The sequence below is a fragment of the Nyctibius grandis genome, chromosome Z (assembly GCF_013368605.1).
Source record: "Nyctibius grandis isolate bNycGra1 chromosome Z, bNycGra1.pri, whole genome shotgun sequence".
NCBI classification, from domain to species: Eukaryota; Metazoa; Chordata; class Aves; order Nyctibiiformes; family Nyctibiidae; genus Nyctibius; species Nyctibius grandis.
Genome location: NC_090695.1, coordinates 20,796,222 through 21,084,579, shown reverse-complemented (window position 1 = coordinate 21,084,579; position 288,358 = coordinate 20,796,222). Strand labels below are relative to the sequence as shown.

The window sequence follows — 288,358 nt, the reverse complement described above, 5'->3', positions numbered from 1 at the left end:
GACTTTAAGTCCAGAGACAGAAACTCTTTCAGCAAGTTTCTTCCCAGCTCAACTGAAGCAGAGTCTGGTGTATCAGAAAGCTATAATCTGCACTCTGTACCAAGAATCAACAGGGAATATAACACAGAAAGCCAAAAGATCTCTAAAGAATAGGGTCAAAATTACAGTTTTTGAAAAGTAACAGTCTAATTATAAGACTTCTGCAAAGCTCATCCCATTATTGAGAATGATAGATATTGTATGGCCTTGGGTCTGATATTTTTCTACACAAGTGCAAATTAGCTGCAGTTTCACTACTCTGAATGTAACCACACGTGGAAGACTGATGCGTAACTTTCTTCATCAGTAAAAACGTGAGTATGAAATAAAAGCTATAAACTATATGGTTATAAAAAGTCTACCACAGATTAGCCTGATGAAAACCACAGGGACTGACTTTTTTCAAAAACTCTCTAGTGATATGACAAAATATTCAAAACCTAACACTTATTCAATGAAGTGAGTATCCCAGTAAGAACATCTCCTCCTAGTACAAAACATGATGAGCAAAACAACATAAATGTAATAGAAGGATAAATGCTAATTTTGAAAATGAACCAGTTCAAAAATATGAAACCTTGAAAATGATGTAAGACTTAAATTTCTCTGAAACTCTAGGCATTAAAAACTTCCATACTCAGATTATACTAAAATAATCTAGATCTCCCTGGGAATTCAGGCAGATTTGGACAAAGTTCAGGCAAACTCTGTTTCTTACAGTGTCAAATTTAAAAGTCTTTATTTACATAGAAGTTATCTGTGATACTGTAATTATCATTCTCTGGAACTGGAGAAGTCGTCTTTAAAGCTGAATCTATTCAGATGTCATGCATTAATACCATGAGATATAACAATTAACATGGAATAAACTTTAATATATCAAACCAAACATTTCCTATAATGAAATGTCCTATAATTTGATCAAACCAATACCTGCCTTGTTTCATGAACATTTCTGTGAAGTTAAAAGTCAGACTTTCTACTTTAAATAATTATCAGCCTTCTTTCATGTCTGATAAATCTCAGCAGATTATATATTTTGGAATTACATTATCATACTATGAAGAAACAACAGACAATTTCAATAACCACTGAAATACTTCTCACTTTTCAGAATTGGCCTCTCTCTTGTCCTGTGGGTTTCTATTAAAATGAGCTTCTATTGAAGAGCCTAATTTCCCATCTTCTCTCTTGCTCATGTCTATCAACACAGTCTTAATGGGTACTGGGTGCATCAATACAACAATTTACCTTGTGAACAAGATGCAGAAGCAGCTGAAGGCAAATATTTGATCGCCCATCCCAAGCTTTATCACACAAAATGCCACTGGATTCAAGCACAATTTTCAGTGGCAGAACATCAAGATCTGTCTGAGCTGGACTCAGACAACATATAAGAAATCCTTTGCATTCATGACCACAGCATCTTTATGAATCTATCTTGCTAGAAAATATCAGTCGCGGCAGTGACTGAGGTGAGTGCGGGGCGAGGGCAAGATCGGGCTGCACCGGGCGGTTTCTGTACTCTGGGCCACCCCGAGCAGCAGCCCCGAGTCCCGGCTGGACCCGGAAGTTCCCAGCAACGAATCAGGAGAGGAGGGGTGTAGCACCACCCCCTGTGATCGGGTGATAAAGAGCCTCTGGGTGGGCAGGGACTGGTCCCTGGCCAGAGGGTAGAGGCTGAGTCAGCAGTGATTGTGTGAGTCCCGGGGTGGGGAGGCCACAGCCGTTTGAAGCTCGTTGGGGAAAGCACTGACTCCCTACCAGTGCACAAGGTGAGGAAGGTGCCAAGGAGCTGTGAACCAGGGGTGTCACCAGCAGGTATTTCCCAGCTCAGTCAAAGAACAATGGTCTCCACCCGGCGGAAGAAGACCAAAATGGATGTGGGAACCCAGACAGAGCTCCCACAGAAGGAGGCGATGGCGCAGGTTGCAGGCTGCAGGGAATGCTACAGCATCTCTGTGGTGACAGGGGCCTGTGTGTGCTGTGAGCAGGTAGATGATCTGCTCGGCCAAGCGGCACAGCTGCAAAGCGAGGTTGAAAGGCTTCAAGCCGAAGTAGAAAGGCTTAGGAGCATTCGGAAGGCTGAAATGGAGATAGACTGGTGGAGCCAGGCTCTGCTCTCCCTGCAACAAAAATGGGAGCACCTGCCAGAGAGCTCCCAGGATCGAGGGGCCCCTGTACTCTGCCCCTCTCAGGTGGAAAACAATAACGTAGAGGAGAAGAGTGAGTGGAGGCAAGTTTATGGCCGTGGCAAAAGGCGAGTGCCCTCCTTGCCTACCTCGCCTCCCCAAGTGCCTCTGAGAAATAGATATGAAGCTCTAGTGGAATACAGCCGGTCCAATGGGGATGTGGTGGAGAGGCAACCTATATCAGAGGTCCCACCACAGTCAGAAAAACCTGACGGGCGTATAGCTACCTCCTTCACAAGGAAGAAGAGAAGAGTTTTAGTGGTTGGAGACTCCTTCCTAAAGGGATCTGAGGGCCCAATATGCAGAGCTGACCCCCATCACAGGGAGGTCTGCAGCCTGCCTGGAGCCCGAATCAGGGATATCACCAGGCAACTCCCCAACCTGGTGAAGGCCACAGACTACTACCCCCTGCTGATCTTCCAGACAGGTGGGGAAGAAGCTGCATCCCGTAGTCTGAGGGGGATGAAGAAAGACTACAAGGCCCTAGGACGGTCGGTGAAAGAGTCTCGGGCACAAGTTGTTTTCTCCTCCCTCCTTCCATTTTCAGGTGATGACGCGGGATGGAATAGTAGGATTCTCTCTATTAATGCCTGGCTACGAGACTGGTGCTACAGGCAGGGCTTTGGGTTCTTTGATAATGGCTGGTTTTATAAGACACCAGACCTGACAGTAATACATGGGAAAGGTTTATGTCATAGGGGCAAAAGGGTTCTGGGACAGGAATTAGCAGGGCTCATTCGGAGAGCTTTAAACTAGATTCGAAGGGGGATGGGGTTGTAGCTGGGCTTGCACCACTGGGGCAACGCTCTAGTGTTGAGGTAGACCAGGAGGCCTCCCATCCCCCTGGGGTGAAATCGGTGTGCTCAGCTCGCTCCCTGAAATGCCTGTACACCAATGCACGCAGCATGGGGAATAAACAGGAGGAGTTAGAAATCCGTGTTCGGTCGGGGGGCTATGATCTAGTGGCAATTACAGAGACTTGGTGGGATGCCTCGCATGACTGGAATGTGGTCATGGATGGCTATGTCCTGTTCAAGAAAGACAGGCCACTAAGGAGAGGTGGTGGAGTTGCTCTTTATGTGAGTGAGCAGCTAGAATGTATTGAGTTCTGTCCAGGGGCGGATCAGGAACGAGTTGAGAGTTTGTGGGTGCGAATTAAGGGGCAGGCTGGCAGGGGTGATACTGTTGTGGGTGTCTATTACAGGCCACCGGATCAGCATGAGGAGGGTGATGAGGCCTTCTACAGGCAGCTGAGAGCAGTCTTGCAATTACAGGGCCTGGTTGTCATGGGGGATTTCAACTACCCTGATATTTGCTGGGAGGCCTACTCAGCCAGCCATCCTCAGTCCAGGAGGTTGCTCCAGTGCATTGATGATAACTTTCTGATGCAAATGGTGGATGAGCCAACTAGGAGAGGAGCGCTGCTGGATCTTGTTCTCGCTAAGAAGGAGGGTCTGGTTGAAGAGGTGAAGGTTGAGGGCAGCCTTGGTTGTAGTGACCATGAGATGGTAGAGTTCAGGATCTCATGTGGCAGGAACAGAATAGCTAGCAAAATCACAACCCTGAACTTCAGGAGGGCCAACTTTGGCCTTTTCAAGCAATTGCTAGGGGAAATCCCATGGGACAGGGTACTAGAAGGTAAGGGGGCCCAAGATAGTTGGTTAGCATTCAAGGACTGCTTCTTCCGAGCTCAAGATCAGAGCATCCCAGCAGGTAGGAAGTCAAGGAAGGGTACCAGGAGACCTACATGGTTAAACAGGGAACTGCTGGGCAAACTCAAGTGGAAGAAGAGGGTGTACAGATCATGGAAGGAGGGGCTGGCCACTTGGGAGGAATATAAGTCTGTTGTCAGAGGATGTAGGGAGGCAACTAGGAAAGCTAAGGCCTCCTTGGAATTAAACCTTGCAAGAGAGGTCAAGGACAACAGAAAGGGCTTCTTCAAATACATTGCAGGTAAAGCCAACACTAGAGGCAATGTAGGCCCACTGATGAATGAGGTGGGGGTCCTGGAGACAGAGGATAAAAAGAAGGCGGAGTTACTGAATGCCTTCTTTGCCTCTGTCTATACTGCTGGAGGCTGTCCTGAGGAGCCCCGGACCCCTGAGGCCCCAGAAGAAGTCAGGATAGAGGAGGAATCTGTCTTGGTTGATGAGGGCTGGGTCAGGGACCAATGAAGCAATCTGGATATCCATAAATCCATGGGCCCTGATGGGATGCACCCGCAGGTGCTGAGGGAGTGTCACGGTTTAAAGCTGGGCTGGCTATTAACCCAGTGGCAGATGCTCTCTGTTAACCCTCTCCCCCCCCCCCACCCTAAGGGAAAGGGAAAGGGAAAAGGAAGAGAGACTTATGGGTTGGAAAGTTAAAACAGTTTTAATATACAAAACCAAGATCGAGAGCTTGGAAATCCTCCTCAGGCAGAGTTGCTCCCCCCAGCACAGGCAGAGGGGAAAATGCAGTAGCTCCCCCTGCCATCACACCTGCAGGCTTTTAACTGGAGAATTGGCAAAGCTGGTACCAATCAGTGGGAGACAGGAGGGCCTGTCCCTCCTGGGCCCCACCTCCAGGAGGCAGTGGGTTAGTGATAAATAGGAAAGTGAGAATGATGTGTATGGGATGGAATACCTCATTGGTCAATTCTGGGCCACCTGCCCCGTCTGCTCCTCCCTGCAGGTGCGACCCCCCTGCGGCTCTTCACTCGTAAGCAGTGAGGAATTTAGCAGTGACCTTGGTTTCTCTAAGACTAATTGGCCTGGTTTGGGCCAAACCAGGACAGGGAGCTGGCGGAAGCCATTGCTAGGCCACTCTCCATCATCTTTGCTAAGTCGTGGGCAACGGGAGAGGTGCCTGAGGACTGGAGGAAAGCGAATGTCACTCCAGTCTTCAAAAAGGGCAAGAAGGAGGACCCGGGTAACTATAGACCGGTCAGCCTCACCTCCATCCCCGGAAAGGTGATGGAACAACTTGTCCTTGGTGCTGTCTCTAGGCACATCAAGGATGCAGGAATCATTAGGGGCAGTCAACATAGCTTCACCAAGGGGAAGTCATGCTTAACCAACTTGATAGCCTTTTATGAGGACATAACCCAGTGGACAGATGATGGTAAAGCTGTGGATGTGGTTTATCTCGATTTCAGTAAAGCGTTTGACACGGTCTCCCACAGCATCCTCGCAGCTAAACTGAGGAAGTGTGGTCTGGATGATCGGGTAGTGAGGTGGATTGTGAACTGGCTGAAGGAAAGAAGCCAGAGAGTGGTGGTCAATGGGACAGAGTCCAGTTGGAGGTCTGTGTCTAGCGGAGTCCCTCAAGGGTCGGTACTGGGACCAGTGCTATTCAATATATTCATTAATGACTTGGATGAGGGAATAGAGTGCACTGTCAGCAAGTTCACTGATGACACAAAACTGGGAGGAGTGGCTGACACGCCGGAAGGCTGCGCAGCCATTCAGAGGGACCTAGACAGGCTGGAGAGCTGGGCGGGGAGAAATTTAATGAAATATAACAAGGGCAAGTGTAGAGTCCTGCATCTGGGCAAGAACAACCCCATGTACCAGTACAAGTTGGGGACAGACCTGTTGGAGAGCAGTGTAGGGGAAAGGGACTTGGGGGTCCTAGTGGACAGCAGGATGACCATGAGCCAGCAGTGTGCCCTTGTGGCCAAGAAGGCCAATGGCATCCTGGGCTGTATTAGAAGGGGTGTGGTTAGTAGGTCAAGAGAGGTTCTCCTCCCCCTCTACTCTGCCCTGGTGAGGCTGCATCTGGAATATTGTGTCCACTTCTGGGCCCCTCAGTTCAAGAAGGACAGGGAACTGCTAGAGAGAGTCCAGCGCAGAGCCACGAAGATGATTAAGGGAGTGCAACATCTCCCTTATGAGGAGAGGCTGAGGGAGCTGGGTCTCTTTAGCTTGGAGAAGAGGAGACTGAGGGGTGACCTCATTAATGTTTATAAATATGTAAAGGGCAAGTGTCATGAGGATGGAGCCAGGCTCTTCTCAGTGACTTCCCTTGACAGGACAAGGGGCAATGGGTGCAAGCTGGAACACAGGAGGTTCCACATAAATATGAGGAAAAACTTCTTTACGGTGAGGGTGACCAAACACTGGAACAGGCTGCCCAGAGAGGTTGTGGAGTCTCCTTCTCTGGAGACATTCAAAACCTGCCTGGACGCATTCCTGTGTGATATGGTCTAGGTAATCCTGCTCCGGCAGGGGGATTGGACTAGATGATCTTTCGAGGTCCCTTCCAATCCCTCACATTCTGTGATTCTATGATTCTGTGAAAAGCTATCCTAAAGTTAACCTTCTATTAAATTCTATATCATGTGCCATCTTGTTTTATGTCCATCCTTTAGCCCTGGGCAATGGTTAGTGCACAGCTGCTGTTGATCACACATTTCTACACAGGTGTGATGGATACCCTTGACTCCTCTGTACTTTGGTTCAGGCTGACTAAGGAGTAACAGGGCTCATGTCCTTGGGGTGAACTTGTGAGCTGGAAAGCCCCTGGCTCACGTACAAGGGAATGAAGCTGTCTTGAAAAATATTTCGCAAGGTGGTTTTGAAACCCAAAAGTGCAAGATAATTAAAGTACAGAACAAGATACCAGAGCTGAAACAAAGACCTCTGTCTCATCTGTACTATTAACTAGCAGCCAGCTACCTCACTCTATAAATATTACCATCAGGATAGGGCCAATTTGAGCTCTCCCTGAATTGCAGCTGGACTGCACACCAGGTGATTCTCCCCTTGATCAGGGATGCCTCTCAAGGTTAGAGATTCTTTACCTGAGAGATCCTTCCTTACCCAAGGCAGAGAGATCCCTTACCCACAACAGATCCTCAGTGACTGATAGCATGCTGAATTAATACTATGAAACATTACTAATCCATGTAGCTACTCAATATTATTATAAACATTGTATGTATATTTCCATTATACACAAACCGTTAACCAAGTCTGAGACTAAGACTGTATCCAGCTGCACCTAGGCTCCAAAATGAGGTTAGAAAGCCATGTTAGAAAGGTGCAGCTCAAGACTCAATGAGAAGGTTCTTCTTACTCTTTGCACCACTGGTCTCTGTGTGAATCATTCTAACTCGATTCTATCTCAGTTTTCCTTTGTATGTTTTTCCATGCAGTAATTAATAAGGTAAACCTTGCCATCAAACTTATTGAACCTTGTCAAACTGCTGTTAAACTTTGTTAAATTCCATTGAACCTACTGAATTCTGTCAAATTAATATTTTACCTCAATAAAACATGTTGCTGCTTCTCTCTTTTGAGTGAGGTGCGTTCCACCTATACACGACAACAGGAAACACCATGTGCCCTGCTTTGAATAGATTATACTTAAGGCAAACTATCAGTAACAGGTGAGACCTTGGCCCAGCTGAAGTAATTCAAAGTTTTGCTCCATATCTCATTTCACTGAAAATTATTACAGCTGCACTGGTTTTGGAACTCATCAAATTGCAGAAATAGTCATAAATTCTTTCTCCAGAGGCACGTGTCAGCACTGTCTTCCATCCTGCTGCTTTTCAGACTCATGCTAATGTACATGTTTTCCTTCCTTTGGTTACATCTTTCTGAGTTGCAGCATATTGCTCAGCATCACACACCAACTGCAAGTAAACATATCTGAGAAATGTATACACTAATCCTACAGAAACATACATTTAGCCAGTAAGACTGACAAACACATCTGAAGGCTGGCACTTTCCAAATTGCTTTTGAAGACAGTGGCCTTACCTTCTTTACTTGGAAATGTATGGAAGATGGAAATGCTTTATCAGCTAACATATATTTTTAAAATTATATGATATTTTTATATCATATATATATGTGATCTATATATTCTATCAACCCCATGTGATATAGAGAACATGGGACAATTACTTCATAATTTAAATTGGCCAGTTGTGCACACTTAAAACCATTTCCACTGTCTGCAGCAAAATTTATTCTAATATTTTCTATCTACATTCCTGATACACAAAAATGCTCACAAATACCACAAGGAGGAGTGAATAAGGTTGGAATGAATTATGTAAACATTTAACCAAAAATATTCATGGAAACTCAGTTTCATTATTCTGACTATGATCTAATTCTGTGCACAAGTTATTTCTAAAACCCCAGGAGATCAGATCAAGCATAAGGATGAAGCTGAGATTTTTTTGGTTTGAACTCCACCTTTCCAATTCAAGTGCTGATTTTGCTGTTTTGAAACTTCAAATCCTAATCTTCAAAATATTGTTCCCAAGTACTAATGCCATATTTCACCTGAGCAGTGGAAGGCCGAGCCCCCCAAATGCACACATCAATAAATCAGAGTAAAAGCTGCAATGGAATCCCATGTCAGAGGATTTTCTGTTTTTCTAAATCATTAATTAAATTTTGATAGTGATATGTTTGCTTGTGCACCATTCATGTTAAGATCCAGGGTTTTTTTATGCATTACTTCATATGCACTACTGTGCATATAACACAAAAAAACCACCAAGGAATAGTGCCTTTTTATAATTTTTCTTAGTTTTCTGGAAGGCTTACCTGAGGTGCTTCTAAAAAGGATTCAAGCAACTAGTAACTCTATTGCCATGCCACTGTAACCCCTAGTCCGGCATTCAGCTACTGTGACCCAGGGCCCAGATCACTACAGCACAGCTGTGCATCCCTGGTTTAGCTTTATTGAAAAAACAGTTGTTGAGCTGTGACAGAGTATAATAAAGCTAAAGCCAAGCAAGACAGGAAACATTACTACTGCATACTGTGTATGCAGCTACTGCATAAAATAAAATGTGCACCTTTTCACCATGTGTTTCACGAAGGCTGGGCAAACCACAGTGAAGAGTGCAGCGTGGCTGCACTGTTCCATTAGTTCTACAACAGAGCAATGCTTCCCTGTGTTGTTATCATATTATGTTCTGCAGATGGTGTCTGATTTAGCATTCAATTTCAAATTAAGTAGATTAAATCAAGTATAAATTAAATTGCAAAACTGGAAAGAGAACTACAAATCATATTTCTTACAGTTTTTTCACTTATCTCAGCCTGGCTGTACCTGTTCCTGGTCCAGCACTCAGATAAGATTTAATCTTTTCAAGTGAATCCTGGAGGGATATAATTACACCTAATTTGTAATAAATTACAGGAAACTGAGCAATAATTTAATACTGCATCATGAATTTTTATTCTTCAACAACTACTTTCAAAGAGAATGGTTTTACAGTCTTTGGAAACCAAAGTTGCTGGCTTAGCCACCACACAACTGGATTTTAAAATTTTCCTCACAGGGTGAAAGCGGCAGCACCGTATACCTCAGCTTATTACAAACAGGTAGTAGTTATGCCATTTTTCAGGATGGCTGCTTTAGGAATAAGAAGGCCAATCAGTGAGGCCACAAACAAGCCAGCATGTGCCGATTCAGCAGTGTCAGTGGGAAAGGAGCTCAAGAAGCCTTGTCTTCCTTGAAGCATGGCTCACATCAGAGTCCCAGCAATTCACCGGCTGCATGGCACTGCCGGGCTGCAAGTGCATGAAAGCCAGAAAGCAAGAAAAATATTAATTCACTTCTTTTCATCCTACAAGCTGATAAAAAAAAGAATTATTGGCAAGATGATGAACATAGAAGAACAGCTTTAAGAATATTTCAGTTTCTAAACAGGAGATATTTCCTTTCCACTCAGGTACAACAAAGATCTGGCAAAAAGTAACTGCATCTGCAAATGAGGTCACACTTAGCATGGCAGGCATGGTATTCAGAGGTGTGGAGCACTAAACTCGGAGTCAGTAGGAATGCAGACATTCAGCACCAATAAAAATTTCTGAAAAAGTATCAAACCAGGATGTTTATGATACCAGGTTCATGGTTTTACTTATGGGGAGAATGCTACTATAAGAACTTATTTCTAGGTTTTATGGAACTTACTTGATCAGTTCTGTAGTTCTCCATTAGAAAATAGCTAATCTCTATGTTCCTGCCCCCACCCCCCAAACCACTACCAAGAAAAATTAAGGTTTAATGAGATGCACGTAAACAGCCTTGGGCTTCGACTTGACCGTACACAGTGCAGAGGAACTCTCTCTCAAGGGAGAAAACTGACACAATTTGCACTGAAAACAGGTGAAGTTGACAAGGCTCAGGTCTTTGAGGGTTTAATCACACAGATTTCCAGAATGAAGAAATACTGAAGTTTTACTTTTCATATTTTTCTGTGGTATATTTCAGCGGTGGCAAATCATCTAACAGTGCTTTTCCCACCAAGAGGTCATTTACCAGTTCAAGTTTTTAAAAGTTCATTTTCTCTTTTTACACACCATTATTAGGATAATCTTCTTTAATATAGTCAATTATCATGTATGTATGACCTTCATTAAGAGCAATAGTCCATGAAGAGATTTCTATTCAGTGCATAGATCATAAGACAATGAAATGTCAATGATCATTTTTCAAGAAAGCCAAAGTCTTTTATAATAGAGACAAACAATGCTCTATATACAATGGAATAATATTTTCATTATCTTCTTATGAAGGACACTGACATCTTCTAGTTTTTCTCAGTGACATGAATCCTGACACCAAAAAATTCTAAAAACTCTCCTATATATAAACATCCTTTGATGAAGCACTTCCTTTGAAGCTCCATTCTGTAAGTGCTTTTGGCTTGTGTTTAATTTGGCACAATTATACTATGTATTATGTTTATGTATGTGAATAATCTCACTTAAAGTCAGTGAGCCAACTCAAACATTCTCTGCACTTCAGATCAAACAGCTGATTTGGAAGAAAGGAAATAATTTTGCCCTCACCTAAGGGCTGCACTTGTGAAACTTGGGCCAGAAGCAACCCTCAAAAGGTTTAAAATAATTACATATAATTTTCTGAAGAGCCTGTACCACAAACAGAAACTGTACATTAATAAATTATTTTTTATTCTCCTATCTTTCCTTCTGAATTGGAAGTCACTTTTTATGGAGCCCTTTTTTCCACAACAAAACATTTAGGTGTTCGAATGATCTGCAAGGAATTTTTCAGTTGTGCCCACATCTCTTCTCTTGCACTGACTTGCACCTTGGCCCACTGATTTCAATAAGGCCTCTAAATCCTAGAAGCCTCCCCAGAATGGTGTTTCAGCTAGATTTGGGAGGAGGTTTTATACAACTACGGAATGCCTCAGATTTTTTTTTGTTTTGAGTTAATCTTTCTTTCTTCCTGACATTTTTTAGATGGGAGTATTAAGTAGTTTCACTTGTGAAGAAACTGCTAGATCCTTTACCCAAACCTAGAAATTGTTCAAGGTTTGTTTCATTCTTGTCATAATTTCAAGCATTCTTCAAGTACCTGCATCTTCCAGCCAGGCAGAATCCGAATTTCAGACCAAGCAGATAATAGCCCAAAAGTTTTATTATCATGAACATGTATTTTTCCTCTGCAAATCAAAAAGGAGCTGAAAATTATGTCACACCAATTACTTTTTCCTTGCAGTTCATCCTTGAAATGAAGGAGGATAGAGCATGATACAAGAAAAATGACCAAATAAATAAAACCCTAGAATAATTGCATTTTATTCTACCAATTGTACGTATTATCTTGAAAAGCAATGAGAGTTCATCACACAGCTGATACATTTTCATAGACTCATCTGCTTCCTGCTAACAGCTTCTGTAGTGCAACAGTAATGAAGTAAAATCATTGATGTTTACAGATGCACTGGATTTGGAGGACCCTTTTTATGCAAAAATATATATTCAATAATGAAGAAACATTCATTTTTAAAAAGTTTTGGTCTTTACTGTATGTATTATTATTCTTGTTAACATTAGGCACTATAATTTGCAGATATAGAGTCACTGTCAGATATGTCTGAATTATCTTTAAACTGCAGTATTGTGTACCTCCTTTTATACAATATTGTACATTCTGTACCGAAATTTAGCAGACATTCTTAACACAAAATCTGGTCTTGACCATTTTAGTTACATAGGATCAACTGGGCAGTAGCAGAACTATTTGATATTTGACTGCAGGTGCCTAGTGGCATCTTGGTTCCTTAAGATCCAAACTTGCTCTAAAACTTACAGATGCTTAGTTTGCAAAGAAGATAGACAATATAAGTAGTCACTCACAACTGCAAATTACTTGAGCTTTCCCTAACCTCTGGCATATTATTACATTGCCAATTTTGCACTAACGAACCATGAAAGCTGAGATTTGTGCATTAATGAAAACGTAATTTAAAATATTCTCCAATAGTGTAACACACAGACATAAAGCAAGCCGTGTCAAAAGCTTGTACAGGAAAAAGAAGGGGAACATTTTTCCAGGAATATTAAAAATAAATGGCAACAAAAGATCTATTTTTTCATGAGACTACTATGGCAAGGGTTCATTCCTTGAGTGTGTGAAAAAAGACAGAAAGCCAGTGAGATCAATGCAGAGCTTTGTACACCCTCACAGAAAATAAAGGAATTACTCCACCGTAATGCCATCTGGGAAAGAAACCTCTCTGGCCTCAGTTTAAGTGGATACCTATTTGGAAGCAGGTTGCATCCTTGTAAGAATTTCTTCTGAAGATCCCTGGAGGGGGGACTTTGCCGTTCTCAGTCAAACCATATTTCTCAGGTGTTTCCCTGAGCTGCACTATTTTCACTACAGGCCAGTACTGTCAAAAGACAATGTCCAACAACCTGGTGTCACTAGTGCAAGAGAAAGAACACCGATTCAAATGTTACCATCTATGTGCCCTGTCCAAGGCAGTTTATATCCTAAGCTTTTATTTCTCCATAAAAGAGAAACACACATCGCCAAAAGACACACAGATTTTGACTCCTTTTTAGAGATTGGAGAACTTGACGATTCCAACTATGTCCACTCCAGTCTCCTTCCACAAGATAGGGTAGCCCTTCTACAAGATAGGGTAGCTATTTTCTTGAGAAATAATTTTGAAATTCTCCTATACTGGCCACATTTACAGAGCAGACATGACCTGGTTTCTTTAGCACTTCACCAAAAAAAAAGCTTACCTATAAGGTATTCAGAATTCAACCCCTGTTATACAAAAGGAAATGTTTTTAAACAGAGGGTTTGTTTTTTTTTTGCTGTGTGTCTGCATTGTTCATAGCATGATGGAGCCCAGAACTGTGGTTGTGATGCATTTAATACAAATCTATCAATAACAAATATTGATGGAGTACTGAGTTGCCCACACTATAACTCATATTTAGCATTTTAAACAACCTCTTCACGTCAAGTGGATTTGTTTCACTTACATAGAGACAACTTGTAAAGATTTCTTCATACCAGCATGGGGGGCATATGAACAAAAAAAAAAAGCCCTACTGAATGTATGTTGCCTACATCTGGATGCAACTTAAACCAGGAACGTGCTGTGGGCTGTGGTGTGCGCATTAGAAATGAATGCCAATACATTTTATTTAAGAGGAAGCCTGAGGAACATGCAATTGAAAAGGTGCTTTAGATAAGCTATGGGGAAGAAACATGATTCCAAACCTGTGAAATGCTACCTAGCTGCAAGTTTTTATTCATTACCCATGTCTTAGATGCAAAAGAACAATCACACAAAGGCTTGAACACTCATTTGAAATGCTGAGCAGCATAGTACATGTCAGTGTGGCAGTACCATTCACTATACATTGTCTCAAATGTTGCTGTGGACCTTTGCCAGGGTACACTTTACACATAGAATACTATGATCTATATTGGAAGGCTTGGTGCTCAAACCAAATTTTTACATTTTATTTGGTACCCTTTGGGATGAACAGCTTTCATCTCTTAAAAACACCAGCTATTTACACAATTTAAATAAATGAGAGAAGAGCAATCTGGATTATAGGCTCTGCAGTATCTCTACCATCTGGCTCAGTTCCAGGCAGGTTTAGATATCACTATTCAATTTGATTTTGCACTCAAATAAAGCCAACTTTACTTAGCCTGAGACAGTCTGGTAGCAATGAAGTTTAGTGAACAATTCTGTGTAACAATGCTACTAATACATCCATTCGGTGAAACTGAAATAGGATATGAACAATATACAGGCACTGGCTTGTTTCTCTGGACATGGGCAAATACCTTTATGGTACTGCTGGAAGGAAAATGCTCCCTTACAACAAAAAGCCTCAGTGGTATTGTCAGAGGCCAAGAACCACAGCCAGGTGTTGTGACATAAGTTGCAGCGTTACATGTCCACTCTTGCAGAACTCAATCAGTGATACAGACCCCAGACTTTTACTAACATTTTTACAAAAGAGCTGCCAAGGTACATAGGTACTTCAATATACAGCATGAATTTCTGTTTATGCTGACAGACCTACTTACTCAAATCAATGTTCCTCTGAAAGCAGATACACAAGAAAGCTGATACTTGCCAAATGCTCCAGTCACAGGATGTCACAATAAGCTTTATTACCTTTTATCAAACATAGATTCCTTATTAAAACATGTTATTTAGTAATTTAAATATGACACACATTGTCAGAGTCCTAAGCACTCACTGGCCATTATTGATTAAGCTTCTGGAAAGCCAGACATCTTAGAAAATTTCACCACTTCTTTATCAATGACAATCCCTCCTTTTAGGCATCCAGCTAAAAATCATCAGCTTATTTTTCAAATAAGGTTTCTTAACTGAAGAGGAAACATAAGTTTCTGAACAAAACCAATATTCCCATAGAATAAAAGAAAACTGTGTCTTGCTTTTTTTTCCCCTCTAAGAAACTAATTATTTGTTTTAATTATTTTTGTTATAAAGAAAAGTCATTCAAAGGTGGAATAAGACAGAAAAACACTGGCGTTCCAAATCATGAAAAACATGCCAAACTCTCTGAAAATGAAATGGCATCACAAAGAAGTATTGTGCACATCATAGTCTGATACAGTTCACAATGAATACAATGGTTCCACAATTTTTCTTTTCTACTAAAAAAAAAAGACCAGAGCGAGAATTAAAATGATGGCCTGACTGACTAGAAAGAACCGGAAGTATGAGAACCAAGATGGGACCTACTTTGGTGTGAACTTCCATTTGCTGATTTAGAGCATTTACAATCTGGAAACTAAACAACGATGAAAGTATTTCAGTTTTAACTGAGTACCATAACATTGACATCATTCTTTAATCCTGAATGCTGACATTGCTTAATGTTTCCTTCTGCAAGAAGCCTTTTTAATTTGAATTGTTTAGTTCAGTTCTTCAGGACTGTAAGTTTTCTTACTTTTATTTTTTTCATTAAATTCAGAGAGGTCAAATATCTAGAGAAATATCTCTGTGGAACAGGCATCTATATTTCTGGCAAAACACAAACCAGAAGCAGTAAATCTTTCTTTTTGTTCCCAGTCTCAACAGTCATCCCCCTCTGATTACTATGTTAAACATCTCTGTAGATCTATACTTCTGAACAGCCTCTACTGAGACCAAACTTTCAGAAGCCTCTATAAATAGTGCAGCTGTGTAATTTTATTTCCTTTCCAGTAAAAATCCAGCCACCTTCAGCTGACTCCCTGGACACATGGTACAGCCATCTGTAATAAAAACAATTTGCCCCACTGCAATGACTGGAATGGAGAGTTCGATGGTGGGAATGAATGGGTAAGTGGAAATAAGTTATTTAGTAATCAGTATCCAAATTCAAATGGCTGAGATGCATTCCTGTCCTGAGAATGGGAAAAATATTTTTGAACAAGAGGTCCTGGAGAAACAGTAAATGGAAATCAGATGTTAAATTTACATACTTCTCTCTGATGGTAGCCTTTGCACCCATGGACTTTGCCTTTGCATTAGCACTAAAGAAAAAAACTAAATCATAGTGCTTCAAGCAATCTATATTTAGCCTTAAGAATAAGCAACCACAATCCCCCCATATTTCCCAGTGTGTAGGCCAGTAGTACTACATCAAAGACCCAGTAACAGCTAATTCCCCTTGTAACCTTATTGTTCCAACAAGACTATAAATTCTTTATAATTCTTTGTAAGTTTTACATAAGTCTTATACAAGGAAAATATAGTTCCTTATAATTTTACACAAGTCTTTAGAACTGAGGAAGCTGGGAGTAGGAGAGTAAGCTTTCATAGCATAGAAACCAACACAGAAATGGAGGAAGCAGCAGGTGAGAACACCCAGGGCTAGTTGTGCCAGTAATGCAAATGCAAAGGGCAGTCAGGAAAGGAGCCTTTGAAAAAAATGCACTTACTCACAACAAATCTACAAGAGGTCAAGCTAAAAAGTTGTTTAAAATGTAAAGGTCTGCTGCTCCTCAGCAAAGGTTGAGGAATACGTGCAGGAATACATACCTGTGCTACAAGACAAGCTCTTAGTTTAAAGATTATTTCTGATGTGCTAATCCCTTGAAACATCTGGCTTTAAAACAGCATGGAAGTCTTTTCAGTGTTTCTTAAGCTGGCCCCCTCCTATGTTCCTCTAGGTCTCAAAGGTCTAGAAATTTCAGCTTTTGAGAATTTTATATCAGTAGTTTCTAATTCTGAAAGCTTAATTGAAAAATACTTGCACATTCAAACTATTCTCCATTCTGATTTTTAATCTTCTACTGGTAGCACATGAAGGCAGAAACAGCTTTCTCCTTAGACTCTCCTTGAAGAAGTGGCCAAGCCCACCAAAGTTCCTGCTTACTGAATGATTTACAGCATTAATTTTCCTTCAAAGTAGGTATTTTATCTGTAACTCTCACACTGAATTTTTCATAAATGATCCTACAACGTTTTGTTGGTATGTTCAGTCAACATAGTTCTGGAACTGGGATTTGTAATGTCATAAATCTACATGTAGCTACACACTCTTCAAAACCCATTAATAAAAAAATAACAATAGTAGAAAGGTACACCCACAACAAAACCCAAATTACTTAGATTTTTACTTACTTACAAAATTTACTTTCTAACTCTTCAGAGCTCCAGCCTTTGGACCACCACTCAGTGGGGCCAAGCCTCTCCCCTTGGCATTTTAATCTCTGATTAAAAGATAAACACGGAGAAAATAGGAGACATTTTTAGCATCTTATTTATTATCAAATGTATTTCATCTATAACTAGTACAATGCCATCCCACTTGACTGCATCCAAGAAGCATGTTGAAGAGCAACAGAAAAGAAAACAAACCACTGCTAGAGGTAAGACATCTGTTTCACAACTTCAGAAAAGTCAGAACATAGTGGCTAGGAAAAACACTATTCTCCAGGTGCCAGAGAGTGGCAGACTGATTTGCTAAACTTGAGAGCCTGACGCAAAAAATTGTAAGTAGGTAAAGAGATGAGTTTAGTTCAGGCAAGCAAGAACAGAAATTTCCACTAGGAAGAAGGCTAGTGAATGTTTATCACAACATGAAAGAAAAAGGTCTTATAAAATAGGAAATAAGGTTGATTTTTATAGTTCTATCTCATCTTCATGTGCAATGTACCCCAGGTCAAATGAATAGTACATTTATAAGCTATTTTTGAACTACTGATCATATAATATTTCAAGTTACGCATCACACATACCATAGATGCAAGAAGAAAAAGGGTCAGTATATGGGCTTGCCTTGTTCCCATGAAGAAGCACACAGTACCCAGGTCTGTGTCCCAGCACTCAGTTGCTGTTTCCTCTCAGTGACCGGACTGCAACTTTTCAGCCTTGTGAGGAGAAAGAAGTCATGCCTGTCTTCCAAAAGGTGCTATTAGAAGAAAAGAGAACTGGAAGGCATCTGAAGCAAGATGTGTACGGTCACCAGGATGAGGTATAAGAACGTTTTCAGACACATGGTGAATCTGCTGGAATAGAAATGCACACATTCATCCAGAGACAGGAATTGCTGCAGCCATGTCCGCTACTGCCGCTCCTGGCCTTCCTCCCGTCCCTGCACTGGCAGCAGAACAGCCAGGACATACATCACCCTGCACTGCTCCAGCACAAGTTGGCATCCTTTCCCCATGAAGGAGAGTGTGAGTCAGTACATAAGCTTAAAGCAATAGTAATTATATGTGGATGTGGTCTATCTCGATTTCAGTAAAGCGTTTGACACGGTCTCCCACAGCATCCTCGCAGCTAAACTGGGGAAGTGTGGTCTGGATGATCGGGTAGTGAGGTGGATTGTGAACTGGCTGAAGGAAAGAAGCCAGAGAGTAGTGGTCAGCGGGACAGAGTCCAGTTGGAGGTCTGTGTCTAGCGGAGTTCCGCAAGGGTCGGTACTGGGACCAGTACTATTCAATATATTCATTAATGACTTGGATGAGGGAATAGAGTGCACTGTCAGCAAGTTCGCTGATGACACAAAACTGGGAGGAGTGGCTGACACACCGGAAGGCTGTGCAGCCATTCAGAGAGACCTGGACAGGCTGGAGAGTTGGGCGGGGAGAAATTTAATGAAATATAACAAGGGCAAGTGTAGAGTCCTGCATCTGGGCAAGAACAACCCCATGTACCAGTACAAGTTGGGGGCAGAGCTGTTGGAGAGCAGCGTAGGGGAAAGGGACCTGGGGGTCCTAGTGGACAACAGGATGACCATGAGCCAGCAATGTGCCCTTGTGGCCAAGAAGGCCAATGGCATCCTGGGGTGTATTAGAAGGGGTGTGGTCAGCAGGTCGAGAGAGGTTCTCCTCCCCCTCTACTCTGCCCTGGTGAGGCCGCATCTGGAATATTGTGTCCACTTCTGGGCCCCTCAGTTCAAGAAGGACAGGGAACTGCTAGAGAGAGTCCAGCGCAGAGCCACGAAGATGATTAAGGGAGTGCAACATCTCCCTTATGAGGAGAGGCTGAGGGAGCTGGGTCTCTCTAGCTTGGAGAAGAGGAGACTGAGGGGTGACCTCATTAATGTTTATAAATATGTAAAGGGCAAGTGTCAAGAGGATGGAGCCAGGCTCTTCTCAGTGACATCCCTTGACAGGACAAGGGGCAATGGGTGCAAGCTGGAACACAGGAGGTTCCACTTAAATTTGAGGAAAAACTTCTTTACGGTGAGGGTGACCAAACACTGGAACAGGCTGCCCAGAGAGGTTGTGGAGTCTCCTTCTCTGGAGACATTCAAAACCCGCCTGGACGCGTTCCTGTGTGATATGGTCTAGGCAATCCTGCCCCGGCAGGGGGATTGGACTAGATGATCTTTCGAGGTCCCTTCCAATCCCTAACATTCTGTGATTCTGTGATACATGTTGAGCACTGTGACACTGTGGGGAACACACTGCAATGGATTGCTTTGCCACAAACCCTCTCACTGACCAGCCAAACACCAGCTTTTGAAAGGACAGAAGCAGTTGTATAGTTGGGAATGTATGCTCTCCTTCGGCACAAACCATCAAATCGTTTTCATCTCCTACTTATGACTCTTTCTTCCTACAGCTCTCAGGAACAGATAAAAATTAAACACATGAAGATTTCTATGTGGCATCTATTCCGTCTCAGCTTATTTCCATATACAGGAGATGGGGCACATTTTAAGTGTGAAATGGTTCTCAGTAACTCACCATGGATCACCAATCTCACAAAAACTGTTGGCAGGAACATCAGGTCCACCTCATCACCCCAAAATAATAAGTTCAGACTGATGCACTGAAAATGCCTGCCTGTCTGAGAACTCTCACAGTTCGTTAAAGAAAAGTTTTTATGTTCTGCTCATTTAGGGACATGCAAGCAGCAGTCTGCATGCAAAACAAATGTTATGGAATCAACTGGGATCAGATCGTCCAATTGGGTTTTGTTTTAAGACAAGTGTATGAAATCCATGAGTTTCCACATAGGCAAAGTTCCCCAATAATAGCAAAGTGACTGAGTGGCACCCTGGTGATTCGCTTTTTGTTTCAAGGTCTCAACGACATTTATTTTTAGAACCTGCCACTGCTGCTACATAATACTGAAGCACAGAACACACTGTTCATAACTGCCTCATACCAAGTTTTATGTGTATACATAAATTTATCTGATTTGTTCCATTTTGTGCAGGGCTCTGGAGGTGGAGGTACAAAACATGGATCATTTACTTACCTTGTTTTGCCAGCTTATCTGCCTCCTTGCTTATTAACCCGAGCCATGACGATAACTGGTGGCACGATTACTAGGAGTGTTTCAATTCCTGTGAAAAACAGCTTTTTGCTCAATGCTTATAAATGTGAAAAGATGGGGAAAGGACCTGAGTTATTACATATATACTATTCAGGTACAATTTATATGTAAAATAAAACACAAAGAAATTTTAGAAGTCATCTATGCTGACTACCTGTTGAGAATCTTCCAATACAACGCACTTCTTAGGCCAGCAGGCCTTACGACACACTTAGTTCTGTGCACAGTAGGTTTTTTCTGGATTTAAAACCAGAAAAGGGGTATTTACCATTAAATTCTTCTTTAGGCATTTCTGTCCAGTGTAGGCAGCACTCAGTTTCACAGTGCTAGTAGGTTCATAAAATTTGGCCTTGATGTTTTATTTTTAACACACACATAGCTTGAGATTGCATTGCTGGCATGAACAGCTGGCCAACAGGTAGAGTAAGCAAGTACAGAACCCATGAATGATTTCTGAAGACAGGTTTAACATCACCCCTTCTTATTAAGGGGTGATTAATCATTACAAAAGTGTAGGTAAACATCACCTCTATTCACAACTGACTTACCCTATTCAGTATTTAAACAAAAATTAAAGTACATATTGGCAGAGCTGGCTCACTTGACCAAGTCTGATTTCTTACTATAGAAAAGAATTTAGCTGAAGATATGCACAAAAAGACAGATGGTCTTGCAAGCTCTGCCAAGCCAATGGGTCTTACTATTAATAAATCAATGACAGAAACTATGAAAATTAATTTACTTACTGATAATTTTTCTCTTTTAAAGGTGAAATCTCAACAACTGCTAATAAATCTACTTATACAAGAGACTGTGTGTTTGATGGAGGGTTCAGAACAGGGAAGACAAGTGCTGCATTTCAAAAGCCCAATATGTAAAGAAGGTCCAGTGTGATTAGCAAGAACTTCAAATCAAATATATGAAGCAGTGACATTTTTAATCAGTTTCCACACAGCACACTTTTGAAGTAAAAGGCTGCTCAGTCTATATTAGAAGAACTTGCAATGAAGATACCTGTGCAGAGTAACTCAAGACAAGGGGACGTACAAAACTCTTTAATGTTTATTCTGAGCACAACCACAACTAACTACAAACACCATCACCTTGATCACCATGGGCAGGTTATCCATGACAAGGACAGGACTTCAGCTGCTGTGCCTCATTAACACCACTGTACTGGTTGCCAGTTGTGGCTCTGGCAGCAGCTGTATGACAGAATTAATCCCATGGAAATGAGCAAAAAAGCTGAGGAAGAAGAACTATGCTGGCTGTATGTAGGGAGATGTCAAGCTCGGTCATCTCCCAGCCCAACACTTCTTAGCATCACTTTCATTATCTACAACTAGCAAGGGGTCAATAACATAGGAGTATAACATGTAGGTGTTACACACCAAAAATGTATATAAGCAAGTAGGATTATAAGAGAAACAGTAAATCTGCAGTCCCCTCAGTGGCTGTAGAAGAAAGTTGGAGGATAAAACCTGGCACTTCAAAAATGGGAAGACTGTCAGGCCAAATTTTCATTTGGTACTGCAGCAGCTTACCACAAGAATCCCTGGCAGACTACCTCGGCAGCCTTCAGCCCATGATGAAAGCTTTGTTTTCACTTCTCTTTTCTGCACAAAATCTTCTGTCCTGGTCTGAAAGCTCTCTACTTTTTTTCCTCTCTTTTTTTTTTTTTAATAAATTCTAAAGTCCTGAATAAACGTACATGTACCATAATATTTACTTAATAGTTGCACAATTTATGGTCTTCTCATTTGGAAGCATTATTTTTTAGATTTTCGTTTTCGTTATCCTAATTTAGATAAGCTTCTGCTCTACATGTCCAAACACTGATATTTCTAAGCATTACTTCTACATCTTCAAGTTTCAAAAGGCTATAAACAGGAAGGAAAGGGGCTGGTAGGTTTGACATCAGCTACATAACAGAACATAGCTGACTTTCTTTAACATAAGTCACAGAAGATGCAATTTGCAAAAGATTAAAAAATAAGCAGCTAAAAATATAAGAAGTTAACAGCATTAAAAATTTTCCAGTTCATGTATCTATAGAGCTTGTTCTATGCATCTCTGAAGAATGGTGTTGGAAATGGGTTTAATGTCTTGCAGCTGAATAACTTCTGTTTGTGTCATATTACATATTTGTTTTTTTCTAACTTCCTCAGATAAGCTTGCTGAATTCACAGGCATCACAGTGTTTGGACAGAAAGTCTCAAAAAACATCTATATTTTGGTAACACTGAGGACAGTGCACAGTGTGGAATATGCTATTGTTCATTTGACATAGACTTGAGGGTAAATTGTAAAATGCTTAGTGAGCAGCTAATTAAGGACTTCTTTTGCACGTTCCTTTAACCCTGCCTGAACACAAATAATTTTAAACTATTGAATGGATACTTCGTGGCCCCAAGGGGCTGACATGGGACTACAAGAAGAGCAGCAGCCAGGGTGAAGCTAATGCCATCTTCTCTGGCTACTGGCTCTCACTCCTTCCACCTCCCCCTGCTTCCTCCATCACGGCAGCGGGTTAGTCCCCAGTGCCACATGCTCCTGACCACCATCTCCTCCCTTTTTTTATTCCTCTTTCCCAACAGAGCAAAGCCTGAGCTGGGTCATGCCTTAAAGCAGGCGAGTAACAGTGTTGGATCGATCCTTGGAGAACACTCTTCAAACACAACTGAAACATAATGAAGCATTACTAATAGAATCCCAGAATTATGACATGAAAATTAAGAATCAATAGTTTTAGTATAAGGTAAGAGAACTTTTAAGTACCCTTTTCTTCATCACAGCTGAGGTAATGCTGACAATTGTCAGGACAGATTTATCTCCTCAGATATACAGTATGGATTAACTCTCAAGTACTTTATCAATCTTCTTAAATTATAAACTTTTTCCCATATCAGCAAAACTGATTGTATAACTACAAATAAAAAAATACTTTCCAAACTAAAATATTTCTATCTCATAAGCCACAATAAACATCTGTTCAGCCTAATTAACTACTTCAGTTCACTTGCATCAAGTCTGATTTGTATTTATGTTTTGCAGTGGCAAACATACAATCAATCCTACTAATGCAAATGAACGTATGCCAATAAGGGCTGCCCAGTGACATATATCACAGTCTTTACACCCACAGCACATACTAGGATGGCTTGGGGAAATGGGTTCCTCACCACAGAGGCAAGCTCTTCAGGAGGGCTGCTCAGGGCTGTGCTGCTCCAGGACACACTTTAAATTTAAAAGCACTATTAAAAGCACAGACTAACAAGTCAACCTTTTCTTTTTCACATTAAGTTCATTATTGGAGAGAAAGGCATTATGGCAATGAAGTATCAGTGGAGTCAACGTCGCTCTTGTAGAGGATAATTTGAGGACAACTGATGGACTCACTGGAACAAAATCCTCATCACAAACCTGCAAACAATCCTTGCCCTCCAAACTGAATTGACCCGAAGTCACCCTTTCATAAACATACAGTCATTCCTTGCAGCCATAGAGTAGATTGGCACAATCCTTGTGTCTGCAGGACACCTCTGTGTCTTCCTCAAGAACAGCTCCAGAGCAGCCAGCAGGAACACAGAAGCCCTGTGGTAAGTGCTGGCAGTCTTTTGGGTAACATTTACTTGACAGCTACTAGCATCATGCTGCTGTTATTGCAGCAGAACAAGAGCAAGGTGCCAAGGGCCTGCTCTGCTACTCTCAGTAAAGATGATCACTGCAGCAACAGTGATGCTACCTTCACTGTAAGGCTGCACCTGGAAGAAGGCAAGCAGTGCTTTTGCTCCCTCATCTGGATAAAGCCGCACTGCTTCTCCCTTGCTGTGCAAGTCAGAGAACATGCTGCAGATGAGAAAGCAATAGCAATTCTGCCTTATACAACGAATCCATCCTTGACCAACACTAACAGAAAAAGTATCACACAGTGAAGGGCTGGATATCACTGAGTATTGACATATGCAGGAAAGAATAACCTAGAGCTAAAATAGGAGAAACCACTAACACAAAGGGTATACAAAACTGACGACTGATCACGTCCATTTGTTTTTTTTTTTAATTCAGTGTTCTGTTTCTGAAGCTTGTAGTAATTATTCTTCTAGATCGACAGGCCAAGAGAGAATGTCAACTGAATGACAAGATTCAAAACTGTGACCAGAGATATTTCAGGCCACTGGGCAATGAAAGTAAACCAAAGAATCTCACACTTCTACATCACTTTACCAGGAAAGAGACTGTTAGCCACACATGCCATAAAGGGTAATATCCATGATGAAATCAACATTGGCTAAAAGTAAAAAATTCACAGAAAACTGAGAAATCTGTATGTGTATACATGCACACAGGTAACATTGTAAATATATATATTGCCAGTAAAAGATGGTCAAGATATAAATTGATTCTTTAGCACTTGCAAGAAGTTAGATGTCAATTTGATCGAATCATGCTTAATGTAAAATTCATTTTAGTCTAGTTCCCATAACTGAAAACTGATCATCACAAAGCAAACTGCAAACTCACCTGCATATCTGAAAAATGGGTATGAAAATTTAAGATTTGATCCTCATAGCTGGATAACAAGCAAATGTTACTGCAGACATACCTTCCAGTCATACTGGTTTTCCAAGCACAGTCCAGAGTCATCACTAATATGGAGTCTATCTGCAGCGCTTGTAGTTGGCAATTGAAGCTACCCTTACTCATCCTGCCGATACAGATGAGTAAAGACTATGTTTGTCTGTGAGCAATGAAGGGTCAAGAAATGCCAGACCTCTGAACCAAGCACCTCATCCAGAGTCTGCTAGCAAAGCAACAGCAGCCAGAAGATCACAATCATGGAGATTAGAGATATAATGTCCTATTCATCCATCCCAGCTAATTCCCCTAAAAACTCAATATCCTTGCCAGCGTTTTGTGCAATTCCCTCTTATTATTTTTATTGTTGAAGCTTTTTTCTTCACCTTTAGGGTCAGAAACACACCGAGTAGAAATGGCTTGGAACAGTAAAACCTACTTGTACTTTATCTGCAGAGAACTATCTGCTCAGTTTATCAGAAAAATGGTAACGAAAGGACAAGTGATTGTCTTGTAACATTTTCATCTTTTAAAATTATTGCTACAGTTTATATTTCTGAGCTGAACGAAAAAAAAAATCAAAGTTTTTTTGAGTGAACTTGAATTCTTCTGTGCTGATACCTTCTGTCCTTTAAACTAGTCATTTGGAAAAGAGATGATGTGTAACTGCTTCAGACACTTCTGATATTTCTATATTTTGTTCAGGTTTGTGGTTTATACATTTAGTCTTGTTTTCACTTATTATTAACTTAATCTACTTATATATTATAGGAAACAAAAAATGGTTAGGTATGTCAGCAGAAATGTACCTTCAAAATTAAGGGACTTAGTCACCTAAAATATCTAACCAATTTGTTATTCAGACAATGCAGGTATGTTAAAACTACAGAAAACTAAACTGAACGGAGGCTTTTAAGGCATCACAAAATTAAGAAATGTCTGGTAGGAAATTTCTAGCTTTGATATGAGTCAATCCTCACAAAACCAAATACACAATTCTAAGCGTAATTTTGCTTTTCAAAAGAGTCTTCTGAAAAGCCAACATAACACTTGAAATGCCTAATGAGTGTAGATGCTTGATTTCTGAGAGCAAGAAAGTTAGAACTGGTACCTAAGGGGACAATGAAGAACCACCCTTTCTTGAGCTGAAATATAGAATCAACCCACAAACAAACTTCAGAATAAAAACAAGTTACTATTTCCACATTAACAACAACAAAAATCATTCATGTCTAACAAGAGCTGCTGGTTAGCTCTCTCCAAAAGCAATGATAATGACAGCTGGTGTTTTCCAGGTTTATTTTCTGGGGAAAAGAAGTTAAGCTTTGTTGCAACTAAATTCTTCAAGCATGACGTAAGCTTCAGATGTGTCCATGGTCAGATGTGTGTGGAGAAAGCACCGATCTTTGCAACAGACAACTTTCCACTACCAGACTGTATTTGGGAGCAAAAGTGGGGACAGGGAGAGCAAGTGACTCCTGGATACAGGAACAGGGGGAGATTTGGCCCCAGAAGAGAAATTGCCTTTGGGAAGTAAGGAAGTGAACAGGTGAAGTGCTGAGGCCTGAGCAACAGGCCCCGAACCAAAGTTGACCTCTAGATGAACCTCTAACCTCCAACGTTAGATAATATTAGTATCTGATCATTAGTGAAATATGCATGATCATTAACAAAGATGTAGCTCAAGTAAAATATAATTATCAGTGAAAATGAAAAGACATGAGAATGTATCCATGTTATGAGAATGTATCTATCTTTCCTTGCTTAGAGGCAGGCTGTCAAGGCCATGAAACCAGGTGTCTGGCCTTGTCTGGGAACATGTAGTCAGAGCCAAATAGATAAAGGCACGCCCTTATTCCCCCTTGAGCCCTGGCCAGGCTTTGCATGGCATCTAACGAAGTGAAACCAGACTTTTCTGCATTTGAAATTACATAAACTTGTTTACTAAACAGTATAAAAGCTGGACCATCTTACAGTGACTTTGGAGACCTCACCTGTGAGTGGATGCACTGCGTAGGACCTCCCAATTGCTGGGAAAGGCTCTCCAAATCCTTGCTGCAACTGGGGCTCCCCCACGGATCTGGATGATGGTAAAGTATTAAGGCAATCGGTGATGAATCTTTCTTAATTATTATGCTTAATTCTATGTAGTAATGATTAGGTGCACTACCTTGCTTTGTTTTGTTCTTTCTGTATTATTTCCCTTACTACTCTATTGCTGCTTTACACTTCAGTAAAAGTAAGCATATCTTTTGAACCTGGTGTCTGTGTCCTTTGTGCTGACCCCATCTATTGGCAAAACAACAGGAAACCTAACTGTAAGCAGTATTTCTCTCTCTGTGTACCCAGCACACTTGCCTCCCAACCACCTTAAAGCACTAGCAAAACTGTGCATGGTAACAGCAAGGCAAAGAAAGTCCTGTTTAGTCTGTATTTTTGGACAAGCACTGCCTCCCAGAGGTAGTTTCAGCACCAGGGGAAGCTCCTGTGCCGACTACACGCCCCCACCCAAGAGCCACAGTCGCCCTCCTCCACTTATGGGCTGCTTGCTCTGGGAGCTCTCCCTGGCACCAAAGCCATCAGCCTTCACTACTCCCTTGGATGGCAACACAGAACCTGGAGGAAGGACAGTCAGTCTGGGATGTTAGCTATCTCAGCAGGAGCAGAAAAGTCTCCCAAGCTTTGAGACTACTCCTTAAGCGATGCTAATACAGAGAGGAAAATTTAGAAGGGACATTGAAAGAACGGGGACAACAAAACCCCAGCTGGGGTCTGTCTCACCCCACACCTTCCTGCTCCCTCCATTGTACCAGCAGCAATGTAAGAGCAAAGCTATTTGCGAAAAAAAACAAGATCCAATTAAGTGAGCTTTCAGCAGGGTGACAATATGGAGGAACAAATAGTAGGGCAGGATCAGCCTGGCTCTTTCCCCATGCTTCCCAGCTTTACGACCTCTGTTTCCCAGACAACTGCACTGCCATCCTCAAACTTTCTACCTCCATTCCCCCATGCACAGCCCCCTCTTCAACATAAAGAAGAGAAAGTATTTGTAAGGAGGTGTACCGTCTGCAGTGCTAATTTCTGTAACATCTAGATTTAGGTTGGCAGTCTCACACCTACCCATTCTTTGCAAGTTGCAAACCAGAATGGTTTTGACAGAATATAACCAGAGCTCAGCAGCCCAAGGAACACAGGAAAACACAGAGGACTCACCTCTGGTCCGTACTGTTCTTGTTCCTAAAATTCCTTCCATATCATGTTCTGACATCAGATAAACCAGATAGTAGAAAAGCATTTAATCTCTGTAATGATTTTTTTTATATCTTTGACTCATAGAGCATTGTTTTTAAAATAAATAAAATTTTATATATATCTATATACATATAAGTATATATCTATATATAACTCAACCAACTGAAATGTTTCTTGCTCTGGCTCTAGGGAGCATAACAATTTCTTGCAGCTTTAAGCTTCAAGGTATTATTTGGTATGAAAAAGCATTGGAAGAAAATAAAATCTCATCAAGGCAAAAGCATTACAGAGAGTAGAATCAACCATGAATGAAAGTTACTCCACGTCATAAGACAAGAGGCTGTGAAAGCAGTTCCTGCTTCAGAAAAAAATACAAGAAACAGCATTTGTGCATCCTTTGTGGCTTTCCCAGAAAGTTTCGGTGCTAAATCCTGAGTCCTTCTGACCTAAACCGCTCTGTCAAAGAGACAAATTTTCATCACTTAGCTCCCATAATTCAAAAAAGCACAAGGTTTTACTTAGTGAGCTTTAAGTGGTTTAGAAAATGCAGCCAAAGATCCCAAAGTTTGGATGCTTACCTAAAACTCAACACAACCAAACTGTCCTGCAAAACAGGACTGAGATCCCACCAGAATTTGCCATAATAAAAATTCTTTTTTCTGTCTTAACTCAGACACAACATACAAATCTCTGCCTTCTCCTATCCCACATTAACTGGACCAAAGCAGCACACCTGCATTTTTTCTTCACATTTTAACATCCTTTTTCTCACTCCAGAAACCCCACCCTACAAAAAGAATACAGATGTGCACCAGTACTTAATTTATCTGTATGTATCTTTTACTATTTCGTCATTCCATCCCAATTTTTTCTCAGTGTGAACATTAAGTTCAACAACAACAAAGCTGATTCTGGTTCCATCAGACCTTATATGGCCTTTTGAAATGATCCCTAGCAATCCCTGAAATCCTTTATTCAAAATGAGGTTATTCTGACCTTTTTAAACATCATCAGCACTAACTAAATTAACCTCAGAACATGATATAACCTATGCAGCCATTAATGCCATTCACTAGATGCTGCAGAGGATGAATAGGACTTTTCTGAGGTTTGAAAACCAAAAATGAGACCAAGATCCAGTTTATTAAGGCTCTCTGCCTCCTGTTCTAACCTGCAAAAATAAACTCCATCAGAATAAAGTGGAGACACCAAAAATGGTTTAGAAACTTGCAGAACTATATCCAGTAAATAAATGCAATACTATAAAAATAGGAGGGTCCATAATAGGTAACTGAAGAACAGCTATGAACCTCCCACTCAACATATGCACATACATACACTGCAATTATTATAGAAAAGCTGTAAATGGTAAGAAGCCCTAAGTGTTTACTGTTTTTTATTTTTAAAGGATTGGCCCTTGACAAGAATCATCCTATCAACAGGTTGTAGAGGAATACAGAGCTGAACTTCCAAACCTCCAGAAATTCTCCTGCTTATCCTTTTTTAAGAATTATATTAATACACTGGCCCAAATAAATGATTAAAAATTCAACCATCTCAAGTGGAATTATTCAGTTGATAGTTAATTTTTTTTTTTAAAGGACATTTTATTTCTGTCTCGACTTTGTTCACAAGCACACTCAGACCACAGCATCCTCAACAAAACATTGCATCTTCTTTGTATCTCTATGAGCACTTCATATTAAGCTTCGTCATCATTACACAATCTTCTGTAATACTATCTTATTCTCACCAAAAGCCTTTCAAGAAAACCAGTTACTACACATGAAGGTCAGCTTTTGTTCACTGAAGATTAAAACCCTTCTAAAACCTTTCATGTCACCAGCCCTGCCATCAGCATACAGATTATTTCAATCCTTTTACAACAAAAAGCCTTGCAAAGAAGAGGACTCAAAGTAAAGGAAACAAAAAAGAAAAAGAAAATAAGGTGAAGCAGCCAAAGTATAGTAAAGTTGCTGAAGAAGTCTCTCTATACTAACAGAAGTTGCTTTAATTTAAGCCTCATGTTTGGCTCAATGGCTGAATACGCTTCATCAGTGTGAGTGCCTGCTGTTACTATATTAGTGCCTTAAGATTTGCACATGTTTCAGAGGTGCTGGCCCCAGGAAATCCCAGTTTCTTCATGGTAAGAACTGCAGGTCAACCCAAAACTGACTGGGCTGTTCTGAGGTAAGACACAATTATGAAGAACAACACTGAGATTCACACACAGCAAGGGAGGATTCAAGAAAACTGTATAGCAAAAGATATACCTGGAATAAGTTGATTATCAATTTCCCTTTATTGACAAGTGTTTGGAGGCCTAATTATTAGTTTCAGGCCTGGCAGATACAAATGATTGCAAATTCTACTTCTGCCTATACAATAAAAACAACAGATTTGCAAATGTAGAATTAGCATTAACAGTAGAATGGGAATGAAAAACTGTATCCATACCTTTTTAAGGGCCAGAGCGCAAATCAGTGGAATATAGCCTATAAGGGCTGAAGCTACTTGGCTTTATCCTTCATTTCAGAGAGTTCAACAGCCATAGGGGAATGTGAAAGAACAGTTTAAACAGCTTCAGGAAAGACATCAGCAACAACAAAATATAAAGAAGGCTATTGCAGCCTTTTTATATATTTTACAATATGCAAAAAGCTAGTTCACATTCCCCTAAGCACAAATAGTTAATTCCCCCGTGGAGCAAATGTATCCACATCTAGGGTGCTGTACTGCTAATGCAGAGAAACTACAATTTTGCATCTGATTTATCTGAATTATTTCAGACTGTCCCTTTCTGGGGACCTAAGATGACCAACTCTGATGTAGGCACATCTGTTCTGGGGTATTTATACTTCACAAGGCTCATCTCACTCTTTGTGTCTGTATTAAGAATTATGCAGCTTCACAGGTATTTGCATGCATGAAAACTATTCACACATTTCAAAAGGCTGGCCAGATGTATCACAGTGAAAAATCAAGTAAACTAAGACGGTTCTTGTCTGAATACTGCATACTTTTAAGCTTGTGATGGAAAAAATACTATGCAAAGTAAAACTATTTTCAGACATGCCACATACTAGTTCTAAAGCTGTGTGAATACACACACATTGTCCCAGGTTTCTGAGTAATGATTCTCTAAAAATGCAAAACAATTCACTCTTCATTGCAATAACCTTCTCTTCTCCCCAATCATCACGAACTCCTGCGTGCACTGGGAAAGAAAAAAAAAAGCCTGACAACTTGGTTTAAAATGTTTTGCCTAATAAGCACCATCTCTTTGATTTGTGACAGCTGTAGACTTAACAGGCATCCAGCCTTCATCTGGGCTTTACCAATAAGGCTACACAAAATAGATCTCCCTTGAACATTACAGAGGCTCACAAAATGCCCACCGTATCCTGTGGGATACTATCTTATATTTTCAGGTTATTGTTTTTAAGCACGCTTCTCAAAAGCACATGCAGCTGGTGAACATCTTAGTTCACACTGCCTGATGCTTTTTCTGACACAAATACTTTTCCCAGAGAAACAAATCTCTTACTCCTACCCATCACAGCCCTCAAATTTACCTCAAACGTATCACTAGAATTATCAGAAGCTTTGTTCTCAGCATACTTGTTGCCTCATTAATGCTCAGAGGACTGACATTTGCAAGCAGTTCAGTAAGCAAATTGCTGAAATCTTCCTTTAAAAAACTCGAAGCCACATTTTCATTGTGTACTGAAACATCTCATACCACTAGAGAAGACAGCTCAGTATCTTTTATATAGTTTTCATAGTTTGTTCTTCCGCACTGTGTGCAAAGAGGCTGTACAACTCAATGAGACAGAAAATCTCTGATGACAGGAATTAAAGGTTAAAAAGGAGATTTATAAATATAACAAGGATTTCAAAAGTTGCCATCAAGAACAACTGCATATTCTTCATATATTCTGACCAAAGTTCTGGGATTCACAGTGATCCTGCAGTAACCAGGGATCCACCTCAGACACCAGAGGAGGGCTAGAGCAAGGGTAGTGTTAAACTTAGAAACTTAAGTTGCATTTGTCGTTTCTCTGATTACATGGCTCATCCTACCTCAGGTAATACAATGGTGTTGCAAGAATCTATATGTTATAGATATATATCTCTGCAATCCCTCTCTCATTGCTCACAGCAGACATTTGTTATTGCATATAACTAGTCCAAGAATGTATGTGGAACTCACACAAGTTAGTCTTGAAAGAGAGACAAATTCAAAATTCAGTGCCTCATGATTTGTTTGGAATTAAAAACACAAACTACGATTCATCATGTGAAACACAGAACTTGCTTTTTGTCCTGAAATATAAATTCCTGAGGTCTTTGCATCACTACAGAAAAAAAAAAAGGAACTAAAAGCCACTTGCAGAAACTTTAAAACAAAAAAAATTATACATTCTGGATAGTCAAAATTATAGCAACTAATATACCTGATATTCTTGGTAAAAGTAAAAAAAAAAAACCCTAAGTACATATATTCTGCATCCTACTAGCTTGTTTCAAAAATTAATCTCAGGAAAAGCAGTTGTTGTTTTACTTATAAATAACAGAACAAGCCCAAACTCCTACCTATGAAATCTTCATGAGACAATTTGCCATCACATACTTTTCCCATATATGAAAACATTACTAATTTATGAAACAAAGTATTAGTTAAAGTATGTATAGGTTTCTACATTGCTGTTTTGCAGGCACTGGTGGTGCGTGTTTGTTTAATTAGCAGAACTTCAGTTCTGCTAACAGCCTCTATATTAGTAGAGAAGCACCACAGCAATAGTGCAATGGAACACATGATATGATGGATCGGCAATACTTGGGGTTAATGTCATTGCCCATATTCAGCGGCAGAGTTGATTAAAGAGGTCTAGTAAAGCCTGCTATTGTAAGCAAGTCCGATAGATTTATCCCCTTTCATCCTTCCTGAACATCAAAAGCAACAACCTCTCAGGTATAATTGTTACTCTGTATTCAGAGACATTCCACCCACAGAAGAGAGCTACTAGTTGTGTCTTTCCATTCATCGGTTACAGGGACAGAAAACTGTATCACGCTGTGATATACTATTATCTGTTATTATAATTATACTCAGTACAGGATTATACCTCCTCCTCCTGTGTACTAACATTAAAAACTGCCATTATCCCATTTATATTGCTTTTGTTCTTCCTTTCTTTGGGTCCCTAAGCAGGAAGCTTTGTTCAAGTGAGACTCTCCTATGACAGAGAGGCTGTTCTTTGCTTACGCACAATGTCTCTAGGCAAACACAGGCTTTCAGCAAATTTTATAGCAAATTTTAGAGCAACTAGCTAAACCCAGGACTAATGCATATGTCACCCCTTAACTCAGACACAATGTCTGTAATTTACAGTCTGCTCCAAATTATAGCAATTTAACCAACAGAGGAATTTGCCTTGGTACTTCTGGTATTTTCGTGTGCCACAAAATAGATCATTAGTGCCACATTATCTAATAGCTCTTGAGTTAGCACACACCTGTTCATTTTGCTTGTCAGTTTAATGAGATATAAAGCAAGAAGCATCATCAAATAGAGGAGTCTTACAGTTTTAGCTAGACTATTTTAGTAGAACAGTAACAACCCATACTTATGAAATATGACATACAGAGGAACACACTGCCTAGGAACAGTAACAAGGTCCAAGAATCTAGAGCCAAACAAAAACATAAGAGCAGCATTTCTGTCTGCAGAGCCTTAACTACCTCTGTCACCACAGTGAGAGTGTACCACATGGTGCGATACATCAAGCCCTTGATGCTGCCTAGCAGGAGCCTGCAATACCCAACACCTGCCTGTCCCGAGGGCAGAAGCAATGAGTAAAATACCCAGGCTGCAGATATATAAATTATATAGTCAGAGCGCCACACTGAGCCAGTATGAGTGAGCATGAAGCAGTTTTCTAATTCTTTTTACTGTTCATCCAATCCATAGGGCTTGTATTGTTCCAGTAAGAATCTCCCACCTTAGGAGCTGAATCATGGCTGCTCTTCACACATCTCCCATCCAGCTCACATACACTCAAGCAGCCATAGTACAGAGCTGGGCTTCCAGCTTTCAGTACCTTTTCTGAAAACAAGATGAGCCCAAACAGAACTGGGTGGACTACAAATGAAGGGACCGCACTTCATGTTATCTAGACCCCCATTTCCTTGTGACCTCTACCAGTGCAGGCCAATGTGGACAAGCTAGATCCATCGAGGTACTTTTAACTGGGCTTTACGTGTTGCTGAGACACCCTTTTCAGTGATGCATTAGAACATCCAGGCTGCACATTAAGAAAGCAGCAGGTACAGAAACATCTGAGCTGCCATGCTGTTGATTGAGCTTGGTCTGGCAACGTTTATTAGCTCTGATATGAAGTAATTTGAGAAAAATTTTTAAATTCCAGGCTAATTCAGACAGATAAACACTACTGCTGCTTCAGTGCCATAAATAACAGGCCTTGTTTGAACCTACCCTAAAACATGCAGATCCAAATATGGTGTTTCTGGCCACCTTTCTTGACTTGGGAATGCTAGATACAATAGCTTTGGTGCAAAAAAGATCACCAGTTTTGGCTCAGCATGGACTTTGCTAGAGCTGAGCTGGTTCTTGCAGAGCCTGTTACTCACGAGCCAGGTTCTGTGAAAGCACAAAGCAGCAGGCTGCACCCACCACCGGCACAGAGGTAGCAGAACCCCAAAAACCCCCAAATGACACAAAACTGGGAGGAGTGGCTGACGCGCTGGAAGGCTGCGCAGCCATTCAGAGAGACCTGGACAGGCTGGAGAGTTGGGCGGGGAGAAATTTAATGAAATATAACAAGGGCAAGTGTAGAGTCCTGCATCTGGGCAAGAATAACCCCATGTACCAGTACAAGTTGGGGACAGACCTGTTGGAGACCAGCGTAGGGGAAAGGGACCTGGGGGTCCTAGTGGACAGCAGGATGACCATGAGCCAGCAGTGTGCCCTTGTGGCCAAGAAGGCCAATGGCATCCTGGGGTGTATTAGAAGGGGTGTGGTTAGCAGGTCGAGAGAGGTTCTCCTCCCCCTCTACTCTGCCCTGGTGAGGCTGCATCTGGAATATTGTGTCCACTTCTGGGCCCCTCAGTTCAAGAAGGACAGGGAACTGCTAGAGAGAGTCCAGTGCAGAGCCACGAAGATGATTAAGGGAGTGGAACATCTCCCTTATGAGGAGAGGCTGAGGGAGCTGGGTCTCTTTAGCTTGGAGAAGAGGAGACTGAGGGGTGACCTCATTAATGTTTATAAATATGTAAAGGGCAAGTGTCATGAGGATGGAGCCAGGCTCTTCTCAGTGACATCCCTTGACAGGACAAGGGGCAATGGGTGCAAGCTGGAACACAGGAGGTTCCACTTAATTTTGAGGAAAAACTTCTTTACGGTGAGGGTGACCGAACACTGGAACAGGCTGCCCAGAGAGGTTGTGGAGTCTCCTTCTCTGGAGGCATTCAAAACCCGCCTGGACGCGTTCCTGTGTGATATGGTCTAGGCAATCCTGCTCCGGCAGGGGGATTGGACTAGATGATCTTTCGAGGTCCCTTCCAATCCCTAACATTCTGTGATTCTGTGATAAACCAAGTCCTGGATGCACAGAACACTAAGCAGCTCTGCAGGGGCAAGGACAGCCAGCTCTGACTCTGAGCCTCAAAACCCTGCTAAGGGTGCACTTGATGTGACTGAAATCTCTGCACCATTTCTCACTATGTTCTCTAATACTGACATTATCCGTGCAGTAAACTATAATTATTCTGCTGTGGGCCCCAAAACAACTTAATGGGGAAAAAAAAAAATCCTCCCATCCCTTAGCCCAAGCACAAATAATTTGTCTATTCCTGACCTGCACTTTGCAATTTCACATCATAAAAGACAGAATGGAGAGGAATGGATGCCCTGGGTTAGGTATCATTTACCTCTACTACAGTACTTTACAATTTCTTACAGTGATAGTGTCTGTTAGCTTATTACTGTCACAGCTTTTTCACTTTAAACTGTGTCTCTATTTAGGGTAGAGCCTCGACTAAAATCTATCTTATTTATGGGCTCTGCAGCTTGTATTAATTATTTTATCCCAATTTACTGCAAAATAAGGATGATTTAGAACTTCAGTTTAACCTGGAAGCTGCATACAAAGTACCTTGTACTTGCCTGGATTTAGGATTGCTTAGGATTTTATTACTGTAAGATTTTATTGACTCTGGAGTGTAAACATAACTGTGGGCAAGGGAAACCAACGTAGATTTCAGTATAATTTCTAGTGAAAGAAGTGTTAAAGCAACTTCGAGTGAATTTAATACTTGGCACGCTGACAACTCCAGAGATAAGATCACACAAAACACTGTCTGAAGGGGAAGCAAATATCCTACTGGGTTTTTTTTGTTTGTTTCTTCTTAATCAAACCCATACTTCAAAGCTACGTTTTTCACTGGTGATGCCTACAGTAAGGCTTTACATCTGTATTTGGAGCACGTGAAAATGATCGAGAACAACTGTGTTGTCACTTGGTGACTTACCACTGATTTGCTGCTGGTAAGCTCTGAAGCTCCAGTCCTATGCACCTTTGGTGTGAGTTCATGGTGGTTTAAGCAAATGCATTGTACTTCCTATTTAAAACAGAAGGAGATTATACACAAACAGCATACCAACTCTGCATGCCACGATTTCTATTGCTATTGCACGAATATGGCTCTAAGCACCAAATAGCTTCTTTCTCAAAAACTGGAGAAGTTCTGGCAAACTCCTGAATATGCTCAGATCCAGCTTTCAAGGGCTTACTTCACTGGGGGAGCTCTGAAAAATATAACAATCCTGGTAACAGTCACAGAAACACAAGTGAGTGCATGCACACATACTAACGTGTACCGAACACAACATCATTACTCTGACACTGTTGCCTGTGTTTTTCCTGTTTTCCATCCTTTTGTATTTATAATTTTCATAGTTTGGTATCATTCACTTCTTGCCTCTGTTCCCATGTCAACTCTCATCACCTTCCTCTTTCTTGTTCTTTTCCACTACACTTTTGCTCCAGAACACACTTTTTCTATCCTCTTCCTCCGTAAGGCAGTCCATTTCTCTTCAACTCCTACTGAGGGTATCTTGTACTCACCTGCTTTCTGTAAACAGGCAGTTGAAATTGTCCTACCCTGAGCTGCACAGAGAAATCACACAACAGAGAACATAACCTGATTGCATTCAAACTCTGCTGAGGAGTCACTGGCAGAAATGTGCAATTCAGACAAAAGTAATCTGCGGGAGTGACACTGTGAGGTCCATGCCACCACACCAATCTCCTGGCCAGAGAGAACTAGTTTAAAAATACAGTAAATAAAAAGGTGCACCTGGAATCATTCTCAAGTGCTAACAGAAGCCAACATAGAATATTTCTGAAAGACTGAGAAAATAATCTCTTCCATTTCTAACTACCAGTCCATCAAAGTATCCCAAGATCTAGGGCCAGTAGGATTCTCTAATGCCACCATCTTTTATTTAGTTGCAGCTTTTGGTTAACTTGCTTATTCTACATATCTGTAAAGGTAATGAAGCATATTAACAATGGCTTAAGAAATATGCATTTAAGGTAACTTTGTTAAAAAAAACACCCAACTTTTTTTTCCTCTTTTGGAATCTGGTAAATAGAATAGGAAAATGCCAATCTAACACAGTATCAATCAGAAGCAGCATCTTGGAATCCTTCACAATAAATTATAAAAGAGGCTCAAAATAAAACATAAAAATAGAATAGCTTCTGATACGGTCTGCTAGGTTTAAGTGTTCTGTACCACTCTAACATTACTTTGAAATAGTGAGAAAGTGACAGAACAAAATAACGTTGCTAAGTTTCTAAAGCTGGCTTATGTCATTATTTTAGTATTTACAAACAGATTTTACAGAAAGTGCAAACTAAACCCAATTATTCTACTCAATGCCCGTGGGCAATGAGTCATTAAACATTTTAGTATGTCTTTGGTATTTAACTCACACTTATATCCTTACACACTATAATAAGGGCCTTGAACTCCAGAGAGTGAGATCCATGGGGGTGCTCATGCTGTCATGAAAAAATAGTCAATATCCCCACCTCGAATTAAGGTAAATATTTTCCTTACTGTTTTACAAACGGTCCGAGCGAACAATGTCGGTTTTGTGTTGTGATGCAAGTATGTGCATGGCTGGGTGCATACAAGATGCCTCCAAACTAAACAACAGATCCAGGGTTCATCTGTCTCCAACTGTGCAAGTTCACCTAAGACAACAGGACAAAATTATTCTTTCACTCTTCAACCTCAGCGCAGATTTTGTGAAGAAATTCAACCTTAAACAGCACAAGATCAAATAACTCCTTCCACAATTAATTTGCCAGCTGTAGGCCTCAGGGCAGAAAGTCTTCTCCAGATCCCATTCCACCTTTCCCCTAAATAGAAGTCCCACCTTTACAAGGAATCCAAATAAAATACCACCTCACCTTTCCTGAAGAGGTCTTTACTTCCTTCTAGTCTTGCTCCCGAAATATCATCTTTATCAAGGTTCAGGTATTTCTAGTTCTTCATTATAGAATTTCTGTAAGACCCCTCTAGTCTGTGGAAATCCATATCCTTTTATTATTATGGGTCCATCCAGTCTCCATACCCTAACACTGAGCAGTTCTTTGTTCTAACCCACAAACAATCCTGTTTCTTTTCCACAGCAAGTAATCTTAAGATCCACTGAGTTTCACCATTTCATCTTCCTTAGAGGGAGGATTTTTCCAGCCCATCATTTACTCTGCATTTTTTCCCCTTGAAACCTCTCCACAGTAAGAGACTCTTAAATCTTGAGGGATCTTAGCAATGTGTATAAATACCTGACAGAAAGAATGAAGAAGAGGGAGTTCTTCTTCAGGACAAGAGGCAGTGGGCACCAACTGAAACACATGTAATTCCATCTGAACACAAGAAAACTTTTCCACTGTGAGGGTGGTCAAACAGGTTGCTCAGAGAGGCTGTGGAGTCTCCACCTGTGGAGACACTCAAAACCCAACTGGACATGGTTCTGGGCAACCTGCTGTAGCTGAATCTGCTTGAGCAGGGGGGTGGACTACAATAACTACAATAAACAGAATATTACCAATTGAAAGAAAGACTATTTGGTTTAAAATACTTGAAGAACAACTTCAGAAATGATTCATGGTCTGTTTTTGAAACCCTGCCATGCAGCAAAATAACCAGATTTACACTTTCTCTGCTCAGAATTTACCTATCAGCAATTCCAATTTTCTCAAGTTGGTAAGTTAATGGATAATATTTGTCTACACTGTATGACTGATTCAGTTGGTTTCCTGAATAACTTATGAAACATTCTTAAACAACAACCACTGACCACCAGACAGCCCCCACATCATTGTTACTTTTCTTGAGTAACACCAAAGATTTTGCTGGTGCAAATACTGGAAAAACAGATGTAACTTTTCAGTCAAACATTTGCTTCGTTGAAACATTTTCTGTCTATTTTTAAATGCTGCTTTAAAAATCTTTCTTGCTAGGAAGCAGTTAAGATTGCTGTGGGAAGTGATGACAACCCACAATCACAGTCAACATGACTAATGTTTTGTTGTTTTAAACACCAATGTGTCCCTTCATTAGCACTACATTCCATAACAGAATTGGGTAAGCTTTCCAGAGATTAATAAAATGCAGAAACTGAAAACTATTTTCTTACCACCTGAAACAATATGCAAGTTCAGCAAATTGTTTTACCTAACAATATTTATTGTAAATGTTCCAGGATTTTGACATGTTTAGAAGCCATAGCTTGACTTCAAAATCAGTTTGTATTTTATTAAAAGCAGGTTAAGAAATCTAAAGAAAGAAATACGACATTAAACCTTGGGTCAAGTAAAATACTTTTGCCAACCCACCGTTTTTCCCTTTTTCAGAAATGGAGAACAAAAAAGTCAATTACTTGCACAGCTCCAGCACAGAAGACATGCTTTGCCACCTGTTGACAGCCACTGCTGACTTCAGAAATGACATATACCTTGATGTGGGATATGATTTTATTCTGTACAACCAACTTTTAAGGGGCATGGTTTAGTTACATTTATGTCTTGTGCTGGAATTCGCTTCTTTGCAGCAAATTCACTTTTGCTCCTTTTCAATTCCTTTAGACCACTCTCTGGAAACTAATCCCATTTTGTGTAAACTTGAAAACAAATTCCTTCATGATCAATATTTTTAAGCAAGTAGTACATACTAGTCAGTGCAGTAGTATACACTCAGCCTAACAAAATGGTGCCTAGCCAGTGTGGAAAACAGAGAGTGTAACATTTTTAAGCACTCCTTAGGAATCCCCAATAAGTTTTTAAAGTGGGTTGGCTCCAGTTAATTTGATTTCATTTTCCCCAGTGTCAGCAAAATCTAGTACGGACAAGGTATTGTACCTTATGAAAAGTTTCTATAGAACCAGTCAAATCTGATTATCTAATTATTAGTCATCATTATTAATTATAGCTAGCAGTAAGACAGAAATTGCGAACATTTAAAAATGTGTAATCAATTATTTTTTGAAGCACAGCGTTGAAGCAAGACAAGTACATGAGTTTGGAAAGCCCTCAAAATCACTACCTTAATTACAAAGGCACTGCTTTTGCTAAGTGAAGATGTGGCATGTTCAGCAGTTCAAAGAACACCATGAACTGCAATTTAGGAGCACCGCAAGAGTTCAGAACTAAATAAAATTTTTTTAAAAATTCAAGCATTCTAAACGGTATTGAATGATACTGACTATAAATCTGATTGTCTGTCTGTGTTAATATGATTAACACAGAAGCGATTTTATCATTGCTGAACTATCAGAGAAATGAGCCCATCTGTTACAATTTGCAGTTATGAGCTGTAGCTCTGCTTAAGACTTCGGCCATCACTCCTGGTACCCTGGGAGAAGATGTCTGAACACCTGTTGGGAGCAACAAGAAAACAAAGAGGATCTTCACGAGAAGCTTTGCTAAGGAGTACACACTATACGGTGGTCCCTTTTCAAACAAAAATTGTGGTTCAAACCTTGGAACACAGACAACTTCACAAGAGGAAGGATGAAATCTTAGCATTCTAACATCCTTTTCTTCAGGGAAGTATTTGCTTTGATAATGGAAATTGCACAGCATCTGCAACAACTCTGCCTCAGTGAGATGCTAGAGCACTGCAGGATCCAGGTGTCCCTCCTGCAAATCCTCTGAGGCTTCCCTGGAATTGCTGAACCCCTCCTCAGTGGAGGCACAGCCGGCAGAACGCCTCCGGCCAATCCATCAGTGATGCCGCGAGCACTCGCTTACCTGACAAGGAGCAGAGTTTTTTCCAACAGCTTTGCCCTCAAGGCCTCCCAGCATGGCATGCAGCGTTGATGGCATGCAGCATCGATGGCACGCAGCATTGCAGTACCCACAGGCACCCACCGCACCGTGTACTCCCCCTGCACCCTCCTGGGCCACCACAACGGCGCAGGTTATCGAGAAATGTCCTGGTCCTTGGACTTCTTCACAAACGACGCAAAAAGCCTCTATTGCTTCACTAAAGTGAAGGTAGGAGGCCACAACCTCCCTCCTGGCGAGGCAGGGAACGCCGCGACAGCACCAGACCATGTCCCCTGCCCACTCCAAGCATGGCGGGAGTGTTGTCCGCCTCACCACAGCCACGGTGCCTGAGGGAGGGGAGGCTGAGGGAGAGCTCTCGTGGCGGTGGCTGCTGCAGGTCTGGCCGCTGGGGTGGCAATGCAACTGGCCCCCCGGGAACAGGGCCGGCATGGTGAAACTCGAGTGCCTGTCCCCTCCTGGCCCCAGGTACACGTGATATACATTTATCTACATGCACATTTTAAACACATACATATATAATTTTTTTTTAACTTTGTAAATCTAGAGCTTTAACATACTTCAGGTATCTATCATGCTCCAGGTTATCTAACCTTGTTTATCATACTTGAGGGTCTCTATCATACTTCAAGTTATCTAACCTGAAAGCATCTGTAGAAGTAAAATTATTCCACTAATTGTTTTGTATGAGACAAACACCTGGACTATCTAATAGGATTAAATTACAGCGGGGGTAAAATTATTTTTAGAAGCTGAAAAATCACAACAAAATGCAATGAGATTAGATGGGTTATTAAGACTTCAGTTAGGCCAAAGGCCTAAAAATGATCATTTCAATGATACACCAAAGTTAATTTTTTGAAGGTAGAATCAGCAGAATTAGGGCTCTCAGTTTCTTTCAGCACAGACATTTAACCCTTCAAAGACATTTAACTCTTATCAGAGATAGAAGTCAGATGATCAGAGGGCTGGAGCACCTCTCCTATGAAGACAGGCTGAGAGAGTTGGGGCTCTTCAGCCTGGAGAAGAGAAGGCTCTGGGGAGACCTTATAGCAGCCTTCCAGTACCTGAAGGGGGCCTACAGGAAAGCGGGAGAGGGACTTTTTACAAGGCCATGGAGTGATAGGACAAGGGGGAATGGTTTTAAACTGAAAGAGAGTAGATTTTTACTAGATCTTAGGAAGAAATTCTTTACTGTGAGGGTGGTGAGACAGTGGAACAGGTTGCCCAGAGAAGTTGTGGATGCCCCCTCCCTGGCAGTGTTTAAGGCCAGGTTGGATGGGGCTTTGAGCAACCTGGTCTAGCGGAAAGGTCTAGCGGAAAGGAACTAGATGATCTTTAAGGTCCCTTTCAACCCAAACCATTCTATGATTCTAAGTTTGTCTTCAACTCACAGTCGTTGCCTCTTCTGAAAGGTAAACTGATTAAATTTGTAAGCCTCAAGAGTTTAATTGTGCTGTAGGAAAAAAAAATCCCAATTTAAATTATTTTTTTCCCTTGAAAAACAAAGCTCAAAGGGCAACAGGATCAAAGATCCTTTTTCACAAGAATTTCAGAAAATATATTTTACTGCTTTGGTGTTAGGTAATCTGTTGCATTTGGTTTCCCTTCTTCTCCAAAAGGCTAAAGTCAGAAATTTCAACAACAAATAGGCTAAAGCTTGCTGCAGTCCGAATCCACAACCTTCCAGTGAAAATTTAATCCTATATATAAGGATTTTATATATAAGGATATTAAATATAAATTCTTGTGCTGTTTTAAGCTGAAATTTCTCCACTTTCTCAGTACTAGACTGCTGCTGAGCACAGAGGGACACCTACTTTGCCGTGTGCTGACAGTGGTTGCCATATAAGCAGTTATGGTGATGATAATTGTTTTCATTTATAGTCCAAGCCTTGAAGTAAAATCTTCCAAGATGAAAAGCTAAACACCTAGTGACAAATCTAACTTGTTCCCTAATGCATACACTGATTCAGAGACATTACTCAGAAAGTTAATCACAATGTTATCATGCCATTATTAGCCAAAAGTGTGTCCATCATTCCTGACAGAGTCTGTGCCAACATTAGTTACCATGAACTAAAATAAATTGCAGTTAATGCTCCACCACGTGAGGTAACGGGGGCTTCAATATCTTGTAGAATGATGCAGGCAGTCAGGTCCTGCTCAGCTGTGCATTGCCATGCTGCCAAGTTTGACCTGACTGCAAGATGCAGCACAGGGAGCTTGGAGGCTCGGCCATACAGCAGAAATGCAGAGAGCAGCCTTTGGCCAGGGCTGGACTACAGCAGGTAGGACCTCCCTCCCTCTGAAATGTCAGGGAGCACTGTTTGGTGCTGCACAAGTGATTTTGCTGAACGGTGATAGAAAAGTATTGCTTCCCAACCTGAAGTATCTCTGTACACCATGCAGTCATACCGTGAAGAGTCCAAGCTAGTGAGGCTGACTAGATCTGTCATAGTTTTACACTGAGCCAAAAGCTGAAAGTCTCTGCAGAGTAACTATGCAACAAATGCAATTTCAGTCATACGCCACCAGGTTCTGGTAACTGTAGTTCATGGCTGAAAGGGACCATTAACACACTGAGTCCCTTCCCTTGCAAGTACCAAACACAACTAGCCAAAACTCTTAATTGTGAGAACTCGTGTTGGTGGATGACTGAGGAAATGACATGCAGATAACACACAGACAAACTGTAACAATTCTTCTAACAAACCTCCCTATGCCAAGGTAAAAAGCAGGAATTGTTCAGCCTGGAGAAAAGGAGGCTGAAGGGAGACTTTATCGCTCTCTACAGCTACCTGAAAGGAGGTTGTAGTGAGGTGGGGGCTGGCCTCTTCTCCCAGGCAACTAGTGACAGGACTAGAGGGCACAGCCTCAAGCTGCACCAGGGGAGGTTCAGGTTAGACATTAGGAAAAATTTCTTCACAGAAAGGGTTATTAGGCATTGGAATGGGCTACCCAGGGAGGTGGAGTCACCATCCCTGGAGGCGTTTCAGAAAAGACTAGATGTGGCACTTAGTGCCATGGTCTAGTTGACATGGCGGTGTCAGGGCAATGGTTGGACTCTATGATCCCAGAGGTCTCTTCCAACCTAGTCAATTCTGTGATTCTGTGAAACAGTGAATTATCAAACAACTTCTGCAGACAGATGCTGGCATCTGGGTACAGGGGAGGTTTTGCATTCAGAGGTGTGAGAGCCCCAGGAGCCTCTGCCACTAGAGCCAAAGGAGAAGGAGGGAACGGTCAGGGTTCCTCTGCAAACAGAAGGAAGATTTCAAAAACAATTACTCCCCAAAGAGTCAGTAAAGAAAAAGGCTCAGATTTTTAAAAGCATCTGGTTATCTGGTTTAAAAGCATGTAGGTTTCTTTAAACAGTTAATCCCCTCTGGAGGAAAAAGAAAATCTGTCTTAATAGCTTAATCGTCCCTTAGTGAAGCATGCAAAGTTTGATTCGAATTTGAAGGTGGAAGATCAGGACTTAAAAGGAAAATCTCAAAATGGAATAGAGCCTTCTCTGCTCCCTCCCACCTGCAAGGTATGAAAGACAAGGGCACACAGAAAGGAGCAGCTTTACCCTCTCATTCCTGCAGCTGTCCAGGTAATGAATACATAATTAAAACTCAAAGTGAGCCTCACATTTGCAAATAATTATTTCAAATGTGACCCTCTGGGCTCAAACTTTTCAGTAACAACTATGAAGTATCCTGATGATATGCCTTTGATGAAAAAAAAAAAAGCAAAGAATTGAGGTACTGAACAACAGGAATTTTAAGTAGTCCAGGTACAGCCAAGAATTAATTTGAATTAATTACTCATCTACCTCTGGTGAGTTTCTAACAGTTAGATGTGAGATAGAATGAACGCAGGGAAGCAAGAAATTTTTCATAATAGAAATAAAGAAATTGGTGATAAAAATGAAAACCTGCATCTTCAGATAGAGATATACATTGATACTCCAGCACCTCTTCAAATACAATTTAAGTATTACAATCTAAGTTTCTTTCTGAGACAACTCAAACGGGAATGATCTTTCTGAAGGAATATTTCTGCTCATAGTCTTACTGCTTCCCTAACTCTTTCTGCTTGTACGGTTGAATGTACAGTCAAGAAGTGGTAATAGGAAGGGGAGAAAGTTATAGGTATACAATATCAAGACAAGCAGCTCCTGATACTGAATTACACTGCTGGATTAATAGACACTTCTAATTAGTATACATTATTAAGTTCCTTCAGACCTCTCAGTTTATGACATAGCTTTGTGAACCAAAAAGCTAGTAATGGTATCAAAAAATGGTACTATCTAGGACAGCATATACCATGTTAGGAATCATGGAAGTGTTCCTTTGATGATAAAACCCTAAGCACATTATTGAAAAATAACAAAAAGCATTACCAAAGTTCATTTAATTGCAACAACTGAAACTTACTTTTTATTTTTAAACACAAGATATTTTCAGATTTCAGGAGGCTCTTCCATACAAGATGGAAGGCTAGAGTTCTTCCACATTTTCTTGAAAGGGAAACTGAACATACAAAATCTTGTTTCTGCTTATTTAGAAGCCTTGTAAAAATTCTTGTAGCTGTGCAACTATTTCTGTATCCACGGTTTCCATAAGTGCCTGAAAACCTTGCTCTCCCAGTAATTCGTGCTGTGCCTTTAGCTTCTCATAGATGAACTGCTGCAATGACACAGTGTGTACAGGGTCGTTCAGTGCGAGCTGTGGAAAACATGTAAGAGAAAAATATATAATAACGCACTAGAAAATACTCTGCAACTTACTCATCTCTTATAACCTCAGCTCAAGAAAAATCTTCTGCTTTTCTTTGTGCTTAATTGAGAAACAAGAGGAAAAACTCCTGTAAAACAAAGACCAAATTAATTATTATCAAAAGCAAATATCAGTTCAAAACTACTTGAAACGGTCTCAAATCATGGACCAGTCTTCTGTAAGATTTCACCCTTCTAGAAGATAAAACAATTTCAAAGCTGCTTTGTTAATCACCGCTGAATGAGTTTCCCGTAACTCCTAAAAAACACATCAGATGTTACCATCATAAGCACTTTAGAGATGGCATGAATTATGGTCAGTTATATTTTATTAGTTAGAAAACAAAGTACTGAAAAAGTTGAACTAGTTTAGATTACATGACAAACAACAGCTAAAATAAACTGTCCATATGCATAAAGGATAGGCACACTTCTTCAGCAGTAGTACTATACAACCTCATCAGTCCAGCTGGATTATGCGATTTTCTTTTGGACAGGGAGGGACAGAGTATTTGTCACTATCTTCCACATGTTAACTGCTTCTTAATGAAAGCAAAAAGAGATAAACGAAGGGGCTACATTGACAGAGGACCTATTTTTAATTTCAGTATGAAAAGACAGGTGTGGGCAGGCTAAGGACACGGATAGTGACACAGCATTTGTCCCTCAGTCCACCAGGCTGGATGAAAGCAGACGGGAGGCAGGGACACCTGGAGCTTGCCGCATCATAAAGAAGTAGGATGTTGAAATAAATGGGCAATTACTGCAGAATTGTGATCTGTTCAACTTAGTATCAAAACCAAACAACACTACTATTTAAGCTGGAAGGTCAGGAAACAAAATATAATGCTAGATCTCAAAGACCACTGAAATAGGAGACTTCTGAGCTCATAATACCCTGCTATACAGCTATTTCCAAAGAAATGAGGCATATTAAACTTGCACAACTGCTCTTTTGGCATGATACAAAAAAAGGAAATATTTGAATTTTAATATGGAGTGGAAGACATTAAACCTTAAGATTATTTGCTTATTTATTAAACAATATTATACCTATAACAGGGAGAAATACTGATTGAAACAGCCACATAAATATAAGACAGAGCTAACACTGTAATTACCACAAAAGAGAAGTCAGTCTTATTTCTTATGAACAACTCCAGTGAAAAAGCAGGCTGCTTTTTAGCCTCTTCCATCAGTGCTTGCACCTCACCTTTCATATTGTAAATCTCTTAATCCCTCCTTCAGTATTCCTAATATTGGCTTTTTAGCCTTTGATCCTTCACTGTTTTCTGCTATCCAGCCATTTTACATTTCAAAGGTAAGATGTGATCTTTTTATTACTTATTCCTAACATTACACTCTCTTGAAAAGGGGAGTAATTGCAGTAATAGTTTAGTATTCTGTAATAATTCTTCTCAGTAAATGTAATCTGGTCTCTAGAATATAAACAGACTTTTCCAATAAAATTTCTAAACGACAGCTACCCTAATCAAGATTTGCCAAGGTTAGTGATATCCTTTTGTAACAGCATTAGCACAGTCTACAGGGTAAAAAAAAAAAAAAAAACCACAAAAAAACCCCAAAAAACACAAACCAAAAAACTGTCTTGCCACAAAAAGAATCTACCAGTTTCTATATAATTTGCACTTGTTAACCAACAATTGTAATTTGGGACATATAACACATTTCTAATTGGTTAGTTTCAGTAAGTTCATAGCTCTAAACAGTCATGTATAAAATTACTGCAGGGAATTCTGCACAGAAGAACAGGTATTAAAATTGCCATAGACAAGTGTTCTCATCCTTGTGACCCTGACACAGCAGCAACTAGATGAATGGCATGCATTACAAAGTCACCTTGGGAAGCACCACCAAAAAGCCATTCTTTAACCTTTTAACCCACAAACCAATTAATCTACATATTTAGTGAACTGTATGACTTATATGACCCTACCATAAACCCCTGTTTAAGTTAAAGTACTCAGAATTAAAATGGGAAGAACAATTTGCCTTAAAAGACCAACTTCAGGTAATTTTTCTTTCTACTCTACCAAGACAAATTCATTTAATCAGCAATTTCATATTACAAAGTTTATTCTCCTGATACCTAAAAAAAAAAAAAAAAATATAAAAAAAGCCTTAAGTCAATGGTAAATAAACCTATAATTTCTCATATGTCAGTGTTCCATCATAGGCCTCAACTTAAGTCCAAATTTTTTCCCAATTTTAAAAAGCTACTAGAATATGAGTATGTGTGTAATGCTTTTCCAGCATCCCAATGGTGGTTTTCAAACTCTGAATGTAAGTGCTGTATTGCTTTGAAAATAAAGAGTTTGAATCCTTGCTTATTTGCAAAGCTTGCTGGAACTTCAAGTCTGAGCTATCTCTAGCATCTTGTACAATAATAATTATAAAGACAGTCTCCCTAGCATCTCTTAGAGGCGCTAACCCTCTAGCACCCGCCTCATGGCAGGTGACGATGGGTTTCCAAATAATCCTCTGAATCACCACTGCAATACTACTGAAAAGTAATTAATCTTGAAAAAACAACCAACGTGAAGAAGATGACAAAACTTAATACATTACACAATTCAAAGTTAGTATTTTTTATTCCTAATGGAACTGCCAGATTTGCACAATGCTGGGAGTTACACGAATAGGCTACCGTATGCACTGCAACTTACGTACATAATTACTTTGATTTTGGTCGTCAACTTTATATGTAACTTTCCTCTCTAATGGAAAGACAAATGAAACACTTCTGCTGCATATTTACCAACACATGCTCTATCCGGACAAGTGAGAAATTGTACAAAACTCTGCTTAGTGTATTGCAACAAGCATAAACCCCTTCCTCACAGTTCAAAGCAGCAGCACTGTAAGCCAGTAGCGACTTCTGTAGCATGATTAATGCTTGCTGCTAGAAGCAGTATCTAGTATCTTTAAGTCAAATGGGACTTAAGAGTCTCCAGACTTAATTGAGGAGTTAATACACTAATTTGATTTCATTCAGACAGTCATGTCAAAAGTACTTTGAGTAAATTAAAGAGTTTCCTGCAGCAATAAATTTGCTTTCCTTTCACTCTACATTTTTGGAATTTGTATTCAGAACTAACAAAACAAATGAAATAGCTTGATGTAATTAGTTTCTCGACAATACTAGACAATCAGCTGCAGTCTTAGCTAAATATGCAAGCAAAATCATTAAGTTTGGAAGAACAGTAAGCACTGTTCTTTACTCACTGTATTTTCATTATGACAAAACTAAAATAGTATGTGATTTAAGAGAAGACCCATAAGATGTTTTCAGATTATTCTGTTTACTTTTTGGAGGAAAAATCGTTCTCTTGAAAATTGAGCCTCTATCCTGCTAAGCACTGAGCACCCAACACCAGTCCAGCACAGAACACAATCACATCAATATTGACACTGGCTACTTAGTCTGTAAACACTAGGTCAGGGACCATATTTTTGAACAGAAGTATGTATGCTGAGTTTCTAGGTGTGTGGCCAAAATTTCTTTTAATTGCAATGCTCCTGATTCTGATAAGAGCAGAACATACCTATTTTCCGGTAAAAAAAAAAAAAAAAAAAATCCTAGAAAATTCCAACAGCTTCTTCATCAAAACAGCTGCAGATAGGAAACAGAAGTTTGGCAACGAAATACACATTATTGAAATGTGCTTTATGCTGCTCAGCAAAAACCTTATTTGACTAGCTTTCCAATCTAGTTACTTTACAAATTGGTCTTGAAACTGGACACAGGTGCCTACCCTGGGGATGGACTGAAGAAACTAATCTTCCACCTCACTGGTTGTAAACAGCAGTTTGAATCAGAAAAGCAGTACGGGAGTTTTACAGAACAACCATTTCCCATCTCTCCAAACTCCGCTTGCCAGCATCAATGGCATTCTGCAGAATTATCAGTTGATTGAACCAGTGTTTGTTAGGTGGATCTCTTTCCTCAACATCTTTAGACAACACTACAGTCAAAAATCACACTGTTTTCAATAAACAATTACATATTATTCTGTACTGAAACAGTGATCTAGTCACTACAAGCGATAACACAAGCCAATGGAATAGCATTAGAATGCAAGAACAGGTAATAGAAGTCTAATGTAACTCCAAAAAGTGTGTTGGTGATATCTGAATTAAATTGTTGAAAAGATTTCCAGAACTTGAGAGATTCTCTTCAGTTTAAGTATGGATACTTTGATACTAAACAAAGAGCAAGAATGCTGGACATAAAATTATACATATTTACCATGATGGTTAGTTTCTCGTGACCGTGATACTCTGGGAAAGACTGGAAAAATAACTTAAGGAGGGAATGTATACTTTACTTTTAACAGTGATCATAAAATGGAGCCAGATGACATGGAAGGCTTCCAATATCAAAGCTTTTTAACAGATTTCAGTGGGACTTGGATTAGATCTCTGGCTAATTTGTAGATCTAATTTATAAGGAGAAATTACACCCCAAACAATGAAGCAAAAGTATTACTTTTAGTAAACCACATTATCACATAAAACTTGATCATTTGGCTTATTACATTGTAACTCACTTAATTTATTTTCCTGAAGATACAAAATCACAGTTCATCTAGTTTCTTCCCATACTAGGGTAAAATAAAAAAAAAACTCCCAAGCCTTCTACATTTACATATAAGCATCACCTAAAACACGTAGCAGCATGGACAATTCAAGTTTAAATAAGATAGATTTTTATTGGAAAATACTTACTTCATTTTTCCGCTCCACAGTTTCATATAAAGAGTTGAAAAAGCTTAACTCCCTTTTTGATCAATGACACTGTAGTTCTTAAAAGCATACATTAAGGGTCCCTAAATATAAGTCACCTGAGGTCTATACACTATGTGTAATGCAAGGTCATGAATCACTCTCCACCTGTTGACGCTTTCCTTAATATATCTGCAATGAGACTAAAACACAGCAGTGTCTGGAAATGTAGATTACATAAAATTATTATAAATTTACAAAGCACTGTTCTAGCTAAAACTTTCTTTAGTAATTATGAGCAATGCATAATAATAGAGGTACTAATGACAGGATAAAGGGACAGATCAAATAAAAATATCTATACCCTGTACAAACATCAGGAAGTGACACTTAGCACGTATCATGCCAGTTTATCTTTTCTTCTCATATTAATGGCCTTAAAAGTTGCAAAGCGTTATTATTTTGAAAGACAGAACCCCGTTTATCTTTTCACTATTGTTTTATGAAGTCTAAACTCTAAGGCCTGACACAAGTTGCTGATTCAGCAATGGAATGTATGAGGGTAGAAACCTCTTGCAGGAATAAAGTGGGACAAGAGAATATAAACTTTCTTAAATCAACTGCAGATTCCTTTTAGGTTGTTCTTTATTTTCTTCTTCTCACTATGAATATTCGTTCCCACTTTTATTTCACCAGTGCTATCTGCTACTGTAGTTGTTCTAAATGTCACATGAACTGAGTGTGTGCGCTGATTCTCCCACAGAGAGGAAGAAATGTCCAGTACAGGTGGGTAGGAACGGGCGCAGGTGACATTTTGTTTTTAATCCAGTTTTTCAAATCAAATGCTAGCTGTGCTTTCGAAGCCATGATTAACAATCCTTATTACTATTTGACACTTATGCTACTAGTGACCTACTCAAATGACCTGTACAATTTTGAAATTAACAGCCATGAGAAGTGGCAAGTCTCAATTTCTGCACCATCCACAAAAATTTATACCGAGCAACTTCAGCTGGGATTCAGAATGAATTTATAGCAGACATTCATAACAACTGAAGTTTGCTTGCTTTAACAGCTGTGAGAAACTGCATAGAAAGGTATAAGAATACAGTGAACACTAAAGTTAGCTGAAACAATGACAGTATAGAAGGCTCAAGTCTGAAATATATCAGGAATAATCAGCTAAATATGGGAATGAGAAGAGTGAAACAGAGAGCTGTTCTTACAAAAAAAGGATCAAAAGGAGAAAAACAAAGGATTTTCATAATGCTTAGGAACTGAGAACACAGTAAACATGGTAATAGTTATGTCTAGATTATGAGATCTGAAACGAAAATGAAGGTTCAGTGTTCATGTATAACAATTTATTCTGTGTAAACCTTCCAAGGAAACAAAAGCTGAAAAGGTGTTTAAACTGAATGCTAAAAAACAGCTGAGGAACAAATCATATGCAACTCCTTAGAGAAAAAAGGAAAGTGACAAGCAAGGGAAGATACATTTCCCTGTAAAACAAAACCTGCACTGTCATGTCCTGTCCCTATCAGTTCTGGCTCCTCCTTGCCAAAGCACAGCCATTTCTCTTTATACAAATGGCCACTGACTCTGTATTGCATGTGACCCCAGAACAGTTCCCTCATTATGACTGTGTTCATCAACACTATACTGGTACGTTGTATCATTTAGGAGGGAAGAATGATACAGGTTATAAACCAATGCTCCCTACTTTTCATTTTGCCTGTTAAATCCGCATTGAATGGAGTCCACAGCAAATCTAACAAGTCTAAATTCCTAAATACATATCCAAACTATTGAAGTCAACTTGTAACTGAAAAAGTAAGATAATTTGTGCAAGAAAGTTATTAAAACTTTAGCCAGCCAGAGAGAAATAAAATTTGAGTATATTCAAATAAAACTAAGATCATGAAAGGACTGTAGATTTAAATTCACTTTGTTTTTTAGATCTGATTAAGAAACCAAATGTATCTCTCTCTCTGTTGATATATAGATATATCAATCCCTATCGATAAAGATATATATCTGTCTATCTATATCAAGAGATTATCCAAAACCACTAAGAATCAATATTACCATTCTGCAACAAACACACAGGATTTAGTTCAAACCTGCAAGCTGGAAGAAAATTTAACCAAATTTAACAGAGTCCAGAGATGCTTTTAAGAGTAATTGAATTACAGAACTATAACACATGTTTAAGCACCATAGAAAATAATACTTCTGTGTTTTGTTTAAATCTGAAATTGCAAGACAGTAGGAATTTCTCTTACGGCATTACTAATATCAGAAGAATATGCAAGAGTTTTTGTGTCATTTTCTTTTTTTTTATAAAGGAGCCATATATTGATCAGTGTTTAAAAGAAAAGCCTACTAACAAACCAAAAGTATCCAGTGGCTTAAAAAAAAAAAATCCAAATGAAAACAAACTATCAAAAGCTGTCCAAACTCTTTTCCACTCCTACAAGAAGAAATAAAGTACTAAAGGACTGTCCACAGTATTCTTTTGGATACATGTCGGTCAGTTAAAGCAAACACATATCAGGGATACACGCATTTACTCAATCACCAAATTCCATGTTTTGCAATTACTCCAGGCCAAGCAGTTCAAACTCTATTTTACTCCAAGGCATTTGTACACTGCAGTTCTCTGTGTGAGGAATCAGCTTCCCTGAACTCATACAAAAATAAGTTAAATTATGAAACATTCACAGATCAGATTGGTTAAAAATAGCACAACTACATGGTACCTAATCCAGATATCTTCATCTAAATCAATGCTCCTTATTAAGAGTTCTTTCCATTCGTAAAAGGTTATATGCAAGTATATGGATCAAGAGCTGTTAAGGTAAAACACATAATCCAATATAATAAACATTGTTTTAAATATGAGAAATTTGGCTTGCCATGATATTTCGGTAAGCTTTAGCTCCCTGTGTTTTTCAATAAACCCTTTTTATAGTGTCTTAGTATTATAATGTCTGGATTCTGTGAACGGATGATATTTATTTTGGCAACATTTTCCAAGACTCAAAAGGAAAGCAGAAGCATAAGTATTGTGGCTGTAGAGTTTGTCATCAAAGCATTTTCCTTTTTAATTCAAGAGATGAATTTTCTAAGAACAATAGATGATCCAAATCCAAGGGCAAAGAATTTAGTCTGACACAACTGATTCACATAATCAGTTCTATAATTGAATAACAGATCTAAAACTTACCATTTTTTTCCTTTTGTCTTGTTCTGTTGGAGGTTCCTCATCTTCTGTAACTTTGGACTCTTCAAAATGAGACATCAACATGCAGCTAAGAATGGGAATAAGAATAGTTTTACATACATTATCATAAAAAAATATTTTAAGGCACTTTTAAAAACACAGGACAGATATGAGGGAGTTTGATGAAAATCAGTCAAAAACACAGGACAGATATGAGGGAGTTTGATGAAAATCAGTCAATCTGTTAGCAAGTAATTTTTTTCTGAGAACAGTGAATCTAAAGAAATCTGAATGCATGTTCTATGTCACCTACACTCATGTAACAATCTCAGTATCCTCCATATTTTAGCTCAAGTTCTGGCTTAAAAATGCATTTCTGCATATAGAAAATAGACTATGTGGGTTTAAAAAAAATCATATAGAAAAACCTACTGTTCCTAACTAGAATTTCCCAATCTTTCCAAAGAAGTGCTATACAAGCACTCTGTATCCTATCAACGTGAAAATCAAAGTGACACATACACAAAACTAGCAAAGATTTCTCATTGCATTCATGTTTTCCTGTGAGATCCTTTAACAAGAGGACCTGAAAACTAATACGGTCACTGCTATTGGTTCTAGACACTAAAATCTGCAAGACACTGAACAATAATGTTTCAGGTGGACAGAAATGAGTTAGCTTCTGTAATTATTTATTTAAAGAGCTTTTTCTAAGCAGGTAAAGCAAAGCTTTTAAACTTATTTTTCATTTTTCTCCACACTCATGTGGTAGGTACCAATATGCACAAGTAACAGACACATTTTAACTATTATTTTTGTAGTAAGTATAAAACCAGAAAATATGAAAAAAACAGTTTAAATGCCAGAGGTTTTTCTGTCTCTTTAAACAGTTTGAATGGACTTTATAAAGACATCCGTGAAAGCTATCCTACAGCAAATATGCTTTCCATTCACTTTACATTCTCTTAATTGAAAGAATACACAAATATTCTACAACTTTACCAAATTTTTCCTAGAAAATCTGCTTTAAAAATAAAAAGGATTTAAATACCAGGTGACAACAACTTATCACCATGTATTAGGTATGTTTTATGGCAGGAAGGACACACAATCCACATACTACAAAGCACCAAGACAGATGCACGTTATTGCTCATTTTCAGCCCTGTACTACTGCACATTTTTAATTGCTGCATTCCACTAGCAGATGAAGTGTTCCTGCAGCTAAGTTGAATAACTTGTTTTAAAGTTACTAAAATGAAAAAAAATTGTGATTCTATGTGAAAATGTTCAGACTTACTCTGCTTATATATTCAGTTTTCTATTAACATGTGTTTAGAGCTGTATGAAACCTGCGAAACAGCACAGCAGAGGGGTCAAATGCTAACACAGAAGCCATATCCAGTTAAGGGGTTAGTTATTTCAAAATAATACAGCAAATCTCCTGTCTCCTCTCCTCAAAAATAGCACGATTTTTCGCAACTCAGTTTATTAAAGAAAAAGGAGATAAAAATATGTCAATTGCCAAAGCATATAAGGTTGAAGCAACTTTTTCAGACCTTGATAAACTTTAGGTATCACAAAGAGTAATTCAAAAAACTAGGAGAGGAGGGAATAAAAAAAAAAGATTATAAAATAGGGAAAAATGTGAATATTGGTGAACAAGACTAGAGCAATGGAATGCTCCCCTTTCCAGAAAACCTGAGGTCTGTAAAGCTTTCTTGTAATTATCACTACAATGCAAAATACAAACACTAGTAAATCTGCCTGAGTGTAATCCCTTTGTATTCTAAGCCAGGGCACCATGTAATCATTTTCATAAACTGATCAAAATTCCATCTAAAAACTTGCAAGACCTTTATCTCTGCGTTTGTATTTGGAAAGGCTCTTCCAAAATCTCATTGGTCTAACTACAACAGTTTCTTCAAATTTCCAGTTTAAATGTATTCATGGTCAGCTTACACTTAAGCCAACACAGTCATTTAATTTCTATAGTTTTCCCTGTGAATGTTTACCCCCTCTTCATCCTTTAGTAGCTGTAGTTCTATATTGCTTCAGCCTTGATTTTCCTGTGCTAAACATGCATGCTGTTTTAGTCTCTGCACTACAGTAATTAGTTATTATGATCATCAGTGGAGTACACAATTCTTTTTCTGAACCAGCTCAGGCTTAAATCTTTCTTCTTCAACTTGGAGAGTCAGAATAGCACACACAGCTCCAGATGAGTGCACTCACTTCATTTACTTTCAGATAATGTCAAAATGGGTAACACAAAAGTCAGAATCTTTCTAACAGCCTATTCAGTATCTGTCAACAGAAATATGTCCTTGGTTCAGTGTGCCTATATTTTATAAAACAAAAACAATGTCCAGAATTTGGAAAAGAACGGTGACAAGCCTTCAAGTTTAAAATATGAAATGCACTAGGACTAAGTTTTTATTTCTCTGTAAGAACTCTTTTCAACAAGTGCTGGCAAAGCAAAATGTTTAGAAATAGAAGGGACTCTGTAATGTTGCCTCTGATAGTAAATAGAACACAGTGCCAAAGCACATTCCCAGACTGCGGAGTTACATCTTCTGTACCGAGATTCGGGTTGGAAGGAAGTACTTTTGCAAGCAATTCTTGGGCATAGTTCATGCTCAGCATGAATGTGAATTCTCAGTGCACACTTGTGGGCATACCACCTGTTTTAAATGTAGGAAAACTTAATAGATTGCATGCAGGCTGTTTTGTGCCAGCTGGCTTCAGTGCCAGCAAACACCCCCTTAAGCAATTAATTAATTACTTCTGATACAGTCTGTTCCATCACCAGGTAATTACCTGAAAGTTAGAAAATGCTTGATTCTTAGCATCCGGCAAATACCATTATTAGAATATAGTGTCTGTAGGGACATCTTGCAGAGCAGCTGTTTCTAGTGTGTTACAGCTCTTCATCATCCTAAAACTATGTAATCATTACAGTGAAAAAACAACATTAAGACTTTTGTCCTAAAAAATCCTTATTATTCAGTGATTTTTTTTTTTAATTTTCAGCTTTGATGGAATACCACCAGTAACCTGGAAGTCAGCAGAAGATGAATGAGTGCGGTGCTGGGTGGCAGTGCACTCTTAGCAGCCCTGACACCACCTTTCTGCCATAAACAAACTCTTTCTCCCAGCTCTGGAAACTGTCATTTGAGGCATGCCCTGTAGCAGCACTTGTGTTATGTGGAACAACTGAAGGGGTAAAATTGTCCTTGTGGGATAGGTTTTCAAGTTCTCCAGGCCATGAATAAGGTTGAGGCATTTAGGGGAAGATCTTGGTTAAATTCCAGATGTCACACTCAGAGAAACTCTGAGCCATCACCCTATCAACATACAAGCTTATTGGATTGTAATTTTAGATATAACAGTCAATTGAGCAAAAAGCGTATCTATGAGCATTGTAAGACATCATTTAGTAGCTAACTTAATAAGCAATATAAAATTATATTGACCCTAATTTTAAGACCTCCCTCCCCTCATCACAATTATTTTTTCTTAAGACAAAAATTTCCTAACTTAGTACAACATTCTCTCTTGTGAAAACAGAACATGTCTTAACTGCCTATAGATTTTTCCAATCAAAACACTACATATAAAACAGTACTACTACTGTTAAACCCACAAAAATTAATTAGATTTTCCACTTACTCTTTGTATGTTCCTGTTTCAGGATCTTCAGTCATAACATCATGCAGCCCTTCCACTGAAATGTTGATGATACCACAAAATTTATCTTGGATAACACTGGAAAAGAATAAAATTTATCTTGGATAACATTGGAAAAGAACAGGAAAGTGACTGAACTAAAGGAACTAAACAGGAAATCTGCTCAGTAACTGTAGAGCACATTTACTAAGCAGTACTTTCATTGCTTACTGCTTAGCTGAGCATGGTATCAAGCAGCTAATTCAATATTTTTTTATTTGCACAAAGACTTCAAAAATATGCAAGAAACATTATTCTTAAATAGAATAAAACCTCATGTGCCACTGTTCAAAACCTAGAAATAATTGCAAATGGAATAAAAGAAAAAATACTTTAGCATAGGATTCAAGGACTGAGTGGGGAGAGCATGCTCCTGCTATCAGGGAGGTCAGAGTACTGGCTTCTATTCCTAAAGCATTTACACATTCTCTCTCACTACTATTCAATGCAAAGTCCACACACAAACCCTAGAGCAAAGGGCAGCTTGTAAAGATGGTACACTCCCCTATTGTTTTCTCTTATTTCTTCACTCTCCTAGGCAGCTGAGTAACTCTCCATAGAGGGTGAAAAATACCTGCCGCCAGCTCTGCATGAACTCCACTTCCCTGACTACAGAGAGAAAGGTGGGGTCGGATTTCTCTGCTTAAACGCAGGTACCTCCCGCCATTTGAAACACTAGGCTGTTCAAGGCAACTGACTTAAACTTGAAACTCCTAAATTCCACAAAATGAAAACTGACACAATTTTCATTCAGCCTGGTTTATTCTTATTATCATTGTCAGGTATGTATTTTAACAGAGACTTTCTCCCTTGCCAAACAGCTTCCCCATCTCATTCAGAACAGCAAAGTACTACATGTTGTGGGATTGAATCTCTGTGGGGTTCTGCAGACAGCAAGCAAACAGCCTACTGACCACACAAGCACCTCTGAGAAAGTGAGCGCTGCCTGCTTAGCAGCCTGCAGAATGAGCCCTTGGGGATAGAGCAGGTTTCTTACTCAAGTCAGAGGTTCCTACCTAGCATACTTCCCATTAAAGCTCTTTTGCCTCACACTTTTTTGAAACACACCTAGGAAAATGCCATTAATGTTGTTATATTTTCCAACATGAGAAAGGAAACAGCTGTCCTCAGATTCATGTCAATAGAGGACAAGGGGCATTTGACAGAGAACGAATGTGAACACTTTGCACCCTGGATAAATAAACTATGCCCTGTACACATGCACTATTTAATTAATACAATACAGGTTGCTATCCATTACCTGGTAGTTGCATTTCTTCCTTCCAAGCTGGATGAAGAAATACTAACTGCCACAGAAATTTTATATTGGGAGGGAAGAGAAAGGTGTTTGACCCAAAGAAGGCATAGCCTCTTCATCAGCTGCAGGGCTAATTATGGTCAATATAGTCAGGAAGATTACTTTAATTAACCAACATGTATACTGTAGGCACAGTGCTCATTAACTTTATGGTTTTTTTTTTCCAAGTTGCAGATTAACAGGAGGAGCACACAGGGAGGCTTGTAGGAGTACACAGGGAGTAACTTGTGTTTCCAAGGATTTGTCATATTTCCAGAAGAAACTGAGGATAGTGGTTGAAGACCCAAAATACTGTTCTTGACAGTTAGCTACAAAGCAGACAGAGAAATCATTACTTTCTTTACTTGGAGAGGATATTTTTACTTTATGGCATAAATGAGGAATGTTATTTTACTTCTTTCTTCACTGAAAGACAGAAAATTCATGCTAATCTTTTTTTTTTTTTTTTTGTGGAAAGCAAAGCTAAAGAATGTAGAAGTCCTTTCAAAATTGAGTAGCTGTTGCCTGCAGCTTTCAAATAGGTTAATACCTTCTCTTTTCTCCCCCTTCTTTTTCCCTTTAAATGGGACATGAAGTTTCTTCCTACCAAAGACTCACTGAAATGTTTACCAAGTATGGAATCATTAAACAATGCGACTATTTTTAGAATACAAGACACATGCTGCTGAAAAATAAAGACAGCATAGGTTCATCATGCTTTGAAAAAAAAGAAACCTCAATTAAAGTTCAATGGCAATATAAAATGCATCAGGCCTTATTTTTATAGAAGAGAAAGACAGCCATGCAAATCAACATATCTTTTTAAAGATACTAAAACTAGCCTGCTTGTTTCAAGAAATACATTAGAAAGTCATATGAGTAGATTCAGAAAAGATGGGGACACTGTATTTAGATGAACTTCCAAAATGGAACAGTTAATTCTGTCCGTGCTAAAATGGACCATTTAAGGTACCATTTAAGCAGTTCCCCCCTTGAACCACATATAATCCAGACCAGCAATGGAGCAAACAACAGCATCAAGTTATACTTGGTTTTGGAACTACCCATTTTCCCTAAGTTATCAGGACAAAACCTCATTCGGTATGCAGCAAAAATTATCAAAAGACAGGCCCAGAATTAGAGGATTACAACTTCTATAAACTTGTTAGGATCTAAAGCACTCCAGAATCCAGTTTCAAAGATGCAATTAACACACATTAACGTTATTTTTTATTACAGAAAGAATCTTTTATGCTGTCTGTAAATAAAATTCACCTCACCTATAATGAAAACAAAATATAGCAGACATTTAGGGCAGCTTGTACATGAATAATCTCAAACCTTTTATTTCAAAGTTTGCATAACTTGTCAGATAAAAGAATAAAAGCTTTGCAACAGAAAAACCAGACCACATCTGTTCTGAAAAAAGTAATACTTTTTTCTCATTCTGTCTATCATTTCTAAAACACTCAGCTATCTATTCAACATTTTTATTATCTTGAGGTTTTATGCAAAAATTCAGAATGGATTTCAATTACATAGACAGCCACTGTAAAGGAAGCTTTATCATCAGCTTAATAAAACATATATCATGATAAATTTTTAGGGGTACTTAAATAAAATGGTCTCCACATCTGCTATACATTTTCCTCAGCTTATCAGAAAGAGAGCAAATATTCTGCATGGGAAAACACACTTTTTTAGAGATTAAAAGGAAGAGGAGAAAAATCTTTTCTGCTTTTCTACATTCACCAGGATGAAGCAGTAAACACCAAAAAAGGGAAAAGCTTAATTCCATATCTTTACTAGCATACAGTAGATTTGAGAAAGATTCATTAATTCTTTATTCTTATCTCATGAGCCAAGGAAAGAGGTGGAGTGGGACAAACAGAGATCGCTTTGCACATACTGTGAGCAATGTAAATGATTATTCCACACACCCCCCCACCTTAGGACCTGTGCAGTGCTAAGAACTACTAAAACAGTAATGTAGCCGCTAAGACAACATTTCCAGGGGAAGCCTACGGCTGACCGTAAACTTGATGACCGTAAAGTGCCATTTTGCTTCATGACAGCAGACTCAACTAAGGCTTCTAAAGTACTCTCTAATGATTTTAATAGTTAGATATATGAACAACAAGTATACATGAAAGGATCTGTTTCCCAGTGTGAACATTTAAATACAAAAGCTACTAACTGCAAAAGAAAGGCATTTACCCCACAACATGAATCTCTCAATTCTTTGTTAGTCTAATCCCAAGAGTTGGCAAGCTGGATATTAGAAGACGACTCCACTCCAAAGGATGGCTTCCAGCTGCTTCAGCTCTTTGCTTGCACAAACAGCTCTGACAGCATCGGTTTCCTTTCATGCTCTATCACCACAGATGGTGAGGCTCATACCTGGCAAACAACTCCTACAACAGCTTGCCAGTGGAAAGACACACTTTCAGAGGGAACCTCTCGTGCTCTTCTGTAGAGAGCAGCTGTGGAAATTGAAGCCTAAAACAACAGAGCTGCCCCCTGTCAGATCTCTTTGAGAACTAGGTTTGTTCAGTCTCAACCTTTGCCCACTCCCAAAACTCCTCTCTAACAAAGGCACAGCAGCTTTTCTAGCAATAAAAACTTAGCTAACTAGCTTCCACTGAATTTTAAGTCCATTATTTCTGAAGATTTACATAAAAAATTGAAAATTTAGAAATATAGCACATAAAACTACAGAACCTACTACTGTGCAATCACTGATTGTGCAGCTGTTATTAAATGAAAAAAAATTTAACACTTGTCAGGAGGAACTATGTAGGATAGGAAGAAAGTAACAAAAATGAGTTAGAGGAAGAGACCGTAATGGATTAGCCACCTAAAAAAAAAAATTAAGCATGAATTAGAGTCAATGTTTTCTCTCCTTAAAAACATTTACCTGTTAAATTCAACATCTGATCTACAAGTAGAAAATAATAGTTTAAGTTTTTGCCTAAGCAGCTGAATTGTGTCCCATAAAAGTATTTGATCTATTATACAGTAAATTAGAGTAAGATATAGTATTATGATATAGTAAATGACATTTCATTACATTCCATAGACATATAACAAGCAACAACAGAGGCACACTTGCACGTTCACACTCACACAGTGAAGTTAAGGTATATGTATGTACTGGTAGCAGATAATATGTGTCATTCCTGGAAACGAACTGGAAATGAACCAACAGGATGATATGGAGAAGTACAACACAGCCATGCACATGAGTTACACCAGCAGAAAGCAGGCAGGCTAGAACAAGAGCTTCAGAGCAGTTCTGATTCACCTGGAGAATGTCACAGACTCCAGGTTGGATCCTGGAACAGCAAGATACTTCTAGACAACTTAGATCAACCCCATGGAGGACAGACTATCAAAACGTTGCTCTCCCATTTTTCTCTGAGCTAAACGATCTAACTGTAAATTGTGTTGCTTGTAAACCAAGTGGCTGAAGCCTCTAGGGCACAGGCCTATACAAGACAAACAGTATCTAGAAAAGTAAGTCCCATCCAGCTAGCTGAAAATTTTACATTATGGGACTACTTGGAACATATTTTTATTACGTTTTCCTGAATAAAGTTAGAATTACTGGAGTAACAACAAGAAAAAAAATCACAAAAATTCAGGTTGAAAATAAAGCTATAACACGCTAAATCTGATAATAATGTAAACAGAACACCAATAGTCTAAATAGAAATAAAAAGTTAAAACAAATGTAAACTGTACAGTAAAATAATATCCATCTTTTGAAGATGAAGCCTAAAATTAGGTCTTCACTAAGAAAACGTACTTTGACCTAAAACTTCCAAATATACATCACAAATATGTAAATATCTTCAGCAATTAATCTAGAATTATTTATTTGAACTGTAGCATATTTCTTCAGTTTATATCTCTTATCTAGCCAAAAACTCCCTCAAACTATTTCTTTACAGACAACAAAATATGTTTTATTGACTATAATTAACCAGCTCTATTACCTTAGACATAATAAACTTGCACAATATTTCAATCCAATAGAAATTTAGTATCCCTATTAACTCCAGTTTCAGGTATTATTATAAAATTATACAGATACACACTAAGAAAAAAATTCACTTTAATATATTCATTATACAGACTGAATACACAACTTTGTATATTAAAAGTGTCATATGTATGAATAAAATATGTATCGTTTTAAATTTTTCTTTTCCTCAAGTGTTTGAACATGCTAGATGTAAATATGGTCACTTTTTCTCCCACTGTGATGATTAACAGAGGCAGAGTAGAAACCGCATTATGATAAATAAATGAAGCATTGCTTTTTTTCTCATTCCCCCAGATTTCTTGGCTTCATGATCCTGCTAAAAACTGATGTTTTGCTTGCTGCAAGCTTCAAGTTAGCTATGGAATTTTGATAGAAACTTACACCATTAAGTATTGCAACATAAAAATAAATATATGTGTACTTTACATGGCACGTATACTTGAGTTATGGGTGAAAGATTCCTACAACAGGGACAGAGGATAATATGCCTATCCATGTCAGATTTAAATGACACCTAATAAAACCCAACACACTTCAAAACATCCAGGAAGCAAATGATGATGCAGAACCCAAACGATGCCATTTTCCACACCTCTATCAACCAGTTGATTTTAACCAGTGAAGGTATTTTTAGAAAACTGAGTTCTTGATTTCTTGACATTTCAGATCACAATAAAGTTAACATCAAATCAAATGAGATAAATTACAATGATGAATGTTCAAACAATATGACCTGTGCCTGACTTTCAGATGCCGTTCGCTTGAGCAGCCTAATTTGGTCCAATTCTGAATGCCTCATTGAATTCCGCGTTAGAGACTGCACTGGGTCAGTTATGTTGTATCTGCTAGGCTGATAAAAACCATAATATTCTATTCTCTTTTCCCCTGAGTTTTCTAGCACCTTTAGTTTCTGCCTAAACTGAATAATTTTACAGGTTAAGAAGAGGATCACAGCACAAGCCAGAATGAAAAAGGCTAGTAAAATGTCAAAAGACTGATTCAGCTTTTCAACCTGTTGTGTACAAAGTAGGGATGTTTTTAATAATACAGGAGCAGCATCTGTTGGAAATAAACCTTTTTCTTCTACAGTTCTGTTAACAGGTACAATCTGTGCTGGTATTTGCATCGGTAGTGTTGATAATACTGTAGTTGCCCGTGATGGAATTTCAGCAGCATTTTCTTCATAGGGCAATAGGTTAGCAGATGTAGCTGTAGTTCCTTCCTGGAAAGCAAGATATTTAGTTTCTGCATTGACAAACTGTTCAAATGCGTTGTGCCTGTTTCCCTTATGCCACGCCATCAGTAAAGTGGTAGCGCTGTGACTGACACCTACAGATCTTAGACTCCAGGCTGTTTCTGGGCTGGCAGTAGGGCTACTGCAGTTTGCAAACTGAGTCCACTTAATGTAATGCAAAGGTCTACCACGCATACTCAGGGGATTCTGACAATGAATTTTTACGGAAATAGGAGATGACGCTAGCCACTTAAGTAACCAAAGCATTTTGCAGCTGCAGTTCCAAGGATTATAATTTACCTGTAGATGAGTTAAAGACACCAAGGGCTTGAGCACTTCCGGTTGTAACTCTGTAATATTATTAAATGCTAAACTGAGTATTTTAAGTGACTGTCCCATTTTTTCAAAGGTACCATAGCCAATACTGGTTATTCTATTTCTGTCTAGCTGCAGATACATTAAATTGTTCAATAAGGTAAAAGTGCTGGAATTTATATTTTCTAAATCATTATAACTTAAGATTAACTGGCTAAGGTTGGTTAATCCAAAAAATCCATTTACAGCAACACATTTTAGCTTTACATTTTTTAAAGACAGATATCTAAGCTTGTAAAGTCCTTTAAACGCAAAAGGATGTATTGATCCAATGGGATTGTGAGACAAAGAAAGTCTTTCAAGATTTTTGAGCCTTCCAATAGCATTTGATGGCACAAGTGTTAAGTTGTTATCTTCAAGGAACAAATATGCAAGGTTTTCAAGATGATGAAATGCTGAATCTGATATCCGTGAAATCTTATTATTGGCTAGGTTAAGTGTTTGGAGACTTATCATTCCCAAGAAAGTCCCACTTCCAAGGACACTGAGACGATTTCTTTGAAGGCTTAAATATCTAACAGAAAGGAGATCACTAAATAATCCTCTGGGAACAAAAGCTATTTGATTATTCTGAAGGTATAAACAATGAAGATTAGAAAGACCCTCAAAGATTCCCGGATCCAAGCGTTTAATATTATTGTTATTCAGATGCAAGTAGCAAAGCTTGGGGAGTTCCACAAAAGCTTTCGGGTATACATACAAAATGCTGGAGTTATCCATGTAGAGTGCAGCAAGCTCCTGAAGGCCTCTTAGTTCATTTGGAGTGACACGCGATATATTATTCCCACTGAGGTACACAAGAATTGTTGTTTTTGGAAAGTTCCGTGGGACACTCAAAAGACCTAAATTACGACAGCTAACTTGTCTCCCTGTGCAGAGCTGGCAAGCAGCTGGACAGCCAAGAGACTCCTTCTGGAGCAGCAACAAAAGAAAGAAATTAAGGATATGCAGGAATGCTCCCAGGCAGGGTGGAGAACTTTGCAGACCACACATATCCCTGTCTTTGGCCTTCTCACTCATCTCAGACTTTGCTAGTAGAGACAAAAAGAAGTTTATAAATATTATTAATTGGAAAGTTTAAAGATTCTATGTGTAGAGTCTTTAAAATACAAGCATTGCTTTCAAGGTTGGTATTTTATATATTCTCCTTCAATGTCAAATACGCATTTCAAAAAAAAAACTTACTAAGTATAAGTTTGAACTACACTGAAAAAATTTTCAAAGTAAATGAACAATGAAATAAATGTACCAACAACCCAGCCAGAAAATATTTAATTGGTTGCAGCATAAAAGCAACTAAGCTGCCAAATCAATGGCTTCTAATAAATTCAAAAGATTGCTTATTAACTTTTTTTATAGTAAGAATGACTAGGAAATAGTTCAATAGCATTCAAGTAGAAATGCCAACTGGAAACAAGTTTCCTTTCACTGGTTGCTCATTTATAATTTGAATTTTACTTTTATAACTGGAGTTGCATTCAAAATAAATAAAAACAATTCCTTACCCCAAATCTGAAGTTCATTATTTCTGTTACTTTGCCGTTTTGAAGTTCACTGGACTAAGTTACAAGCTGACCGACTACACTCAACTGTGAAACCTTTGTAATGGCAGTATTGCCGCGTACCAGAGCATTCACATTTTGCTCCAGGATTTGCAACTGTTTGCTCAGGAAACTAAGAAATAAGTGGTTAAAGTCAGGTTGCCATGGATACAGGAAACCCTGGGACAGGAAGCCATTTTATCTGTGCTTCAGAAGTATTGTTGGAAAGGAAATCTCAATGATTTTTTTCTAGAAAACCAAGAACTATCTTAGTTTGTAACTGTTGCTGTTTAGTTTGTTTTTTTTTTAAACTACTGTTTTTAATTAGGAGAGCTCAAAAGAGTTTTATCTAAGTTAGGTATAACTTTTAGAATAAAGCATACCTATTTGTAACAGCACTATTGCATTATCTGTAAATCCTTTCTCTTTCAGCCGGAATACAGAGTTTTATTAAATCAATAGCAACATTTACACTGCTCTCTGTCTGTCTGCAGAGCAGAACTGCTGCCACCACACACACACACACACACACACACTCCAGTGGCCCAGCAGAGAGCGAGAAGATGGAGATCTGGAGGGCAGAGCCCCGGTGCCTCCTGCATTCCAGCAAGGCACACCCTGCACACCCTGCCAGCAATCCCAGGGAAGCTCAGGAAAGCTTAGAGATGAGAACTGCATGATGTGGTACTAAATTCCTGTCTGTTGTCTTTCAGACTTGATCCAGGCACTTTGTTAGGTCTCACTTTAGGCCACTTTTTTTAAAGCAAATTTATCCACAGAGGACTATGTATATTCTGACAGCCACACTTTTGGTCCACAGCTTTTGTTTCCTGCAGTGTCCCTTGTGCATATAAACACTTCATGCAAACATGTGCTATAAATATCCCCCTGGCTTAAGTACTGGAGATTACATCCTTAGGTTATCCAGGGACTAAATACCTGCAAAGTCCAGACACATCATGAAAGGGGGAAAAAGGAAACAACAAAATGAGACAGTAAATTAGAGATTAAGCCTAAAAATAGCGATGTAACTATAAAATCACGATTTATACTGTAACGAGACCTTCCACTCAGTAGAACGAAGACGACAACGCCCATCAGTAGCCACAGCCAAGGAAGAGACGCAACAGGAGAAGAATCAAGTCACTTAGGCCACAATGATCTCACACAGGAAGCATGAGTTCACATAAGGGGCGAAATATCACCCGAATATCTTTGTCTATAATAATCCAAGCTGAAACGCATGAAGCACATGAGCAAAGGAAGCGGAATAGACACAGACATGCTTTTGAAGAGGCTTTCTTCTAAATTCTGCCAAAAGAAATTTACATTTCTGAAGTTTTGAAAAAAATAGTTTTGACCGTATATAACTGGCTTTTTATGTTTGAAATCTGTAAAACAGTCAGTATCAAGAGAAATACTCCTTCAGTTTCTCACCTTGAGCTGGCCAAACCTAGAGTTGGGACGTAGGGGAAAGTTTCAATAAAAACCCAAAAAAAGGACAAAAATTAATGACCTTCAATTCTGTCAAGTCAATACCTCTCACAATATCTAAAGTTAGAAATCAGTAGGACATAACTCTTACAATATCTAGTTTAAAGTAAGAAACCAGCAGGACCAGTAAAACTGGTCCATGGGCCACTTTAGACAAAGCCTGTACCACTTGCAACCCATAATTTGAACTGCATTTGGTTCTTTTTTCTGAGACCATTAAACCAACAGTATTGGTATTTTCACTGTATTTAACAATCACCGATATAAAAGAAAGCAAAGTAAAATAGCATGTCACTTCCTTAAAGGGAAAACACTGAATAGTTTTGAACAATTCCCACAATGATTAGGGAAGTATTCCAGATATGGAGTAGAGAACAGTAACTGAAAAAGATTATCCAGGTCAAAGAGAGTCAGGTGAGGGGAAAAACAGAGATTGACCAAAAATGAAAAACTACTCCAAACAAGAAATTATCTCCTACCTAAGCTTCACTATGTATCGCCTATTTATGCTGACATTTCCTTGGGTAAAGAAATCATTAAAAACTATTTCTTCCAAGATGTGCTGTGTGAAACAACCCCATAGGGCTAAAAGAAGCAAGTCTCAATCTAAAAAAAAAGTTTTAAAAGACAAATGTTAATAGATCGCCCTTTTTTGCAAGATGCCAGAATTAACATATTGAAGAAAGACTGAAGGAATTGCTGAAGCTCTACAGGATATCAGCATTGAAATTTAGAGAAGTGGCCAGATAAATGAAAGCTGGTGCCTAGTAAGTGGTTGAATGTCCCTGTGGTCTTGTACTAAACGTACCTTATCAATACTCATCAAAATTTTGCTCAAACCCTAGCTGCCACTGTGGTTCTGAGCACATCGCTGACCTTTCTGATTCTCAGATCCCATGTACAAAATGAGGAAGAAGAATTTTAATTCAGGTCACGGCTCCTTTCAATTTGCACTAGGAAATCTGGAGAAAGCCCTGTCTTGCACTTTGTAAATACGGCACCTGGAGGTCTGCAGATCTGATTGGATTGTAATTTCCAGGTATTGATTCATTAAGAGTACATGCTGTTAAAGCATCTGAAAGTAATATCTGTTAAGAACAAGAGGCAAATAACTGAGACCATTTTAGAGAAAACCATAAAAAAGACTGGGATACACATATAACTTGGATCAACATTTCTCAAACTGGCTTGTCCTTAAACAATAAAATTAATTACTAGTTGAAAGCTGTAAGGAAAACACTTGAACAGGAAAACCCCAAACATTTCTTTCAAACAAGCTTAGGCAGCTCCAACAGTGCTGTATTTTATTCACTGCAAATTTTGTTCTCTAGTGATAGAAATACCAGGTTAATACCTGAATACAGCTTCACATGGCAACAGAGAAAACTGTTTCTGAATCCTGAAGTGAATTTTATCTTAATATGCTAATATTGATAAAGTTACTAATGTCATTGCATATTAAAATCTAGTTCAGCAACGACTCCATGTCAACACAAGCACAAAGTCTGAGCAACAACAATTTGTCAAACTGTGCATAAAATGACAGGTCAAAGTAACTGAAAGAACATATGAGCACTGCACTCAGTGCAGCCTTTCCAAACCACCTCTATTTTGTCACTGATCCATGTTAGATTAAAGCCAATATAATTCAGGTTATGACTATTAGCTAGCATAAAATAGTCATCCAAGACCAATTTCTGTATAGCAGAAAAACATGTAACAAGTTCAAAAACAGGTTCTCAAGTTACCCATCTTTAAAATGTATTAAAGTCAATTTTTGAAGAGGGATTTCATTCTCGTAATTGCTACAAAATTATGTTAAAGCTCACAAAACAGAGGAAAATCAGTATTTAGCACTGTAATTATTCTCTTCAGCTTATAAGAGTGAAACTATCTGTTGCACTCCCACTGTGTATTTAGCAAGTACCTCCAATTGCAGATCTTCCTTCCTTCTGCTTTTATTCTCTGGTATCACTCTACACTGGTAGGTCCACCAAGAACGAACCTATCCTCAAGCACCAAAATTAGTGGACTGTTTTGGAAAGCAGTGACTTTGAGTAAAAGCAAACTTGGCAACCTCTCATTCAAGAATAATAGGCATAGCATTAATAACACTTACTAGCAAAAGGTGGTTAGCTTTCAACATGGTGTCAAATGCTACCTGTGATAACACTTAGGTACCACATCAAGCTAAGCTAATCATTGACACTATCTTTCCAAATTCTGTTCACATTTCCTACTAGAGACTAAAATGTTCCTATCTCTGAAGCATCTTTCAGTATTGTCTGTGCTCTACCAAGATACACAGCTAATAACTGAAGGAATAAAAAAGAAATCTGCTTTGCTAAATGATCATTAAAAGCTTTAAATAACCCAAAATAAGGATGTCCCAAAACACTGTAATGCTGACATGATACGAAGTGACAGAAGTGCAGTATGCAAACTGATTAACATTATTTCCAGAGATATATATAGGTATGAGGAAGGGAAGAGGTACAATTTTAGCTACTTTGGTCTCAGGAAATACAAAGAATGTTGAATATGCATCTCTCAAAATGTAGCACCTGAGATAGTGGTGGGTGCCCACATCCTGTCCACAATGGCCTAAAAAAAAGTTAGGCTCCTGCTCCTGACCATGTTCACTGGGCATTATTTTGTGGGCCAAGGGCACATCTAATAAAACCCAACTACATCTACTGTACTGTACTAGAAGGGTACTCTTGAAGTTGTAGGTTCACAAACAAGCCATTAAGACTGTAGAAAAACTGGAATATGACGGAACTAGACTGGGAAATTACAACATTTAGGAATCACAGAATCACAGAATGGTTAAGGGCTGGAAGGGACCTCTGGAGATCATCTAGTCCAAGCCCCTGCCACAGCAGGTTCACCTAGAGCAGGTTGCACAGGGTCACGTCCAGGCGGGTTTTGAATATCTCAAGAGAAGGAGACTCCACAACCTCCCTGGGCAGCCTGTTCCCGTGATCTGTCACCATCAAAGTAAGAAGTTCCTCCTCATATTCAGATGGAACTTCCCATGTTTCAGCTTGTGCCCATTGCCCCATGTCCTGTCACTGGGCACCACTGAGAAGAATCTGACCCCCTCCTCTTGACACCCACCCCTAAGGTATTTGTAAGTGTTAATAAGATTCCCTCTCAGTCTTCTCTTCTCCAAGCTGAACAGACCCAGCTCTCTCAGCCTCTCCTCATAAGAGAGATGCTCCAGTCCTCTGATCATCTTTGTAGCTCTTCGCTGGACTCTCTCCAGTAATTCCTTATCTTTCTTGAACTGAAGGGCCCAGAACTGGACACAGTACTCCAGATGTGGCCTCACCAAGGCCATGCAGACGGGCAGGATAACCTCCCTTGACGTGCTGGCCACACTTTTCCTAATGCACACCAGGGTACCATTGGCCAAGGGCACATTGCTGGCTCAGGGTGAACTACTTGTCCACCAGAACACCCAGGTCCTTCTCTGTAGAGCTGCTCTCCAGTAGATCAGCCCCCAACCTGTACCAGTGCATGGGGTTATTCCTCCCAAGGCACAGGACTCTACACTTGCCTTTGTTGAACTTCATTAGGTTCCTCTCCACCCAGCTCTCCAGCCTGTCCAGGTCTCGCTGAATGGCAGCATAGCCTTCTGGTGCATCGGCCACCCCTCCCAGTTTTGTGTCATGAGCAAATCTGCTGAGTGTACACTCTGTTCCTTCATCCAGGTCATTGATGAATAAGTGGAACAGGGGCGGACCCAGTACTGACCCCTGGGGAACATCACTAGCCAATGGCCTCCAACTAGACTGAGCACCGCGGATCACAGCCCTCTGGGCTCTGTTGTTCAGCCAGTTCTTGATCCATCCAGGTTGCTGTCACCTCTCATGTCACTGCTCAGATATGATTCTCCTCCAGCAAACTACAAGTCCTTTCATGTTTTTTGAAAAAAAAACCCTCACTGTTTTAGCTGTTGTGTGTCCATGCATACTTCCCCTGTGTGCTGAACATGGAGACACATGTGTAAGTGTATCTGCACTACCTAAATCTTGCTACCGGACCCTACTGTTATATACATAACTTTAAAGACAAAGGACTTTAATTTATTTTATGAAGTACTAAGAGCTTTCAATAAATTAATGAAAATGGAATGAAAATGTGGATAGATATGAGTGGCGAACAGGCAGTAAGCGTACAAAATTTGGAAAATAATACGGATGCATATATCAGTCAGACACAAACAATGCTAACACCAAATGCCCAGACTCACAGAATCACAGAATGTTAGGGATTGGAAGGGACCTCGAAAGATCATCTAGTCCAATTCTCCTGCCGGGGCAGGATTGCCTAGACCATATCACACAGGAACGCGTCCAGGCGGGTTTTGAATGTCTCCAGAGAAGGAGACTCCACAACCTCTCTGGGCAGCCTGTTCCAGTGTTCGGTCACCCTCACCGTAAAGAAGTTTTTCCTCATATTTATGTGGAACCTCCTGTGTTCCAGCTTGCACCCATTGCCCCTTGTCCTGTCAAGGGATGTCACTGAGAAGAGCCTGGCTCCATCCTCATGACACTTGCCCTTTACATATTTATAAACATTAATGAGGTCACCCCTCAGTCTCCTCTTCTCCAAGCTAAAGAGACCCAGCTCCCTCAGCCTCTCCTCATAAGGGAGATGTTCCACTCCCTTAATCATCTTCGTGGCTCTGCGCTGGACTCTCTCTAGCAGTTCCCTGTCCTTCTTGAACTGAGGGGCCCAGAACTGGACACAATATTCCAGATGCGGCCTCACCAGGGCAGAGTAGAGGGGGAGGAGAACCTCTCTTGACCTACTAACCACACCCCTTCTAATACACCCCAGGATGCCATTGGCCTTCTTGGCCACAAGGGCACATTGCTGGCTCATGGTCATCCTGCTGTCCACTAGGACCCCCAGGTCCCTTTCCCCTACGCTGCTCTCCAACAGCTCTGCCCCAACTTGTACTCATACATGGGGTTGTTCTTGCCCAGATGCAGGACTCTACACTTGCCCTTGTTATATTTCATTAAATTTCTCCCCACCCAACTCTCCAGCCTGTCTAGGTCCCTCTGAATGGCTGCGCAGCCTTCCGGTGTGTCAGCCACTCCTCCCAGTTTTGTGTCATCAGTGAACTTGCTGACAGTGCACTCTATTCCCTCATCCAAGTCATTAATGAATATATTGAATAGTACTGGTCCCAGTACCGACCCTTGAGGGACTCCGCTAGACACAGACCTCCAACTAGGCTCTGTCCCGCTGACCACTACTCTCTGGCTTCTTTCCTTCAGCCAGTTCACAATCCACCTCACTACCCGATCATCCAGACCACACTTCCTCAGTTTAGCTGTGAGGATGCTGTGGGAGACCGTGTCAAACGCTTTACTGAAATCGAGATACACCACATCCACAGCTTTACCATCATCTGTCCACCGGGTAACATCCTCATAAAAGGCTATCAAGTTGGTTAAGCATGACTTCCCCTTGGTGAAGCCATGCTAAGTGCCCCTAATGATCCCCCTATCCTTGATGTGCCTAGAGACAGCACCAAGGACAAGTTGTTCCATCACCTTTCCGGGGATGGAGGTGAGGCTGACCGGTCTATAGTTACCCGGGTCCTCCTTCTTGCCCTTTTTAAAGACTGGAGTGACATTCGCTTTCCTCCAGTCCTCAGGCACCTCTCCCGTTGCCCACAACTTAGTAAAGATGATGGAGAGTGGCCTAGCAATGACTTCCGCCAGCTCCCTCAGCACCTGCGGGTGCATCCCATCAGGGCCCATGGATTTATGGACGTCCAGATTGCTTAATTGGTCCCTGACCCAGCCCTCATCTACCAAGACAGATTCCTCCTCTATCCTGACTTCTTCTGGGGCCTCAGGGGTCCGGGGCTCCTCAGGACAGCCTCCAGCAGTATAGACAGAGGGAAAGAAGGCATTCAGTAACTCCGCCTTCTTTTTATCCTCTGTCTCCAGGGCCCCCACCTCATTCATCAGTGGGCCTACATTGCCTCTAGTGTTGGCTTTACCTGCAATGTATTTGAAGAAGCCCTTTCTGTTGTCCTTGACCTCTCTTGCAAGGTTTAATTCCAAGGAGGCCTTAGCTTTCCTAGTTGCCTCCCTACATCCTCTGACAACAGACTTATATTCCTCCCAAGTGGCCAGCCCCTCCTTCCATGATCTGTATACCTTCTTCTTCCACTTGAGTTTGCCCAGCAGTTCCCTGTTTAACCATGTAGGTCTCCTGGTACCCTTCCTTGACTTCCTACTTGTTGGGATGCTCTGGTCTTGAGCTCAGAAGAAGCAGTCCTTGAATGCTAACCAACTATCTTGGGCCCCCTTACCTTCTAGTACCCTGTCCCATGGGATTTCCCCTAGCAATTGCTTGAAAAGGCCAAAGTTGGCCCTCCTGAAGTCCAGGGTTGTGATTCTGCTAGCTATTCTGTTCCTGCCACATGAGATCCTGAACTCTACCATCTCATGGTCACTACAACCAAGGCTGCTCTCAGCCTTCAGCTCTTCAACCAGACCCTCCTTCTTAGTGAGGATAAGATCCAGCAGCGCTCCTCTCCTAGTTGGCTCATCCACCATTTGCATCAGAAAGTTATCATCAATGCACTGGAGGAACCTCCTGGACTGAGGATGGCTGGCTGAGTAGGCCTCCCAGCAAATATCAGGGTAGTTGAAATCCCCCATGACAACCAGGCCCTGTAATTGTGAGACTGCTCTCAGCTGCCTGTAGAAGGCCTCATCACCCTCCTCATCCTGATCCAGTGGCCTGTAATAGACACCCACAACAGTATCACCCCTGCCAGCCTGCCCCTTAATTCGCACCCACAAACTCTCAACTCGCTCCTGATCCGCCCCTGGACAGAACTCAATACATTCTAGCTGCTCACTCACATAAAGAGCAACTCCACCACCTCTCCTTAGTGGCCTGTCTTTCCTGAACAGGACATAGCCATCCATGACCACATTCCAGTCATGCGAGGCGTCCCACCAAGTCTCTGTAATTGCCACTAAATCATAGTCCCCCGACCGAACAGGGATTTCCAACTCCTCCTGTTTATTCCCCATGCTGCGTGCATTGGTGTACAGGCATTTCAGGGAGCAAGCTGAGCACACCGATTTCACCCCAGGGGGATGGGAGGCCTCCTGGTCTACCTCAACACTAGAGCGTTGCCCCAGTGGTGCAAGCCCAGCTACTACCCCATCCCCCTTCGTTTTGCCATTCACATAGCAAATGCAGATAATTAGGTAGTATTTAGTTTATGCAAAAACCCCAAGTAACACCAGGAAATTACTGCTAAGTGAGAAGGTGCTGCGACACACTAATCAGGAAAGAAGCTGTTATTGTTCTTTTTTTAACATGAGCTACTAAAGACTAATACAATGTGCAGCTGTGTGTAAGAAGATAAACAGGATGTTGGATCAAACGACTATATGCATACATGATAAAATGTAATGGTACTGTTGGTACTAAAGTCATGTTATTGCATGTATGTCTGGACAATATTGCCTAGACAAGAAAGTTATAGTTTGGCTAATAAACTGTCACTTTATAACCTGCTTGGTCCAGCTAATTGGCCCGAGAACCACTGTGAACTAGAAGAACTGCTCTGCAGTGATTCCCATCTTATCTGTTCTAAAATCCTTAACTTGTGACATTCTTAAAGGCACTATATTTGAAATAAGAAATTATTTTTGCCATACTGGTTTTAAATGAACAATGACGGAAGCTTTAGCTTCCCCCAAAAAGCAGAAAGTCACACGTCCACATATGCATCATGATTAACAGGCCACTAACCAGAAAAGTACCTAAAAGCAATGAAGTAATACTATAGAGTTTAGAAGGAGAATAAAAAAGGTCACTCCTTAATATTTTCCCCAACATTTTATCCATTAATAATCTCTGAAGGAAGAATGAGAATACATGTTATCTTCCTTTTTCCCCCAGTACTTTTGTCCATTCCCTCCCTTTCCTCTCTAAAATAAACTGATGCCCTGGTTAGTGAGGCAGTCCAACAGGAAAAATTACTTCAGCTTTTCTTGAAAACATTGTTTATATAAATCAAAGTATTTTGTTTAAATACTTTATTACATTTAAAAGATTTTTGTTTAAACTTTGCAAATGGACTTGCACAAGAAGCCTGCTTTTGAAAAATCGTATTTTTAACGCAAGTTTCAGATGTGAGATGTAGCAAGCATATGCAATATAATCCCTATGAAATGGCAAAACCAGAGTGACTCACATTGTTTGGTAGTAGAAGGAAAAATCACTTGACAGAATCAATTTCACACATCCTATCTGAAGGTGCGTTTGGCCCTGGCAGTCTCAGTTGTACAGCAAAATTTTCATAGCTTTGACATAAATATGTCCGCTAAAGAGAGGCTTTTTATCTGAGAAGCGGATTTCTTAAATGATTTGAGTATCTGAAAAATAAAGCTGTCATTTGCAAAAGGTTTTATTATGTTAAGGACTGTCAGAATTAATTGGCTTTTACAGCAGGAAATTTGGAGCAGCTGAAGGTACTTCAAAATAACACAATTATATAAAGCAATTTCTTTTCTCCTTCCTCTCCTTAAAAGAAACTTCACAGGAAGACAGACATGTAGTTCAGTAACTTAAATTTTAGATAACACCTCTTTAAGAACATTTTGAATATACTCATAAGTAATATAACATTGTTACATCTACTGAAAAAAAAACCAAAAGCTTTCTCATAAAGCAGCTGGTTCACCTTTGGCTAGATGTTTTTCCTGATGATCTGGGACAAAAAAAGGAAAGCTTCTGTGCACATTAAAAGGTATGAAGCCTCTTTAAGTTTTACGTGTAAGAGTTCCCTGATTTTTTAGGTAGTGACTACGTATTCTACAGCTTTACAGATACTAACATAGCTTTAGGTTTTTTAACATCTAAATTCCCATTAGACAACACTTAAGACTTTTCAGGAAATCCAGCAGACTAAATGTAAACTCATGCAGTCTTGCCCTCCTGACTTTCAAACAGACAAGAATAATCTGAAGGTAAGTACGGACTGAGCTCTCACCTAAACATGTGTTATACACAAATTCTAGTAGTGACAATTTAGAAGTCCGTATAACACTATTCAGCATTTTCGTTCAAGTCTCTTGTTTTGTTATGTATATTCAGCAATGACAATGGCTAGAGAAAAGACAATAGTAAAAGCTGCTTGCTATAGAAATCTACAGTGCAAAAACTGTTTCAGTCTTTCACAGCAGCTCTTCCATTTAATGTCATAAAGGGGAAATGCAGGAGGAAAGTGCAGGTCTGCCCATGACAGGAAACGAAACCGAACAAACATTGTTCGCTGGAAGGGACACCATAATACTAACAAGCCAACTAAAGCAACTACTTAATCACAGATGAGAGAAGCAGCTACTTCAATATTAGTATGAGAACGGACAATAAAATACGCAGTGCTGTTTCCTCACTTTTACTAAAAGACATTTTCCATGAAACAGAAGAAAGGTTACTATATTGCTATGAAGCCAAATAAGAAGTTAATGTAATGTAGCATGAAAATTCTACCTTTTTAAGTTTCTCTTGGCAAAAAAAAAAAGAGGCAATAAGACCACTTATACTGGAATGTTTATCTGCAGAATTGTGAAATACCTTAAAAAACATCTTAAGGGCCTTCAAAGCATTCTTATTTAAGGGCACTGTACATTTGCTTACCTATTCAATGATGGCAGAAGTGAAAGCAATGCCAAAGCAGAAAGTTTTCTTCTTTCTGGCTGAGTGATGTTATCCAACCGGTCGACCCACATTTCAATCATATTACCAAGAATTTGGTCCAACTGCAATGGGAAACAGAACATTCCTTTTCAGTTATGAGTACTTCAGCATATTCAGAAAATAATTTATTTTAATTTTTCTACCAACTGAATACGTTATTCAATCTGGGAAAAACATCATACAGTTATGTATACCTGACAGAAGTAGCAGGCAAAAGGTTTTTTTTAAATTTTACATGACAGTGCTTGTAGACCCTGATCCCCCCTCACCATTAATTGTAACCTAGAAGTTAGAAATGCATTTAATTGATGGACAGAGCACTGATTCAGATCAGTGAATTACTCAAACAGTTTTCCTATAACAGTCTAATACAATCAAAGTATGTGAACTTACCCTGTTTCACCTTCACCGGTAATAAATAAAAAAAGGACTTGTCCTTACCTGTTTGAGAACTGTATTATACCTAAGGATAAGAAAATTACTAAAATTTCACTTAAAGACACGGAAAACAGAGGGAAAAGTTCTTTCAGGTTAAAAGAATGCAAGACTTCTACATGCAGTCTAGCTGAAATACCAAGACAAAAATGCTTACCTCCTGACCCAATTCACCTCCCATCTGGCTCAAAAGTAATGAAAAAAAACTTGCATTTTGTAGTAGAACTCTACCTATGATCCCCAGATAAGTAGACATCACCACTGGGTATCTCTGAAACAAAAGTAAAACAAAACAAAAGGGGCTTAGTTTAATTAAGAGAAAAATACTTAACATACAGAGCAGCAACACATGGAAAATACTTGCATGCATCCTTTATGTATTTTATTAAATTTGAAATTATAAATTGTAAATAAAAGCATCTAAGAACACAAGACTGAGCAAGCAATCATTACCAGAGTTTCTTGATTCTTACAACAGGAAAACTATGGCAATCTCAAAGTCAGTTTCCTCCCAACAGTCAAGACAACTTGCAAGGTGATTTTACTTTAAATTTAAAAATCTGCATCTAAGGAATAAACAGTATATTGTACTGTTAAAAAATAACTTTCAAAGTTGATTATGGTTCAAAATTACTCTTTACAATTCTAATAACATTAAGAAGTGCTCAGTATTCCTGAAATTGTTATTACTTACTTCACTGAATACATTTCCTAGTAACTAATTTGCAAGTGTCTCAAGGTAAACTAGATACAGTAATAAGCTCATTAGTTTATTATCCTTTGTTATTACTTTTAGTTTTAAAAGAAGCTACAGATTTCTTTGTATTAAATTCAGCATCTAACAATGTAACAGTAAGTATTTTGTAGAATTGCCTACTTGAAAAACAAAACGCCAGCATTTACCTGAAAACTTTAACCCAGATTAATACCTTTTTCAATATGGAGCAATGAATTTATTAAAGTCTTAAATCGAAGACATTTTGATAATCTACCCTCCAGTTTTCTATTTCCTTAAACTGCAAACTGTTTAAACAAACTGCCTTTTTTGTGTTCTGTACAGCAAAAAGTACATTGCTAAGTAATATTACTTGGCTTAATCATGGAAGTATCTTATTTAACTCAATAATAATGGAAGCCAAATATTGGTATCTGAAAGTCTTCAACTCTGAAAAAAGCAAAAGTGTTGATCAAAAAAGGCAAAAGCCCAGAGAACTCTACCCACTGATTCTGATGATTAAAGTATTTTTTTTCTCCTGCTAGCATTGCAAGGTTCAACACAGTTAAAGCATATTGGATTTTACTCCTTTTTACCCAACATGGAAATTTGTTGAAGGCAAAGAGAGAGAAAAGGGAGAACTTAAGACATCTAAGCAAGCAAAATCTTAAAGCCTCTTCTATCTCACACAAAGTGTTCTCACATCCTTCAGCTCTTCATATTAGATAAGTCAATTCGAAAAAGAAGGTCAAGTCAATCGTCTTGTCCAGTTTGTTTTTCCCTGGTGCAGGTACACTTAAAAAGGAGTAGTATAAGTGTCTTTAAAAAAACCACAACAAAAAGCTCCAACACCTAAAAAGGATCCAACTAAGCACAGTCATAGCACCTTATCAGTGTTAATAGCGAAGGAGTGGCAGAATAAAATTTGTGCTATTAAAACAGACACCAGATGACAAAAGATATAATGGATATGTTGCTTGAACTCTTGCACTACTATGTTACTTTTACAGACTTTTAAAATAGCTGTCAAAGATCTATCAGAGGCTCTTAAAACAAGAGAAAACGCAAGACTGATATGAAAAAACTGGGCCAGATAACAGAAGGTACTGTTCAAAAGGAAGAGAGTAGTTAAAGGATAACTCTTACCTCCCCATCTATAATTCCCTTGAATATTGATGGCAGAAGTGGTTGAAACATTTGAGGACCCAAAACAGGGTTTACTTTTAGGACATTTTCCACAACCTTAAGAACAAAAGCAAATTAGACAATTAGGAAAGCACATTTTAAAATCTTACCTGAAGCTTTAAAACTACTTATACTGGTCTATATATAAAGTCCTGGTAGGCTGTTTAACACCTTTTGTTGGCAATATGGACAGTGGGATTGAGTGCACCCTCAGCAAGTTTGCCAACGACACCAAGCTTTGTGGTGCAGTCGACACGCTGGAGGGAAAGGATGCCATTCAGAGGGACCTTGACAGGCTTGAGAGGTGGGTCCATGCGAACCACATGAAGTTCAACAAGGCCAAGTGCAAGGTCCTGCACGTGGGTCAGGGCAATCCCAAGCACAAATACAGGCTGAGTGGAGAATGGATTAGGAGCAGCCCTGAGGAGAAGGACTTGGGGGTGGTGGTTGACGAGAAGCTCAACATGAGCCAGCAGTGCGTGCTTGCAGCCCAGAAAGCCAACTGTATCCTGGGCTGCATCAAAAGCAGTGTGGCCAGCAGGTCGAGGGAGGGGATTCTGCCCCTCTACTCCACTCTCTTGAGACCCCACCTGGAGTACTGCGTCCAGCACTGGGGCCCCCAACATAAGAAGGGCATGGACATGTTGGACCGAGTCCAGAGGAGGGCCACAAAGATGATGAGATGGCTGGAGCACCTCTCCTATGAAGACAGGTTGAGAGAGTTTGGGCTGTTCAGCCTGGAGAAGAGAAGGCTCTGGGGAGACTTTCTAGCAGCCTTCCAGTACCTGAAAGGGGCCTACAGGAAAGCAGAAGAGTGACTTTTTACAAGGGCATGGAGTGACAGGACGAGGGGGAATGGTTTTAAACTGAAAGAGCACAGATTTAGATTAGATATTAGGAAGAAATTCTTTTCTATGAGGGTGGTGAGACACTGGAACAGGCTGCCCAGAAAAGCTGTGGATGCCCCCTCCCTGGCAGTGTCCAAGGCCAGGCTGGATGGGGCTTTGACCAACCTGGTCTAGTACAAGATGTCCCTGCCAATGGCAGGTGGGTTGGAGCTCGATAACCTTTAAGGTCCCTTCCAACCCAAACCATTCTATGATTCTATCATGTTTATCATCAAACATCAGGAAACCCTAGGATTACTGAAAGTATATTCTAGTGAAGTACTCTGCAAACCTGCTCTGTATAATGGACCTGACGAAAACTGACATGCCAAGTGAAACCCACCTAGCCAAGCATCTCCTAATCAGCCTCCTCCTGGCCCTGGCAAAGCTGATGAGGTGGGCTGGAAGAAAGGACCTTGATAAGTCTCCAGGAAAAGCAGCTTGATGAGGTGGGTTGTCAGGGAGGAGTACCAGCAGTTTAAGGCTTATTTCCATACCTTTGTCCTGTCACTTTTTTGAAGAATCATTGGTTAGGACCTACCATCTCTTTGCAGGTGATCAAGTAACAGTAACTACAAGTGCTCACAGATGTGCTATTCTCAGCACCATGTTCTGGTTCCCAGTTTTTACATTAATAACTCTTTGTTCTCTCAGCTCCTTTTTTCCCCCCTGAGCTCTTCCCTGAAGCAATTTTTATTCCCCCATGAACTGTGCCCTGAAGTACTTTTTTTTCTTATGTCTTCAGGCTTTCTTTTGCCCAGCTGTTTGGGCTCTCCCCTTGTACCAAGATGGAGAGGGGAAGAGGATGTGAGAATAACGGGCTGATATCTGTTCAATCCCATGGGTAAATAAAGACAGAGACCACACATCTACACACTGATGTGTACAAAGCATATAAAGGTACCTCCCTTAAACACTCTTCTTGGTCTCCAGCTACTTTCAGTTCAGAGGGACTTCCACAAGGAACTACTCTTATGTGCTCTTGTCCAGTAGCCCCTAAATCTTCTTTTCTTTTTGAACCTTGTTCCTACTAGCTTCATTTAATGCCCTCTATTTCTTGCCTTGAGAGAGGTGTTAAGCAGTTGATCCCTTTCAATGCCTCTCAATTTTGTAGACCTTTAATATACTGTTATATGGAGGTAAACATAAATTTTCCCTCACTCATCTTTTCCGAGTACTCAAAGTTTTGGCTAACTGATTTGTTCCTTGTACAGAGTCTTTTCAAACATTTTATTGCCTGTCTCAGAGAATTAGAAAATTTAGTCACATCAAGTCTCAGCAATCTTTCAATAAATCATCTTATCAGTCCAAATTAGTGTTTTTCAACCTTATCCATTTATTTACTGTTCTAATGTCTATTTTCAATCCAGCCAAAGGTGTTAGTAGAAAAATATTTCAGAGAATGCTCCCGGTTGTTTCTGTTCTCAATATTTATCTTAGGGATTTTTTGTTTAACAAGTCAGCACAGTGATGTCTGACAAAATGTTTTCCTTTTTGTAAAAATACTTACATGGGTTATAGCTCAGTTATCCCTCTGCAAGTAAGCAGGCATACTAGGAAGGTGTTCAAAGTATACTTGACAAACCTTGTGGCTAAGGCAAGGCCACACTGGGAGCCAAGTGGATAAACAATACTATATTAGCAGCACCATTACATTTTAGAGATCTGATTAAAAACTGCATTAAACATTTGCCCAACTACAGACTCTAAATAATAGTATTGACAGAAAGGAACTGACATTTTAAATTCCAGAACTAGAGTCCTTAAGCTCCTCACAGCAGGAACTACAAACAGGAAGGAATGTCAGCTTCTCCTGTTGTTTTCTGTTCTGGGATTCTGCAAGCAGCTGTGCAACCCACCAAAGAGGTAGGTGGGATCTAATTTTTTTCCTCCATACCATTTAGAATGAACTTTGACTTGAAGTCAAAGTTTTTATAAGCAACACAAGTTCCCAACTAGTGCAGTCACTGGAAACATAAGTAGTAATACACTACAGTTGCTACTCACTTATCTTTCAGTGCATACTCCAACTTTGTTTTTTGAAAGTCTTTAAAAGGCACATTTAAAGTATCATGCTTAATATTTCAAAAACTTATGAATTTCATAACATCTCTTTCACAATACATTTGAAGTTTTTGCAAAAAGAGGTTTTTTAGTACTTTGAAAAACCTCTGGCAACTCTATTTAAGCAGTTGTTGCCATTACAATAGCAACTTATGCCAAAAGCAAAGACTGTTTGAACACTATGTCAATGGTACAAGTGCAAGTATGCTACACAAAGGAGTATGATATAGAGCCCATACATTCAACATTCAATAAAGACTGGAAAAGCTTGGCTCTAGACCTGTTAGGTTCTAGTGGTCATGTAGAAATGCAGAAAAAAATAAAGAGTGAATCTTGATCATCTGATGCTTATTTTATCATAAAAATCACCTAAACGTTTTTTTTAATAATACACCTATGTATGCAGACTTATTTAACCTTATCTTGCCAGTTTTCCAAATGTGCAGTTACAAAATTTGAACTGTATGACTATTTTTCTTATTTGTATTTAATAGTGAAAACTAATATTAAAAATATTAGTAGCTATATTATTGCTCTTTGTATTAACAAAGGGATCAATACTGGTTGATAGGGTATAGAAAAAACTCAGATTTGGATGGCCAGATACAGCAATTACATAATTACATTTGCACATTTTTAATAGAAACACTCAAAATGAACCTAGATTATTAACACACAAGTATGATTTTGGCTTTAGCGTTGAATCATTTCTTGACGTTACATTTTTTTTCCAAATAGTGAAATTTTTTCTGAATTCTGAACCAAGCTAAAAATTGAATTAGGACAACTCTTAAAACTCTAGTTCAATCAATCATCAGATTGATTTTGCCCTTTTATTTTGTAATCAGAAGTGTTAAGTATCTTTTGTATTATACTGTGGCACTCTTCTCCATTCTAAAATTAAATTAGAAATAAACAACTTCGATTAGCTTTCTACAACTTCCATACGTTGACTATTAGCCAAAGATAAAATCAAGTTACTTTGACTCAAACACAATCCTTGTTTTGCAACTCAATGCTCTCAAGATTTTCTACACATAGCATTATCTTTGCAATACAGTGATTGGTCGTCTGGCTGTTTAAGTGTGCTGTTGCCAGACTGTAGAACAAATTATTTTCATCAAGATCCAAGCCCTCACTAACCACCTTGCTCTAGTAATCCAGCAACTAATCAAATGGGAAAGATACCAGGGACTCTTAATCTAAATCCATCTATACAAAGAGGACTCAAACTAGCTTAGAACTCATTTACCTAAGGACAACACTTTGGAATCACATGAAGTAATGAAAGCATTGCAGAGAGGGTAGAGGAACAGAATGTTATGTGATTATCTTTTAGGGTGCTCTATTTAAGGACATACTAACCTTCTCTTGGGAAAAGCAGTATTTTATAAAATACATGTGTGTATATATGCACTTTCTATACACACACACACACACTTTAAATATGTAGTTCAAAACAATGTCAATGTGTGCTAAATAACCTGTTTTCTACTACGTGTTCTACATTCATCATACTTGAAAATATTACTGTAACCTGACAAAAGCACTAGCAAGAACAATGGATGCACACAGCTGAATATCTGGGTATTATTTTTATTACACTTTACCTTTAAAACTTGAACTTGACCTTCAGTAGTTATGTCCTTCAAAAGTTCACAAAATGACTGGCATAAGTCAGCAGCATACATCTGAAATTAAATAAAAAGAAGGTATTATGCAAACACGTTTTATATCTATATATATACTTCAAAACTCAACACGTTAAGGATTACGTATGTCCAAAGACCCAGCTTCTCTTCAAAGATCATACTTGCTAAAATTCTTGTCTTTCCTGAACTAATTTAAATCTAATCTAAGCATTTTGTTGTTTTTTTTAACATTGCAGGTTTTTTAAACACTCATTCTCAATGAATTTTCTAACAAAGGTGTGAGAACAACCCATAATATCTCTAGTTCAATTCTTGCTAGAATTTATGATCACAATTTTAATCTGGTAGGATAATTAGAGTAACTATTACTACCCCACACAGGACCTTTTCAGGTATCAAATTACTAAATCAATCCACAAAACATTAATTGTAAATAATAATCTTTCTCAAATCTGGTTTGATTGAGTGTCCACCATGTGCCATAAAAAGCTAACATTAGAACAATATGCTTGTAAACACATAAATGCATAAGAGTATAAATGTTTGTGTATACAATGTTTTTCAACATTTAAGAAAAAACAGTTTGCCACTAGGGACCTAAGGTGCTAATATCAATCTTTATATAACGGTAACATACTTGTAAAAATTCAGATGATGATAAGAAAACATAAGCATTGATGATCTTAAAGCAATTTTTGAGGTTTTCGGAACTCAGCTCTGGAAAAAAAGAAAGGACAATTCAGAATCTCATCACCAAACTGGAGGACAATTAAAATCATTCACTTCTAAAAGTCTTTTTCCTCACATACCTTTGAAGTGCCAGATGCCTACAAATAGAAAAAAGTTATCTTAGATTCAGTAGCATTCAGGTTCTGTCTCCCTGCCAGAAATCATAACAAAAGAGGGATGATAACAGCTCTCATGTTCTCAAATGGAAGCATAAGAAATCCTATGACCTCAAAAGTCAATGCTAATTAAAAAAGAAGCATCAAGTTTTGGATGTGATAGCGGGCTAAGATATTAAAGACTGAACAAATGAAACACATAAAGAGACCTGCAATTACTGATAAATGATCTCTCTCACATTTGAGTCAGTAAATGCTGAGGGGAAAGAGTGAAATAAAGACTGCAGTTCTGCTCTTCTGTCACATCAAATGGCATTGAGCTTTTAGACTGAAACACACTGAGTTTTAGACCAGTAAGGAAAAGCATATCCATTTAAGAGACAGACACACACGGGAGATGGTATACAGCAGCAATGTGAAGAGAGAAAAAAAGACACATCCTCAGGCAGTACCTTTAAGTGTTTTTAAAACAAATCACCCCCGAACATGTATGAAGACAAATCACAAGGAAACAAAAGGTCTCAAAGTTTCACATAGAGATTGATACTAAGGCAGAAAGCCAACAGCCCTCGTTGTCTGAAAACAAAACAGAAGACCAAAAAACCTCAAAGGGCTTGCTAAATTTTCTTAAAAGCAGTTTGGGAGACAGACTATTCTTGGTAAAGCAAGTGGACTTCTGCTCTACCGCCTTTTATATTCCAAGAAAGTCCTGATGGAGAGCCAACAGGAAAATACTTTTTATATAAAGTTTTAAATAAAATTCCATATCAGATTAAGCTAACGTCAGCAGCTGGCTAAGACCTGGTATGTTTTCCACAGCTTCATGAATGCAGCCTGTATGAAAGTGTGGTTTACACCTAGCAATGCTTATATCTTTCCACATATATTTCCACAAAAAATATCACATGATAGAAACTATGGCTGGTTTTCCATTATGACATCTGAAAAGTTCCAGGGAGTTTTACCAGTTTCTCTTCTTTTCCCTCTCATTAGAAAGAACATTAATGCTCCTGTTATCTGACACGGCCATTGGACAGCTTTGAATGCATGACTACTTTCATATCTCAGTTGCTTGGATAAGTCATGTCTTGTCATCACTTATTTTGAATACTTATATATCTTGTCTTGAAAATAGATGATTTTTCACCTATCCATCCAATATCCTCATCAGAAGATTCCAATACATCTATAAATTAGTTTTAGTAGCATATTGATAGTGTTACACATTTCCTGAAGTTACTGAATTCTCCTTAGAGGTCTGCAGGTTATTTTTTCCTTACTGGATAAAACCATATTTTAAGTTTCAGACACTGATGCAGTAGACAAATTGTAAAGAAATGGTCATATAAACACGAAGTGCTACCAACCTTTCCATAACTTTCCCTTCTGTGATTCTGTAATAACTGATACAAAGGTAATAAAGTACAAGAAACAAAATTATAAGAAGTTATTTCAGGCCAGAAGGAAAAACCAGATAATCACAGAATCACAGAATGTTAGGGATTGGAAGGGACCTCGAAAGATCATATAGTCCAATCCCCCTGCCGGAGCAGGATTACCTAGACCATATCACACAGGAACGCGTCCAGGCGGGTTTTGAATGTCTCCAGAGAAGGAGACTCCACAACCTCTCTGGGCAGCCTGTTCCAGTGTTCAGTTACCCTCACTGTAAAGAAGTTTTTCCTCATATTTATGTGGAACCTCCTGTGTTCCAGCTTGCACCCATTGCCCCTTGTCCTGTCAAGGGATGTCACTGAGAAGAGCCTGGCTCCATCCTCATGACACTTGCCCTTTACATATTTATAAACATTAATGAGGTCACCCCTCAGTCTCCTCTTCTCCAAGCTAAAGAGACCCAGCTCCCTCAGCCTCTCCTCATAAGGGAGATGTTCCACTCCCTTAATCATCTTCGTGGCTCTGCGCTGGACTCTCTCTAGCAGTTCCCTGTCCTTCTTGAACTGAGGGGCCCAGAACTGGACACAATATTCCAGATGCGGCCTCACCAGGGCAGAGTAGAGGGGGAGGAGAACCTCTCTTGACCTACTAACCACACCCCTTCTAATACACCCCAGGATGCCATTGGCCTTCTTGGCCACAAGGGCACATTGCTGGCTCATGGTCATCCTGCTGTCCACTAGGACCCCCAGGTCCCTTTCCCCTATGCTGCTCTCCAACAGCTCTGCCCCCAACTTGTGCTCATACATGGGGTTGTTCTTGCCCAGATGCAGGACTCTACACTTGCCCTTGTTATATTTCATTAAATTTCTCCCCACCCAACTCTCCAGCCTGTCTAGGTCCCTCTGAATGGCTGCGCAGCCTTCCGGTGTGTCAGCCACTCCTCCCAGTTTTGTGTCATCAGTGAACTTGCTGACAGTGCACTCTATTCCCTCATCCAAGTCATTAATGAATATATTGACTAGAACTGGTCCCAGTACCGACCCTTGAGGGACTCCGATAGACACAGGCCTCCAACTGGACTCTGTCCCATTGACCACCACTCTCTGGCTTCTTTCCTTCAGCCAGTTCACAATCCACCTCACTACCCGATCATCCAGACCACGCTTCCTCAGTTTAGCTGTGAGGATGCTGTGGGAGACTGTGTCAAATGCTTTACTGAAATCGAGATAGACCACATCCACAGCTTTACCATCATCTATCCACCGGGTTATGTCCTCATAAAAGGCTATCAAGTTGGTTAAGCATGACTTCCCCTTGGTGAAGCCATGTTGACTGCCCCTAATGATCCCCCTATCCTTGATGTGCCTAGAGACAGCACCAAGGACAAGTTGTTCCATCACCTTTCCGGGGATGGAGGTGAGGCTGACCGGTCTATAGTTACCCGGGTCCTCCTTCTTGCCCTTTTTGAAGACTGGAGTGACATTCGCTTTCCTCCAGTCCTCAGGCACCTCTCCTGTTGCCCATGACTTAGCAAAGATGATGGAGAGTGGCCTAGCAATGACTTCCGCCAGCTCCCTCAGCACCCGCGGGTGCATCCCATCAGGGCCCATGGATTTATGGACAATAAGATAAGATAGACATCATGGAAACAACAGAATTTCAGTCACTCATCTGTGCATAAAGTTCAATGGTTAGTAAAAGCATTTTTCTAGAAAGCTATCTCCTTCAACTGATTACATTTAAAAACCAATTACGCTTCAATTCTCATGCCAGGTTTTCCTGAATTAATCATATCTTTTTTCCGAATTAATTAATGTGCTCCTCTGGGTTATGTTGAGGATCAGAGGAATTATTCCAGTTGCAGTAACCTGCTTTTTGCCATTACCTTTACAAGTACAGCACAGCCACATTAAACCTGATGCTTTTTGAAACAGGTACGTCTCGACTTTGACCATATTCCCAACCTGAAATTGCATCAGATTCAGCTGTCATTTTAAGCAGTCTCAGTGCAGAAATGCATCCATCCTCAGAGAATTAATGTATTCTTCCATTCCATATTATTCAATCTGCTGCACGGAGAGATGGATTAAAGAACCTCCGCAACCCCTCTATAAGGTAATTAAATTTCAACAGAATTTAAACATTAGCAGCAGTGCTGATCTGAAAACCATATATGACAATTATGCTGTGAATGATTATTGTACATCAGTGATAGCACCACAATCTTTGAAGGAAGGTTAGTTACGCAAGTTAAATCAAGCCTTCATATCAAATGCAACGTTCTGCTACTGTATCTATAAGATTTAAGGATAGCATTGATCACTTTACAGACAGATCTAACTGATTTGTACAACTCCTCTGACATCCAGTTCCAGCACCAGTAGTATCCTGAAATGGATATGAAAAACTCTCTTCAGAATGACAAATGTATCTGGAAAGGAACAACTACACATTACTTTCACACCAATTAAAAAAGAAAATTCAAAAACATTGCTATATTTTTCCTCTTTCAGTTGACTGTTAAAAATTAGAGAGATGTCACTGCACTGACATATACCTATGGTGACATATGCCACAGGCCTGTGACATGGCCATGACAAAGGCACGTTCAAATAATGAAAAACCTAGTATGAATGAATGAATCAATAGAAAAAAAAATCATTAACTAAATCTCAAACCAATTTTTTGTGCATAACACATTGGAATTGCTTGCCAACAGATATAAGCATGTTTTAAAAAATCTCCTAAAACATGCAGGAGAAGCAACAGCAAGCAATTACTTTTCTAGGCTGCAAGTTTAAGTTAGGAATGAAAGTCAAAGAACACTGAAGGTATATTTTTGTCAATAAGACAAACGGCTCCAGCAGAGAAAGCACGAGAGGAGGCAGCACAGAGGCCCTCAAAGTTCAGGTTTCTAAGGTATTACTGGTGGGCCAGAAAGCAATGATAGACATACAAGTGCTTGTGCAGTACCTGGCCTTTGCAAGTATCTTAAGAGCACTTAAAAAAAATTGTGCAACAGAAGATATATTCCTTTGCAGTCACCTAAACATGCATTCACCAACTGGAAAAAACCCCACAGCAACACCTTTCTATTAAGTGATACCCATAGCACACTTCAAAAACTAGCAGACGTTATTCGCACATAGTGAGTCTCATTCAGTATTATATCACTTTGCTGAAGAAAACATACTGTTATAACACAGAAATCATAAATCAAGTTTTGTATGTTGATGGTTAAGCTGAACTCCCAAATCCAATGGGAAAGACTAGATGCTCAAAGAGCTCTTAAGGGTCCTGAATCAGAACCAGCAATCTATCACCACATACCTCCTGAATTTTCTGAAAAAACATTGTGCACAGTCACAACCAAGTCCCACAAAGGCAATTAACATTGTGTACAGTCACAATTGCCCACAAAGGCAATTAACACAAAGCAAAAGGTGCAACACAATGAACAACCAACAACCCAAATAACACACAATCCAGCCTATCGTCTGTACCTCCTTAAACATAACCAAACTATCTACTTCCATATAAATGGTTATCAGTATTATTTTCCACAGTCCCTTTGGGTCTGAGTTATCAAAGCTGCACTGTATCTATTCACATACACTGTTCAATTTCCACAGTAGCCCCAGAGGAAGTCAGGATAGAGGAGGAGTTTGTCTTGGTTGATGAGGGCTGGGTCAGGGACCAATTAAGCAATCTGGACGTCCATAAATCCATGGGCCCTGATGGGATGCACCCGCGGGTGCTGAGGGAGCTGGCGGAAGTCATTGCTAGGCCACTCTCCATCATCTTTGCTAAGTCGTGGGGAATGGGAGAGGTGCCTGAGGACTGGAGGAAAGCGAATGTCACTCCAGTCTTCAAAAAGGGCAAGAAGGAGGACCCGGGTAACTATAGACCAGTCAGCCTCACCTTCATCCCCGGAAAGGTGATGGAACAACTTGTCCTTGGTGCTGTCTCTAGACACATCAAGCATAAGAGGATCATTAGGGGCAGTCAACATAGCTTCACCAAGGGGAAGTCATGCTTAACCAACTTGATAGCCTTTTATGAGGACATAACCTGGTGGATAGATGACGGTAAAGCAGTGGATGTGGTCTATCTTGATTTCAGTAAAGCGTTTGACACGGTCTCCCACAGCATCCTCACAGCTAAACTGAGGAAGTGTGGTCTGGATGATCGGGTAGTGAGGTGGATTGTGAACTGGCTGAAGGAAAGAAGCCAGAGAGTGGTGGTCAATGGGACAGAGTCCAGTTGGAGGCCTGTGTCTAGCGGAGTCCCTCAAGGGTCGGTACTGGGACCAGTACTATTCAATATATTAATTAATGACTTGGATGAGGGAATAGAGTGCACTGTCAGCAAGTTCACTGATGACACAAAACTGGGAGGAGTGGCTGACACACCAGAAGGCTGCACAGCCATTCAGAGGGACCTAGACAGGCTGGAGAGTTGGGTGGGGAGAAATTTAATGAAATATAACAAGGGCAAGTGTAGAGTCCTGCATCTGGGCAAGAACAACCCCATGTATGAGCACAAGTTGGGGGCAGAGCTGTTGGAGAGCAGCATAGGGGAAAGGGACCTGGGGGTCCTAGTGGACAGCAGGATGACCATGAGCCAGCAATGTGCCCTTGTGGCCAAGAAGGCCAATGGCATCCTGGGCTGTATTAGAAGGGGTGTGGTTAGTAGGTCAAGAGAGGTTCTCCTCCCCCTCTACTCTGCCCTGGTGAGGCTGCATCTGGAATATTGTGTCCACTTCTGGGCCCCTCAGTTCAAGAAGGACAGGGAACTGCTAGAGAGAGTCCAGCGCAGAGCCACGAAGATGATTAAGGGAGTGGAACATCTCCCTTATGAGGAGAGGCTGAGGGAGCTGGGTCTCTTTAGCTTAGAGAAGAGGAGACTGAGGGGTGACCTCATTAATGTTTATAAATATGTAAAGGGCAAGTGTCATAAGGATGGAGCCAGGCTCTTCTCAGTGACATCCCTTGACAGGACAAGGGGCAACAGGTGCAAGCTGGAACACAGGAGGTTCCACATAAATTTGAGGAAAAACTTCTTTACGGTGAGGGTGACCAAACACTGGAACAGGCTGCCCAGAGAGGTTGTGGAGTCTCCTTCTCTGGAGGCATTCAAAACCCGCCTGGACGCGTTCCTGTGTGATATGGTCTAGGCAATCCTGCCCCGGCAGGGGGATTGGACTAGATGATCTTTCGAGGTCCCTTCCAATCCCTAACATTCTGTGATTCTGTGAAGTTTGTCCCCTATGATTGTATATGAATACCTGTAAGAAGTAACATTTATGCAAGACTTAAAAATCTGGCCATGAAGAAGATAAAACATCTCTCCCCTTTAGTTTGGTGACTTTCTGCCACATCTGTATCCTCTTCAGCAGGACAGGGTCTGCTACATACCTCTAATGTCCAGAAATCTCATCTATGAACTTCTTCTCTCCCACCCTTCCAGCTCTTCTAGTTCAACCATGCTGACCTCTAATAGGACACTTTTTCTGAAGGACTTAAATGCTGATGGAGCAGTTAAACAGACCAGAAAAATAGTTACAGTACCCGTATATTAGAGTAATTCCATTCAGTAAGAATAAATTCAGAAACTAAAGGTCAGGAGAGGTTCATATTCCTTACACTGCATTTTCAACAAAATGACTTTCTGGAGCACCTTGTTGCTAGTTCTCCACTCTGCTCCAAAAGACATAAGCAAGACGGTCACCTACTCAGAACTTCCCTTCACCGTATCTCCCCTCTGGCTTCCACTTTGATAACTTAAGACTGAATTGATAACCAGTCTCAGAGAGATGTTCTGTTTTGTCTTATCTGAGACAGTTAAAGCACACAAGACTTTGCAATTTTCAAACTTTAAATTTGAGGATCTCAAAATTTGGATGGATTTCTGCATTTGCCTAACTGAAAACAGCAGACTTCCCAGTTAAAACACCTTGTCCTGACAGCTACATCACCACGATGACAAAGACAGGAAATGTTTGTTCTTAAGTGCTGGAAGTTTCAGGTGAATACTGCCACTTGTATACTGGAGAAACTACTACAGAACTAAGAATGAACAGTTATTTAATTAGCTTGCACAGTTGATCATCATTGATCAATACATTTTCTTCTGCAAGGGGCTGTAGCTTAAACTGTGCTGTTGCACTGCATTTAAGTGAAGTATCCCTTCTTGAAGTATACTGAACGAATGAAGTGGCTGCCTGAGGGGTATTGGATGGCACTATTGTACTGTTTTTTACAACTACTAAGTTTTAAAATAAGGTTAGCAGTAACCCAAGAGTCAAGCTCTATTTCAACATCATGGTGCCATGGCTACGTCGTGTGGAGGCTGCTCAGCTAGATTCTCCTGATGCAAACATTAGTGAATTGCAGGTAAAGAGCGTACCAGAATGATTTCCACTTTCTGGCAAAATGCGCACCATTTTGGCCTAGAGCAATCAAAATTTTTGACTGACATTACACTCAGAAAACAAGTTTCTGAGAAAAATCCTCAGGAAGTAAAGTAGTACCAGAAGTCTATATGAGGAAATTGGTCTATGATTACACATCAGCTCGTGTTTTTGCCACTCACCCTCATCCCTGATAAAAAAACCTTAAGGAAGCTTTCATTTTTCAGAACAAGGAACATTCTCTTGAGGATATATTTTTTTCCAAAGGAGACCATCACTATTCTCCAAGATTCATTCTTAAAATAAGGAAATTGTCACAAGTGTAAAATATTCCTGAATATCTTCACCTTTTTTTAGAAGAGTATGCCAAGGTTTCCATTCATACTCATCTCTACCCTGGAAAGTATCACATGAGGACTAGGGAGGACATTGTGGGGAGAAAATAGCAGTAGCAAACATAAACAAGCCACAAATACAGAGTATTTCTGAGATTAACTCAAGCAGATTGGCAGTGTGACATAACTATGAAAATCACAATCATTTGTATAGTGCACGCTTCATATAGCGGACTCTACTACTAACACAGAACGAGAAGGAGGAAGGGTAGATGTGTAGATATGAATGAAGACAAATAGTAAGTATTTGGCAGCTACAGAACCTAAGAGGTACCTCTGGCATTAAACACTAAAAACACTACAAAACACTACTTTCCTGAGCAGTTTTGTCATTAGAGACCTAGTACACACAGAGAAGCAACAGAAGGCATCATCTTGCATCTACCCATCATGATGTAACTTTCTATTGACCTTTAGTTAGAATAAAATGTTAAGTCCTGAAAACAACAATCAATTAAAAAGCTAACTTCCCATTTCTCTAAAAAACAAATCCATTTGCTCTATTAGCTGCACAATCTACAAAAGCACAGCCAAAGATTTCATTAAACAAAACCATATTTACATAATAAAATTAATCAACAAAATCTTTATACTCCCCTTAATTGCAAAGCAAAAACATCTCAAACATCAGTATTTTCTAAGCAATGAATATTAATCCTCTAGCAACACTCAGCCAAAACTACTGCTTTTAATTGCAGTGCTGCTTGACCAATATGCTTATAGACATATTTAGGTAGTTTGAAAGCTTCCTACATAGTTATTAACTGAATAATGGAAAAGCTAATAATGGAAACTTCAATTCTTCAGACTAGAAATCATCATTCTGGTTGTAAGCAGAACAGGCAAGTATTCCACATAATCAGTATCACTAAAATTAAGCACATTCGGTGTTAAACTTCAGAAACTTCTTAAAAAAAACCTCTGTAATGATAAACTGAAATTTGTGTTATCTTTTCGGTATAAAGCAGCTTCAATTTATTGGAAAGGAGAACTAGGGTAAGTAGATAATAAATATTAACGACGACAAGAAAGTCAAACAATAAAAACTTGTTCTTCATGTTTTAAGTTACAATTTTGCAAGCCCCCTTAGTTCTTGTAGCCACAGCAGCATTACTTAATGCATGAACAACACAAGCAGTAGGAAAAAAAAACAAAACAAAACAAAAAAACCACACACAGAAATTTTACTAGTAAAAGACTTACCAAGAAGGGCAGACATGTTTTGAAATATTCTTAGGAGTTCAGGTGTAAGACATGGACTATTTTCCAACGTCACTAACCTAAGAATAGATTAAGTAAAATATTTTAGATGATCTAAGAACAACATTGCGCAATCATTTTGACAGGTGTAAAACATTGTAACTTCTAGCAACCATCTATATGATCCTTAAGTAATGCATATCAATTACTTGAAGTGTATTTCAAGTGCAGCAGCTGTCCTTACAACACACCCACCAGCATAAGCGTGGGCCTTGCTTAGGTAGGAAAAGAAAGAAACACATGCTACTGTCTTTTTATAAAGATAATGTAACCTCCAAAATCCAACAGTGAGAATGCCTAAGTATCCAACTTGGGAATTCAGAGAAGGTGAGTAGAAAGGAATATGCATGCTCTAAGGACAACGTGTGTAGTGCTCTACACGTCAAAGGAGCAACTGTGGTGGCAACCAGCTCAAACCTATACTTTGGGGTTTTTTTTGAGGTCTGAAATGATGCATTGATTGCCATACATAAAAGCATGATTATAAAAGCATAACTATATGCTCAGCATTGTTTGTATGAATTTAAAATTCCTGAGGTTTGGAAACAGTAGTTATAAATTAAATTCATACTTAAAGCCACAGCAACACTTTCCAGTTTGTTGCTAGATCTTAGGTGTGGGATTACTGTACTTAAATAACATTTCTGATTATGTAAAGTATCTTAGCTGTTTTCTCCTGCTCTTGGTTCAAGAAGCCATTAAGAGTACCAACTGTCATTGTCAGCTCCATCCAGATTCCTCTGATGCTCTAGGTCATCTTAACATACCATTCTTCTGCATAGGCATCAGAAAAACAACCTCCAGATCAGTATTATTAAGAAGATATAAAAGCTCTGAATTCACAGATTAAAAAGGCCCCTGTCTTAAATTTTGTGAAGATCTTGCACTTCAACTTGCTTCTCCACCACCAACGGCATTATAAATCTTAGTTTCGCTGCACATAGAACAGATCATTTGTAGGTAAAGTATTTGCAATTCAAATGGCCATCTACAATTTACATCAAAGGAATCCCTCATTATTTCAAGACAAACTCAATACAGTTCTATTCCGCAGGAAAGAGATGTGCTGAATTTGGTCCAGGTAACACTCTTCTCCTCCTAGAGTGTCAGCTGCACCAGAAACAAATCAGGGTCACGGCAAACTGATCACAGTGCCATTTCTTATGTTCAGTCATGAAATAGCTTGATATCTGGAAGATAACTTCTACATTTTACCCTTGTAAACTCTCCATCTCTTCCACCAACCAGCTCTGAGAATCATTGGGTCATTGTGCTCTCGAAGTCAAGCACGTCAAATTGTTAGTTTAGTATGCACATTATTGTGAGCCTAGACTTTTGTCTTGCTGTTCATTATTACACCAGAACTGTATCTCACTGCCTGAAAATGGATTACCTGCTCAGTCATTTTTAATTGTGTTTCTTTTATTAACTTCCTAACCTCACCCCTTCTGAGAAAAGGTATGATATAGATGATGTCAAGGTAAGATAACAAGAACATATAAATTCTTAATACAGTCAAAGTTTATTTTAAATATTTTTTTTCTTCTGGGGATACAAAAAAAAATTTAGAGATTAGGAACTGATAAACAACATTCTTACCACAACTCTAAACCATCTTCCAGAAGATAGACATGTGGAGGCTGAGAAACATCTGTACTTAGCTGAATAACTGGAAGTAGAAAAGGATAGAGGTTTTTGCTGTCTGCTCCCAATCCCTATAAAAGTAAATAAAAAATGTAAAATACTCCAAAAACCTCAAATCGAGCATTCAAGAATAGCATTGAAAAAATATCTGTGACGCTGTTTTATTCGCAAGCCGTAAACATGCATTCAAGAAATCAAAGGTTGAACTTGCATTCATTTCATACAACAAAATAGTCTGATACTACTGAGCTTTCTCTCAAAGTGTCTTGAGAACATTACAGAAGTTTTTTGAAAACAAGCAGCTTATCAATGATCTGCAAGAAAAAAATTATAAACAATACACATTCCTAGGAACATTCACTGGTCATTCTTTTCCTGGGAAAAGTCACAGCTCTAACAAATACTAAATAACTAAATGCTGAAGAAAATGTTTTAAAGATCAAGAGACAAATTACTATTTGGACCTTACTACATACTAAATCTTTTGACGGATTCTAAGAATCAGGAGAAGGGTTGGTTCTCATTGCTACACAAAGATTCACAGACTGATGACAGTGATTTATTTTTTAAATGATCCACGAGCCATATACAAAGATGTCTTCCCAGGAATGCAGAGTTCAGATTTTTTTCAGCAATCATTTAATAAGAAAACCTGATTTTTAAAAATAAGCTAAAGACAACTATTGTCAAAACTAATAATATATTAAAAATAATCCTAAAAGGAATGGCATTCTTAAACTGGGAACTACTGCTTGTTTTGTAATATTACTACTTAAGAGAACTGAGGCTAGTTGAATGCTGCTTTTGCATAATTACTGTATTTGGAAACTGTTAAGTTTAAAATTACTTGATGCTTCTAAGTTAAGGCTTCTTTGTGGAATTATTTATTTATTTAAACCAACTTGTCTTAAAAGAAAAAGAATCTTCCATAAATTTGTCTAATCTCTTTGTGTCCACCTATACTTTCAGCCTCCACAGAGGCCAGTAACAAGAAGTTCCACAATTTGTTTATTGTGAAAATATATTTTCTCTTTGTTTGAACTAACTCCACTTTTAAAAGAACCTTAATTTTTCCTTTAGTTGTAATGTCTACTCATTCCTCTTCCACTTTCTCTCCACAGTTAACCTCTATAACCCTATCCTCGTAGCCACGCATTTCTGCAAGTTCCAGATTGCCTGCATACTCAGTCTGTTCCTGTATGGACACTGCCTTGCATCCTAGGAGCACTTCTCTTGATCTTTGCTAGTCCTGCTGCATCTCTTCCGAGATGTAGTAGGGGCTGGAGAAGGTGGGATGGCACACAGACCATATTAAAAAAGTGCTTAATGGCATGGATTCTGTAGGCAATATAACCACATATTGTTTTATTTGTCAATCTTTTCTCTGGAACATTACTACATTTTATTTGCATTTTTACTGCAAACAGCACAGATATTTCTAAATATTTCAAGTTCAAGGATTATTTAATTAAACCAAGATCTTTTCCTTCACTGATAAGAAATTCAGTTAATTTTAACTACTATCTCTGGATAAAGCAGGCAGCGCTAATTTCTATAGGTTTTCAAAATACTCTGCCCAGGTATTACAGTAAGCCTCTAGAGAAATTAGGGAATTTATAACATGGAAGAGACAAGTTACCATCAAGAATCAAAACCACTCAAGCAGGTCATCTTGAGTGCCATCACGCGGCACGTACAGGACAACCAGGTGATCAGGCCCAGCCAGCAGGGGTTTATGAAAGGCAGGTCCTGCTTGACTAACGTGATCTCCTTCTATGACAAGGTGACCTAGTTAGTGGATGAGGGAAAGGCTGTGGATATTGTTTACCTGTACTTCAGTAAAGCCTTTGACACCATTTCCCACAGCATTCTCCTGGGGAAACTGGCTGCTCGTGGCTTGGACGGGCATACACTTTGCTGGGTGAAAAAATGGCTCATGGCTGGGCCCAAAGAGTTGTCATGAATGGAGTTAAATCCAGTTGGCAGCCGGTCACAAGTGGTATTCCCCAGGGCTCAGTATTGGGGCCAGTTCTGTTCAAGACCTTTATCAATGAGCTGGACAAGGGGATCAAGTGCACTCTCAGTAAGTTCGCAGATGACACCAAGTTGAGTTGGAGTGTTGATCTGCTTGAGGGTAGGAAGGCTCGGCAGAGGGATCTGGACAGGCTGGATTGATGGGCTGAGGACAACTGTATGAGGTTAAACAAGGACAAGTGCAGGGTCCTGCACTTGGGGCACGACAACCCCATGCAATGCCACAGACTTGGGGAACAGTGGCTGGAAAGCTGCCTGGTGGAAAAGGACCTGGGGGTGTTGATCGATGGCCAGCTGAAGATGAGCCAGAAGTGTGCACAGGTGGCCAAGAAGGCCAACAGCATCCTGGCTTGTATCAGCAATAGTGTGGCCAGCAGGATAAGGGAAGTGACTGTCCCCCTGTACTTGGAACTGGTGAGGTCGCACCTTGAATACTGTGTTCAGTTTTGGGCCCCTCACTACAAGAAAGACATTGAGGTGCTGGAGTGAGTTCAAAGAAGGGCAATGAAGCTGGTGAAGGGTCTAGAGCACAAGTCTGATGAGGAGCAGCTGAGGGAACTGGGGTCGTTTAGTCTGGAGAAAAGGAGGCTCAGGGGAGACCTTATTGCTCTCTACAACTACCCAAAAGGAGGATGTAGCGTGGTGGGTGTTAGCCTCTTCTCCCAAGTAGCAAATGATAGGAGAAGAAGAAACGGCCTCAAGATGTGCCAGGGGAGGTTTGGATTTAATATTAGGAAATATCTCTTCACTGAAAGGGTTGTCAAGCATTGGAACAGGATGCCCAGGGAAGTTGTGGAGTCACCATCCCTGAAGGTATTTAAAAGACATGTAGAAGTGGCACTTAGGGATGTGGTTTAGTGGTGGACTTCGCAGTGTTAGCTTAACGGCTGGACTTGATGATCTTAAGAGTCTTTTCCAACCTAAATGATTCTACAACTCTTAAAAGGTAAAAACTCATTTATCCAACTACAGATTACCAGCAACTTCCATTTAGATACAGTGTTGGTCAATATAGCTATTAACTTTATATGGCAAAATCTGGGACCAAAAGTTATCTAGATGTCTTCAGTTTTGAGAACTGTAAGACACTAAGTGAACCAAACAAACTTAGCTAAACAAACAACTATGGGCAAATGAAACCTGATGTTGATAAATGCAAGCAATACATTCTGGAAAGAAAAGTTCCCTACAACACACATATTAAAAAAAATCTACAAAAATCTACAGAAAAACAATGGTCTGACTATCACTATGTTCACCTCTACTTGCAGTATTACTATCACTTATTGCACTTAGAATCACAGAATCACAGAATGTTAGGGATTGGAAGGGACCTCGAAAGATCATCTAGTCCAATCCCCCTGCCGGGGCAGGATTGCCTAGACCATATCACACAGGAATGCGTCCAGGCGGATTTTGAATGTCTCCAGAGAAGGAGACTCCACAACCTCTCTGGGCAGCCTGTTCCAGTGTTCGGTCACCCTCACCGTAAAGAAGTTTTTCCTCATATTTAAGTGGAACCTCCTGTGTTCCAGCTTGCACCCATTGCCCCCTGTCCTGTCAAGGGATGTCACTGAGAAGAGCCTGGCTCCATCCTTATGACACTTGCCCTTTACATATTTATAAACATTAATGAGGTCACCCCTCAGTCTCCTCTTCTCTAAGCTAAAGAGTCCCAGCTCCCTCAGCCTCTCCTCATAAGGGAGATGTTCCACTCCCTTAATCATCTTCGTGGCTCTGCACTGGACTCTCTCTAGCAGTTCCCTGTCCTTCTTGAACTGAGGGGCCCAGAACTGGACACAATATTCCAGATGCAGCCTCACCAGGGCAGAGAAGAGGGGGAGGAGAACCTCTCTTGACCTACTAACCACACCCCTTCTAATACAGCCCAGGATGCCATTGGCCTTCTTGGCCACAAGGGCACATTGCTGGCTCATGGTCATCCTGTTGTCCACTAGGACCCCCAGGTCCCTTTCCCCTATGCTGCTCTCCAACAGCTCTGCCCCCAACTTGTACTGGTACATGGGGTTGTTCTTGCCCAGATGCAGGACTCTACACTTGCCCTTGTTATATTTCATTAAATTTCTCCCCGCCCAACTCTCCAGCCTGTCCAGGTCTCTCTGAATGGCTGCGCAGCCTTCCGTTGTGTCAGCCACTCCTCCCAGTTTTGTGTCATCAGCGAACTTGCTGACAGTGCACTCTATTCCCTCATCCAAGTCATTAATGAATATATTGAATAGAACCGGTCCCAGTATCAACCCTTGCAGGACTCCGCTAGACACAGACCTCCAACTGGACTCTGTCCCATTGACCACCACTCTCTGGCTTCTTTCCTTCAGACAGTTCGCAATCCACCTCACTACCCAATCATCCAGACCACACTTCCTCAGTTTAGCTGCAAGGATGCTGTGGGAGACCGTGTCAAACGCTTTACTGAAATCGAGATAGACCACATCCACAGCTTTACCATCATCTATCCACCGGGTAACATCCTCATAAAAGGCTATCAAGTTGGTTGAGCATGACTTCCCCTTGGTGAAGCCATGCTGAGTGCCCCTAATGATCCCCCTATCCTTGATGTGCCTAGAGACAGCACCAAGGACAAGTTGTTCCATCACCTTTCCGGGGATGAAGGTGAGGCTGACCGGTCTATAGTTACCCGGGTCCTCCTTCTTGCCCTTTTCGAAGACTGGAGTGACATTCACTTTCCTCCAGTCCTCAGGCACCTCTCCCGTTGCCCACGACTTAGCAAAGATGATGGACAGTGGCCTAGCAATGACTTCCGCCAGCTCCCTCAGCACCCGCGGGTGCATCCCATCAGGGCCCATGGATTTATGGACGTCCAGATTGCTTAATTGGTCCCTTACCCAGCCTTCATCTACCAAGATAGATACCTCCTCTATCCTGACTTCTTCTGAGGCCTCAGGGGTCCGGGGCTCCTCAGGACAGCCTCCAACAGTATAGACAGAGGGAAAGAAGGCATTCAGTAACTCCGCCTTCTTTTTATCCTCTGTCTCCAGGGCCCCCACCTCATTCATCAGTGGGCCTACATTGCCTCTAGTGTTGGCTTTACCTGCAATGTATTTGAAGAAGCCCTTTCTGTTGTCCTTGACCTCTCTTGCAAGGTTTAATTCCAAGGAGGCCTTAGCTTTCCTAGTTGCCTCCCTACATCCTCTGACAACAGACTTATATTCCTCCCAAGTGGCCAGCCCCTCCTTCCATGATCTGTACACCCTCTTCTTCCACTTGAGTTTGCCCAGCAGTTCCCTGTTTAACCATGTAGGTCTCCTGGTACCCTTCCTTGACTTCCTACCTGCTGGGATGCTCTGGTCTTGAGCTCAGAAGAAGCAGTCCTTGAATGCTAACCAACTATCTTGGGCCCCCTTACCTTCTAGTACCCTGTCCCATGGGATTTCCCCTAGCAATTGCTTGAAAAGGCCAAAGTTGGCCCTCCTGAAGTTCAGGGTTGCGATTCTGCTAGCTATTCTGGTCCTGCCACATGAGATCCTGAACTCTACCATCTCATGGTCTCTACAACCAAGGCTGCCCTCAACCTTCACCTCTTCAACCAGACCCTCCTTGTTAGTGAGGATCAGATCCAGCAGCGCTCCTCTCCTAGTTGGCTCATCCACCATTTGCATCAGAAAGTTATCATCAATGCACTGGAGGAACCTCCTGGACTGAGGATGGCTGGCTGAGTAGGCCTCCCAGCAAATATCAGGGTAGTTGAAATCCCCCATGACAACCAGGCCCTGTAATTGCAAGACTGCTCTCAGCTGCCTGTAGAAGGCCTCATCACCCTCCTCATCCTGATCCAGTGGCCTGTAATAGACACCCACAACAGTATCACCCCTGCCAGCCTGCCCCTTAATTCGCACCCACAAACTCTCAACTCGCTCCTGATCCGCCCCTGGACAGAACTCAATACATTCTAGCTGCTCACTCACATAAAGAGCAACTCCACCACCTCTCCTTAGCGGCCTGTCTTTCCTGAACAGGACATAGCCATCCATGACCACATTCCAGTCATGCGAGGCGTCCCACCAAGTCTCTGTAATTGCCACTAGATCATAGCCCCCCGACCGAACACGGATTTCCAACTCCTCCTGTTTATTCCCCATGCTGCGTGCATTGGTGTACAGGCATTTCAGGGAGCGAGCTGAGCACACCGATTTCACCCCAGGGGGATGGGAGGCCTCCTGGTCTACCTCAACACTAGAGCGTTGCCCCAGTGGTGCAAGCCCAGCTACTACCCCATCCCCCTTCGAATCTAGTTTAAAGCTCTCCGAATGAGCCCTGCTAATTCCTGTCCCAGAACCCTTTTGCCCCTACAACATAAGCCTTTCCCATGTATCACTGTCACGCCTGGTGTCTTATAAAACCAGCCATTATCAAAGAACCCAAAGCCCTGCCTGTAGCACCAGTCTCGTAGCCAGGCATTAATAGAGAGAATCCTACTATTCCATCCCACGTCATCACCTGAAAATGGAAGGAGGGAGGAGAAAACAACTTGTGCCCCAGACTCTTTCACCAACCGTCCTAGGGCCTTGTAGTCTTTCTTCATCCCCCTCAGACTACGGGATGCAGCTTCTTCCCCACCTGTCTGGAAGATCAGCAGGGGGTAGTAGTCTGTGGCCTTCACCAGGTTGGGGAGTTGCCTGGTGATATCCCCGATTTGGGCTCCAGGCAGGCTGCAGACCTCCCTGTGATGGGGGTCAGCTCTGCATATTGGGCCCTCAGATCCCTTTAGGAAGGAGTCTCCAACCACTAAAACTTTTCTCTTCCTCCTTGTGGAGGAGGTAGCTATACGCTTGTCAGGTTTTTCTGACTGTGGTGGGACCTCTGATATAGGTTGCCTCTCCACCACATCCCCATTGGACCGGCTGTATTCCACTAGGGCTTCATATCTATTTCTCAGAGGCACCTGTGGAGGCAAGGTAGGCAAGGAGGGCACTCGCCTTTTGCCACGGCCATAGACTTGCCTCCACTCACTCCTCTCCTCTAGGTTATTGTTTTCCACCTGAGAGGGGCAGAGTACAGGGGTCCCTCGATCCTGGGAGCTCTCCGGCAGGTGCTCCCATTTTTTTTTGTTGCAGGGAAGGCAGAGCCTGGCTCCACCAGTCTATCTCCATTTCAGCCTTCCGAATGCTCCTAAGCCTTTCTACTTCGGCTTGAAGCCTTTCAACCTGGCTTTGCAGCTGTGCCGCAGAAGCCATAGTCAGGAAAAAAGGTAAGGTGATAGTAGTCCCTGGCTCACAGATGTTTTAACATTTCTGACCATTCCATTTTAAAACTGACATTAAAAAGAGAAAATATTCAAGAATAGCTAAAAAGAAAATTATGAGCACAGATAAATTCTCAAAAGAAGAAAAAAAAATCAAAGAGATCGAAATACAAATAACAGGACGTGATACAAACCGATTACATAACAAAGCAGGCAGCTCAGAGCTGCTATTATCTTTGTTTCATATAACATGAACAAAACAGAACAGAATGTCAGGAAAGCTAGGAGATTTAAGAAGGGATGAAATAAAGTATTTTTTCTCATATGCTATATAAAAATGTTGCAGAAATCACTGCAAAAGGACATAATAGGTATCAGACGTTATGCAGTAGAAAGGTAATGGTAAAAATGGTAACAATAAAAGGGTTGTAACTCTATATAAAGAAGATGACCCACAATTAGTTAATGCCAACAACATCCTTGAGGGACATTAAACCTAACAGTTATGATTTAAACAAAAAACATTTGACGCTAACCTGAATTGAAATGCAAATGTAAAGAACTGGCAAAGTGAAACTTGTTGTGGTGGCCCATATCTTGGTTTATGATTTAAAAATGGCTCATCTTCACAGAAAGTTTGCAACCAAAATAGAAATTCCACATCCCTTTGAGCTAAATGCAAAGCAATGGGGAAACAGATGTGCTTACACTGCAGAACCAAATCTGAACCACAAGCAATGACTGTTAAGAAGAGACGAACACTCAGAATGCCAGCTGGGAGATACAGGAAAGCCAGGACAAGCTCTTTCACATAGACTATAAAGTCACTAAAGGAGGTTCAATTCCAAGATTACAAAGACAAAACCCTCCAGAACACAAGCAAGTCTGCCTAAATAACTGCTTTTACTGAGCAAGCCCCTGAAAACAAAATTATTAAGTGCTTAACATTAGCATATTTACCTCCACTATCAGAGAACCATGTTTTTATTGTAAGACTGAAAAGCATTTAGAAATAGCCTACAAAACCAAAATACACCTTAATTTTACCTATATATATATATACACACACACACAATGAATATGTAGGCATGTCTGAGAAAGAACTGTAGGAGATACTGACAACGACCCCTTACCTGGACAAGATGGATTAGGGTGGTTAGAATGGCACATCGTAGCATATTGTGCTCCTCACTCTGTTTCCAAAGGAGTGGTAAATACTGAACCAAACATCCTACATATGGTCGTATCTGAAGTTCAGAACACAAATTTGTTTCTTAGTGTGTGAAACAAGGTCATTAATTCATCCCAAGCATAATTTCTGAAATATGTAGGAGCTGCTTTTGACACAATAAAAATACAGAGCTTGCTTTAATTTACTCCTCCTTCCTCTTCCTAAAACACCACAGTCCATACTCTGTGACTGAAGTAACTTCTGAGTGCACAGTGGTTTGAGAAGAAGATATTACTTATGGTAACACTTGTGCATGGCAAAGTGCCTAAATAACGGCATCTTTTAAGAAGACCAGAAACGGTCCCAGTAAAAAAAAAAAAAAAAAAAAAACAAACAAAAAAACAAAACACAAAACAACACTGAATAACGTCTGAAGTTACTCATGCTTTTAGCAGGGGTTGGACTGCATAGTTTCCAGAGGTTTGTCCCAACCTAAATTTTTTTCTATTATGCTCTACAATAGTAAAAGATTAATCTATTTGTCTTCTAACATATTTATTTAGGAATTCACCTAAACAGACCCACAGGTTCTTTCTCATCTTGTTTTTTCTGCTGCTTCTCTAGCTGATCTAAAATGCAGGAAAATCTGCTGTCTTGTTGACTTTTCCTACAGGGGACCATTAAGAAAGCTTCATTTGGCTCTCAGACAGGATTACTTGTAGAAAGAGGAGATAAGCCCAAAACCATGCATTATCTCTGTCCTTAATACAGTAATACTGCAAATAAGACCTGAGACAAAAGCAGTCAACAATTCATTTTTTAATTTTGCAAAAACATCTTCAATTTCTTTACGTATACACTGAAGAATACACTTTAACACTAAGAAGGAAGTTCCGAAAATTCATAATGTGAACTTGAAATTTTTCATGCAGTTGAGAGAGGGCTGTATAGGCAATCGGGACCCATATCAGTGCCAATGAGACATTACAAATTTAACTGCACTGTCCCTAGGAGTGTGAAGCATTTTGTCCCCCAAAATGTCTCTTTTAATATGTAAGAGTTAATAAAATACTAATTCAGATATGAGACAATTAGAATAAATTACAATTAAAAAAAAAGAAAATTGCAAGAAATACAGTAAGATAAGCAGTGAAAGTCTTTCTGTACTCTAAAAGATGAGTCAATATAAAAAATGCATAGTAAATAAAGAAAAGTAGTAGGAACTGAGCAAGAACATCTTCCACAAAAGATAAATGAGAACTGAAAAGAGAGCCAAGTCATGCAAACAATACAGACATCTACCATAACAATAACCAGTCCATTAATTGATGACATCTTTCTCCTATTTTTGTATAAGCCAAAAACATCAAGTCCTCCTCGGTGTTCTTAGTACAAAGGTAACACTGAAATTTATAAAAAAAATACCTGCATATTAACTCTTTCAATCACACAAGACAGAACGTGAAGAACATGCATTTTGGTGTCACATTGAGTTACTTCCTGAAGCAGCTGAAAGAGCAATGTAAACATGGATTCCAGATACTAAAAAAAAAAAACAACAAACAAACAACTACAGATTAGACCATCAAAAATACAATCGGTGACACGAGCTGGTGATATTCCTGTATGTTTACAACTCTAAGACACCTATGAACTTTGAAAGACACCTACAAAGTGTGTAAGAGTTACTCTTTCATTTGGAAAAATGCACACTAGCTAATCACTGCCTAAACAAGATAAAAATATTCAGATATGCTCTCACATAACAAAAGTGATCAGTTTGAAGATACATCATTTTCATGTTTTGGTAAGTACAAACATGACTTCACAGATAAAATACTATAAAGCTGAACGCTGTCTTTGTTAGAGTCAAAGGTATGGTCTTCCAGCTTTTGGGTCAGTAGATAAAATTTATATATTGAACTGAAAAAGACATCTTAATTCCAATGTTTACAATGTAGATGCACTCTGCATTTTTGTTTTGTTTGTTCTCAAAAGAGTTGCATTTAATACAGAAGTCATAATCAAATGAGAAGAAGCACCTACTAAATATGAGTGATCAAAATAGATCTTTGCCTATTTATAGCCAACATTTCATTGTTTACTTAACGACAACAGTAATGACCACTTTAAAGAACACAAATACAGGCAACCAAGAAAGTCTATGTTTTTAAGGCACTATTTTAATCACACATTTATATTTAATATTTGTGTGAAACAGCAGGTTGGAATGTCCTGTGTGAAACAGGCGTACTGGAAAGTCACATTGGTGTGGAGATGTTTCTTAAAGACATCATTCATACTGTCTTAGCATGAAGACATTTAGCATCTGATAACACATAGTATATATAGTACTAAACACAATGCTAGGAAGTTGTAATAGCCATAATACTAAAAGGTTTTCAATTGTCTATCTGCACATTGCACATTAGCAATCTTAATAGCAGCAGTATGAGTCTTTACATGTTTTGGCCTATGAAGACTAAAAAAAAAAATACATACACACAGTGATTACTAAATAGTGTGGTTTAAAACTCAATTGGAATTTTTTTTTCCTGGTTTAAAATGAAATTGGAAAATATTTTTTTCCTGCTTTCCTCTATGGTTCCATCTGCTCATCAGAATTTGCCCATATAAATGCTCTTACCGGTAAGAACTGGTCAGTTCTGAACTCAAAGTCATCTACAGGTAAACAAGCATTAAGGAAAAATAACAGAGATTGTAGATGGATACAAGACTCAAATAAGCAAATATTCCATGGATGCACAAAAATTATAATGTGAAGAAATTGGTAGTAAGTTTAAAATTGTTTATTTTTCAGTAACTCTGAAATAAGAGCTAATCAAACATCTTTGCCAATAAAAGGATATTTAACTTCAGTGTCGTAGCTGTCTCAATACGGACCTGAAAGACAAAAGTCAAGAAGCATCATGCATACATCCATTAAACATTTTGATTAGCAACATAATATCTGACAATATCAAATCAGTTGCTCTTTTGGCAATTGAATCATTCTGTGTCTTCTGTCATCCTCTAAGAAATGTAGTTAGTTCAACTCAAACATTTTCATTTTCCTTCATTTTAGTATCCTTTGCAGTGTACTTCGCATTGCTAAACTGGTACCACCTGGAGAAACTACTCAGGCAAAACTTTCATGAAGGTCAAGAAAGAATTAAACAAGAAGATCTCTAGCCTGTGATAAAAACGCTTGCAATAGAAAAGTTTAACCTGGGATTATCTCATGGCTGCTGTCACACAAAAAGCACAGAACCAAATAAACTCAACAAGTTAGCCTGTTCTTCCCTGGCAGATGATCAGATGCTCAGAAAGCATTAAGTGAAAACAGTCACAACATTGACACAGAATCCTGGTTGGAATCACAGAAATAACAGTTATGACTGACAATTACTAATATTTAACCAACAAACTATCTAGGTTTATTTATTTGTTGGCTGCTAGGTCTGTTTGTTTAAAAATAAAAACGAAAGAAACAATCACAAAACCAGCTTCTCAACTCAACGTCACCTACTGGTAAACTGAAATTGTAGCTTAAAACCACAGAATTGTACTCAGCTTAGCAACCAAACCCATTTATCATATTCTGCTAGCAGATAACTATGTTGGTGCTTAGATAACACTGTATACTGCAGGGACTAGTCACAGAATAACCTTGTTTCATCTACACAAAGCATTCAATTGTTCATAAATTATTTCTCAAGACACTTCACAACTTTCTTAGAAAAACAAGACTATTGCTATTGCCATAGTCATCATCTAGTGAACATCTTAAGGGCTCACTTCATGTCTTTGACCTTACTGTTCAATATCTCCACAATTAAACACCCCACAACTTCCCAACAGATTATCTCTTGCAAGACACAACAGACTTTAAGGTGTGATGTTACGAAATTCTCAATCAAGTTTACACAAGGTATGGACTTGTGTTTCGCCTGTGTTAGCAGAACAAATGTGTAATCCAAAACATTACTTTTTTATACTTACCACTAAGTCCTGGTCTTGAAGCAAGTTACGAATTGCCTCATATAACATAGGTCTCAAGTCTGCTTTGAATTTTACAGAAATCCACTGTCCAATCAGCCAAATTACTCGTCGGCGTATTGGTTTATATCTTTAAAAGCAGGGGGGGAAAAATTGTACTCATTAGCTCGTTATACTTGCTGTTCTAGAATACTTTGATGAAAAAGTAGGAAAATGTTATTCCCCAAAACAATTATTCAAAGAGTTAGTTTGTCAAGGCCAACTTTAGAACTTCAGTGCAGAAATCTTTTTCACCAAAATTCTTCATTAAAAGGCCCAGGAAACACCAAGTTAGTCTGAAAAAGATAACTTTTGCCCTAAATGACTGAATCTTAAAGGTCTCACTAGAGATACAGATACAGTTTATTCTGCACACAGCACACCAATAAACTAAACTAAAAAGAAATCTTACATTTATTACTGCCATCATGGCATCTATTGCTTTCACCATACTTCCCAGCAATTTCCTTGACATTCCTTTTATGCTCAAACTTTTATGTCAGATACTATTTAAAAATGCAAACCTAAGTACTGCATTACAGCAACTGTCAGAGTATTTCATGTCATCAGTCTAAAACTATTCTCAAGAAGAACTGACATTACCTAATCTTGCACCACTGCAGCAACAAAGGTGCAAATCAAACAGCTTGAAGAAGTAAGAACCAGAATAACAATGAGCTGGGATTGCCTAACACAATGATTGAGAAAAGCATTCCATAGGACTGCTATTTTTCTCCACTGATTATAAAAGCTGATCTGGAAGAGTAGCTCAGGTTTAAATATTTAACTTGCAGAAATGTAAAGTTAGGGAAGATGAGCCCTGTTCACATAATTTTAACTAACAAATTATTTTTTCTTGTTATCCTAAATGTATTTCTCATTTTATGAACTTCTGCCTTGTAAGCCATCAAGACAGCAATCTAAACTGAAGTTATTGAGGCTTCTTTACATGTAATAAATGTGATTTATCAAACATTCCTATAAACATGAGATAATTAATAAAGCACACCTTCAGAGAACATGAAAGTTGTGGAAGTAGCATGTGTACAGTAGTTCATTAGACTGGAACACAAAGCTAATGAGGAATTAACATTCCAGCATTGCTTGAGATTTATTGAGTGGCAGTGAAGCATGAACAACCCATGCTGAAGCATGACTTACACAAGACATTGCCTTACTAACACATCCATCTATTTATTCGAGAAGCTGACATAATATACGTACATAACTGTCTGCTGACAGCAAGGATTTTCAGCTCTGGTGATATCTGTTGTACTATCCACACACCCTACCTGCATCTTTATATTCTTTCTCTCTCTCTTGGAGAGAGAGAAAGATAGCATGCTTTTGAGTTTTGGGGGTGGGGTGTGTGTGGGATGTGTGTGTTTGGGTTTTGTTTGGGTTTGTTGTTTTTTTTGTTTGTTTTTTTTTTCTAAAGGACTTAAGTTCCTAGAAATTCTTCTGCTCATAGGTGCTCATTTTTGAGTTCCTACCTTTTCTACATTCACTACTTCTGGGAGAAGCTCACCTCTTAGGACATCATTAGCTTTTACACTAAAAGCACACACTAAGTATGAGCAGATTGAGCCTGCTAGACCTAAAGCTCACATGGGAAAAGTGGCCATATTCCAAAATAAGGCAGCTTCTGTTGCAATACTCACAGGACAGTAGCTTTAAGCAGTCTGGACAGCATGCAGATATTCAAGTCAAAACTATCTTACTTGACGTCAAAGTACTAAGTGTCACACTGATACTTCCAGCAGGAAAGTTGTTTTAAGATTGAATTATTGCAAAAAACATTGTATTCAGTAAACTATTCTCATATTACAGAAAAGTTTCTCCTTAATCCATACAAAACTAAATATTACGGCAAGTGATCAATTTGGCAATGCAATTTTTCTAAAAATCTTTAAGAATATTTTATTCATTAATCCCATATTTCTCCTACTGCTATGGTCACAGCTGAGAGCCTCACTATCAACAGACAATGACTATCACTATCAACAACATCTCCCTTATTGCCATGGTGGTCTACAATGGCGCTGGCAGTAGAAGCAGTTCAAGCAAACAAGGCTTCAAACTTCTGGATGACTTCTACTGCAAGCTTCTGTCCCCACAGGAATTTCATCCTGCGATATCACAAATGCCAACCAAATGGTTAGATCAGGTGTCTTCCCTACTGTAAATACAACTATATGAACTGTAGAAGACTTTTGTCAGTTTTACTTATGCTATATGGGTGGGTAACATAAAGATGCCAAAGCCAGCATGTTGCTACAAATACCATGGCAGCTTCATTCAGAGATCAGTGCTGGTGCGTCTCAACAACAAGGGATCAACCACACATACAAGATTTCTCTTTTTTTCCTGCTCTTTTGACATTTAGACTAACCATTAGAGTACTTGGCCAGTGGTAGATGCAAGGTGAAGCTGAGATCATACAAAAAAAAAAAAAAGAGTGATGAGAAAAAGAATAAAAACATTAGGATACACCAGGTAAACAACTGTGTCAATTATTCTGTGACTCTGAAGTAAGGTTATACATCCCAAAATAAATAACTCATTTTTTAAGAAGTATATTGTAAGGAAAAGAAGCTTTTAATATTTGTAAGTTTAGCAGGATCTTCCACTCTACAGGAAACTGAACTGTATTTGTAAAGACAGAGTTTGTAACTGGCATTTAGAAATAAAATAGCTGGCTAGCTGGAAAGCAATTTACAATTTATAGTAGCTGCTAAGTGTATTAGCAAACAAATTAGTTTATATTTGAGATAACAATTAGGTCTGGTAAGATGAATTGTAAATGTAGAAGAAAAAATTAGTAAAGTTTTTGAAAGGACACTAGGGTCATTGCTAATGACTCTGATGAGAAAAATAGGACATAATTATTCAGAGTCAAATGGTGATTTGGAACTCACGTGATGAAGATGAGTGCATACAATAGCAGTCACTGTCCTTCCCCTGAGGGAAGAGTTAACAGTTTGAGGAACAGGGAGGAACGCTGTCTTCCGGTCAGTTGTAGAGATGGACATCTCAGTCTGTACTGAGATGCCAAAACCTGTCTTTCAAAATACCCTATGATATCTGCTAAACAAACAAACAAACAAAAACGTACTCATGTGGAGGCCATCCAAGTGAAAGGGACCTTCAAGAAGGAAAAACCACAGCAGATGGCCTAGATAATACTCTTTATGTAGAACCAGTTTGCAATCATTCACACTTCACAACACAACCCAAATCCTTACTTCCCCACTTTATTGCTGGCAAAATTAACTGAAGAGTGCTACAGAGGGCTTGTATTTAAACTAGTACAGAAGAACAAATCACTATTTTGGTTTCACAGAGATTATTTCCACAGATTTCAGCTGGACTTTGCTGCCTAAACGGCTCTGGGGTCTCAGAAGGCCTAAATATCTTTCTTTAAATTAGCAAAGGTGGTTGTCCTGAGAAAGTTTAGTCAACTCAAATACATGCAAGAGGACAGACTGATAAAATTTTTAGAGAACCCTGGAAGTATCCACCAAACAGTAATTTGAACATAAACAGAAACTTATGAGGAACACAGTCACTTCTGTGACTGTATCAGTTATCTGTATGTGTTTAATACCTCTGCTCATTTAGTGGATATGTTTAAATATTGAATATTTTTCAAGTCTGCAATTATTAGACATTATATCTTATCCCATTTGTATCAATAGTTCATATTTAAGTGAAGAAGACACAACAAACCAAGGTGTTTACCTGTTATGAGAAACCTGTAGTTCTGCTAATAGTTGATTTTTAAACCACTGATCAAAATCCACACTATCAAATAGTTCATAAGCAGCCAGTCCAACCGCATTATACACTGGGGAAAAACAATAGTTATGCTTATTGTTTGCTTAAATGTTTGATTTTTAATACTAAACAATGAGACTAATTTAAGTTTTATAAAATATTTTTGATAACCTGAACATAATAAAGAAAACAAAACTAAAGAATATCTTTCTGAAAAAAGATATTATTAGATCATGGTGAAGGGAACTCTGGAGGAAATTTTAGAAAGGTACAGAAAAAATTCAGACTCTTGAAAATATTTAAAAGCCATAGGAACAATGAAGATCTTATTCTAATATCAAGAATGGTTTCATCAGAGGTCTTAGATAAAAATCTCCTTACTTGTAAAATGGATAGAGTATGTCCATGGAAGCACTATAGCTCATTTATTTGCAGAGAGGAAAGGACAGGACAGTAAGGGAGGTTGTCTAAGGGTTTGTTTCACAAAAAAAAAGCACTGTATTTTTACATAAGCATTTCAGAAAGTGAAGGCTAACATCAACTGAAAGGAGAAACAGGATTTAGGTCCTACTTTCCAAATGCTTTAAAAAAAAAAATCTTTTAAATTCTTCATGTAATTTTTAAGAAGTCAAGCACATACACAAAAGCAGTTCTGTTACTTCAAAGGTAAAGTAAAACTCAATTTACCAGCATCTTTCATGAGTATAGCATTGGTATCTTCCATGTTGGTAGGCCCTACAAGACGAAGTTAAAATAAAGAAAAAAGCATAACTATAACAAAGAACGCAAGCAACTTTGCACTTATACACTTTAAATAAGTACGCTGTGAATTAAGACTGCTTCACTATTTTTGTTTTATTCACAAGTTCAATTATCTCAGTTTCGGTACTTTCTTCAGTGAATATACTAAAATCAAATCTCTGCCTTCATACTGTATTTTTGACTGACTCCTTTGGAGCTGAACATTTTTAACAGCAACATGCAAGTCAGAAGTATGTATTTTAAACGAACAGACTCAAAACCTGCAAATTGCTGAAGACTGTTGACCACGTAGTCCTATTTCCAACAAGAGTCCTAGACCTAGTTCCTATATACTTTATACATGTGTGCATGTGTACTTACAATGTCTAAGTAGAGATCTCCCAAAATCTTAAGAATTAATGAATACTTAATACCATCTAGTACTTCAGCAGTAACTCTCAAGTTGAAAACATTCAGAAATGGCTACTTGGGGCTTCAGGAGCAAAAAAAAAAAAAGTGTACATGTACCTTTTAGCATGGAAGTATTAACTTCCTAAATTCTTGGAAAAGAAAATAACTGTCAACCCTGTTGTAAGGAACCTTTTACCATTCTCAGTATCACAGCATAACAAGCCATCCTGAAACTTACGTACATGAAAGTATTTTATTAAGACATTCTGTGAAGTCAGAAACCACCCTCAGAAAATGAGTATTTATTTCGATTTAATAGAATGTGCTGATCTATTCTGATAAGTTCAAATATAAAATATTGTAAGCCAGGTAAGATACAACCTGGGGAAACAACCTAAGCTGAAGTGACAGGGAATACAAAGCGGCAGCTACCACTCATTATCTTTCACAGCCACAATAAAACTTAGTTTAGAGGTGAAAAATCATAGCATGGAAAGAATCACTCCTCAGTCTATGACGACTTCAGTCTTCATGTAGAAAAACACTGAATTTTTAAAGCCGATTCTTCAGATTTGGAAAGTCCTCTAGACTCTCAAAAATGACAGCGTAACTTGACCTTTTTCTTTTAAGTGTTTTGTTTTTTTTTTCCCCCAGGATTTTTGCAGACACATGGCAGAATTACCATAAACTGTCTTGCAACATTTGAACAGGAAGTTCCCATAAAAAACAAGCTACAGAATTTATTAAGCTTGTCAACCATTCTCAAGAAAGCCTGAAACCTCATGCAAGTAGAAATGCCCCAATCTTTGTCAGTCACCTAAAATAGTTACAACAAAAAGCAGAGAACCCTTCGGATTTTCTCCTCCTAGATACACATTGCATTTTCCTTATGGTAGGTTTAGAAATAATTTTAAAGTATTAACATGTCCGTTCAAAAATACAGAGTGAATGCACTATATAAAATTAGATACCACACAGTTTAACAGTTGACAAGAGCAAATGTAAAGAACTCTACATTTTACAGTTCCTTTATTTTTTAAAGAACTTACCTTGTAGACTGTGAACCATTTCTAAAAGAACAGGGGTAAGAGTCTGATTATATTCATGGAAAATATCAATAAAAAGAACTTCTGTGCATGGCTGAAAAAAATAAAACATCTGTTTCAGAATCTGTCTAAATAAAGGCAACTAAAATACATTTTATGCTAAAATTTTAAGTGCTGAATACCTCATACCAAAGGTCATCATTTAAAATGCAATACACTGTAGCAAAATGAGTATTATATGAAATATCACTCCTCCTACTATACAGTATGCTTAACTCCAGCAGGAGTTATGCCTGTATGTATATCAGCCAGTTCTGCGGTAGAACAACAATGGGTCTGTGCAGTGAAACAGCTGGTGCTGTGGAGCCAGTGACCACGCTATAGGTATGTCACAGTTTCTTTTTGAACTAGCTCTAGTTGAGTCATCTAGACTGAATACCCATTTGCACTTGGAACACACTAGATGCACAGGGTTGGGTTTTTTAGTTTAAAATGAAAGTAACCCAGCAAATAAACTTCGAGATCTCTCTGTAGAGCAAACCACAGCAGTGATAATTGGGAGATTCGCTACAACAGCATACTTTTGATCTAAACTAAAATGTTAATGTAGATGCATCTGAAACTTTCTTCATTCATCATGTCTACTAACAAAGTCATAAGTGATAATATCAGTTACCTGTTTAAAGAAGGGACAAATTCTACTGGGTTTAATCACCATCAGATACTACACAACACAAATGACGAAGCAAACTCCTTTTCCCTCCCTCCAAAATATGAAGTGCATAGTTTCCAGTGTATTTCAGCATGTTTGAACATTGATAAAGGAACAAAGTTAATTTATACTAATTCTAATGATATTTCTTTAAATAAAGATTTTTTTTGAAAACCATAAGCTTATCCTTTCTACCAAATATCATCTCTCTTGGTTACAAGGCTATCAAGAAATGCATCCAGAAATGTCGAATGTTTTTCTTTCAAAGTGAAACACTTACTCTGAGACTGTACTTCCAAGAATCTCCTCCTGTCTCTTCTACAGCTATTAATTCACAAAGAAAAGGAAAAAGTATTATTTCAACTTTGGTTCAAATAAAGTTTAGTATTTAGATATGTGGGTATCATAGACTACTGAGACATCTCTTGCTATGAAAACAATCTCTAGAGGGAATATTTGTCCATGTAACAAGACTGCAGAAAATAAAACAGCCAATACTGCAGTAAGCAATTTGTTGAGGCAATGTGGATATGAAACTCTTATACCAATTTCTAAATAAACTGCAACCATCTATAAAACACGTTTCTTACTGAAGCCTTCTGGGTCCTCTTCCCACATGGTTAATTCTTCCTTTGTCAGCAGGAAATAGTGAGTGACTAATCTCCTACACATTTCCATCAGTGTTGGGTATGTGAAAAACGCTGTCTTTATCTTATGTGCTTCAAGAGTTTCAGGACTGCTGTCTGAAATAAAACATAGAAAATTCCAAATTACAATTAAGTGTCTTAATGATTGAACAGTAGTCTAGCAAAATTAAATAGCAATCAATAGATAAGAAATTCTTACCCTCAGAAGAAAAAAAAAAGAAAAAATACATTTTCATGGCAGACTTTCATAACAGAATTTTGGGTGGTACTTTTTTTAAGCAAGTTCAACTTCCAGATTAATCTACTTTTAAGAGAGTTCTCTAACAGCACAATTAGACTGAAGGGTCATCAGGGCTTCACAAAGTATTTATAATGCTTTTCAGCTACTGAATAAAACCAAATACTGTATGCTATAAAACCAACACAAACACTATATGTCAGTCAGAAATTAGAGAAAACTAAATTATCTCTTTTATTTTTTTTTAACATTCAGTTCTCAAAAAGTGCTATAGCTTTGATGAGCATGTGCTATATATTCTTCTTGTCTTAAGTGATCACATTTCTATTTCAAAAACTCAAACACAACTGTGAACTTTTGGAAGTACAGATTTCTGTTAATTATTAGTAGATTTAAGACATTCTTATGCATTACAAAATTATGTAATAACACTGAAATACATCAATATTTTGAATAATTTTAAATGCTGGGTTTGTGTAATCCTGCTGATGCACACCAAACTAATGAGGAAAGATGTTTTTTGTTTGGTTTTTTTTTTTTTTTTTAATATAGTTCAATTCTGTTTTTCATTATCCGTACATGCAGCACTGCATGAAGACTCAGAATGAAACACAGTCCTACAAAGCCAAACATATAGATTACTTCATATTCAACTGCATGTCAAATTCACTGTGTTTCTGTACATCAGAGTACTGGTATTAGTTAATTACAGCAAATACCCCATTTTATCAAACACGTCTCAAGGGAAAGATGCATCAAACCATTTGATGAAAATAAACCAAATCCCATACCTCAATACTTTTTCAAATTAGTTCAATGAAAAGTAAAACAATCAACAAAGATAGATATTTATGCTCCTTGTGTATTTAAAATTACTTTAGCAAGTCAATGTCTACATATGTTAATACTTTAACCATCAAAATAAGAATTATCAATATAGAGACAGAAGCATACATTACTAACTATTAAAACATCACGTGCTTCAAAAGTATGTCTCAAAGGAGTTTTACTGTTGGGAACAACTAGCAAAATGTTTCTCAAGACATAAAAAATGTTTTTAGTAGATAGCAGCAGTACCTTCAATATTTTTGGATGGCTTGTAAGCGTAATTTTTTACAATCATCTTAATGAGATTCATGCACTGTACAATAAACCGCTCAAATACAACTCCTTCACCAGCCTCTGTGAAAACATAGCTTACAGCAAACTCCAATGACCTCTGAATCAAAGGGGTGAATGAAAAAGGATGCTGATCCAGGAAGTCCAAGAGCTAAAAATTAAGGAAGTAGAAGAGCAAGAAAGAGAAATCAAGTGACTTTTTGTGCAAGTTTTATTAAATGCTTTCATAAACCAGTTATCAAAAACAAGTGCCAATTCATATAAAATTAGAGAAAAGAAAACTGAACACAGACAGGAAATTAGGAAGAGATCAGTATCAATGGTTAATGAAGCATTATTTTGCCCTGAAGTTCTTGACTCTTGTTTAAAATTACCTTTTTCTAAGTTTAAGGAACAATACCCACTTTCAACTAGACCAGCTTGCTAGCAATCCAGTATATAAAACTTAACAGCCACACTTAAAACCCTGAACATTTTAGCAGATAATTCATCACTGTTAGAATTACTGTAAGTAAAAGAGGCATGAGGGAAATAAATTTTTATTCTTTTTTCTCCCCCCTCCACTGCAGTACAAGCACTTGCTCCTTCAGCTTAGCTTTTCCAGCTAGTGGTCTAGAATGCACTGCTCAATTCCTTTAATCTCCTCTACTACTGCAAAAATGCATAAGCCTAAGTTCTTGCATCTTAATTTCTACACGTGGTAGATTATATATTAATAAAGTGTCTTTTCTCTTCAGTTCTGTGAAAAAATATGTACACTCCTCACATACTTCGCTTGTTAGTTCTAAGTAAGAAGTACTATGACAAAGACTAAAAACATTGGGTCAGAGCACCTTCAGTTCAATTTTGGTGAAGCTGTCAGGTGCCTCCCACTTCTGATAACTAGGCTGAATATTTAAGTTAGATTCATGGCCCCAAATAGAATCTGAAAACAATGGGAATTCTGTAGGTTTTATACCTTTTAAGAATAGAGCAAGTGACAACACTAAAATTACCTTCTGATAATATATGCAATTAATGGTTACACAGAATTAGCTGACAACTCCAAATGTATGATATAACACAAAAGTCACAGAGGGTGAGAAAGTTTTCTGTTAATTTTCATTCAATAAACTAAAAGTGGCCAGTTGTTCAATAGAACTAACATGGCCCTAGAAATAGCAATCTTAACTACTTACAAAAGGCAGGATGAAAAGTTTCTCTCTTCTTTACCCATCAATGCTAATACCAATGTTTTAGCAAACTTCCCGAGTTCTTTTTTGAGCAAAATTCTAGCTAAATAATTTACTTACGGAATGCGTTTAATTTTGTTTGAGCTAAGGAAATGTACTCTTCACTCCTGCAACTTATGCCAGCATGAGTAAACACCTTCTTCTTTAAAAAAAATTCAAAAATATATTTCATAACAAAGAAGTTTTAGGTTGCAGTACCTTCCATTTCTTTAAAAGATCTGAAACCTATTGGCTTTAGGGTACATACATATCTGAATGGGGACTGCTCCTCCAGAACAGTAAACTATTCAGTAACTGAATGGAGAATGTACTTACCACTTTAGTGAACAGAATTATAGTCTTTTCTAGACGATCTCTGCATACATTTTCTGCTCTTATACTTCTACCTGGTAAATCAGATATATTTAACAACTATCATTTTTTCAGACTTTCCTTTTCTTTCTGGATAGCTAAGTTTTAAAAAATTAACACTAAAGAACAACTCGTTTTATCTGTAGTTCAGGGATTACGGCAGCCAGAAAAAAGTTCTACTAAATCTGAAGTCAAATTCAAGGTAACAAGTACTGTGGAAAAAAAAAAATATCTTTAACTATTTCTCTCAGCTGCAGTGACATTCACTGTAACTGATCAGAGCAAAACATTTGGGACATCATTAGAGACAACTCAATGATAAGACAGTTAAAACAATGCAAGCAAATGCTAGCATAGACAAGAAGTAAAAAAGCATTGAAAAGATGAAAATGCCCTTTTATTAAAGCTATGCATATCCTTATTATATATTACTATGTGCTTTTCTAGAAACCCCACCTTAAAAAATAATTTATTATGGACACTGGAAAACATTCTGAACTTACAAACAACAGATAAAGCTTTTATTAAAAAAAAAAAAAGAGAAAAATAAAAAGAGCCATAATGAAGGCATAAAGGCAAAAACCATAATATAATAAATGTAAACACTAATCTTGTAAGGCAGCTGTGCCTGCTTTTGCAAAACATCTTAACGATCAGAAAAGTGGAAATGCGAAGCTTCAGCTCAGTTCTTATCTTAGGACATTCAAACCTCACAGCCCTCATGTTCTAGGGACTACGATAACCACCAAGCTTCAGGATGGGATGGCCTTCAATTCAGTCTACTAAAGCTAGACAAGTATCTTGCCAAAATTAAAGAAGGGCCAGAAAAAGCATGACTATAGTACAGTAGAAGGGGAATATAGATGAGGCATATAGATGAGGAGCCTCATTTTAGAAGAGCAAAAAGATATTTTATTTTGGCATTGAACACAGTGGCAGTTTCCATCTTTTCTGGAAATGAGGCTCAGAGTCTAAATCAGCCCCTCTCACCTAAGTACAGGTTCCTGAGCCAAGTACCTTGATTTATATTAAAGAAAAGTCTTTCTATTCAGTTTAGACATCTATTCTCCAAAAAAGGGTTGTTGAATCCTAGAAGAATGACCTGACAGGCTTTAATTGAATGAATGGCTTGCACCAGGTCTACTACAAGTCTAGAAGCAAGAAAAGAGGAGTGAGTTCATATGCAACACTGCCGAACATCTCGTTTTTGCTTGTTTCAGGTAAGTTCCCTGCAAAAGCACAAACACCTGCCAATTACACTTTATATTTCTGTTGACTGTGTTAACCTGTGGTTGCCTGTCTCAGACTACTACTCTTCCAGTTATAAAGTACATACAGCTGAATGTGGTCTTTATTTCCCATTTGACACTTGACAAAACATATGGGAAACTCAAGGAAAAAGAAAAAACAAAACTCTCCTAAAGAAGAAAACTGATGATCTGTGTTTTAGCAGTATCTACATATTTTAATATGGATACTTTGTCAATCCATGGCTTTCAATTTTCTTTTTTCATTGGCATTATCACACCAAATATAATTTTGGTGGGATTTTAGTCTGTTGACATAGAAGGACATTTTTACTGAACTCTTTTCTGACAGATTCAGAAGCATTTAAAGTAATAGCTTTGCACTTATAAAAAACACCTTGCACTTAAATGATTATTGATGATGCACTGAACTGTATTACGTTTTCATCCAGCTTCTAATATTTAACAACCAACAAAAAATATCCAGATACTTACTACACTCCAGAAACTGTTTTAGCCGTTCAAACACTGCATGTAGAAAACCCTGAAACATATAAAAGTACATGTGTCTTTTAAAGATGAAGCTTATTTTGCACTGTATTATGAGAAGAAAGCTGCATCAAACTGAAGTCAGTTCAGATGTGTTTTTGCCTCAGACATCACCTTACCTCTTTTAACTGAGCTAATTGATTGTCTTGGACAAACAATTTCCTCATGAACCAAATAATCAGCTAGCTAGCAGACTGCACAGTAGATCCAAATTGACGTTATTAGTACCACACAAACAGCATAGTATCTCTAATAGAAGGTCGTACAGGTGAATATAGATATATGCTTTACAATCTGCTTATCCAGTTCTTTCTTTCTCTCAGCTTCCTAGTTTAGGATGTATGTCGCAGGTACCCAATCCCTCCAGTAAAGCAGGTAGTGTTTGGGGTTAAGAAAAATGCTTGGGTTTCTTTCTTCTTTCCTTCCTGCCCCACCCCCCGCCAGATGGGTTGCATACCACAGTCTTCATCTCAATCACACAAATTCTAACAATAGAATTTGATAGGACAAATATGCCATTACATTTACCATTAAATGAAAACATCCTCTTCAGATGATGGGGAAGAGTACATGTAAGACATCTTTCAGTAGGCAACAGGGGTGTCACTATTACATGACATGTAAATTGGAAGGAGTACCTTTTCTTTTTCTAAACATCATGCCATTGGTGTCACAGAGTTTAGGATCTATCTAGGATCTGATAGTTCTTCACTGATAGGAGGACAATTTTGAGAGCGTGCTGCTTGATCTTCCTTTACGCAACATAAATGCGTGCCTTTCAACGATTTTTAAACGTAGCTCTAACACCACCTGAAATCATCACAAAAGATTTCTGATCTAGAACTAATAGCAGACATATCTCACTTACCATCACCTCCACACTCCAGTGAGGTTCTACAAAGCCATGGACTGTCAGTTTACGAAGAACTAGGAAAAAAAAGTTACTTGTGTAGATATTTCTTAGCCCTTGTTTCAACAGATTTCAGAACATGATTACAGCTACAGTTGCTGTGTCTTTCTTCCAATTCTCCATATTAAAAAAATACATTTAATTTTGGGCCTTTGGATTCCTCAACCATACCTAACATGAATCTAATCTTGTTGAAATTACTTTAAAATTCAGTACATTATGTGTAAAATAATGAAGAGAACTCCTGGAATTACTGAATTAAGAAGAGTTCTGCAAAAGCTGTAAGTTTTCAAACTCTGAAAGGTTCTGCAGAAGGAAAAGGACCAAGTACAGTCAAGCAGGGCCCATAAGCCATCTTATGAATTTTATCAGCTTTATCATTGCCAGTAACCCAGAGAAGCTGCATGCTGCACCTTCTGAAACAATTCAAGACTGGTATCAGCTACATTGCAAGCACTGCACACAAACATCTCAAGTCTTCAAAGCAGCAAAGCAGAGTAAGGATATGTATTCATCCCACTGGTAAGTACTTGAGCACTAACCTAAAATCTAAGCTGACTGTTAAGGCTACCTCGTCACTAAACACAAGGTGAACTTAACGCAATAGAATTCATAGCTCATCTTCCTCAGTTAAGAGCCTAAAGACAGATACAAGCCTAAATTACAACACACGTAAAAAAGCGTCCTGTTATGCCCTCCACTTTCCCACCTCCTGGACTTGGACTTCTTACAAAATATGTATCAGAATGGTACAAACCGAGAAACGAGTACCTTCTCCTCCTTCCGTGCGAACAATCCTCCTTCTGCCGTGCAAAAGGTACAGGTAAAATAAACCAAGATTACTGGTTTTCCCAGTGGGCATGGCTTTGTTAGAGAACGCTAACTCTTTACCAAAGAAGTCTTAATCATTTACTGTGAAGAAACTTATTTGATTCCTTATATTTAATATCATTCTATATTATTACCTTTCAGTGACAATAAGGTTCTCTCTAGCGAATTCATGGCTGCAGCTTCATCCCCTGTACAAACTTGCTGTAGGAATGTATCAGTATGATGATTCCACAAGGAACACACAAAGCTGTAAATACCTGATGCAAGCTGCACAAGGAAGAAAGACCAACAATACATTTGATTTCCTGAATTTGGCTATAGCATAATAAATTCCTAAATTTTAAAGGCCAGTCTAGACCACAAAATTATTTAATCCATCTTCTTGTACATCACAGGCCACAGTATTTCACTTGCTTCTTTGTTGTACTGAGTTATACTGATCCAAAGGTGTTTTCCAGGAAAATATCTTGTCTTAATTTGAAGATGTTATGATAGACCCACTTGCTCCCCTGACTACTTGGTCTGTGACTCTACTGCTTTACAGGTAAGTGTTCAGGACTCCTTTCTTATCTGATTTTCAATAAATACAGCCACAGGTCTATAATATGGCATGAAGTTTCAAAAAACTATCAGTTCTCCTCATCGCCTCCTCTCCCACAAGACTACAGCATAGTTAATATCTGAACCAGCTTACTCTAGGACACAGTTAGCAGTTACATGCCTATCTCTAACAAAAATAATATTGAACAATGCCTACACTGAAACTAACTTTATTTTGTCAATAGCTGCAAACCCTGACTTTTTGCCTCAAATTATTTTTAAAATATAGAATGACAACTAGTTTCTAATCAGCTAGCACCGAACAAATCTCAAACTTAATTCACGTTACAGTTTCCAAACAGTGCTTACCTGATAAAGATATCTGAAGTATAAAGAGAAGATAAAGAATTTCTCATTCAGTTATGGCAGTACTTGACAGCTTCATAGTTAAAGAAAAAACTGCACTTAGTCTGCTACATGTTACATCAATGGAATTAAAAGCACATATGACCTGTTTACTTGGTTCCTTTGACTAAGTAAAGGTGAGACAATAGAAACTTGGTAATTATTCAATCATGTGTTCATGGAGTTGTAAAAACACATCATTGAATAATTATCAATAGTTTCAATCTACTCATGTTTTGGAGGTTGACTTTGGGTATTGGGGGGGCTGTCCTTTTTAAATAGAATACACAAATAGTAACCATAATAGCAAGCAATTAACAACTCAGATTAAAAAAAACACAAACAAAAAAACCCAAAAAAAATAAAACCCCTACCCAATTCAAAGCAGCAATAATAGTCCTACTAGTAGAATATGCTCTCGATAAACTCATTTGTTTGTCATCAGATCAGCGTACCTTAATACTAAGAAAATTTAAAACAATTAATTGCTTTATTAAAAACTGGGGGGGGACAGAACCACAAATATACACAGTGTCCATTAGAAGGACCCACCACACTTTTACATCTGAAGTCATTCCACTAGCAACTATAATTTGTATTACTGCAGGACCTAATGACCTAGTCATGGGGCTAGGCTGCCTTAAATACCTCTAGTCAGTAAAACTGGCAAAGTGTGCCGGTAGTGGCAAAAAGATAGCCAAGCTAAGGAATAAATATGAAATATCTTCATAAATGAGAACTGTTCATGATGAATAGTAACAGTAAAAACAAAGATGGCAAACCTGTTTCAATGTTAGATTTCAGAGGCTGCCAATGATCATAAGGATTCCTATTCAAGATTTCTATTTAAGACCACATTTCAAAGATTCGGCAATCTCCAAAGCAGCAAAGAAATCAGAACAATCATAAAAACCCTTACTGAAGTTGAACAGGGAGACAAAACTGAATGGTGTGCATCCAGTAGCAGAGAAGGTACCCAAAACCTTCTTGTACTTTATGGTATGACTGTAAAGGAAAGTGCTTCTAGTTTAAGACAGAAGTTGTGTAGAACTTCAGTTTCAGAAAAGAAAGTTTTTCAGATAAACTGTAAAAACATAACAGCTTCTTTCAAAACCAGGGCCAAGAAGGAAGAGGAACACTCAAAAGCTTAATGTCAAATGAATGAGGGGAAAAAACTGTAACTGCTATTTTCACTGATTTGCAGTAAACTCATGGTAACACTTCTCCAATATGTGCTACATCCCTATTACTAAAAAAATACAAATATCACAGTTTTTAACATATACAATCAATTTCTTCCTAAATGTCATAGTACATTTTGATTAGATAAAAAAATAAAACTCACTAGTTTTACTTCTCAGAGCCACCATCCTCATTTAATAAACTACGTCCAGAAAAATATAGGCTCAAAAGAAAACAGGTGTTTATAAACGTATCACTGATGCTATATAGTCTGATACTACATTTTTCTATTTGTACTAAAGCAGTCAATTCTACCTTGAAGATCCTTAATGTAGTTACAATCGTAACCACAGTATTCACCAGAAAGATGAAGTTACAAGCAAGCTGTGTTTACAAGTTAGTGTATCACCATCTGTATATCATCTAACATTTTTCTTTTTAAAACTCAGGTCACAGAGTTCAATAAGGAATGCCTTATCTGAAAGCATGACCTTGTAATCTTCAAGTACCTTATTGCATGTAGAATGTATCAAGTGTTTCCAAAGCTGTACAAAAAACATGTTGAAGCTGTAACTACTCATCTGAAAGTATCAAGGAAGTTTGCAATCTGTTACCTAAGGTTTTAAAATTTTTAGCTTCAAATGGCTATGTTTCATAAGAAAGGTTTTTTGACTATCCAAGTCACATGCCACCCAACAGATATGAATTCCCTTTACCAGGAGACAAAAGCAGCAGACTTCAAAGTTGCTCATTATTAAAAAAATGAATCCTTAAATGTGAATCCTATAGTGCCAAGTGCCAGTGTTCAAAAAACTGAACATACACAGTGTTTCCAACACAGCTGTGTGGCATGTGACTTGGATAGTCAAAAAACCTTTCTTATGAAAATGAAAATTTTCATTCATGTCAAATTGGATGATAGAGGAACTTTCGATACTGAACATATCTACAAGTTAAAAAATAACACTTAAGCATAAAAAGCCTGCTTAAAGAATATGCCTGTTAAAAAGAAATTCCAATGATATTTTTGACAAGAATTGCCTCACAAATCTGAAAGAAACTGTTATAAGCCTTTTCTTTGCATGTCTGAAGTTGTCTCACTCTACAAACAAAAGAATATACAATGAAAATACCATGCTGGAAGAATGGCATTCCACAAGGAAGAAGGTTCATACAAACAATGAGTTTCTTGGAAACGTAAAAACGACTGAAAGTAACGGAGCTCTTTTTGAACCTGGTAAGAAAGTGGAAATACAGCAAAGGTACTGCTGGACATGACAACATTAACAACAAATACTGTACCTTAAGACCTATAAATTCCTTTCTGTCCCTCTACTGAGATGGTATGGATTTGGCTATTTTATGAAGGTGGGCCTTTGGGATTGGATTTTGATTTTTTTGCTATAACCTTGAGCATTAACCATATTTTCAGCTGCAAAACCAGGCTGTATAAGCAACATCTTGATTTAGGACAGCTCTAGAAAAGAAGTCATTATCTTGCTCGCTCTTTATTGCTTTGGAATTAATATCTGTGAATATACCAAAACCTGTATTGTTCAATTATCCAGATCACGTGTAATGGCTTAATAGGTTTCAAAATATAAACAGATATTTCCTATATAGAGATTACATTCATCCATACCTAGACATGGCAGAGAGAGAAAACACTGTTCCTCTACACACACCTCATAGCAACATATCATCGTTTCAGTCCTGACCTATTACAAGAGCCAGCCTTCAGTTCCTCAGGCTCTTGATGATTAAAATTTCACCTTAATGATTACACAGCCAGAAAATTTTTTCTACACAGATAAATAGGTAAACCTTCAGAAACAGTCTTCATTATCTGCACTACAATCTTTTGCTTAAAATAGAGGGATAAAATAAAATTTTGAAAATTCAAATGTAATATGTTTGGAAAGGATGTTTAACTCACTAAATTCACTTAACTGTACTACACCACTGCCTAACTCCAAATGGGACTGGAGAGGCAACAGCCTACGGCCAAACATAAATCTGTGTTCTAATCAGTGGATTCTTACAATGGAGAACGTAAGCTGCAAGAGACAAGATTTGGCATTTGCATTCATATCTTGCCTTTCCATTAACTTGGAGAAAGCAGTTCATGTAGAAAAAGCCCAAACACATTCCCACTGACAATAAAAGCCAAAAAGTATTGTGGTATGGAAGCCTAAAATCCATTATTTTTAACATACTATATTGAATTATGAATCCAGAGCACTCTCCCAAAACCACTGCAAATTCATATATAATATGATCTGCTGTATACTATGATAGCATAAGGCTGAGATGTAGACACTGCTCTGTAGATGAAGTTCTGCTTCTTAACACACGTTTTTACAATAACACTTAAGCTGCATGCAAAAGTAAATAACTCAAAAACATTTCACCTAGAAACTGACTCCCAGTAATTTCATACTGTACGTATACCCACCAACGAGCACTGCTGTTTCAAAGGCAGACATTGAAGTCAACATACGTGGCATTAATGGACTGCCAGCTAACCACGAGAAGTGGCAAGCACGTACAATATGTGGTTCACATGCTCTACAATATTGAATCACAATACTCACATCATAGAAAATTTTTCTATCTGCAGCAAGCCGCTTGGACGACAGGGTCTTTGTAACGTGATAAAAGGTAAGCAGTGCTCTGTGTTGTCGAAGATCATCCTGGACTTTCAGAGATTCTAGAAGAGTGGGTATAAGTTGTGGCCATTGCCTTGGGCAGTCCACCCTGGCAACTTTAGCAATCAGTACAGAGATCTGAGTTGCTATCTGCAAAAAAGCAAAACAAAACACAGATACTACAAAGTCAAAGATCATTAAGGAAATGTACAATGCAGAAACTAACAGCCACATAAAACCTGAATCAAAAAAAACCTAGTACAGATTGCTAGATTTTTGTGTGGTTTTTCTCATACTATTTTTAAGTTTACTGAATGCAAATAAATGTGGAGGCAAAAAAAAAAATATTCCATTTTATGTTTATAGTAAATATTTACATAAAATGCTAAGCTGGCAACCTTGCTGAAATTTTACATAAAGACTACTAAATTTATTTGTTCTAGAAATCACATAAATGAAGAATCAGATATTCGGGAACTGCTTTTTAATTAGTGAACTTTTCTATTGCTTTCTACAAACACACACAGACTGATGAGTACACATCACCCTTACTTCTGCTATACCTGAGTTTTAGCCTTTAGACAGAGACATTCTGTCCCCTAGGCACACATGCCTGTAAGCCACAGTCCTGTCCCAGTGGGTGAAGCTGAGACTCTCATTTGCTTCAGATCCTCACACCACAGGCCAGGAGCACTTACACCACCTCACCACCTGACTTTGGTTACTGGCACCAAATCCCACTCACGTCAGTCTTGCCAGTAGACCTAGTTTTTGCAGCACGCACACATGACAAACAGAGTGAGATTACACAGAAAGATAGTTAAGGGATTCAATCAGAAGACAGGACACACGCTGGTGATTAGGCACAGGGTTTGTCCAGACACAGTTATTGACCAGCCATGGTTTACACGACTGGCCCTTTTTATACCCTCTGTCTATTCCCCACTTTGCTGCTCCACAACTTTTTCCCCCTAAACATTCCTTAATAAATTTTGTATAGTCCCTCATAACCCTACCTCAAATAGCAAAAAACTTCCTGTTTTTGTTTCCCCGTTCTTATTCTGTTCGCATTGAAAAGGTCCTTGATTGGGACAACCTTAATGAAACAGACGCTCTCACCTTCAACACACCTTTACAACTCCCACCACACTTCCAGCTTGGGGAAGAACTCGCCTTCTTATGCTATCGTAAAGAATCCAAGCAACTTACGGGCATAAGAGAGAAAAGCCATGCCTGCCTTTACTGCTTTCCTTAGCTGTTTCATCTGACGTCTGACCATGCCACAAAACTTCCTACAATATTCATTCCTACCCACTCGCTTAGGGAGAAGAATTGCTTCAGAAAACTGACGTCAGTGTTTGCAAGGAAGAGTCTTATTTGTGGTAGGCTGACCCCAGATGGACACGAGGTGCCCCCCAAAGCCGCTCTATCACTCCCCCTCCTTAGCTGGACAGGGAAGAGAAAATATAACAAAAGGCTCGTGTTGAGATAAGGACAGGGAGAAATCACTCACTCATTACCGTCACGGGCAAACCAGACTCGACTCCGTGAAATTAGCTTAATTTATTATCAATCAAATCAGAGTAGGGTAATCAGAAATAAAACCAAATCTTAAAACACCTCCCCCTGACCCCTCCCTTCTTCCCAGGCTCAACTTCACTCCTGATTTCTCTACCTCCTCCCCCTTGAGCAGTGCAGGGGGATGGGGAATGGGGGTTGTGGTCAGTTCATCACACGTTGTCTCTGCTACTCCTTCTTCCTCAGGGGGAGGACTCCCCACACCCTTCCCCTGCTCCACTATGGGGCTTATCCCACAGGAGACAGTCGTCAACAAACTTCTCCAACGTGAGTCCCTCCCATGGGCTGCAGTTCTCCAGGAACTTCTCCAGCGTAGATCCCTTCCACGAGGTGCAGTCCTCTGGGAACAGACTGCTCCAGTGTAGGTCCCCCACAGGGTCACAAGTCCTGCCAGCAAACTTTCTCCAGCATGGGCTCCTCTCTCCACGGGTTCACAGGTCCTGCCAGGAGCCTGCTCCAGCGCTGGCTCTCCACGGGGTCACAGATTCCTTCAGACACATCCAGCTGCTCCAGCATGGGGTCCTCCACAGGCTGCAGGTCAACATCTGCTCCACCGTGGACCTCCAGGGGCTGCAGGGGGACAGCCTGCCTCACCATGCTCTTCACCATGGGCTGCAGGGGAATCTCTGCTCTGGCACCTGGAGCACCTCTTCCCCCTCCTTCTCCACTGACCTTGGTGTCTGCAAAGACCTCCTTCTCTCACATAGTCTCACTCGTCTCTCTGGCTGCAGTTGCACAGGATTAAATATGTTATCACAGAGGCGCTACTACTGTCGCTGATGGGCTCAGCCTTGGCGAGCAGCAGGTCCGTCTTGGGGTTGACTGGCATTGGCTCTATCGGACACAGGGCAAGCTTGTAGCAGCTTCTCATAGAAGCCACCCCTGTAGCCCCACTGCTACCAAAACCTTACCACGCAAACCCCATAAATTATTTTCAGATCAATTGATGTTGACTGGCAGGTGGGAGCAAATAAACTCTTCTCCATATGTGACACAAGAAGGAACCTCTCCATGGATGCTAAGAGTACTTTTTCCTTGAGAACCAGCTTTTTAAGTGAAAAAAAAATCTGCTGTCATACATTTCAAGGAGTATTTTGTTCCTCTGTTTTCTCCATATGGCAAATATCTTCAAAGGGCATGGAAATCATGCTCTCAACATATGGTATGTTCTGTTTTTCTTCTCCCCCTCCCCTGGAAGTCAGCTCATATCATCACATCTCAATACTATGCCTAATTCTTCTATTTTGTGGTTGTTTTTTTTTCTTTTTATATATACAAGGGTCATAATTTTTCTGCCTTCAATGATGCAGAAAGGACAAGCAGACAGCAACTGTGTTATGAAGTATCTGCGACTGGAAAAGAGCACTCATCAGGAACAAGATATCAAAACTCAGGCATATCAAGCAGACTGGGGACTAAATGAAAGGTGCCTCTGAAAGGAAACCTCAAGATATCTACAACACAGATTGGGGAACAAGGGAGAAAGAAGGGGAAATGGACTCTGCAAACATACTTCAATATCACAACAATTGTTTGGGCAATCATTTAGGAGCAGGCTGCTGGCATAAAACAAAACAAAACCCTCTACATCTTAAAAGACTACATACAAAAAATATCATAAGGACACACAAATAAATTCATAAAGTTGCCGGTCTTTAAAATGTCCGTTAAAAAGGTTCCAATCTCAGGACTGCAGAACTGTTCATCAGCAGTGGAATTCGTAACTATAAATTATACCCTACTATTACCCTGGCAGGCAAACTGATTAAATACTAATGAAGGTATGGGAAAATTATTGACAAAAAGTTTGCATTGTTTGATGCACATACAATGCTGTTAACGTTAGGGTTTTAGAAATGTAAATATCATGCAACCACTTCAAAATTAAAAATTTGATAAATTTTATACTACCAAGTAGTAGCATGAGTGACACATACTTTATGGTCCAATGGGATACACTTCATAGTTCTTTCTGGTTGAAGTAAAGAAACAAGTAATATTTGGTTATATTTTTTACATTGAAACTATACCTGAACCACAAATTTAAAGATATTTTCTAGGTCCACCTGCATTTAAAAAAGTTGCATTTGAAATAAAACCTTTAAATTCTAGTCAAAACTGCCATTGCACAAAGGTCTTCTACAAAGTCTAAACTACCCTAACTTTGACACATTACTCTAATCCTACAAATAACATTAATCCCATTGAGGAATCCTGAAAAGTTGAAACCAAACTGTCTGCAGAACAGATGTTTGCTTGCTACATCTTTTCTTTTTAAGCTTTACCTTATGCAAATCATTTCTATGTTTTCTTGAAAAGGTTCTTTAAGACCGAGCTTAGAACATTAGCAAATACTTTCTTGCAGAATCTCATACTCATGTGAGCAAGAATAAGTTAGCAGAAGGAAGACTGATTCATCTAGCATATACATATTCTGAGCCCCTAACATTAGTTCTACACTCAACTAAACAATAAAACCTTATTCTAATCAAAACAGTAGCTTAAAACTAGTCACTTTTTGCAAGACAAGACACTAGCATACTGAAGCTTTATTCTGCCTGTATAAATTCATTAATGCTGTGATTAGATATGTGACAGCAATACTGCTTAGGTAGGTTTCTGCAGCAGCATTCTCAACAGCTCATTCCTGCAAGATCACCACCACCCTTCCTTCTATGGCTGTACTGAGAGTCAGATCAGAGAACAGATACAGCTGAAAAAAGAAAAACCACACAGCGAGAGAAGGTTATTTCTGAGCTACATCCATTCCCCAAACCATTTCACCAAATGGTTGTATGAACACTGAGGGACCACATAAAGTGCCACTGCAACAAAAAAACAAACCAAAGAGACAAAACATGTTGAATTATGATCTATGGAAAAAGATCTCACTACAACATAAAGATCTGTCTGAAAGGCAAGATGTAAATTGCAACTTGTCAACTTTATTAATATTATACACTTTGTAAAGAGAGAGAGCAAACTACATACCAATATAAGCATCTGCTGGGAAAGTAATAATTAACTGTTCACCACTAACCTGATTCACTGGCTCATTAAAGTTGGTGATAAGTCCAGCACGCAACGTAGTTTTTTCTTCTTCAGAAAGAGCACTGTCAGGATATATTTATTAAAATATTACTTGATTTTCAATAAAAAACAACTATTAATTCATATTTACAATTATTTTCTCACTATTACTAGACACGGAAGTTAAACTATCATTTCCATTTGTGCATTGGTGTTTGACTGATTGAAGATTACTTTTATACACCACTCTCTTGCAACTAATGTATTTCAGTTTGATAAACTATCAAGAGAACATCCCTTGTTTTTCCACTATCTCAAAGATATTTAAAAAGAGAGGGAACAGTGAAACAGACAAGCTTTTATGAGGCCTTTTAACCTCAGGTTTTGATGTGACCTTTGCAAACACAAATGGCAAAAAAGGAAGTTCACAGAGTAAGGTACCCAGATATGCTACGAAAATAAGGGAAAACTGTACAAACTATAAACTGATTGTATTAGACAGTTATTATACAGTTACATCAGTGGCAACTGATGATTCAAACATGACTTTGCCCATGTATGCTGATGGATAATGACAAAAAGGTGCCCAGTATAAGGCAATCATGGTATCAGATAACAGCTCTTTTTGCAGAACCAATAATCCTTTTCTACTACAAATCCTCTTCTACAAGCAAGTCATACAGCTACACTTAAAAATGTGGATCCTTTGAAAATTGTACCTTTGAGCAAAAAATTTATTGATATCGCCTTCAAAAATGCAAGGAAAACTAGTAAGAAGGATAAATTCTAAGCCATAAAGGTTAACTTTCATTCAAGCGAAGCTTTACTCTATCTTTATACTTCCTTTTAACACTAGAAGTTACAGTATCATATTACTTCTGCACTACTTCAGACTTTATATGACCTATGCAATTTTCTTTTAAGTTACAGGCAGAAAACATAACAAATTGCTTTTAAAAATGCTTTGTTGGTATTTATAGATTATACAATCAGAACAAAAAAAAAATCCACTTTCATTTAATGATAGCACCTAGAAAGCTGTTTCTCTACATAAAAAGACTTAAGTTATCATGCAAGGTTGTTTAAGTGAAACTGTTTCACCTAACATTAAAACCATTTAGAAGCATGCACGCAATCATCACATCTCAATGAAGTCCAGTGGCTGGAAATTAAGAAGATTAAACACACTGACACAACCACTTCCTGTTGTCTGACCTCAGGCACAGATACTAACCGATTAGATTTATACACTGAGATTTAGAATGATGTCTAAAGCTCCCTAAAACACAGCTTTTACACTAATCTAGACAAATACTAAATGTTCATCTCAAAATAACAAAAAACAAAGGCAGGATTTACTCTAAAATCAAACATTTGCAACAATATTCTAGTTTTCACCTTTTTCCCCTCTCTGTATATAACACGAGTACTCACTATTTCCTAAATCAAGGACTTATCATTCTAAGCGTAGGATGCAAGAGGGGCAAATTATTGCTTCACTGGTAACTCAGAACCGCACACTAAGTCTTATTTTCAAAGGTAACGCACAGAACCCAGGAACCACATTTAAATGACTTCTAACCAAGACTTAGGCTTTAAGACATTTTTACATAACATTAAATTATGCCTAAAAGCATTCGGGGTGATGTTCAGGAAAAGAAACGGGCTCATGAGGATTGAACGCCCCAAATGGAGCAGCTTATGATAAGCAAAGTCGCCAGAGAGGAACGAAAACGAATAAAAAAATTAATCTAAGAAACCGATGCAGACGCACGCGGCGTGACGTCAGAGGACGCGTAACGGTTCCCCGGAGGGCGCGCAGGGGAAGTTACCGCCTAGCGATACGGCAGCGCCACCTGCTGGAGACGCGACAATACCTAGAGGTGGCCCTGTCATATCAACGGGCCTCCACAAGACAGGATTTAGCCGTAATCACCTGTAAAATCAAACATGTGATCGAGAAAAGGAACTCGTAATTAAAACACTCGAAACCAAGATGAGCCGTTTCCAAGGTAACCAAAACACCGCACAAGATCACAACGCCAGACCACCTTTAAGGTGGTCTCAATTTAAAAAAAAAAAAAATAGGCCAAACTGTGCCTGAAAAGAGGCTATGACAACCCAAGGCTCTTCTCCATGGCCATCTGGGAAGAACGAGGGAAAAAGTTCCTAGATCCATCTCTAAAATCATTCTCACTGGAAAACGCTGCCTTAAGCCCCAGGCACGTGGAGGATAAGCAGCATGAATAGGACAGACAGCATGGGTGAACATGTGCAGAAAGAAAAATATTTCAGAAGGCTTGCTTTTTCTTAAAAAAAAAGTTGTTTGTATTCACTGTTCTGTAGCAATGTATTTTAGCAGAATGAAACACAACTACTGTACTGTCAAAGGATTCATGGTCTCAATATTTTCCCACTTTTTAGTAGTAACAGCTGAGAAACTATGCATGCTCAGCAGAAGCAGCATAAAGCTACTCCTGCTTGATTTCATTTGAAGCTAACTTCAGCAGACTTGTACAACAGAGGCATTTAACTTATTGGGAAAGTTCTTGAAGACTCAAAGCTCTCCACAACTATACAAATATTCAAGACAAATTGTTCTAAAAGAAAACATCTTTAGATGATTTTCCAGTTTGGCAAGTGTAACAAAACCTGCTGTACCAGGTGAAGTGGAAGAAAATCAGAACTTACTGTGGTGCGACCCGTCTCCAGTAGCGATCAATTCCATTTTTAAAGTACAGAACAGCTAACCATCTCACATTCACATCCAAGGCATGATTTGTAAAGATATTCTGTTTGAAAAAAAGATTAAGTTAAAAACTGCTCAATATACCACAGACAGGATAGAAACTGTATTAACACATGCACTGGCCTATGTACAAATATATGCGCCTCTGTATGTGCAGGTGTACATAAACAAAACGCATTAGTCAGCATTTGACAGACAAGTGAAACAATGTGTTAAACATTAATTTTTAAAGATTACAAAAATGCTTAGCACTAGCCCTAATACTTGATTTATAAAAAACAAACCAAATACATAGGGCAAATGTATTTCTAATCTCATCTGGCTGAGCAGAGAATAAAACAATAATAATTACCAGCACCAGCCAGTTATTACACTCTTTAATGACACAGCTGGATTCTAACTAGAATAAGAAATTATTCTGTATTGCGCAGTGCCACAGACTTCTGAGACCTCTTGGGAGGTTTCTTCATCATCTTGACATGTGCTGAGAATCATCCTGACTACCAATGTTGACTGCAAAACAGTGACCTGGTAGTACAGCGACTCTCAAACTTGACTATGCTTATTCTAGCATATTAGTTTCTACTACTCAGCACCTATATACCTATACACACATACATGTATGTATCTACATACACCTTCATGTACGTATATGTATATACAGACAAACACAGAGAGATTATTTTATATAGTAATGTGGTAAAATTAACCAAGCAAGAAAAGCTAAAATAAAGGTAGGCTGTTGAATCTTCATACAGGTACTACTCTGAACAGCAGCTCTCCTCCCATTATCCACTGCAACAGATGGATACTTCTTGAGGGGGTGAGACATTGCTTCCTCCTCCTTTAGGGAGCAAACAGGCATGAGCTCAGTGGTCTTATTATACAGTGCACTGTAGAAAAAAAAAGTGCACCACTTGTATCAATTGCTTTTAGAAGGTCACTAAAAAGGGATATGAAAAATGCAGGGATTCAGGTCAAAAGCATCTGCTACTTTTGGGTGCCATGTTTGAAGAACTACAAATAAACCCTTCAAAGAACTCAGTGCTATAGACACCTGGGACCTCATCAAGCGTTTTCACTATGAATTCAAAACTTAACCTTCTCTCAAACTCTATTTCTATAATACTAACAGTTCTCTAGATATAAAGCCCAACATGTAAAAAACCCTCACAAACTCCAATCACTAGAAAGCAAACAGACCTACATGCCAACAAAGGTATCGATTCCAAAACTAGCACCCTTTAGAAAAACACCAAAAGGTTGTAGCCCACTGTTAAACACTACACAATATTAAATGGATCTGTACGTAATATGTCGTCCTTTCACAAAGCTTGTTTAGGAAGAGCGACTGAATCTCTGAAAGATTTGACCTTTCCAAATTGCAACTTAAGCATTTTACAATACGAAGAGGAAACTTCAACCACCACTTAGCCTCATATCCATGAAAAGCACTGCAAAACAAACAAGATATGGAAAAAGAAAACTACTTGTTCTGAAACTCGCATTGAGCCTTCTGAAACTCCCATTGATCCTTATAACTACCATTCCACTCCTTGCTAAAATATTCATCGGAAGCAAAGATTCCTCAAATCAAAATACCATAAAACTAGACCACGCCTGGATAAGAAATGCAAAAAAAGGCCAAGGTATCTACACAAGAACCAACGAAACCTCTCTATACACTCTGTATCTATATATGAGCTTCCCAAAACAAAGTATTTCATATAGCATACTAACGCTGTCATAGAAATAACAGGAATGAAGCTAAATAATACACAAACTGATACAACTGGTAAAGGACAGAGGTTGCTTTTCAAGAAGAGCCACCCTGCCGCTTGACTTTTCAGCTCTGTTCTTCAATACAGAGGTACATAACACCTTCAAAAGAGAAGCATAGAAACTAATGTTAGTAACTCCACTAGGTACTAAAAATTGTAGTTTCAAAGACGCACGTTACATGGTTGTGGGGATCTGTCCCCTTCCTTTTGGGCATTGTCTCAGAAATCTATGCCACGTGCTCGGGCAACATCTTGTGGGGACTGCCTGGAATGCCTGATCTTGGCAACGCTCGATGATGCAATAAGCTAGGCGCCCCCCCTCCACCCGCCTCCGGATGTGTGTCTCCGGCGACCGCCTGGCAAGGGGCCAATCCTACGGCGCAGGAACCGGACATGTCCCGCCTTCGGACCTGTGATTGGTGCGAACTGTTGACTGGCAACTCCAAGTCACATGACTCTGCTGAGAAACTATAAAAGAGGCTGGATCGCTCGACCACGCGGGACCCTCACCGCCATCTTCCAACTAACAAAAGGGAATCCGCGGGACGCCGCTGAAACTCTTAGGGTGGTGAATATTCTTTCTCTCTCAACTGTTTTCTTTTTCCCTCTTTCTTTTACTTCTCTCTCTCTCTCTCTCTCTCCCCCCCCCCCGCTGTTCCTTGCTCATTGAGTTGCCTCATTGTTGGACTTAACAAAGCCAGAGTTAAGTTTGTTGATACCGTGCCTCGGTTGTGCTTCGTCCGAACTCAAGGATCACGAATCTATTTTATTTCAGGTCAGGATTTTTGGGGGTGCTTTACCTGCAGGCAGGTTAAGCATACCGGGTGATAATTTGGCGGCCCCGCGTGGGGGGGGCTGTCTGCATTGAACCAGGCACGCCGCACGTGGGCTGCACTGGAGTTACTAATTAGGCAGGTCTCTCTCTCTCGGGGGGGGGGGGGGACTGTCTGCATTGCATTTCTAGATTTACTCCTTTTTTACTAATTACGCGGGTCTCTCTCTCTCTCTCTCTCGGGGGGGGGGCGGGGGGGGGGACGACGACGACGGACTGTCTGCATTTTATTTCTAGATTTGCTTTTGAGAACTAATTAGGCGAGCCTATGACCTACGTAGGCTGTCTGCATTTTATTTCTAAATTTGCTTTGGGGGTGGACCTAAATCCGGAACCCGACAATGGTTCATTATAATTTTCTCTATCCTGATCATCCCAGAGGCAAATGTATCTGAAAGTAAGTAATTATATTACTTCCCATACCCCACAGAGATTAACTCTTACCAACTCTCCATTTTGAACCACTTGCTTCCCCCCAACCTTTCCTGCTCTACAAAGAAGGTGCCAACTATCTTCTCTCCCAGGCAGTCCCCCTGTCATAATCAAGTTAAACAAAGTACAGATTCCCTACTTTTATTTAATTTGGAAGATTACTGTTTATATTTCACACTTGAAGAAAGGCTAATATGTCCCCAAACAGGACTACTTAACCACATTAAGAGAATTAACAGCATTTGATCCTTTCAAACCCTGCATTTTTAGCTCTTATATTTAAAACTAATTCACATCAATTTCAGTTACACCTGTGAATGCTCAAATTGCCTGCAATAGGAGCTGTAAGCTCTCACAGCAAACATCCAGGAAATAAAGAATGCCCAGTTAGCAGCAATTTCTGCTGTCTTCTGCCAAGACCGCTTATCATCACAGAAACACTATGGCAAAGGCAGTGGGTAAAAGGCAATTTGACAGCTCAAAATTCAGATTTTTTTTTCTCCCTTTCCCTAAATCCCCTGACTCACCTTCAACATTCCAAACAAATGAAACAGAGGGTCTACAGAGAACAGAACATGCCACCCCACAATTCTGAGTCATTCATCCTATGCACTCAAGACATATTTGCAGGAAAAGCAGTTTATCTGTGTTTTTAAGACTACTATAAACATACACATAGGAATCGGAGAATAACAACACAACTTCTGAGTGTCTTCTCTGAAACAGTTGGGTCTCCTTCTTTAACTATGTTTGCATCACCTTGTACCATATTAATGCATCTATTCAATCAATGGTTATAGCACCTTTAGATGTATTCACCTTTCCCATTTCAGGAACCTCACTACCAGCCCAGTAAGCTGATCTCCCTGGGAGTCTCTCTCCACTGACAAGAAGGAAAGCAATCCCAGCTGGGTATCAAACTTAGTGTAATGAACAGCATGGGGGAACTTCTATGAAAACCACCATAATGTATCACCTCCACAACAAAGAAAAGGTGGTTACTGCCTCGGCATATACAAGTGCCCCTGCCTCATGGGGTAGTAAAGGTAATTCCTTTGACAAGGGTCCTCTTGGCCTTCTATTATCCAGAATTCACAACAGGCCAACAACAGGTTTAGCATTAGAGCCCACCCCTCATGCCACCAGAAGCTGGATTTCCTCTTTCTTTTAAATGACTGGGAAAAGAGCCTGCTTTGAGACACAGTGATGACAATGCCTGCTACTGCACAGCATAAGGATACCAGTAGCTGGACCATGATGACTCAAGGCTTCGCTCAGCCAGAGGTCATGGTTCAACAGTATTCTAGAGAGCCACATTCAAAATTACTCAAAGTTTACTTAATAGCACTCTTCCACTGTACCTTACCAACAAGACTGAGTAGAAACCTGGCTGTGTCTCCCACCGCTTCAGTTGTTCCTCAGCTGGCTTCAACACTGCAGTATCTTGACTAGTAGCTTGGGTCAAGACTTGCAAAACAACAGTGCTAGCACTATTGAGATCCATGAAGATCTGAGAACATTTTAAAAGGAGGAAAAACACTTAAAAAAAAGACAGCAAAAATAGACAGGTATTTTCCATTCATATTAACTAAACCCTCCATGCTAATTTTTCATTAGACTACACCGTGTAAGACAGCATTACACCCACGCACAGGCAGTGTCAAGGTACAGTGATTAAACTGTTTTGCTTTCAGAAATCTCTCAGCAGAAAAAGCAAGCATTAAGTCTATCATTACATGCACATTTACTAGACTTGAGGAATTACAGGAAATATTTTGATCTTAAACTAGCTACCTCTCCTGTGAAGCACAGCAAACTAAGAGCAAAACCGCAACTAGAGATGACTTCAGCTGCAGGCACAGCAAATCATGGGGTTGTCTGAAAGAGGCAAAGACACAGAGTGTTAACATTTTTGCACTTTCTGAATAGTTTTTCCCAAAAAGAGAAAATTACCCATTTCAGATAAAATTCTACAATTCAAATTGATCTAGACATTTTATATCAATTACAAGAGGATGAATTATAGTTTCACAAATAAGAGTCCTAAATGAAACTGAATTTTCCTCAATATATTGGTATTCCTTCATTATCTATTTAGCATACAAAATGCTAATCAGCTGAACTAAGAATGCCAACCGCCTAATTTCCAATATAAATACAATCTTGTACTCTATAGAGACAAACCAAAATATTGCTCTCCAGATGACACAGATTACACTTATGACCGCAGAAACAGCATTACAATAAATTATAGAGAAGCACATATAAACGAAACTATGAAGTCTGACAATTAAAATTGGTTTTCTGTCTATAGAAACTTCTGTTTATAACCTATGTAAACTTTTCGCAATACAGATACATGTTAAATATTTATATACTTAACGTTTTCTAAAGAAGCAACCAAGCACAGTTTCTCTTCAAACAGGCCTGAGGATTTACTTTTGTTTAACACTAAAAAAAAACACCTTTATTTTCCAAACTTCATGAAAAAAAATATTGAGGTGTAAAATTGTTATAGTGATGGTAAGAAAGCTAGAAAAATGAAATCTTATTCTGACGTAGGTTTAAAATTCTGATTTTTTGAAAAAAAAAAACCACTTTAAAACTAGCAAATAAGATTAAAGAACTTTTATACCAGTAATAACCCTGCACAAGTAAAAAAAATGAATAAAATCTAAGAACTCTCAATCTGTAAGTCTCCAATCATCCTGAACAAAAACAGACTGAAAATTCAAGGTCGTAAGGTTAAAGAAAGTGTTTCAAAACTATAAGCCACAATATCAGTTCTCTCTTTACAGCAATAATTGAACAGAATGAGTAACTCAACCTCTGCTTTCTACTTTACATGTGATGCATCTTTTTATCCCTCTGCTTTAATCACCCTGTGTATTGGGTTTGTGTGGCAAGGTTTTGGTAGCAGGGGCCTACAGGGGTGGCTTCTGTGCCAGAAGCTGCCCCCACATCTGACAGAGACAATGCCAGCCGGCTCCAAGAGGGACCTGCCGCTGTTTAAGGCTGAGCCCATCAGTGACAGTGGTAGCACCTCTGTAATGACATATTTAAGAAGGAGAAAAAAAACCCCTGCAGAACAGCAGCTGGAGAAAGGAGTGAGACTGTGTGAGAGAAACAACTCTGCAGACCCCAAGGTCACTGCAGAAGGAGGGGGAGAAGGCGCTCCAGGCGCTGGAGCAGAGATTCCCCTGCAGCCCGTGGTGAAGATCACGGTGAGGCAGGTTGTCCTCCTGCAGCCCATGGAGGACTCCACGTCGGAGCAGGTGGATGTGCCTGAAGGAGGCTTGTAACCCTCTGGAGAGCCAGTGCTGGAGCAGGCTCCTGGCAGGACCTGTGGACCCATGGAGAGAGGAGCCCATGCTGGAGCAGGTTTGCTGGCAGGACTTGTGACCCCATGGGGGACCCACTCTGAAGCAGTCTGTTCCTGAAGGACTGTACCCCGTGGAAGGTACCCATGCTGGGGCAGTTCCTGAAGGACTGTCTCTTGTGGGTGGGACCCCATGATGGAGCAGGGAAAGAGTGTGAGGAGGAAGGAGCGGCAGAGACAACATGTGATGAACTGACAGCAACTCGCCCTCCCCGTCCCTGCCTGTGCTGCTCCAGAGGAGGCAGAGAAGCCAGTAGTGATAAAGCGGCTCGATGGCCACCTGGTGGACAGCCAAGGTCAACCCACCTCACCCTGCAAAACCAATCTAACTTCCATTTCTCCATATCTACTTGTGTCAGTCACTTCAACCTTCACCAATCTGCAGATTCTCTAAAATCTTCCTGCAATTATAAGACCTCTGCATAACAAACTCAAGCATTCAAATTCCCAGTTAACTCCTCAGAAGATCATTAATCTCCAGGGAATCAAGACCCTGATTTAGACTATCACAGAATCACAGAATGTTAGGGATTGGAAGGGACCTCGAAAGATCATCTAGTCCAATCCCCCTGCCGGGGCAGGATTGCCTAGACCATATCACACAGGAATGCGTCCAGGCGGGTTTTGAATGTCTCCAGAGAAGGAGACTCCACAACCTCTCTGGGCAGCCTGTTCCAGTGTTCGGTCACCCTCACCGTAAAGAAGTTTTTCCTCATATTTATGTGGAACCTCCTGTGTTCCAGCTTGCACCCATTGCCCCCTGTCCTGTCAAGGGATGTCACTGAGAAGAGCCTGGCTCCATCCTCATGACACTTGCCCTTTACATATTTATAAACATCAATGAGGTCACCCCTCAGTCTCCTCTTCTCCAAGCTAAAGAGACCCAGCTCCCTCAGCCTCTCCTCATAAGGGAGATGTTGCACTCCCTTAATCGTCTTCGTGGCTCTGCGCTGGACTCTCTCTAGCAGTTCCCTGTCCTTCTTGAACTGAGGGGCCCAGAACTGGACACAATATTCCAGATGCGGCCTCACCAGGGCAGAGTAGAGGGGGAGGAGAACCTCTCTCGACCTGCTGACCACACCCCTTCTAATACACCCCAGGATGCCATTGGCCTTCTTGGCCACAAGGGCACACTGCTGGCTCATGGTCATCCTGTTGTCCACTAGGACCCCCAGGTCCCTTTCCCCTACGCTGGTCTCCAACAGCTCTGCCCCCAACTTGTACTGGTACATGGGGTTGTTCTTGCCCAGATGCAGGACTCTACAAATCTATAAATTGGACTATAAAATCCAATTGGTAGTGGTTTACCCGCACACAGGACTGATGTCAAGGCAAGACTTTGATGTTACACTAAAAGTCCTGCTAGCTTCATTTTTCCATCAAAATAATAATGAAATAATAAATTTCTACATAATGTTGACAGGACAGGCATGAAGAAGAGATCTTTAGGTGCAATATCTTTAACTTTCTTTTTTGCAGATATTTTGACATCTTGAGTACCTTAGGCTGCCTTCATCATTGCACAGCCAAAATTGGCAAGAAAGCAGTAATGTAATGACAACACTGGAAAACACTGGGTTAACTTGTAAGGATCACAACAGGAACTCTGTATTCACTACACAAAGAACCTGAGTAAAACAAGCACACACAAGAAAAGCAGCAATAAAAGACATATTCAGGTTTTTCTGGTATGAACACTGTAGTGCTGAAGTACCTGGTATAGCTAACAATTTCAGAGCACCTAAGAATGGTAGTGAAGGAAAGGGAGAGAGGAAAAGAAGAACATGACAAAGAACATAACAGAAGTAGGCGCAGAGTTTGCACTAAGGAAGAAATCATAGCTCAATTCCTGCAAGATTAAAACTACACTTCCTGTGAGGAAGTGATTTCATTTATTTCCATTTGGATTACTTTATTTCAAAAGAAATATAGTCTTATCTCACACTACCAAACGAGACCTGATAAAGTATAATTCTAAAGCACCTACTCAACTAAAAAAATAGCAGACAATCAGACTAATTATCAGATGAAAACGAAAAAGAGAACTTCTGAAAGTTAGTAAGCTGACAGAGCATCTGCATGTAAATAAAATGGTAAATAACTTCAACTTCAGAGATGCTGATTTAAGGCCTTTTGCTGAACACTGTTTTCCAAATAATGAGCTGCCATAGGAAAACTGCATGTGCAGCAACAGTGAATCTGCAGCATATAACCAGAAACTTGCTAAGATTCATTGTAAGGACATGTTCGTTTGAGAGGAAAAAAACGGATTATGGAGCATTCATGTCACAATTGATTTTGCACTGCAAAACTAAGATCATGTCAGCTAAATTAAACTATTTTCGGTCACATTCAAATCTGATGCAGAAAAGGAGGGTTTCCCCCAAAGGGAATGGTGTTCCTGCTAAAAATTTACATACTTTACCTAGAACAGTTCTCATTGGAAGACTTACTTATTGAAGCTAGTACAGTACAAAAACAAACACCATTAGGCTTTTTTTTCATTTTATTATTTCAAAATAATTAGCTGGCAGATCTAAAATCAACAACAACCAAACCCCAAAGAGAAATATTTGCAAAGCTTCATTTTTATTAATGTGTCTCATTCTTGAAAAGGTTTGTATTTTCATTTAAAAATTGGAGCAGCTATTGCTGCTCCAAAAAAAAAAACCCAAGAAAAAACAAAACAACATTAGCAAGTCAGACAAAAATTCATTTAACCCAGTGTTCTGCCTCTGTCAAAGACCACAGTAGATGCCCAGGTCAGGACAGTCTTCTAGTGATATGTCTGAATAATGCTCTCCCATCCTCCAGAAAATTGTGGTTCAAGGATTTCGAGTAAGAGGCAGGGAATTTAAATTTAATAGCCCTCAAGAGATTTCGTGCGTATGAATGCGCACAGTTGCTTTTTGACCCCATGTAAACAAGAGTCCTCCTACAACATTGGATGAGGCTGTCACAAGCAAAATAACAAAATCAAAGATAAAAATAATAATTTCCCTGAAGATGCGGCAACTTTTAGAAGAAGTTTATAAATAATATAAAACATTTAAGGAAGCAGTATATTCTGTATGATTTGGGTGGCAACAAATTAACTGGAAAAACATCTGAGACACATATAGCAAATACAAATGGTAAGATGCACAAATAGCAATAATGCTTCATTATGGCTGGGATTTTGCAAAGTCCATTGCAAACTTATCATCAGAACCCATACAGAACAGAACAAGAAGTTGCCCACTGCTTTTACTTTTAAGAAATTCCTCTAAACAGTTTCTGCTTTCTTCTGGTAAGTCATTAGAGTCTTATTTTTATAATCATTTTCCTTTTTTTAAATATTAAAAAAAAAAAAACAACCTATTTCAAATCAATCCTTACCGCACCAAACTCAAATGTGCAGTTTAAGCTAGCTACAAATAAGTTGATACAAAGAAGTATGGTCACCAAAATAATTAGTAATACCCTCTGCTTGTCCCTGTACCCTTAAATGCCTGAAGCTGGAGGGAGCAAGGAAATGCAGTTTTTTGTTCAGATCAAGCTCCCCAGTCATTTCCACACCACACTGCTAGACAGGCAAATGTACGAGGCATAAAAAAGCAGGCAGAACAGACGCAAGCAGCTTCTTCACTGTGCAGCAGATGCACTGCTTCTTTAGCAGCAGTGCTGGTTTACGCCTGCTTAAGCTGTTCACGAAACTGCAATTTTAGTAAACACTATAACAACTACTGGGAGATCCATGACTTTATATTAGGGTGCTTACTACTCCTGTAAGAGTGAATGAGTAGCCATATTTAGGGATCTCCCTTCCCAGCGAAATGCAATGCTGTGGTATTAGCAAACCCCTTTTTCTCACAAAAATCAATCTTAACACTAGAGCCAAAAAAGCAATTTTTTTCTTAAATCTTAAAAAATTTAAAACAATCAATTACCAGATTCAGATACAAAAGAACAAAACACAGCATACCTTCAAGATCGCTTCAGCACTCCTGTCAACTGGAGAATATTCAAGTAAAACTAATTCCTGAAAGCAAAACCACAAGTTCCTGGGACCTAATCCTGAATATCAGTCTTTTTTTGTAACTCTGTCTTATCAAAACGTGAAGCAAACTTAGAGCAAACTTACATATTATGACAGAGCCAACTTAATAACTGCCCCCAAAAGGCAGGGGGGGGCAGGGAGGAGGGAACAAAAAAAGGAGCCCAAAAGCCGAGCCATCTGAGCACACTGCTCCACAGACACCAGCAGTGGCCAGGGGAGGGAGGAGGAGTACAGGACTTCCAACAGTGTCAAGCCTTTACAGGCTCAGGTCCTAACAGGCAATGTCAACTCTGACAAAGTCTCTCCTTACATTCCCTTCTCACCAACAGGATTTCTACTGGGAACTTACCCTCTGCATGCACCCTGTAAAGACGACTGACTCAATGAGGGCACCAGCTCATACCCCGTGTTAATGGGATCCTCCCAGAACAGTTTTAATTACTGCCATGTACATATGCCTTTGTGAAACGAATTTCTGCAGATAGAACACAGCTGTACTTTAGGAGTTTAAACCTAGATCTCTCAAATCTGAATTTGTTGTGACCTCCCCCACACTACTCTCCTTTTTTTTTTTTTCTTTTTTTTTCTTTTTTAACTGGTGGGTCAGGGCCTCTTCAGATCATAAGTTAGGAGGACATACAGATGCTCTTAGACCCCACAGAACAGCAAAGGCCAATGAATATTGGCTCTAATATTGTGGGATAGAGACAATTTCCACCTCTTACAAATCAGGCTTTTCTGTTGCACAACAAAGGCATGGGGACATGGATTACACCATACACGGGTTACATCACAGGGACTAGGATTTTTTTCCACAGTACAAGGATTTTTTTTCACAGCTGGGTACTACTAGAGCTTAACTCACTGTTGAACAAGTTCTGCAAGACTGTCCTAGACAAGAAACAGAGGAGGTGAGTTTAAATAGCTGCTATCTTTTGGGTACCTTCACAGCCATGATGTGTGCATAGAAATGCTGGTAAAGTCTGTCAACCTTACAAGCAGCATTTTCTTAGAAGGAAGGCAGGGTCTGCACTTCAAGCCACAGCAGCCAGAACTTCCAAGTTTGATCACCGGGTAAGGTTAGCCTTTCCTATCTTTACTTACTAATCTCAGACTGTGTCTTCACAACAAACACTGAACAATTTCAGGAATGCTGCTTGCTTTCTGCTGCTTTTCTGTGGTTCATAGCCACTGCTATCATAACAGCGCACGTCAGGTGGGGGAGGAAGGAAAATAAATCTCTTCAATTAGAAAAATCTTCAATACCGTCACCTGCAAATCCAAGCATGGCTCTCTATGGCAATGCCAGAATTTCTTCTCCTGTGAGGGAAAAGAGCCTAATCACACAGAAGGAAAAGCTGCTCTCCAAGATCCCACTGAATATGCACAGAACTGAGAAAACAGCATATTCTCAAGTCTCAGTTGACAGGAAGAAAAAAAAAACCCTCAGTCACCCGTAGAAGATAAGCAAAACATCAAATGCAAGCCCTCAGCACAATGACATGCTGTCTTCAGAAACCACAAGTACCAATACCAGCTCCTCATCGTTACCATCCAATGTCCTGCATTTCTATTCCCACTCTCTAACTCCTTCATCTCCTTTCATTTGCAAAAATCCAAGACTCACTTCTGTTCTACTCTTCTTTCTTTAATTCCCTTTCTGAGGAAGTATCTGCATACACAGTGTACTTCAGAGAACATTCCAAGTCTTTTAAATGTTCTACCATACTGGCTTAACTTTTTTCCTGAGCATAGACAAGAGGCAAAAGAGTATCCAGGTACTCTTCCCACAACACTGAAATACATCTAAATTTTAGAGTTACATCAGTTATGAAAACAAATGAAGGACTGCTACACATCTACAAGGGAACAAAACAAAGGATTTAATCAGTGAACGCCTCAATGCTTCACTTTTTATGGACTTCAAAGAATGCGGCATAACAACTCAATCATACCCAAGCAATTCTGTAATTTTTTGTTATCTTTTGTTAAGACTTCAACAAATTCTTTTCCACAGTAAGGAGGTGCAAGCATGGATTCAGCTAAGATTCTCCAAAATCAGAAGCAGAGAAAGTGGTAAATACACCACCCAAAATACAGCATGCTCTCATTGATAATCCAAATACCTACTGGGCTACTTTAAGAGGAATGCAGCAAGTAGCTCTAGGGATGCCGTTAACCTCCTTTACTCAGCCGTATCTGAGACTGCTTCTAGAATACTGTCTTCAGTGTTGTCATCATAACTCTCCCCTTCCCCAGTACAAGAAAGAAGAGTAGAAACTGGAGAGAGGCCAGAGCTACTAAGATGGTCTGGGGTCTAAAGCAAATTACCTACCAGCAGAGGTCAAGGACTTGTTTAGTAAAGTACAAGCTAAGGGAAGACTTAGTAGACACAACTGACTTCCTGAGCGGCACTTACAAAGAGGACAGAGCCAAACACTTCTTATCAGCATATTATATAACTAGTAAATAATGATAAAGCTATAAACTGCAGCTTGGGAGGTTGAAGTAGAAACTCAAGACTGTCTTTTCCAGCACTTTTGTTTTAAGGAAAACATGAAAAACAAAGTTCCCACTCTGAAAAGCTGCAAGAACCACTTACGGGTCACCTTCTGAAACAAGTAACAGGAACGCTAGCATTCACGGAGATATTGATAAGACTATTAGCAATGCTTTTAAGGATACAGTGGTGAGACACTGGAACAGGTTGCCCAGAGAAGTTGTGGCTGCCCCCTCCCTGGCCGTGTTTAAGGCCAGGTTGGATGAGCCTTTGAGCAACCTGGTCTAGAGGAAAGGTGTCCCTGCCTGTGGCAGGGGGGTTGGAACTAGATGATCTTTAAGGTCCCTTCCAACCCAAACTATTCTATGATTCTATGATACTGTCAATTTCAGGAACAGTTGGCAGTTAAACCAATCTCTCTCCAGCCTTCCGTAAACTTTCCCATGAGTCTCTTTCCCAACATTATAGTACCTGTATCAATCACACCGTATGTTAATATTTCTACTGAGCAGTAAAACCAAAAGAACCACCAGCATCGTGGCTATTCAAGGTACTACTCAAAACCACTAATGACTACACTGATGACCACAATCACTACAATGACTAATGTTAGTCATTACTGAGATTTTTCAAAACAACAGGTTAATATTTATTTACGTAAATGAACAAGGCTGTCTGTACTTCGCTCAATTTAAGCCACAGTAAAGAAGACAAAGAAAAATCTTTAAGTAGGAAAGAGTTACAGGGTTTTTTCCTGTACTGCTACTAACAGAAATAGAGGAATAGAACTTCTACAAATTTATTTTTACAAAAACGCGACACTGAAACTAAAACTTAGGTCTGAAAAAAATCAGCACACATAAGACACAAAGGATAAAAGCACAAAGAGCAAGAAGGAACATAGGAATAAGTGACAGCAATGCGCAAGGCTGGTAATATTTTCCATGTAATCTGACTTACTTAATATTATTGAGTAGAAGAGTGGCTTTTTGAGTTAAATGGAAAGCATCAAACTGACCAAAAACTCCTAACAGAAAACACAGGCAGTAAAACAATGAGTGCGATTCCACGGATTTGCTTGAACATAACTCATAAGAACTCATAGGGTTTAGTATTGATGAGATAGAAAAACCCGAACACATACACAGAGACAACAGAACAATGTTCTTCCTGTCTAGTAGTAAGCTGATAGGATGACCAGTCTCATTCCTTTGACTTCTTCCTAGTGCACCCCATTTTAACAGACTTTCAAAAAGACATAACAGAACACTCCGTAACAAACTAGTGTGCAACAGCTAAAACAGAAACGCAAGTTTCAGTCTGCCCTCACGTTCTGAAACGATTTCAGTTTAACCACAGTGAAAAACTGCTTCTGATGATACAGTTATAAATTTTATACGTAAAACTTGGGTAACAAAAACCTTCATTATGTCATTTATGGTACTAAATGCCCTTCTGCAGAACGGTACAATGAAAAGAATAAGAGAAGAAAAGCAGAGAGCGATGAAAAAAAACTGGTGTTGAAATGAAGTTTCAAGAAACCAAAACCCATAGGGAACATGCTATTTGTAAGAACTGAGGTAGCTCTCACATATTATGAACGCCAACTTGAAAGCCACAGCAGATACATTCTAGACATCACTTCATCTATGAGACACAGGAAGCAAGGTACACAGAAGCAGAAGTAAGAAGCAGCACCAGTACTGTATTTAGGGCCACATTTTTACATTTTACACATTGCTGGCTTCTAAGGTAACAAACCGGAGAAATAACTCACCACTGCGGCAGTGACCCCACCGTTGATTTAGCGACGAATCTGGTTTACAGTAAAACTTCAGCTGCTGTTCTTTAACCTGCAGGAAGGAAAAAAAAACAAGCGACCTTTAATAAAGGCCAACATTTGCCCTTTCCTACGAAAAACAAGTTCTGTCAACAAAACACGCGACTTAATGCCTCATCTTCTTACGATGCCTTCCCGTCAATTCTGCCCAGACTGAAAACGGTTTCAAGGCGACAGCAGGAAATAGTTCCCTGTTAGGAATTAGGTAACAGTTCTTGTGACTCTGAGAAAGCGCCTTGCCATTGCCAAACAATGCGAAACGTAAAGCTGCGCCGCCTTATCCCCGGCACTCCGCACAAGCCAGCGCAGAAGATGTCACACAACGCGACAGCCACGCTGCGCTGGCACGGCGGAGCGCCGGGCAGCTCCCGCAGCCGTACGGGCGGCGGAACAGCGGCCGCCCGGCTCCATCCCCCGAGCGCTGCCCCGCTCTAAGCCGAAGGCGCTTTCCCCCCCTCTCCCCGGCCCACCCTCCCGACCGGCTCCGCGCCGCCAGCCCGCCCACCCACCCACCACGCCGAGAGCGGCGGGAGGCCGCCCGCCACGCCGGGTCCCGGCAGCGCGGCCCGCGGCGGCGGGAGGGCCCCGGGCGGTGGCGGCCCCGGCGCGTGGCTCACCGCTGGCGGCTGCCGGCGCCGCGCGCGGGGCAGGGCGGGTGCGCGAGACCCCCGCCTCTTCCGAAGCTCGCGCCACCAGCCGGGACCAGCCGCTACCGCTGCGGCACCCCGGCGCGCGCCGTGACGCCACTAGCCAGCGACACGCGGCCGACTCCCCCCGCGGTAAGCCGCCAGACGGCGGGAGAAGGGAGGGGGGCGCGGCGCGCACCTCCCAGCGCAGGGGGCGGAGACTCCAGCGGCGTGGGCGGGGCCTGTGGCGGCGCGTGCCGCTGTGGGGCTGTGGGCGGGGCAGGGCCCGCGGCGGCGCCGCGTGCGGCTGCCTGCGTGTGCGTGACGTCAGAGCGGGGGATGGCCAGCTGCGGGCCAGGTCGGCGTGTGGGGGTTGGGAGTGGCTGCGGGGAACGGGAGCTTGTGACGGAGTGTTAATGATGTGTTACGTGGTTATTCTGCACGGTTATAACCACGGGGAGAAGGGTGTCGAGGGCAGTCGATGTATGATATTAATGTATGACAATAATATTCGTACATAATTTTATACCGAGCTGTCTGACGTTGTGTGCCTTTATTTTTGTTTGTTCTGGGGAATAACACGTACCGCAACAGCGCCTGGTGACACCCAGGGCCGGGAGCCCGGGGCGCAGCGTGGCGTGAGGGGCCGGTGCGTGCGGGCGCAGCCCCGCAGCGCGGCCTGTGCCGCCTGTCCGCTGGCAGCGCCGGGAGCCGGCGGCAGCGCTCGGCCGAGCCGCCTGTCCGCCGGCGGCGGGGAGCGGGGACATTGCACGCCGCAGGGGAGCGTCATGACCTGACGGGCCGTTTGTGTCGCGCGGAGTCAGTGCGCTAAAGCATCGTGCTGAGTTATCAGCAGAAATGGCTGAGAATCGCCTTTTAGATCATTTTTTTCCAAGGCTAAAACGTACGGTTTGTGTTAGGTAGCAGGTACTGGGACCAGGCTGTCCCTCCAGGACCGGTGAAAGCAGCAGCAATTCCAGCTCGTTTTGTACAGCAGCGTAACGCCTAATGTTCTGACCCAGAGAAAATCCTCTATTAAAAAAGAAGTTTATTTCCTCTTTCCCCTTGGTACTCGTTCTCTCTCAGTTCCTCCTACCTTCCCTTCATGCACGGCTACCTGGAACGGGTCCCGCCCCGGGCTATTGCCTCTGTCTCGGTGTCGCCCCTCACCGCACGGTGATAAAACCACTGACACCGCGCGTACTGTTCATTAAACACCGCGCACGTAGCCGGGAAGGCGCGCTGTCATCCCGCACGACACTGGGGCTCTGCGCACCCCCATTTCGGTGTCCTGCCTGGCAGCTCCTCCCGAGAAACCTACTCGTTCTCCCGGCGACTTGTAACTCGTAACTACGGGCGATCTGACGCCGCCACACAGCTGAGCCGGTTCCGGGGGGGGCGGCCCCGCTTGTCCCGGGGGTACCCGCGCCCCCGGTTCTGCCGCGGGACCCGCCCGCCCGTCCCGGGCCGGAGACACCGCCGGCCCGCGAGGGGACGCTGTCCGCCGCGGCGCCCCGCCCGCCTCCTGTGAGGCGCTCCGGCCGCGCCGCCGGTCAGGAATCGTGGTGCCGGGCGGCACGTGCGCCGGGCGCGGGCTGAGCGCGGCCGCCGCCATGCCCAAGGTGCGGGCGGGGAAGCGGCCGCGGCAGGAGCGCCGGGAGGGCCGCGCCACCAGTGAGTGCGGGCCGAGCTGAGCGGCAGCGCCCCCAGGAGCGGGGCCGGGGGCCGGGGCCGGGGGCCGGGGGCCGGGGGCCGGGGGCCGGGGCCGGGCCTGCGCATGGCCTTGCTGCGGGGACGCTTGGGTGCTGGGAGCGGCCCCGCCGGAGGCCCGGGGGAGGGCGGCTGCCGGCGGGGAGCGCGGTTTGGGCCGGGAGAAGCGTAATCGCCGGCGGCGGAGAGAAACCGAAAAGCGTCTGCCGTCGGGTTTCCGCGGGGTGCGCTCGCAGCCGGAGTAAGGCTGCTTTCTGCCCTAGGCATCCTCTTCAACACCGGCGCCGGACAGCACATCTTGAAGAACCCCCTCGTCGTCAACAGCATCATCGAGAAGGTGGCTGGTGGGGCGGGGGGCCGGGAGCCGCTGCGGGGCCGTGGGGCCGTGAGCTGGGCGCTGTGGCCCGGCACCGCAGCACCGGCTGCTCTGCGCCCGGCGGAGCTGGCTGAGGGTTCCCTGTGCAGCCTGTCCTCTTCCATGCCTGTGGCCTTTCTGTGGTTGTGGAGGGACCTTCCTGCTGTACTGCAGTTACTGCCCTGATATTGCTGCTTTCCGCCTACCCCAAATGTGGCCACTTGCTTATTTTTCTACACTTGGCCAAAGATCTCTCACAAATTAGCTTTAAGACATACTTGTTCTCACCATTTCTCTCTCGTCCCTGCCTAAACAACGTTCACACTCCTCTGCTGAATGTACCTTTCATTATAAAATTAAATGGCTGCTTGAAATTGGTTCTAGGAAAAGAACTGAAATGTCATTTGTTCTTAGGCTGCCCTACGATGCACAGATGTCATTCTGGAAGTAGGCCCAGGAACTGGTAACCTGACAGTAAAGATGTTAGAGAAAGTAAAAAAAGTAAGTGCGAATTTCCCCCCACCTTCCCAAGCTCTTAACCATATTGTAGCTTAGACTGTGGCAAACAGAAGGATCTTCATCTGCTTGATTCAAATAAGTAGAATTACTCCATCGATATTTTTCTTAACATTTTCATAATTCCAGGGAGTTTTTAGCTGTTCATGTAAATCTGGTATGGTTTTATCAAACTACATTGCTGTTATCCATTCGTGTGGTAAGGCTTGCATGTTTTTGGGGAGGCAGGAAGGTTCATAGCCTAATAGAGGATTTTTAAGAATGATTTAAACCTGTAGCAATAGATACAGGGGGTTTTTTACTATCAAAATTTTAATCCTAGTTAGGAGGAGGTATATAAAGTTGCAAATATATACTTTGTTTTCAGGTTATTGCATGTGAAATTGACCCTAGACTTGTTGGTGAACTTCAGAAGAGAGTCCAGGGCACGTAAGTATCAACTGTGGAAACAGGGAGGACTTAAAGCAGTGGAGCTGCTTTGGCAAAAACTTTGGCAACATGCTTCTCTGAAGATAACCAGAGTGTATTTTCCCGCAGCTGTCTGGCAAACAAACTTGAAATCAAGGTTGGAGATATCTTGAAAACAGACTTACCGTTCTTTGATGCATGTGTGGCTAACTTGCCTTACCAGGTATGGGCTAAATAATATGGCAAAACTTATTTTTTATGATAATTGCCCAGAAATTACACTAACGCTATTGCTCTTTTCCTCAGATTTCTTCACCTTTTGTTTTCAAGTTGTTGCTTCATAGACCTTTTTTCAGGTATGTGGAGGAACAGAGCTCTGTATTACCTGATAGAAAAAAAATAGTTTAAAAATATCCCCAAATCAAATTTTTTTAGTTCTTAAAAGATGAGTTTGATGGAGCCGCACCAAAATTTTTCTGTAATATGAAACCTGCCAGCGCCTGGAAGTTAGTCTATGTCAGTGTGTTAAGCATGAGGAGAAAATTTAGTCTTGGCATCAGTGAGTGTCCAGCTGATGAAAACAGGAATTGCCCCTCTTTACACTAGTATTATAACTAATTGTTATTCCAGCGATAAGTAGGGCATTGTAGCATTTCAGATGCCTTCCTACCTAAGAAAGGAAAGGTGGAAAGGGTAGGATCGAAGCCAAGACACTTCCTGTTGTCTGGTCTAAAAATATAACTGCCCAGGTACTTCTGTGTGGTGTTCAATCATCTCAGCAGTTTTTTGCTTCTTTCACTGAAGCACTAACGTTAGTGACACTACTGGTCAATTTTTGGAGCTGGAGAGTTTGGATTTGAAGGACTCATAGAATTATTCAAAATGATTTGTTATAGTCAGGCACCAAACTCTGAGACTAGCCTTTGTCTCTTTGATCCTGATCCATTTAGCAGTATAAAGAATCAAAATCTAGTGTAGCTTTGAGGAGATTGAGACGGTTTCACCAAGTTTGTGGTGTTTTTAACACACTCTGAGCTAATTAAGGCAGAGTTTGTTTATGACAAACTTTTAACGCTTCTAAGCGCTGAGGCAAAACCGGTGTTTTCCGAGTGTGTTACTTGGCTTTTGACTTGATTACTTAGAGTTCATTTTCTCATTTCTGTTATTCTCAGGTGTGCCATACTTATGTTTCAAAGGGAATTTGCACTTCGTTTGGTTGCAAAACCAGGAACTAAACTATACTGCAGACTCTCTATTAATACTCAGTTATTAGCTCGAGTGGACCATCTGATGAAGGTACGTTATTCTGTGTCAGCTAACAGAGCTATCAAAGATAGAAGAATGTTTCTAGGAACGTGAGGATTTGCTGCTTATTCACACAGCTGCCTGACTTCTCCTGACTGACAGGTTGGAAAGAACAACTTCAGGCCTCCTCCCAAAGTTGAATCCAGCATTGTCAGAATAGAGCCAAAGAACCCACCACCACCTATCAACTTCCAGGTGAGTGTCATATACTCTAGTAACAACATAACATACTAGTGATAATACTTATTTGATTTTTCTTTTCACTTACTACTCAGTTCCATGTGCTGTTTTCACTACTAAGTACCAGCTATTCATTGGCATTTACATAATTCCAAAATACTTATTCCTGTATTGATCAGGCTTGTGTTAGGACCTTACCTGAACCTGTCACCATGAATTCAGATGCACCTTTGTTTACAGTATTTCTGACAAGACTGAGATACCATCTCCCTGTCAGTTGGAGAGTTGCTAGTAATAATGTCTCTTTCATCATGGTTTATATCTCCCAGAGACCCTTCTGGCTAATGACTTTGTTGGTTATGATCAAAGGAGTATCTATGAGAAGTCTTATCTTCAGATGAGTGTGTATAATCTCAGAGGACAGATGATACAGGATAGTATTATTAAAGTTAATTTTTAAAACGCTTTGATCTTCAAGACCGTTTCAGCCTTGCCCAAGGTTAGCTGTATTTTCTTCAAGTATCTGCCTTCTCAGCACATAAGATCTGGCCAATAGTCTCTAGGCACAAAAAAAGAACAATTCAAAGGTTTTTGTGGGTGAAGTATTTTCTCCTCCATTTGTATTGCTTTGTCCAGGACAGGACTGGTTTTGAATTGTTTAGAAAGATACTTTCCTGAAAGATTTTTGTGTTCAATATTGTTGTGAAATTGTCAGTGGTGACTGTTCTTGTTTGTAGCAGCTGTATGTTCCTTTCTGTAAATTCTGGGATTTTTATTTCAGGAGTGGGATGGTCTGGTAAGGATAGCCTTTGTTAGGAAAAACAAGACACTCTCTGCAGCATTTAAGTAAGTAACTTCTATTAAAAGAAATATTTTCAAAGTTTGAGAGCCCATCCAGTTAACTGTTTCTTTTGTGCAAATGCATAGCAGTTTTATATGCATGCCAGCACAGTCTGGGATAAACCATGATGGAGGATTTATGCTGAGGTCCCAAGATGTTTCTTTTAGAAGAAAACTAGGCAGCTGTTTAAAAAGAACAGCTCCGTGTAGTCATTACAGTATTTTATACTATTTTCATTCTAAACTTACATTTCTTTCAGGTCAAGTGCTGTAGAGCAGTTGCTGGATCATAATTACCGAATTCATTGTTCCTTACATAATATAGTAAGTTCCTTTTTAATATATTAAATTCTATTTCTGTGTACTGTGACCTACGTACTGACTTTTATAAGAGTGAAAAAATAACATTGAAAAGCTTAACATGTTAAAGTTTTTCCAAGAGAGTTTGAGGGAGGAACTTGCCTTTTTTCTTAGGGAAAAATCTAAAACGGTCGCTAAATTACAGTGAAAAAGCTAAAAGCTGAGTATGTTATTAATATATTGGCTGTACATGCCTCAAGGACTTTTACTCATCTAATAAGAATCTAATAAAACTTTTTGCATCTGCTTAGCAATATTGTTGTGATTCATTTATAGTGAATGAGCTGAGGTATAAAAATTCAGATGGAAGAATAGAAGAATACAGTAATCCATACAAGAAAAAATATAGCTTATTTCTATCACTTGAAACAAGAATTATTCTAAAAGCAGGAAAAGAATAGATTATTTCAATAAACGTTTTTCTATGCTGGGAATAGAAAATGAATTTGTATCTATTTTCCATTGACAGGAAATACCTGGAAACTTCAAAATTGCAGAGAAAATACGGACAGTGCTAAAAAATACAGGTTACTCTGAAAAACGAGCCCGTTCAATGGATATAGATGATTTCATTAGGTATTTTTTTTTCTCTTTAGCCTTCCTTTTAAACTTCTTCAAATTCTATCTGCATCTGTACCTGTATAGCACAGATTACTATTGGGTTACACAGGAATAGTACTACCTCTGTTTTCATCTCAACACCAGACACTCCTTGCTTCCAGCCCTGAACATGAACAAACACTTAAACCCTATATATATTTTAACTGCCGCTTACAGTATTGAGAAGCAACTAGCTAAAGATCCTTATTTCTGGTACTTGTGTACTAAGCCCTTCTATGTCTCCTCTAAAAATGGCTTTAATAATGGAATTGGTTATTATAATTGCCCTGGGGACTTACACAGCCCTTCCCTGTGTTGAGGATTAGGCCATAGTCTATAGCATAATTTGGAAATTTGAGTCATTACCTGCTATATTCTGCTCTTACTTCTGGTCAGTTAATTTAAGTGTCAACTTGAATCCTCCCCTAATTTAAGATAAGAATTCCTAGCAGTTTCTTACTGTGACCATACAGCTACTGCTCTTCAAAGAAACGTAGTAAACCTAGTAGGATACAAGGTAACTAACTGCACTGGAAAATATACCTGCACCTCTAAAATGGCAAGTTTGCTAATAACTTTTACTTTAAGATTTGTAACAATTCTTTATGACAGTTGAGCAGTGATGGCTGCTTTCACACTATTTTCATATGTTCTTTGCCAGCCAGCACATCTTAGAAATGCCCTAAGCTAAAGTATAAATCAGTAGAAATTGTAACATAAATACTTCACTCTTTCAGACTGCTGCATGGCTTCAATTCAGAAGGCATTCATTTCTCATAGACTCCACCAGAAGAATGAAAGATGTTGTGTATTTTGTCACCGAAGTCTTACCTAAGCCAGAGTGACTACAGTGGGACAAGCTCTCCTCACAGAAGCAGTGAACAGAATACAGTGCACACACTGTTTTTTTTTAAAACCTTACATGCAATTTTATCACAGACAGTAGGCAAGAAGCTGCTGCTCTGTATTTTAAAAGTGATAAATTCCTTCACGACTGAAGTGAGGTGCTGGACTTCCAGATGACAGTGTATTTTTAAATATACCAAATAACATGGATTGATGCTGCCATAATTGAAATCTATGTCTCTGATCATGGATTTCACTATTCTTGCACAACAGTCAACAGTACAGCCCAGAAGTGTGGTCTGGGCAACAAAAAGAGAGTTGTAATTGTTCCATTTGTTTGGGATTTTGGGGTTTTTGTTTTGTTTCGTTTTAAAGTGTATTTAAATACTTTCTTTTAATTTGAAATGCCTGTCTTCCTTTTGTCCTCTGGAGCTACCCACATTCCAAGTCTGTTAGTAATCTGCTTCTCTTGGAGAAATCCCAGTAACTGTTTCTCAGAAACAAGAGCATTTATCTTGTGGGCTTGGTATCATTTACAAAAAAAATTATTGAGGTTCCTGGAACTACCACTATCATCTCCTTTACCCTCTTGCTATTGCCATCAAACCACTGTAGGAACCAGCAGAAAATTACCGAAGGGCTAGTGCTCACAAGCATACACAGAAGGGGTTTTTTGTCAACTGTAAGTTCAAGCAGCTATTTTTTTTAAGAAAGATATTTTTATAAGAAAACTTCACCTTTCAAGGCAAGGAGTTTGAGTGTAGATCAAAGCTTTCAGTGAGTCTTAGAGCAATGCATGCCTGTGTCCTGACAGAAAGACTTACTGGAAGTGTCTTAATATAGTTTGGATTCTATGTATTTGTTTTTAAGGACAAGGCAGTTTCCCCAAGGAAATTTGCATTAACTCTGCATAGCAGCCGTCAAAAGGAAAATCCACTTTGGTCTGTCTTATCACTCAGGAAAACAGTGACTATTTACTCTGCAGCATCATGCAGGGGTGAAGGTATGACTGTTTATTAACTACCACAAGTCATTTTTTCATGTATAGCGTATCCCTTTCCATAAGATACAACTTCATTTTATACACATCCGATGTCAACTATTTCAAAGTCATTGATTCAGAAGCATGTACAGGAATATGCACTTGAATTTGCAAGCATCCTGAGAAGTTGTCTGGAAAAATGAATTGCTCATTTATTTTACAATTTAACGATTCTAGTGCTGCTTCACTGCATATAGAACCATTTTATGAGTGAGGTAAGTAGCCACAGCAATATGCTCAGACTAATACAGAAGGAACATGCTGGGTACATGTGTCATACTTCCTAAAAGCTTTTGTTTTACAGGACAGGAATCAAGAGAAGCTTGTATTAGTCCTGTTCAAGTAATTCTAGTCTGTCACAGCAATGGGCTACAGGCATTCAAGTGCCATAACCAGCCCAATCTGTTTATCATGATTCTCAGTGGTTCAGTATTAGTGTATTGGACCTTTACAGCAGGCTCTGTCACAAAGACTGTCTCTTAACAGTCTCCCCGCAGCAGACAATTTCAGCTTGCATCTGCTACCTGACAGGACATACATACGCCATTTACAAGGCTTAGTAAAAAGCTGCTGAAATCTAACTGCCTCTGTCCTCTTTGGTACCCACTGTAAACCACAGCCAGGTTGGGGCTCTAGGCTTGCATGGAGGAATAGTAGGGAAGCCACTGTTTCTCATGTCACATGTCTCAATCTTCAGAGGCTTTTTAGAAAGCAAGATTTCTGTGGAGCAGCTTCAAAGAAACCCTCTGGTATTAAATGATAACCTGTACTATAACCTGCTAACAAAAGCTGCTGCCTTCTATTTAATTGTTTTTTTCTTTTACCTGTTATGAATGATGTTCTTAAACAAATGCTCAGAAAGATATGTGATGTTTCTTCTAAGACCTGCTGCAAAACTAAAGTCAGGACAGTGCTCAGGGGAACTTCTTCCTAGATGACAAATTTGTACAGAAGCGTTAGCTCCAGAAGTAAATATTCATTCTGAAATCAGAGGCCTTTTCAAAAGTGTAACTCCGATGTGCTTACAAAGTGAAGCTTTTCCCAAAGCACAACAGAACTTTCACAGAAGTAAATTCTCATCTGTAATTCATTTAATACCTTAATTTATTAAACACATTATGTAAAATCTACATTGTTGTTTCAGTTTTCATGTTTACACACAGGATTTCTTTTATTTTTAACTATGATGCGACAAGAGCTTCCCATAGCCCACCTTCCTATGGGAGACACAAACATTAAACACTACAAGAATCTCTGGGTCATTTTAACTCTCTTTTCATTGCCTTCCCTTTATTTCCCCCCACGCCTGGCACAAACAAACAAGCTTGTATTCCAAAAGTATTTTTTAAACAGTTCCAAGGGAAAGTCTACTGATACGAAATCCTGGAAACAGGGAGAACTCCTAGAGAGGTCTACAATTCTTCCTTTGACAAGAAGTTCTTACATGAAAGGTCAATCCTTTTTCGATACTGACTTGCAAAAATAACTTGAGTGCCACCACCTAAAAAGCACTGATACACATGGCGCCATTTGTGAGAATTCAGGTACTTGGATTTCTGTTAGCACTAGGTAGAGGTATTGTGCAAAACTCTCAAATGATGCAATTTCATCCCACTTTTCATCTGCTGGCACTGTACAAAGGGAAAAATAGCTACTTTTTTTAAAAGCAACAGAACTACTCAATCTACCTGCGAGCTACAGTTAATGTACATGTAAGTTTGTCATGCATCAAAAGCCAAATTTTAACAGTATGTGAAAGGCCAATATGTATGTATTTAGCTGGATCTCTGAACTTTGATAGTTATCCATACGCAGAGGTCAGATCATACCTTTACTCTCACAGCATTATCACACCATACCACATACTGCATATCTGCATTATCCTAAGATACAACTCTCCTCAGTACTTAAACGTTACTCTTTATTATATATCAACTAATTTATATTTTTTGGGTTTTTGTTCTGTTTTTTTTTATTATTATTACAGAGAAAATGTTAGAATTATATAACCATTCTTTATGGTATTCAAATAAATCTAGATTCCGGATTTTTACAAAGAAGATGGAATGTCCAGCTGTTTGTCCACTCCTAACAGCTCTTGCAGTTCCTGTTCAGATGATATGGCACATACTCTGAAATGAAACTAGCCACCAAAATAAAAAAGTCTCAAAACACATTAAAAACGTACACACGCTAAAAGTAATTTATATTGACAAATAAGGAATGTTGTTTATTAAGGCTGTGCTTCAAAAGAGGATGTTTAGGGTCAAGTAGCCTTCATCAAGGCACAGAACAGAAAGAGCACAGCTGTCTGCAGGAGTTATGTACAACCACTAGTCAGGTGTGCATGCATGCAAACACAATTTAAAACTGCACAGCTGGTCTTCCTAACAAAACTGAACATAGTCAATAGGAAATACTGTGACTTTTTAATGGCCACAGTTTTACTTCATTATTAAAAACATGGCAAATATTTCCAAACATAGGATTCACGATTTGAATAAATGAAATATTTTAAACAAAGTGCTTCACAGATCTGAACCCTGCATGGTTGTGCTGTCTGGTCTAGAAGCATTTTGTAGACATCATAGGAGCATTTCACGCAAAACTGAAAATGTCATTCAGGTGAAAAAGAAACAGGACATTTCCACAGACATTTCTAACGCTTTACACTTTCAAGTAGTTGAGTTCTTACGGCCACTGGGTTTTATAACAAATGTGTGCTACAGCAGTACAGGTTCGTGGATTCCTTTAGCAGCAGAGGCCCGTTTCAAAGGGCACGTGGTCTTTTGGGGTTGATCTGTTTACTGGCCTGTTCCTCCTCTTGTAGAGCTGCCCGGAAAGATTTCACTTTATCTTTAATGAAAAAGAGAGAATGAGTGCTGATGTGCCTGTGCTCAATGCAGATCTTGAAACTAAGCCCTGATGCTCCACATCCCAGCCCTAATGCACAACAAAGAACATTCCTCCACAAAAACAGCTGACACTGCAAACTACGAGAGGATTGAGATAAGCTTAAATGCAATACTCACCATATGAACAAGTTGCTTTGCAACTTCATCCCTTCTTAGATGCTACCCCTGTCTCTAGGCAGGATACATTTGGAAATTGTGCAATTGCATTCCCAGCATGTAACCTGTTCACACTTAACTTCTCTTTCTAACTTACAGAGTATAGGGATGTACACACCACATACATCCTTCTCCTTCCCAGCACCTTCCAAACCATCCTTAGAGGCATACAAAATTGTATTATTTAGCATACAATCAGTCACTTCTATACATTCTAAAACTTGGCAGAGTAAATTCTACTCACTCCTGTTTTTCTATGAATGTGAAAAGCATTTGTGATGATTAAATTTTGGAAGTTATTCACCGTAAATAGATAAATGCATCATTCATTTGTTTCATCATAACGATAATAAGAACAGGAGAAACCTGAGAAAGGAAATGTGGCATCCTTTTGTATTTCTATTCCATTCTTGTCCACTCCATTCCCCAGTAATACCCAAGAATGGAAAGAAGGAAACCAAAATCACAGCATAAAGATGTCAGTCTCAGAGTGAAAGGAATAAAAGCTGAAATACTCAGTGACCGTTATGTGCCATGAGCAGAACACAGAAGATACTGGAAGAAAGAATTTTTGACTTAACGGTTCTTCCCTTCTGTAAAGCTATACATATATCATCCCGCCTATTAAGATGCAAGGATCTCTTAGACAGTCTTTACCTCCAATACGTTGTTTCAAAAGCAGTATCTAGTAAGTCTTTGAAGAACAGGGAGTCACCTAAACTGTGTTTTGTCACTGCTGGTGTCTTGAATTGTCTTCTGAAGAAGCAGCATCATCCATAAAAAGCAAAGGAATGTACCTCCAATTCTTTGCTAAAGTATATTGGTGCCAATGCATGCTTACAAGGCAAGCAGGCCACATCTGATTTGCTTGATGTATTCTTTTAACTTACAGCAGATACTCAGACTGAGTAAAAAGTAAGATTTTATCTTATAAGGAGTTTTCTAACACATATTAAAAAAAAACCCAACACTCCCATCCCTCAGCCCCCCACCCCACCCTTGAATTTCTATCAGTATAGCATGTCTCCTGGAGTCCAAATAGTTACAGAAACTAAAAAGAGAAATTCATGTCCATGAGGTACCAAGAAGACAAGCTGATTTTAGAAGATGAGTGGAACAGTCAATTTTGGGCACTACGAATGATCCACAGTTTGTTTTTCAACAAAGAGAGGCTGACAAAATTCAGACAGGAAGGCTGCTGAAGAAAAAATCAAGCTAACAACCAAGCTATTCGTAGCTCAATGCCACTCTTAAGCACAGTCTTAAAAAGGACAACAGGCTCCCTACTATACTACCAAATGCAACAGAGCAGGAACGGGGAGTTCCTACTACTTTTCCCTCATTGCATTACCTTCTTTTTTTGTACAGTTTATTTGGATTTTCTTTTTCCTTCCTTTATTGTTTTGGAACAAAGAAAAAGAAAAGGAAAGTTGCAGGATTGAGTTTATACTTCCTGGAGGTAAATCAGAGATTTTCCTTTAAACTAGGGTGAACTGAGCACACATGTGAACTTGTTCTTAGGCAGCAGAATAAATGCTCCTTCCACAGGACGTTGCAGGGCAGCATAAGGGGAAAAATGACACTAAAACATAGCCACACTCTTTTTTTTCTCCTCGTTATTACTGCAAGTCTCCATGGCATATGAAAACACACTGCTAATAATGCACACAGAAGTGATTAAAAGCAACCTACCTCTAAGTTCGGTCAGAATATCAATTTTTTGCTCTAGAATTGCTTCAAGTTGGGTAGCGTAAGAATCCACATCGTAGTCTACTTCTTCTGTCATCTCAATAAGGGCTTTTTCATCTTCCAGCCATCTAATAGATTCCTAGATAGAAGTTAAAGAAACCAACTAAATACCTTAGCAAAGTTTCGAGACAAGTTTCAGGATGAAGAGGTGAATTAGACCTTTTCTCAAGATGACCACGCTTTTACTGTCTAGTCACCTCAATATATAACAGATTTCAATCCTAAAATGAAACCTTATTCCTAATTAAGCAAAACTGAAACCTTATTCCTAATTCAGCAAAATTGCATGTTTTCTACATTGTTTCTTAATTCCAGTGGTCACACCAGCAACAGGTAAACCCCAGCTACACCCGTTCTCTTCAAATTCAGAACATCAGGTGGTTGTAAAGCTAAGAAAATCAGAGAACAGAACTTTATGTCATGGTTATGTCCCCTTAGGCGGGTACCAAACATTGAAGGTACTGAAACATCGTTCAGTTTTGGTCCCCTCACTACAAGAAAGACATTGAGGTGCCAGAGAGAGTCCAAAGAAGGGCAATGAAGCTGGTGAAGGGTCTAGAGCACAAGTCCTATGAGAAACAGCTGAGGGAACTGGGGTGGTTTAGCCTGGAGAAAAGGAGGCTCAGGGGAGACCTTATCATCACTCTCTACAACTACCTGAAAGGAGGTTGTAGCAAGGAGGGTGTTAGTCTCTTCTCCCAGGTAACAAGCGACAGAACAAGAGGAACGGCCTCAAATTGCGCCAGGGGAGGTTTAGATTGGATATTAGGAAAAATTTCTTCACTGAAAGGGTTGTCAAGCAGTGGAACAGGCTGCCCAGGGATGTGGTGGAGTCACCATCCCTGGAGGTATTTAAAAGACGAGTAGATGTAGTGCTTAGGGATATTGTTTAGGGATATTGTTTAGTGGTTGACTTGCTAGTGTTAGGTTAATGGTTGGACTCGATGATCTTAAAGGTCCTTTCCAACCAAGACGATTCTGTGATTCTGTGAAGTCAGGCTTCAATTTTAAGTATGGGCTGGTTGCCACAGACTATCATCATAGTGTCAGTACTACAGTCAAGGAACCAAGATAATTCTGTCCATAATGAAAACCAGTTTTCAGATAAGCTGTATAAAAGAAGAGCTATTTTAAGTTCACTATTGCATGAGCTAACTCCCTAGATAGATCAGAGTACTGTAAAGGTTGGTTAAAGCAGTTCTTGGGCATCTTTGCACTCCAAATGTTACAAAAAAAAAAAAAAAAGGAAAAAAAAAAAGTCCTGCAGCAAAGAAGAAGAATGCAACCAGTAGCTTAAACCTTACAGAACCATGCAAATCTGTGATCAGGAGAACTGATCCCATTGGAAATGCTTTGATTTAAAAAAAAGGAAAGCAGCTGACAGTTCTAGGCATGCTGGGCCTGAAATACGAAAATTAAGTATTTTCCTCTGTGCTCAGCAGCCCAAGTAATATTGAAAGCATACTCCAAACCCCATGTATGTTTTAAGGCTTTCAGGACAGACAGAGCTCACATTAGGATAGGATTCATCTCATGTAATGTAAACTTGTACATCCAAGACACAAAGGAAGACCAACATGTCTAGAGCACAGTTCATTCCATTGATCTATTTTAGGCATTTTTGTTAGGAAAGGATGTTTTGTAACAGCAGCTTCCAGGAGGATGCTGACAGAAGACAACTTCTGCCTGGTACAGCTGGCAGATTTTGTATTAGTACAGCTCACCTCCATCCACAGCATAACAAACCATGCTGCAAACGAAAGGAGCTGGGGCTCGGACACATTTCCTTCCAGTGACTGCTAGGAGGAGCAGTAATCTCCAGCAGAAGGCCAGATGGACACACAGAGGCAGTAACATCTTAAACTAACGCAGCTTGTCTCACCAGAAGTCACAAGCATTAGGACACAGCTACAGCATATGGTGTGAGACTTTCACACTTGTGCATGTTTTACTTCAGGTCTAATGTTTTGTAATAACTAAATCTCCACCTCTGTTGTAAAATGTGTTATTTCGCATCCTATTGTATTATGAACATACATCAATGTTCCACTAAGATACCTAAATTGAGGAGATGTGTATATTCTCTACAGCTTTAATGCGCTGCTATTCTCTTACAGCAGACGTGCCAAATGGACAGCCTGCCTAAAGACTCTAACATTATGAATATAAGTAATTCACATTTCCTTCTGAAAACTGGTAAATGATACTTATTACTACAGTTTGTTTCGTGAATGTAAAAGGCTCCATGGTGCTGACCAGCATTACACTCCGTAATCTCAGAGGGAGATGTCACAAAAGGATACTCATATGAGATACTTGGAAGGAGTATTACAGTATCTTAGACGGAGATAACCAAACAGAAATGGTGCCAATAGAGACATTACTATTAATTGCCAGCTCTGGCACAGGAATATTGGCACAGATCAGACAGTGAAATTGAAAATTTCAAGACCAATCTGAATAAACTTCCTGCAACTAGAAAAAAGCCACAGTCACCAATGCTAGAAAAGGATTATAACAGAAAATATAGTGAATAATAAAAGTAGCAAAAAGAAAACAGCAACTTTTCTTATGATGAACATAGTCTATTTAGGAATGTTTGTTGAGAAGAAAAGGAAAATTTTACTAAATTTCTGGGACGATATAGAAATATGTTTCTCTTTCATCATAGGGACAAAGATCAGTGGTTATGGGATCTGTCCTTGTTTGTTTGCTATAATGGGTTTAGCATAACAAAACAACTTAGAAATCTCTGACACCAGCGGAATAACCAGATGATACCCTCCATCTTGAAGAGTACATACTTTTATTGGGAGAACCCGAATTCTTGGATTAGGATAAAACAAAGTAAAGCTCCATCTTTTACCTGGAATACAGCCCTGTGGTCTTCTACTACTTGCTCTTCCATTTCTACCATTTGTGACACAGCTTCATGGAAAGTGAACAACTGTGGAGAAACTTCCTCTTCCTAAAAACAATAGTTAAGCTTGTTAGTCTGGAAAGAACTGTGGCTACAGGAAATATATTGAATGTGATCCACCTCATCACAGAACATGAAAAGAAATATGCAGAAGGCAGAACCTGTCAAAACCAGAATTTAATACTTCTAACAAGAAAATCTCCAGAAATGAGTGGAGAGGGCAATAAATTCAAAATGTTCAGAGTTCAATTTAATTCACATTCACTAAAAATTTCCAGCCACTAATCCTAGAGAATACCAGAAAACAGAATATTCCACATTAAAAAAAAAAAAATTAAAATAGTGGGAAGAGGATGTCACAATGTAAGAAAGTTAATTTCTGGTAAGTTTTAATGCCTACAGAAAACTCATTTTCTGTCAGGGCTTTTTGTTGTGCATACTGCAATAGACAGTGTCCTGGTTTGGCCTAAACCAGGCCAATTTTCCTTTCAGTGATTTTTACTTTCAGCTAAGTCTCTTCTAAGTAACTGCACTTTCTGAAACTAACTGCATGTTTTGCAGACAGTGTCTGCTTCCAGGACTGATAACGCTCAAAGTTTATAGTTATCACTGAGGCACCGGTAGGGATGTTATGCAGAAAAGCTCTTGCTGGACTTATTCTTAGAGAAACCAAGGTCACTGCTCAATTCCTCACTGCTTACGAGTGAAGAGCCGAAGGGGGGTCGCACCTGCAGGGAGGAGCGGACAGGGCAGGTGACCCAAAATTGACCAACGAGGTATTCCATCCCATACACGTCATTCTCGGTATAAAGCAGGGGGATCACGAGGGTCTCGCTCTCTTTCTGCTATGGCCTGTGTCCGAAGAGGACTCTGTCTGTTTTCCTGCTGCCCCCAATCCCAGTCTGTGCATCCCTGAATCCAGCTCTCGACCGTTGCTGGGCCCAGCCTGGGCCTTCCCGGAGCCTGCCCTGCAGTGCCGGTGGTGACGTGGCCGACATCGGGGGAGCTCGATCTTGGTTTTGTACGTATTTGTATATATTTGATTATTCCAATATTATTACTATACTCTTTTTCATTATTATAGTTTATTAAAACTGTTTTAACTTTCCAACCTGTAAGTCTCTCTCCCTTTTCCCTTTCCCTTTCCCTTCGGGGGGAGGGCAGGGGGGGGGATAACAGAGAGCATCTGCCACAGGTTTAATAGCCGGCCCAGCTTTAAACCATGGCAGATTTATTGGCGCCCAACATGGGGCTCCAGAGAAGCTCCGACAGGTTGCTCTGATAAGTCAAATCCCAGCTCCGGCAGGAGGAGACCCGGAGACCTCAGCTGGGGGAGTGTCAGATTTCTTCCTTTGAGATTTACGAGGGGTTGGAAATTAAAACAGATAGCTAAGATGGTAATGTCATTTTTGAATGCTGTGTTATCTCGTCTCTTTACAGAGCTTTTTTCAGAGTTAAAAGTGTAATAATACCTTACTTGCCGTATGCGCTGTTTGTTAGTGTTTACATGTGGTTTAGCAGTGGGTGCTGGTTGAAATGTATCGTTTTGGTATGGGTTTTGATACTGATTTATGTCGTGATAAACTGGGCAATTATTATCCCGATCTCTTATCTCTATGACACAATAATGGGCAGCTTTAATTGCGAATCGGTAGCAGCGACTTCATCTGCACGCTCCGGGCGTCCTCTAGGTGATCCTTTTAGTACCTTCCCCTTTTCTGCCAAGCTGATTCCACTAGATTCTGTGAAATTCGAATGGGGCATGTTTTTATTTTCGGTGTCCTGAATGTGTTTCAGTTTCTGATGTGGTATAAGATTAAATGTCGGTGCAGGGACAGCTGTATTATGCTGCCGCTACAGCCACTAAATCCACTCAAACCGCAGCATCTACCCGATCTGTACCAACCGCCCCTGTAACCAGGAAGAAACACCGAAAGAAATCAGCTTGTGAAGCGAAGGATGACGACTCAAAGTCTTCTAAGGCAGAGCCATCACATGACCCAGGTGAGGGCCCTTCCCAGGCAGAGTCAGGGCTTGACACAGATGGGGGTTTCCTTGATCGTCTTTTTAAAGCAGACCCATCACACAAGAAAGGTCCTTCTAAAGCAGAACTATCACAGGAGGAGGACTCGGACGTAGAGATAACCTACCACTCCTTATCCCTGAAGGACCTGAGAAATATAAGGAAAGACTTCAGCCGTTATGATGGTAAGCCAATATTACCTGGTTGCTCCAATGCTGGGATAATGGGGCAGATAGCATGGACTTGGATGGTATAGAAGCCAGACAGTTGGGATCCCTGTCCAGAGACAGTGGTACTGATAAGGCGCTTGCAAGAAGGTCAAACACTATCAGTCCCTGGAGGCGACTCTTGTCAGCTGTAAAGAGCAGGTATCCCTATAAAGATGATGTTATGAGCCACCTAAGCAAATGGATCACTATAGAAAAAGGTATTAACTACCTTAGAGAACTGGCTGTGCAAGAGATCATTTATAGACACCCACGGGACATTGTAGATCCTGTAAATCCTGATGAAGTGGAATGCAACCGATCCATGTTCCGGAAGGTTGTGCAGAGTGCTCCACCGACACATACCCATACATTGTCAATATTAGTCTGGGGAGAAGCTGCTATGGCATGACCTACTGTGGGCGAAATGGCTAACTGTATGCGACAGTATGAAGATAGTATTTCTTCCCCACTGCAGGCCCGCATCTCGGCTGTGGAAAAACTGACTAAGGCAAACAGGACTCATTTAAACAACTGTGAGACAAACCGCCCAGGATAGAGAATAAACTTGACTCTCTACCAACACAGGCCCGTGTTGCAGCCTTTAGGAGAAAATGCCCTCCGACAGGACCGGCTCAGAGGAAACGGAACACGTCACGAGGTATCCTGTGGTTTGCCCTGCGTGGTTATGGGGAGGACATGAGCAGATGGCATGGACAACCTACCAGTACCCTACAGGCATGAGTACGTGAGTTGCAAGCTAAAAGCAATACCAGAGAGAATTTTCCTAGGAGGATGGCTGCTCCAGTTACCAGTGAGAAGGACCCCAGTCAGGGTAGATGGGCCTCAAATCCCTTTTTCCCAAGTGTGAATAGGGGAAATGAAGGTCCAATCCCCGTGAGCAGCACGAATCCATTCCTTAATTAGGGGGGCCCTGCCTCCAGCCAGGTGGAGAAGAGGGACAACCGAGTTTACTGGACTGTGTGGATTCGATGGCCTGGCACATTAAAACCACAAAGGTATTGAGCCCTGGTAGACACTGGTGCACAGTGCACCCTAATGCCATCGAATCATAAAGGGACAGAATCCATCAGTATTTCGGGAGTAACGGGGGATCTCAGAAACTATCTGTATTGGAGGCCGAAGTGAGCCTAACTAAAAAAGAATGGAAAAAGCAGCCCATTGTGACTGGCCCAGATGCTCCGTGCATCCTTGGCATAGACTACCTCAAGAGAGGGTATTTTAAGGACCCAAAAGGGTATAGATGGGCCTTTGGTATAGCAGCTGTAGAGACTGAGGACATCAAACAGCTGTCTACTTTACCTGTCCTTTCAGAGGATCCTTCTGTTGTGGGGTTCTGAAAGTTGAAGAACAACAGGTGCCAATCGCTACTACCACGGTGCACCGATGACGATATCGCACCAATCGAGACTCCCTGATCCCCATTCATAAACTGATTAGACAATTAGAAAATCAAGGAGTGATTGGCAAGACTCGCTCACCCTTTAATAGTCCTATATGGCCAGTGCAAAAGTCTAATGGAGAATGGAGATTAACTGTAGACTATCGTGGCCTAAATGAAGTTACGCCACCGCTGAGTGCTGCTGTGCCAGACATGCTAGAGCTTCAATACGAACTGGAGTCAAAGGCAGCCAAGTGGTACGCCACCATAGACATAGCTAATGCATTTTTCTCTATTCCTTTGGCACCAAAGTGCAGGCCACAGTTTGCTTTTACCTGGAGAGGTATCCAGTACACCTGGAATCGACTGCCCTAGGGGTGGAAACAGTCCTACTATTTGCCACGGATTGATCCAGACTGCACTGGAAAAGGGTGGAGCTCCAGAACATTTGCTGGAGTACATTGATGACATCATTGTATAGGGTGATACAGCAGCAGAAGTTTTTGACAAAGGGGAGAAAATAATCAATTCTTCTGAAAGCTGGTTTTGCCATAAAAAGAGGCAAGGTCAAAGGACCTGCCCGGCAGATCCAGTTTTTAGGGATTAAATGGCAAGATGGGTGTCGCCAGATCCCGATAGAGGTGATCAACAAAATAACAGCTATGTCCTCACCAACTAACAAAAAGGAAACACAAGCCTTCTTAGGCGTTGGAGATTTCTGGAGAATGCATATTCCAGATTACAGCCACATTGTACGCCCTCTTTATCAAGTGACCAGAAAGAAAAATGATTTTCAGTGGGGCCCTGAACAACGACAGGCTTTTGAACAGATTAAACAAGAGATTGTGCATGCAGTAGCCCTTGGACCAGTCCGTACGGGACAAGATGTTAAAAATGTGCTCTACGCCGCAGCCGGGGACAATGGTCCTATCTGGAGCCTCTGGCAGAAAGTGCCGGGGAGACTCGAGGTCGACCCCAAGGATTTCGGAGTCGAGGATACAAGGGCTCTGAGGCCAATTACACCCCAACTGAAAAAGAGATACTGGCAGCATATGACGGAGTTAGAGCTGCTTCAGAGGTAATCGGTACTGAAGCACAGCTTCTCCTGGCACCCCGATTACCAGTACTAGGCTGGATGTTCAAGGGTAAGGTTCCTACTACTCATCATGCAACTGATGCTACATGGAGTAAATGGATTGAATTAATTACACAGAGGGCTCGAATAGGAAACCCTAATCGCCCAGGAATCTTAGAAGTGATCATGGACTGGCCAGAAGGCAAAGACTTCGGAATGCCACCAGAAAAGGAGGTGACACGTGCTGAAGAAGCCCCACCATATAATGGACTACCAGAGGATGAGAAGCAGTATGCCCTGTTCACCGATGGATCCTGCCGTCTTGTAGGAAAGCATCGGAATTTGAAACCTGCTGTATGGAGTCCTATACGACGAGTCACAGAAGCCACAGAAGGACAAGGTGAATCAAGTCAATTCGCAGAGGTAAAAGCCATCCAGCTGGCTTTAGACATTGCTGAACGAGAAAAGTGGCCAAGGCTGTATCTCTACGCTGACTCGTGGTTGGTAGCAAATGCCTTGTGGGGGTGGTTAAAACAGTGGAAGCGAAGCAACGGGCAGCGCAAAGGTAAACCTATTTGGGCTGCTGAATTGTGGCAAGATATTGCTGCTCAGCTGGAGAAACTAGTCGTGGAGGCACATCACGTAGATGCTCATGTACCTAAAAGTCGGGCGACTGAGGAACATCGAAACAACCAACAAGCAGTTCAGGCTGCTAAAATATTCCAAATAGATTTGGACTGGGAACATAAAGTTTAATTATTTTTAGCTCGGTGGGCTCATGACACTTCAGGTCATCAAGGGAGAGATGCAACATACAGATGGGCTCGTGACCGAGGGGTGGACTTAACCATGGACTCTATTGCACAGGTTATCCACGACTGTGAAACGTGCGCCGCAATTGAACAAGCCAACGGTTAAAACCTTTGTGGTATGGGGGGCGGTGGTTGAAATACAAATATGGGGAAGCCTGGCAAATTGACTACATCACACTCCCTCAAACCCGCCAGGGTAAATGTTATGTGCTTACCATGGTGGAGGCGACCACCGGATGGTTGGAAACATACCCTGTGCCCCATGCCACTGCCCGGAACACTATCCTGGGCCTTGAAAAGCAAATCTTGTGGCGACACGGCACGCCAGAGAGAATTGAGTCGGACAATGGGACTCATTTCAAAAACAGTCTCATAGACAACTGGGCCAAAGAGCATAGCATCGAATGGGTATATCACATCCCCTACCATGCACCAGCATCTGGGAAAATTGAACGATGCAATGGGGTTAAAAACTACCCTAAAAGCAATGGGGGGTGGAACTTTTAAAAACTGGGCACAAGCTCCCTGGTTAGTTAACACCAGGGGATCTATCAATCGAGCTGGCCCTGCTCAGTCAGACCTTTTACATACGGTAGAAGGGGATAAAGTCCCTGTGGTGCATGAAAGGAATCTATTGGGAAAAACTGTCTGGGTTCTTCCTGCTTCGGGCAAAGGTAAACCCATTCGTGGGACTGCTTTTGCTCAGGGACCTGGATGTACTTGGTGGGTGATGCTGCAGGATGGTGAAGTCCGATATGTCTCTGAAGGTGATCTAATCCTGTGTGAGAATACTTAATTCTGAACTGTATGATGTTAATTGCTGCATAATACTAACAGTGTTCATAAGTGTCTTTCAGGTTAAGGCAGTGGTGATGAGACCGGAGCTAGCTGCAAGTGGCGTCCAGTAACCTCCTCGAGACTGACATCTTTAACCTGCAACCCATGGGCACGAACCATGACAAAGCTCATACCATCTCTCCTGCCCTGAGAGACTGCTAGCCCGATGGAAACCCACAATCCTGAACTAAATGAACTTGATGAACTTTTTGTATAGAGATGAATCACAAACTAGTCATATCTGTACATATTTGAAAATGAAAAGGTAGTGGTGATCTGAGTATGACATGAATGGTATGGAATAAGGGGTGGAATGTCCTGGTTTGGCCTAAACCAGGCCAATTTTCCTTTCAGTGATTTTTACTTTCAGCTAAGTCTCCTCTAAGTAACTGCACTTTCTGAAACTAACTGCATGTTTTGCAGACAGTGTCTGCTTCCAGGACTGATAACGCTCAAAGTTTATAGTTATCACTGAGGCACCGGTAGGGATGTTATGCAGAAAGGCTCTTGCTGGACTTATTCTTAGAGAAACCAAGGTCACTGCTAAATTCCTTCACTGCTTACGAGTGAAGAGCCAAAGGGGGGTCGCACCTGCAGGGAGGAGCGGACAGGGCAGGTGACCCAAAATTGACCAACGAAGGTATTCCATTCCATACACGTCATTCTCAGTATAAAGCGGGGGGATCACGAGCGTCTCGGCCTGTTTTTGGGGGCCTTTGCCTGCTTGGGCTGCTTCTGCTGCTTCGGGCTGCTTCTGCGGCTTGAGCCTTTGCCCAGTGTCCAAGGAGGACTCTGTCTGTTTTCCTGCTGCCCCCGGTCCTGATCCGTGCATCCCTGAATCCAGCTCTCGACCGTCGCTGGGCCCAATCTGGGCCTTCCTGGAGCCTGCCCTGCAGTGCCGGTGGTGACGTGGCCGACATTGCGGGAGCTCGATCTTGGTTTTTTATATATTTGTATATATTTGATTATTCCAATATTATTATGATACTCTTTTTAATTATTATAGTTTATTAAAACTGTTTCAACTTTCCAACCCATAAATCTCTCTCCCTTTTCCCTTTCCCTTCAGGGGAGGGGGAGGGTTAACAGAGAGCATCTGCCACAGGTTTAATAGCCGGCCCAGCTTTAAACCGTGACAACAGAAAACAATTTTCAAAAAAGAAAGAGCAATTACATTCAATATATTTCAGGAAATCAAAATTAAATGAATCCTTTGCAAAAAAAGTGGAATAAATATAAAGTGATAAATCTAAAATTTACATAGTGATTAATACAGTAGAAGAATGCACAACATGGATTTACAAACTGGGGTACACCGGGCTTCTTTAGAAACAAATAGTTAACAATCAAAGGGGAAAGTACTAGGTAGGCTGTAATTAATGTTTTAGCTAGACAGTATAGTTCCTTATACGATGCCTTTGACATCTTTTTTAAAACATATTGTAAAGCTTAATTTAATTCCACATGAACAATGCAAAAGTATGATATGGAAGGATATTTGGCTGGAAGGACTGTCCAGTGGGAATCTCTAGGAATCACTAGCACATTCTTATAAAATAAAGCCCTGGAAGAAAAGCCAGTTACCTAAATGAGAAACACAGCAGACATCATGAAGAGGTGTCTGAGAAGGCAGAGAGTCTTGTGAAAAACAGAATAGTAAGGATTTTTCTTTCCTATCTTTCATCGGATTTTTCACAAATCAAGTTTTAATCTCTGTTGTATATTTAAGGAACCAGGACTAGAGCAATGAGGGGAAAATGCCCTTTAGAAGATGCCTCTCAGCTCCCCACTCCTGCAGCCCAGGGAGACATGCTGGGAACATGATGTGGCTCTCTCCCGAACAGTGCACTGGGGTTTCACTCCATGAAAATCAGGATGTCGGGAAGAGGAATGATGGGTAACCAGATTTCAAAACACAGACAAAGGCAAACTCACTTGAAATGGGTGTTACATGCAGGGAAAATAATGCTTGAAAACACAAGAGTGTTAAATGAAACAGATGAGTGTCCCACGATACTTCTAACTGCCTAAAAAAATATGAAGCTATACTGGAAAAAATGCACACCAAAGAATGCCAGAGCCTAGAGCAGACCCTGCCTAGACATTAAAAACCCTAATCAGCAAGGAAAATAAAGAAAAGTAAAACATTCTCCTCTTACCATTCAAGAAATGTTTTTGGGTTTGTGGGTTTGTTTGGGAATGAACATAACACCATAAAGTGAAACGCTGAAGAGGTGTGCATGATCTTGCTAACAGGCTATAAATACACATTACTCTGGATTTGTTCTGCTAATGTATTTATTATCAAATCTTTACATTTAATGCTGTAAGCCACTCACGTTTTGTTCACAAAGCAGTTTGAGATCATCTCTCTGAGGAGAGCTCCCCACACCCCACTGTGTCTCCAAGTCATCGTTCTGATTAGGAGTATGGTGTATAATGGGACGGATATCTCCTGCGATGCTAGGATCCACGGTCAGCTCTTTCACCCTACCAGCAGAAAATATTTCATTTGTAAATTAGTAACTTCCTGTGCAAGAGTCACAACAAAAAATAAAGCTCTATGGGCTTATGCACAATTAATTCATTCAATAAGGATGATGATGTCAACTTCACAAATTTAATGTACTTTCAGTTACAAAAAGAGGTTAGTCCAACACCTAAAAAGCACGGACCATTTAATTTCAACTACTTGCAGGTGGATTACAGTTCATTTTCTAGGAAGAGGCATTTTCTGATTGAAATGTTATTACTCATTAACAGTTAAGAGGGCAAAAATCTCCAAACGCTCAATATTAACTCCTTAACAATGACTAATATTTGAAAGAAAAGTTCATTCAGCACCCTAAACCTGACCATGTTTTTTTTTCTGTTCACACAACTGTGCTTTGAAGAAGTTAGTCAGCCAGTACTAGCTGTTATAAGCAAACCCACCAAGAATTCTGAAGAAAATTGTAATTTGCAACCAGGTATCTCAGAAAATGAATAGATCCTTTAATTAAGATATTTTCAAAGGTGAAAATATCTTATTAAAATGTTAGGCTCTTGCAGCATGAAAATAGCTTAAAAGATTGATAATGATTCTGTCAGAAAAAAAGCCTATATAAAAGCAAGTTTATGAACTAGACACATCAAAGTCTGCAAGTATAGTAAGTTTTAGAACATATTCATCATTTTTTTAAAGGGAAAAACGTTTTTTTCAAGTAGACCGACCTTACTACAATGGAAACTGGTTTTCATTCATCTTCAGAGTGATGAAAAGTTTTAAAAATATATATGTATGAAAATTGTTTTCATTTTTAATTAGACATATTTAAATTACCCTAAACAGACACTTATCAGATTTGGTCCACTAAATGTACAGAGGTGACATCATCATTTTTTTAAATATATGAAGGAAACTAGCAAGCCTGGATACAGAGTGTGGATGTTTAAGGAGGGTGAACAAAATAACTGGGAAGATGATTGCAGATCATGCAGAACCATCACCTGCCAAACAGAATAAAACTAAGTATGTGTGACTCAAGGCAAGGGGACTAATGAAAGGTTCGTCTGTAAGATTACATAGCCAAAAAGAAAACTTAAAAATAAAGATTCCATGTATAGAATGAAGTAGACCTGGTGATTGAAGGAGAAAAGTCGTCATACTCATAGGAAGGAGAGAGATCAGAGCGACTGCCACTACCCTGTGAGAAGGGAATGTCCGAAGGACTAATTCCAAATTCCTTTACTCTGCAGCAGCAAAATACAGCAGCAAATTAAAAGAAAATGTTCTCATAAACACAGTTAAAATGACAACTCTTGTTTAGCATACTTCTTCAATAGTTTAAGTATAAAATTATTTTTATATTAAAACACAAGTCTGCCAACATATTTAAATCTTCTGCAGAGTTACAGATCACTAACAAAACCAGTGCTGCTAATTTGCAGAGGACTATAATAGCAGTGTTTTCAGAAGAGTAATTCCAGATTTCAGTTTATGTAGTTATTAAAATTTGCTCTACAATCACTATTCCACTAAACGGCTCCTTTTAAAATACCAACCACTACAGCTACAGAACTTTAAATTCTATTCTGCCCCATCTTACACTGCACACACACTGTTGTCCAGCACCTAAAAACTAATTGTACCATGAATATCATATATTGCTAGAAAAAATTAAAATACTACACAAAACACATGAAGCAACTTTACAGTGACAGGCATTTACTTCATAACAACATACAATTTAACACCAAGAGGAAGAAACAGTTTCAGCACAACTATTTAGTGTACTAGAAACAGATGTTTAATTAGTTTTGCAGTGTCTTTTTCTGAAGTCACTTCCACAATGCATATTCTATAAGGGGTAAAAGATCCAATGAGTCTTGATGAATGAGCAAGGTACTTCGTGATGTTACTGTAAGCAGGGGAGTAGGTGCCTCCTTCTCACCAGGAAGGAACTGACACAGACTGGTCCAAGCCAGGCAGATTTGCTACTAACTCACTTGATCCAGATGCAGAGACATTTGGATATCGAGATGAGTGGTTGGTAAGCTTTCCTAGCAGCTCTTTGTGCATTAGCCTCTGGAGGTGCTAATTTCTCTACACTGATTATAAAGTCACTGTTGGATTAACTGACTCTACTAAGCGGTCTCAGATAATTGCCTGAAGTTGGGAAGTATAAAAATGTCACATATATGTATGAAACAGACTGGCAACTGCAGGCAATTCCACAAAGGGGATGAAAAAAAAAAACCCCACATTGCAGAAAAGTGTTTCAGCTAAAATCCCAGGGAATCATCATGAATACCGACAACCCTTAATGCAAGTGATGGTGCCTCCAGAGCAGAAGCAAAAGTAATAGGGGCCTGGTTGTCGTGGGGGATTTCAACTACCCTGATATTTGCTGGGAGGCCTACTCAGCCAGCCATCCTCAGTCCAGGAGGTTCCTCCAGTGCATTGATGATAACTTTCTGATGCAAATGGTGGAGGAGCCAACTAGGAGAGGAGCGCTGCTGGATCTTATCCTCACTAACAAGGAGGGTCTGGTTGAAGAGGTGAAGGTTGAGGGCAGCCTTGGTTGTAGTGACCATGAGATGGTAGAGTTCAGGATCTCATGTGGCAGGAACAGAATAGCTAGCAGAATCGCAACCCTGGACTTCAGGAGGGCCAACTTTGGCCTTTTCAAGCAATTGCTAGGGGAAATCCCATGGGACAGGGTACTAGAAGGTAAGGGGGCCCAAGATAGTTGGTTAGCATTCAAGGACTGCTTCTTCCGAGCTCAAGATCAGAGCATCCCAACAAGTAGGAAGTCAAGGAAGGGTACCAGGAGACCTGCATGGTTAAACAGAGAACTGCTGGGCAAACTCAAGTGGAAGAAGAGGGTGTACAGATCATGGAAGGAGGGGCTGGCCACTTGGGAGGAATATAAGTCTGTTGTCAGAGGATGTAGGGAGGCAACTAGGAAAGCTAAGGCCTCCTTGGAATTAAACCTTGCAAGAGAGGTCAAGGACAACAGAAAGGGCTTCTTCAAATACATTGCAGGTAAAACCAACACTAGAGGCAATGTAGGCCCACTGATGAATGAGGTGGGGGTCCTGGAGACAGAGGATAAAAAGAAGGCAGAGTTACTGAATGCCTTCTTTGCCTCTGTCTATACTGTTGGAGGCTGTCCTGAGGAGCCCCGGACCCCTGAGGCCCCAGAAGAAGTCAGGATAGAGGAGGAATCTGTCTTGGTTGATGAGGGCTGGGTCAGGGACCAATTAAGCAATCTGGACGTCCATAAATCCATGGGCCCTGATGGGATGCACCCGCGGGTGCTGAGGGAGCTGGCGGAAGTCATTGCTAGGCCACTCTCCATCATCTTTGCTAAGTCGTGGGCAACGGGAGAGGTGCCTGAGGACTGGAGGAAAGCGAATGTCACTCCAGTCTTCAAAAAGGGCAAGAAGGAGGACCCGGGTAACTATAGACCAGTCAGCCTCACCTCCATCCCCGGAAAGGTGATGGAACAACTTGTCCTTGGTGCTGTCTCTAGGCACATCAAGGATAGGGGGATCATTAGGGGCACTCAGCATGGCTTCACCAAGGGGAAGTCATGCTCAACCAACTTGATAGCCTTTTATGAGGATGTTACCCGGTGGATAGATGATGGTAAAGCTGTGGATGTGGTCTATCTCGATTTCAGTAAAGCGTTTGACACGGTCTCCCACAGCATCCTCGCAGCTAAACTGAGGAAGTGTGGTCTGGATGATCGGGTAGGGAGGTGGATTGTGAACTGGCTGAAGGAAAGAAGCCAGAGCGTGGTGGTCAATGGGACAGAGTCCAGTTGGAGGTCTGTGTCTAGCGGAGTCCCGCAAGGGTCATTACTGGGACCAGTACTATTCAATATATTCATTAATGACTTGGATGAGGGATTAGAGTGCACTGTCAGCAAGTTCGCTGATGACACAAAACTGGGAGGAGTGGCTGACACACGGGAAGGCTGCGCAGCCATTCAGAGGGACCTAGACAGGCTGGAGAGTTGGGCGGGGAGAAATTTAATGAAATATAACAAGGGCAAGTGTAGAGTCCTGCATCTGGGCAAGAACAACCCCATGTATGAGTACAAGTTGGGGACAGACCTGTTGGAGAGCAGCGTAGGGGAAAGGGACTTGGGGGTCCTAGTGGACAACAGGATGACCATGAGCCAGCAGTGTGCCCTTGTGACCAAGAAGGCCAATGGCATCCTGGGGTGTATTAGAAGGGGTGTGGTTAGTAGGTCAAGAGAGGTTCTCCTCCCCCTCTACTCTGCCCTGGTGAGGCCGCATCTGGAGTATTGTGTCCACTTCTGGGCCCCTCAGTTCAAGAAGGACAGGCAACTGCTAGAGAGAGTCCAGCGCAGAGCCACGAAGATGATTAAGGGAGTGGAACATCTCCCTTATGAGGAGAGGCTGAGGGAGCTGGGTCTCTTTAGCTTAGAGAAGAGAAGACTGAGGGGTGACCTCATTAATGTTTATAAATATGTAAAGGGCAAGTGTCATGAGGATGGAGCCAGGCTCTTAATGACATCCCTTGACATGACAAGGGGCAATGGGTGCAAGCTGGAACACAGGAGGTTCCACTTAAATAGGAGGAAAAACTTCTTTACGGTGAGGGTGACCGAACACTGGAACAGGCTGCCCAGAGAGGCTGTGGAGTCTCCTTCTCTGGAGACATTCAAAACCCGCCTGGACGCATTCCTGTGTGATATGGTCTCGGCAATCCTGCCCCGGCAGGGGGATTGGACTAGATGATCTTTCGAGGTCCCTTCCAATCCCTAACATTCTGTGATTCTGTGATTCTGTGATTTCCCACATTCCTTGCAATCCACATTATCCATCTCTGGATAATGGCTTAAATGCAGTTTCTATTTATTCTATTGTAATGGTTGTAAAAAGTGACAATTTAAATTAAATGTGAGCCTGGATCAGTAATTTGGTTTTAATCTTATTAAGAAATGCAAGTAAATAAAATTATTCAAGTAGCTAAAATAATTATGCATCATGGAACAACAGTATTCCAAATGTCAGCGGTCAACAGCCATATAGCTATAAGAAATAACATTTTTCATACCTATTTGCGTATCTCAGTGTATTTAGAGTGTTTTCACATGATGACATTCCCGGAGAAATTGTAGCGATCTGGAGAAAACAAGCCACATGTTAATAAATAGCTTTGTAGAGATGCAAGGGTAGATGAATTAAAATTAACTTTATTTTTTTACTCTCCAGTTTCATTTGAGATCTGCTACAAAAACTGTCTACTATGTACAGCTGTCCTTATACAATGACATCTCAAGGAGACAGATGTCAAGTCAAAGCTTCAATTTAATTTTTTTAACCATACCTGGAACATTAAGAATTCATAGAAATTTCAGTCAATTTCTTGCATCTCGCTGTCCTGGTAACATAATATGTAAATGCAAAACACTAACTGAAAAAATAAAGACTCCTCAAAAACAGAAACATGCAACTCAGTAGAAAGTAAGTCTGATATATCCTGCAAACAATTACCAGATTATTTATTTTACATATCTTTGTAGTCTGTTCTCCATTCAAGCAGACTACATACTGATTTGAGAGATCTACTTTGGCCACAGTCCAAAACTCTACTTAATAATATTAAAGATAAGCATGTGTGTGTAACTATTTTTGTAAGTAACGATTTATTTTTTCTCAATTAGAAGTTATCTGTAAATAATACTTGATAGATAACTTCTTATCAAACATATCTGGAATCTATAGGTCTTTCCTTTTCCAGTTAAATAAAATACCCTGAAGATCTCACCTTCTTTCAGCACTCAGCAAAAACAGTAACTGTGATCAGGCAACAGTGGCATCATTATTTGTCCTAGCTTCTCTCCGTAATGCATTTTTTCATCTGTGCTCCTTTCAAGAGAGCCATGAAGGCACTACCCAGGACAAACACCCCTATGATCCTACAGACTAACATTTTTTGTTGTAGCACAGCATCAGGAGACTGAGAGTGATGAAGATTAGATAATCCTGGTCTTCTCTTTCATACTGATGCTGACATTACTGTACAAAAGCACAGGCAGACATCCTGAGAGGAATTTCTCCTACTGGGGAGAAAGGAAAAATACGTGGTGGGAGGGGGTTAGAAAGTCTAAAGAGCCTGCTACCATACAGACTTAAGTTTAAACCTCTAATTCTGGTACGCACCAGTTACTAATGAAAACAATGTAGATTTATTAAAAGATCATATGATTGCATGTCTCTTATAAAGTGTTCTGGGCGCTAATTAACAAAAACCTACAAGTTCCTAAAATCCTTCCAAACTCATTTAACGTGAAAGGGGCGCGCATTTCTTCCATCAGTTCAATGTTCAGTGTACACTGAAGGAGAAAAAACAATTCATAAAAAATGCTATTTTACCACCATTTTCAAATTAGAACCATACCTAACAGCTAAAGGGACGACTAGACTGCTCTAAAACCATGGTTTTCATGTTGTGGTCTGCAGACTTCTCTGGCCTCTGTAATAATTAATTCCAAGGAGTCTGCCAAAAGTAACCAATACAAACAAGCCTAGCAATCAGTGTCCACTGCAGAGAGTTTGCATTTCCGTAAGTGGAAATGTTAAGGATGCACAAATAAAACAACTGGACATAGGTGCTTTTATCTGTTCTTTCCACTATCTGACAGAAGAATTCTGGTTTTCAGACTGATGCAAATGCACATTTATACAATACACAACTATTCATCCCATCTATCCCACCTACTTACCCCCTCAACAGCCTAGAGCATATTCTGACATCTTTAAATTTGTCTTTATCATTTGAAGATCGTAACTCAGCACTGTACTTCCAGTCTACACCACCTTTTCCAATATTCTGAGTCAACAAACAGTATTCCCTTATAATTAAGACATTATTAAAAATAAACAAACAAATAAAAAACCTCCTTAAGCTAGAAGTGTTTCTAACTAGGTGCCTAGCTAGAAAACTAGAGGAAGCAATAAGAAAGGCCAATAAAAAGTGAGAAGGGAGCATGTTATCTGAAATGTCTCCGCTGAAAGTCTCACTCCACATATAGTGTCAGTTAGTGGATAAGTCCAACACATTGCCAGTAGCAAAAAACCAATTTAAAATATAAAAGCCTAAATGCCAGTGTCTTTTCTCTTTGTAATTATTAGAATGCTTAACCAAACCAACTTACCATACAGGTACGGGAGTTTTCGCCAATGAATGAATCTCTTAGCACCTGAGTAAGTTTACTTGCTCTGAAGGGCGTATGAGGTTTATTTCGGCCTAAGGCTCTAATGCACTCCTGAAAGAACAAACAGGTTTAAGTATTTTTCTTCAACATGGGTTGAATAAATATAATACAAATGCAATTCAAAATCAGAAAATACATGCCCTAGTTATGTGCCGTCCCCTAAAATATCATTAAAATTTACCATTAAAGTTTGGATTTACAAAGTGTTAGCCTTTTACCTCTCATTAAGTTCACTAGAGAGGTAAGAACTTAAAAAGGACTTAGGAGCCTAAAACCTTTCTGAATCTCATCCAAAATGTTCACATCTATTGTATCCAACAACAACAACAAAAAAACAAAAAAATCAGTGTTGATGTTAAATGTCCAGACTAACAATTATTTCTGATTATCAGCTGCAAAAGCCTGAATGATCTACAACCTCTGCCAGCAGAAGGAGCACAGAGAGGGACACACGTTAACTCTGTCAATTAAACACAGTAGCTTTGATTCAGGCTCTACCACTGACTTTCTTTACAGCTTAGAAGAAAATAAACTTTCTGAAATCTTCCACAGATCACAAACCTAGTAAGCATAGTTCTCTACTGATGTACTCAATATTGGAAGACATTTGAAAATATAAGTCATTCCCTGTTTTAAAATATTCTTCATGTGAAAAAACAGGGATGATGTCTCCTCTTTCACTCACAAGGGTATGGGGCTAAACTAATATTTGCAATTGGTTGGAGAGTTCCATTGAGAAATACTGTACAAATGTAAATATTATGAAGTTACTATAGAAGTTACAGCAGCAACTAACTACAACAGTGCAAACCAAGATCACACTAATCTAAAGATCACTTCTGCCCGCTCAGAGCTCTAACATCAACTAATAAATTACTTCTTACACAAATAAAGTTTAAATTTAAATTTCTGTGTTGTTGTCATCATCATCACATTTTGATCATTCATTACAGCTTCTGCCTTGCATACTTTGTGTACAGGCATCCCTTCAGATGCATGGCTTCCTTAGTACAGTTTTAACACGTCTACACACAGAACAACCATACTTCAAAAGCTTTTCAAATCAGAGCTTTGCTTTTAGCAGCACTGACAGATGGAATGGCTTTTGTGTTACATGAATAGTTCTACAGTAGTTCAGCTAACCCTCCAGCTGCAGCCAGATCCTTGTGGCCTTTTGAAATTTCCTAGAAACAGCTTCTTCCAAAAACCATGCTAGAAACTGTGGGATGATAACCCAAGAAAGCATTGCAACTGTGAAACAGAATAAAACAGAACTAAAAATGGGCTCAGAATAAAACTGCCGTGATACAGAACAAACACAAGGGCAAGTTGGCTTTCACTAAAGCGATTATTTAAAAAAATCACAAGCTGAATTTTTAGAATGGACACAGCTCAGATAGATAAACAGAAAGACTGAAGCTTGTTGAATGTGAATTTCACATGCAAATGATAAAAAGGACTCGATACTTATAGGTGAGCAAGGCAGTACAATCCTTGAATTTTTGAATTTGTACATTAATACTATACTTACACAAAAAGAAAAGCAGAATAGACAGGAAGAGGGGCAACAGATTTTCAACAAATGACACTGAAAACTAAAAACAGTAACAAATGTGTATGTTGAATTACTGATAAGGCAACCAACAAGTTTAATTAAGGTATTTTAATTTACTACAATGATTTTTAGTTTGCTTACTCCTGAAAAATTAGAATTGGATTATCTCTTTATTAGTGAAAGGATTATAGCAGGACACTGCCAGCTTCTAATTAATGGAGTTTTTAACTACTTATTGGTTTTCATCACAGCTCAGAAAACCAGGTAACAAAATGACAACACTACTTCCATGTAGAGACATTACAGAAATAAATTCCTATACCAAAAATCTGAACAAGTTAAGATAGGGCTGATATGCAGATGCAAATAGCAAATCTTGGATTAGCATCAAAGACCACTCCTCAGAACATGCTAGTTTAATACAAACTTGACAATAACTTCAGGGGTCTTGAATACAAATGGAAAAAGCTGTGTAATATTTTTGGGGATAGATGAAAAATGGAAAATTAACATATCATTGAGAAACTCAGATCTTCTTGTACTGCTGCTTAGACCTCTGCAAGACCTCCACTTATTTTTATTTCCCCTTCCCCATGTAATTTAGATCACAACCACTAGTACAGCAGCAGCAGAACCTTTCACTACAATTAAAAAGACAAGTTGTATGAAAACAAAATAAGTATGTTGTACGGGTATTGCACTAAATGCACTAGCCAGTATGAAATCAACAAGTAAACTGAAAAAAAAAAAACAAAACCAACAACCCAGAAACAAACCAGCTTTATTCAAGCTGGAAACAAGTGATAACATCAACACTATGTTGCCTGTATTATTAACTTTAATGCTAAATCAAAACAGGCCACAGTTTTGGAACTGCTACTTCCAATTTTTCAAGACACCATACAATTTTGTAATGACACATTACATGTTACAATTTTGTGCTGTTTTGTGAGATCTGTTTAGAGTAAGATACAAGTCTTCTCCCAAGTTTATACCGGGGATAAAAAAGGAAGCACAGTGATTTTTGGGTTCAGATTCTTTATATTAAACCACAGTACTGGTGTTGTGAGTAGTAAACCTAAGCAAAACTACGCAACAACAGAGGTTAAGTTCCGAAACATTCAAAACTACTGTTTCCCCAGTTGAGACCAAAACATAACTTTCCCTGTTTAGACTGAACCTCTTTTGAGCATTATAAAACAAATAAGCAAAAGGCATAAGTATTTCTGAGCTCTCTTGATGTGTCCTGGATTAACGTATGAAAGTCTGTAAAGTGACTGTATTAGACAATTTGCTATAAAGAACAGTAGTCAAAAATGGATTCCAGCTCTCAAGAAAGGGTTATTTTAATCTGTTTGTTAGTTCTTTCTGGATGGATATATTGCTGTTGTGTTGCTTTAGTGGATTAATTAGCATCAGGAAGTAAACATGTCATATCTGTATTTTTTATTTTAAAAAAATAAATACTGAGATCAGTAAGAATATTTCCAGTGAGTATTTCAGACCTTGAGTACCAAACTATAAGTCATCTGTCCTCCCATTTTAGATATATATCAAAAAAGTCTTCAAATTCAACCACTGGGGATTTTTAGTTGAGGTTTTTGGCTTTGCGTTTTCTGTTGTTTTTTTTTTTTTTTTAAATTACATGCAAGTTGATAGCACTATGTTTCTGCAATATTTCTACTTGGTAATTACCAAGTGTTCCTTCAGGCATTTAGGGGAAAAATCAATACATTATTTAACCTGTCACATCAGTAGACTATGTAGACAAGCAAAGCCTGCAAAAACACTTGTTTTAATAGTCATTGCTGTTATGTGTAGAAGGCTTCCACCTACTCAAAAGTAATAGAAACATTTCAGTTACCTTGAGTGCCAAAAGGCTCTTGTTAATTTCTGCACCTTCCAGTCGCGTCTGTCTATCTGCACTGGAAGTATCTGCTCCTCTTTCATTGCCAGCCAAATCAATCAGAGAAAATTTACCATGCAGTTTCCCATTCCTTCTAAGAATAATCTGAAACACTGCATGGCTTCGAGATGAGTGTGCATTTGCAGATGTCTGGCCAGAGGTCCTTTAAACAAAAGGAGAGAAGGGAAGGACATATGAACAGGAGAAGGACCATACATGTTAAACACACTAACCTCAGAACATTAGGTTTTTTTCAGAGCAGTGTTCTGTATGTTCTTACATGTGTTGACAGCATGTCTAAAGTTCTTGTGGACACTAGAGATACAACCCTAATAACCGTATGTACACAGTACACAGTATCCAAATTATACCTCTTTTTCCATCTCTTCAAACAGAAATGGAAGATTAGTAACATTTTACCTCCCTTTTAAAAGCAAGAATAATCAGATCTTCAAAGATTTCCGATGATCAAAGAGCTTACATGTAAAATGCTGATGGCATTTTTATCTGATCAGGCAGCAGTCTATGCACAAGACTAATTTTAAAAACAATGAAGCTGGATTCTTAAAAAAAACCAAAAATTTTACACTTAACCTCTGTCACTACATATCAAGGCTTTTTAGAGCTGAAGAATCTGGCAGTATTCCAGATTATAAATGATGTGAATTTAAGTCAGTAACCTGGTTACATAATGCATGCAATTCACATCCTGTAGAAAAAACAGTTCTTATGTCTCTCTAGGAGACAGAGAAACTCTAGATATCTTTATTCAAAAGGTAGCCATATTCCTCACTTGCAGACATCATCCTCAAAAAAACCACTTCATATTAAAAAGCCTTCACTATGAAGAGACCCCAAAAAAGTCTTGTTCTGATTCTTTAATGTACAATGAAAAAACAGTGGAAGATATGGGAAATACCTGCAGCTGTTGCCTATTTCAATAAGCTTAAGAACATCTTCAACACATTTGACTTCCCGTTCCTGTAATCCCACCACCTGGACTTGCTGTTTACCATCTTCTAACACTCTTAATTTTGTTTTTCTGTTCAACAAGTCAAAAACCTTAGGGAGGGAGGGAAAACAGAACAGTTAAAGAGGAGCTTTTTCTTTTTCAAATTCCATATCAAAATATGCAAAGCATTCATGGGAAAACATGATTGGAAGGGCAGTGTGTAAAGAATTATTTAGAAGAAAGCTTTCAGTACAAAAAGGAAAACAATCTTTCATGTGACAAGCTCAAAATCTTGTTTGTGAAAGAGAAATTCCCCCTTCCTCAGAGAAAGATCAGGTACTTACCTTACTACTGTAGATCTCAAAAAATGTTGCATATACTTGAAGTTCTAACTTCTTATAGTTTGGCTTCTTCAACATTAAGAAGACATCTCGAGCTGTGAATACATTTCCAGAATAAAAAGAAATCTCATTATGTATTTTCATTTAGTGAAGACTCAATAATGCATAACAGTCTATTTTACAGCATCTCCCATATTTTAAAAGCATAACAGATAGGGTCAGTCAACCAAGTCTAAAACACTGCAGTCTAAACTGCCACATTACATCGGAATATGCAGAGGACCCCAAAATTATAAACTTAATTGATCATCTGTAGTGTTTATTACATTTTTTGAACTAATCTATATATACATTTACTTTACTGTGTAAAGACTACACATCTAGGACTACTTTTGATGTTACCAAAGCTCCACTGTAATGCAAAATATGTAGACCCCTATTGTTTCTATGACAGGGAGTATAAAGTTTATTGATATCAACTAATTTGCAAAAAGCCAACAGAACAATAAAGTCTCACCTGTAAGTGCATATATTCCTTTAGAACAGTCCTGGTTCCTTCCTGAAAAGTCACCACCCATAGTCTAAATTAAAAAAAAAAAAAAAAAAGACAAAAATACACTCTAAAGATCACAGAACTGTAACTTCTGAATTTGTTACGGTTTAGAATTTACCTAAGCGTATTGTACATAAAAAGAAGTGTATCACTGACACGTAGAAGAAATACTTACATGGGTTTTTCCACTGCCAGTTTGTCCATATGCAAAACACGTGGCCATTCCCCCTTCAAATATGGTCTCCACTAATGGTCGAGCTGTAAACCTTAAATGCAAAAACCAACAGTACTCAAGAAGCTGAATTACTTTAAGATACCACCACAACAAGGATGCAATAAATTTTAAGCCAGAAGTGACAAAGCTGGTCCTGTACTTCAAGAGGCCAAAGGACATCTCCACATTAATTCCTGAACTAAAGAGACTACCAGCTCTAAGACATTAAAATATCCCAAATGATCAAATAAATGCTACAAGGTCTCTCCCATTTATTTTACAATGATATTATCCTTCTTCAAACCTAAAGAATAAAAATTCCCTTGTTTTAATGATGCAACACAGCACAGCTTACTACATGGAGTCTGGAACTCCCTAAAGAAGACAGCATTAGAAGACACAGAAGTAGGACAGTGGAACAGATAAATACTTAGGTTTTGCCAATACTAAAATTCTGCAATAGTTTTGGTTTTGTTTTTTTTCTCCCCAAATCAGCTTCCATGATTAAATTTAGAGGACAGGTGGCCAAAACAACATTGCACATCTTAACATTTTGAGAACATACATACACTGAGAAAAGGCTCAAGAAAACTTACACCCAAGCTTTTCAGAATGGAAACATCTAATTATCCCTGAAGTATTATTTGATGTGTCAAAAAATATTATCCAAAGTATCATTTTTCTATTTTAGAAAATTAATTTTTACTTTAAAAAACATAGTTATTGCTCCTGCTTCAGCTGTTTACCATCATTATTTCATGAAAAACTTCAAAAGCAAAGGGTAACCTATGAAGGGTACCAATGGAGGTAAGAATCTCTCTGCAAAAGTCTCCCTTTCTAAACTTTTTCTAGGTGTCTACACATAAAGTACTTTTAAGTGACAGAAACAGGAACTATTGTTTACAGAAACACTCAGGTGTTAACAACGTCCTTTCATTCCACTTTGGAACAAACACAAGATCACTTGCAAAAATAATATGGGTAAGACTGAGACATTGAGCAGCCAAGGGTCATGCAAAAATCTAAGTTTAACTTAGATTAAACTTAATCCTCAGTTCAAGAAGGACAGGGAACTGCTAGAGAGAGTCCAGCGCAGAGCCACGAAGATGATTAAGGGAGTGGAACATCTCCCTTATGAGGAGAGGCTGAGGGAGCTGGGTCTCTTTAGCTTGGAGAAGAGGAGACTGAGGGGTGACCTCATTAATGTTTATAAATATGTAAAGGGCAAGTGTCAAGAGGATGGAGCCAGGCTCTTCTCAGTGACATCCCTTGACAGGACAAGGGGCAACGGGTGCAAGCTGGAGCACAGGAGGTTCCACATAAATTTGAGGAAAAACTTCTTTACTGTAAGGGTGACTGAACACTGGAACAGGCTGCCCAGAGAGGTTGTGGAGTCTCCTTCTCTGGAGACATTCAAAACCCGCCTGGACGCGTTCCTGTGTGATATGGTCTAGGCAATCCTGCCCCGGCAGGGGGATTGGACTAGATGATCTTTCGAGGTCCCTTCCAATCCCTAACATTCTGTGATTCTGTGATTCTGTGTGAACTGAATCTTGAGTTTTCATAAAAAATATACCAGATAATTCCTGATCAGCCTTAGTCTCTCTTTTTTGCTTCCTCTAAACATACACTTCCTTTGTCCTCAAGAGGATATTCACATATTTTGGTGTTTGTTCTCTTTATATATAAAATACAAAATTTCACGAAGCCTCTGCACCTAAGAAGTCCATTATCTCTGTTTAACTCAGTTTGAAATTATTCATTTTGTTGAGTTATAAAAAAAGGACTTAATTATATCTATTTTAAACATATCTAGGGAAGTTTTCATAAAGCATTATACAACTCCAAATAGTACCATGCCAACAGTCGAACTTTCCATTTACTAGAACCTTTATTTGCAATCTTGATCTTTCAGAAATGTAAACTCTGGCTCTCCTTTAAAAATGAAAAGGCACAGCCATTCAAACTAGTGCGTGTTTTTTAACATTAACGAAAACTTGCAACTCAGTGTTGCAGCTCATGGATTGAAAAATACTTAAAATATAGCTTAAGCAAAATAATAATAATAATGATTATTGTTGTTATTATTATTTTAACAAGAGTAGTACTTTTTTCCTTCAAACTGAAGAATGTTTTTCAGTATAGAAATACAGCCAGTAATTTTAGCATACTGGAGAAAACTGGAGTAACTTGCCACACTATTTTTTTCCCCACTATGACCCCGAAGTTCTGGTGACAGCAGATGCCAAAAACCTATCTTGGTCTTACTTCAGTTATTACAGGAGGCTTTGAAGCAGATTGCCCTTTAAGTAATAATCATTATTGTGCTATATGAGGGAGAAGGAAAAAGCCTGTACTGCTACAGACTAGAGATGTTTTCAGTATGAACACAGCCATCTTTCACTATCTTCCCATATTACCACTAATGTATTACGTAACTAATAAAAACTGACCGGAGGAAACTGAATACAAAAATATAACAACACTGTATGCCAAAAACAGTGCTTACATTTAAACACTATGCTTACATTTAAACACTATGCTCACAAAGATAAATAACAGGAAGGAGAGAGATTAAAAGAACTGGTTGTTAAGCAGAACTACTGCCAGAGGCATCCATCACCAGCTCTATCACCATCCCACAGCCCTTCAGTATTGAGAAAGGAAAGATGCTACTAGTAGACAACCATTAGAGAGAGACATTTCCACAGGCACAGCTTTGCTGTCGAGAAGTCTTTTGTTAGTGTAAACTAACAGACTATATAGATTTTCCTTTCGCCACCCTTCTTCTCCTAATTATATCAAGCATAATACAGAAGTTTTAATTTTCAAGTCTTTGTAATAATTCTTTTACTATTAATTTTCAGTTATCCACCAACAGGATGTTCCCGTCCAACATCAGTCAGGGTACGATGCTAACTTTCACTTCCTAGTTGTTGGATTAAAAATGAGAATTAAGATATTTCTCTGTCACTACTCCTTAAGGCTATGGGAAGCACTTTCCAAGCATAAGGAAAATAATCTTCATCAAATTCCTTTCTAATATCAATATTCATCACAAAAAGCTTCACAGGATTTAGACCGCGTACCAAGATTATGACTTGTCGTGGTGTCTAACCTTGCCCACTACTGCGTCTACTACATTTAGTGACTTGTACAAGGCAAACAGCTACTTCTAAACATGTTTTTAAAAGGGCTGTGTGCATCATTCTGTGTCAGCTCTGGAAGTGAAACAGAATAATAAAGGGGAAAATGGAGATCCAAATACCTTGAGGGTGAAAGTGGATGTGTTTCTGTTGTTGTTTAAATCAGAAAGATTCAGCATTTTGAGTGAGATTATTTAGCTCCACACACCTCAGTGTCACATCAGCCAGATTGCTTCTAGCAGCAAAGCTAGCTCAGGTGTCTCAGCAATACAGCAATATAACTTCTCTTACTTTCTTTGTACTCTTTCCCCATCCTCTCCTGATTTGTTTCCACCTGTTAAATATCTTGTATTCAAACGGCAAGCTCTTTGGGGCTGGGACTGTCCTTTTCTTCCAAGTTTCCTGAAGACCAAAAGCCATGACTCACATTCCTCAGGTGCTGCACACACACTAATTAATAAGACAATAACCCTGAGGCAAATGGAGCGCTCATGAAGTTGTTCAAATATTCAGTAGCTGAGCAGTCAGGCAATACATGCTAGTGCCTGGAAACCATCAGGGCTTAGCAGAGGACTGAGAGCAGGACTGAGCTCAATGGAGGTGGAGATGACATTGCAGTTGAAGAATTCAGGATAAAGAGTTAAAACAAAAGTAAACAGGCAAAAGAATGGACGTAGCAATATACTTATCTGGTAGCACAGAGAACAGGAGTAAAGTCCATGACCAAGGTAAGCCCACAGTTATTGACATGGGAGACACATGAGAAAAAAGATTCACAAAAAAAAAAAGCATATACACATACCTGTAAACCATTTCATTAGAAGCCGTCTCATCAAAGGCATAATCAAAACGAAAAGTTTGGTTTTCTAGGTACCTTGTTAAATCCACTTTTTGTTTTGGTTCATGTACCATCACAACATCTTTACTAGGAATTGTTATTACATCAAGCTCTCTCATTAAAGTTTCTACAAAATAAGTGAAATATATATATTTAACTAGCAACACCTCATTATTTTTTATATTTTTTCATTGTTCACACTCTTATAACATCTCAGATAACACAGCTCCTCCAAATAACAACACTGCAATGGATTTGGGCTTCTGATACCTAGATAGTAATCTGCTAAGTAAGAGATTTCATTTTGGAAGTCTAGTCATCCTATCCTACCATTTTCTAGAAATTAAAAAGAGGTTGTACAAATTGATTAGAAAAACTAAGATCATTAATTATAACACTATCATTGTAGCTTGTTATGTATTCTATAATAACATTCTCCATGGATTTGAGTTCCTTTTTCCGCAGTGATTCCATACTGTTTTACAGATTACTGCCATATCCCTTGAGTTTTTATAAACAACTTCTCTACTGGAGAAACTGGACACTGAAGTCCTATACTGCTTGGACTGTCGAACTTAAAAACACAAAGAAATTAATATCCTTATGATAATCTGCTTTATTTTAAAATTTGTCTTTTCATTTTCCCTAAATCCTTAACACTATAGTCATACGTTCACAGCTTTCAAAAAGAAAAATTTTGCTTTCATTCTACAGAGACATTTTTGTTTGTATATTCCTCCTGGAACCTAAAGTATACATCTTTAACACAGAATTTCTCTAAAGTAAAATCCTTTCTAAAAATTATGTTGTCAGCAGAAAAAGATGAAAATGCTAATGATCCTCCCTATCACTGGGAATGAACAAAAGCCATCTAGATGCAATTTCAATAGTGGGTTCCCAGGTTATAATTACTACACAGCACTACAATTTATTCTAACTCTTGTATGAGATATGAGTCAGCAAAACAGAGAACCTAGTGATCCATGATACGCACAAAAATAAAGATCCTTTGTGTGTACAGTCAGGATCCTAATGTCTCCTACTTGTACTTCTATGTAAAATTTCTTAAGGCATGCAGTTCAAAAATTCGATGTGGCTTTATACAATCAGATAGAAATCTTTTCATCAGTTAACATACTGTTCAACAGTACAATGCATGACATTACACACCAAAAAAAATATGTATTCAAGTCACTATATAATCAATTTTTCAACTGCACTGCAATAAAATAAAATTTAATTATTCTGCAGTAATCACAGAGAAGAAATAAGGAACAGTGGCGAAAAGAGATACATGAAGGTCAATTCTTTGCAGCAAAAGCTTTTTAGTTTAAGCAGACAAAAGCTGATTTTTCTTAAACAATTGTTTGGAATAAGACATTTACCTGCTCCCAGCTATTTGTTGTGATGACCTGTATTCCTTGCTGATGAATGTTTGGAATAGCGTCTCTGAAACCTACCATACATTTCTCAATTATAAATTTATGTGACTGAAATAAAATCTTAAAATGTTAATCTGAACACCTACTTCCTGCAAAGTCAATCCACAGAATGATTGGTGCTGCCAACACCTAAAGATTTTGGTGATAATTCTGTGTTTGTGAGACTGACAAAAGAAACTTTTAAATTTTTTCTCTTTGGGGGTTACACAGTAGTATTTTCATTCTTTTATACTCTTTAATTTTAAAATGTGGCATGAGAAATACTGTTTTTTACAAAATGTGTGTTTTCAGAAGATTGTATCATGTGAGTACCAGATTATCTCTATGGTTCACCCCCTGCATAGATGATTGTTTCATTAATACCTTTTTATTATAAAGTATTCTTAAAAATGCAAAATAACTTTAGTGCCAACCTCATTTTCACGTAGACACTCATCTTCCTACAAACACCTCTGAACTATTTTTTCAATAGCTCCAAACCACAAATACCCAAGATATGCAACTTTCACAGAATCAAATCCTACTTCTGAATCTCAGCTCATGCCCCATTACATCTTGCTCTCATTTACTGTAATTTCACTTTGTCCACCTTCAGTGCAGGTGGAATGTGACGTTTCCCCCAAACATACCAGATTTCTAAGTCACATCTTATTAAAGATAACATCCAATGCTAAACAGAAATTCAGCTGCTACCAGACTTGTACGTTCAATGCTCTTATTAAATAGGTTGTGCAAAATAGTTTCAATTAACCAATTTTTGAGATGATGCATTCCTTTCAGATCAATAAAAGAAAAAAATACAGGGAACAATAAAACAGTAAAAGTAAAAACAAAGAAAAAAATAAAGTCGGGGAAGCACCAACGCCGAGGGGAAAAATAAGACAAAAAACTAACTATATACTGGTATCAACATGTTTCCCCTTTCCGATACAATGCTCCCATTTTCCTCTGGATATGCTCCAGATAATCCTCAATGTGTAGCTCTGACAGTACAAAAATAATAATTGCATCCCATGTTGTTTCAGAGTCAAAGCGATGCTCTTTGAGTCCTTTAAACAAAATATAATAGAGAAGGAAAGAAACATATTTCAAAACAGAAGTCAGCTTGCTTAAGCACTGGATTCAGTCAGGCTGCAATCCAGAAGCATTGGTGTTCTTAATTTCCCACTGAAAGTAAAGAACTTCATGGGAAGGCTGGGATTTAACTAGAGCTGAAAACCTGAATGGGTTTTTTTGGAATATAGACTCCAGTCTGATGAGCAGGCAGTAAGTAAAAAAGTTGTAATACTAATCATACATAAAAAAAGTCACTAGGGAGTCATTCCAGTACCTAATAGTTTTTTAGTGGCATTTCATATGCCCTAGGGTATCTTGCCCAGTCCTGAGAAGCAAGTCCAGGGGATACAAATCTCCAGTTTCTCTGTAATCCCCTAGCCCTGTGAGGATGTTTCAGACATGCTTGATCACCTAACATGTCATAAGATACCAGGGTTTAAGGACCTGAATTGCTTCCTTGATGTCTGATTCAAGACCACTTGAAAGTATAAAAACACATGTACAAAAAATGTGTAGGAAAGTCTTCATTGGGTAGCTCTCTGCTCAGGAGATCACTTAAAGGATATTTTAAAAGAATGGTGATCCTAACGCAATGTAAGAATACTGAAGAAATTATAGTAGAATTAATTTCTATATCAACTAAATACATCCTAGATGACCTTGGAAAAACATTTGCAGTCTCTCTGTGCCTCAGCTCCCAATCCATGAAATGGTGACAGTCAAAGTACTTTTCTCCCCATCTTTATTGAGGTTATGATGAGTCTATGAATTTTCTGGGTCCGTCACATATATGTCTAGTATAACTGTTTCACCTTTGATCAGTATTTCTAGACTCTTTAATACAAATAATATTACTATCAGAAGCAGCTTTTCAGAGAAAAAATTCAGCAAAATCTTAAATGATCATACCTTTTCTATTGAGTGGTCGTTTCCGTACACACACACATATCCTGTGCTCCTCAATCTGCAAAGGAAACAATCTTTCAGTGAACTATACCCCAATTCCAGTTATACAATATTTAACTTTATTTTACTTCTATTCTTGAATTAATTAACCAATCATTTAACAAAGAGGAATTTCCAAGACAGTGAGTCAACTCAACATGTAAAAGCCCCTTGTGCCTGCACAATAGCCAAGAACCCAAAAGGGAGAACCACACATTAACAAAACTCCCTGCAGACAGTGATCTAATCCTGTAGAGTACCAGGTACATCTTGGAACACTGCAAGCAAATCCAGCTCTAAGAGGGTAGATACACTATTAACAGAAATTTTGTCACAATCTCTGATTTCCACTGAGATCTGATAATCTCCATCACTTAAAGATCCTGCTTCTCTGACTTTGCAAATCAAAGGCCCTCATCACCTTCAAAGATTAAATATTAATCTTTATACTCAATAGGGTTTTTCAGAGAAGCTTAATGTTTTTATGTGCACATCCCCTAGCATCCCAGGAAAATTCACAATACAGAGGCTGAGTGACTACTTAGTACATATTGATATTACTTTATAGTCAGAAGATACTTAAATGACATAACATAATTAATAATTTAGTAATCTGGGACTTTCAGTAACTACTAATTTCAATATCCTCAAGGTACTGAAAAAATAGATCCATGTTATGAAGAATACTAATATATACTAAAATACTTATTTTTCATGTTTACAGATAGAATTATACATTGAAAAAATTCAAAACACATAGCAAAAATATAGAAGGATAAAAAAATTCCATGCTACTAGGATAACTTACAGGATCTGCAGCTGTCAGTGGTCTATAATCCAAACTTGCCCTGAAATCTCTTATCATACACATAATTTCATAATTTGGGTTTGTAGCATCAACATCCTAGGGAAATAAGCAACAGAATTTCTAATACACTTTTTTTCCCGAAATGGACTAATTTAGTTATCTTCTATATTTATTTATAAGAAAAATACATATTAACTCAAATCTTATTTTTTCTCCAAAACACCAGAAATGTCTCAAATGCAAGTTTAATGACTTCCTCCATCTGGATGTAGCTAATTTACTGATCATAAAGCAAAGCAGTTACGTGCCTTCTATTTCACGGTTTTGGTCAGCATGTAATAGAAAATACTTTTAAACTGAGGACTCATGAACAGGCTACTCAAAAAAGAGAAATTACTCCTGCCTTTGCCAGAATCTTCACACTAAGACACATCTCCAAACGAACACATAACACCAGCCAACACATACAGTCAATGCTTCTTAACCTGAGATAAGGCGGTCCAGTAGACGAATGGATACACTCCACTACAGAGGTACAAAACACCCCGCGGAGGACAGTGCAGGCACCCCAGCTGCTCTGAGCACAACCCTGCTGAATCCAAGCTGGTTAAAGGAGATTGATCCTGCCACTGGCCCTGAATTAACTCCTACAGTTACTTGGATGCATTGGAAACTCTTCTAACACTCCTAGACCTCCCCAAAAAGCAGAAGCAATCCCAAGGATACACAGTGGGCTAAAACCAGGTTCAGAAGCCCTCCCATCCCTAAACCTGGAGCCATCAGTACCAGAGCGAATGGACATGAAGGGGCCACGCACGGAGCCCCTCCAAACCTTGCTAAGTCTAAGTCTACAGTGAGCTGAGCTGGTTCTCTGCTAAATTGCTCAAAAGTCCCTCCCATCACTTCTCCTGTGACTGTCAGTTTTTACACTATTTCAGGACATGCTGCTGATGCCATACATAGCCATCTCTGGTGCTCAGACCTTATTAAGCTTTGCACTGCTCCCCACAAATAATATAGAACTCTTTCTGGATCACAGCTGGTTAGGAAAACAGCCTAGGCACTCTTAGAAAGCACTGCACTGGGGTTAACAAGCTGAAATGGAGCCAGCCCACGTCTCTGCACCTGTGACACAGCTGATCCTCACCTCAGATAAAATAGTGCCCTGGTAATCAGAAGTTGACTGTACCTTAATGTTGTTCACCCTGACTACAGTGAACTAAAAATTGCTGACAGTAAATCCACACAAAATGTTTTCCTGCTGAAATGTTTCCTTCTAACATTCAGAAAGGGGTATTGCTTATTATATTGGTAATATTCTTCAAACCATGTTTAAAGATCTTGCCCACTAGAAGACAGTGCTTGGCTAAACATTGCTGCATTTCACAACAACAGAATACACAAAGCAACACAAAGCACAGATACATACAAGTCACCAAAACAAACACAGCTTCCTCATACAGAAGAAAGAAAGATTTTTTACACTGAGGGTGGTGAAACACTGGCACAGGTTGGCCAAAGAGGTGGTAGATGTCTCACCCCTGGAAACTCTCACGGTCAGGTTGGATGGGGCTCTGAGAAACCTGATCTAGTTGAAGATGTCCCTGCTGATTGCAGGGGGGTTGGACTATATGACCGTTAAAGGTCCCTTCCAACCCAAACTATTCTATGATTTTATGATACAGAAGTTTAAGACTCAGATGCAGAGGGAGTCTTGACAAAAGTGATACAAAGAAAATTTTAGGTGTAGTACCACGTCAAAGAATTTTAATATATAAAGCAAAAAATATTTTATTCCTTACACATAAAGACACAGTAATGTTTTGCATTTGTGTAAATGGATGGAAATTAGAGAACATGAATTCAACACAGGTGATTTTAGGTCAACTTAGGAACATCATTAAACCATGAAGTAAATTGCCTGAATTATTTACTTGATGGTGGTACTCCTCATGTCAGTAGCGAATTGGTAGTATCTCTTTAGAGAGACTAACACATATGCACAGGGCTGCCAACAAGATTACGCTACTAGTTTTACAAAAGCTTTTACACCACTGTGACAGAAAGCCATTTAAGAGGTTTTTCTCACAGGATTCTTCATAGAAACTTCATTTCTTTCACACAAGTTTCTAATAACTTGCTGCCAAATGGCCTGTATGATGCAAAGCTAAATTATAAATGCATAGACAGGTTTAAAGAAAAAAAATACACAGTCACTGTTCGAACTTGAGCCTCAAACAGATCTCCCTCAAAGCGTCAAAGATCATAAAGAACAATTTATCATAACATTGTAATACCTCCTGTAGAATAACAGCCCTATCTAAAAGCCAAGGGTTTGATTATTTTCAACAATATATCTTCCCTAAGAAATAGCTATCATCAGTACTTGGTCTTTAAAGAACACCAGGCAAGATAAGCAATTGTAACCAGTTATTCCTGTAGGAAGAGAGGGAAACCTGTCTAAAGTAACAGTTATGACAGCAACGCAACCAAGCACCAAAATATTTATCGAACTTGTATACAGGATGAAAATATTTAATTTCAAGATTATTACAGTTCATAAAAATTATTAAAGACTGAAAAAAGCACAGTGATTTTGCAAACTTCTCCTCTTACTGAAATACATTTTCCAGCCGAGCTAAAAATACTAACCTGAGCTCTTTTTTCTCTAAGTTCCTGGTGCTGTAACCTCCTTTTTTCACGTTTCTCTTGCATTTTTTCAACCTCTTTTACACAATTAGATTTTCTACGTGCTTAAAGAAAATGACATCATTTTAAAATATTTTCAGTGTTGCATGAATTTAGTATTTACACTGTAACATTTCAATTATATTAATTTATCAATAATTACAATGCATTTATTTATATCAACTATCTTTTCAAGCAAATCAGTATTAAAGCAATTTAATTTCTAAAATTTATAAAATAAATTAATTAGAAAAAAATCACGGGAATGGGACAATAATTATATGACCAAAAATACAAGGACAATGACCCTCAAAAAATATTTGGACAGATACACGTGATCTCTTGGTTTGAATTAAAAGAAAGGTCAGGCAAATTTTAAAAAAAAAACACCAAAAAACAAACAAAAAAACAAAAACAAACAAACAAACGAAACAAAAAACAAAAAAAACCCACACAACACGCCATGGTTAAAAAAAGATAAAGAAAAAATAAATCCAAATACTAGTACAAATGACAGAAGTGAACATTTGTTTAGCCACAACTCTCTGAAAAAGCTTCTCAACGAAGCCTACAGACAACTGCACATGTAGACCATTTGTCATTTATGGACAACAACATAATCCAAGAGAATGTACACGTAACGCCCAGAACGAATGAATCCTTGATACACGGTTTACATACAAGGGGGTCCAAATTCCTTTTTTGCAGCTTGAACTGGAGATATATCTGAAACACTACCATTCTGTTGAGAGGAGGAAGACTGCTCAGGAAGCTGAGTAGGTCGTGCGCGTGTAGGACCAACCACTGCAAAGGAAAAGCACAAAGCTCATCTAGACACGGAAGAGTAACATTTCTACCCAATTCTGAAATGCTTTGTTATGACGAGATAAAACAAAGCCCCTTTCCAGACACAAGAATTTATTGGGGGTAACGGGGAACCATACATGTAGAAACTCTATTAATAAAGACATCTGGTACACAGGCTTTTTTTTCCTAGTGTTATACACCAACACAACATAATTATTAAGTACCAATGCTGCACGTGCATGTTTTTAAATACTTTACTACAGAATTAGTACAACTTATTATGTGCACAGAATGAAGCGTGTACTTGGAGATATGCAATCCTGAAGCTTAAAGTGGTGAAATTTTATTTATATTGTGATTATACCCAAAAACCAAGCATGAAAAGAAGCCCCGCTGTTTTATATTCTCTAGATGTTACAAAATGGTACTACCCCATTGAGCCTACAATCTCTGGAGGAGCAGAGGGATACAAATGAAAGGCAGCAAAGTGCAGCTCAACCCGTGAGTGGAAGAAACAAACCCTTTTGACAGTATAGTGAAAGCCATACAGATACAATCAATAAGCCTAAACTTCTGCATTGATTCTATATGTGCTAAGGATGCCAACTGCTGAAGATGCAGTGATGTCTGTTTCCAGTGAATGCAGTGGGAGTGGTGACCATGCAAGCCGCTTTGGTAGGGCTGAATGTTTTAAACTGTTTTTCAAAGAGTTGCTTCAAGCAGCTCTGCTTCAGCCAGCCCATTTCCTGCACACATGCCTAACGGAGTCTGCCAGAACGGTATGAAAGTGAAGGCATCAGCTTTGATTAGCAGCCTAGAGATGACATTCCAAACGAAGGCCAGCTCACTGTGCAACATGGAGACAACTATGGAAAGAGGTATAGAACAGGACAGACAAAACAATGATAGGAGATCTAGTTTATGGCACAAATTGACTACAGTAAACAAGACAATGTGCTGAGAAAAGCTTAATTACAAGTCCAACAAAGAACAAATACTTAGGCCGACTGTGAATAGTAAGACGCACAGGACCTATTAAAATACAAGTCACAGGGTTATTCCATACCAAACAGACCATTTATTACCAACGACAACATGTATGGATGTGAGGAGAGCCCATCAATAAGATGTCTCAAATTTAAACCATATTAGTTTGAAAAAAATTATCCACTCCCCATGAGATTTCTGATTTGTTTAACACCTGCCAGAGGCAAATGGCAGAAGGGAGAAAGAAGTAGTCCCAATCATCCACCAGAAGAGTCTGAACACTTGTTTTTCATGTTTAAACAGGTGGACTGGAATCTAGTCTGAATTAATGGCAGTAGATTAATGTTTGGAAGAAGAATCATCACCATCATCAGTACAAGTTAGTTATCGCAGGAGAGAAAATGAAAACAATAAGCAGTAACTATTCTCTCTCATGTTATAGATGCATTACATCTGTATTCATGCATTACATACTTTTCACCTATCCTCCTGTGGTATTTCAGCAGTTTTTGTAGATTTTTCGCTATTAAATGCAGAGTGAGAAATAACCCATGGGGCTTAAGTACTCTTTGAATGAATGTTTACACATAGGCTGTTACAAAACTAGCTAAGAAACTGAAAGCCTGAGAATTTTAAGTGCACTATTTAGTGTATACTGAAACACTCAATTAGGCTGAAGCAAACTGAGGATGCTTTAGCCTGGAAAAGTCCACACATGATTTAATGTAGCATAATTAATTAGCTTCAAGTTTTTGTACCTTCAGTTCATTCAGCTTAACTTTCCTAATGCTATACTGCTTAAATTTGCATATAAATACTATTTGTACAGTATGAATTCCTAAATATACATAGGAATAATTCTAGGAATGATGTACCATGTCTTTTACATATCACATGCATACATACTGAATTAGAAAAGCAGAACTATTAAGGAATGTTAGATGAGCAGGAGGTTAAAATGTTCCGTATTTTTTACTTCCTTGAAATGGAAAGAGATAACATTTACCTCTGTTATCTCTGACAGGGGTGTCGTTCTTAACAGATGACACACTTCGTCGACTCTATAAAGAAAAAAAATTCTGTTATTCAACCACCTTATTATTGAAAACATAAACCGCAGCGCCACCTCTGCTTCTTTCCAGTGAATGAAAATAACATGATGTCAGCAATACAGAGAGGTAATTGCTGCCAAATCCCTCCCTGAAGAGCCTAGGGTAAAGACTGCTTGAACTATAAATACTGTTTCAAAACAATCTCCAAAACCTTTTCTGTATTTTTCCTTGAGATATATTTAGTTATATAAATATTAGTCCCCAACTCCCCCTCAGCCAAACCTGTTCTTAGAAAATTTTTAGATACCCCTATTCACCGCAGGAAACAGAAAGTAACACAGTTAACAAGTAGGTCCACAGACACAAAAGTTAAAGTTAAAAATTCAAGCATAACAACATGTACAGGAGTACTGTAGGTTTAACACAAACGTGTTGCATAGGTATTACCAACCTTCACAATTTTGTTTGCTTTGGCTAATGGAGTGGGTGGTGGCGGAGTCTCTGGACCAGGTTCAATGTCTTCATCAGGAGCAAGGTTGGGATTAAGTGAAAATATGCTCTCCAAGTCAATCTGTGCAAAACAACATAAAACGCATTTATGAGTCTTAGAACAATATTCACCTTCTTCATTTCTCCTGCTATGTTTGAGAATAAATAATATATTTAGTGGTTTTACCCCACAATTTGTTAATGCTATAACCTGAATTATCTAACGTTCACTAAAAACAGCATAAGCTTTGGTCTTCATATTAGTTGAAAATACACCCTTCAGAAAAGGCATGAACTAAAAATGACCAATAAATATTCATAATTTTGTAAAGTGATAAAATTAAAACAGAAGTACCCAGTATTACTGTGGTAATTTGACAACTACTACAGAATATGAAAGACATTCTGTAATATAAAAAGAAAGAGATCTCAGTTATTTGAAATTACCCAGACCATGCAAAAGAAACACATGAATTATAACCACCCAAAAAATACAAGTGCAGTTGAAAGCATGTTAAATTTATCACGCTAGCTTTTTCTTGTAAGTGTTCCTCATTCAAAATGCTGGAAAATGTAAGGGGGCAGGGCGGCAGGATCTTAAAAATAGCTGGCTTCATATCTATTGAAACTTGGTTTCCTAAAACTCTTAAATAGCTTTGGTCTCTATAGACTGCCATTTCCCCTGGCTGGACCTTTCAAAGATCGCACTACTGTATGGATTCTGTGTGTCCAGAGGGATGACCTCAGCTGATGAGATCACCAGGACATTCTCACAATTTTTTTTCTTTTTCCTGTGTTTTCACAAAACCAGTCAAGTGTAACTATTTTTGAGATGCTTCTCCAAATCTCAGCTGAAACTGGTGAACACAGTCCAAAATTTAAAGGAAGAGGGGATAGTGAAGCTTTACACACAAAGATACAGTTTCTCAAGGAAAGCAAGGCTGGAAAATTATTGTCAAAAATAAATAAATAAGCAAACAAACTAGCAGCTCAATTCCTCAATAACACAAACACAACAAAAGTTCTAATCTAGCTCTCCCACTAGTTTCCTGTCTGAACTCCAAGACATTCTCCCTCTCAAAAATTTCATTTTTCTACTTGTAAGAAGAAGATAACAAGGGCAGCCTTTGTACTCTGGTTCAAAATCAGGAGATGAAAAGAACTATTTAAAAGCTATGACACAGAGCTCAGGAAGTCAAATTTAATACAATAGAAACCAGCACCTGCCCAACAGCTCCCATGCAAAAGAGTCGGTAACCAAAGAATCAAGTAAATTAAGATTTATATTTTCTCTTTGTGTCCAGTGCAAATTCCAAAGTAATATTCATATAGATTACACATTTTTTAAAAGAGAAAAGTTCTAAAATAATTGATTTTACCTCTTTGCCTTTACTATGTCCATTTTCAATCCATTCAACAGTTACGCTTTCACTATCGTCATTTAAGGATGTTATCATAGCTTGGTGAATCCGGCCTAGAAAGCAAACACAAATGATCATTAATTAACTGGCAGAAAAATTTTCCAGAAGTTATTTTCATCCCTGCACCAAGACATGCAGTGAGCGGCAGGAAGAAGAGAGTTAAAAAAAATAAAGTGATAAATAGAAGATGACTCCTGGCCACACACTGTGAAATGACTCAGACCTGATCCTCCAGCGGAGGCTCTAAAGAGACAGTCACCGTACAGGTGAAAACTCAATTAACAGAAAACTGAGTGGTAAGTAAACAAAACACCACATGAAAGTCACATCACTTAGACTCTCTTTTCTGAGAGAAGAAAACTCCAATACCACAAGTCTTCCACAGGCAATAAAGTCTCCTGAGGTGCGCTCCACAAGGGCTTGTTTGTCCCCCTTCCAGGCTGATACAACATTACACGTCCCAACACAGGAGTGAAGACCCCTGAAATTGTATTCTGATGTCCATTTCTTATGGGCATCCAATCAGTTGGTAATTAAACTAAAAACAAATTGCTTGCAATAATAATACAAATCATCATTTTAAAAACAACTGCTAACACAGACTGCTGAGCTGGAGTTAAGGTGCCGTTGCTTTGACTTGTCCAGTGAACGACCCAAAGCCAGCAGGTCCCCATAAAGTACAATAAAACCAGTAAACTTTCAGTAGGAGTAAGCATATTTCTTCTTAAATATGTAGCGTACCACAATTTTTTTATGTCCTATTGCCTACACATGTTAGTGAGGAGCAACTGGAAGAACAGCACAGCCATGTACTGACAAAAAAGGATCAAGACCCAGATGTCACATTGATTTCACACCTGTGCTTTGCCCTAAGAGTACCAAGAATTGGGGTTTCTAAAGAACACAAGCCCAATGCAAGGGCTCCTCTAACACCCTCTTTTAATGAGCCATAGCATGAACAAGCAATCACTCACTTCACCCACCCCAAGCCACCCCCCAGGTGCCCACGGGCCACATGCAGCTCCCAAAGCACGAGCAACCGTCCTGGAGCAGCCCGTGCGTACGCTGCTGCTGCTGGGCACCCGCTCGGGGGCAAAACACAGCACGGTCCTTACACATCTGCTCTGGTCTGGGTCTCCTCCACCTTGCAGCTTCTCTTGTCCTTTCATAAAGCTCCCAGCCCCTCAAATCCACTCCAGTTTTCTCCTCCACTGATTGTTTCAAAGCTCTGTTTTAGACATTTCACTCATAATTTGACAGTTTTCCAGAGTTAATGGTTTCATACAGCCTAAGTCTCTTGGGGCCTGCTGAGGGACAGAAAGGAAGAAAAACCTTGACTGATATCCCAAATTATCTCACCTAACAGCATAAGTAACAACTGTATACTGTTAACACTTCTTTTATTGCAAAGGCTGCCTATACATTCACATCTAGGTTAAAATTAGGCAAGAAGAGAGACTACAGGGAAGAGTCATGGAAGGTAACAGCAAACCTGTGTAATGTAATGTGCAGAGGAAGAGACTAACTGAAACTCAGGCAGAGCATAGCACAGGGACTCGCAGAGCTGCCTGCACCCCTGGGCAGCACTGCTTTCACATCTGCGGTGCTCACCTCGCCAGCAACATACATTACATATGCATTTACAACATCTGCGCTTGTCCTTGCCCAAAGCATAAGACTCACTCCACCAGTAAAGAAGGTTAAGTAGTTTTTTTACTTAAAAAAAAAAAAAAAGCCTCCCCTTTGCTTCACTTGGTTCCTTTCCCCTAGCATTCGCCAGTTTTTATTTCCCTGACCCATGTGTTGCCTGAACAAACACTTCCACTTGCGCTTCCAGAGCACCATCCTCCCAGGTGTCCCAGCTGTGTGCTCTGCACAGACGGTCTGGTCTGGATGCCCCACTAAGGTACTGGCACTGCCAGGAGATGTGCGGGCAGGGACCACCACCGTGCCCTCCCCGCCGCTCACAGGCACTCCTCCATTTCCCCACACCCAAAGGACATTGTGCAGGCACGCACCCTGCCCTCGGGACCCTGCCCGAACTCTGCTGGTGGCTGGGATGAAGCAGACTCACGGAGCATGACGCTCTCACACCTTTTTCCTTGGACAAGCATTTTTGTGCAAGTTTTCTTTGTGCAAGGTCCTCGATACACCTCTCCATTAATTTTCCTGCATTTAATAACCTCTAGGGACTTGATTTTGTGCAAGAACACCCTGTTGTAGAACGGTTTCAATCAGCTATCTGGTCCATCAGCAAAGTAGCAACAGAAGCCACTGTCTTCCTGTAGCAGTGCCACTCTGCCCACTTCTACAAAGAGTATGCTGGGACCACAAGGACACAAAAACTGTGGGAACTGGAAGACTCCTCAAGCTTACATTGGTATAATCTTCTGCTACTGTTTTAAGGCTTGGCCCAGCTGTCAATCCACAATCAAGAGAAAAATGACATATGAAAAACATAAGTTTAGCAAAACATATTCAATACAATATTATAATAATTGTTAGTATGTTACCAAATTTTATAAATTTTGAAGAAAAGCACTATGCACAGCTGAAACCTATGACACTGTATTAGTCACAGAGCCATCATATAAGTCCTGTTTTCTGCTCCTGTGCTCTATTACTCTTGACAGAGAATGAATAATAATTAAAGAAGGTTTAATCTTTGCCATAACAAATGAAAGAAGACCAAAGCAGGCTGATGAATGAATAGAAAATACTGAACACTCTCAGAAACACGGTAAGCCAGCATGCTGTAACAAGAGAATCACAATAAATCTTCCATCTCCATGCCAGACTTCATCTATTCCCTGGCCAAGAAAGACAGGACTGAATTAAAAAATAACACTAACAAAAATAAAGTTACATCCATCTTCCAAATATTCTCAGCTTAAATAGAAAATGTCTACTATAATATTTAAACAGGCAATGTACCCATATAATTTGTTCCTAAAAATTCTTTGTGTTACTAAAAGTTTACATGTTATTGAAGTGCCAGAAAGCACATTTACATCTTTACAATTGCCTCTTGCTCTCCGCAAACAGTATTCCATTATATTTTTCTAGTACACAGCTGAATACAGCAGCTGTGAAATTCAGGAATGCCAGCAACCAATTAGGCTGGCATAAACCTCATCTAGCATATAAAGCAAGACCAAGCTGCAAATGCTAAAGCATAAACGCTAAACCAATCTGAAGAGCATAGTTGAAGGCAACGTCCCTGATTTCTGGTGCATTTTCTAGAGTTAGTATCAAAATCTGAAATGTAAACATGTCCAGGTAAACACAAACATGCATTATGACAAATGGGAAAAGGAACAAGTGATTCGAGAAAGACTGTCTTCACATGCATCTCAAAAACAAAAGAAGAAAGTAGAGCCATAGTGCTGATACATCAACTCTTCACTCACCATTTAATTTTTGTGCCTCCCCTCACATGATTAGAATTCACATCACAGGCAAAACTTTTTCTAAAACGTCATGCCATTGTGATAGGGCTCAAAACTAATGGTGAAATCATTTGAGAAGGCTATTATTTGTGTAAATATGTTCTGTCATACAGCGTGTGGCATCTGGCTTTTCTCCTACTGACTAGCGTGTGCAGAAAATATTGCTGCAAATACAGCAGTAAGGCAACATGAACATATGTGAAGCCAACACTTTACAATTACCTTAAATACACATACATTATGATATTCTCACCCTAATCAATACAAGTAAAGAACATCAGCTCTCCATTCCCTCTCCTCCAAGTCATCTGATGAACATCTGACAAACAGAAGAAAGCAAGCATAAACATCTCCAGAAATATCAGATAAATCCCCTCTATTGTAAGAGTTCTTAAGGTAGCTATTGGTGCAGAAAAGGGTTTACGAAGAAGCAGCAAAAGCAAATAACCAGGGCTAAATAAAACATTTTAACCAACCCTCAACCTAGGTAGCAGTGCCAACTGATGGCAAATACCAGTCTGTACTTAGATCCTTACCTCTAAGTCAACTGAGTATTTTCTACCTGCAAAACTTCCCCAAATCACCACATTTTTGAAGCAGTGATCAGTGACAGTACCAAAACCACGGCCTTTTCATCCTCCTAGTACTTTTCAGAAAAGTAAGTTATCAGTGTTAAATATGGGCTGGTGTTTTCTAAATTACAGCCTGGGCTAAAGCGTTGGCTGACATGTGACTCAAACCTCTTTGTGCTCTCCCAGGTGACTCAAGAAATAAGGCTGGCAACTTACACATCATCTTCCAGCCTGGTGTTCACTTACAGTCTGCATTACACTAAATTTGGGGTCTCATCTTTGGCAAGACAGGTTTTTGGGTAGTCAGACACCATGACTTCAAAATGGCCTCTCAAAAACAAGGGAGCACACAAAAGGTGGCAGATGACTGTCAACACAGACAAAAGAAAAATAACGCACCCAGAGGAAAATAATCTAATTTATGGGTACACAATGCTGAAACTAAAAGTTACAACTCAACTAAGAGATCTTTAAGTTAACACGTACAGTTCTCTGAAAACATCGACTCAACATGCAGCTGCAACAACACAAAAAGCCAGTAAAACATTGGCCATCGTCAGGAAGCTAGTGAATAAAAGCAAGTGTCATTTTCAAACTACAAATAAAATTTTGGTACACCCACATCTCAAGTACTGTGGCCCTAGTCTTCACACCTCAAAAAAGATGTAGCAGAATTAGAGGAGATAAAGAGAAGGACAACTGAGAAGACAAAGAGAATGAAGATACTAAGGTGGGTGAGATTGCTCACTTTTGAGGAAAAGACTGCGGGTGGATTTGGTTACGCTTTACAACCATAAAGGACAAAATGAGTGGAAACTGTTATTCACCAGATCCTACAGCACTAAAGCTGGGAGCAGTCTCTTAATGCGGCAGGTGGAAAGGAAGCCACAGACTCTGAGATCGAGGATGCAAGGGCCTGAAGCCAAAAGGCCTAAGGCTTTTTTATTGTTATTCTACTACCCTATTTAACTGCTACAATGCAGGAGCCGACTATGCAGTTCAAGATAACATCAACATTCACACGCTAAGCACTCATCATCCTTCTGGGAAGAGCCACAGTGTTCTGGGCTCAAAACATCAACAACCATTCCCCGTTTTCAGCTCTGTGTTCAGAACTGACCTTCAACACGTTTACTTCTTTCATGCCTCAAAAGGCCCTGTGAACCACTCTCCTTTATCTTAGAAGCAAGCAAAAACTATTCTCAATGCAGTGTTCCCAAATCTTCTGCTCCCCAAGTAAAGCACAGCTGTTTGCAGGCTGAGGGTCTTCCACATCTTAAGGCACATTGGTTTCAGGCAGATAAAAGTAGTAATGTACTTTTCTATGCAGCAAGCAGGGAACTTTCCGATCTTGCTTCCACAAGAGGTTGTGGAGGCAGACAGTGTAAGTTGGGTTAGAAAAGTATTCAATAAATTCAACAACTATAGGTCTGTAAATGGGTATTTAATAGGACTAGGCAGTGTTGTAGTTCTAATATCCCAGATACAATTCCGGATAGTGGGGGAAGACAAAGACTGCGGACAGTGGCAAGGCTGACCTGCTTTCCCTAAATAGCCTCTCTTACTGCTGTTGGGCTAGATGAACCACCAGTCTGATCCTCTGGGGTACTTCTTATGCTAGTGGTGAGCATACTTTAAGTAGATGGAGGAACCTCCAAAAAGGCAGAAAAACTTCATCAGCTTTAAAAAGAAAAATCACATTTTCCAATTTCAGGAAAAGTCTTATAAGAGAGAGGGGGGAAAAAAGTTTTAATTCGTTTTTCATAAAGTAATCTTCATTTTGTCATATATTCACATAGCAATCTCCCTTCCAAAGTGTAAAAAAGCCCAAACCAAAACAACAATAATCCACCCATTCTTAACATTCCTGCGAGATTTTCCAATGTTTGGTGGTCCCTTTCATGTCCCATATGAACCCCTTCCAGTTCTCAGATTTAAGGAAGATTAAGCAATCAGAGCTGCAAACTTTATTCAAATAAGAACAGGACATTAAAGTATGCCATGATAGTATTTTCTGTCCTCTATCACATTTTTCTTTTACTGCCACTGCATAAGTGAAGGTTTTCATTCAATTCCTGGTAATGACATTCACATCTTTCCTATGAGTTGACAACTTCTAAACAAGTTGCAGGAATAGTTCAATGTCTTCTTACATATCTTTTTTTTTAGTTTTGTAAAACTGAACATAATTTGACATATTTTTGCACATTTAGTCAGCAGTTCCTTGGAGTCCTTTAGAACAATTTTGCACGCAGCTTCTTTAAAATATTTTAAAACTGCTTCTGAAAGTTCCTCTCCAGAATACTTTGCTATATACTTTTACAGATCACAGTCCTCTGTGTTCAGCATAAATTTCAATACAGTTATGGTATGCAGCAGCAAAAGTAGATTCAGTCAAGTATCTCTTTCAAACAGCATTGGGGTTTAGTGGTTGTTGAAATTTTTTAGCAGCAGGATTTAAGACTGTGGTGGATTCAAATTGTGTGCTGAATACCCTCTGCCAGAAGATTGAGATGACTTGGCCAGTCTTCTCTCCCCCTTCCCCCTTTCTCATTTTGTTTGTTGCCTGAATAAATGGCAGAGACCTCCTTTTCATTATTTTCTCTACTTTCTCTGAAGCTGTCAGTAGCTGCCTAGAAACAACAGCTTCTCGAATCACACAGAAAATTTCTATCAGCACCTTCTACAGATGTTTTGAAATGGTACCGTTTGCCTTTCATGACCCACCCTGTCAAACAGTGTTTTGTTGTTTTTTTTTTCATTTCTCTTACTTCACAGTATTGTGTTTAGTAAGAATATTTGCCATTACTTAATTTATTACAGAGCTGCCAACTGTTGCTCCTGGTTAAAAGTCAGAAGCCTTTATTCTCGTACAAGTTTAAAGCCTGTATTTTTCCCTTATCTTACAAGGTTCTAAAAGCTCAAACCAACAAGAAAACTTTAAGTAATATTTTATTTCTTCTCCGTGTTTGATGAAAGCTTATCTTAACTTAAAAATCATCAGGCTGTGATACACTCACCTCATTCATCGCCACCTGAATTCCTATCCTATTAAAATGTCAAAATGAACTGGGAAGTTCAACTCATAGAAGTGCAGAAGAATATGCAAACATAACCCAAAATTGAATCAGAAACTTGGAGTATTCCAAATTCTAAACGTGCACGTGCTTTTCAAACCAAATTCATTTCCACCGCCGTCTTCCTAGAGCCAGAGATCCTCATCGCCGCATCATTATGCATGCCTGCATCTCTAGCAAACACTTTCATAGATCGGTCGGAAATACACCTCAAACTCCATATGTAGTTCAGCCACAAGAGGAAAGCAACACATTTTAGTCACTGCAAAATGTGCAGCACTGTGCAACAAAAATTCTAGAGCCAAACTCTACAAGGGCACAAGTATGCTACACACCTTGCTTCTAAAGAAAAACTTTTAAACAAAGCCCAGGCTTCACCTCCCTCCACTCATGCATTCAGTGTGTTCATGCATTGAAGGCAACTTTTAACATACTATCCTGTAAGTAACAGAAGAGACTTAAAATACTTACACTTCCAATACCTGGGATTACACAGAGCTGTCAGTGCCTGATGGGAGCCATGAGAAACTCAAACTTTCACTTGACAAAGCTTCAATGGGATTACTGATAACTTCAAAGCAAGTAACATTCCCCTATGTGAAAAGCATGACCACCCACTCAGAAAAATGAGACCAAAGTAAAAGATTTTTTGTTATCTGCAAGTTACCTGAAGTCAGTCACTTTGTTACTGCTTGGGACTGAACAATTAGTTTTACAGTGTCACTGCAGAAGTGGCAAGGAATGCAGCTTGTTCCCTTTACAAGCAGCTTATGCTTCATGCAACCAGAACCGCCACTAGGTAAAAACAATAAGCTACACTGAAAGCATATTATTTGAATAAAGCAAAATAAAAAACACTACTACCACATTCAAGCCTTTAAGCAGAAAATGCCCTCATTCTTCTTGCTAAACAAGACCTCACTCCAAAAAAAAAAAAAGAAAAAACTGATCAAGTGACTAAATTACTAAATCTAACTGATAATTCACTTTTTTTAAAATGTCACCTAAAAGTTTTGGTTAGACACACAGTTTTACAGTCATCTTCAAGAACCTCTACCTACTCCTTTTAATTAAGCAATTCTAAAAATAACTTGGGTTCCTCGCAACATGAAACAACTGAATTTAGACTCTAATAGTAGAGTTGTCAAAAGTCTTCTAGGCGTGTTTTGGTCATGTAAATGACTCAGTGCACTACACACATTAAAAAAAAAATAATAAGCATACACCTGACAAATTAATTCTCTTTTCCAGGAAAGGTAATTCTAATGTAATTTTTCACACAGCTTTATTACCTTTTATCTAACAGATGTAAAATCTATAGTTTTACATATTTAGCAATGACCAAATTCAGAGACAGCAAAATTACTTCACGGAACACTTTTTACCAGGGAAATGCCAATGCATCTTTGTAACACCCTCCCAGAGAACTACTGCCTGCAGCTGCTCTGTTTCACAGAATCACAGAATCACAGAATGTTAGGGATTGGAAGGGACCTCGAAAGATCATCTAGTCCAATCCCCCTGCAGGAGCAGGATTACCTAGACCATATCACACAGGAACACGTCCAGGCGGGTTTTGAATGTCTCCAGAGAAGAAGACTCCACAACCTCTCTGGGCAGCCTGTTCCAGTGTTCAGTTACCCTTACAGTAAAGAAGTTTTTCCTCATATTTATGTGGAACCTCCTGTGTTCCAGCTTGCACCCATTGCCCCTTGTCCTGTCAAGGGATGTCACTGAGAAGAGCCTGGCTCCATCCTCATGACACTTGCCCTTTACATATTTATAAACATTAATGAGGTCACCCCTCAGTCTCCTCTTCTCTAAGCTAAAGAGACCCAGCTCCCTCAGCCTCTCCTCATAAGGGAGATGTTCCACTCCCTTAATCATCTTCGTGGCTCTGCGCTGGACTCTCTCTAGCAGTTCCCTGTCCTTCTTGAACTGAGGGGCCCAGAACTGGACACAATATTCCAGATGCGGCCTCACCAGGGCAGAGTAGAGGGGGAGGAGAACCTCTCTTGACCTACTAACCACACCCCTTCTAATACACCCCAGGATGCCATTGGCCTTCTTGGCCACAAGGGCACACTGCTGGCTCATGGTCATCCTGTTGTCCACTAGGACCCTCAGGTCCCTTTCCCCTACGCTGCTCTCCAACAGGTCTGTCCCCAACTTGTACTGGTACATGGGGTTGTTCTTGCCCAGGTGCAGGACTCTACACTTGCCCTTGTTATATTTCATTAAATTTCTCCCCGCCCAACTCTCCAGCCTGTCCAGGTCCCTCTGAATGGCTGCGCAGCCTTCCGGTGTGTCAGCCACTCCTCCCAGTTTTGTGTCATCAGTGAACTTGCTGACAGTGCACTCTAATCCCTCATCCAAGTCATTAATGAATATATTGAATAGAACTGGTCCCAGTACCGACCCTTGAGGGACTCCACTAGACACAGACCTCCAACTGGACTCTGTCCCATTGACCACCACTCTCTGGCTTCTTTCCTTCAGCCAGTTCACAATCCACCTCACTACCCGATCATCCAGACCACACTTCCTCAGTTTAGCTGTGAGGATGCTGTGGGAGACTATGTCAAACGCTTTACTGAAATCAAGATACACCACATCCACAGCTTTACCATCATCTATCCACCGGGTTATGTCCTCATAAAAGGCTATCAAGTTGGTTAAGCATGACTTCCCCCTGGTGAAGTCATGTTGACTGCCCCTAATGATCCCCCTGTCCTTGATGTGCCTAGAGACAGCACCAAGGACAAGTTGTCCCATTACCTCTCCGGGGATGGAGGTGAGGCTGACCGGTCTATAGTTACCCGGGTCCTCCTTCTTGCCCTTTTTGAAGACTGGAGTGACATTCGCTTTCCTCCAGTCCTCAGGCACCTCTCCCATCACCCACGACTTAGCAAAGATGATGGAGAGTGGCCTAGCAATGACTTCCGCCAGCTCCCTCAGCACCCGCGGGTGCATCCCATCAGGGCCCATGGATTTATGGACGTCCAGGTTGCTTAATTGGTCCCTGACCCAGCCCTCATCAACCACGACAGACTCCTCCTCTATCCTGACTTCTTCTGGGGCCTCAGGGGTCCGGGGCTCCTCAGGACAGCCTCCAACAGTATAGATAGAGGCAAAGAAGGCATTCAGTAACTCTGCCTTTTTTTTATCCTCTGTCTCCAGGGCCCCCACCTCATTCATTGTGGGCCTACATTGCCTCCAGTGCTGGTTTTACCTGCAATGTATTTGAAGAAGCCCTTTCTGTTGTCCTTGACCTCTCTTGCAAGGTTTAATTCCAAGGAGGCCTTAGCTTTCCTAGTTGCCTCCCTACATCCTCTGACAACAGACTTATATTCCTCCCAAGTGGCCAGCCCCTCCTTCCATGATCTGTACACCCTCTTCTTCCACTTGAGTTTGCCCAGCAGTTCCCTGTTCAACCATGCAGGTCTCCTGCTACCCTTTCTTGACTTCCTACCTGTTGGGATGCTCTGATCTTGAGCTCGGAAGAAGCAGTCCTTGAATGCTAACCAACTATCTTGGGCCCCCTTACCTTCTAGTACCCTGTCCCCTGGGATTTCCCCTAGCAATTGCTTGAAAAGGCCAAAGTTGGCCCTCCTGAAGTCCAGGGTTGTGATTTTGCTAGCTATTCTGTTCCTGCCACATGAGATCCTGAACTCTACCATCTCATGGTCACTACAACCAAGGCTGCCCTCAACCTTCACCGCTTCAACCAGACCCTCCTTGTTAGTAAGGATAAGATCCAGCAGCGCTCCTCTCCTAGTTGGCTCATCCACCATTTGCATCAGAAAGTTATCATCAATGCACTGGAGGAACCTCCTGGACTGAGGATGGCTGGCTGAGTAGGCCTCCCAGCAAATATCAGGGTAGTTGAAATCCCCCATGACAACCAGGCCCTGTAATTGCGAGACTGCTCTCAGCTGCCTGTAGAAGGCCTCATCACCCTCCTCATGCTGATCCGGTGGCCTGTAATAGACACCCACAACAGTATCACCCCTGCCAGCCTGCCCCTTAATTCGCACCCACAAACTCTCAACTTGCTCCTGATCCGCCCCTGGACAGAACTCAGTACATTCTAGCTGCTCACTCACCTAAAGAGCAACTCCACCACCTCTCCTTAGCGGGCTGTCTTTCCTGAACAGGACATAGCCATCCATGACCACATTCCAGTCATGCGAGGCATCCCACCAAGTCTCTGTAATTGCCACTAGATCATAGCCCCCCGACCGAACACGGATTTCTAACTCCTCCTGTTTATTCCCCATGCTGCGCGCATTGGTGTATAGGCATTTCAGGGAGCGAGCTGAGCACACCGATTTCACCCCAGGGGGATGGGAGGCCTCCTGGTCTACCTCAACACTAGAGCATTGCCCCAGTGGTGCAAGCCCAGCTACTACCCCATCCCCCTTCGAATCTAGTTTAAAGCTCTCTGAATGAGCCCTGCTAATTCCTGTCCCAGAACCCTTTTGCCCCTACAACATAAGCCTTTCCCATGTATTACCGTCACGCCTCGTGTCTTATAAAACCAGCCATTATCAAAGAACCCAAAGCCCTGCCTGTAGCACCAGTCTCGTAGCCAGGCATTAATAGAGAGAATCCTACTATTCCATCCCGCGTCATCACCCGAAAATGGAAGGAGGGAGGAGAAAACAACTTGTGCCCCAGACTCTTTCACCAACCGTCCTAGCGCCTTGAAGTCTTTCTTCATCCCCCTCAGACTACGGGATGCAGCTTCTTCCCCACCTGTCTGGAAGATCAGCAGGGGGTAGTAGTCTGTGGCCTTCACCAGGTTGGGGAGTTGCCTGGTGATATCCCTGATTCGGGCTCCAGGCAGGCTGCAGACCTCCCTGTGATGGGGGTCAGCTCTGCATATTGGGCCCTCAGTTCCCTTTAGGAACGAGTCTCCAACCACTAAAACTCTTCTCTTCTTCTTTGTGGAGGAGGTAGCTATATGCCTGTCAGGTTTTTCTGACTGTGGTGGGACCTCTGATATAGGTTGCCTCTCTACCACATCCCCATTGAACCGGCTGTATTCCACCAGGGCTTCATATCTATTTCTCAGAGGCACCTGGGGAGGCGAGGTAGGCAAGGAGGGCACTCGCCTTTTGCCACGAGCAATTTTCCCAGGAGCAATTACCAGGCATGGAGAAGAGTGGCACAAGAGAAGAACGTCTAGCCCCCTGTTCTGCCTCCAATGGTGGCTCCACTTGAGAAAAGCATTTAACACAGCAGGTTACTTCACTGACTTCTAGTAAATCAATGGTTTATATATGTTCTAAGCCACAACTGACCTGTTTATCATTACACCTTCTGGGGACATGAATAAAAGGCATTTCCAGGGTATCAGACACAGTCAGTACTGTCTCATAGCTGAACACATTACAGAATCCAAAGCATTCCTTTCCTGGACGTTCAGTCAGATCTTCGGTCACTCTTCCAATTCCAAGAATGTCCCTGTTACGGTATTTCTGACACAGTGAGATCAGAACTGTATTCCCCGCTCCCTACATTCAAAATGAGCAAACATACAATTAATTTCTCTGTCTTTCTAGGTAGTATTTCAGATCTGCAAAGACAGAGAACAGGAACAGCCTGAGGAGGAAATGGACAGAACACAACTGGAATGAAAAAGTAAAGGAAAAACACCAATCAGCCTACTAAAGGTCTGCAGGACATGAGAGATTTATCCCATTTCAGCAAAAGACTGAATTTATAGGAAAAAAAGATGTGAGATATTCTTACTCCAAGTAGTTATATAGGTCTTTGTCATCATTAATGGGATAATGCACAAGAAGTGCACTAAGTTCCCATGTAAAGCAGCGGGCTATCTTTTTTTGAGTAAAAGGAATTCATCAACAGACAAATGCCCATACTTAGATCTCAACAAGGAGCCTCTTCTGGACAGAAGCATTGCAGCAGTTCTGACGGGTACCTTCTGGCCTCCTCCCCACTCCCTGAAGGTTCCCATGTGATAAGGCACATTCTTCAAGACTGGAAATGCAGTCCATTCTTAGCAATAGGCAACCTAAAACAAAGGAGTTCTTTCCCATTTCCAAGATAAGATTACCAAGGCATATTTAAAGCAACATACATAAATTATACTGAAATAAGTATTAAATTTCAGTATCAGAAATTATTACAAAAAGCCAAACTAGCTGACAACTTAGTATGCTCTCACATTACACGAACATAACTAGTTATGCCAATTATAACTGGAATTATTTGCAACTCTAGACAACATTTATACCAATGTTTACCCACTGAGAAAAAACAGATAGACAGCAAGCAGCCCTTGCAACGTCAGTCCTTGAAAATGTTGGGTTTTATCCAAACACTAGTTTTCATGTGTTTTGGACATGATTTCTAACAATGCCTTTCATTTGTACAACATCTATTTTCTATTCACTCCCATAAGAAATCTCTCATGAAACACTTAAGCCTAATTAGAACTTGTCAAAATGACAGAATATGTAAATTTTCTTTCCAGAATGTTCTGGTCTCATTCTCACATTTATTGTGTTTTGCATGTCTTTGCAGTTTCATTGTAGTGAACAAGTATGACTTGTAACATTGATGTTTCACACACAAAAAAAAAAAAAGCTTTTCTTTTAGGTTTACATTTTATTTAGAGAAAAATAGAGTTATCTGGAATTAATAAAACTCTGTATTCAGAAAAGTTTAATATAACTAGTGGACAGATGGGGAAAAAAGCATACATTTTCAGATGATCCCATTAACAAAATGGAAGTTTATTCTTCTCTGGATTCAGCAAATAAAGAGGTAAATAAGGAAATTTTAAAGAATTACTATACCTGCCTCTCAAAGTAATATTTAGTTTTAAAAAAGGACTCCCTACAGACAAGATCACATGTAGAAAAAAGCCCAGACCAACACAATGTTTTTTCCAAAAGCTTCTTAAACAGTTTTAATCGTGCTTTCACCCAAGGGTAGCTGGTATGATACACAGCCCTGATTCTACCTAGCATACAGCTCTGGGTAGAGCACATACAGGTAGCTCACTGTTTACTGAACTGGAAGCTCATATGTGAAGACCTCCACTTCACCCTGGCCATGCATTTCCTATACACCAATACTGTTGGGGTCCCAGATCCATCTGTGGGCTATTGAACTCACTAATCGTGTAGAAAACTAGCACATCCAAAAGTTTTCTACTGTGTTTAGCAAATCAAATCATCAATTAATGTACTAAATCATCAGAAGAAAAAAATCATTTGCCATGATTTTCTCAGTCTCTCCTGGATGGGAGAGAGAGTCTGTAGGAACAATACAGCTGACAGCAGCAAAGGCAGCAAGACCCTCCCCTTGTTAGAAGCAGCCAGATCAATTTCGATTGCCTGTGCAACTGCAGCTCAGGTTGGAAACCTACCTTCTGAAAGACAATGCAATCTAGTGCTGGCTGTCCTTTGACATCTATCTCAAAATGCTCCCTTTCACATACCTAGGACAGTTTCTCCTATAGTTTAATGGGGAGCCAAGGACACAAAGCTGCAGTAGCCTGAGGCAGAACAGGGCATCTCCTCCTCCAGTGCCAATGAAAAACAAGCAAACTCCACAATAACCAGGACCCACTAATTGGTATGACACTGCAGTCTGGTTGCTCATACAGGACAAAGTTAACACAAACACCCAAATCCCTATATAGTTTGAGCAACTGCTGTGAAGGAATCCCCCTAGCATATTACTGATGTGTAATACATTTAATGTGCTGTATTGCATGTGTGATACAGCAAAATATGTAAACGATTAACAGTAATGAAAATAAGTATTGTTACATTCAAGAGTTGCTGTCCTCACTTCTGACATCAGAAGTGAGCAGAACTCTGCAGAGGGGAAAAAAAAGGCAGCAAAGCATTCTCCTACCTTATTTTCCAAACACATACAAACCAAACAGTAACACTTATTAGAAGTTCACACAGACCTCAGAAAAACAGTTTTACAAGTTGCTACAGTAAGGTTTTCTGAAACCCCAGAGATCTGCAGGAGTTATGCAAATAACTGCCAGACCTATCAGATTCTTCACGTGACACAGAAGCCATTAAGCACAAATTGAGGGGTGAGGTTTAGTATAGTGTCCAGTCGACACCGACCATTATTTTATTGTAGGGTTGAACTGCAGCATGGGACACAAGAACGACAAGCTGCATAAAGCTTGTCGGCTGCTTATTTCCTGCCTCATGACAAAACCACGCTCACTTAAGCGCCTTTGACCTCCAGATCTTTCTTCCCTTAGAAACATCTGTTTATTCTTTAGCAAGCTCCTGAACTCTGGAGGAGAAAAAATAAAAAAGGCTTTCCAGAAAATCCCAGCAGAATCCCACCCTGGTTTAGCAGGCTTCAGAGACCTCACAGAGACAGAGAACAGATGACATAGTCCCACTCAAATTAAAGACCTGAAGTCACGAGTGACCTGCCATTGATTCAGCCAGTGAACTTCCCATTTCAATTCTCTCCTACCAGACAAATACGAAGAGTTAGCACCCTGAACCTCTCACACATGCCTCCTTTATTCACGTGTATTTCTACACAGCGCCATACGTCCTCCCACCAGGAGATGCTGAGCAAGATGAGAAACACTGGATCCCCCACGGAAAAGTAACAACTCATGGGCATAAACAGCAAGCACTCTTCTTACATTTTAATCACAAAGAACATCCGAAATAATAACATCAAGCTTTCTGTCAAGTGATGGAAGTGTCCAAAGGCATTTCTGTCAGGGAATACTGTTGTGTCATTTTTTTCAGAGCACGGCTCGCACGCCAGAGCAAACAAGAAGTTATTTCTCTACGTTAAAGGCCTTTCCCCCCTTCCATCACCTCATCCCCTCCCCTACGGCCCTCCCACCTCCCTGCCCAAACCTCCCCGGGCTCTCACCCCCCCCGCCCCTCATCACCCCCATCCGCAGCCACCCCCCACGTCTCACCGCCCACCTCACGCCTCTCCCGTTGTCCCCTCACCCACGAGCCCACCCTGTCCCCCCCTCACCCCTCTCAGCCCCGCCGCCGCCCCCCGCCCTGCCGCAGCCTCGCCGTCCCCCGCGGCCGCCGCCGCTCGCGCGCCGCGCAACCGTCCTGCGCCGCCAAGCGCGAGCGCTCCCCTGACAACCGAGCGCGCGCCAGGCCCGGCCACTCCCCGGCCCCGCGCCAGGCCCAGCCACTCCCCGGCCCCGGGCACACAATGGGCCCCGCGCACAGCCCCCTCCCCGCCAACCCCCCCGCGCCGCGCACCGGGGCGGTGGCGGCTCCGCCGGGCCGGCCCCTCCCGCCGCCCCTGCCCCACTGACCATCGCTGCGCTTGATCTCTACGTAGATCCCTATCTGGATCTTGCCGAAGTTGGCCGCTGCCATCACTTCATGGGGCAACCGGGGAGATCGGAGGCGCTGCCGGCCGGGAAGACGAGGGTGGGAACTGAGAGCACAGCAACGGTAGCAGCGGCGTCACCGACCGCGGCGGCTGTGAGAGGGCGGGGGGGAGGGGAGGAGGTAGGGACGGACCAGGAGAGGGAGGAGCGGGAAGAGAGAAAAGGCGCCGGCTGGATACAGCAGGCGCTGGCGGCTGCTGCGCCTGCGCGAGGGGCCACGGCGTCACGGAGGCGCGGGCGCGGTGGGGGGCCGAGTCGGGCACACCGCCGCCACGGCCTCCGTCAGCCGCGCGCGGTCCCCTCCCCCACTCATCTTCCTCCCCACGCCTCGCCTCGGCGGGAGGGAGCGCGCGGCCCGCGTGGGTCCCCAGCCGGGTCCCCCGTCACGGGGGCGCCCGGTGTCCGCACCCCTCGGCCTCTGGGAGCCCCGCCTGGCCCGCGCCCCCGCCTTCCCCGGGCGGGAACAGCTGCAGCTGTTCCCTGACAGCTGCCCTTGGCGGCACCTCGGCCGGGCTGGCACAAGATGGGCGCCCCCGCTGCCCTGGGGACGGCGCCCCGCGGGAAAGCCGCGCTACTGGGCGCGCTGCCGCCGCCCCGCTCGCCTGCGTCCGGGAGCAGGCCGGGAGAGGCTCATCACAGCCGCAGGACTGTAGGAGCCTCCTCCTCTTGGACCTGTCCCCGACTTCGAAGCACACACATGTGCCTATTTGGCACTGGGTGGTGACTGAGCTGCTTTTGATACCAGACGGTTCAGCAACGGTTTAGCAAGAGTAGGCCTCAGAGTAGGCTCTAAAGGCCTGCTCTGTCTTACCTTTACACAGAATCAACTTCCCTGTCAGTAATTTTCCTTTCAGCTTGAATATCAGAGAATAGCAGTATGTTCTGAAGCAAACTCCATGTTTTGTAGATAGGGTCTGCTTATGAGACTGATAACTGTTATAGGCGTCAATGATTCTTGCTTGTGCTTAGTCTTAGAAAACCCAAGGTCTCTGTTAAATTCCTTGCTAATTATAAAGAAGGGCCAAAGACAAATAGAACTGTGAAAAACCACTTTGTGATGTCTAAATTAACTTGATTCACAAACTCTGGTGCCAGAGGAGAGATAAGTCCAGTGAGAACCAGAACAACATCTTCTCCTTGAGGCCACCTGCACTTGTAAACAAGAAGACCTCGACCACGCTTGCGCAGAAGCACAATTAGGGGGGACTGCGACCACCAGAAACCCCCAGAGCCCACCCAAGACCCCTTCCCCAATTTAGTACGCATGCACAAAGACAATTACATAATGTATTAGCATATGAATACATTTCTTGGAATAGGTGGGCTTTTCTTGAAATTATATGAATATTCACTTTTCTGTAATGTTTTAATGAGCAAGCTTTTGTTCCTAGGTGTGCATGCTAGGAGGAGAGATCCCCCATCCACCGAGCGCTGCAATAAACCAATGTCGGCTTTCTAAACTATCATTTGGTTTAGAGAGTTTTCTTGGTTACTATTTTCTGGTAACACTCTGAAGTTTTAATGTAATAGCTTTATCTACCTGCTGTCTCTCATAGGGTCCTGTGTGCCAAGCAGAGCGGCTCAGAAGCATTCTTCATGCTCCCCAACCTGCCAGCAGCTCTTGGGCCCAAGGAAGGCCATGCTGTCAGCAGCATCTATCCATCTTCACCTCATGACTGCCCTGTGCCTTGATACAGCTTAAATAAAAACCGAAACACACTTCGTGTTCCTCATTTCCCTATAATGACTCCTGTACCTCAGGCAAGCCACTTCGTTAAACATTGTCCCTTGGGTTTCTCCTCTGAGGGCAGTTCCTGAGGTGATGAAGCCACCACTGGTTTAAAATGGTACTTCCTGCACAGCTTCCACGTCACCTTAACCGGCATCACGACACATACCCCTAAACACACAGCCTCTTTGTGCCCAGCAAAGCCAGTTTAGTAAAAATAATCCACCAATCCACACATCAAGAGGTAATACATAATGACCGCTGACACCACGCCACCCCCCTGAGAGCTGCATCCCCCCACCCAGCCTGTCAGCCACCTTGCCTCACACCTTCTCCCTGCCTCCACTGTTTGTTTCATACTGAAATCAGTATGGTACCCAGCAAGTCAGAGTAAAGAGTCCTTTCTGTGTGTATATATGTATATATATATATATATAGTGAGAGCAGCCCTGCAGAGAAGTACTTGAGGGTACAGGTGGATGAAAAGCTGGACATGAGCTGGCAATGTGCACTTGCAGCCCAGAAAGCCGACCATGTCCTGAGCTGCATCAAAAGCAGTGTGGCCAGCAGGTCAAGGGAGGTGATTCCGCCCCTCTACTCCACTCTGGTGAAACCCCACCTGCAGTACTGCGTCCAGCTCTGGTGCCCTCAGCACAGGAAAGACATGGACCCGTTGGAGCAAGTCCAGAGGAGGGCCACGAAGATGGTCAGAGGGATGGAACACCTCTTCTATGGGGACAGCCTGTTCCATAAAGGTTAAACTGAAAAAATTGAGAGGTAAATTACATATAATTTTCTGGAAAATTATTTGGGTCCTGTCATTGCAGAAATAGATGGCTACTTTTGCACACAAGGCATCCCACTGAGGTGCAGAAGGTGAATCTTAGAAATGTATACATAACCATAGGTATGTATAAAATCAGGTGCTGCTCTAAAATAAAATAGAACTTAAATACATATCAATCTGAAGTTAATCCTGAAGTCTTTGAAATAGTTTGGCCTTAGTCCAGCAAATCATTTAAGAATGTTCTAAACTTTAAATACAAATTTGAAGCTGACTCATGAAAATAAGGCCCAAAATTATTATTTTATGTACACTTTGTGACAGGTGAGACTTTTGTTATTGTCATAAAGCACACAAGGAGGCTTTCATAGGGCAAGTCAGCAATGGTCAGAAAATGCTTGTGTGTGCCTAGAAAGTGAACAGCAGCAGTAGTAAATAAAGTAAAATATTTTTAAAATATGGCAAAGCACTAAAGTAAGTTTTCTCATGCCAATAAAGATCTCTAATAGTTGTGGGGTTTTTTTAAGCAAATATTGCTTTTTTGGAAGAAAAAACATCCAAAGCTGTACTCCTGAGTACCAGCTCTTTCTTACCTATTATTCTAAATATATGCCTCATTCCACAGTTTCAGTTAACAATACATATTTAATCCAGTATTAAATAGAAGAACAAAAGCTTTGAGGTCCAAAATGTAATTATACATTTTTTAAGTGAGGTACAGGAAAATTTTGTTATAGAGAGTGTTCCATTTCATTGACCCACTAACATAGACATTCTCTGACCATTTTTTAGAAAGTATATTCATGTTTTCTAAAATAATGTTTGCAAAATTCCCAGAGCAGTACGCATCTGCTTTTTATGCATCAGTACATGGTGCTCTTGACAATAGAGACAAATAATACAATTGCTGAAGCTTTTGTATTCAGTTCAAAACTTTGTCTGCTTTTGTTTTAGCAAGATATCAAAAGTAGTGGAAAATGATCATGCACCGGTTACATTTCAACTGTTAGCAGGAACTCTTCAGTTTTCAACAAACACTAGCATCTGCTTGCATTCCACACAGTCGCAATCATATTAATTAAAATTCTTAATTCACTGTATTTTGATGTCAAAATCATGTTATGAATATCAGTCTAAAGTCATTTATTATTAAGCATTTGAACTATTTCACAGCATTAGTGCATACATATGGTTAATCATAGTACATGTTTGTAATCATAGTGATATGAAACGTTTTCTTTTTAAAGCTCAGCTGGGAAAATATTTTTCTAGTTGCATGAATGCAACTGGTAATAAGTGTGGATGCAGGGCAGTCATCAGTCAGGTAGAAGGAACATATGGTCATTTGTAAGATTAAAAAAAATCATCAACATATTTATTATATAAAAACAGTTTTAAGAAGGAGCCACCATAATACTGTAACTTCTCAGGTCATCATGAGAACCTGTTGCAGTATAGAAAAAAAATTGCAAAATCAATAATAGGTTATTTCTTCCACTTAGGAATCCGTAAATATGCAAGAAGCGCCCAAAGTACTTTGAGATCCCAGTTGCCCACTTAGACTGATAGTCTATTCTTGACCAGTTCAGTACCTTTGTGAAAGCGGAAGTAGCTGAGCTGTCTCACAGATCCTGCTCATTTTTCCTTTTAAGCATCTCTTCATCTGTGTTGTGTCGCTATTTAAAACTACCCCTCCTGGACACAGTGCTCCGTGAGTAGTGGTACTATACAATAGTATCAGAAAGTGATAAAAAGAAGGGAACTGCCTTACTTATAGAGATAAAATATTTTAATGTATTTCTCACTGCCTTATTAGATATAAAAACCTGATTTTTATGTAACTACCTCTGAATAATGAATTATTGTGATATTCATAACTTTGCATAGTTGCCTTATCTGAAAGTCAAAATGCATGCACTCAAAACTTCATAACTAACCTTTGGTCTTCCACAAATGCATTCTAAATTCCATTGCATTAAATGTCTACAAATTCTGCTGGTTATCTTCAACAAATGAACTGATGATTCATTTGAAGAACAATGCTTTTAGGATTATAATTAACTAATTATATATAAGAAAAAACATAGATGGTTAGGTTTTCTGATTTAAACAAACATGTCTAAGCATAATAGCTTTCTCTGTATTAGAGAATGCAGGTGCTGAAACTGTTGCTGTAAAACTCAAACACACTTTTGTATGTCAGTTGCCCACCTTAAACAGAGCTATCAGTGAGCGACTGATATTCATGCCATCATGAGAACTGGAAGCACTAAGTTGTTCTTCAGCACTGTTTTGCTAACAGAGCATTTTTTAAGCAGAAGTGTACAATTTCTCTGTTGGTCCCAGGTGTCACCCCACAGCACTCTGATAACTCCTAACATGGCTTTTCTTGTCTGTATGCTCCCTAGGAAGGTCAGGTTTTCTAAAAGCCTCTTATCTGCATGAACATGGCTAAAGAGATCTGTACATTTTTGCAATTCTAGCTACTTTTCTTTTATTACTTTATTTCCATGAGGCTTCTCAAGGTAATTCTAGATCTTATATTATAAGAATCCTTCTAGCAGCACGCATACGGCTGGCATGAGGGTGTGTGATCAGGCCAAAGATAGTTAGAAAATGTGAGGAAAGAACATCACTCCCCATATAGCAGTTTTGGTACACTTCTACTGGTTTGGGTGTTCAGACAAAAATGTAGAGAAAAGTAATTACTGAGCAAATTTGCCCCTAAAGCAAACATAAGTATACAAATAAAATTGTTATTTCACTTACTGCTTTATTATTCCAGAATGAGATGCACTTCTAAAGAACTTTTGCTTGCAAAAAAGTGGAGCATTGCTAGATACTAGATAAAGAATCAAGAAGAGAAGAGTGTCAATGTATTCAAGTCTCTTCAAGCAGAAGACACGAGACACACAGAGTGCGTTTGGGAAAAGCACACTTCCCCCTCTTACCATATCCTTCACACCAGCTCTATATTTGTAGCCACGGCAACAACACCTTTTTCTCTTCCCTGTATTTGTAGCTACTTGTGCACATTGGCTGGATTAGTTGTAGCATCTAGCTAAAGTTAACATGATAGTCCAGAAAAACAACACTAGTTCAAAAGTCACAAAATTATAGAAGAGCTGAAGAATAACAAAGCTGGATGGGCTTATTGCAATAGACAGCAGTGTGGTCATCATGGCTCTGGCACGAGTTTCGTATTCTCTTACTCATTCCATATGTTGCTGCTGAGTGTCTGGCCCAAGGCATCTATGTATCTGGGGTCATATTTCATTATGCTTTCCTATTGATGGTGGAAAACACAGGCAGAGTTCCTGCTAGATAGCAAACTGCTTCAGAAAAAAACATGAGCAAAAGCAGACAAACCTGTCCAAGCCTCTTGCTGCTTACAGGTAAGCCCAGAACAACTATACTGTAGATATTTATAGTTAGTCTTCATCGTCCTCTTCCTTCTTTCTTTTCTCCCTTTTTGCTCCTCTCCAAAACTTCAAGGGAAATATCAGAGCGTTTGTGGTAAAACAGTGTTCTAGTCGAGCTGTTCAACTAAGCAATAAATGCATATTTCCTACATCCTTCTGCTAGCCAATGTAACTTTTCTGTCAGAAGGAAATATCCTGTGTCATATGACCTGTGAAAATGATTTTAGCATCAATGCATCTAACCTCGTAGCTTAATCTAATAATTACATCCCATCTTGGCACCACCAGTAAGGCTTCAGCAGCCAGTCACGTAGACCTATTCTGCCTTGTAAAAATTGAATGGTTTCTTTACTTGTTCTTAGAAGTTATCCTGTAGCTGTCTATACATTTCTGTGTCATTAGCACGCAGTATTAGCAAACCCAGATATTCATACCTGAGGTGTTTTTGTTTTAACACATAGTATTTTAGCACATTTTTATGTTGAAATTCGAATTCATGTAGATTGTCAACAGGCTTTTTATGATTTTACCCCTTTTTAATGCCCTTTCATAAATCTGGTGTAACATCTGTGTAAATTAGCTAGAACTACATTGCATAATGTTATGGCAACACCCGAACAGGCACTGGGCTTGGTAATGCACCCAGAGGACATGGAACTCAGTCATGAATATGCCTGTTCATCAACATAAAACACAGAGGTGAAAAAAATACAAAAAGAGCTATTTTCAGTTTCTTAGTCATGAGGCAATCAGGACCTAAATTCGAGGTAAAAGATTATTCTAAAGGAAGACAGTAAGTGGATTTGATTCCACATATCTTGGAAGATAGAAAGCACTAAAATAAGTATGATGATACAGCAATCCCAAGCTTCCTCCTAAGCACTAGCACAGACCTCTGACAGTAGATACCCTTCTGCTAGTACCCTGGCTGGTCAACTGAAGCACATTTCTAACTCTAGTGATGCATACCTTTCTGAAGTAAAAATAGTGAGGAATTTTTTTTTAAAATCAAAGTAATTAAAACTGCACTCTTCATCCCTACCCTCCTACAAGAGAGAATTCAGTGCAGTCAGGTGCATTTTTCATTTTTGTTCCCTGTGTTTTGCCATATAACAAACTTGCATCAAATCTTCTAAAACAAAAAGAGATAGTAAAAGTTGCTTTATTAAAAAAAAATGCTACTAAATAAAATTATTTTCTTAAAATGCAATTGTTGTCTAGTAATTTGATTAAAATAGACATTTACTCTTGATAGATTCCTTGGAAAAATTAAGAATTTTGCTTGCAAGTGGATTAATGCATGTTTTTATCTTCATTAGTGTCAGAAAAAAAGAGTTGAAAAGATTTAGCAGTTTTTATACCTTTGCGAATCTCACTGCATTTCGTATCCATTCATCTTGGAAACTAGACAGAAATTATATATGCAGAGTACTCTGATGCAGTTATGCATTTGACAAATTAAGTTGCTTGCATTTATCATAATAAAGATTTTTAGAAGTATCATAACAAAGGCTATTTATGTTTAGGGAACTCTTACGAGTTATGAGCACAGCAAACCTAATGTTTTGTCCTTAAACTAAAAAAAAATCCTGGACATTGTAATTACTTATTGTAATGACCAGAAGAGCTAAAAGCTGTTAATGCCCTGTCTTCTGTCATAAGCCAGCCCACATGTTAATTTTCTATATAATAAATAAGGGGGTATAGTCAAACTCTGTTCCCTTTCCTGGGTTTCAGAAATGGTGAAACTTATAACATTGATAACCCTACTGTCTTCCAGTCCCTAGGCAAATGTCTTACCATTTCTTTCTTTGCCAAAGCATTGAGAAAGAGATGTTGTGACTGGAAGAAATTACTGCAGTAACTTCCCTGTCAAAGTAGACGTTAACCTCAGGGCAGTTACAGCTGAACTCCTGCTTTAAGATTATTTGAAATCAAGAATTCCTTTTGATGAGTAGGAGGGCAACTCACTGGAGGAACCTGGGGTCTTTGTGGCGGGTGACATGGATAAACACTGAAATCTTACCTGTTTCTAAGGCATAAGCTTCATTGGAATGGATTCTATGGCACAGACATTCGTCAGGGTCCAAGTGAGATTGCACTTCAGTGTGGAAGGGCTCCAGCAGGCATCAGTACTTGGGCAAGTCCTTTTCTGCTCACAGGAGATGGCAGAAGTTCTGGGTCCCTCTGAAGCTGGAGGCACAAAAGCTGTCACCCTGAGTTGCAGACAGAGGCACCCTCGAAGAAGGCGCGGTGCCTGGCTAAAAGGCATGGCATGGCTATGGTCAGAGGCAGCTGCTGGTGTCGAAGGAGAGGAATTACTTGGAAATTACCAGCATGCCTCGATACACTGTGAATCTAGTGTACAGTTCTTCCACCTGCATGTTCATAATTGAATTCAAATGTTTCCAAGCTCGCTAAATCCAGTGTATTAAGGAAGAAATAAGACTAAAATATTTTGAATCCAACTACTGGAATATATTTAAATATATTTAAACTTTTTATACTTGTACTAAGTAGTACACACATAGTGGAAGTATATTGAGGAGAAAACCACTTTTTATGTTTAGCTATGAAAGTGGATAGGCAATGTTTTGAGGTTGTTCTCTTCTTTAAGCTTAAAGAAATGTATTCATATTAATTTCTGGTTACTAAGCTTCTGGATCTATACTTGTGGAGTGCTGTAGAGTGCCATCTGAGTCCCAGAGCCTCCCCTAAGTAAGATCATTTCTTAATTTTCTTATTTCCTCTGGCAAAGCTATAACTAAATTTCTGGGTTTTAGTGCAGCATTGATGAAAATTCAGGCAAATGGTAGAAAGACTTGTGAAAGATAAGCGAGTTTCATTTTATTCCCTTTGGACTTGCTCATAACGATACTCTGTAGAGTGCCTTGAAGCACATGGGCTCATCCACAAGACATTTTTTTTTTCCAAGTTTCATTTTAAAAGTTACATTCTTTCTTCTTCTTAACATGCTGTTAGAAAAGAGGGGGTGCTTCCAAGAGACGCACAAGTGTGGATGGTATTGTTATTACCTCAGAAATGTAACCTTGGAGAGCAGCTTTGTCCAAACTTAGGAACTTTGTCCTATGCTGCTTCTTACGGGAGCTGAAAAGAAGGTCCTTGGATGGCATCGGCAGGTCTAGCACAACCAGCCTGTTGGTATACTGGGCATGTGGAAGTAAGTTACAATTCCTGAGGACTAATACATCAACAAGATTAAATGTGATGATGACAATGTTAGACTCACAAATGAGAAGTCAAATATTGAAATGTACTATTTTAGGATGCGATGATAGTGCTTTGAAAGTTCCCCTGGTTTATACAGTAACCACATGGAATACAACCCGGTGTCACACTCTTGCAGAAGCAGTAGCTGGTGCAGGCTGGATGTGTTCGTGAAGAGCGCTGTGGGAAAAAACTTTCTGTTTAACCATAGTTTAAGCATTGTTAAGCAGTTTATACAGAGCATTTGTCATAACTCTCCAGTGAAGGTGATTCAAGAAGAAATTAAGTATCTCTTAGAGATATATACCCTGTCTCTGAGAAGGTAGATGGGCTACATGACCTCTTTCAGATCCTTGCAGCCTTACATTTCTATTGAATCCTTTTCCTCCTGCCTAAACGCTCTCCCCCAGCTGGATTAACTGATTTCATTTGAACTTCATGGCTGTTCTAATTTTAGCAATGAGTTTAGTACTATGTGTTCAACCACCACCCATATGATTTACCTGATAACTCGGGAGTGCCCCTACTAAGGCATCTGAATATGAAGAATCCCTGCCTTTCAATATGTTGGCAGAAGAGGCGGAGGGTTTTTTTTTCTGAATAATTATATACAAAAGCGCTGAAGTGCCCTTCGGGGGCATTGAAATTAAGTTACTTAGTAATTACTGAGGTTGTTACAGTTACTATCATTTTGCATTTCTAATTCTGGGGTTATAACCTCAACTAAGGAAAGGAGAAACAGGAGACAAAACCAGACAATTCCAGGATATGCAGTACACATACACCTATATCAGAAACTTTCCTGACAAGTTGTTTTCTATTGCTCACAGGACAACAGCCATCAATACAAAGCAAACAGGGAAAACAAGAGACCCAGTTATGATGAGAATAAAATCCCTATCCTGTAACTTTCCTCCCTTCGTAACTTACAAATTGTTTATACTAACTTCCTTCTAAAAGAGGTTTACACAAAGAGGTGCAGTTTTTCGCAAATTGCTCATCCTCAGAGAAGAAAGAATTAGTGGAAAACCTCAACATACTGAGAAATGATGAAATGGGGGACATACAGCCTTCCACTGTGCAGGTTGGAACCCCTGAAGTTGCCACACATTTTAGAGAATAGTGTTTAATTTCCACACATTAACTTACAGGGACTGTAACTTTTTTTCTCAGTTGTGATTACTTATTTAAAAAATGCTGCTTTAAAAAAAAAAAAGAAAAAGTGTCTTCGAAGTATTTAATTCTTATAGGTCTAACGAAGGCAACTGTGGGCATGAAACACTCCGATAATGAGGGGTTGTAGTTTGATATTTAATTTTGTGTGCCCCAGAGTTAAAAAATAATCTTGTAATTTCATTGTGTTACTGTCTTATAGCTTGTCACATCTTTAATAAGCCATCTTTCCACAATGTCCCAGTGTTCACCAAACAAGAGGCAAACAGAATGACTCTGGATGATGATGGCAGTTAGCAGAGCCAAGGTCAACAACATACAGCTTTTTTGCACGAGGTTTCAGTGTGTTCACACAAATATATTTCATTTGTAATAGTCTGTTGTAATGACCTGTCACTGCACGCACAAGCGTAAAGCACTGGCATCAGAATAATTTATAAAGAACACTTGGGTGACTGCAAAGTACCCACCACACTGGAGGACTATTATAATAACAGTGTAGGACTACAGGAAGAGCTTATTTCAAATTAGCGACAATATGGCAGCTTGAAGCAAGTTGTACCAAGGGGATGGCTCAGCACCACCAGAACCAGCAAGCTGCCTGGTAGATAAGCCTAGTTAAGTATTGTTGCTACATGGAAAGAGAGTGCTCACTAGGCCTGGATAAAATATGAAATTAAGACATCATCTACAAGTTGATTTTTACTTAGACCAATGACACTTAGACTGGTGATCCTAACTGGTGTTAGGACATCAGGACTGTGCAGAGTTATGCCCCCCAACTAGAGCATCAGCATTCAGCAGACCTACATGGAGCCAGACAACACAAGACCATTAACACTATTGTTGTCTCTGCTGTCCTATTTCTGCTAGAAGAAACTTTCCTATCTAATCTAAACTGGCATTTGGAAAAAATAAGCTAATTATTAAATTTGTTTCTGTGGTCCAAATTTGTACCCCAGGAAAACTGAGGCATGAGGAGTCCTTCTGGCTAAATACACCAAGTAAGAAGAAAATACAAGTACGTGAAGAAGGCCAGCATTTCACTTATTCCTTATGCTATGTGGGTTTGTCCCAAGGACTGAGCACCCATGGAATTTAATCTACCAGTTGATATGTCCTTTGCTGTGGAATTGGTGATACATACAAAGTTGTATGTTAAAGACTGTGATTGTCTTAGTGATGATGTAACCTACTATTGTAGCACAGTCAGTAATAGAAACAGTACAGTGCAGCACTGTTTGCTGAGATAAATACTCACATATCATAGTCTTGTGTTTTACTGAGGAATCTCACTAGTCCCAGTTGATAAATGTAGTAACTTTGTTGGTTTAAGGCTGTGCTTTATTACCTGAGAGCTTTTTCACATTTTCTATCTGTTCCTTATCAAGAGCTGCCACTTTCAAAGCTCAGAACTTTGTACTGAGCATTGCCATATTGTATCATTTAGGTAAGATAGGATCCTTCTTTTTAATTGAAATTCTGTCAACATTTTAAAGATTTCTCTGAAAAATGTATTTCTGTCAGACAAATTGCATTTTCTAATATTCTTTCTCTGTCTCTTTGTGGATATAAACCTTCAACTTGATCCTCATTTGAACTTCTTCTTTGTGGCTTTCATTTGTCTCACTGCTACTAGAGTAGCATTTGCAAATGATGGCACATTTCTGTAGAAAATGTAGATTTCAACCAGATAGAAAAAAAAGTATGACTCCTCCCTTTGAAGAGGCTCTCTGGTCTTGCTCTACAAGCCTCTCCTTTACCCCATAGCTCAGTTACTAACACAACAGGAGGCATGAAGAGGACAAGAACTTACCTGCACAACTGGGTCAGAAACAGATTTGTAAAAATCACTGAAGAAATGACACAGAAGTACATAAGAGCACTGCAGGGACGATAACAGAAGGAGCTATTGTCATCTGAAGAATAAAGAATCACAATGTTGATTTTTTTTCCCAAGGAAAAAGAAGAGACTTATAAGAATGGTATTATCTTTGCCACTGTCCAGTCTTTATATGGACCTGGTTTAATCCTGCGAAAATGGACTGTATCCTTTTCTAGGAAATGTTCTGGAGCAGTCTTAAAGGAACTCTGTCTTTCTTCTCACATCTTTATCTTTTCTGTTGAAACAGTCTCAAAAGTAAATTAATAACTTCAGGGTTGTCAACTTTTTAATTTTCTTTTAATTGTGACTGCTATCATATATGGGATTTTCCTTATAAACTCATTTCCTGGACTTATGTATTTAAAGGAAAAAAACTTTAAAAATAACACATGTTGCTCTCCTGTTTTTATATTTATACTAGTATTTAGTATTTTTATAGGATCATAAGTATCCAAAGTACAGTACAAACATCTATCAATCCTTACAAAGCCACTGGTATTGGATAGGAGAAAAATTATCTATGGAATACCATTAATAAAACTGGAAAATATAGATATTAATGATATGCTCCTAACAGATGAAAGTAAATGATCAGAGATTTAGTACGTACAACTTCTCGGCTCTTATCTCCACTTCTTTCAACTTCCAAGCCCCTCTGCAGTGTGAAGGGTGGCAGGCTCATCCTCATCCTGAAGTGTCCTGAAGAGCCCTGTCAAGAAGTCATCCCAATCCTTTTCTGTGGTGCCCACCAGGAGCAACTCTTTGCATATTCATTTTACTCTCCTTGTAGTCTGTCATGATTTCATGTGCATTTAGAGCCTTCTCTCTCCCTGAAAAAGTATGAGTGATATCTACCAACCTGTCCTTTCAATAACATACCATATCACCTTATTATTGTCCTCTCCAGGCAATATTGCATTAATTAAGGAAACACAGTGATTTACAAAATCCTCAAGCACGGTTTTTCCAAGAGCCCCGCTGGGGTGACTCGTGTGCTTACTGTGCATATTGGTTGTAGGCCAGCTCAGAGGTTTCCACCACAGCAGCTGAGATCCTCTTTCCAGCACTTAGCAGACTGGTGGCTTTGGGTCCCCATTTGCTGGACCTGCGCACAACGAAACTTGCTCTGGAGGGGGCTGTAGCACTGTCTGTTCCTCTACCTTCATAGAATCATAGAATCATAGAATAGTTTGGTTTGGAAGGGACCTTTAAAGCTCATCTAGTCCAACCCCCTGCAAAGAGCAGGGACATCTTCAACTAGATCTGGTCGCTCAAAGCCCTGTCCAACCTGACCTTGAATGTTTCCAGCCAAGGGGCATCCACTGCCTCTCTGGGCAACCTGTTCCAGTGTTTCACCACCATTATCATAAAAAATTTCTTTCTTGTATCTAGTCTGAATCTACCCTCTTTTAGTTTAAAACCCCTTGTCCTATTGCAACAGGCCCTACTAAAGAGTCTGTCCCCATCTTTCTTATAAGCCCCCTTTAAGTACTGAAAGGTTACTATAAGGTCTGTCCGGAGCCTTCTCTTCTTCAGGCTGAACAACCACAACTATCTCAGCCTGTCTTCCTAGGAGAGGCGATCCAGCCCTCTGATCATTTTTGTGGCCCTCCTCTGGACTTGCTCCAACAGGTCCATGACTTTCCTGTGCTGAGGACTCCAGAGCTGGATGCATTGCTTCAGGTAGGGTCTCACCAGTGTGGAGTAGAGGGGCAGAATCACCTCCCTCGCCTGCTGGCTACACTGCTTTTGATGCAGCCCAGGATACAGTTGGCTTTCTGGGCTGCCAGTGCACGTTGCCAGCTCATGTCCAGCTTTTCATCCACCAGTACCCCCAAGTCCTTCTCCAGAGGGCTGCTCTCAATCCCTTTATCCCCCAGCCTGTGTTAATACTGAGGGTTGCCCCAACCCACGTTCAGGACCTTGCACTTGGCTTTGTTGAACCTCATGAGGTTCACATGGGCCCACTTCTTGAGCTTGTCCAGGTCCCTCTGAATGGCACCCTGTCCTGTCTTCTGTGATGCAGTACCAGCCATTGTGCAGACGAGCACCTTTGAAGACACTGGCAGTAATGCTTGTCAAAATCCATTGTAAATGTAATACATACTTCCCTAAAACTCCAGTTTTGTGATGTTCTTTAGTATCTTCATTTTTAAAGACTGGAGCAATAACTTCTGTTTCCTATCATTTGAGAATTTTTCAATCTCAAACCTAGCTACTCAAAGTGAAAAATGTTTTTATTAGCTTCAGCCAGGCCGTCACCAAAGATGCTTTTTTGGAGTGGGAGTCGTCTTGGTTAACTGCTAACCAGATTAGTGATACATGGTGATGACAGTGATACATCAGCCGCATATCACTATCCTCTGAAATTTAAGTCCTTGAAAGTATCACAAGCCACATTCAAAATTGAGTTTACAGTCAGATAGAGATGTCTAGTCCCCAGGATCAATCAGAATTCACAAGCTTTTTAAAGACAAGTTTCTTGTATGATTAGACATTTCTGAAATTCCCTAAATTAGTTCCTAAAAGCTGCAAGTGGAGAAATATGTTTCTAGATTTTTTCATGGATTCTCTCAAATTAGATCTGAAAATGCTTATGATGTAAGTAATCACGCATAGAAAGTGATGCCAACTTTGTGGCCGTATGTGGAATTTTACTGATAATATTTTTGAAACTGGGTCACTTTTATGAGAAGTGATAAATATTTAAATTCAAACTTAATCCTTGAAGTGTGCTAATTCTGTCTTTTAAAGACTTTGATAGTACTTGCAAGGCAAGGTCTAAGCACTATTAAAGCAAAAAAGTCTCTGAATTAGAAAAAGAAAGCATATCGTGTAATATAAAAATAACAGGAATTTTGGCAAGCTGAGTAGCATCTTTTTATTCCAGTACAGAGTTAAACTCAAACCATACCAACAGTTTCATGTTTAAAATCAACAGTGATTTCCACGCACAAGGAGAGGTGAAGGATACATTGGTGCACTTCTCCATATGCCCAATTGAAAACAGTAACATTCATAATCAGCATTCCTTAAGCATCATTTTTTTTACACAGAAAAGAAGTGTTTAGATTTTACTTCTGAATACTATAAAATCTGTAATCGCAGTCATTGAGGACAATTTATCTCTGTGTTGCATACCATTTTGGTGTCAGTAACAGGCAAGGATCATGAAAGGAAATGGCAGTGGCTGGAAGAGGAAGAAAAAGTTCACAGCAAGTGCAGCAGAATTAGGGTTCTTGTTCATACAGTCTATGGCAGATAATTTTGTTTAGTAGAGAGGTGGTATAGTAAAGGCTTTAATATAAGAGGCATAAATAGGTGAGAAATGTAGAAGTGTCAAGGTTTAAAACTGGGTTGGCTGTTAAATGGATAGCAGATGCTCTCTATTAACCCTTTCCTTAAGGGTTAATAGAAGGAAAAGAGAAAAGGGAGAGAGACTTACGGGTTGGAAAGTTAAAACAGTTTTAACAAACAATAACAATGAAAAAGAGTATAATGATAATAATGGAAATAATTATATACAAATATATACAAAACCAAGATCAAGCTCCCCCCAGTGATGATCGGATCACTGCTGATGCTGCAGGGCAGGCACCAGGAAGTCCTGGACTGAACTTCACTGCAGATAGGAACTGGATTCAGGAACGCATGGATGGGGATTGAAGGCAGAAAAATGGACAGAGTCCTCTTTGGACACTGGCCATAGAAGAAGAGAGCAACACCCTCATGATCTCTCAGCTTTATACTGAGAATGACATGTATGGGATGGAATACCTCATTTGTCACTTTTGGGTCACCTGTCCTGTCCGCTCCTCCCCAGAGGTGCGATCCTTCTATGGTTCTTCACTTGTGGACTATGAGGAATTTAGCAGTGACCTTGATTTCTCTAGGACTAAGTACAAGCAAGAGTCTGTCTCCTTACCATTCATACCATTACCTTAGTAATAACTATAAACTTCGAGCATTACCAGTCATAGAAGTGGACACTGTCTGAAAAACATGCAGTTATTTTCAGAAAGTGCAGTTACTTAGAAGCAGCTTAGCTGAAAGGAAAAATCAGTGAAAGGAAAATTGGTTCTGTTCTGGTCCAAACCAGGAAAAGAAGAAAAGTTTATAGAATGTATTTCTAAGTAGTTTAAGGAAATAAATCAAAATTCAGCATCTTCAAATATTATCTATTTTTAGTATTTTAGAAGTTTGAAATGTTTAAATTGCAATATACTGGCCTGACCAAAGTGATAACATTTACTGCTGCTGTGATAAATTTTGATGAAATGACACTACTGACTGAGGGTGCCAGTTCCCCTTTCACTTGGCAAATATATTTGGAAGCTGTGTAGCTTAGGAAGACATGGCGTGTCCCAAGAGATTATTCAGAGAAACTTAAGACAGTCCACTTACTAGTTAATATTTAAAGGAAGGATTTGAGAGTTTTATTCTTTTTTGAGAAGAAAAAGCTGCTGAATTTTGAAGCTGAACAGTATGGTATCATCTTGGATACAAGAAAGGAAATCCTCTTTCATAGATGAAGAAGAAACTGTCATTCCCTCATACCTTAAACTTATTCTGAATATTCTCTTGCTCTAGATTTCTCCTCAACACTCAGTAGATGTTATGAGATTAAAGTTGTTGTTTTGATAATCAGAAATAATGAATGTAACTGCAGTAACTTCATACAATGTAATTGTACTAGTTTTGGCAGTACTTTGCAACTCAAAACATCAAAAACTATTAAAAATATAGGAAAAAATACCATGAAGGGTACAGAAGAAGATTCCTTTCTTCCCTTTGCATTTTGCCTTATTATTTGGCTGCTGATGGGCTGCACAGGCTTTGGTTTGTTTACTTCCCTACAAGCATGGCATGCGTATGCAAGGCATAATTATTGGTGCCTGGAAATCAGTTGTTGCTGTATCAGTCCTCGAGGGAGCTGGCCCCACAGTGACTCCTAGCATCCTGTGCTAGCCACCCATTTTTCCTGCCTGCCTCAGAAAGTCATCACAAGGGATGACCAGCTCAGGCCAGCATGCCAAGCAGTGAGCCTCCTGGGCTAGGTGGTTACACCAGCAGGGTTTCTGGCAAGCATGCCGGAGAGCACCCCGTTGCTCCGAGGTTTAGCAGTGAGCCCAGCTCACAGCAGTCCTCTCTGGGACAGAGTGAGTATGTTTAAACTGCTCCCTCACTGCAGTGCAAGATTGGTCTCAATGCAAGATTTTTCACGGAGACACTTATTCATAGGATCCCTCAGAACATCTACGTTTTTGGGACATCATGAGTATCTGGATTGTGTTATATGAAATGATCACTGTACCAAAAAGGTGTATTGACTTTTAATCTGCTGAAACCAGCACTGACCAATCTGTCCACTTCATGTGTGAATTCTGTCTATTTTAAAGATCTTTCTGCTTATTAGTACCTAAAATCTATGCCATTTATTTATGGATCTTAATTTTAAAATGTTTCATAAGAATACAGATGAACTTGGTAAAATCACTGTGTGTAAAAAATGAACTCATATTTGTATGTCACTGTCACAACTCACCAAATACCACCAAGTGTCAGTCACTACTTTTTTAACAAATTAGCATAAAAATATATGATACATAATATTTTGTTGGTTTAACTCAGAATGTGATCTTTTATCCAAGTGACAATTATATTCACAATAATAAATTGATTACACAAAAGTTCACATAAAAAAAAGGAGGATAATCCCTTCTTAAGTTCCTTTTTACTGGCGTTTAACAAGTTTGGAGCAGGTCTTTGCAGTACACATACTGTTCATCTTTTTAAAAACCTTTTGATGTTCTATGGTGCTGGCAGCTTTCCTATTACTTTGGGAACAACCTAATGGCATTAAGTTATTTATTGTTCTCAAGGCTCTGCACACTGGTAGTGGGCCTTGATATCTTCATGGTGCCTGCAGAGAGGGCAAGTCACATCCTCGACAATTATTTGCAGATAGAACTTTCAACAGAGATATAATTCTACTATAGCTAAAGTAGGTTTCTAATTGACTTCTCTGAGGGCTGAATAGAAGTCAACACTAGGGGCTGGGACTATTGCCAAAATCAAGCATAGGAGTAAAATTATTCTTTGCTAAAGAGACATTCAAGGAAGCTGTGAGGCTTTCAGAAATTCTAAAAATGGTGTTTTGTTGTGGAAAGCATTCTGTTCTCATCAGCGCAAATCTTGCTCTGAAATGTTCATGGATTAACATTGTGAACATTACCAGCGTAACTGCATACACAAAATCCATAGAGACATTGCATTGTTGGGGTCTGTTGAAGATCTGGTCTACTGTATGTAAAAACAAAGGTGGACTGATGCTGCCATGTCTAATATTAAAATTTTCAAGTTTGGCACTCAAGCCACTACACAGATTTTGAGATAGATTTGCCTGTGAAAAAGACTAAATGATACTACTTTGGTAAGAGGAACAAAAGGAACAAAGAAGGGCTGTTGGAACAGGGTAAGCAGAAACTGCAGAAACTGTTTGGATCTCCTCTAGCACTTCTGCAGACATTATTTCTGCGGTTTGTGGTCCCCAGAAGACAACAACTAAAAAGAGCCCATGCTGGAGTCTGACACTTATTTTTATGGTAAGCCACAAAAAACATCTTTGATGTTTACAGTGGGAAGCAAGATCAGAGTTGATCAGACAGCTGCTGACAAGCTTCCCTGAAAGCACAGGACAATGAAGTTGCTGTAGTCAAGAGTCTATTTCTATTTCTGTTAGAATGAAGCTAATTTGTTTTGTACAATATTAGGAGAAAAATTTTCAAAGTGAAGCCTGGAAAGTTCCATTTCCTGCTTTCTGCCCTTGGTTAGCTGCCTCGTAATAACTAATAAAACTTGTGGTCAAATAACTGGCTCCCCAATATACCATGAATTTACATTCCAAAAATTATGTTTTGTTTAAGTATAATAAAGGATTTTTTAAGAAGCTTGATTTTATTACTGTCTTCGCTTAGAGTAAATGAGGAAAAAATGAACAAGGAGCCTATAAAAGCAGAGGAAGAACACTTTTAAAGTTTTCCCATCCCTTCTTTTCTAAAGGTCTGTAGGTAACAACTCAGTGGGCACAGCAATTTCATAGCAAGTGAAAAAAATACTCAAACCAAGTATTAGTCTAATAAAAATGTTACTGTGGTTGAGTTGGTTTTCCTATGTTACAACAGGTCTAATATTAGTCAAAACCCAATCTTTTTGTAGGATATGAAAAAAATATGAACATCTACCCTTGTCAGAGCTAAGTAGGAACTACACAATGTCAGTCCATAGATTTTGAAATATCCAGGGATGGTTGTCTGGAGAAAGATGGATGTGCTGCCATTATTCTGGAACCATGCAGGGCGAGAGCGTTCTTTTCAGACCAGGGCAAGAGTACATGCAGTAAACGGTAGAGGCCACTGAGTTATTCCAATGTGTTTTGATGCAAGTAACTGCTTAATGAAAGAAATTACAGTGACAGATTAATGTCAGTAATGCATAACTTTTGATCATTTTTTGAAAAATGCTACTCTATCACTTTCAACTTTGGAAATTATGTTTTATTATTTAAAAATATCAAATCTAAAGCCTTCAAACCTTATGCGCAAAGGAAGTAGGACCTCCCTGTAGCTACTGAAATACTGTGGAGAAGAACTTGGAATTCACTTTCATCGTTCTCAAGACATGTGATTTCTGAATCACTTGGTACATGGCAAGAAAAAGACTACTGAAAGAAACCACATATGTTAGTATTCTATATAACAAGAGGGCATTAAATTCTAAGTACAGATTTGCAGGCATGCTTTGCTGTTAAGCACCTGAATAAAGTGGTGATTTAACCTCTAGGTGGAGTAATGAATTGGCCCCAGTTGCCCAGATGGATTTTTGCAATGACCTTTCTGTTTCACATGCATTCAGTTAGAATATTTTAACCTTGGCAGATATTCTTTAAGCCAAGAATTACAAAAATATGCCTGTGTGCTTGTATCTCAGTGGATCTTTAAAAAATAAAGGTCTTTATTTTCTACCATGATTATGATTTTTGTTATCCATTACTTTTTTTCACTCAGAACACTGTAGTATTCTTGACTTTCTATAGAAATGAAGCTTGACAAAATATGTTTAAATATAGCCGCATGAACATTGAAGTCAGACTGTTGAAATGATGCTATTCATTTCAAACGCTTGATAAAAATGTTGTCACAGAATAGAGCTATAGAAGGTGTTTTGGTAGCTGCAGCAGTAGCAGTCGAAGCATCTTCATAATTAGTGTTGTCTAAAGCTTATTTACTATTCAGATTCACTGAAATTTGCTGCCAAATTAACAGTTTTTGCTCTCTTAGGACTTTTTAAATAACATGGTCCAGCACACAGTTTTAATTCCAGCTTGCCTCCGTTCTCTTTTTCTATTTTTTAATTAAGCTGATTGTTTGCTTATGTCTCTTATTCTCTTCTGATGTGCTGTCTTTTTTTCTGACAAAGTTCAAAGTAAAACATGTGCAGATTTGGGATTAATATGGAAACACTCCACAATCATGAACAAGTATAAGAGAATGAAGAGGAAATCTATGATGCTTAATCTATATGAGTACCACTGTTGCCTCTCCTGGCCTGAGCTGTTACGTGGTAGTTGAGGCAATCTGTTAGAAGGAGACAATAATGATGCAGGAAACCCCGTTTATTACCACAGGCACAGTCAGAGTATTTTTTGTTGTAAAAGAAGATTTCATTTCTGAAGAGGGGGTAGAGGGTAGCAATATCTTTTTGGCAAACGCCAAAAAAACAACTGCCATTTTATCACAAATGTGAAACGACACGAAAACTATGGCTGACAGCCTGGTTTTGTGGTAGAGAGAGAATTAGGCTATGAGTTTACCACTTGACTCTTTAGTCCTATGTGGAAAAAAGATTTAACTCGTTCCTTCCCAGTTCATTGCTGCATTTCCTTTGTCTGCAGTAACAATGTAAGGCTGCCGCGTTGTTCTGTACATCAGTTGGGAGAGAACCTGTCATTAAGAAAGGCTGACATCCAGCTTACCTTTCCCAGATTCAGCCCTAGCTGGAAGAGGTGAAGTCCTAGTGTCTCAGCATACCTGCCTGGGATTCAGCACTTGCTGTAGTCAGTTGAAGTCTTCTCTCTAACTGAAGTGGTCCTTGGATCAGGGGGTCCGGGGAGGAAGGCTCTGCCTGTTAGGTTATGCCTTCCTGCAAGGGTCCAAAACAGCTACATGAAAGACCAGGACAGCATTGTCTATTAGCTCTCCTGTCTAATTCCTAATGAAGAAAGATGCGAGAGCAGGGCCATGTTTGATCACTACTGGTCACAACCGGCGTTCAACAGCTGTAGGATGGATCGCATGCACTTTCCTTGAACTGGCATCAGCAGTGGAGCGTGAAGGCTATTCTCCTACGTCACTCTTCAGTGCTGATTCTGTGTGAAAAACCATAGCAAGGTCCTCTGTTGTTTTGTGAGTGCTAAATTGTCATACTGTAAGGGGTAAGGCTTGAGGGGCCAGTGGCTGGAATCAGTCTCCTTTTAATCCTCTGTACTGATGTCAAACCCTGGCCTTTCTGGTGTGCATTGTAACACTACTTCAGAGATCGTCCGTTCCTTTGAGAAGGTTCTAGTTCCTTGATAAAAACTTAAACAACAGGCATTCTTCAGAAGCATAAAAACAAAACATGCACTGCAACTCCCAGTAGGTTGTCAAATTTTTTAATGCCCGAAGTGGAATCTTTATGAAGCTTTCTTGGGTTTTTCTCATAGAGATGTATTTCTGTCTGAGTTTTGAGAATATAAGTTTGTGAAATGCTTGCTTTTTCATTCTTGCTGTGATTTGTTAGTAAAGAGAAAAGAATGCTAAATATTTTATCTCCCTGTCTAACAAATCCATATTTTATAGCATTCACAGAAGATTTGTCAGAGTGCTACCACAATTTAAAAAAGAGTTGAAAACCTGTGAGGCTAAAATGGATGATATTGTTCAATAATCCTACATCTGAAAGATGTGCAAGTGTCCTTCTGAATCCTTTGCAAAAGGCTCTCCTCAAGATAAGCAACAATAAAGCACCAAGAGTAATTATTTTCTGTTTGCTTGTTATCGAGGTTATGGAAGGAGAAAGAGAAGACATGAGTAAGGGGGTTTAACTAACCCATAATTTTCGTAATTCACCTGTATATGCCACCTGGCACTAGATAACCCATTGCAGATCATCAGTCATGGCAGTGAAACACCAGCATGGGCTGTCTTGGGGTGCTGTGAAATCTCCTTTGAGAAGCGGCTGGACAACCCCATGCGAAGGACAGTGTGGCTCCTGCTCAGTGCAGGGCTGGAGGTGAAGGGCTTTCCCCCATCCTCTGGCTCTGTGGCACTTTCTCTGGGTGGCTCTGCCAATTTGGGAAGGCTGCCCTTAGCCATTGTTTAAGTGTGACACTGTCCTGTGGCTAGGATCCTGCTGTTGTCCCTGGATAAGTAATGAAGTAGCCATGCATGGGTGGATTTGGACACCACCAATGGAAGGGCACATGCCACCTCCTGCCTCAAATGGAAGGTACCTCCAACCCTTTTCACTGTGTCCTGAGTGACGTTTTCCCCATACCTGTTTCCTACGTTGATCTACTGAGGATCTAGTTGCCCTTCAGGAGAGAGCAGCAGTGCTGGGAACATGATGTTTTGTATAGTACGTCGGCCATTTCAGAGCAGTGGGTCATCCCTTCTTTTCAGTGTGCTTTGCTTGGCCTCACTGAGCTGAACGTGGGCCTCATCATACCTCAGCTGCTAGAAAGCTGGTGTGGAGATACTGGACATGGGTCGATGATGGACAGCTGCTTTTCAGGAGGGTTTTGCTTCTCGTGCCGTGCACATTGCAGGGCACTGTAGGCTCTGGCAGCTCCCCGGGGACTGGGACCATGGGGGCTTCCTGGGGCAGTAGGGCAGGACCTCGCAACCAGGGCTGTCCCACCCCCACCCAAGGAGCTGGACAGGATGGGGAGGCAGCAAGGCAGCTCCCTTCCTGGGCATTGGCCATCTCCTGGGGGACAGGGATAGGCTGATTTCTGCAGCGGGATGCCACAGCTTTATATATATAGACCATATGCTTGATTTGAAAGTAACAAGACTCAGCTTTAATATGGGCATATAACAACTTGTTAAAAAGGGACCTAAAATTTCCCTTAAGTTCTCTACTTGCCCACTTTTATTGGACAGCATCACTCCTGTTGCTGTCAAAGAGGGACCCAGAAGCCTTACAGCAACTCTTTGTAACTTTACTGAAAATAAACGGTGTCTTTTTGAAAAATAACTTACTCCGGGGGCTGTTTGTGACTCCAGGGTCTCTGTTAAAGGCCACCTGGCAGTGGACAAAGCACATTACCCATTAATAAATCAAGTCTGTTCCCATTCCCTCCGGCTGTGTTTCCCCTCCCTAACCCCTCAGGTGCTCTGCTGCTGGTAAAAATCCATTCCTGTTCTCTCAAATGCTCTGAAGTCTCAGTGACCAACCTGCAGGTCTCTGAAACAAGGAGATGATGCTTAAGGTGATAACACAGTTACACAAATACAAAGATGATACTTCCAGAAAATGACAGCTGACAAACAGCAACATTTAGAAATCTACTATTGTTTGATAGGGAACAAGCATCCAGCAGTGCACAAGCACTTGACCCCATTGAAAGCTGTAACAAAACCCCCATTGACTTGTAGGGAACTGGGATTTCAGCACTCATATTCAACAGTTCAGCTGCAGAGTTTGTGGCAAAAAGCAAGGTATATGTATGCAATGCTGACCGCCCATGAGACGGGACAACAGCCCTGGCAGAGAGCACAGAACAAAGGAGTGTTGAGCTGGATCCACATGTCCTGCACAATACACTGTCTGCGTTTGTACAATTAGCCCATCACGACGTGAGCCATGGGTAATAAAGAGCTGTCTGTAATCCCACACAGCAGCAGCAGCAGGCCATGAGAAGTTGTGGCCGTGGCTCTGCAGGCAGGATTCCTTAAAAAAGTGTAATCAGGTCACTTGACATATGTTAGGCTTCCATACGGCCAAGCAAACAGCTCAGGCAAACACCTGGAAACATCATGGGATTAGTGAAAACAGATGCGTGACTAACAGGAAAATCCTGCAAGCCCAGTTTCCTTTTCATTGCTTTTAAAAGTGCCCATTATTTTCTTGTGCACTCGCTGAGGCAAATATAGATCCATATCTATTTTTTTGTAACTAAACTCATTTTTAAAAAAGAAATGAAATGTTCTGCTGCTCTTGCTGAGATGAGTCCCAGATGTGTATGCATGAACAAGAGCAAGAAGTTTTTCAGAAAATGTTACCTCTTCTTACCAGGACTTCAGTCTCAGCCAGCTTACGTTACCCTTTCTTACATCTGTGAGAATGCCTTTTTATTGTTCAGTTTCATGCTTTGTTCATCTGTGAATCCTTATAGAGACAGATGTCATCTTGGCTAGCTTGGCAGAAAACCAACAGTTCTCTCCCCTCTACCACTTTCATAATGGCTACCAAGAGCCAGAGTGGTGGCTACAGGGTGACAAGCAGAAGGCCACAGAAAATGGTCTACAACAGAAGTTCAGTTTCCAAGTTCAACAGATTCCCATCAATGTCTTGAAGGTCCCTGAGAAATGTTGAGTGTTGAGTGTTAGCAGTGCTCCGTAGCTTGAGAGAGATTGGAAATCACTGATCTGAAAGATTTATAACCAGCAAAATCTAGAACCTAAGACTTTCTGCTCTTCTTGGGTCCAGGTATAGGTAACTTGGTTACTTCAAACTGATAGTCACTTCTGTAAAATTAGCTTGTGGAGGAGATCATCGCTCCGACAGCATTTTCTGTTTTCAGTGTTACGTTCAAGGCAACAGTTTTTGGACAATCCTACTTCCAAGAAATGACTGACTCTATCACTATATTTGTATTCCTTCTCACAAGGAAACATTAAAAATTTGACTGAGCTGTTAATACAACTACCATCCCTGTTGTTGTTCTCTGTTGCTTTTTAAGGTGTATTGATGGGACCTGTAGTGGTGGCTGCTGCTGACTGAAAATCCTGGATTAATTTGTCTTTTGATGTAAGAAAAGATTTGAAAATAAACCAGGAATGATCTTTCCAGCAGAAAAAAAAACACTGACAAAGTATTAATTCAAAAAAGCTGGTGATTACAACAGAATTGTTTAATTTGAGTGTCGCTTAATGTTAGACATCACTCTGTGCTTGTCGACTGAACTGGTTAATGGAAAATTGCTTAAATAAAGTACACAGGAGCAGGCATATTCCTAGGGCATGTTCTTTGCTCAGCATGAAGAAAATATCTGTAAGTCTGGATAGGGTGAGCTAGAAATTTTATTGCTCGTATTCGTCAGAGAGAGGTTAGAAAGGGAAGTGTTACTTGCGTTTAAGCAGTCAGCACATGAGCCTCCCAGACTGATGCTGTGGCAGGGACTCTCTACTCCCATCTGATGGTGAGCAGGGACCACAGCAGCTCTGGGACCAGAGAGCCTGACCCTCGAATGTCTGTATTTTGTGGGAACTGCAGACATTTCTAAAATATATTCATTCTGTATGGGTCAAAAAGTCAAATAAAATCACCTACTAGAATAAGATTTCTCCAAGTCATATGCTTTAAAATAAAAGGTACTCTTCTATTTTGATTTCAACTTTTTAATAACATGTATCACATCATCCAAATGTATTCCTTTGCTTTGAAGAGAAGCCCTAGCACTTTAAATCCACTCTCAAATTCTGCAGGGAAAAAAAAATCATCTGTGAATCACAGCAAACTGTACAATTGAGTGAGAAAGAAGGCAGATCACTGATGGATACTTAAAAGCAACTCCACTGTTTATGAATTGCTCTTGCCTGGAGAACCCATCCTTCCCGCAGTGACATGTCGCTTCTGAGAATGGCCAAGAAGGTCACTCCTTTCTTCTCTGTCACACCTACGGTTTAGGAGTAGCATGGTAATACCCCATTTACAGTGGCAGATCTCCTTAAGAAAAATGAAACAGTTCATTTCCTTCTAAACAGGAGAATAAATACTGGATGCTTTCCTATGGCTGACCCAAGGATCCACAGCTGGCCACTCAGAGGCTGTGACAAGACCTGCTTCAATGCTCAACTGTGAAATAACCCTCTGTTCCTGGGAAATGCTCCTGTTGCTGTGTCTGGTATGCAGAGGATGTCACAGTTTTAGTCAGCATCTTCAACTAGCAGATCTTTCTTTGTGTTGAACTCCTGCTTTGGTCCATAATCCCTGATTGTTTTACATGTCTGCAATTTTTAGCTCATCCAGCGTGAGAAAACTGACTCCCTCAGTGAGGAAACCTGGGTGTAGAAGGGGGCTGACTTTCTAGCCTCCTCTCCTCTCCCATATACCCTTATACTGACGACCTTTCAGGGCTCAAAAACTTACTGTTGTGCAGAACAGTCTTCTCATGGGAAGGAAATTCTGTCATCCTTCCTGGTGTATTGGGGAGCTCCTTCAATTAGGGAGACCAGCATGTTAGTTTACCTTTTGAGGGGTTTCATGCAGAAGCACACTAGGGGTTAGACGCTTGATCAGGTGCCATGGTATAGAAACTTAGGGGTTGTGGCTAGGAGCAATAGCTGACCAGAGCAAGAAAACACTAAAAAAGCATGAGGATATTCACTTTAAGATGAAGAACTGAACCAGCCCTCTCTGGCCACAGGCCTTTTTCTGATGGGGTGCGGGAATCTCTGGCATCCAGGGCAGAGGGAACTGGCCAGCAACACACCACCAAGGAGGATGAAACTTGCCCAACCGAGCCTTGCTCCAGCCCTGCCTAGGACCCTGGAAAAGGGAAATTTTGTGCCAGCTACATCTATTAGAAAAAGTTGGAGGAGAATCCAGGACAAGAGACTCCTCTGTTTAATTTCTCTGGACTTGGACAGGGGTGAGACCTGTCCTATGACGAGGGTCCATGGTCCCTGGGTAACTCCATTTGTCTTCAATAGGTAACTAAGAGACGCAGTGCTATTGCTAGGCGTGTTACATTGGTATACAGAGTCATGGGAAATTGTAGAAGGATCTGCAAACTAAAAAAAGGCTGGAAACCTATTCTGTTTGATTTCTGCGGATTTAAACAAGGGCTAAGAGCCTTCTATTTGATTTGTTTGGTCTCGGGTAAAGGTGCGGAGCCTTTGTTTGATTTTATCTGACCTATTAAAGGCAAATTGACAATACTCAGGTAAGTTCATGTTATTGAGTTGTTCTGCTGTAGTAGACAATACAGAGCCAGAGATACACAGCTGGAGATACACAGCCCTGAAAACATTTCATTTTATATCCTGGGCTCCTCAGGGAAAGGTGGTGGGGCTTATTGACCTAGAAAACATGTATTTCCTAGATCCCTAAGGGGATGGCATTGGCCTCTTCTGGCCTTATCTTGTTGCTGTTACTTTGCTGTGATGGCTTGTAATGTGCATGTTGCCTTGAGGTTTCTTTATTGCTTGTCTCTTGGTGTAGGCCAAAAATGTTCAGTTTTGTAATGTTCCTGAAGGAATTAAAAAACTTGCCCTGTCAGAATTGTCTGTGACCTCTTGCCCCTTAAGACCTCAATGGGGCCTTAGCGTTACCATTTCCCTCACCATCAGTCTTACCATCCTACACAAGAAGGACCACAGAATCAGGATGTACAGTAGGAAACCACATAGGTGGCATGAAGTATGGGGAAGAAGAGAAACTGCCTGTGGGTTTGTGACATTGCACGGCTTTTGAAGCAGGCTGGGGAAAAGGACAGGCTGTGGGAGAGGGAAGTGCATGGGGGCTTGAGCAGAACCATCCAGAGGAACGATGCTTGTGCCATGTAAGCTCAGAAATCATGCACTTTGCTGCTGGGCAGTGGAAATACAGCTGGTCCCAAGCATAGTCTTCCCTCACAGAGGCCTTGATGTCTGTAGTGATGGTTTCAAGATGGATTCATGAGGTCGTCAGTGCTCTGTCCTGATGACAGGATTTCTCACCAGCATCGCGTGATGGGTTATGATGATGCACATAGTGCTAGGGATGCTGGCAGGCAGTCTCTAGCTCTGTGTGTGTGTGTAAGCGCTGGAAGCATGCTCCACACCCACTCTACAGGGGCTGGGTAGCTACTGAACGAGGGCTGGCATCAGGCAAGCAGGAGCACACGACCGGACTGGTACCGGGTTTGTAGTGCTGCCCAGTGTGTAGGCTCCTCTTTGTCAGAAGGAAGATGGCATTGTCTGGCCCAGGCTAAAAATACCCGCTATGTCAGAATTCACCTGTATGTGTTGTTTTTAACCCTACTAATAGTATTTTCTCCTGAAAATTACTAGTCGTTATTAGTGTAACCCCTACTTGCAGTTAAAAAGACAACATACCAAGATAAACCTTTTTGATTTCTGTAATCCTGGGTTACTTTCTGATTCAAACCAGTCCTGCAAGTCCAAGCTTGGTAAATTAGGCAGTTTTTCTCCTGTGTTTCTTTAAATAAATTTTCCAGGAACTAGTTGTATAAGCCATATTGGTCATTTTTTTCTCCAGTTAAGATATTCTAAGCCAATGAGTTATAGGGCCATAGAAAGATTGAATACCAATTAAACTCAAGATCTGACAATCTTTTCATAAGTAGAGCAAAAGATTTGGTTCAAAAGGCACTTCAAGTTGTTTCCTCTTACAGGATGGTACTTGCAATCAAAATAGACTTTATGGGGCTAAGATCTATTTTTGGTTATGCTGGTGCACAGCCGTGGCAAACCAGTGAAAAGTCCCGTGAGTGGAAACGGATATATTTCAGAGCTGTTTGAGTCGCTTTATACAGACCTGGTCTCAAAGCAGATGTCAGACCTCTCTCTTAGGCTTTATATTTGAAACGAGATGGCTGTTGTTAAGCACTTCAGCAAGCATGTTCTTGCTTGTGATATTCTGTGCTGGGAGCTGAGAGAGGTACGCATTTCAGCTTTCAGAAACTTTTCCATAGTCTTTTTAGGAAAAGCTGTTTTTCACAGCTAAATTCAATGTTTGGAAGGCTAGATTTATAGAGACTTGAAAGCATTTCTTTAGCTATATCTCAAAAAAGCAACACAGTGGGAACTTAAGTGTTTCAGGATCATACTTACAATTTGTTCAGTTTTAGAGGTCAGTTAAGCAATTCAGCTTTCTTTTCTTGATATATTACCTAGTCATATATGTCCTTATTAAGCTAATTTTGTTAAAGCCAAATACATTATTTATGTGAATGCATTAATGCAAAATTAATTTCATTTTCAAAGGTTCATTTCCCAAATTCAGAGTTATTTTTCCTAAGATAAATTAAAAAATATTTTTAAATGTCAGTAGTCTAAACACTTATGAGCAACTCTATAATAAACAAGCATTTTAACATGCTGCAGACATTTACTTTAGTGAAGGAATAGATGTAAGCTTTGAGTCTCCAACAGGTTATGTGTAAAAAATAATGTGTCAAATTCAATGCTAATTTAGGGATTTTTTCATGGTGTTCACCCCTGCAGTATCTAAACACTGATTTATGCCATATGGGACTTCACAATAAAAATTTTTCTGGGACAAACCAAAGCCGTACCACCAGCCTCAGGCAGAACCTAATATCATGGTAAGACTGCAGGCTTCCCTGGTGAGGGCAAGGCAGTACAGGGAGACTGTCACATGCATGTAAAGGCAAACGCCGACTTGAACAGAGGCAGGCAGGCAAGCCCTGCCTGCACCGGAGCCCGGCTGCCTGGCGTTGGCTGTGCCCAGGTAAATCTGTGCCTGGCAGTGCAAAGGCAGCCAGTTCAAATTAAAGGACTTTGAGCCATGATTAAGCACAGATGAAAGTCTAATTGTGTGGGTGACTCAGAGTGAATGAGAGCAGCCGAGGGTGCAGAGGGGAGCATGAGGAAGTCTGGGCAGACGGAGCAACATGTGGATGCCATGATGGGGAGAGGGAGTCAACCAGTCCGAGTTAGCGTCCTCTGGACGGTGGATGCTGAAGCCTTCATGCATGTGCTCAACTCTAAGCCAAGGGAAACAACATGGCAGATATTGTTGAGATGTGAAAGAAAACTTCTTTTCAAAGCAGTCAAGACAGGGAACAAGGGGAGAAAAATCCCGAAAAAGTACAACGTTATTTCATATTACATGTGTGAACTTTTTGAGGTAAAATTCTCTACTTCCCCCTATCCAGCTTAAAAGACCCTAGTTTAACACAGACATCCACTGCATCAAAGAGGGTAATATGATAGTTAAGAAGTATTCAGTACTTCCTTAGATGGAAACATATATTGCTGCATTAGAGAGGTTTCAAAACCATGAGAAATAAATACTCATTCTCCAAACCATACATCAGCTGCTGAGTGCCAAAGTGGTGAAGAAAGATTTATAAAAAGTGACTCTCTAACTGGCCAGCACAGATTTTGTGATAATCCAGCTCCCTGGTCTGGCCATGGGTAGGATTATGTCCGTTGTGATGTTCTTCTTTCCCAGCTGCAAGAGCACTGCCACTCCTGCTGCTCCACAGCTTGGCTCATTCCAGCACGCTGTGCAAATCGGCCATTAATCAGCCTCAGGAGATTAAAAGCTTAAAAATGAATAGTACCAGTAAGAAAAAAAACACCCAAACAACAGCTGAAAGCTAAGCATAATTTTAAATGTGAAAAATTAATTTTGCATAGTGCTGATTAGGCATCCACCTGATTCTAGAGTAAATATATTTCAGTGCTCCTAATAAAAATATTGATAATTCTTTTTTTCTTTCCCTCCAAATGAAAAGGTCCACCCTAGCTCTTCCTCTACAATATTGTTGATTACAACACAAGAACTAAAGTTATATTGGCCACAGCACCTGCAGCAATAATTTTTACCTTTTACATTATAACTCCTTCTATTTTTATATTACTCCTCATTCTATATTATAACTTAAGCGATTATAAATATATATTAGCAATAGCTCTAAGAGCATCCAAGAGTACTTTATACACTGTCCATTTATTAAACTAATTATGATTAGTTTATTTTGCTATGTCTTTCCTCTGTCTAGATCTTTTGGCATTATGTTTTGCAATTTGAGCAATTTTTTTCACATACTGTGAGCCTGTGTGTGTGACCTACTGAGAAGTCTAATAGCTTGCATACAGTCCTGTAAAAAATAGGCAGGATCAGCTGTTACAAACTCCACCACAGACCCCAGGATGAGATTCATTCATATTAGTATGGTAGACATATCTTAAACAAGCAGGTTTCTTCTGCAGGAGAAAGTGATGTAACTATCATCGCAGGTGATAAGTATTTTCATTCCTACCCTATCCTACCTGCAAACGGATATTTTCCATTACAGTTAAGTCACCATCTTCAGTGACATCCTTATGAATTTGGAGTGACAGTGACGTCATTATTTTGGGCTTTTCTAAACTTTTTTTTTTTATATTAAAGGGGGACAGGTGATTTTCAACCTTCCTGCTACATATTAGTGTTCCCGACAACTATTGCTGAACTGCTGAAACACAAAAAGAAGAAAATGTTCCACTTAGTAACTAGTTCCCTACCCCAGAATTCAGATTCATCATTTCCGTACCATACCTTTACAAATGTCCACTATTTAATCATCTTGGCTCTCCACATGAGCTGTGTAAGTATGACATACCATAATCCTCATTTTACAGCTAAAGAAAATGCTATCAAATTATTAAATTACTCATCTGATGGAGCTGGGTAATGAAAGGAATCACGATTAAGAGCCTCTCCTTCTGCATTTGTCCATATTTCAGTGGACTACCCCACTTTGGCTGTTCTCTCATGATCTGCCCATGGTGGCAGGTTGGCTTGGCTGGTCCTGAAGGACCACACCAGCCTGGACACCCCATACACTCTGGGTGGGAAGAGACATGGGGCAGTGGTGCCCAAGCAGGGCTGGCTCAGCTGCAGGGTGGGCAGGAGCAGTCAAGGCGCTCAATGAGGTGGCTCCAAGGACTCCTGAACCTGCCCAGGAGCCCTTTAGGAGGGTGCAGGCTGGTCCAGGCCAGAAATGCACTGGGAGCTCTTGTAACAGCTCATCACTGCAGATGACCATGTTCCACTTTTAGGGATGTTTCATGGTACTTCTGAATTTGGACATAACCATGTAACTCACCCTCAGAACCATCCCATCTATAGGCCCCTGGACACCACAACGGTTCACAATGTGATGATTGGCACTCTTGAGATTTATCTAAACAGTTAAAAACACAGAAATTTATTTGCTATCTAGGGAAAGGGTAAAAAAGCCCCAGCAAACTGATCCTTGACAATTTTGGCTTTCCCAGAAGTCAGAAAGATTGTGTGTGTTGGTGGCACAGTCTCCTAAAGTCAGCCTTGGGATGACTGAGTGGCTGCATTGCTGTCTGTCTGCCTGTGCATGTGCAACTGCTGAATGCTGTGACTTTTAGTCCTACTAGATAATGGACATATACAAACTAAGAGCATTTATGGTTTAAGGAGACTCAGCTTAAAAATTTTCTTAACAGACTGAAGATTATGCACGCTTGGTATAATCATCCAATAAATGAAAGAAATAAGTTTATAGTGGTTTTCTATCATATACAAAAGCTATAGGTTTCCATTAGTGGATTAGTAAGAGCAATTAACCTTGTATGGCATGGATGTACTAGGTTTGAAATGTTTGTAAACTAGGAAATGGTACTGTTTAAACGTCAAGTGTCCTTACAAGACACTAATGAAGTTATGTTATGCTTTAAGCTAATCAATGTTGTCAGACACTCATTCCTCAAGTATCTGGTGATCTTATAACAGGAGCATTGCAAGTGAAGTGATAAACAGGAAGACTAGCCATAGGAAGTGCAAAGTAGTTGTGGGTAGTACACATGTATGTAAATGCCACTGCTGAGGATAAAGGCAACATGTTTACACATTTGGGTGGAGAACTGTTTTCCTCCGAAGATATATCTGATAGCTCTCATTCATTTAGTTTCTGTTAAACTGCATATAAGCCAGACATTACTTCCACTAGGCTTATGTGAGTCCTTTGGTGATGTTAGAAACAAGGTGAGGTACAACTCCCAGGCATTCACCCATATATAATTTGAGATATCTACTGTGAGCTGGATGTCCAGGCTGTCTCTAGGGTTAGTGGGGACAGATGGACTTTTCCAGAAGGTAGTTTGTTGCACCAGGTTTAGGAAACTGTTAGGGGGAAGGACCCCAGCAGCCTTTCTGCCCTCAGTGATCATGGAGGGATCTTACCTGAGTAACTTAGACTAGATGCCTACCTTCCAAATGGACTAAGTTAGACAGGAGAATACTAAGCTTTGATCTTCCTGTGCTTATTGCGCAAACATACACTGTTCCCTATAATAACTTCAATGACCTATCTATGACAGTTTAGGAGGAGGAAGCTATTTAACAACAGATTTAACTGTCCTATCTTTATCTCTAGCTAACAGCGTACTGTAGTCTACATACAACTTTAATAAGAAGAGCAATTATAAAGAATAATAAAATGCTGGAGAGAAGCCAATCCTACATACACAATGTGGTTTTTAGCTGGAATTTATTCAGCTTCATAAACACATGCTGTAACTTCTAGCTGGGTTTTCATTTAAATTAAGAAAAGCAAATTTAAAAAGTACAAACAATCTCCAATAGGTTCTGTAAAATCCAACAGACTGTGCAAAGTAATGTGGTTGTGAACTTACTTTGTACCTGGTACTTTCTCATTTCAGGACAGGTTGTTATAGTCATGTTGCTCCGAGCTGTGTGTTACAGCAACAGGCCAGTCCTCACTTTCAGATCATCTCAGCAATGTGAGAGAGGCGACCACGCAAATACGTTTACCTGCTATGCATATGATGCACATAGTCAGGATTTTTTGGGGTGAATGTAACAAAACGTGATCAATTTTAAAAATGTATCTTCCTACCTGTGGAGTTTCTCAAACATAATTTGAACTGATTTTCCACCCTTTTAACTGGAGTTTTGCCCAAGACTCAACTGTAAATCTGTGGAGTCCCAGCAACTCTCAGAAACTCTAAATCTGCGAACAATGCTGCTGCAGCTCTCCAGGTGGTGGCACCCCAGCCCTGTTTTTCTCTAAGGCAAAAATAGTGCCCTGAGAAGCCTAGGGGAAGAAAATGTTTTGTTCCAATACTATTTGTTCCATTTGTAAATAAGCATTTAAACTTTATTTTAAGAGTCACACTTGAAAGGAATCATTAGTAAAATAAAACAAGGACTTCTTCCTATTGTTACCTATGGTACCTCATTTGTTTTCTTCAAGCTTTTTTAAATACTCTGTCATTCTGTTCATACAGACTGTTTATTATTTCATGCACTATTTACTCGTGTTAAAAAATGAAGTGACAAAGAATAGAGGCAGAGGTCTCGTGCTTGCAAGGAATGGTGGATAAATTTATTTGTTTGTACTACAGGATTGCAGTTCCACTAGAAGGAACACATGACATTATGATGAGTGTCTCCAGGGAAAAAAGGTACTAACTTCAGAACTTAGTTTTAATTATACTAAGGAGATTACATTATTCAAAAGCATCCCACTGATAAGGTGCAGCATTTCCTGAAACAGTTTAGTGGAAAATGCCACATTAATCAGTTCAGTATTTCCCTCAAATGGCTTAATGATGGGAAGAAGTTGAAAGCACCGTAGTATGAAAACAAAAAGAGACAGAATGTTCATTTAAGGGAGTAGGATCACATTTAAAGGACCTCTTTCAAGAGTAAGTTTTAGTGAGGGGAATGACAGTGGAGACGAGGCAATACTATTTTATTCTTGTTGGTGTGCTGGTACAGTTTACAACCCTGCAAATTTTGCCTATGGCCTATGGCCTTTCACTGACTAGTTGCAGCATAAATATAACCTGCTGTTTGCATTTACGCTGTTGGGACCAGAATTCTGTTTAATGAAGAAGGCAGATCAAGCATCTCCAGACCTGCTTTGGTTTGTCTGCTGTTACAGTTAAAACACAAGGCCACAGGGGTCCAGATGGAGTTATTTCTCTTCTCTTCAGAAAGATAAAGGCCAGACATTTGGGGCCAACTCTTTTGGAATAGGCAAAGAAATGAACATGAGGTATATAAGTGTGAGTTATACCTGTGTGCAGTCACTGCACTTCTGCATTTCACTTACAGATCTGGCCATTTTTATCTTCTCATGTGCCCTCCACAGGCATTTGTGATATCTCTATTAATGATGCACAACATTACCCATGTGTTTTGCTGTCACATTCATATGCCGAAACATTTTATTACCCTGTCCTTTCTCTTCATGTTCCCTCATTCCCACCTCTACCCCTGGGTCATCAGAAAACAGTTTGCACAGCTGGTTCAATCCCAGCCTACATGAAGTGAAATAAAGTTGTCGGTCAAGCTATTAATGTTGTAAAGGATCAGAGTGTGGGCTCCAATTTTTCTGAATCAGTGACACACAAAGGTCTCTCCACACAGAATAGTGATGGCCTTAGTGGTACAAGTGCCCCTCGTGCGGGTGAGCACATTCAGCTAAGGGAAGCGAGGAGTTACATTACAATATTCATCCACACCACTTTGTCTGGTACTTTCAAACAGAGAGGAGGGATGCAGCAAAGGGCCTTTTTGAGTGATGATATTATGGAGAAGATAAAAGCAGGAACACAGAAGGATCCTGGAAGTCCTCCCTCGACTCGCTACCACTGAGATATAGCCAGATTGCACTATCTGTACACGCTCTAGGAAAGTGCCTAGAAGTTCACAAAGTAGTAAGTAACTGCCAACATGAATTTGTCAAAAACAGATCGTGTCAAACCAGTCTCATTTCCTTCACTGACAGTTTAAGTGGCTTTGTGGTAAAGGGAGAAACCAGAGAAGTGCTAGACCTGGACTTCAGTGTGTTTTTTTGCACTCTCTCCCATGGCATGCTCATAGGCAGACTAGTGCAACATTGTCCAGGGGAAACTGCTGAAAGCCAGGACACAGGTCTTGAGAAAACCATCCTTAGGGAACAGCAGTCACCAGTTCACCATCAGCTTGGCCACACTTATCAAGTGGGTTTGTATGGGTATCAGTCTTGGTTTGGCTACTATTTAATAAAGACTTAGTTGATAAATGAGGGAGGATGCCTCTTGTATTTTCATGTAAGTCTAAGCTGGGAAGGATTGCAAATATTTTAGATGGCAGGGCTAGCATTCAAAAGGATCTCAATGAATAGAGATAAATGGACTGACATAAATAGGCTGTCATTCAGTGAGGATAAGTGGAAGTCCCTACCCATTGACTGAAGAAATGAACTGCAGTGCTGTGAGGGGGGTGGCAATGAGACAGGCAGCAGTACCACAGATAAGGATCTGCAGCTTTTAACAGGTCACAACCTGAACACAAATTAACAGTGTCATGATGCTGTAAAAAAGCAAACCTCATGGTCGGATATATAAAACCAGGACTATGTAAGGCACGTAAAGCAACTTCTGGCAGGACCTCAGCTGGACTATAGCCTCCACTTTTGCATGGCACACATTAAGAAATATATTGAGAGAGATATCTCTCAATCTGCAGAAACCAATGTAGAAACAGAGACAGTACAGAGATTTTATATTACTAGGACTCCCACAATCAGAATGTGTTGTAGAATATTACTGCATGCTTTCAAATAGTTGAAATCATTAGGGCTAACCTGAGAAGCAAAGAAATGAAGGCAAAGCTGGTGGACATTTTCAGTCAAGATTAATAGATCTAAACATGTATGATTTGCTTAGGTGATCATTACAAACAAAAACCTGTGAAAAGTACAGTCATTGGGAAGAGTGGGAATAATTTTGCATGTTACACACATGTAAATAGGGAGTGATGGTAGCAATCAGAACTAGAAGTTGGGCTTGTATAAGGAAGACCCTGCCCTCATGAACATGCAGTATTATTAAGTAGTCTCTGTCAGGATGTACTGGAAGCCCAGGGTAAAACCATTCTGTTACTGTCACCCTTCAGTGCCTCAGTAAGGAACAATCCCATACTCACTGTTAGAGAGAAAGATTACTGCACACAGGTATTACCTTTGTCTAACTTTTAAGATTCTATCAAAAAAAAATCCCAAACTTGTTTGTTTTGCTGTCATGTTATTTACAAATTCTGTAATTCCCAGTAGGTTTTCCACTCATTAGTCCAAACTGATACATGTATCTTTAAATAGAGATCGCTTCAAACTGAGATCACCATGTTTGAAGTTCACTAAGCACACAAGAAAAAAAATGCTACATTTAGAGATTCACAAAGGACTTCTGTTTTCTTCATCTTATCTCTTGGGCGACTACCTGAATTCCTGCAGTTTGGTCCTCCCTCCTTTCTCATCATTTCTGAGTTTTCTAGTTCATCATTGCTGAATTAGAGTCCAGGGTTCCTTTTTGCAGGGAGGAGAACTCCAGCTGACTGTCAGGCCATGCACACAAACATTGCCAGTCGGAAGCTGAACTGTGTCTATAGGGTGTATAAGCTGATGGAACATGTTGTTGTCACCAGTATTAGACAGTTCCTCTCCCACGCTAGAGTTAGTGCCATGCTTGCTGAGTTGGCGGTATGTCATCCTGAACATCATACCAGACATGTCTTTGGAAGTGAAGAAAAGATCACCTGTACCAAAGACAGAATAGCCTTTTGATGTCTCTGGACACTAATAAATGTTGAGTCAAATAACTGAGATGGGGCAACAGGGTCTTGCAGTGCATGCTCAGAGGTCCACAGTGGCTTTCTAGCCGCCTTTATCCTCTTTCTTCCTGATTTTGCTCTTGAGTTCTGCAACTGGGAGTGTTGGGAACCCTTCCTTCCTTTGTCACTTGTTAGTCCTGTGTGCACACATCATGTTTGGTAGTGATTTGCTGTGGAGATTTAGCTCTTTTATACCTGTGGGATGCCTGATTTTCTAGGGTTTAACATTTTTGAGGTAATACCTAATTCGCTTAGGTTTATGCTCCCCTTACCACTCTGATTACTGCTTGCATTAGTGCTGTAGCTACTTCTCGATTAGCAGCGAAATAAAAAAATATGCCACGAAAGGACATTCCAGAATGGGAGAAGCCAACGTTTTGGTTTCTCCTTCCTGCTCTCTTTTTTAATACCGCCCTTCAAAACCTTTTGCTCAAACATCCTCCTGGTGGCTAGGAAACAAAAGAAGCCCTCACTTTTATTCTTCAAAAAATATAAAAATAATTTAAAAAAATCACTTTCCCACCAGCCGTGAGCTGTCAAGCATGTCTCCAGCGCAGAGCATTGCATGGGGTGAGCTGTGCTGCCTGGTGCTGGGTGTCCCCAGGACGGCTCCTCTGTGGGCCGTGGCTCCAACCCCGAGTAGAGTGGCTACTTTTTAATGCAGCTTTTCAGCCTGGAAACTCAGTGTATCTCAAGGATTATATAGCTTCTCCGTTACATTATTTTCTTGTGCTTTAAAACATAAGCTTTTATTTCTTTTGTATTTCGGCCGCTTCAAATGGGCGTTGTTGTTATGAAGACTTCAGGGCATTAAAAATCTATTTCATGGTAACAAGCAGATTTTTTTTCTCAGGATTTCCAACTGAAGTTCTGTACGTCTTTCTCCACTCTTGACGTTTACCATTCCAGCTTACTCTAATTATTCCCATGGGTACAAAGAGGCAGGTATGCAGTTGCCACCAATGGACGCTTGGCTGCCACTGCTTTTTCTTGATTATGAAATTTAAAAACTCACATGGGAAATAGTAGTCATACTTTCTTTATGAAGTGTTGACAGTCTGAGGTTTAGCCCCTACAGCTACTTTGTAATGACTAAGTCTACCTTCTGTCCTTTCAAATAATGGTCAAAACTCTGCCTCAGTTATCTTTGGAAAACTCCCCAGATTTTATCATGCCTACATCTCTTTAGGAGAGAGCAGGCTTTCCCCCATGTTCTCTTGCATGACTCTCAGCTGGATATAATCTATAAGGATACTGAAGACAGAATATCAACAGAAGTGATGGAAAATGGAAGCAGGATAAAATCCAGCAGAGGATGCTTGGCACAGATCAGCCTCTCACTTTATTATAATTTTAAAACACAACACTGTAAATTCACTGGTGTTGATTGAGCTACTCCAGAGTCACACCATGAACCTGAGGATCTCACCTGGCCTCTGCAAGCAGAGGTCACCACAACAGAAGAGAAGTGGGAAGAGGCTAGGTTTTTTGTGCTGGATCTGAGTTACAGTTACAGCTTCTCTTGATTTAGCTGCCATTAAGGATTGCAGGAAAGAACAGACAAGAGAGAGAAAGAAGGAGAGGAAACCTAATTTAGAACCAAAGGAGTTGCAAGAAGATTTGGCTGAGTGGCACCTGGTGCTTTCACTGCAGGGATTCAGAGGGCAGGACCTCTGAGACTGATTACAGGTAATGACTTTACGTGGAAGTGGAGAGCACCTCCTTATCAAAATACGGGAGAAGGAAGACTGCTTAAACTGAAAAGATTTCATTTTTGGAAGCAATGTAGGCAAGTGGAAAATATAAAGTGAGGAAAAAGAGAAAACAGAGAAGTATTTAATCTGAAAAGGAATCCCTGGGGTTAGGCCAGGAGACAAAGGCTCTGGATATCTGAGGTCCCTCCCAGACTTTCTGAAGCCAGGCAAGATGTACGTCAGGTCACTTTGGCCACAAGACTTCAGGTCTTACAGGTCCCTTAGCCTGAGTTCACCAGTGAACTGGGTAAAATACAAAACCACACAGAACCCCATGAACAAACCAACCCAGCACCATCCCCTGCCAATAATGTGCCTCTTCTGCGGTGCTACAGGGCAGAAACTTACCCTTGGTTTGCTCATCGTGCAGTTACTGAGAGCTGGAGGTGATATTGCAAGGCAAGAAATAATAAAAATCTCCCTCATGTCAAGGAGGAAACATTCAAGGGCAAGGGCGTCTGGAAGGAAGTGCCACTGAAGAGAATACCAAGCTTCATAAGCAGCTACTGCAGATGAGCTTTTAATTAAAAGGAGAATAAAGAGAGACAGCAGACAAAAGCTAATCAAAGGAGAAAAAAAAAGAAGACAGGCCTGCTTGATATTTCTTTTGTTTTGTTTTGTTTTGTTTTGTTTTTTTAAATGCTACTTTTTATTGTTTATGAAGCAAATGCTTAAACAAGCACTGCTGGTGGTGTCAGTAATACTGTAACATTTGCTTTCAGTCCCTTTGTTGCTCAGGGAACATGTCAGATTTCAGCATGTTTAGCGTTGCCATTTACTTCACAAATCACAACTGCAGAGTGGTACAACCAAGCCAATTTTACCAGAAATGAAATGCTGAGGAAATGGAATTTCTCCAGTGATGTTTCCAGGTATTCTGAGTTATAGGGTAATCTTTTCATTAATTTTGTTTGGTAAAGAGATAAGCTGTAAAAACACGATATTCCTGTAGGATTAAATAATAAAGCTCACTGGTGACAGTGTCACGGTTTAAAGCTGGGCTGGCTATTAAACCTGCGGCAGATGCCCTCTGTTATCCCCCCTCCTCCCCCCAGAGGGAAAGGGAAAGGGAAAAGGGAGAGAGACTTCTGGGTTGGAAAATTAAAACAGTTTTAATAAACTATAATAATGAAAAAAAAGTATAATAATAATAATAGAAATAATCAAATATATACAAATATATATACAAAACCAAGATTGAGCTCCCCTGAAGTCAGCCACGTCACCACCGGCACTGCAGGGCAGGCTCCGGGAAGGCCCAGGCTGGGCCTAGCGACGGTCGAGAGCTGGATTCAGGAACGCACGGATCGGGATCGGGGGCAGCAGGAAAACAGACGGAGTCCTCCCTGGACACCAGACATAGCAGAAAGAGAGCGAGACCCTCGTGATCCCCCCGCTTTATACTGAGAATGACGTGTATGGGATGGAATACCCTCGTTGGTCAATTTTGGGTCACCTGCCCTGTCCGCTCCCCCCTGCAGCTGCGACCCCCCTTCGGCTCTTCACTCGTAAGCAGTGAGGAATTGAGCAGTGACCTTGGTTTCTCTTAAGAACAAGTACTGCAAGAGCCTTTCTGCACAACATCCCTACCGGTGCCTCAGTGATAACTACAAACTTCAAGCGTTATCAGTCCTGGAAGCAGACACTGTCTGCAAAAACATGCAGTTAGTTTCAGAAAGTGCAGTTACTTAGAGGAGACTTAGCTGAAAGTAAAAATCACTGAAAGGAAAATCGGAAAATCCAAGTATTCTGAGTTATAGGGTAATCTTTTCATTAATTTTGTTTGGTAAAGAGATAAGCTGTAAAAACACGATATTCCTGTAGGATTAAATAATAAAGATCACTGGTGACAGTTAAAGAATACAACATGTGTACTGTTGTGAGTACCAACAGAATATTTTTCAGAATATAAGCACCTGATATTAAAAAGGTGGATAACAGGAGATGGATGTAAAAGACAAAAAACTCTGAAGCCCTCAATGTAAATTCACAGGCTGGTGTTTGAACTAAGATGAAATGCCTTTAGTCAAAGTATTTCTTGCTATAAATATTTTACCTTGGATAGTAATGATAAGATTTATTTTTAAGGCATTTGCAGTGACCTTCAGGGCAGATGGCGGAAAGAAGCTGGTTGCACTGAATGAAATGTTGTTGCTGAATTCCACATGCAGGACACAGGCAGCTCATATACCTGTCTCCAGCTAATCCAGGAGCTAGAAAACAGAGCTACAGGAATGCACCATTTTTTACCCAATGAGAATTTAATTCCTTATGTTTCTTTTGCACAGGTTGAAGAGCTCAAGGAACACGAAAATGAGAAAGGAAGCTTATTTTCTTCCCCATATGAGAACTGCAAGTAATTCTAATCAACTTTAGCGGTGGTCAAATGCACACTGTCTCACAACAGAGCAACAGCCATGGACAAAAATATCCCTAAACCATGGTGGTACTGTAATAAGATCGGGACATTCAGAAACAGACACTTGACTTAACACTTGTCTTACTGAAGCTGAGGTTTCTGAAGTCCCCTTTAGGAATTTCACTGTTGTTTAAAATTTTATTTGGAAGGCACTGGGAGACAAAGGTGGTGGGTGACAACGTGAAGCCTCCAGGCAGCTGAAGACACACATACCAAGGTGAAGAGTGGAGTGGAGGTCCAGTGCATTTGAAAATCAACTTGAATGCTTCCAGTGCCTTCTACAGAATAAGGGTATTTCCCTCCCTCACCATATGACATAATAACTTGGTAGCAGAAAAATCAATGTGTATTTGAGAGCATGGTGTGATTTTGATGCTTCATGAAAGCTTGCACAATGTTAGGCACTTTATTTTAAAATATTCTGTTTTGGAATGAAGTGCAGATCACTGTATAAGAGATTCACAGTAATAACTTCTCATAGTAAAAGCTTGAATTCAAATAAATATTCACAATAAAAGTTTGGTCAGTCATAAATGCAAATAATTGAGCCAATTAGAGATTTTCTCCCTGATCATTGTTCTGATAACTGGCATATAGTAATGGCTTTTATGTAATAGAGGAAGTGGTTTTGCAATTTGTTTTGCAATAAGAAAACTGCCATAAGTTATCTGAATACTCAGGCATAAGGCTCAATCTGTATCTCATATATTCTTTTGATATTGTGGATCCCATGTTTTCACAGAAGCATTATAAACATTAAAAAATAAATTTTTGAAGTATAGATTAGTAAATTACTTTTTTTCTTTACAAAATATTTATATGATAATACTTAATATTATAGAGAACAATAATATCTTTTGGCAAAATTCAGGTTTCAAAATGCTTGGCTTTTCTGACTTTTTTCCTATTTCCCCAATCTTATTCCACTGTGAGGCATGTTTGCATTGATGCTATCCCATAATTCCTTCTTCACCTTAATTTTTATCTGAAATACACTATTATTGTTTTGCAATTTATTTGTTGAGTGAACAGAAGGAGAAATTCCAGCAAAGAAGAAATGAAGAGTAAAAAAATCCTCTGCTATATTCTACTTTTTCCTGCTAATTGCTTTCTAGATCACCACCTCTTTTCTTTTCTTTTCATAGAAAGGTTTGCAAGTGCTTCCACCCACAGAAGAGCAAATTAGTGGAAGGCAGTTTCCAAGATATATATATTTGCTCTCTTATGCCACTGCTGATGTCAGCAATAAGTGTCTGGAAATGCAGCTCCTTTTTGCTGTAATTGAACAGGTGTTTTGCTATTGATTTCAGCAAGATCCATTGTTTAGCTCTGCATTTTCTGTGTCTTGTATTCCAAATTATTGCTCTGAACAGAGGACTACTCAGGAAGCAGAGCCATGTGTACCTAACTGAGGAATCTTCTGCTTTTATAAAGCATTTTCTAGAGTGTTAAAATTCAAGCCTCCCAGTGTCAGGGGTTTCTAAGCATTTCAGAAACACTTCTTGATCACAGTTTAGTCTTTGTCTATTTCGCGGCATGGCTGGATCTCTTCAGTGCCAGCTTTAGCTGTTCACTCACCGATTCTGTAACCACGTACAAATGTGTTGTCTTGCGTGTTAGATGTCCTGCGCTTCACATTAGTAATCTGTTCACAAAGTTGTTCAATTTGGAAATGACACATCTGATTCACTTGACATTCCCTTTTGCAGCATGGTAAAATTGGGGGGGAATGTGAGGCAGAGCACTAGCTGATGACAGAGGCGATAAGGTAAAAAAGGGCACTGTGAGACAACAGAGTTTAAAAGCAAATTAACCCTGTTTGCAATAAACAGTCCATGAGCAAGCCTGTGGAGCAACACCTTCCAAATGGACAGTGTGGTAACACCTTCATAGGTTGAATGTCTTCTGTAGAAACACTCCTTAATCTATAACTCTGGTACACAAAATTTCATACCATTGAAAATATGTTACAGAGGTTAAAAGAATGAGGACACTTCCCATCAAACAGTAATTTCAAATAATGTAGGCTACAATATTTCTTATTCAAGTTGTCAAATTCTGTACAGTTAATTAAATGATCTGATTGATTGAGTGAGTGTCTCAGCATGTTTCAAAATATGATCAAGAAGCCAGCAAAACACAACATCGGTCTTTGACTGACTTTTAGAGTAGGTCAATGGCAAAAATAGTAGACACTGCTACATGACCATGCTGGCCGACGGAGGACCCACAGGTCATGAGGGCTCTGGACCAGGTGGGTCCAGTCCACAGTTCTGCCAGCAGGAACAAGAACATGGAGAGTACAGGTAGCAGATACAGAATCACAGAATCACACAGAATCACAGAATGTTAGGGATTGGAAGGGACCTCGAAAGATCATCTAGTCCAATCCCTCTGCCGGGGCAGGATTGCCTAGACCATATCACACAGGAACGCGTCCAGGCGGGTTTTGAATGTCTCCAGAGAAGGAGACACCACAACCTCTCTGGGCAGCCCATTCCAGTGTTCGGTCACCCTCACCGTAAAGAAGTTTTTCCTCCTATTTAAGTGGAACCTCCTGTGTTCCAGCTTGCACCCATTGCCCCTTGTCATGTCAAGGGATGTCACTGAGAAGAGCCTGGCTCCATCCTCTTGACACTTGCCCTTTACATATTTATAAACATTAATGAGGTCACCCCTCAGTCTCCTCTTCTCCAAGCTAAAGAGACCCAGCTCCCTCAGCCTCTCCTCATAAGGGAGATGTTCCACTCCCTTAATCATCTTCGTGGCTCTGTGCTGGACTCTCTCTAGCAGTTCCCTGTCCTTCTTGAACTGAGGGGCCCAGAACTGGACACAATATTCCAGATGCGGCCTCACCAGGGCAGAGTAGAGGGGGAGGAGAACCTCTCTCGACCTGCTGACCACACCCCTTCTAATACAGCCCAGGATGCCATTGGCCTTCTTGGCCACAAGGGCACACTGCTGGCTCATGGTCATCCTGTTGTCCACTAGGACCCCCAGGTCCCTTTCCCCTACGCTTCTCTCCAACAGGTCTGTCCCCAACTTGTACTGGTGCATGGGGTTGTTCTTGCCCAGGTGCAGGACTCTACACTTGCCCTTGTTATATTTCATTAAATTTCTCCCCGCCCAACTCTCCAGCCTGTCCAGGTCCCTCTGAATGGCTGCGCAGCCTTCCGGCGCGTCAGCCACTCCTCCCAGTTTTGTGTCATCAGCGAACTTGCTGACAGTGCACTCTAATCCCTCATCCAAGTCATTAATGAATATATTGAATAGTACTGGTCCCAGTACCGACCCTTGAGGGACTCCGCTAGACGCAGACCTCCAACTGGACTCTGTCCCGTTGACCACCACTCTCTGGCTTCTTTCCTTCAGCCAGTTCGCAATCCATCTCACTACCCGATCATCCAGACCACACTTCCTCAGTTTAGCTGCGAGGATGCTGTGGGAGACCGTGTCAAACACTTTACTGAAATCGAGATACACCACATCCACAGCTTTACCATCATCTATCCACCGGGTAACATCCTCATAAAAGGCTATCAAGTTGGTTGAGCATGACTTCCCCTTGGTGAAGCCATGCTGAGTGCCCCTAATGATCCCCCTATCCTTGATGTGCCTAGAGACAGCACCAAGGACAAGTTGTTCCATCACCTTTCCGGGGATGGAGGTGAGGCTGAGCGGTCTATAGTTAGCCGGGTCCTCCTTCTTGCCCTTTTTGAAGACTGGAGTGACATTCGCTTTCCTCCAGTCCTCAGGCACCTCTACCGTTGCCCACAACTTAGCAAAGATGATAGAGAGTGGCCTAGCAATGACTTCCGCCAGCTCCCTCAGCACCCGTGGATGCATCCCATCAGGGCCCATGGATTTATGGACGTCCAGATTGCTTAATTGGTCCCTGACCCAGCCGTCATCTACCAAGACAGATTCCTCCTCTATCCTGACTTCTTCTGAGGCCTCACGGGTCCGGGGCTCCTCAGGACAGCCTCCAACAGTATAGACAGAGGCAAAGAAGACATTCAGTAACTCTGCCTTCTTTTTATCCTCTGTCTCCAGGACCCCCACCTCATTCATCAGTGGGCCTACATTGCCTCTAGTGTTGGTTTTACCTGCAATGTATTTGAAGAAGCCCTTTCTGTTGTCCTTGACCTCTCTTGCAAGGTTTAATTCCAAGGAGGCCTTAGCTTTCCTAGTTGCCTCCCTACATCCTCTGACAACAGACTTATATTCCTCCCAAGTGGCCAGCCCCTCCTTCCACTATCTGTACACCTTCTTCTTCCACTTGAGTTTGCCCAGCAGTTCCCTGTTCAACCATGCAGGTTTCCTGCTACCCTTCCTTGACTTCCTACCTGTTGGGATGCTCTGATCTTGAGCTCGGAAGAAGCAGTCCTTGAATGCTAACCAACTATCTTGGGCCCCCTTACCTTCTAGTACCCTGTCCCCTGGGATTTCCCCTAGCAATTGCTTGAAAAGGCCAAAGTTGGCCCTCCTGAAGTCCAGGGTTGTGATTCTGCTAGCTATTCTGTTCCTGCCACATGAGATCCTGAACTCTACCATCTCATGCTCACTACAACCAAGGCTGCCCTCAACCTTCACCTCTTCAACCAGACCCTCCTTGTTAGTGAGGATAAGATCCAGCAGCACTCCTCTCCTAGTTGGCTCCTCCACCATTTGCATCAGAAAGTTATCATCAATGCACTGGAGGAACCTCCTGGACTGAGGATGGCTGGCTGAGTAGGCCTCCCAGCAAATATCAGGGTAGTTGAAATCCCCCATGACAACCAGGCCCTGTAATTGTGAGACTGCTCTCAGCTGCCTGTAGAAGGCCTCATCACCCTCCTCATGCTGATCCGGTGGCCTGTAATAGACACCCACAACAGTATCACCCCTGCCAGCCTGCCCCTTAATTCGCACCCACAAACTCTCAACTCGCTCCTGATCCGCCCCTGGACAGAACTCAATACATTCTAGCTGCTCACTCACCTAAAGAGCAACTCCACCACCTCTCCTTAGTGGCCTGTCTTTCCTGAACAGGACATAGCCATCCATGACCACATTCCAGTCATGCGAGGCATCCCACCAAGTCTCTGTAATTGCCACTAGATCATAGCCCCCCGACCGAACACGAATTTCCAGCTCCTCCTGTTTATTCCCCATGCTGCGCGCATTGGTGTATAGGCATTTCAGGGAGCAAGCTGAGCACACCGATTTCACCCCAGGGGGATGGGAGGCCTCCTGGTCTACCTCAACACTAGAGTGTTGCCCCAGTGGTGCAAGCCCAGCTACTAGCCCATCCCCCTTCGAATCTACTTTAAAGCTCTCCGAATGAGCCCTGCTAATTCCTGTCCCAGAACCCTTTTGCCCCTACGACATAAACCTTTCCCATGTATTACAGTCACGCCTGTTGTCTTATAAAACCAGCCATTATCAAAGAACCCAAAGCCCTGCCTGTTTCACCCGTCTCGTAGCCAGGCATTAATAGAGAGAATCCTACTATTCCATCCCACGTCATCACCTGAAAATGGAAGGAGGGAGGAGAAAACAACTTGTGCCCCAGACTCTTTCACCGACCGTCCTAGGGTCTTGTAGTCTTTCTTCATCCCCCTCAGACTACGGAATGCAGCTTCTTCCCCACCTGTCTGGAAGATCAGCAGGGGGTAGTAGTCTGTGGCCTTCACCAGGTTGGGGAGTTGCCTGGTGATATCCCTGATTCGGGCTCCAGGCAGGTTGCAGACCTCCCTGTGATGGGGGTCAGCTCTGCATATTGGGCCCTCAGATCCCTTTAGGAAGGAGTCTCCAACCACTAAAACTCTTCTCTTCCTCCTTGTGGAGGAGGTAGCTATATGCTTGTCAGGTTTTTCTGACTGTGGTGGGACCTCTGATATAGGTTGCCTCTCCACCACATCCCCGTTGGACCGGCTGTATTCCATTAGGGCTTCATATCTATTTCTCAGAGGCACCTGTGGAGGCAAGGTAGGCAAGGAGGGCACTCGCCTTTTGCCACGGCCATAGACTTGCCTCCACTCACTCCTCTCCTCTAGGTTATCGTTTTCCACCTGAGAGGGGCAGAAATCTGGAAATACATCTGGAAATACATTTATAAAGGCACTTTGAAAGTATGAGTACAGTACCTGTGTGGAGTACCTCATGCTTAAACATGGAGAAGCATAAAGCATAGAACATCAGCAGAAGGCTAGCTCTGGAAACTGCTCCTTTAGTGCTTCACAGTCTCCCTGCCACTGGCTGCCACCTTGCTGAACACGTGCTCCCTGCCTGGGGTTGCGGAGTGTTCTCCTCCAGATGCTCCAGATTCTCCTTGAGCCCTCGTTCTGCCCTTCCTGCCTCTGACCAAGGTCTGTAACAACCACCTCATCCATTACCTGTATCTCTCTGTTCCTCCTGATGTTGCTAAATATGCTCCACATCTGAAGCTCTTGCTAACACTTCTTTCTGTGGTGCTGTCTTTTCTTGTGTCTGTTCCACCTGCCCAGCACCACTTTAAGGTTTCTTTTAGGTATCCTCCCTTTTCCGCTCTGGGGAACAGTCCTTGGTCCCTGACTAGTCTCAGTCTATGACCTTTCTTTGGATGATATTGTTTGCCTCATATGCTTCAACTACTATATTTAACCTTAAACAAACCCACAATTCTTTTAAACTATTCTGTTACTCAAGAGTAGTCTCCTTTGATCAAATACAGTATTTCTTTCTTCTTTTTTTCAGGTATCTGATCATCACCTTAAAATTAACTTGACCAAAACTGAGGTTCTTTCAGTCCCTCGCCAACTCCCATGCTTTTCTCAATCACTGGTCACACCGGCACTTTATTTTCTGTCACTCTGATCCACAGTCTGACTGCAAGTTTTAACACTTCTTTCTCCCTTGCTCTGTATGTCTAACTTTCACCATGTTTATGTACCCAGTACTTTCTAGACTGTAGTCCTTCCTATCTGCTCTTCTTATTTAACAGTTCCAGCCAGATCATCACCTGCATGCTTCTTGGATATGTTATCCTCCTCCTGGCCTTTCCCAAACTTACAGCATCATCCTTCATCATTCAAAAAACAGATGAACTCATTTTCCTCACCTGCTATGAATCTTTTCCTTACCCTCACATTCACCATCACATGAAAGTTCTTGTTTTGCATCTCTTTTATATTCATTGTGACAGTGATGATTACTTTGAAAGTCCAATTTCCCACTAATTCACAAGCACCTTTACTTTCTTCCCCCCTACTGCTTCTTGCACTCAAACTGCTGCCTTAGATTAAAGAGGAAGCATAGCAGACATATGGATCAAGATCTAGTTCAGTCATATAAAACAAGAACAAAAAAACCCAAAAAAACCAACAAAGCCACCTGCAAAGGCAGTGTGGGAAGCAGTAGGAGTGGGATATAAGGTCTATTTACTTCAGAGTTTTCAAATGATTCAGAATGATGAGGCTGCAGCCCAGGTTTTATTGCTGTTCTTTTACCAGCTGTGCCGTCTCCCACTGTCTGGTGTGCCATGACTTGTCTAACTTCCAAACATTTTGCAACACCCAGCTGTGTGCCCATCTACTGATGAAGTTAACATTCTTGAAAATGGGTTTTTAAGTTAAAATTAAAACAGGGTGGCACTATTTGTGGCTGACCTTTAAAACTGTGATAATAATCAAGTGCTGGGGGCTGAGGATAAAATGTTAGTGCTTTACTTAACTTTTATTTTGTATCCCTCCTGTTCATGTTCAGTTAAAAGTATGTCAAGGACATTATAACTCAATGATATTTTCTGAATAAACACATTCAAATAAATAAGCGTTCTCATTTCATTAATACAATCTCTTCAAGCTTCTCATAGACTGAGGCAACACACGGACATAAAAGGAAAGACAACCCCTTCTCCAAAACGTTTATAACCTTAACATAAGGCAAGATGCAGTAGCTGAAACAAACAAAAGGAGGCTCAGGAGGTAATGGGTAGCCAGAGGTCTCCAGTAGTCACATAACCAGTTTTTGGGAAGGGTGGTGATGTGCATCAGTTAAAGGGCTTTTATGATGTTGTTAGCAGAGACAAAGGAACATGTTAAACACAGGTATTTTAGTTTATCACTGCCCAACTCAGAATAAGAAAGCAGTGTTTAAAGGTCATCATGCTATGTGACTCATAGAGAAAGATTTGAAGGAAGAACACCATGGATTTGGGTAAAACACTGCACTTTTTACTGTTACTTCAGTCCCTTTCTCCTCTCTTCCTTTATATCCTTCTTCCTCTGAGATTGACATATTTGACGACAGCTCCTCCTAAGCAGACCCATCTTTGTGGCTGCACAGTCCTTAACACAAGGGAGCCCTAAGCAAGGTGCAGCCTGTGGTTACTAGGAAAACTATCATCACACCTCTTATGCACTTCTGTGCCCTTTGCTTTGATTGCAAAGTTAAACGAGAAATAGAAGCATCAACATTCAGAGCACTGAGATCTTTAAACCCCCGTCTGTATGCCCCTCCTGTACACCGAATGGGGAGTAAGCTGACATGAAGGTTATATCTGGGCATACAATTTAAACTGATGATAAAAATGATCAACAAGATTTAGGTTCTTAAATCACTTGAATAGGTTTAACAACCGTACCTTGATCCTACAGGTCATGGATCAAAATCTTCACATGGCACCATTGCACCTGTATCACATAGCCCAAGGGAGGGAGGCGAAGTCTCCTACCCCACACTGCAGGGCAGGAGAGAGTAGAGACAGATGCAGAGTAACCCCATCTGCACCCAGACACTTCCCTCCACTGCCAGGAATGCACACTGCACACTGTGCGCTACACACCACACACCATGCACTGCACACCACGCGCTGCAACGCTGAACGCTGCTCATGGCACACCAGCACTGCACACACCACCTGCTCTGCAGGCGCGCACTGACCATCTCCCGTCTCCACAAGACCTATCTGAAAGGGTACAACTGCATGACTGCCTTAAGTCAGATGTTTCTCAACATTCAACCACTTGATTTCACAAATCTAAATCGAATATTTGCTTTGTTTGTAATTTCCTTTTTATTTAAGAGGCTGGAAACAAATTCTGTGAAGCACACCAGAACCACTGCCACTTTTCCTCAGTGTGGCTTGAGCCACAAGCTTTCATCAAAGAGCTCCTGGCACTCTATAAAAGTGTATAAAAAAGTATGAAAACAACCAGATTTGCTGTTCCTAGCAGATGGCTGTTACCTTAAGGGGGTGGCTGGCTACTGGGAACATGTGCTTGGACCAAGAGGTGGTTATGGTAGCACAGTCTCATTTCCCTTTGTTATGCCCTTTTGTTGTGTTTCTGCTCCAGTATCATCTCGGTAGGCTGTCAAAATTTTCCTGAACCAAACGAGCCGTAAAAGGGACATGGTGACTTGTGGCAGTGTGTATTTTAGCAAAATCCAAACAAATTTCCTGGGGTGAAGTAGTAGATGGTCTTTGTAACCTGAGGGCTTTCTCCCCACTCAACAATGTGATGCCTACAATGGTGTTAGTGGCTCAGAAAAGAAGACTGGAAATTATCTAACTAATTGAATGAGTGAATGGAATGTTATAGGCAGGGAGCCTGAACATAGGACCTAATCTAAGCAATCACAATAATATATCACAAAAGTCATAGTTTGGCTAACTAACTAATGTATTCCCAGTCAAGAATGGAAAAAGGAGCCTCAGGCTGGATGATCGCATCCAGAGAGTAGTGGTCAACAGCTCAGTGTGTGGATGGAGGTCAGTGACAAGTGGTGTCCCTCAGGGGTCTGTATTGGGACCAGGACTGTTTAATATCTCCATCAATGACATAGATTGTGGGATCAAGTGCATCCTCGGCAAGTTTGCAGATGACACTGAGCTGAGTGCTGCAGTTGACCTGCCTGAGTGACGGGATGCCATCCAGAGGGACCTGGACAAGCTCGAGAACTGGGCCCATGTGAACATCATGAGGTTCAACAAGGCCAACTGCAAGGTCCTGCACCTGGGTCGGGGCAACCCCCAATATCAACACAGGCTGGGGGATGAAGGGATTGAGAGCAGCCCTGAGGAGAAGGACTTGGGGGTACTGGTGAATGAAAAGCTGCACATGAGCTGGCAAGGTGCACTGGCAGCCCAGAAAGCCAACTGTATCCTGGGCTGCATCAAAAGCAGCACGGACAGCAGGTCGAGGGAGGTAATTCTCCCACTCTGCTCCACACTGGTGAGACCCCACCTGGAGTTCTGCATCCAGCTCTGGGGCCTCCAACATAAGAAGGACATGGATCTGTTGGAGCGAGCCCAGAAGAGGGCCACAAAAATGATCAAATGATCAGAGGGCTGGATCACCTCTTCTATGAGGACAGGCTGAGAGAGTTGGGATTGTACAGCCTGGAGAAGAGAAGGCTCTGGGCCAACCTTATTTTGGCCTTTCAGTACTTAAAAAGGGCCTATAAGAAAGATGGGGTCAGACTTTTTAGTAGGGCCTGTTGCAATAGGACAAGGGGTAATGGTTTTAAACTAAAATAGGGTAGATTCAGACTAGATACAAGGATGAAATTTTTTACTAAGAGGGTAGTGAAACACTGAAACAGGTTGCCCAGAGAGGCAGTAGATGCCCTATGGCTGGAAAGATTCAAGGTCAGGCTGGAGGGGACTCTGAGCAACCTGGTCTAGTTGAAGATGTCCCTGCCCATGGCAGGGGAGTTGGACTAGGTGAGCTTTAAAGGTCCCTTCCAATCCTAACCATTCTATGATTCTGTGTTTATCAGTTAGCTCCATTCCTTTAGCAGTTCCTAGATCATGCGTTGGCACCGTATTGAGGATGCAAATCTGAACAGAGCAGAATTCTTCACTAGCTACTCACAAGCAACTTAAGGGGAAGCAATGGCTGTATCTTTCCCAATACTCAACATATACAGAATCACAGAATCACAGAATCAATCAGGTTGGAAGAAACCTCTGGGATCATCGAGTCCAACCATTGCCCTGACACCACCATGTCAACTAGACCATGGCACTAAGTGCCATGTCCAGTCTTTTCTTAAACACCTCCAGACATGGTGACTCCACCACCTCCCTGGGCAGCCCGTTCCAATGTCTAATGACCCTTTCTGCGAAGAAATGCTTCCTGAATTCCTCCACATAAACACCAATTACATGCTCACAGTGCGATTGTGAGAAAAAAACCTGTTTCTATACTACTTCACCAAGTTGATATATTGCAGGGGAATACAGCTACATACCTCAATAAATGATTTTTTGAGACAGAAAATGTAAAAGGATTTTAATATTAAGAAAATCATAATGTGGCTGGGTGTTACTATTAAACAACTATTATATCCATATGAGACCATATTGTTTTCCTTTTACATTAATAATCTGGAGGAAAGAACATGTAGTCTGTAGAGAGGGAGAGGAGAGTGTATTTCAGAGGGTAATAGATTCTGAGTGATTTGGAGGGAGTAATCCAAATACAGACCCGCATTCTGTAAATTAGTGCTGTCATCAAGTAAAGAGGAAAACTTAAGGCTAAATATACTCACAGTGAAGGTATGCAATAAATACTGGGATATAGATAAATCCCTAGCACTTACCAGATGAACTGAATTGCTAACTGAAAGAGGTCTCTTTCTTCTGCTTCCACTGACTGTTTTTGAAATTTCTTTTTATGTACCGTGCTGCTTTTGTGGTTATAGAAATGCACTCCTCCTTGTTGTTTGCCCTTATCAAACTAGCTTTTTTATGAAAGTCTGTTTAATGGCAGGCAAACATAATTTCAGTCCTTCAAGGTCATGCTGCTCTCTTCAAAGCTTAGGGCATATGCTAGAGTTAGGCTGGCTTTTTGAGGTAGCTACATTATAGCTTTTAAGGAAAGACTTGTAAGGGGCAACATGTTCCTATGGAAATACCAAATCTTGTTTAAAAATTATAGTCCTCAAAGAATTTACTCCCATAGATAATTTACAATACATAATCTATCTGTATTTACAGATAGTTTAGAAAAAAGGTGTTCTTTCTCACATATAACAACTGGCATGTAGCAAACACATTAATACTAACCAGCCAGCAATTAACAGCTTCACAGAATACACCTGTTTTTCCTGAAAGCTGCAAAAACATAAACTGATGGGCAATCTGAGGTTAAAGCTCTTAGCAAGAATAAAAGAGATCTCTGAAGCAAAAATCTGAGTGGCTGGAGAGTGCTGCTCCAGAGTGAGCAGCGCTGGCGCTTGTCACATCCTTGGGGAAGTCACTTCCTGAGTCACAGTCTTTGCCAAGAATATGAAGTCTTAACAACATTTTGTATGTTTTTCTAAAAAATTATAACCCCCTCTCATTTTGTCTTATTCCTTTCCATATAACTCCTCATGCCTGCTGACAGGGCCCAAGTGGGGAACAGAAATTCCAGGTCAAATATTAAGGGATTTAAGTAATTTCTAGTATCTCATAATGACTTACAAAGCCTTTTACATCCCACACTTGAGAAGGACCTAATGCAATCATAAGTAGCGTCTCTTGTAAGGTATCACAATCTGCTGTGATAGGACATAGTTAGAAAAGTGATCTTCCAGGATTTCAAATTTTAATTGGTCTGGAAAACTTGATGTAATGCCTATTAGCAGTTCCAGTAAATGTGCAAGATAAAATGCATTGATGAAGAAGGAAAGATTTCTTTGGGTTTAAACTCTAGATCAGGCCAAAGAGGATTTCTCCATTTTGTCTTAGTTTATATTTCTAAGCGATATTCCTCTGAAGCCCAAAGAAGAGTACATCACATTCAACCAGACTGAAGGTCACAAATTTACGGATCTTTTCTAAGATCTTTATAAGAAAGAAATCTGTTAGCAGATCTCTATAAGTTTCTGAGTCTTCTCTTCATTAAAGTTTCTAGGGTAATTGTACAGGAATCAGCATTATACCTGATGCATTGAATGCTTTCCTCAGTGAACTAGAGGTAAGTGTAGCATTACAATGAACTCAAATTTGGTGAAGACAAAATAATTAGAGTGCTAAACAAAACTATGGCCAGGACAGTCACAAAAAGAGGTCTCTTACCCTGAGCTGTTCCTTATATGCAAGTATAGGAGTATAAGATAGGAGCAAAAGGATAAACCAAACCAGGAGTGTGTCATTGCTGGGCTGCATGGGGGTCTGGTTGCATCCGTCAGAGAAGAGCATTGGCAAACTGGATACTGAAACAGGTCCAGAAAATGCTCAGAGGAAATGTTGTACAGTGAGAAACTTCAAGAGCTTAAGCTATTTATCTTACCAAAATTAATAATGAAAAATGACTTGATTTTAATGTATAGATGCCTAAAGGGGAGAAAATACAGAATATTAGAGGTCCCTTAAGTTTCCCAGAGAAAGACCTAATAAAGAGATATGGTTATGCTGAAACTGATTTAATTCAAATTACTCCCTGATTTTAAGAGTGAGGTTGGTTAACGACAGAGGGGGATGGCTCCAACTTCTTGCTTCTCAGTTTTTTAGAGGAGGGATTTGACCCACAGCTGCCCACATGGCCCTGGAGTTTGGGCAAAGCTAATCCGGGGCAGGGGAATGGACCAGGCTTAGGTGCTGAGGAGAGAGCTGTGAATCTGCTGAATCTGAGCTGACTCCCTCCACCTCCAAAAAAGGCCATCTGTTATCTATGAATTGCAATTTGAGAGCTGCATGAGGTATAAAAATGTTTCTTATTTAAACAACTCTGTGCAAAATTGTTTCATAATTGGCAAAATAATTCAATATTCCAGGAAGAATTTTCTCAAACTGGGCTCAACTTGCTGCATCGTGGCTCACAAATCTTAGTTTACTCTAATCCATGCTGATGTTATTTGTTCTTGAAGAAAATTGAAATTGAATGTTGTAGACAGCATTATAATCTATTATTTTTTCATCATCATTATTATTGCTGTTATTATTGTTGTTATTATGATACTTGAATGTTTTTATTATCCTTCATTAAATGCTCACAATTTGTTCGGTATTGCAGAGGATGCAGTGGGCAACACCTGCCCCCGAGTGCATATAATTTCAGCCTCTGATCTGGCAATTTAAAATGCATGGCTGGAATCCACATTAAAGTTAATGGTGCTCTGCTTGAGCACAGCAGTCCGCCTGAGCATTATAAATTGCAGGATCGGGGCCATAAGTATTTGCATGTGGATATAAGATTCCCCTTAGTCTCTTAAAGTCAGAGCTTATGGCTAGAGCAGAGAGTGCGATTTCCGTACCTTGGAAAGGTACAAGAACTGCTCTGAAACCACGTGTGCAGCTTTACGGATTTGTGGTTGTTTTCCTCACTTTGGGTGAGGAAACTTCCCTCACCTTTCTCTGACCCAAATTTCATGTGAACCAGAGGCTCCTTCAGCCCATCAGCCTGCCAATGAGATGACTGTCGGTGTCGGCTTCGCTATGGACAGGGGCTCTGGAAATAGCCCATGGCTCTGGGGAAGAGCTGGGAGGTGCTGCCAAGAGGTACCTGGCACCTCCAGCATCCCTCACCAGAGATGGACAGGCCAGCACCACTTGCTGCAGGGTGGGGAGCCTGGCTCCTGGACCAGCCCTGCACCTCACAGGGACACCTGCACTGCTCTGGGTCTCCTGACAGGAGCTGCTAGGAACAACGAATCCAGCTCTGGGGTCACTAAAAGGGCCAACCCCAGATGCTTTGCAGAAAGCTATTTAGGTTCAGCGAACTGGTGTTTCTGGAGGAAATTGTGTTCATCAGAAAAAAATTCTCCTTGGATCTTCAGTCACTTTAATTCTCAAATCTGTCTGAGTCCTATTTACTTGTGTGCTTAAAACTGAAAAATGCATGAATAAAAAAGAAGAACATAGGCAGTGGAAATTAATTCCCTGTTGAACTTCCGTTTCACTAATTAAAGAAGAAGAAACTGATGCAGCTGAGGACGAGGAAGGCTGTGGGAGTGATCCGCATGCCAGGTGTTTGGGAAGGGCACCATTCCCGTGCAGTGCTGTGGATCTGAACAGAGAGGCCAGCATCCACCGCCGAGCACGCGCATCTATATTTAGAGGAGCCTAGCAAAACCTACAGAGTATAGGATGTTGAACAGAAACAGCAATTTTCATCAGTGCATTATCTTCCCCCTCTTTACACTGATTCTTCAGGAGAAAACAGCCAACTAAACTCTAGCTGCTATTAGCAAAAATAGCAGCAACCCAGCTGGAGGAAATTTCACTGTTGGCTGCATCGCAGTGTGCACAACTGATTTCATTTCAGATTCAGAGGAGAGCAAAAGTATCATGGCTGTGTTGTCCTTGACCTCTGCCAGGTACAGCTAGTCTCCTGGCCCAGTCAGCGTGATGCAGGAATAATATTTCTTTCTCTGAAACGGCAAGTGGTTTTTTTTTTCCCTTTTCTCCTTTCAGGTTACCTGTGAATTTTCAAGCCCACTCCAGAAACTTAGTGGAATTGAGCTGCCTCTCATTAACTGGGTTGTCAATGGCCCCATCCCCTCTTACCTCCGATGTAAGCCTGCCTCCCTCCTCCCTGTCCCCTAACTGAGTTTCAATTTCCAATTTGCTTTTCTTGCATGCTACCCTCTTGGACCAGAAAATATCCTCCAAAGTCATCGGTCCACTTCTGTTAGAATATAAGATCACAAAAGTTACAGATGGAGAAGAGCACACTGCCCTTTTAAATGTGAGAACGTGAGTGTAGCACAGGGTCAGGCGCTGCCCTCTATTATACCAGTACAGATCTGGAGGAATTTTGTTTTCTTCAATGACATTAATCCTGTTAACTGAAAGTCAAGAGCACTGCCTGCATGTTTGCCTTTGTACCCCTTCCCCTTCTCCACTTCAGTTTACAAATGATTTTTATCATAAAGGTTTGGGGGATATTCTGTATAGCAGAAGGTTTATGAATATTAATAATATCACATGCTGCATGATGTGAGACACAAGCCAGGCAGTCTGTTTAGGAAGAGCTCGTTTGTCCTCTGTGGGCACCGCAAGCATGGCCAATCTGAGACAGCTTGAATTTATGAGGTGCAGAGATTTCAGGGGAAGGGAGCACCAGGTATCACTTCTTCCTGCAAATCTAAAACTGTCCTGCTGCAACACAGGGTTTGATCTCCCAGGTTAAGCTCACAATCTTTTCAAGGACCTATCTTCTCCAGAGTTTTTAAAGACAGAGGAAGATGTGCCTTACCTCTCGCTTCCCTTCGTCACTTTCCCTCTTTGGGTCATTCCTGCTTTTCTGTGTTTTCACCTTCTGGTCTCTGCCTCTCCTCCCCATATCGCTCCTCTCCCTGTTCTCCTAATTTATCCAGGAGGTTTCTTCACTTCACCTTCTTTCATTTCTCTGCCCACTGGAGAAGGCCCATATCCTATACATGTTTTCAGGTTGTGAAGAGGAGAAATTTAGCTTAGATCGTTGTGTAATTACTTCACCTTTTTAGGAAGAACAGCTTGGAAAAATTGCTCTAATTTGTGTATTTTTTCTGTAATCACACTAGCACAAAATTTAAGTGATTAGAATATGCTTTTAAACTAAAAATCTACCACACTGGATGCTCCTTTAACAATTTCTATTTGTAGTTGGATAATTACCATTATCTTTATACTCTCGTCAGTTGTGCTGTGGAGCCTTTTTTGAGTAAAATTTCTGTGGAAATTTTGTTTGAATGTCAGAGTAGCTGAAGGGCTCTGTCTGGTTGCTCTGTGCCTGTGCAGGACTGCCAGCGGGGTTCTCACAAGCCGAACTGCTTCCCCATGGGAGCTGCCTCCGGTGCAGCCACGACCTGCCACAAAAACTCAGCTATGTGTCAGTGCCATAAAGAGCACTAAATGTGCATCTATAATTAATGCCTGTAGTCTTCAGCGGAGCAGGTCCTGAATGGGAAGAGTGGGAAATTATCATCTGTCCTGAATAAAACAGCCTCAAACATGAAGATGCTGGAACCTCGTCCTACGGTTCTGGTGATGGTCTGTGCCCCATGGGTGCACAACAATAAAAACAATTGTTTCTAGGGCTTTTTTTTTTTCCCTCAAAAGGAAAGCTCTGCCCTCAAGCTATATGTAATTTTTTTCTATATTTTGTCTTTTCCTGCATTAGTATTACACATAAGCAATTTCTGCTTGTGTAAATACCAAAACCTTGTGCATTGGAGCAGGAGAAAAAGCTCAGAGCTCCTCAGGGGGCCGGGGTCTCCCCCACCCCAGCTCAATACGAGTCACCTCACTGCAGGCACTAAAGCATCCAGATATGGAGCAGAACTACTCTGTCTCTAGATTTCACACTGGTTCAGCTCTGTTTTCCCTGAAGTTAATACTTACATTCTTTGACTCCCCTATTTATCTCCAGTTTTACACAACTCAACCAGAGGAACCTTAAGCATTCAATTTTGTGTTAAAACAACTCCACTGCTCCTGAAGATGTCTTACACCTCCTTTTCACTTCCTAACTTTTTGCTCAGTGATGGTGAAGCCAAAGGGAAGCCGGAGTGTCCGTGCAGGAGGGTCCCACTGGAAGAGGAGCAGGACATTACTTGGTTCCTCTGGCCTTTCTGAAATGGCTGAAGAAGACCCATGTCACCGTTGCTGAGGGTTATATGGGATGGACACTTGTTTGCTGTGAGCTCCATGTAGGCCATTTCATTTTACAGCCACCAAACAGGAGTCATTGCTGGAAGGAGCTCTGCTGTCTCTTGCAGCAAACAAGGACAGCCATATGCAGGTTCGCTGCTATGTTATTAGCGTGCCAGAAGCAGCAGCAATCCCAGTATAAAAGCCGTAGAATTACACTTGGAAAAATGACCTGCCCTAGAACTTAGGGAGCACTATAGTGTATTTTACTCCAAATCATTAGATTTGTATTCAGGCAAGGGCTTTGCAGAATCAAATACAACTGCCAGTTATGCAGTGTTTTCCTGGTGCATCAGGATTCCAGGCACAGTCATGAGACTGACGGGGCTCTTCACAGTGGCCAGGCGGCAGACACAGTGAAAATCTGCGTAACACGTCAGGAGAGAAGATAAATTTGTTTTAAAGATCATGTTGTTTTTAAAAAGAAAAGATGCTCTGAGACTATTTTAAAAATAGTGTCTTAAATTTGTCAGAGTTCCCAGTAAATGCAGTTAAGACAATTCATGAAAATGATGGGCCTTAAATAAATTTGTACAGTATTTTAGTAATTAAAGAAAATGACCCTATCCATTTGAAAGTACTCTGAAGACACTGAGAAATTTAGTGCATCACATCAACAGTTCTCTAATAACTTCTTTCATCTCTCTTGCATTTTTTTTTGCTTTTTACATATTTATGTATAACATGTTGCATTTTAAATATAAACTGATGTGATAGGTCTTTTTTTTCCCTTCTTGTTTGCATTGAACTAATAGAACATATGCTAGCTTTTTATTAGAAATCAGAGGGTCTTTTAGAGAAAATCATTCTGTGAATAAGGAAATAACTTTGAAATAAGTGAGGGACAAAGCCATCTACAGCTTGGGTCTCATTCACGCCATGGATTAACTGTTCAATAATTCTATCATCACTGAACCCATTTGTACATCAGTTTATTTTTCAGCTTATTTATCTGAAAGATAGGTATAAAAAGATTTATTTACCAAACAGGTGCTTTTTGCTTCCCCATAAGCTAAAGAATCGTTTAAAGTGTCAACCCTGGACCAAAAAAAAATATATATCTTCATGCTTGGGCAATTACCACAGCTATGCCACGAAACACCTCAAGTAGAATAGACTTACCAGCCTTGGGAGAAGTGTGAAGATAGCACTTAAGTAATGCCAATTTACTGTAATTCCTGACTGTTTTACATAAAAGAACAAAATGTTTTAAAAAAAACCATTGCAAAACAGCTCCACGGATTTGCTTCTGCTTAGAAACTAGTCAAAATCCAACAAACCACCAGAAGAAAATCACTGAAGAGTGGTGGGGAGGTTTTCCTCCGTACGCCTCCAGAAAAGGGCAGTCTGGACAACACAAGGTGAAAGGGTAAACAAACAAAGTGCATGCCAGTTTAAAACTCAGCAGTCTGGAGATTTACCAGATGGGTTCTGCCTTGATATTTCTCAAAGGCTTTTGAATCTATTCTCAAATATTTTTCACTCCCATCATCTGAACTTCTTCATTGGTCCTTTACAAAAGCTGTGGGATATGTGATTGCTGCCTCTGCAAGACCCTTGGAAGTATTTGGGAGAGCACACACAGCATTTGGCTCTCCAAGACTGTGGTTAAATCCCAGGGTTGCTTGTCAGGTCTTGACCTGAATTGTGTCTGAGGAAACTTCAAGGACTCAGGATCTTTGGACTGATTGTCCGTAGGAGGGCTAAAACCCCAAGGAAGATTTCAGATTTCTGTGGATGGCTGAGATAGGTTAGTCTCTGTAACAGTGATCATCATTGGCAGGGATCCACTTCAGGAAAGCCAGTGGTGCTGTTGCTTTTCATCACCACCAGTAGACATATCACTCTTCATACCCACTCAGGAGAGCTGAAAGGAAGAGAAAACAGGGTTGCAGGGGAACCTCTGAGAGAGCGAGCAAAAAAGATGTAATTCTCTGCAGATGCTGGGAAGGAAGGGAGACCCTCAGTACCACTCACATGGGAAATCTGGAGCAAGGGAAGATCCTCTTTTCTTCTCACTTCTTCCTAGGGCTTTAGAGGGACTTTGTTTTAGAAAAGGGAGTTGTCACGTCCTTACCTCCTGCTGCTGCTGCAGAGCAGGAGGCCATCAGGAGTCATGACGCTGTCATGATGCAGTGATGCCAGCAGGAGTAGTCAGAGGGGAATCACCCTGAGGAGCAGGGTCAAGCTCCTCCACGGTACTTTGTAACGGGCTGTCATGGTGCTAGACATGTCTTGACTCTGCACCTGCTGCTCGAAACAAAGTCTCTGTACCCGTTTCCATAGTTTATAAATATGGTGTAACTCTGTGGGTTTGAATGGATTTATTCCTCACTTCCCCTGCTCCCATAGAAAACAGAATTTGACCCAGATAAACTGGTGAAAAAGCCACAGGCTTGGTGATGGCTTGTAAATTTCCCATTCCACATGGGATGTAACCTTCTTATTAATTAACAAAATGCTCCAGCTGATTAACTCTAAATTGATTCCATAGTTTAAATATCTTCTGTGTGAAACAGAATTTGGGTGGGAAAAAATGAGAGTAAAGGAGGAGATTTTGTTCTGTGCAGCAGCCCCATCTGTTCTGGATGTTCTGTGCTTTATTTCTAACTGCATAAGGGCAAGCCCACCTGGGAAGTGACATTTGTAGAGTTAGCCCACCCTGGGATGTCAAATTTTTTAAAGCGCAGAATAAAAAATATAAAACATTAACAAGGAAGATGTAATGGACCCCAAAGAGATTTTTCTATTTTAATCTATGTGAAATAGTTAATCTTTTCCCTTGACAATCTACATTTTTTTACCATTCTCAGACAAGCAAGGAATCATGTCTATAGTTTTGCCATCTTATTATCACCAGGCTGAAACAATCTGCACAATCCTCAACAATATTCCACTGAAAAAGATATTATTCTCCCTTGCATCACACTGGTTTTATGCCAGGTAACTCTGCTGATGTCAAAATTGAGACACATTGCTGTATGACTGATACAACTCAGACTTCGTATATTTATTACAAAAACAGCTTAATAAGTACCATATGGTCTAGGGTGTGAGAACACAGTGAACATTTCAAAACACTATGAAAAAACACATCTGAACACTGGTTCCCAGCTAGGAAGTGGATACTGGGGAAATGCTGAAACAGCCCAATCTGGCACTAGATCTGAAGAAGCCCATCACTAGCCAGGCCCTTCATATGCCCCCAAGCCTTGTTTTCCCTTCCCAGGGTCTGGTCAGAGTCACTTGAAACCTTCAGGATAAGGGGGAGCATCCTAAGCTGTTCAAATTATGGAAAACTCCTGCTGAACTTTCTCATGCATCTCCTTGTGCAGCTGCAGGTCCTTTATCAGTATCTATCCTTCCAGGCTATGGGTAGGAGGAACTGGAAACAAAACCGAGCCTGCTTGCTTGTGTCATATGTGCACAGATCCTCACACAAACACCCTTCCATCCCTACGCACATGGGTAGCCTCAATGGCATAAATGGGATGACTCATATAAGGCCTGGGAGGTATACACATGTACAGGACTGCAGGAAGAGAAAGATAGGAGTTTTTTCAGTCAAGAATCTTCCACAGTTAAAAAAACAGAAAACCCTCAGCTCAATCCTTTGGGATCTGTCTGTGCACATACATATCTACAGACAGCTCACGTAATTACACTAATTACGTTACAGCCCTAAAAACTTGATGCTAGCTGTGTTGCTCTTTGTCATTAATTGCTAACTTCCTAACAGGATCCTACTTTCCATGGAAATTTTGAACGTCATATCTACATTGTCCGCTAAGACAAGATGCATTGGAAAATTAATGAAAAACTTGGAGCCATATTGTTAACTTAGCAGCACTAACTCTTCTGGATAAAGGCTGGTGAAGTATAACTCTGTGTCTCATCTTAGAAATCCCAGGACAAGCTACAAAGACTGGCATTTGATTTATAAGTGTGTCCTTACACAGATAGCACACAGACTTGCAAATACTGGAAACTATTTGGGCTTAACGCAGTCATGAGATTTTAATTATATGTAGTGACTCTTCCCGGGAGCAGGAGGGAGAAGGTCTCATCTCATTTTAAATATCCTAACCTGAAGTTTTCCTAGGGTCTTCCTAGCATCTTCAAGGAGAGTGCAACTCTCTTTTCAGCAAATAAATTTGCATTTTTGACATCTGTCATTCTCTGTATAAAAATATACTTTATATTAAGGGACAAGCTCTACTCTCATGCAGCAACATCAAGCCAGAATAACCCAGGAGAGTGATGTAATTAAACATCTGAGGCTGGTTTAACTGGAGTTGTCACATTTTGATACTGGTAACAGAGAACAGAATTTGGCCTGCGAGGTATGTGTTATGCATGTGCCTGTGTGTCTGTGTGTCTTGTTCCTAAGAGGAAGAGGTGCCTGGGATAACCTAACTAGACTAGAGTTACCCCACTGGCTTTCCCACGGCATGACTGGGCTCTGACTGAGGCCCTGTTACACTGGGAGCGTTGCTGTTCAGCATCCTTACCCATCACCATGTGTCAGGAGACCCTTTTGCTTCAGTAGCTGCAGGCTGAGTAGTGAGCATGAAAAGGGAGGGTGGCAGAAAACACTTCGAATGGATCCCTTTGGGCTACAGAACATATTGAGATACATAACTGCATCTGCAAATGTAACCTCAGAAGTATTCTGCAAATAAAAGGTGGATTATTTTCAGGAGATTTTTCCTCAGTCTAAGAACTCAAAAAGAAAAAAAATTGCTGATTTGCCTGCTTAAACCTCCTTTGGTAGCTAGAAAACAATTGCTGCCTTACCTATATCATGTTATGTTATTCTTAGGAGAGGTTGGTCACTACTTAATGAATTGTTTAGTAAAAAACTTTAGTCAAAGGTGCTTCATCTGTGGTCAGAGCAACAGTTTACGTATGGTAATACTGAAATGGCAATGAACTCTGTGGGTCAGAGGTGAAAATACCAACCCATCCCAGAGCATGCAAGGTTTGCACCACTGAATTCAAATGGAGAATGTACGTGAAAACATGCTAAGTGAAACATCAGCCTCTTTCCTTTGTATTAAGGGTGTAGTAAGTCTAAGCAACCACCTGCATGCTGGCTTTCCTGTTCTCAGCCCTCCAGGGAAAGCCTGCTTGGGGTACAGCCTGGAGAGAAGCATGTCGGCTGCTCAGCTGCTCGATCATCTGCACAGTAAAGAAGATCCACTTCATAGTTTCCCCTCTTTGGCCTCCAGTGTTGCTCTTTAGCCAAGAGCAATCTTCTCAGCCAGGATATCATTATGGGAGGAGAGGGATCCCCACTGGCATGTGCTGTGCACTACACCGGCACATTGCACGTCCTCCCCCACTGTCTATGGGTATGGCAGCTCCGTGCTAATTAAAGAGCTGTGCCAATTAGCTGCATCTAGTCTGTGAGTCAGAGCAGCAGATTATAGAGTCTGTTTTGGAGTTTAGCTCCAGTGTGGATCATTTACTGTCAGAAGTGGCTTTCTTTTCACTTCCTTCTGTTTTACCTTGGCTTGTCTCCGATGCACAAATCTTTCAGAAGAATGCACAGTGAAGCATCTCTTTTCTCCATTGCTACTGATTTACACCTGGCTTCTTTGAGACACTTGTGCTCCCTCCTCCCTCAGGTAAGTGCTGAGCTGTCCAAGGTGCACAATGTCAGTGAAGGGCAGACTACATTTGTTTATACTACTCTCACAACCAAGTCACACAACTTGCTTCTCATTTAAATTGTGCAGAAGTCTCAGCTATAAGTTGCATGAGTGGCAGAAGAACACAGCCCTTAGCATCTGTGAAAAGAAATTGGATTAAGGTTGTTTTATCTCTTGCAGGTGTTCAGCAATATTTTTGTCAGGTAGTAGCTAAATTGAAAAGAAATATCTTTTGGGGAAGGGAAGAATGAAATACTAATGTTAGCTAGCATCATCTCATCAGATTAAGTCACGAGGTAGATGATACTCTGGGATGAAATGATGCTAATGATACTGAGACTGCCTGCAATGGTGGATAAAGGGCATTCAGATCTTGGTCTCTGTGGAGGGTGAGAATGGACATAGAGAGTAAAAAGGATGTAAATATGCATACATATACCATTGTGAACTGTTATGTTACCTATTTCCAAATGTTTCAGACAAACGAAAACTCACGTTAAAAATTCCTGGTGTTTGATATAAAACTAGTTTAGATAAATCCAGGCATTCAGGATTTTAAAGAGTATATGGAAGTGATGTGAACACTAGGGAGTTGTGGGGACCTCATTTCCATGAGAATGTGTCAGAAGAACACTTGGCTTTCCTAGAAAATCCAGCAGAGCTTCTTCTGTCAGAGCCAGTTGTGGGGGGGAGTCTTGTTAAGTCAGAGTTTAGAAACATATGTGGAGGCTGCAGCTGATACCTCTTTATCCACCATTATAAATATAGGCTTCCCTCCCAGAAAATCACTGTTGAGCTTATTTTCTGTCTGGGGTTAGACCAAGCAGCTGAGACCACAGCTGCCTTTCTCACTATTCCTGTAACTTAGTCCAGACAGTTTTGTGGGAGCCTGGCTCCCACAAGGGTTTTTTTTCCCAGTTGGAGAGGACTGCAGTAGGCTTCTGCTGGGAAAACCCTTTCAGGCAGGGCTGAGACACCAGCAGCCAATGGCTCTGCTGTGTCCTGTGGTGGCTAAACCACAGAAAAGGTGACTGGGCCCTGGCTTTTCAATAACACCCAAGGGTTGCAGGCAGCTGGGTGAGATGCTACTGGCTTAGCATCAGCGTTGGGAGGATGCACACTGGCAGGGTGGTGGTGAGCTTAGAAGGTGAAACTGTTTGGGAAACTCTGTCAGGATACCAACTTCAGCATGAGTGAAAGGCAGAAGACTGCCAACTGTGAGGGACAGTGGTCCTCCTCAGGTTTAACCATTCTGGAATATAGAAGTTGCTCTAACTGCAGCAAATTCCTGCTGCTGTTGCCAGTCGGTGGGGTGAGTGTGACCTTTCCTCTTGAATAAGGACCTATGATCCTCCTCAAGATGGTTGCAGCTCACTGCAGGTGGCATTTATTCTAAACACCACAGAGGAGGGCTGTATCTGAAAAGGGAGGACATTTCATGGACTGACAAACCCTTCAGAATTTTTTAAGAAGATACGTGAATAGTTACCTAGATTTCATTTGCACTGCTACATCATGCACCCAGTATTTATCTCACAGACTAGCAGGGCATGGACTAAATGGGAAAATCTCTCTCTAGCCCTGGGGTGGCTTCTGCAAGCTACAGGTGAGGCAGTGCAGCAAGCTTATTGCGGCTGTAGCTGTCACTGCTTCTCTCTGGGACTGGAGAGTCTCACCTTCAGTGCTGTAAGTCAGGAGCTTTTAAAGCTGCAAAGTGATTTTGAAAAAAAAAATATTAAGGAAGTATAATCCCTCCCAAAACTGATTCCCCTGCTGTGAATTGAATAATTCCTTTTTAATATACTAAGCCATTAAAAATTAGGCTTCTTTCTTTAGCGCCAAAGTAAGGCAACTGCACTTTATTTGGAGAATGTGAATGCCTCAAACTACAGTTTCTCTTTCACCAGCTCTCAGCAAGTGGCCATTTAGTCTTAATTGCTCCTCACAATGTAGTCCAATTAAGAATGGCATGAGCAGGGCAAGAACTATTTGTTAATCTGTAAAAGGTATGAGAGACAGTTCTTGTTTTGCCTGAGGTTTTGATTCACATGTTTGGGTGAAAATCTAACCAGCTGGAACACTCTCCATGGAATACATGAGTATTAGCAACCTATCAGTTATAAGCAAGATAAATATACATATGTAACTGAGAAGAGCAAAACTTTATAAAACATTTATTTATATTTGGAAAGACACATGTTGCTGAACTGACAGAGCCAAATTACAAAGTGACAGTGTTGACATTTGACTTGAGAGATGTTTCTGAACTTGCTTGGACTGGAGGTGACTAAGGAAGAATATGATAGTTTATGATCCAGCCACCTCAAGGTGCTTGTGCAGACAAAATGGAGAGTCCTTTGCCGCTGGAAGAACATTTTGCCCCAGACAGGGATGTGAGGTAAGTCATGGAGTCCCTGTGATCCTTTCTTCTATACTTGGAGTGAGTGGTTCAGAAGTCACACCTATCAGTCTGGCTATTTCCCATCATCACTGACAGCTGCAGTGCAGCTCCACTAAAGTACATTCATGTAGTACTTTTTCTAAAAAAGCTCTACACTCTGCATGGCTGTTTTGTGCTCAAAATTTATTGTTTCAAATTAATAAATACGTTGGTTATGCCCATTTACATGAATGGGATACTTGCAGGTTTGTTTTTTTTCTTGTCTAAGAGATGTTAAGGTCTTACATGCCACCTGGTCTAAGGTCGCCATATTTTTAATAGCCAAAAAAGGGGACAACAAAGTGGGAAGGTAGAAAAGGGCAAAGAGCTGGATGCAGTTTATTTCAGGGTGTGGAGGAAAGTATGTGTGCCATGGAAGCCTGCAATGGTTTCACCTTGCAGGGCCTGGACAAGTGTTAACCATGGCCTTTACCACAGAAAACTCAATCCACTCTCCCTTGACTGGAGGCAAATGGTACTT

General features: G+C 40.4%; 4 protein-coding genes across 9 annotated transcripts; 1 reads left to right on the top strand and 3 right to left on the bottom strand.

Annotated features, from left to right (window-relative positions):
- Window positions 1–45,912: 45,912 nt before the first annotated feature.
- On the bottom strand, window positions 45,913–150,580 carry IPO11 (importin 11). Of its 3 annotated transcripts, XM_068423596.1 has the most exons (33): window positions 150,449–150,580; window positions 149,769–149,844; window positions 139,868–139,951; window positions 139,440–139,583; window positions 134,971–135,071; window positions 132,290–132,362; window positions 127,618–127,821; window positions 123,031–123,163; window positions 122,024–122,082; window positions 121,102–121,150; window positions 119,324–119,394; window positions 117,735–117,927; window positions 116,363–116,515; window positions 116,053–116,096; window positions 115,064–115,154; window positions 113,550–113,597; window positions 112,827–112,932; window positions 109,050–109,176; window positions 107,918–107,951; window positions 107,695–107,735; window positions 106,473–106,589; window positions 105,010–105,123; window positions 96,574–96,689; window positions 94,918–94,994; window positions 85,474–85,491; window positions 85,302–85,381; window positions 84,623–84,703; window positions 80,023–80,118; window positions 78,319–78,432; window positions 77,667–77,788; window positions 57,922–58,017; window positions 54,254–54,338; window positions 45,913–46,228 (listed from the first exon to the last, which is right to left on the bottom strand). In XM_068423596.1, exons 4-33 carry the CDS (start codon window positions 139,575–139,577, stop codon window positions 46,064–46,066), a joined length of 2,946 nt encoding a protein of 981 aa, XP_068279697.1. In that variant the 5' UTR covers window positions 139,578–139,583; window positions 139,868–139,951; window positions 149,769–149,844; window positions 150,449–150,580; the 3' UTR covers window positions 45,913–46,063. The 3 variants fall into 3 exon arrangements, with proteins under 3 accessions (XP_068279697.1, XP_068279698.1, XP_068279699.1); XM_068423597.1 differs by lacking the exon at window positions 85,474–85,491; XM_068423598.1 differs by lacking the exons at window positions 45,913–46,228; window positions 54,254–54,338; window positions 57,922–58,017; window positions 77,667–77,788; window positions 78,319–78,432 and adding an exon at window positions 78,657–78,727.
- On the bottom strand, window positions 64,027–66,563 carry LRRC70 (leucine rich repeat containing 70). Its single transcript, XM_068423600.1, has 2 exons — window positions 66,438–66,563; window positions 64,027–65,963 (listed from the first exon to the last, which is right to left on the bottom strand). The coding sequence occupies exon 2, from the start codon at window positions 65,950–65,952 to the stop codon at window positions 64,027–64,029; it is 1,926 nt and encodes a 641-aa protein (XP_068279701.1). The 5' UTR covers window positions 65,953–65,963; window positions 66,438–66,563.
- A 1,439-nt stretch (window positions 150,581–152,019) lies between the features above and the next one.
- On the top strand, window positions 152,020–157,982 carry DIMT1 (DIM1 rRNA methyltransferase and ribosome maturation factor). 4 transcript variants are annotated; one of them, XM_068423601.1, is made up of 12 exons: window positions 152,020–152,131; window positions 152,431–152,504; window positions 152,937–153,023; window positions 153,406–153,467; window positions 153,576–153,669; window positions 153,753–153,802; window positions 154,619–154,742; window positions 154,854–154,946; window positions 155,713–155,777; window positions 156,032–156,095; window positions 156,601–156,707; window positions 157,469–157,982. In XM_068423601.1, the coding sequence occupies exons 1-12, from the start codon at window positions 152,071–152,073 to the stop codon at window positions 157,509–157,511; spliced, it is 924 nt and encodes a 307-aa protein (XP_068279702.1). In that variant the 5' UTR covers window positions 152,020–152,070; the 3' UTR covers window positions 157,512–157,982. The 4 variants fall into 4 exon arrangements, with proteins under 4 accessions (XP_068279702.1, XP_068279703.1, XP_068279704.1 ...); XM_068423602.1 differs by lacking the exon at window positions 152,431–152,504 and having other exon boundaries at window positions 152,956–153,023; XM_068423603.1 differs by lacking the exon at window positions 152,431–152,504 and having other exon boundaries at window positions 152,042–152,131.
- Window positions 157,983–159,705: 1,723 nt separating this feature from the next.
- KIF2A (kinesin family member 2A) lies at window positions 159,706–220,217 on the bottom strand. The gene is made up of 20 exons (XM_068423599.1): window positions 220,066–220,217; window positions 203,610–203,704; window positions 202,193–202,312; window positions 201,696–201,750; window positions 199,577–199,699; window positions 198,860–198,960; window positions 196,208–196,303; window positions 195,364–195,418; window positions 191,921–192,083; window positions 187,934–188,024; window positions 187,723–187,786; window positions 187,209–187,300; window positions 186,832–186,974; window positions 185,871–186,075; window positions 182,392–182,502; window positions 180,288–180,355; window positions 175,054–175,204; window positions 166,306–166,407; window positions 163,383–163,518; window positions 159,706–161,475 (listed from the first exon to the last, which is right to left on the bottom strand). Exons 1-20 carry the CDS (start codon window positions 220,127–220,129, stop codon window positions 161,390–161,392), a joined length of 2,121 nt encoding a protein of 706 aa, XP_068279700.1. The 5' UTR covers window positions 220,130–220,217; the 3' UTR covers window positions 159,706–161,389.
- Between the last annotated feature and the right edge of the window lie 68,141 nt (window positions 220,218–288,358).

What these genes read in the sequence shown, in the direction of transcription:
- LRRC70 (XM_068423600.1), bottom strand. Translation starts at nt 65,952, where the DNA reads ATGAGTGAGAAGGCCAAAGACAGGGATATGTGTGGTCTGCAAAGTTCT.
- IPO11 (XM_068423596.1), bottom strand. Translation starts at nt 139,577, where the DNA reads ATGGATCTCAATAGTGCTAGCACTGTTGTTTTGCAAGTCTTGACCCAA. An exon ending in TAATTCTGTTCACTAAAGTG is followed by an intron (nt 117,928 to 119,323) that starts GTAAGTACATTC and finishes CTTAATTTTTAG; the next exon opens with CTCTTGGACTTCCTGGATCA. An exon ending in AAGACAAAAGGAAAAAAATG is followed by an intron (nt 46,229 to 54,253) that starts GTAAGTTTTAGA and finishes TGTTTTCCACAG; the next exon opens with CTCGCACTGAACGACCCTGT.
- DIMT1 (XM_068423601.1), top strand. Translation starts at nt 152,071, where the DNA reads ATGCCCAAGGTGCGGGCGGGGAAGCGGCCGCGGCAGGAGCGCCGGGAG. An exon ending in TGTTAGAGAAAGTAAAAAAA is followed by an intron (nt 153,024 to 153,405) that starts GTAAGTGCGAAT and finishes CTTTGTTTTCAG; the next exon opens with GTTATTGCATGTGAAATTGA. An exon ending in CACCACCTATCAACTTCCAG is followed by an intron (nt 154,947 to 155,712) that starts GTGAGTGTCATA and finishes TTTTTATTTCAG; the next exon opens with GAGTGGGATGGTCTGGTAAG.
- KIF2A (XM_068423599.1), bottom strand. Translation starts at nt 220,129, where the DNA reads ATGGCAGCGGCCAACTTCGGCAAGATCCAGATAGGGATCTACGTAGAG. An exon ending in AGGAATATATGCACTTACAG is followed by an intron (nt 187,301 to 187,722) that starts GTGAGACTTTAT and finishes ATGTATTCACAG; the next exon opens with CTCGAGATGTCTTCTTAATG. An exon ending in ACACTGAGATACGCAAATAG is followed by an intron (nt 175,205 to 180,287) that starts GTATGAAAAATG and finishes TTCTGCTGGTAG; the next exon opens with GGTGAAAGAGCTGACCGTGG.